Genomic DNA, 280460 nt, shown 5'->3' with positions numbered 1-280460 from the left:
GGGGTCAGCGGTGTCTTACACGGCAGCTCCAAAGGTGCGTGTCCCAGCTAACAAGACGAGATCATGTGGCCTTTCTGACCTATCAGAACACGTCTGCTGTGTTCCACTGACGACAACCATCCCCGAGCCTGCCCACTTTCAGGCACAGACCGCATCTCTCCAGGAGAGGAGAGTGAAATAATTTGAGGACATGTTGAGAAACTGCTCCACGTGGAAGGCATCAATGCCTGACCATCCCCAGGGCCATGAAAAGCTGGGACAGAGAGTGTGGAACCCACATGGGATGGTACAGAGGCTTGGGTTAGCACAGTTCTCCAGCACCCCATCACTTGGCAAAACTGAATCTTGGGTGTTCCTGCCCTCCTCCTGGAGGGCGTACTCTTGGTGGCCAGCAGGGGGCGCCCAATACCCCCTTGCGTCCACAGGTGAGGAACCGGTAGGGGAGGGCAACCCTGGTGGCTTCTCGGGACATGAACATTCTTTTCTGAGTTCTTCAGAGGGTTAGCTGCAGGGTTTATATATATACACAGTCTCCAGGCCTTGATGCAGAACTGAAAAATTCAGAAGTACAAGTCTCAGGCTGGTTAAAGTAAAATTAAATCTATTCCTCGTGCTTCTGCCATGAGGTCTGGACCAGTTTTGTCAGCTTGACCACACGGACTGTGTTGTTGGCCAGCCCGGCTACCCTGACTTCATCTCATTTTCTTCACTCACCCCTCGTGCTCGGTCCGTGGAGGGGGATCTCGGTGGTGCAGGGGCAGGGACGGAGCAGGCATTCCGCACGTGCCCGTGGTCAAGTTCTTCCCCTCTGTGCCTGTCGGTAAGGTGAGGTGTGCCCGGCCCTGGCACCCAGACCCTCCTTCCGCCTTCCCCGTGTAACAAGATCAGCGGAGCCACCTCACCAGGGACTCGGAGCAGCCATCCCAGAACCGCCTTGCCCGTCCTGCTCCTCAAACCTTTGGGACGGCAGAACCGGGCACAGGAGCCGTTGGACCGGGCCTGCAGCAGCACTGTAAGCAAGCAGTTGTTTGTTATGAGCATAGGACTGAAAATTAAAGACACTCTTTATTTTTTTATTTTTATTTTTTATCCTCACCCGAGGATATTTTTCCATTTTTTGTACAGATAGAGTGGGAGGGAGAGAGAGGAAGGGAAAGAGAGAGAGAAACATCGATGTGAAAGGGACACATCGAGTGGCTGCCACCCGCACGACCAACCAGGGCCGGGGACAAACTGCAACCGAAGTACGTGCCCTTAGCGGGAACCGAACCCGGGTCTCTCTGTACCGCAGGCCGACGCTTTAACCGCTGAGCGAAACTGGCCAGGGCTTAAAGACACTCTTTAGAATTAGAATCATCCCTATGTTAGCTTATCTGCACCCATAGAAATTTTTTCCTCCCACTGATGTAATTGTTCTCCTTCCCTTTCTCATAAATAACCCTGCCTTCACCTCAGCAGGACACTGGGTTTCCGCCTGAACCAGTGTTTCCCCGAGTAGCTATTATTTTGGATCTCAAGTAAATGTTTAGTTGCCACTCATTTTGGCCTTTTATTTTTAGCGCCCTCAATTCAGGACAATTGGTGAACTCCAAGGGAAAAGTTTAATCTCTTCTATGCACTTCTCATGGATGGACTTGGCCCGGTAGAGGTTTTAGTGGGTCTGTTTGTTTGTTTATTTATTTGTTATCCTCACCCAAGGACATTTTTCCATTTTGTGTTCAGATAGAGTGGGAGGGAGAGAAAGAGAGAGAGAGAGAGAGAGAGAGAGAGAGAGAGAGAGAGGCATCGACGTGAAAGAGACACATCGAGTGGTTGCCACCTGCATGACCCAACCAGGGCCAGGGACAAACTGCAACCGAGGTACGTGCCCTTAGCTGGAACCGAACCTGGGTCTCTCTGGACTGAAGGCCGACGCTCTAACCGCTGAGCCAAACTGGCCAGGGCTGTTTATTTTTTAAACATTTTTTTTCTTTATTTGAGAGAGAGGAAGGAGGAGGAAGAGAGAGATAGAAACATCAGTGAGAGAGAACATCGACTGGCCATCTCCGGCATGCCCCCACTGGGGATTGGGCCCACAACCTGGGCATGTGTCCTGACTGGGAATCGAACCGGTGACCTCTTGGTGCATGGGTCGATGCGCAACCACTGAGCCACACCGGCCAGGCTAGTGGGTCTGTTTAAATGACAGATGAAAATCACTTGCCATTAGCCTGGCCATCATTAATGTAAATGGGGCTTCCATGCTTTATCAAGTTTCTTAAATTTATTTATTTGCTCACTAAATGTTAATTAAGCCCCTACTCTGTGCCGAGCACCGGGTTAGGCACTGAGGATGCTGGCAAAGCCGGCAGGCGGGCTCCTGCCTTTCTGAGATATTACACAGCTGAGGGCACACACAGATAACAAACATACAGATATAGTACATAATTAATTACAAATTGCATAAATGCTTTGGAGGAAACAAACAAACAAACTTGCTTATTAAAGCTTAAGTAGCCCTGGCCAGTGTGGCTGTTAGTTGGGTGCCGTCCAATGTGCCTGAAGGTTGCTGGTTCCCGATCAGGGCACATGCCTGGTTGTAGGCTCCATCCCCAGTAGGGGGCGTGCAGGAGGCAGCCGATTGATTATTGTGCTCACATCAATGTTTTTCTCTCCTCCCTTCCTCTCTCTCTAAAAGATCATTAAAAAAAATCATATTTGAAAAAGCTTAAATGATACAAAGGTAAGATTCAGCCTAGCCCATGGAATCTGACGGTTTTTCTAGAACACTGTAATAAACATGACAATACATTGAAGTTCTTTTTGTTTTTTTTTGTATGTGCCCCTAGCTGGAACCGGACCCAGGACTCTCTGGTCCACAGGCCAACGCTCCAACCACTGAGCCAAACCGGCCAGGGCTACAATACATTGAAGTTTTTAGGGATGGTGTACGTCAACTCACTTTCAGATGGTTCAAAAATTAGAGAGAGAGATAAATAAATATGGGAAATGTTAAAAAAAATAAACATGACAATAACCACCCCGCGGTCTCCTTGGACATCACTATGGCCTGCCCCAGCTGCATGTGTAAATTAATGCTGTACATAAGCAAGCTCATTCACTCCTTACACCAGTTCTGAGCTCTCAGACTTGAGTGTCACCATCCCTGCTTTACAGATGCTCCCTCCGGAGGTCAAGGGATCCAGTGACTTGACCGAGGTCACATGACTTGCGGATGAAACTGGATTCAAACTCCAGCTGGCTCGATCTGTCCCTCTGCAACGACAGGCCTTGTCCGAGCAGTGCCGCGGGCTGGGCTCGGGCTGCACATTGGTCTTGTTTTTGTTGTGAAGCCCTGGCAGGGAGCTCTTAACGCTTCCTGGCTGGGGCTGGGAGAAAGCAATGGAGTGCGAGTGCTAGCAGAGAGTCCTGCGCGTTGCTAGGGGTGTGCAGGTGGCAGAGTGGACGAGGCCGGTGAAGGTCGGTGAGCGGGCACTCTGTGGGGCACTGGCTGAGTGACCAGATAAGTGGCCGTGGTGAGCGTAGCCTCTGTTGGCAAGCAGGTGCCTTCCAAACGCCCGGTGGAATGTGCCTGCAGCACCCCCCCCAGGTGGAGCGCTGCTCAGACCAGCAGCCCCTGCACGGGGACCACCACGAGCTCCCCTAACCTCTTGGAGTGACCGACAGTTGGGGAAGATGAAATGAAGCTGGATTTATTGATTTTTTTTCTGGACTCCTGGCTCCCTCTCAACGCGTCTTCAGCCCCTCCCCTGCCACCGGGCCTTGAGGGTGGGGTGGGGAGAGAAGGGGCGAGAGAAGACCCTCGGAGAGCAGGAGAGGACGTTCCAGAGGCCTTTATACCGTTCGTTCAGGAAGATGAAGACCAAGGCTCACTCCGGCCGCTCCTGCGTTCCCGCCCTGGGAGTGGACGGCCAGGCCAGCCCTTCTGGGTGGGCGAGGTGAAAAGGCAGTGGCCCTTTGGGGTGGGGCTCCGGGAAGGAGGGTGCAGTCTCCCAACAGTGGCAGCCTCTCCCCTGGCCGGGCTTAAGGGACCGTGCTGGAATGAAGGTGGGAGGCCACAGTGGAAGCATCTCTCCTTTCAAGCCTCCTCCTGGAACCGGGAAGTGTACCTCCCCTCTGGGGCCAGGCCCTCTTAGAGGAGGAACTCACCCCACTGTTCCTTCTGCAGGGGGAGGAGCCGCTCCTCCACCTGCCTTCCTCCTTGCTCACCCTTCATGCTCCAATAACAGTGACAAGGAAGCCGGAGCGATGACGATGACGGAGGGCTCCTGCCCCCGACGCTGACCGAGGTGCTTTCCGTGCAGGGTCTCGGGTCCTTCTTCGTCCGCTTCCCACCTGGCAGGTGGAGCCCGGACGCACAGAGCAGCCTCCCAGGACGAGCCGGGGGTGCGGGTGCGTGTAGACTCTCCTGTGGTGGGGACTGTCGTCCTGGGAGGGCTTGCCGAGCCCTGTGTCCCCGGGCCTGCGTGCTCACTTGGTAACTTGCGGAGCCTGAGGCTTTGGTTTCCATTAGCCCTCAATTCAAAATATCCTCCTGCTACAGACTCTCCGTGTGGACGTGGGCAAGTCGCTCCTCGCTCAGAAGCCTCAGTCTCCCTTCTGCAAAACGGGGGAAGCCTTGTGGTGAAGCTTATAGGAGTTACGCATACAGAAGTTTTTATTTTAAAAAAATAGGTTTTATTAAAATATAATGTTTTATTGATTTTTTAGAGAGAGAGGAAGGGAGAGAGAGATAGAAACATTGATGTGAGCCCAGCCGGTGTGGTTCAGTGGTTGAATTTGACTCACGCACCAAGAGGTCGCCAGTTCAATTCCCGGGGACATGCCCAGGCTGTGGGCCAAATCCCCAGTGGGGGGGTGTGCAGGAGGTAGCCAGTCGATGTTCACTCTCTCTCATCGATGTTTCTATCTATTTCTCCCTCTCTCTTCCTCTCTCTCTAAAAACCAATAAAGAAAAAAAAAAAGAAAGAAAGAAACATCTATGTGAGAGAAACATCAATCAACTGCCTCCTGCACGCCCCCTACTGGGTATCGAGCCTGCAAACTGGGCGTGTGCCCTGACCAGGAATTGAACTGGGACCTCTCAGTCCATGGGACGGTGCTCAATCAACTGTGCCACACTGGCTGGGCATGGAGAAGTTTTAGTGGATAAGACATGTAAGATAAAACAGAGCAAGATTATCACCATCACTATCATCATCATCATCTTATCACCAGGATCAGCAAACTTGCTCTGTAAGGCCAGACAGCAAATAACTTTATGGACCCTACAGGTCTCTGTCACTACTCTGCTCTGTCCTTGGTTCTCCAAAACAAATGGATGTGGCTGTGTTTCAATAAAACTTTATTTACAAAAACAGGCGATGGGCTGGATTTGGCCCGTAGCATCGAAGACCTCGGCATCGAAGACCTTGGCTTGCAGGCTGGTTTCTTGTAGCAGAAAGTGAGCAGGCCCTGGGGTCCTTCCTGGGCCAGCGGGCAGCTGTCAGCACTCCGCCCTTCTGCTTGCACCCCCCTTTGGAAGTCCCCATCTTTATTCACGCTCGTTTTTCATCTTGATAACTTCCTAGTGCTAGTCCAGCCCAGCCAAGCCTGACTCAGTATGTAATGCTGAGATTGTTTTTTTCCTCCTCGCCCAGCAGGTCTAGCAGGTGACTCACACACCTGGGCTCTCTGTACCCCCAGCACCGCAGATGGGGAGTCAGAGTATCTGGCTCCTGGGCTCTGGCAGCTGCTTCGACAGCTGGAACTCTTCCCTGCCAGTGGGGCCTGCCCCCGTCACCTGTACTTCTGTCCCCAAGGCTGGAAGAGGACCACACAGATTCCAGGTCAGGTTTTTGCTTTTTAACATCTGTCTCTTGCTGAGTTGGAGGAGGATCCTTTGGAGCTCGTTGGGCGTATGGGTGGGTCTCTCCATTGTTGACACCCTTGGATTCAGGCCCAGGGATACCCTGCCCCTTCCCAGGTGGCGATGGGGCTTGGGGACACCTTGTTGGAGTTTGGGGGAACTCTGCTGGGAGCCCCCATAGATGTGACCCTGACCCTCGTGGCCAGATTGTGGGGCAGGTCAAGGTAAGTGGGGGTGAGGCATGCAGAGGGAACCTCTCAGGGGTGCGCGTGTTAAGACCTTCCTCCCACTCTCTTCCTGGGGTCATGGAGTTTGATGATTACATTTAATATGGCCCCAAAGAACAACGAGTTCAACAGCATTATTGTGCAGCTCAGAGGATGGGAAGTAATGGGAAGTAACTCAGGGTCACACCGTGAGTGGGTGACAGAGCAGGGGCTGGAAGCCAGGGCGGGCTGCGGGCTCCCCTCCCCGTGCAGCCCCTCTGTTCCTGCCCCCGCACCCCGGTAGCCCTCCCACCTCATCCTATCCGGCCACGTTAGGAAGGAGGAACGCAACCTGTACGGTTCCACCGGCGTGATTTTATGGGCTCCCCGCTGGAAGCAAGTAAAGGTCACCCAGGCCGTCCTGGCCCGGTGACTCCCCGACAGGTGGCCATCCAGCCCAGCCCGAGTATCGGCAGCGACGGCGAGCTCACGGCCTGTGGCAGCCCTGTCTCAGCCCTGTGGCAGCCCTGTCTCAGCCCTGTGGCAGCCCTGTGGCAGCCCTGTCTCAGCCCTGTGGCAGCCCTGTCTCAGCCCTGTGGCAGCCCTGTCTCAGCCCTGTGGCAGCCCTGTCGCAGCCCTGTCTCAGCCCTGTGGCAGCCCTGTGGCAGCCCTGTCTCAGCCCTGTCTCAGCCCTGTGGCAGCCCTGTCTCAGCCCTGTTCTCAGCCCCTTTCTCAGCCCCGTGGCAGCCCTGTCTCAGCCCTGTCTCAGCCCTGTGGCAGCCCTGTCTCAGCCCTGTCTCAGCCCTGGTCTCAGCCCTGTCTCAGCCCTGTCCTCAGCCCTGTGGCAGCCCTGTCTCAGCCCTGTGGCAGCCCTGTCTCAGCCCTGTCTCAGCCCTGTGGCAGCCCTGTCTCAGCCCTGTCTCAGCCCCGTGGCAGCCCTGTCTCAGCCCTGTGGCAGCCCTGTCTCAGCCCTGTCTCAGCCCTGTGGCAGCCCTGTCTCAGCCCTGTCTCAGCCCGTGGCAGCCCTGTCTCAGCCCCGTGGCAGCCCTGTCTCAGCCCTGTCTCAGCCCTGTGGCAGCCCTGTCTCAGCCCTGTCTCAGCCCTGTGGCAGCCCTGTCTCAGCCCTGTCGCAGCCCTGTCTCAGCCCTGTCTCAGCCCTGTCTCAGCCCTGTCTCAGCCCTGTGGCAGCCCTGTCTCAGCCCTGTCTCAGCCCTGTCTCAGCCCTGTCTCAGCCCTGTCTCAGCCCTGTGGCAGCCCTGTCTCAGCCCTGTCTCAGCCCTGTGGCAGCCCTGTCTCAGCCCTGTCTCAGCCCTGTCGCAGCCCTGTGGCAGCCCTGTCTCAGCCCTGTCTCAGCCCTGTCGCAGCCCTGTCGCAGCCCTGTCTCAGCCCTGTCTCACTCACGCGGCCCGTCTGGCGCAGATCGCGCTTGCTGGATGGTCACTGTGTGCCAGGCTCTTCGCCAGGGGAGCACGTTGCATGTGTTAACTCATCTCCCTCTCCCGGCATCCCTGTGAGGTGCATTGTTGTTGTTGTTGTTTATAGCGGGGGAAGTGGGCTCAGAGAGGTTGAGCTTGAACAGGGAGCGGAGATTTGATGCCAGACAAGCCTGGTTAGAAAGTCTGCCCGCATCCTTAGCCCCTCCCCTGACTGCTGCCCTGAGATGAGGAGGCTCAGAGGGTGGGGTCCGGCCGGGCATCGCAAGGCTGAGCCTGTAAGGGGGACATTTCGCTGATTGTCCGTCCCTCTGGCTGGCCTCCCAGGGTCCTGGGGACACCCATGTCACCTTTTCTCCTCTCACCTGCTCCAGCTCCGTGGCAGATCAGTCTCTGCCTCATGTGGCCCCACAGTGGCAGGTCCAGGGGAAATGGTTGATGACCTCCAGGGTTGTCTGTGGTGAGTGACAGAGGCGGGTCAAAAGCAAGTGGCCCAGAATTCCAACCCCAAACACCAGCGTCGGGGGTTTTCCATGCACTCGAACCAGGCAAAGGAGGCAGCGGTGTGGGCGGGCATAGCAGGGCAGCAGGAGCGGCCTGGCCTGGGCTCTTGACTTCTTCCTCTGCCCTGTTCCACCTCGCCTTGCTGGGCTGTGCAGGTCCCTTGGTGACTGACGAGGGCAGAGCCTCAGCCTAAGGGGCTTGGCTGGTTACAGAGCGTGTCTTTGTCCCGGTGGTTCTCACGCAGCCCGGGGAACTGGCAGGGCAGGGGCTGTGATTCCCACAGTGATGATGCTTGTAATTAAGGACAGAGGCTCAGAGAGGTGACGTGACCTGCTTGAAGTTCACAGCTGAGGGATGGTGGAGAGTCAGCCTCCCGCCTGGGTCCTGACGGAGTGTGCTCACCACGCCGGCCCTCTGTGTGGTGGTTTTTCCTCCAGGGGTCCTGGTGCATCTGGGACAGAGTGGCTGCGGGAAGGCTGCCTTCCCAGCTTGTGGCCCTGAATCAGCAGGGTCTGCTGAGGCACCGCTGGGGGCCACCGCCTAGCTTCTGTCCCCAAGGGCTCTGGTGCCCTGGCAGTATGCCAGCAGTCTTCTGGCTGGGCCTCCTCAGTTAGTGAGGCTGTGGGGGCTTCCTAGGGGTGACTGGTCTGACCCCACTCCCATCCCTGCCACCTAGAAGGTGAGAGGAGTCCCTGGGGTCTCCTTCCGGGGCCTGACTGTGTCCTGTCCTCCCCTCTCCTGATGATAACGCTGCAGCAGTGTCCCCCAGTAGCACAGCCGCCATCACTACGTTTCCACTTACTGGGCGCTCACGGCATGAAGCCCGCACGCCCTGGCTCGCTTAGTCCTCCTCACAATCCCATTGCACAGCTGAGGCTCAGAGAGGCGAACCCCCTTGTCCAGGGTCACACCGCTGATCAGCGGCACCGGCATCATCGGAATGTTGAACGCTCGCATCGCCCGAAGTCACCCTCCTAAGCCACAAGCGGGGTTCGCGGTGCAGCCAAGGCCAGGACCCAGCGTGGCTGACCCTGGATTTTAGGCTCTTCCCTTTCGGTAACTCTGGGCTGGGCTGGGCCGCCTGGGGCCTGAGAACCAGGAGTCTGACTGTTCTAAGAGGTTGTGGGCAAACCACTCAGTCTCGTAGGGCCTGAGTCACCCTTTCTGGGTACAGGCTGTTTTCACCAAGGGCTGGGAATGATCGTCATGGCTGGGAATGCCTTTAAACCCTGAATTAGTATGAAGAGAGTGAATTCCCCAGGCAGTGTCTCTGTCCCTTCTGTGACTGGGATGGCTTGACATGTAACCCCTACAACCACCTTGGGAGGGAGGGGTACCAGCCGGCTCCACAGCCGGAAGCGGAGACTCAGAGAGGCAGGGTCACAGCGGTAGTAGGTGGGGAAAGCAGGGATTTGAACCCCGTGTGTGTGTCCCCAGAAGTAAGTATCCCCCACCATGACGAGACAGCTCCCTGGGATGGGGGTCTCCCAGGGTCGCCAGCTCAGAGCAGTGAGGTTTGGAGACACCCACTCTTTGGATTCAAGGTGGTCAGACTCATGGGAGCAAGTTCCCAGGGGCATAGCAGGTAGGTGCAAGGCAGGTGGGGTGCTGCCACGAAGGGAGTCCCCAGCTCCCCCACGCAGGCCTCTTCCCACTTTGCCTTTTGGTAGAATGAGTGAGACCCCTCCCCCATCCTCCCTTGTCTCAGGGACAGAGGCAGCCCTGGTTCCAACGGGGAAGCTGTCCTGGCCCCGTGGGGACCTGCTCTGCAGGTGACCCTGGTCCCTTCTGGTCCAGGTAAGCCCGCTCAGCACAGGCAGGGAGGTGGCGGGCGTAGGTAGCATCTGTGCGCCTCCTCCCTCTCTGTCTTACCCTTCTTTCTGGTTCTCCTGCCGAGCCAAGCCAAGCCACAGTGAAATCTGATAACTGTTCCTGCCATCTGATAGGAAGGCCTCCAATGTCACAGCTTGTTTGAGACAGCTGGGAGGGGACTCCGGAGGCTGCCTCTGCTCTCATGGCGATGCTCACCCTGTGTGACCTTGAGCAAACCTTTGCCCTCTCCAGGTCTGTTCCCTCCTCTGTGAGGAGCGGGTGGCTTGGATCATTGCTAAGGGCCCTTCTAGCCCTGACAGTCTCTGAATTGCTTGAATGGATGGCTCCGAGGTGCCCTCTGGCCCCCGGCCATCTCTCCCTCCTTCCCACAAAGTTGAGGAGCCCAGGAATGTGGGGGAGGTGGCCTTTTCTTCTGATACATGGGAACTGGCAAAGCCTGGACTGGGCTCCATAAAAACCGCTCCAGTTCTGTCTGTCAATTTCGGAATGAACCCAGGATGCCACCGTTTGCCCACCTGCGGGAAGAGCCCTCCTGAGGCCCTTTTCACCTTGCTGTTAGTGGGAAAGCATGGACTTTGGGGTCAGACTGGGGTTCAGACCCCAGCTCTGCCCCTTCTGATGGTGTGAATTTGGGCAAGTCACTTGGTCTTGGTTTGTGTAACTGAAAAGGGAGATATTAATACCAAACTCACTGAGGTGTGATGGAGGTATGTGTTGTCCCAGGCAGAGCCCCTGGCCTGGTGCATAGTAAATGCTCAGAAAAAGGAAGGGCCGGTGTGGCTCAGTGGTTGAGCCTCGACCCATGCACCAGGGGGTCGCCAGTTCAATTCCTGGTCAGGGCACATGCCCAGGTTGTGGGCCCGATCCCCAGGGTAGAGCATGCAGGAGGCAACCAATCAATGTTTCTAACTCTCTCTCCCTCTTTCTTCCTCTATCTTTAAAAATTAATAAAGGAAAAAAAAAGGGAAGGGCACGTCCTATCTATGGGCCTTAGTGTCACCTAACCCTCACTTCTGGCAGGTGGATGAGGCCCCAGGATGACAGGGCACCTCACCCTGCTGTCCAATAAAACATTTTTATTTTTATGTATTTATTTTCTCCTCACTGGAGGACATCTCTCCATTTTTGTTCAGATAGAGTGGGAGGGAGAGAGAGGAAGAGAGAGAGAGAGAGAGAAACATCGACATGAAAAGGACACATCGAGTGGCTGCCTCCTGATACGACCCCAACCAGGGTTGGGGACAAATCGCAACCGAGGTACGTGCCCTTGGCCGGGAATTGAATTTGCAACACTTTGGTCCAAGGGCTGATGCTCTAACTGCTGAGCCAAACCGGCCAGGGACCTTACTGCCCTGTCCACACAGATGTGCAGATGCCTCCGGGTGACAGGAATAAATCACACTGGGCTTTATGGTCTTTCCTCTTCCTCTTCCTTAACACTGCACAACGGACCTCGCTCTGTGACGCCCGCTCTCCGGGGGCCGCTGGGGTTCTTCATCCCCGAGTCACACTGGAGGCCCGGGGCTCTGCAGGGATGCGTGGGGAGGAGGGCAGCCTACTTCACACCCATCAGACCTCCACTCTGGCTGGCGGGCTCAAGCCGATGACCAGGATTTATGAGGCATGAGAATGTGAGGGTCAGCGTGAGATCTTTTATTTTTTTATTAAAAATTTTTATTGACTGATTGATTGATTTGAGAGAGAGAGAGGAAGAGAGAGAAACACTGATTTGTTGTTCCACTTATTGATGTATTCATTGGTTGATTCTCATATGTGTCCTGACTGAGGATCGAACCCGCAACCTTGGCATATTGAGACGATGCTCTAACCTCAGCTACCCGGCCAGGGCCTAGCATGAGCTCTTTTAGTAAGAGGTGAAAGGTTTATGTGATCTGAAGAGAAACCAGGGTATCTAGCGTGAGATCTTTTAAATTAACTAGAGAACAAACTCCCCAAGCTCAAGGCCCTGGCTGGTGCTCAGAATTCTGAGATGGCTCCCCGGGGACGGGCTGAGCTGACTCCCAGGGTTTGGCACAGCTCTGCTCGTAGGCCCAGTCCTGGAGCCACAGGGCAGGTGTTGACTGTCCTGGGCACATTCTGCGGCTGCCCCCAAATCAGAGATGTGGTTCGGGATGGAGCCGGTGAAATTCCCTGCAGCGGTGGTTTCTGGGAGGGGGACGTGCTCGATCAGACTCCGTGCTGCTGCTTACTTTCCGCCGTCTCAAAGCATCACCCCCAGGGCACCGCTTCCCCTTTCCCCTAGTGATCAGCATGCTTCTCTCTCTTTCCCCGGAGTCTGGGCCAGGGGGTTTCCCGGTGAGCAGACACTGCTCCCCGCCTCCTCCTGCTTCACTGAGGGTGGGAGGGCTCTGTTGTTTCCTAGTCCTTCCCCCTGGTGTTTCACTTGTATTTATCCAGCTGTCATTTATCTGTCCATCCATCATTCATGCATCTGTCTAGGTGTCCATCCATCTATCTGTCCATCCATTCAACCATCCGTTTATTTCTCTGTCCATCCACATATCCATCCATCCATCTAAAGACTGTTAATTGAGTGTCCACTCTATGCCAGGCACTGTGTTCAAGAGACACAAGTCTGTGCAAAGCAGACATGATCCTGTCCTCAGAGGTACTGCAGAGGTACTACAATCCAACCAGTCGGACGGCACTTGTGCTGTGGCCTTCTTATCTCTGCTTTCAGTTTCCTTTTCTCTTACACGGGGTGATAGCAGTATCTACCTCACGGGATGATCGTGAAGATCTGTTGAGATAATACAGGTGAAGGATTGGCCCCGTGCCTGGCGTTTATTACGTGCTCACTAAACGTTAGCTGTGATGACAATGATCATGATGAGGGTGATGACAAGCAAGATCACCTAAAACAGTGCTTGGCACTAATGAAGCAACCGTATGTTTCCATGTGTTGTCCTGGGCAGGCTGGCTTTGCTTGAAGGTGACAGGGGAGTGGTGAGGAAGGGCAGACCCCAAGCCAGCTTCTTGGTGGGCAGCCCAGGAGCACACCTTTGGACGAAGGGCGCACGGGTGCTAGCCACGCCATCTGGTGGGGGAGTCCGAGGCACGCGTGGCTGAGGGCTTTCTGGGGGAGCCTGAGACCACGCAGTCACCTCTTTGGTTCACCCAGTTCAGAATCAGTTGTGAAGGGTCTTGGGGCAAAATAAGCCATGTGACCAGGAGCTGTAGGGTGCCCTTACCGGGGCTGGTGCAGAAGCTGAGGGGAGCAGGGTGGTCAAGGGAGGCAGAGGTGGGGAAGAGCCCCTGTGGGGGTTCAGGGAGATGGCTGCAGGTGGAGCTCTAGGGGGAGCAGCTAGAGGTGGTCAAGGTGGGGTCCTTGGTACCCTCCCATGGGGCTGGTGGGGCTGGGCATGTAAGTCTTGTTTACCCCTCTATCTCCAGCTCTTGGAATGGTGCCAGGCACACCTTAGGCGCTTATTTGGGGAGTATTTGGGATGTTTGTTGAATGTACTTCAAGACTATTGGCATCCCAGTTTGGTCTCACTATTGTGCTGGCTTCCTTGGGAAAAGCAGTAGTTCTGAAACCAGACAGATGTACCAGCTCTGCGGGGCCCTGGGAAGACACTGCCCCTTTCTCAGCCTCAGTGTCCTCCTCTGCAAACCCGGAGTTGCCGTATCGACATTCAGCGCTGTTACGTAAATGGGAGACGGTGAAGGGGTCTAGAAGCGACCCAATGCAGAGTGGCAGCTCTTGTCATGACCCATGCACCCAGGCGACACCCAGAGTTGTGAACCAGGACAGTGGGGCTGGGCCTGTGGGAATGGGGCGTCTGCTGAACCCCACATTGTAAAGTTTTGGGGAGACGTGGTGGGGTACTCTCAGATAGACCTGGAATCTGTTGCTGTGTGACCCTAGGTAGGCTACTCCCTTCTCGGGCCTCAGTTCCTCACGTGAAAAAGGGAGACTTTCTGTAGAGTTCTTGCAAGAGTTCACGGGCTCACGCATGGAGCACGGGCCCGGGGTACTGTGAATGCTGCACAGGGGCTGCCGTCATCAGTGGTGGCCTTCAGAGGAGGACTGGGGTGCACCAGCTTCGGGAGTGTGCATGCGAGGTATGGTGACGGGCTGTGACTTCACCCGAGGGAAGGTGCTGGGTTCTTTATGGTCCGTGCCCGATGCGCTCTCTTCCGAGGTGGCCCGCCCCGCCCCGCTCTGCTGACGTCTTGGGTAGGTCGGCAGGACCATCTGGCGAAGGTGTTGAGGTCTCAGAAGATACTTAGTTCCTGGAGAAAACCCAACAAAACCATTGGGCTTAACCTTCTGGATGCCACGGGGCAGGACTTGAGGGATCATAACCAAGGCCACGTGGTATGGGAGAAGGGGCAGGGGCTCTGGATTTCAACCCCAGCTCCTCCATTCTCCTGCTGTGTGATCCCAGGCAAGCTACCTATGCTCTCTGGGTCAGCTTCTTTATTCACAAACCGGGACAAAGGCCCCTGCCCTACAGGGGTGCCCGTAGGCTGAGCACACTGTGGGCCTCTGTAATCGGGAGTGATTTTGCAGGCTCCATGGAGGCCGAGGGAGTGGATGCTAATGAACGCTGGGGCTGGTCCAGAAATCCAGTCTATAAAACTCCTGCCTGCAGCTTCTGGTGCGTTGCTAATGGGAGTTTATGTGAAGGACACAGCGGGATAAGGGCCCATTGTTCCGAGTGGGAACGGTTTTATGACTCTTAGAAAGCGTCTTTCATCCTGGAGACCAGGGAGCTGATGGAACCTTCCAGCCCTGGGCGTTGAAACTGGGGGACGCTGAAAGTTTCTGGGGCTGGTGCCAGGCTGCAGGGGCGGGGGCTGAGGGCCCCCTGGAGCATCACCGCAGCCCCGGGGCTGGTAGCTATAGCGCCCTCCCATCCCAGGCCCAGTCCTTCTCTCCTGGAGGCCTCTGTCCCACCCAGACCCCAGCCTGGTCTATGGCAGCTTCTAGAACAGGCCTTGGGCCCTGTCTGCTGTCAGCTAACCAGCAACCCTCATGCCTGGGAGCCTCCCTGGCACCCGGAGCCTGGATACGGGCAGTAACCTGATACCAGGAAGCGAAGACCTTTTCTTCTTGTCCTTTCTGGCTCCTTGGCCAGGCCCCAAGCAGAGAAATCCAGCCTCTCTTGGCTCACAGACAGCGGCAGGCCCTCTGCCTGCTTATCCCTAGTGGAGGCTGGCCACCCCAGGGGGAGGCTGGCTTCCTCGTGTGGGTTGGTCTGGGCTGCCATACGGGGCCTGTGGGGTCTGTGTGTGCAGCTGCCTTTGGTGCCCCCAGCTATGGGACTTCTCCTTTACAAACCCCTTCAATTTTCCATGTGGGGAATGCAGGGAAGCTAGAGCAGGGTGTTTGGGGGATGCCTTAATTGGTCCCCAGAATCCCCCCTCATTCTGCACAGAGCAATAGCCACAGTCCGGCCAGCGTGGCTCAGTGGTTGAGCATCGACCCATGCACCAAGAGGTCACCTGTTCAATTCCCGGTCAGGGCACATGCCCAGGCTGTGGGCCCGATCCCCAGTGGGGGGCATGCAGGAGGCAGCCAGTCGATGTTCTCTCTCATCAATGTTTCTATCTTTCTCCTCTTCTCACTTCCTCCTTCTCTAAAAATCAATAAAGGGGGGGGAAAAAAGTAGCCACGGGCAGTGGGCACTACCTGAATATAGATGAACCCCTCCTGTCATCACAGGAATAAAAACCCACTCAGGTGGGTACGGGTAGAGGGTGGGGCTGTCTGTAAGGGCACAACAGGACACACGGGTGGACATTCACGGCTAGGACAGAGGGTCTTCGTGCCGCAGTTTCCTCCTCTGTAAAACATGACCGATGCACGCTAGGGTTGCTGTGAGGATTAACTGAGCTAATATGCGCATTGTGATTAAACAGCGGGTATAGAGAGAGCACAGTACAGGGGGAGCACGGTACAGAGGGAGCACGGTGTGAAGAGAGCACGGTACAGAGGGAGCGCGGAACAGAGGGAACACGGTACGGAGGGAGCGCGGTATAGAGGGAGCGCGGTACAGAGGGAACACGGTACGGAGGGAGCGCGGTATAGAGGGAGCGCGGAACAGAGGGAACACGGTACGGAGGGAGCACGGTACAGAGGGAGCACGGTGTGGAGAGAGCATGGTACAGAGGGAGCGCGGAACAGAGGGAGCACGGTGTGAAGAGAGCACGGTACGGAGGGAGCGCGGAACAGAGGGAACACGGTACGGAGGGAGCACGGTACAGAGGGAGCACGGTGTGGAGAGAGCATGGTACAGAGAGAGCACGGTACAGAGGGAGCACGGTATAGAGGGAACACGGTACGGAGGGAGCACGGTGTGGAGAGAGCACGGTACAGAGGGAACACGGTACAGAGGGAGCACGGTATAGAGGGAGCACGGTGTGGAGAGAGCACGGTACAGAGAGAGCACACCGGGGGAGTCTGCCATCATTACGACTATGAACGCCTTCCAGGGCTATGTGGTCTCTGCCTCACTGTCTTTTCCTCCCACTTTATTCTGCACTCCTGCTTTTCATTTGTTTCTTTCCTCTGGCGTTTCTGATCCCCCAGAACCTCAGCTTGAACTTGGCTGTGGTTTGTTGCAGCACGAACCCTGGTCTTTCAGGCTCGGTGTCCACAGTCATTTGATCAGCCCAGCCTCTGAGCTCTCCAATTCCACGTTCCTGGAAGACGCGCGCTGACTGGCTCCACTTCGGTCACATGTTCACCCCGTTGTCCAATCAGCAGTGCTGGGGAAGGGTGGCCTGCCATGGCACAGGGTTGGACACATCCTGGATGGTCACCCAGCCTCCTCAGAGGCTCTATCGGCCGGCAGGGGAACCCCGAACTGTGGTCTTTTTCTGTCAACCCGCAGGGACGTTCCATGTTTCTGTGTTCAGGACAAGCTTCCCGGTGCTGGCACTTGGAGGCTGTTTGGCTCACACGTGACTAGCCCGCTCACAATGCGAAATAGTTGTCAGTATGAAAAATCAGGGGACTTGATACAGAAATCTGGATTTCTGGTTTCTCTTGGGGGAAAAAGAAAACTCTGGAGACACTGGGCATAGTGATGCCTCTGCTCTGCCCCCTTTGCCAGGCTGCCAGGGGTGCCCCGTCCCTGTGGTGTCCCCAGTCCGGAAACCTAGTGACACTTGTCACACACGTGCATCCTTCTTCTCCCATTTTCGTTCCCCACCTGGTCCCTTTGGCACTGCAGTGTGCCACCTTCTTCTATACCCTGGCACTTTCCCTGGAACTGCATGCAGAAAAAAAAAAAAGTATATAGCACTTCAAAATTGTGGAATATGTGTATGAGCCCAGTTCTGTGCCAAATATTACCAATTATTATCTCATTTAATTCTCTAAACAACCCGAATGAAGTAGGTATTATTACTTCCACCCACTGTGATATAGAGGATAGAACTGAGGTTCAGAGAATTAAGCAATTTTTTAAAAAACTATTTTTTATTGATTTTTTGGAGAGAGAGAGAGAAACATCTATGTGAGAGAGAAACATCGATCGGCTGCCTCCTGCAGGCCCCTCACCGGGCAGCGAGCCCACAACCCGGGCATGTGCCCTGCCTGGGAATCGAACGGGGACCCCTCAGTCCATGCGGCGATGCTCAGTCCACTGAGCCACACCTGCCGGGCTGGCAACTCGTTCTAGATTAGCACAAGCACCTGGCTTTAGAAATAACCTCAAACTTACAGAAAAGTTGCAAGTAGAGCTTTTTTCCTCTGAGACATTTGAGAGGAAACCGCTGATGGTGTTTCCTAACTGTACACTGGAGTGTGTGTTTCCTACAAACAAGGACATGCTCCTACACCGTCACGGTGCCACCATCACCATCAGGAAGTCATTGTCTCAATAACGCCCCTGATAGGCAAAGGATGGACTTCAGAACCACACATGGCATTTACTCGTTGAGTCTCTTTGCTTTCGTTCAATCTGGAGAAGTTCCTCCGTCTTTCCTTGACTTTTGTGACCTTGGCATTTCAGGAGACATTTAGAGGAATGTCCCTCAGTGTGGGTTTGTCCGATGTTTGCCCGTGACTGTGTGAGCTGTGCGTCTTTGGCAGGAGTATCACGAAGTGTGTTTCTCAGCACATGGCCATCCATCCCACAACTGGTCAGGTCGGGTTTGACCACTTGGGTGAGGAGGTGTCTGCTCAGTTTCTCTATGTAGAGTTGCTCTTTTCCTCTTGTGGTTAGTAAATATTTTGTGGGGAAGTACTTTGAGACTATGTAAACAGCCATTCCTCACTTTTCATGTATTTATTTATTTGTTTACATCAGTATGGACTCTTGGTTTTCTATTCTACTCAATGGAATCTAAATCCTTACAACTATTATTGATTTTGATGCTCCAGTGGCCCTCAGGTTGGCTTTTGGGAGCCTCTTTGAGCTGGTTTCTGTGTCCTTTTGCTATGTCCCCATCACTCCTCACACCATTTATTAATTTCTGGCATAATATGTTTTAGGCTCAGCTTGTTTTCCCCCCGAGATCAACCCTTTCTCCAAGGGGCTCTGGTTCCTTTTAGTGGAGAATGGTATTTAGGAACCATGATCTAGCTGCTAAGTGTGCTCATTGCTATTGTGATGTTCCTGCTCCCGGATCTTCTTGGTGAAGCTGTGATGAGCTCATACCAGTGCTTCCAACACCACAGGGCTCATTCTGCTGTCCTCCCTTTCCTTATTTAGAATTCCCTTCTCTAACAGTGAGAATCCCAAAAGGCTGAGCTCTTGACCACTACTGTATTAGGTTGCCTTTCCATAAATAATAGTTGCGACGGTTTATAATTATCGTATCAAATAGTATATCTATTTAATTTTGTCTGTGAGAAGCTGAAAAATCTCTGTTATACAATACCAGACTGATCCTTCAAAATTTGTGAGATCGAAGAGGGAAAAAAGATTATTGCTCCCATTTTACAGGCAGTGGGACCAAGAGAAAGAGGTTGGGAGCTGTGTTCAGTCTCATGGAGAGCTTAAGGTAGAATCAGGCCAGAGCCCTGTACGGTGTCCATGCCCAGCCCACTGGACATGAGATGTCCACCGCCCCATGGTTGTCTTGGGAGAACTTCGAGACTATATCCTCAAGAGGATGAACTGCTCAGACTGGCCTCTTCCTAACACCAAGGCCCATAAAGTGGTAGCTCAGAGAAGTCAAGTTTCTCTGCTCGCCTGAGCCCCTGGAGCCACCTCCAGCCTTGACTTCGGCTTGCTTCCCGCAAATGCAGGTCTTGGATGGTGAGGAATCTGAGAGGCTTGGAGGGTTGCTCAGTGCATCCCAGCCCCCTTCAAAATGCCCATCTTACTGAACAGGGGCAGGAGTATATGGGAAGAGGGTTTCATCTTGGTTAGACAGACTCTATGGAATCAAAATGTGATCCAGCCTCTCTTAGACAAGAGCCCGTTGGTTCATGATTGGTTTAGTGATACCGTAAATATTGAGGTCTGACAGTTTCCTGCGTGCTCTCCATTTGTACTGCTTATGTGAGGGTGGTAGCTGGGCTTGGAAAGTCCGCCTTCCCATATACCCACTTCCTTTTTGACCCACATTATGGGCCTGGGCTGGTGGAAGGGGGGTTGGGCTGGGAGGCAGAGGCAGGAGCCCAGGGTTTCCATCTTGACTTTACCACCAGCTTGCAAGGCAACCTTGGGTAAGTCACTTAGCCTCTCTGGGCAATGGAAAGGACCCACCCCTGCACTTCCTTCCTTTTCCCCAGGACAAGGGAGAGCAGAGTCCTAGTCCCATTCAGCTGTGTCATTAATGGTTGTGTTTACACAGTAAATCCTGTCCTCACCAGAATATTCAGGGAGTGGGAAATTCTGGTTAATTGGATGTTCTGGGACATGGAAATGTTCCCAGAAATTCTCTTTGTTCCTTTTGTGGCTATTGAAACTCATTCATTCATCTAGTTTGCAAATGTTTGTCTCCTGCCTGTGCTCTGCCGGGCTCTGTCCAGGTGTTGGGGATCCCAGTGTGAATGACACTGCAGAGTCCCAGCTCCCAAGGACTCAGTCTGGGGGAAGACACAGGATACAACACACAACACGGTAGGATGGGCACACTGATGTGGGGAGCACAGGCCCTTGTGGGAGCCCCGGGGTTGAGTCTGGGGCACTAGAGAAGAGATCCTTGAGAAGGTATTATTTATGTTGAGAGCCTCAAAAAGCAGTTAGCCACAGTGTCTGGGGGCGGAGGCAGAGGGAGCAGCAGGGGCAAAGGCCCCCCGGAACACCTGGCCTGTTCATTTGTGCTGTGAGCATAGAATGTGAAGTGGGGGAGGCGAGAGAGAAGCAGGTACGTGTGTGTCGGGAGAGGGAGATGAAGGAGAGAGCAAGAGTATAGGAGAGTGTGGCCTGGCCTGGGGCCTGGGCTAGCCTGGAAGGTGAGGGCTGCAGGCTCATTTATCCTGAAGCAGGTGTTGCTTTCTCATAAAAGTTCAATGTAGAGGAGAAACGAAAATGAAAACACAATTCACAGAGGAGAGGCCTCCGAGTCAATGGGGACATAGGGCTGGGAGGGATGGAGGCAAATAGAGGGCGGAGCTCTGATCAGGAGCCATGGATCCGTGGGGCCTGCAGAGGGTGGCCATGCTGGACAGGGCCTGGCATCTCCAGAGCTTCAGATTTTTTAAAGGCTTTTCCCTCCCTTTACTGATTTTAGAGAGAGGAGAAGTAAGAGGGAGAGAGATAGAAACATCGATGAGAGAGAACATAGATTGGCTGCCTCCTGCATGCACCCCCCACTGGGGATCGGGCCCACAACCCGGGCATGTGTCCTGACCAGGAATCAAACTGGCGACCTCTTGGTGCATGGGTCAACGCTCAACCACTGAGCCACACCGGCTGGACCAGATCTTCAGATTTGTTAAGAGAAACCAGCAATCTGGCTTTCTATGGGAAATCTCCCAACTGTTAAATGTTGGTAACTAATTAACAACAACAACAACAAAACCACTACAGGTGAAGCCGCATGCTTCTGCGGGCTCCATTTGTTCTATGAGCTGGCGAATTGTAACCCTGGATCCAGAGGGTTCTACTGCTAAGGGTTTGAGGGTGTCCACTGAAACCTATTATGATCCTCTAATGACCCCAATCTGGGCTGGGCTCTGGGGCATGATGGGGGCCTGGGTATGGCCCCTGCCCTCGGACCTGGATCATAGCTGCCCTCCAACTGGAGATCGTTCAAATCAGCATATGCCCAGAGCCAACTTAACAAAGCAAAAGCAACTAACCAAAGCTCAGAGTGCTGTAGAACTCAGAGGAGAGGTGGTCAGGGAACAGAAGCCGGGGGGAGGCTTCCTGGGCATTGTAGGGCTTCTGCTGTTTCTGAGAAGGGTGGGTGAGCTTAGGGCAACCAGAGAGGGGCAGGCATTCAGCCTGGAGGGCTCAGGAGGGCTCAGACCAAGGAGGAAAACAAAATAGGAAAACAAGGATGGGGGGTCGGAGTAGCTCTGCAAGGCTGTGAATGCAGGTTCAGAATATCTACATTCTGGCCCCAGGCTTAATGCTATGAGCCCCCGAGTCCCTCGATGGACATCTAGAGATATTCTTGCTGCTTTGCTAGCATTCTGGAAACTTTTCTCTCTGCTGCCACGACCACCGGTTATTCACCACTGGAATATGATTGGTGCAAGGACCATGCCTGTTTTGTTCACCAAGTCTCCTACGGGCCTAGAATGATGTCTGGAATGTAGTAAGTGCTCAACAAATATTTACTGGCTAATTACTATGAGCCTAGTGTTGCTATAGGCCTGGGGTATGGACAACTCCTATGAACAAGTCTTACAACAGTCTCTGTGGAGCTTATGTTCTTGTGTGGAACTGGACAATAAACAAGCAAACAGCCAATGGATGAGATGAGCATGAGGGCATGGCACGAGTGTGGCTCGTCTCAGTACACGAGCGGCCTGTTTAGTTGTGTGTCCCCCTGGCCTCTGAGAACCGAGGGGGCAGGGCTGGGGTCTGTCTGACTCCATGTTTCATTCCTAGCCCCTAGGGCCGGTGCCTGACAAACAGGGAGTAGTTGAAAAATTTTTGAAAATAATGTTTTTACTGGCTGCACTGAGTGAAGAACACAGATTGACAGATTCCAGCCCACATACACCTGTGACCTTTGGGATCTACACAACTCCTTATTATCAACCCAGGGGTAATTGCTGATAAGCCTGAGTGTGAATTTCAATGTAAATTGAGAGGTAGCAGGGTAGTGTTTAACAACTCCAGGGATAATCTTAATTAATGACCTGATAACCCTAATTAATTGCATCATATCCGGAGGCCCTCTTTGGAATTCTGGGAGGGGTAACTCGTGTTTGTCGGCTGTAGAGGCTGGAAGGAAGGAGGCGCTGGCATCTCCTCTCCACTGGCCCCTTGCTGGCTGAGCTGTGGCGAGACACTCAAGCTCTGAGCCTCAGTTCCCGCATCAGGAGCATGGGGTTACCTGCAGGGCTCCTTGCCAGTTCAGTGAGATGTTCTCTCTCACCTTAGCAAACCCTTAATGACTGCAGCTGCCCGGGTTACTGCAGCTGCCCGGGTCGTGGTTACTGAGGTTGTCGTTGGAGGCCAGGGGCAAGGCCACCGAGGGACTGGAGGGCCCTCTGCCCGCTGAGGCTGGGTGGGGGCCACCACTGGTCTGGGTTTTCCCCTGAAGCGAACCCAGGCATCTCTCACCCATCTGGGAAGCACCTGGGCGCACTCCCCGAGTGAGGAAGGAGAAGCAAGCAGCCAGCCTTTGTGGGACATCTGGGGAACAGGATGTGTGGGAGCTTCTGGTGGGAGAACGAGGACGTGGGAGGGGACCCTGGAGTGAAAAAGTGAGACGGTCCCCGCGTGGCCTGGGACAGGTCCCAGCTGCGTTGCGAGAGGCTGGGGCAGGTTGATGGGAGCAGGGCCAGCGCGAAGCCCTCCTGCCAGCAGGGTTGGGCGCCCTCTTCCCGGTCGCGTCCTCCGGGGGCGCCCGCGGGGACAGGGGCGCGGCGGCAGCCGGCCACCAGGGGTTAAGCGGTGACTTCAGCGGCAGCGGCCGGCGAGCGGGGCGGCGCATCGCCGTGCTCGCGGCGGGACCAGGCCGCTCGGACGCGGCGCAACCCGGCGGGGCCGCGACCTGGCGGGCGGCGCGCTGCGCGGTCATTGGCTCGGCGGCGGCGGCGGCGGCGGGGCGCGGGGCGCGGGCGCGGGGCTGGGCCGGCCCGGCCATGGGCGCCCGCGGCGGCCGGGCGGCGGAGGCGCGGAGCCGGCCGCCGGCGCCTTTGTGAGCTGCGCGGACAACAAAGGCGCGGCCGGGGCCGGAGCGGGTGAGTGCGGCCCGCGGCGGGCCGGGCGGGACCGCGGGGCCCGGGCGGGACTCCGCGAGGGTGTGTGGTCTCGGGTGACGCCAGGCCCGGGGCGTCTCTGGGCCAGGGTGCCCGGGGCGTCCCGGCCCCTCTGCGTGTCTGCTTCTGCGGGACCTTTGTGTGTCCCTGATCCTCCCAGTGTGAGGCTGGTGTCTTCCCTGGTGTCGCTGGGTGTACCTGCCGGTGAGGGTGTGTATCTCTGTGCCCGGGCGGGAGTCCACGCCTGGATCTTCCCTGTGTCCCTGGTGTGAGTGTGTGTCCCCGGGAGCCTGTGTGTGTGCATGGGTGTCTGGGTGTGGGTCCCCAGAGCCTGGGTCTGCTCTGTGTGTGTGGGTTTCTACTTGGGTCGTTGGAGTGTGAGTGTGTGTGTATCCCACTCTGTGTCCCTTGGGTGTACCATCCCTCTGCATGACTTCTGTCCGGTTTCTGTGCATCTGGGTGTGTGTGTGTGTGTGTGTGTGAGAGAGAGAGAGAGAGAGAGAGAGAGATCCTGTGCCTCACTTTCCCATCAGTTGACAGAACCTTCAGGTTCCGCTGTCACTGTGGTTCCCCTCCCCCTGCACTGATCTTGGGGGTCCTGGGACCGAGTGAAGTCAGGGAATGCTCCTGCACCTCTGTGCTGGGCTGGCCTCTCTCAGCCTGGACGCTTGCCCAGGATGGAGCAGGGATGGCTTCATGGGGGAGGGGAGAGGAGAGGTGCCCTGGTCAGCAGGGAGACCGAGCGAAGAATCGAGTGAGGCCGGGACACTCCTTGAGGCAGGGAAGTGTAGGGGTGGGCCGTGCTAAGGATGAAGGCCAGCCCCCTGGCCTCCAGGGGTGGTCTCTGAGAGGGGGCCCAGGCTCCATGCAGGAGAACGTGGGGAGAGTTCCTCATCCCTCTCTCAGGGTGGGGCCCTAGGGCAGAGGTCAGGAATCTTCTTGTAGCCTGAACAGCCTGAGGACCCCTGGCTCAGGCCACAGCAGGAAGGTGGTAGTGGGTGGCGGCACCTCCCCCCACTTTGGAGCTGAGACCTTGCCTCAAGGTCCTTGGCCTTCCTGAGGGATTCAGCCAGGGGAAGCCCTGCCCTGCCTGCCTGGGGCACCATCTGCTCCTCCTGGGGGCTGGGGCGAGGGGACAGGTTGTGCACTCATTACCACGCTCAGCCCTTCCCTGCAGTCCTGCTTGCGTGGCCATCAGCTGCAGCATCCATCTGTCTATCCATCCATCTGTTCATCCCTCCAGCACAGTACCCCACAGCGTCCAGTCCTCCAACACATAGACTAGAAAGGAGGGCCCAGTCTAGAAATCTGCAAGCTCCCCGTGGCTGTGGTGGGGGCTCTCCTGCCCCTTCCTCAGGCTCCAGGGCGACGCTCGGAACCCTGCTCCTGCCTTGCGAGGCCTCTGCTCCCCCGTGCCGTCTTCCTGAGGTCCCTGCCCCTGCTCGTCCACCCAAGACCTTTCCCCCTGCTGTTCCTCCATAGACAGCTGGGCCCATCCTTCACCTTTCCACTTCTTACCGGTTCTCGTCCTCTCTGCCAGCCAGGCGGGCTCGCGAGTTCTTGTTCTGGATGCTGTTCCGGCCTTCACGGCCGTGAGGGAGGCTTGTCCACCCCCCAGGGGACTGTGACCATGTCTGTCCTGATCACCGGCCTGGTGTTCCTAAATCCCGCTGTCTCAAGTTTTCACTCGGGAGGAGTCCGGGGAGGGGGTGAGCTGGTGGGCTCCTTGGGGCCCAGGTACCAGGTTAGTGTCCGAGGAAAGCCTACTGTTAATTAGATAAGTAGTCAATGCATTAACAGATATTTATAGTATCTGCTAAGTGCCAGATGCTGGGCTGGCTGCTTCACATATGTGATCTCTTAAAGGGGACAAGGAGCAGAGTGGAAAGTGTATAATCTTCTTAGTCAGATAAGTTTAGAAAAGATAAAGTGGGTGATGTATTTCTATGACAATAGTAACTTAGATTCTTTCGGGTCACGATCTCTTTGTTTCTACGACAGCCCTGATGATTAGGCAGGGGTGAGGGGTTCATACCCATTCTACAGATGAGGAAAATGAACCACAGCTTTAAGTGACTGCCTAAGGTTATAGTTAGTCAGTGAAGGAGAATCAGACTCATAAACAGCAGAGTGGGCCAGACGTCTCTGTGCACCCCGCCCCGTACCACCTGGGCCCAGCTCTGCTCCTTCCTGGCCATGTGTCCCTGGAGGGCTCCTTGGTCTCTCTTTGTTTTGCTGGAGGGAGTGGCCGTCCTTACGGAGGCTATGCCAGACCCTGGGCAATGTGTGCTGGGGTCAGGTTGTACCAAAGCGTGAGAGCTGATCACTACATTTTAGGAATTTTGTAAGCTGGCTGTTAAATGCATCCTTTATTTTTTAAAAAAAATTATATATGTATACACTCACAATTAAATAAGTTACACTAGAAGCAAGGGTAATAAATTTAAAAAAATACAGTACTTCCTAATTCACTGTTACCTATGTATTTGTGGTCATTTGTATCTTTTGTGTGTGTGTGTGTGTGTGTGTGTATACTGTATGTACACAGTCACGCACCACATAACAAGGTTTCTGACAATGACAGTCCACCTGTGCTGGACAAGGACACAGGCCCACAGGAGCCAACTCAGCAAGTGCCAGTTGCCTCTGCCGCTTCGTCAACATTTCTCTGGCCGTGTGGGGCAGCCCGTCCTGGTCGTTGGAAGCACTGTCAGGTTGTGATGGTGCAGAGCACAGCTAAGTTCATGTCTTCCACCAGCTCCCTTCCAGAGAGAGCCTTTTATGCCAGAAAGGCTCATGGAACCAAAAACACGTTTCCAAAGTCCAAGTACTGAGCCCTCGGTTCCACCCTCATGTGAACACCCTCTTTTTTCTGAACATCTCCCCACAGTTCCCTGATCTGACCACTGCTCCCGCGGGCGCTAGCCAAACCACACGGCCTTGGCAGTCCCTGAGTCCCTTATCCTTCCGCCTTGATTTCATCCCTGCTGACCCGGGCACCGTCCGCTCCCTCCTGACAGCCACTGTGACGGTGGTCTCCGTCTCACCCAGCAGTTTCTCCTCCACGTTCCACCAGTCCAGCCCACGTCCCCGGTCACGGGGCAGCGTCGACGGCTCTGTGTTCTCTCTCTGACCCTTTGGAAGGAGGCGGGGGCTCGTGGGACAGTGTTACAGGGTCTGCAGGGTGTCCAGTGCTCCCCAGGGCTTCACACCCGCTCACCACACTCAGCAACGTCCAGTCCTGCAGCCCAGTCACGGTCAGCGCCCTGCACGGTGCACCGTGCTTCTCTCTTATGCTCTGTTTTTACTGTGCCTTTTCTCTGTTTAGAAATGTTTGGGTGCACAAATACCATTGTTACAGTGCCTAGAGTATTCAGTACAGTCACATGTACAGGCTTGTGGCCTAGGAGCAGTAGGCTGTGCCGTAGAGCCGGCTGTGTAGTGGGCTGTGCCCTCTGGGTTGGTGTAAGTGTCTCTGATGTTCGCACAGGATGGAGTAGCCTAACCATGCATTTCTCAGGATGTATCCCTGTCGTTAATGACACATGCCTGTATAATATACATACTGGTGGCTACAGCTCACCTTTTCCCAACTATGTGTTTGGTGGTGTCACCTTGGTAGCTTGAAATTGGCCATAGTGAGAGTATTTACACCCTAGAAATTGGCAAATGCTGCACCCCCCGCCCCCGTCAGTTGTTAGACATTGATCAGCTCATCACGGGATCCAGCAGTGAGCAACTCGGGCACAGCCCCTCCCTGGAGCATGTGTTCTGGTCGATACCTCTCCAGGGCTGATTTAGGGTCCTCACAGGTGCAGAGCGAGAGGGGCAGCTGCTGGGCTGGGCCTGCTGTGGTGGTTGAGGTTGTACATTGCCCTCAAATAACCTCTTCCTTTGAAAACTGAGTAATTATATTACCATGCACGAAGAAAAGGGGAAATGGGTTGAGAATAAGATTCCGTTAATTGAGAGCCTGCTTTGCCATTGATTGAATAACCACACTCAGGGGACCCAGGTCTCTGGGAGGCAGAGAGATGGTGTGTCCCAGGACAGACTGGGGACATGTCCAATCACTCAGGGCTGGTGAAGGTGTGCTGTCCAGGATCCTGGTGGCTGGAGCTGCCTGGGGGAAGCTTAGGCAACAGTGGGCATGACCTGTCCATATGGATTCAGGGACAGCATAAGAGAGCAGAGCCCGACCGTTGAGTGGACATCTCTTTACAATAGCCATAGCTCTTGTCTAGCGTGTGAGCTGTGGTCAGGAGATGGACACATGTGCGGTTACACACAGTGTAGGTATGAGAGCAGGAGGATGTTGTGGGGAGAGGGAAAGGGTCTGGGTCGAAGGAACAGCATGTGCGAAGGCTCAGAAGCATGAGCTATTGACAGTTCAGTCTGGCTCAGGTGTCAGGGCAAGCGCTCAACCTTCCTCAAGTCACATGGGTACCAGCAGAGGAATCCTGCCACACCGCACCTGCTGGGGGCATTGTCGTGTGGGTCCCTCCTTCCTCTGCACATCTTTGAGGTCTCTTGGTAATTTCTAGTTATTCCCCAAGCTTTTTGCTGTTCCAGCCCTGGACTCTGTGACTGGTGGATTCTCAAATAATATTTCCTTTTTTTTTTTATCCTCATCCCAGGACATTTTTGTATTTATCTTCAGATAGAGTAGGAGGGAGAGAGGGAAGAAAGAGAGAGAGAGCGAGAGAGAGATCAATGTGAGAGAAACACATTGACTGGCCACCACCCACACCACCTCAACTGGGGCTGGGGACAAACTGCAACCGAGGTACGTGCCCTTAGCTGGAACCGAACCCGGAACTCTCCGGTCTGCGGGCTGATGCTCTAACCACTGAGCCAAACCGTCCAGGGCAAGATTTCCATTTTAATATCGGACCAAACAAAACAGAAATGGGAAGCTGGGTCTGCTGCCCTGCCCCTACACCCAATAACAGTAGGAAAGCCAAAGGGAAACGTTACCAGAACCGAGGTCATTCAGTTTTTGGTTACGTCTGCTCTTCATTTAATAATTGAGAGCAGCCCTGGCCGGTTTGGCTCAGCGGTTGGAGCGTCGGCCTGCAGTACAGAGAGACCCGGGTTCAGTTCCCGCTAAGGGCATGTACCTCAGTTGCAGTTTGTCCCCAGCCCTGGTTGGTCGTGCGGGTGGCAGCCACTCGATGTGTCCCTTCACATCAATGTCTCTCTCTCTCTCTCTTCCTCTCTCTCCCTCCCGTTCTATCTGAACAAAAAATGGAAAAATGTCCTCGGGTGAGGATAAAAAAAAAAAAAAAAAAATTAATTGAGAGCGTATTTCTTTAAGGAAAACTCATGTTCGCTTTATGCCTGCCCACGCCAGACACTTTTCACGCAACGTTTCATTTAATTCCCATGCTGATCCTGCTTGTAGGTACTATTATCCCATCTTGTAGATGAGGAAACTGAGTCTCAGGCTGAGTGACTTGCCCAAGGGCACAGTGTTTGTAAGTGGCAGGATTCAAGCTAGGCAGTGGGATCTTTCTGTAATCCCAGTTCCCTCCTGGATTCGATTTCCCTTTTCCTTTTGAGGAGGGGGAGGGGAGAGAAGATTCACCACCTGTCTGCGATCTCAACACACGTTGCCATTCTTTTTTTAATCCTCACCTGAGGGTATTTTCCCATTGATTTTTAGGGAGAGAGGAAGGGAGGGAGGGAGAGAGGAAGGGAGGGAGGGAGAGGGCCAGGGACCAAACTTGCAACCCAGGTATGTGCCCATGACCAGCATGGACACTGTGGACTGTGGGCTGACGCTCTAACCACTGAGCAAACCTGTCAGGGCCACTTTGCCATTCTTTGTTTGAAACTGATGTGTGTTTTTCCACCTACTTAGCTGGTTCATTGCCCTGTGGTTTCAGGTCAAGGCCTGGAATAGAACCCCAGTGCCCAAATGGGCCCCCAGGCCTACTGTCAGGAAAGCGCTAATAATAATGGCTCATATTTATGGAGCGAGCTGTACTAATAGCTCTTAATTGGGCATGGCAGGCATGTTGGCAGGCACGGGGCTCCAGGGATGTTCAGTCATCAGCCATCTTGAGAGGTGGGTTTTGTCACATCTTTGTTTTGCCCCCGATGAGGTGGAGGCCCAGGTCAGTCATCTCGCTTGTCCAGGTCACGCACCTGTGAGGGTGGAGGCAGCACGGGTTACCCTCGTTCTGTTTGTCCTAGAGCCCTGTGTCCTAGGGCAGTGCCAGCCTTCCCAGGACCTGGCCTGGCTGTGCCTTTGATGTTCCCTGGCAGCAGTGGCCACATGTGGTGGGAAATACGGGAGGACACTGACCACTCGGCCAGAAGCACAGGCTGTGCCTTCTCCTTGGTCAGAGCTTGGTGCTGCGCCCCCAGCCCAGACGAACCCAGACAGGCAGGGCTTCGTGTTCCCACCTGCCCGTCTGTCAAGAGGGTGGTCTTGGCCCAGGACCCCCCCCTTCTTTGCAGGGACTCTCAGTCCAGGTGGTTTGGGGTGGCCCCTGCCCACATTGGCACACAGGGCCCTAGGGAGGTGGCCTTTCTGGGTTCGGCCCCCTCCTCCTCCTCTTTTTTTTCTTTTTATCCTCACCCGAGGACATTTTCCCATTTTTTGCTCAGATAGAGTAGGAAGGACAGAGAGAGAGAGAGAGAAACATCGATGTGAAAGGGACACATCGAGTGGCTGCCACCCGCATGACCAACCAGGGCCGGGGACAAACTGCAACCGAGGTACATGCCCTTAGCGGGAACCGAACCCGGGCCTCTCTGGACTGCAGGCCGGTGCTCTAACCGCTGAGCCAAACCGGCCAGGGCCCCTCCTCCTCTTTGAGAGCTTGGCCTCTTGGCCTCCATAGAAATCCCCCTTCCAGCCGCCTGATCGGTGTCCACCCCTGTCTCCCGGCCATTAGCACTGAGGCGGACTGGCTCTCCTTACTTCCCTCCCTCCCTGCTTTGAAGTGGGCAGACTTGGAGAGAGCTTTAAAAATGTGGGCTTGTTACTCAATTTCCCTAGAAAAACAATGGTTTAAATTAAGTAGAGGAATAACAGTCTCTGACAATTGAAGAAAAGTATTCCTAGACCAAGACGTTAGCCAGGATCTTTGAATTTCTTTTTAAAAATATCAAGCTTTATTGTACTTTAAATTATGTGTGTATTACACGACCATTGAAGAAAACTTGGCAAATGCAGACAGAATGAAAATTGCCCTTCATTCCACCACCCAGAGACCACCTCTCTCGATTTTGTGGTGCGTATTGTTCATTGATTCTTGGTGATTGATTTGCTCATTTGGTAGGTGTCTGTTTAGGGTCCACAAAGGGCCAGCCTGTGTTGGACCTGGGGCCCCTCTGTATTTCAGTTTCCTCATCTGTAAAAGGGGGTAATACTAGTCCCTGTGTCATGTATTGTGTGGAATTGACGAGAAAGTACAAATGGGCGGCCCTGCACAGTGCCTGGCCCTGGACGAGCGCAGCATCGTGGGCGGTGTGGTAGCGGCGAGCTGGCTGACCATCCCCAAACCAAGCAGATCACTCAAATTATAAAGCAATTGCGTGTCGTCGCTGAAAGAATGGCCACCCTATAGAAAAGTTGTGTAAGAGTTTATCTGAGCCAACATTTTGAGGACCCAAGATCACAGTGGATTGAGAAAATGCTGGGTGGAGAGGCAGCTGGATAGTTCTTTCTGTGCATTGGCGACCAAAGGGGGGACTCCAGGGAAGGTCACGTGAAACCCATGGTGGTGGGTTCGGGAGGTGGGAACATCTGTAGGACTAGACGCAAAGCCAGATGGAGAAGCACGCTAGTTTCACCTCGGTGGGTGCAGGAATGTGACCACGTAGCCTCTGCGACGCACGGAGAGACTTGCAGGGTACCGAGGAGAAGCCTGGTGGTCTGCGCTCTGGCTAGCCTCCCAGCGGCCCGGGAAAGAAAGTTACTTGGACAATTGAAATGTATGTTACCCTAGATGTGTAAGAACAATGGACCTTGTTCCCTTTAGGTAAAGGTTGACCTTTGCGAAGGAAGTTATAGGCCTGGGACACGACTTCCCGCTATGACCCGCCCAGTTAGCAGTTTATGATCAGCCCATCCTGTGTGGTTACTTTTGGTCACAGAGCCTGCCAGGCCTGCAAGCGGCCCCCTGAGCTTGCCGGGCCTACTGTGTCGTCGCGTTTTATTCATAGCATCATGTAGTAAGTCCTGGGAGCAAACAGCCTGATGCGATGTGATGGGAATAACCGGGCCTCTGGGCTGAGATCCAGCCTTGGGTGTAGTTAGCTTACAGATGGGCAGGTGCGACCACCCAGAGGTCAGGTGATGGAGGAGGAGCTAGAGAGGAGTGGGGCTGGTCGGGGGAGGAGAGTGGGGACCCTGGGAAGCCCACACGGGGTTCTGCTTCAGAAGAGTTAGCGGTCAGCAGGGCTGCAGGCCCGCGAGAGTCCAGGTAACGTTAGAAGAGGGGCCGCTGGTTTGGGCACCATGCGGGCAGTGTGGGCCTTTGCGGAAGGGCGGTTCTGTGGGAGTGCTGAGGCTGCGATGCAGAGAGAGGACGAGCGGAGGGAGGGAGGGAGGGAGGAGGCAGCGTGGTGGACAGTTGCTGAGATGCTGCATAGGGAGGAGGTTGGGAAAAATATTCCACTGGAGGGTCAGCGGGGGGGGGGGGGGGGCAGGAGAATGCTTTGTGCTGGTGGCTAAGACACATGGGGCAGCTGTAGGAGCCAAATCTTTAGGTGAATGAGGAGGAGGTACCCAGGGTGTTGGGGGGGTGGCCTTATGGAGTAGGGGTGCTTCTTAGGAAATGGGAGAAGTTGGGGTAGATTTGGAGTATACACGAGGGGAGGTTGGGGACAGTCCCATTTGAAAGCCTCATGGTTCTCAGTGACACCTTGACCAAGGGAGGGTGGGGTACAGTCCAACCAAGACTACCCACCCTGGGAGAGGTCATTTGCAGCCTCTAGAAGAACGAGCAGAGATTACTGGGTCCCCAAAATGACAGAAGCAGGTGCTTCTCAGCCCTCCTTTCTGTGGAGCAGGGAACGGGATCAGAGAGGTGGGGGTTGAGTCTGCGATGGCACTGGGGGGCCCACATGTCCGGGGCACTGCGCTGCTGGGGTGTGGGGCCTGTGCTGGCGGACGCGATGCACATGGATGCAACGCAAGCTTGGTGTCCGGAGAACTCGGTCCCTGCAGCAGAAGCCCCTTGAGCTGGGCCGGGTCTGCCGGCTTGGCCCTGTCACCCCGTCTTCCCACGTCACCTCCTCAGACGTGAAGTTCTGGGAACTCACCTTCACTCACCAGGCCCTGCGCTGAGCACTCTGGGAGACTAGCTCGTTGCAGCTGTACAAAGGTCCTCACCTGGCAGGGGGAGAGGCCACCCGGCCGGCACGGCCAGCTACTGTAGGGGGGTGACGGCCCCACCCAGGTGGTCAGCACCTTTCCCCACAGCATCCGGCAGAGGAGGAGACCAAAGCTCGGGAGTAGTTCGTTTGCTCTTGTCTGCCCTTGTGTTCCTCTCTTCCCAACATATTTGTCGAGCACAGATCGCTCTGTGGAGCTGGCCCCAGGCTAGGAGCTAGGGATGAGTGACATGTGCTTCCCTCTTTCTGCTGGGGGGGCAGACAGGCGCCGACGCGAGATGGAGAGCACCTAACCCAGGCGCAGAGACGCAGAGATGGGGAACACCTAACCCAGGCACAGAGGAGAGACGCAGAGATGGGGAACACCTAACCCAGGCGCAGAGGAGAGACGCAGAGATGGGGAACACCTAACCCAGGTGCAGAGAAGAGACGCAGAGATGGGGAACACCTAACCCAGGCACAGAGAAGAGACACAGAGATGGGGAACACCTAACCCAGGCACAGAGGAGAGACGCAGAGATGGGGAACACCTAACCCAGGCGCAGAGGAGAGACGCAGAGATGGGGAACACATAGCCCAGGCGCAGAGTAGAGACACAGAGATGGGGAACACCTAACCCAGGTGCAGAGAAGAGACACAGAGATGGGGAACACCTAACCCAGGCGCAGAGGAGAGACGCAGAGATGGGGAACACCTAACCCAGGCGCAGAGGAGAGACGCAGAGATGGGGAACACCTAACCCAGGCGCAGAGGAGAGACGCAGAGATGGGGAACACCTAACCCAGGCGCAGAGGAGAGACGCAGAGATGGGGAACACCTAACCCAGGCGCAGAGGAGAGACGCAGAGATGGGGAACACCTAACCCAGGCGCAGAGGAGAGACGCAGAGATGGGGAACACCTAACCCAGGCGCAGAGGAGAGACGCAGAGATGGGGAACACATAGCCCAGGCGTAGAGAAGAGATGCTTTCTAGGGGAACATCTGGGCAAAGCAGCCAAGAGGCAGTCAGTTCAGGAGAGGGAAGCACTGTGGGTGGGTGCCGAGGCTGGGGACGGAGCTGTGGGGAGGGAATCACTGTACGTGGGTGCCGAGGCTGGGGACGGAGCTGTGGGGAGGGGAGCACTGTGCGTGGGTGCCGAGGCTGGGGACGGAGCTGTGGGGGATGCAGCCGAAGGGCTCTGAACATCTCATTAGGAGCTCTCGCTCTATCTTGAGGACCACAGGAAGCGGGTCGTGTTTCCAGATAGGGAGGGACAAGATCAGAACCTTTCGTCCTCAGTGGAGACAGGGTTGGAAGGGTCAGGAGACATTGGGGAGACTTTTAAAGCTCTGGCTCCCAGACCATTCTGCAAACCCTGCTGCTTCCTTGGTGCTTCCTAGACTCTGCTTGTTTCTCTTTTCTGAAAGGGCTCCTGAGACTCAGAGAGGTTAAGCAACGTGTCTGAGGTCACACAGCATAACAGGGCCTCTAGGCTGGGACTGGTTCCTCGAGTGAAGCAACCAGTTTCAAGGGTGGAAGCAGATGGTGAGTAACCCCAGGGAGGGGCTCACTGGAGGCCCTCGGTGAACATGACCCCCCACCCTCCTCGGGTCCTCTTGTGGCTTTAACTGCCCTTTTGCAGTCGCAGAGAATGGGCAGTGCCTCTGGGCAGGCGGAGCTGGGCCGCTGCTGGGAAGTGGGGGTTGGCCCTCCCCGGAACCAGGGCCCCATGGGTTGTGGAAGCATTTTCCTGGGCCTTGGCTTCCTCCCCAGTAAGTGATTGGAAAACTTCCTGGGCCTGGGCCAGGATTTGGTCCTGGACACGGGTCATGTGAGGCCAGTGATGGAGCAGCCGCTCCTGGGGACAGCAGCTCTATTTCACGGGTGCCAGGCAGAGGCCTTGCTTCTGGGGGCCAGGAGAGATGGGAGCGGTTCCCAGGGACTCGCTCCTTAGGGGCCCCTTCACTTTGGGGAGCTGCCTTGCCTCGCTCCAATCTCGGTCATCTCATCTGTGAAGTCGGGACAATGTGAAACGTGATCCAAAAGGACTGAAAAAAATAACCCATGTTTGCTGAGGGCCCAGAGTGTGCCGGACCTGGGAGAGGCTGTGGCCGCCGGGGAGAGAAATAGAAGCTGAGGCTAGGATGAGAGTCCGAGACTCATTTAGAGCTGGACGGGCCTTCTGGGACCATCTAGGCCGAAGTCCTAATTTTGTGTGTGGGGACATTTTTGTCTGGAGACAGCTGGGGACTGGCCCTCAGTCACACAGCCAGTGGCAGCAGAATCAGGACAGAAGAAGGTCTTGGAAGCTGCATCCTCAGCCCCACCTCTTGGCCACTTCCGTGGGCCCGACCTCCTGCCCAGGCCCTGCGGCTGCTGCTCTCTCTTTCTCCCGTCGGAACAACACCACCATAAAAATAAATGAAACGGGCGGTGTGGCTCAGTGGTTGAGCATCGACCCACGCACCAGCAGGTTGTCAGTTCGATTCCCAGTCAGGGCACATGCCTAGGTTGTGGGCCTGATTCCCAGAGGAGGCGGCCAGTCAGTGTTCTCTCTCATCGATGTTTCTATCTCTCTCTCCTCTTCCTTCCTCTCCCTCTGAAATCAATAAAGGAATCATCTCACCAAATACTAAGCACAATGGTCTCTAGTGCAGACTCAAGGCACACTGTCGTGTTCAAGCCCCACCTTCTTGGTCGATGACTTGGGGTACATGACCCCTCTTAATCTTCAACTTTCCTCGTCTGTGTCAGGATTTAGGCAGATGCTGAAATTGCAGGACTTTTAAGTGCCTTGAACCTGCCCAGTATTTGTTCATCTCTAGGAGGGAGATCTCTGCTCTGATTCTTCCATAGTCTTTGACCACTGAACATCTTTTTTTTCCAGTGAGCACCACTTAGCATATTTCAGACACAAGTGTTCCCCCAAACAGGCAGGTTGAGAAACGCTGATGTCAGGGGTTTCTCAGGACTATTAAAACCTTTACATTTAGACACTGTGGACTGATTATGGAATTTTGGGGAGGCATTCTCTACTGAGCATTGACAATCCAACGCCCCCCCCCCCATATCCTTGGGGTTGGCAGAACCATAACCACCCAGACTGGTTTTGCTCATTCCATTCTTTGGTGCCCCCTCTTCCCTGGAGTGGGAGTGGCTTTATCGCTGCCCATGGTGGAGACAGCCAGAACCTTCCGTGATCAGCGCCACCCTGCCTTCCTGGGCAGCGACTGGCTGAGACTTCCTCCGGGGCTGACAGGTGCTGCCCTGTGGAGGCTCCACCCAGGGCCCTGACTCATCTGGGAGTCTCCCACACAGGCCAGGGCAGCCCGGACCGCGGGGTGGGCCCGGGGCACGGCCGCCTGGCTTCGAGCTCGGCTCTGGGACCCACTGCTTTATGACGTCAGGCAGGACGCAGACCTCTCTGGGCCTCAGCTTCCTCATCTGTAAGATGAGAGGCCAGCTGCATGACTCGGTGGTGGCCCCCAAGGCTCGGGCTCTGCTGCCTTTGGCCTCTCATCTAGTTTGCTGGGGTTTGTGGAGTCATCCACTATGTCCCATCAGGAACTTTTCTCTCTGAAGGCGAGGTGTGCATGGAGGTGCCGGTCACATCAGGTGGTCTCGGCACCCAGGGAACCCACACGCCAGTCATTCTCGTGTATTCGTGTGCACCTGGTTGGCCCAGACAGACTGCTAAGGATGAGATTCTTTGGGCCTTCCCCCAAAAGACTCTGAGTTTGTAGGTTGGGGTGGGACCTTTTTAACAATCTACATTACAAAAATTTTTTTTTCTTTATTGATTTGAGAGAGAGAGGAAAGGAGAGGGAGAGAGAAATAGAAACATTGATGAGAGAGAACATCGATTGGCTGCCTCCTGCATGCCCCCCATTGGGTATTTGGCCCACAACCTGCGCATGTTTTGTGACCAGGAATAGAACCGGTGACCTCTTGGTGCCTGAGTCGAGGCTCAACCACTGAGCAACACCCGCTGGGCTAAAATCTACATTTTAAACATCTCTCTCAGGTGGTTCTGAAGTCAACCATTTAAGAACCACACTACGGTTCAACCCTCTTTTAACCTAAGAATGCTTAGGAGAGTGGAATCTGTGGGCGTCGGTGACGGGGCTGGGCGTTGGCCCTGTTCTGAGATGCCTCATCCAGTCACAGCCTTCGGTGGCTGGGGACTCCTCTTCCCCACAAGCTCGTGTTGCCCAAAGCTGGCCAATGACTGGAATTGCCAGAAAGCTTTTGGACAAACTACCACTCTTGAGTTTCACCCTTAGAGATTCTGAGCCAGCAGATCTCGGCCAGGACCTCGAAATCTCTGTGTTCAAAGCACTCCTTCGGTCTTTGGTTCATTTGTCATTGATTCAGCAAGTATTGACTGACACCTGCGATGGCCTGAGCCCGGGGAAGGCGTTGAGGACATAACTGTGAGTCCAGATGCAGTCTTGGATAGTGTGTCACCTGCGCTGCAGCCGGTGAAGGAGACAGACAGCGATCGCATAGGGATGCTTGGCCAAGTAGGAAACCACGTCGAGAAGATGGTTGGGTCAGACTGAATACCTGGGGGCAGCTAGGACTCCTAGGTGGCCGAGCTCCAGTAAATTCCAGATTGAAGTAGAGTCCCGAGCCTACTGGCCTCTGGTCATTACTTATGGGGTCCTATTATTTGTTTATTCATTTATTTATCCACCCACTCATCCATCCATCCGCCCACCCACTCATCCATCTATCCATCCATCCATCCATCCATCCACCCACCCACCCACCCACCCACCCACTCATCCATCCATCCATCCATCCATCCATCCATCCATCCATCCATCCACCCATCCACCCATCCACCCACCCACTCATCCATCCATCCATCCATCCATCCATCCATCCATCCATCCATCCATCCACTGATTATCCATTCACCTACCCAGCCACCCATCATCTCTTGAATCTCGACCATGTCCCGAGGACTGCTTGAGTATTGTAGGGACAGAAATGAAAGGCATTGTCCCTGTCCTCAGGGAACTCACAGTCTAATGGCGGAGTCAGAGAACAAAGCAGAAGATTCCAGTCCAGAATGTTAGGTGCTCAGGGGGGCGCGTGGCCAGCCCTCCCAGCGGGCATCATGGAAGACTTCCTCCAGGTCTTCTTGTGTCAAGGATCGAAATGTAGGTGAGAATGTCCCAGACAGGCGGGTGGGACACAGTTTCCAGGCCAAGGACGGAACTTGCCCTTGGGAAGGCGGGTCATGTGGCTGAGGCAGGTGGGGATCCTCTTCTGCTCCCAGAGCTCAGGTCCTGCCTGTTGTTTTCCATGTCTGTTTCCCCGGGAGGCCTGGTCCGCAGTAGGTGCTCAGCGAACGCTCGTCATTGGTGAAGGGGGAGGCAGGGATGCTCCGCCAGAAAGAATGGCCTTGTGGGCCACACTGAGGAGCCTCTGGACAGGTACAGGCAGGGAATGACACCATCACCTTGGCTCCCTCTGCTGGGTGGGGCGGATGGGGAGGGGGACGAGGGGGCCTCCCAGCTCTCACCTTCCTCAGCCTCCTGGGCCTTCAGCCCTTTCCTTGTGTGGATAAGAGCCATTGTGTTCAGGAAACCTTGGTGAGCCTGCAACTCCTTCCCAGCGGTGGGTTTCACGCAACTCAAGGGCTCTGCCTGCTTTGACCGGGGTAGGGGGTCGGGACAGAGTCATGTGAGGGTGGAGCACATGCAGTGTTGGGCTCTGGAGTCAGACGCCCTGGGTTGATCTTCCTCTGCCTCTTGTCAGCTGTGTGTCCTGGGGCAAGTGTCTCAACCTCCCTGAGTTTCAGCTCAGTTTATCAGCTTGTCCGTTAATAACAGCCTCCCCCTCGTCCGGTCCTTGGACCGATGAAGACAGTTGTCGCACGTCAAGCACATAGAGCCATGCCTGGTACCCAGTAAACATCCGATAAACAGTCGTTGAGAAGTGGAGCTTTGGAGACAGGATGTTGATGAATCAGGACAGCTGGTTGGAGTCCCCCCTGTATCTCTGACTAATTAGAGACCTTGGCAGGCTGACTCAGGCTCTAAGCTGAGGCTTCTCATCTGTGAAATGGGGACTGACCCCCCAAACAGTTGCTGGGAGGGGCGCTGAGTCTGGTGGTCCCTTCTCTGCATTGGGCTTATTAGGGAAACGGGTCTAAACAGCTAGGGTGGAATCTCCACTGGATGAGGGTGGCGTGGCCACTGCCTGCACTGCCCACGGACGCTGGGGCTTAGTCTTACGCCTGTGGGGCCCCAGCTGTCACCCATGTTTTCACGAGTTCCCGGGGTCCTATGGAAATGGGTCATCAGATGACTGGGACTCCCGGTCTTTAGAGCAAATACTATGGGTGGAGAGTGACAGCAGTCTGCAGGGATGGTGTGGGGAGGGGGGCTGACCTCCTGGCCAGCCTGGGACCAGGGTTTCTGACACCTGCCCCAGATTCAGCCCCCACCCTTCCCATTGCATGTCCCTGCTTGATTTGAATTCTCAGGGCTTAGTGACTCAGGCAGGCCTGTACCCCAGAGGCCTGGGTCATAGGCAGGTAAATATTAACTCCACAGATCTGGCTCTGAGCGCAAACCTGTTAGGGCTGGCTGCCCGGGGGTACTGGCCTTCTGGGCCCTTCGCCCAGCTGTTGGCCAGGATGAGCCCTCCGGGGAAAAGGGTCCCTGCCTCATGCCAGGTGATGGTCAAGGGCTGTGGTATCTGTTTTTCAGCAGAGGGGGGCCTGAGGTGTAGAGAGGGCAGGAGGCCTGCCCGAGTTTCCGCAGCTAACGGGGTGGCCGTGGGTTCGGGACCGAGAGGGCCTCCCTGCCGGGCCTGTGCTTCCTCCTGGGACCCAGCCTTCTCCTTGCTGCTGTAGGGCCACACGGGGTGCTCCGTGTCACGGCTGCTGAGCTTTGCTCTCTGGCCCCTCTGAGCCTTGGTCTCAGATTCCCTTTCTGCACAATGGGTACAGGCTGGGTTGGGGTCCCTGGCAGGCAGGACCGGGCACGGGACACTTGAGTGCAGTGAGGCAGGGACACGAGGAGCTGGCCCTGCTTGCGATGGGAGAGGCCCTCCTGGGGCCTGGGCCGGGGCTTGGGAGCAACCAGCTGGCCAACCAAACAAGCCTTTGCGCGAAGACCGTGTGCGAGGCACCGCGGGGACGCCCGGCCTGGCCACGGTCTCTGTCCCATGGGAGTTGACTCGTGAGCAGAAGTGGGAACACAGGTTTGGGGACTTGAGCACCTGGGTTTGAACCCTGGGTCTTAGCTGTGTGATCCTGGGCAAGCGCCTTCGTCGGGCTCAGCCTGGCTTTCTCTGAGAGGTCAAACCCTGCTTCCCAGGGTCAGGGTGGGGCCGAATGACCGGGGCTTGGAAAGTTCCTGAATGTGGCAGGTGCACAGCGAGCGACTTCCCTTCGCAGGCCGCAGAGGACAGGCTTCTGGCTGGACGGACCAGCGGGTCTGAACGGTGGGCGGAGGCTGCCTCCCGCCGCGGCCCGCAGCCCAGGAGTGGCACGGGGTGACTTTGTGGGCAGCTGGAGATGGGGCGCTAGGGCGTGTCAGCTCCACACCTGGGGGGGATGGGGTGTGGACTGAGTTTGGCTGGGGAGGGAAGGAGCTGTTGGCATTTACTTGGTCTTGCCCTGCCCACCCCTCCCTCTCTGCGGCCCCCCTAAACCCTGCAGGTAATGGCAGCCTCGACAAGGCCCGCGGCCATTTTCATGGGCAGGGCACATCGGGACCTTGGGAGAGGAAGGGCCTTGCCCCGCGCTGGCAGGGTGGTGGCAGAGCCAGGCTGACCCCAGCCCAAGGCCCCGAGGCTGCACCTGCCGCTGCCTGGGCGAGGCCCGGGGGCTGTCGGGTTTCCTGGCTTCTGCGCCTGCCTGGAGCCAGCTGGGAACCCGACATTCTGGGGCACATGACTCACAGGCTGGTCTGTTGTTTTTCTTTCTTTTACTTTTCCCCTAAAAGGTCCCGTGGTGCTTCCCTCTCCTTTCCTGGGCCCTGGAGGGACAGTGCCTTGTGCCGCAGAAGCCGTCCTGGGAGAGCTCCCGGTAGCTGACTGCAGGTCGGCAGAGAGGCCGAGCGGAGGCGCTGGGGTCGCACAGACCTGGGCCCCAGCTGGGCTGGCCCCTCTAGCTGTGTGACCTTGGGCAAGTCGCTTTACTTCTCTGAGCCTCAGTTTTTTCTTTTTTTTAAAACATTTTTTTTTCTTTATTGATACTAGAGAGAGAGAGGAAGGGAGAGGGAGAGGGAGAGATGGAAACATCGATGAGAGAGACCATCGATTGGCCGCCTTCTGCATGCCCTCCACTGGGGATCAAGCCCACAACCTGGGCATGTGTCCTGACTGGGAATCGAACCGGTAACCTCTTGGTGCATGGGTCGATGCCCAACCACTGAGCCACACCGGCCGGGCTGAGCCTTAGTTTTCTTACTCAAGTCAATGCAACCAGCATTCATTCAAGACCTGTTAGATGCCAGGCAGGGTGCTAGACATTTGGGTGAACTCAGCCACTGTCCTCGGGGAGTCTTGAGATTGAGGGGACACGCGTGAGGACCTGGATCTCCACCTCGAAGTGTCGAGGAGCTTGTGAAATAACACGTGAGGCTCCTGGTTTAACAGAAACTCAGACATGATAGCGAGCATGGGTTTTGTTCCCGGCCAGTGCGAGCAGTCGCCGGGATTTCACGAGATACTGTTACTGGGATGTCACTCGTTAGCTGGAAAGTGCAGGGGCCGCTTCTGGAGGGACGGTGGCGATTTTCCATGGGCATCGGCCATGTGCTCTGCCCTTTGTAAAGAGGACATGCAACCGAGGTGATGCCCTAGGGTAGTCCACCCTGGGCACATAAAGGGCACTGAGAAGTGTTGGTTGAGTTCATAAGAGGGACCGTGGCAGCTTAAAACGGGTCCTATTGGGGGTGCCATTGTCATGGAGAAGGGACAGACAGCTGATGGGTGTCTTGGGCAGGAGGCAGGAGCCTTGTTCTGAGAAACCCCAGAAGATGAAGCAAGGGAAGCTTTAGACCCGTCTTATGAGCCTTTTGCCAAAGGAGGGATTCACATACAAGAGTATGATGTGGGACAGTGACCCAGGGTCAGGGTGACGTGGGCATTTATGGAATAGTCGCTCTGTGCCAGGCACGGGGGAGGCTCAGTAAGTCTGTCGGGGCCGGGAACCTTTTCCCATTGTTCACTGATGTATCCCAAACATCTGGAACGGGGCTTGGCTCATGGGGGTGCTGAGTCAGTATGGGCTGGGTACATGAAGGAGTGTACTGCCTAACTGGGTTTCAGGAGTGTCGTTGCGCCGTCCAGTGGAGGCTTAGGGAGGTCAGGTCGCACATTTGCTCGGTCGTGGGGCTGGAATTTGGAGTCAGGGCGGCCCGATTTCAGAGCTCCGGCTCTGACCCGCCCACCTGCCAGGCTTCAGAAGGAATTCCTGCTCTTGTGGACAGGTTGGAGTTCAGCTTCTCTAAGGTCCCTCCCTTCCGGGAGTGACCGGTTGTGGGAAAACACAGAATGTGGAACTCAGAAACCACCGCGGGGTCAGTGCTGTGAATCACAGGTGAGACCCCAGCCGTTATCTCCTGCTTGGATCGCGGGCACCCTTTTAAAGGGCCAGGTTAGGGGGGATTTGGTGCTGCCAGCAATAAAGGGGGCCCTTTTGGGCTTGGTCTGACCTCATGGTCATCCTCAGTCACAGCAGGGCGAGGGCGCTGGCTCAGGCCGAGGCGGGCACACAGCCCTGCCCTCCCAGGTTGGCGCAATGGAGCCTGAGCTTCAGGCTGGCCCTGCCCAGGTGCCTTCTCTGGGACGGTGGCTGGATGGGTCTGGGTGAATCCCGGTTCACGGAACCATGTTCCGGCCAGACCAGAATGCCCAGTGAGACTTAACATGTTTATATTTGGCTGCTGCTGGAGCCCAGGGCTGGGACCTGGACAGGGCGCTGCTTCTAGAGGCTTTGTTGGGAACAGTGCAACGAGAACTCTCCCAGGGGACCACGGGCGCAGTGAGTGCTTTGCTAGCTCCCCACGTTCTCTTCCTGGTGTGCCTCCCCACTGGGGCCCTGACCCAGCAGCTCCCCATGAGTGGGCCCTTGGGGTCCCATCTGCTCTCCAGAGGGTCTCCCGGACAGCACAGGAGCCCAGCTGACTGGTGGAGGGCTGATGGCTGGAGACAGAAAACCCAAATCCTCTTGGGGGGTAGCCCTGCAGCCAGATGGCCTGGGTTCAACCCCAGCTCTCCCTCTATTGACTCCATGACCAAGAGCAATTTCCTTAACCTGTTTCCTAATCTGTAAAATGGGGATGACAATAGTTCCTCACCCACAGGGTTGCTGCTAAGATTAAAGTAGCTATAGGATTAAATGGTTTAAAATAGCTCTGGGCGCTTAGAAGCAATTAGTAAACTTTAGCTGTTGTAATGCTGATGTTGGCACTCACTCCAGGGCTCCGGGTTCCACCCACTCACTACTGTCTGTCCTGACCAAGGAGCACCTGGGCCAGGTGTGGGGGGGCAGCACGTGGGCCCTGACTGCTCCAGAAGCCTCTTTCTACTTCTGGTCTGTCCTGCTCATGTCCCCACCGCTACTGTGTCCCCACCGTTACTGGGTCCCACTGCTGCCGTGTCCCACCGCTACCGTGTCCCACCGCTGCCGTGTCCCACCGCTGCCGTGTCCCACCGCTGCCGTGTCCCACTGCTGCCGTGCCCCCACCGCTGCCGTGTCCCACTGCTACTGTGTCCCACCGCTACCGTGTCCCACCGCTGCCGTGTCCCACCGCTGCCGTGTCCCAGGTCTTGCAGAGATGAACTCTTCATGCGGTTTCATTGTTTCCAGGATTGTTAACTGACAGATAGGTTCCCTCATCCCATCTGGGTCCCCCTCACCCCATCTAGTTTCTCCCACCCCATCTGGGTCCCCCCACCCCATCTGGGTCCCCCACCCCATCTACGTTCCCACCCCATCTGGGTTCCCTCACCTCATCTGGGTCCCCTCATCTCATCTGGGTCCCCCCACCCCATCTAGGTTCCCCACTCCATCTGGGTTCCTCCCACCCCATCTGGGTTCGGGCCCCCCAGGAGTGCCTAGAGCGCTGTTCTGTTCATCCTCCTTCCCCTGCTGATAGGGACCATGAGTGAGTGTGGTGCGTTGAGCCACATGCAAGGCTAGGCCTGGGGACGCAGCAGGGACCTGGCCTCAGAGGCTCACAGTCTGGTTGTTCAGTCGGGAACCAAACCCAGCTGCTCGCTCAGTGTCACAGCGCCAGTGACACTGGGGACAGGAGAGGCGTAGCATGAGGTCCCAGCCTGAAGGGCCACCGTTTGCCCCTCTCTCCTCCCTCCCTCCTCTCCACCTTCTGCTTTCCAGACACTGGGCCAGCTGGTGCCGAGGCACAGAGGCCGGCGGTGGTCTCTGCCCGCACTGTCGTGGGGAGACCCGCCAACCACCAACCCCGGTAATGGTGGCACGGCGCAGTCCCTTCAGAGACCTGTGGCCTGGTGCTTACTTGCTATGCAAACCTGCGGCCGGGACTTTGGTCTTTGTGTCCCTGTGACTAACAACAGTAACACGACCCCGCATTACCCGGCCAGCGTCAGCTCTAGACCTCGGAGGACTTGACCAGATGCCCTCGAGTGAGGGTTCTCGCCCGCGGCACTGGGCACTCGAGCCGCATCCTCCTGGTGTGGGGACGTCCTGAGCACTGCGGGCGTTTGGCCGCATCCTTGCCTCTACCCCCCAGGTGCCACTAGGATTCCCCGCCCTTCCTGCTGCGACCAAAACGTCTCCAGACGTGTCTCAAATGCCCCCAGTTGAGAGCCACTGCCTTGGATGGATCAGTAAGACTATCTGCCTAAATCAAGGGGGGATGGTGATTCTGAAATCTGGCCGCCCGCCAAAAAAAAACAAAAACCCAAAAAACAAAAGAGGGAAAAAGAGCCCGGACCATATTCAGTGGGTGCAAACGTGACCTTGTTTGGTATAAAATGCAAATGTCCACTGGGAGTGGGAGGGCCCTTGGGGGTTGAGCCGCGTGTGCCTTGGCCCAGGCCACACAGAGCAGGGCCCTGGCAGCATTGACAGGCTGGTTGCTCCGTGTGGTTACGAGGCAGGGCAGGTGACAGGTGGCCCTGTGGAGCACACAGGACCAGCATCGGCCCTGGGAGAGCTCAGTCATGTTCGGCTGTCCGCCTGCATGTCAGCCGAGCCCTGGTATTCTCCCTCGCCTCACAGTGCGTCTCTGGTCTGTAGCGATCTGCGGATTTGGGTACCTGTCCAGCATCTGCCTCCCTGTGGGACTGTGGAATCCGGGAGGGCGGAGACCAAGACTGTCTTGCTTATCAGCAAATCCCCAGACCTTGCCTGGTGCCTGGCACACTGAAGTGCTCAATAAACATCTGTGGACTGATTACGGGTTGTGGTCGGATGGCAGAACGATCTGCAGAGATGAAGATTGGCTTGTCTGCCCTCCCCTGGAATGCTGTTGGGCTTAAAAGTCCCCAGCATGAGGAAGTGGGGCCTGGAGACTTCGGCTGTAACACAGAGGTGTGGGGAAGGTGGGAGCTCCGTCACTCGCTTCTTGGTTTGCACCCTAATGTGCAAAGAGATGGTGCCCCATCTTCTGTCCAAGACCACGGCCACAGGACGGACCTTGCAGGAAGCCAGCGAAGGCTCCGCCCGGGCAGGACGCACAGGTGTGCGTGTGCGCGTTCGGCCTTCCGTCCTGCCCTGAGCGCCTGTTCGGTGGGCCGGCTGTAAGCAGGGAAGAGAGTCCTGAGTCCACCGGCCCAGGCCTGCTCCCTCTGCAGGCCCCTCAGGGTGCTTCTCATGATGCTGAGTGACAGCCTGGGCGTGTGGGGGACGGGGTCGCTGCAACTTTGCTGCCTGGAGGCGGTTTGTCCCTGAATTTAGCTAATTATATTGGAGCTTGAGCAAGAAAGTGGGAGCATCCTGGTTTTTGCAACTCTCCCAGGCTGATTGTCCAGCCAGTGTGCCTTTACAAAAGGGGTACATCTGCAGCCAACTCCAGGGTCCCCCTGTGCTTGGCCACACGAATTCAGGGGCTTGGAACGTCCGCCTGATACCATGTACTGAGCTCTGGTCGTGGCTGGGTTTTACACTGATGAAAGGAACTCACTTTCTCTTTTTGGGGTCCTCTGCTTTCCTGACTGTGATCCCCTTCTCTGGAATCTTGACTTTGAAAGGAGTGGGAGGCAGTTGGAGGCTGTGGGGAGCTTGCACAGCTGAGTGTTAGACTCCGGGCCAGGTCACACCGGCGGCTGTCCCGGAGCACATGGGTGGGCACCCCCTGCCCTCAGAGCGGGGTGCTACATGGTCAGATGCTGATGAGGGGCTTGCTCCTACTTGGAGGGCCGTGCTGGGGAGGGCTGTAGGATCACTCAGCTTACCTGGGACGGCGCCCTTCTCGTGGGCCAGGGCAGTTCGAAGGAGCTGGTGGTTCATTCACTCGATAAACATTTATTGAGCACCTACTGTGTTCTAGGCTCTCAGCGAGGCACTTTTGGTGGATTATCTCCTTTAATCCCTGTAATGACCCTGCGTGTGTGCACGTGTGTGCACGTCTGTGCGTGTGTGCACGTGTGCGCGCATTCTTACAGTTCTCATACAGCGGGCACCAGGGATCAGAACAGTGAAATGACATCTTGGTGTCGCAGTGGGTAAGTGGAGAGCCAGGACCCAGCCCAGTTTGATCGCAGAGCCCACTTTCCTAAAAACCATCCCCAGGGCGTGATGGTGGCAGAAAGGAGCACCCAAGGGCTCCCTGCCGGACTGCTGCAGAGTAGGAGTCACCCCGAGTGCAGTGGGCCCCCCATTTTCCACTGAACAAGTGGCCGCAGCGGGACGTAGACGGGGTCCGCTCACAGCTCACGACCCCCAGCACGGTGTCAGTGCCAAGGACAGAAGGAACACCAGGGGGTTCAGGGTTCCTTCTAGGCCCAGCGTGTGGGCGGCAGCTGAGCTGTCCAGCGCCTCATGTGGCCCACTGCAGGGCTGGTGAGCGCCGGTCACGTTCTGGGTACAGGTGATTATGAAGGAGGACCAGCGTTTAGGACTGGTTCCCTGTGGGGGCCCTGGTCCTGGGTTTGACTCCACCCCAGGACAGCAGGATTCAGGACAAATTCATTTCAGGGGTGAAACCACTCTGCTCTCTCTGCCCTCGACACCTCGAGCCCGGGCTCCTCACCCTGACCCGCAGCCCCGGGCAGCGTCTCCTCTGAGGTGTGAGGTTACCGGCCAGGGAGGGAGTGGGGGGGATTCCCTAAGGAGGGAGAGGCACCCCTAGGGGAAAGATGGGGCAGACCTCCATCTAATCGGCGGTCTGCCTCTGATGAACTTGACTTTGGATAATCCCTCCACCTCTGAGCCTCAGTTTCCTCCTCTGTCACAGGGCTGGTCCTGCCTGCTGGTGGGGTGGTCCGCCTGCTGGTGGGGTGGTCCGCCTGCTGGTGGGGTGGTCCGCCTGCTGGTGGGGCTGGCAGGAAGACGTGCATTTCTGCACCGCCCCACGGGCTTGGAGGGCAGAGAGCAGCCGGGCGGCTCTCCCGTCCTTGGAGAGGGGTTTGGATGTAAGCGCGGGCCGCTTTGAGAGTTCAGCCAGCGCTGTCCTGGGCCTTGTGGCCGAGGCCTCTGATCCCCCGGGGCTCCATGCCGGGCTGGCCTTGCAGGAGACCTCAGATGCTGCCTGGCCAGCTCACAGGCTGTGGTCGGGTGGGTCGAGTTATTTTTAGCTCTGAGTTTTGCAAAGGTTGTTTCTTCCTGCCCAGAGCTGTCCTGTGAGACAGAGTGGACAGTCCCCTCCTTGAGAGAGGCAGAGGGTGGGTCTCAGGTAAGAGATCCAGCCCATATCGGACCCTGTGGGCTTTGAAAGGGAGCCCACTCCTCTCCCTGGCCACCAGGGGCCCCAGCGCCCAGCCTTGACCCTGTTCCTGAGCTTCTCCCCTGGACAGCTGGACACATGGCAGATCCCTCCCGTCTGCCTGGGGAAGACCCGTGTGTGGGCCCTGCCAGGGCGGCTGAGGGGCGGCCCTCGGAGCTCTGGGGTCCTGCCTCCTCCCCAGCCACTGCTTCTGACTCAGCAGAGCAAGAATGTGGTCTTTTTTGAGAGCAAGTTCTTAAAAATGATCCAAGTCCTTCCTCCCGCCCTGCCCTCCCTCTCCCCTCCTCTTTCTGGTCACGCCCTGGCTTTTGCCCCAGACTTCTCCCCATACTGGTTTTGGGGAACCGCCCCTTGCACGGCTTGGCAGCGAATCTGTTTGTGAAGCTCTCCTGGGAGAAGCTGTCCTGGCCACAGGCTGATGGGAGGAGGCGCAGTCCCTCCCCTGCTGGTGGCGGCGGGACTGACCCAGACCAAGGGGCTCCTTCCTTCACTGAGGGTGTGTGCAGGCCCAGTGTTTGCCAGGCCCTGTCCAGGGCTGCGGAGAGAGCGAGGAGCAGAAACAGTAACGCCGGGCCTCTGTCGAGTCCCCGTTCTCACGGGGGGAGGCTGTTATAAACAACTAAAATGTGCAGATGCCCGGAGGTGTGAAACGCGGTGAAGACGGACGCTGGGTCAGGGGAAGGAGCATATGAGGAGGGGTGTGTGCTGTTTTAAAGAGGGGGTGGGGAAGCCTCTTGGATACGGTGACCTTCGATCAGGAGGAGGCGAGGGAGCATCCATGTGCATGTCCAGGCAGAAGGAGCAGCAAGTTCAAAGGCCCTTGAGGCTGGAGCCCGGGTGGGCGTTTGAGGAAGTGCTCGGTGGTGGATGTGATGGGGGAGAGTGAGCTTGGTGGGGGGAGAGGTAGGGTCTGAAGTCAGGAAGGTCATGGGGGTGCGGGCGTCATGTAGGACCTCGTAGGCCAACGCGAGGACTCTGGCTCCCACTCTGAAGGAGGAAGGAAGGCATTTGAGACTTTGAGCAGAGGAGCGACTTGGCTGCTGCGTAGAACACAGTGGACGCAGGAGACAATTCAGGGGTTATTTAACGGTCTCAGTAAGGGACGAGGGCAGTTTGGACCAGGTGGTGGCGGGGTGGTGGGGTGAGAAGGGACATATTTGGGAGGCAGAGCCGACAGGGGATGCTGATGGGTGTGATGTAGGTGTGAGGGAAGAGGAGGCTCAGAAAGGCGAGGGGGTAGCGTAAAGTCCACGCTGTGCCCTTCCGGCCTCCCAGGGTGGGTGCTGTGGGGCCCTAGCACATGGGCCACCCGGGACTGGGCCGAGGATCTGGGACCCTCCGGGGAAAGGGCAGGAGGTGAGGTCAGGGTAGTTCAGCCCCTATGAAGAGCCTTGTTACCTGACCCTTCTTCCTGGCGCCTCTGGTCGGGGCTGGGTAGTCGGGGACAGAGGGGTGCGTGTGCCGGGGGCTGTGAGGAGGAGGAGCTGGGGACCAGTCTGGCTGGCAGCCCGCCTCACACACACAGGGTCTTGCAGCTTGTGGCTGTCTCTCGTTTCCCAGGGAACGGATGCCCTCTGAGGGGTGTGGGATGGGGTGTGGGTGGGCTCTTCTGTCCAGGGGCCTCCTTCTGGGGCTGATCCCACCTCTGCTGCTTGGGGATCACTGGCCAGGGGCACGCCTAGCCAAGGAAGTCAATGGAGGAAGGAGGGTGGGTTTGGGGACGTTTACTGTGGTGGGGACAGAGTCTCCATTGTCTGAGGCTTCAGCCATTGACCAAGCAGGCCTCACCCCTTCCCACAGCCAGGAGGGCACTCCTCTCGGGGACTCCCTCCCCCTTCCCACCACGGCAAGCCCATTGAGTGGCCTGGCGCCCAGTGGGCCAGGGCACATGTTCCAGTCCACAGCCGGCCTGGACTCAGCGAGCAGTCTGCAGAACGGGACATGCCGGGCGTCCTCAGGAGCGGCAGGCGCTCGGAGAAGGGAACTAACGTTTATTAAGAACCGACCGGCATGGTCAGACATCATTTCCTTTACATTTGCCTCTGACCAATGGGGACAGGAGGCAGACGGGGGGATAACTTCCTGAGGTCTCCACTGGAGAGCAGCAGGTTCAGCTGTGTGTCCCTGTTCCCACTGTCCAGCGGGCGCCTCTTCCTCTCGTCCCTGGTCTCTCTGGACTAAGCCGAGGACACCGAGGGGGCGGAAGTTTTCTCTTAGACCTGTGCTCCCCTTTCCACTGGGCAGGAAGTCCCACACCTGCAGCCGCCCAGGCCCAGGGACGCCCGCTCACGGACTCCCCGGTGAGTAGCTCCCACGCGGGGCCGGGTTTTCAGGCCTCTGGACTCGGCTCAGTGCAGCTCAGCACGTGGGCCTGGGTCCCACACACAGAGATGAAAAGAAGCCGTTGCAGTCTAGTGAGGGGACCATGATAACAGGGCTGTGTGCGTCCCAGAACCAATTTCCTGCCCTCTTTGAGGGTAGACTTTCCCTGGCTGTTCCCCTGAACCACTGAATCTTGGGCCTGGAACACATGTTTTTTGTTTTTGTTTTTTAAAGATCCACAACCATTTTTGGGAAACACTGCATGAGATGGCTCTGGGGAGACCTCTCAGTGGAGAAACTGGGCCTGGGTTTTGAAGGTTGAGCAGGAGTTTGCTTGCTGGCTGTGCAAGAGAATTCTACCTGGAGGGAGCAAATAGCCTGAGCAGAAGCCCTAGAGAGGTAAAGCAGGTTGGCATGGCGACGGGCCCGCTGGCTCTTCTGGAGGCTGGCGCAGAGTTCCCTGTCGGGCTGGGGGTGGGAGCTGCTGAGGCCAGAGAGGTCACCAGGGTGGGGGTGGGGGGCACGTCATCTAGGGCCTTGCTCAGGGCCCGGACTTCATTCTGAAGGCGATGAGGAAGAGTCAGAGGGTGTGTGTTGTGGAACAGTCACTGGGGGCGGGGGTGTGGGTGGAATAGGTTGGCCAACAGCACATCCGACAAGGGCTAAGAGCCAGAGAGGCCTCTTGGAGGGTACAGGCGTGTGGAGGAGCTCTGGCCCTGACCAGCCCAAGCGCCGGGTCCCCTGTCCCACACCTTTTCCCGGCTCCCAGGAGAGAGACTCGGGTGCCTCTGAGACCCGAGCTGAGATGGGCGCCCGGGCCTCAGCCTGTTCCTTGTTCCCTCTGGCAAGGCTGCCAGCTCAGATGTGCCCGCCTCCGCTGCTGTCCCGGCATCTGGGACCGACTGCGGTCTGCCTGGACCCCTCCCGCCCCTCCGCCCGCACTGGGCCCTCTGTCCCTGTCCTCAAACTCCTGGTGGGACTTGTGCAGCCTCCCTGACCTTCAGGAACTCTGCAGGTGTATTTCTCCAGGTCTCATTCAGGAGGAATAGGGATGGCGCCACTCAACTGAGGAGGGGGACAGCCCAGCATGGGGCGAGCTCACAGGCTAGCAAGGCGTGGCAGGTGCAGGCCGGAGGAGCTATTTCCTAATGGGCTTTGGGCTAGGTGGACTTTGACCACAAGCACTGTGGTTCCACTAGCGCCAGGAAGACACCTGCTGTGGTGAGCAGGGCTGCTGGGATGGAGGGAGGTGCTAATGCTGCTCGTCCCGGTGGTCTGGCTACCGAGCCTGTGCTGCTGAGGTGCTCCCTGCAGCCTGGAGCTGGGGGCTTCCTCCCTGGCTGTTCTGCACCTCACCCCGTGGGAATGCGGCCATTCTGCAGAGTGTAGCGGGAATGGGCACTGTTTAGGGGGTCTGGCTGCTGGGCCAGTACTGGAAATCCTTTCATAAGAGATGGCCCCCCGAGAGAAGACACTCTCCCCTACCACCCAAGCATGACACTGCTACCACCACAATGATAATAGTGGCCAGTATGTACGGAGAGCTTACTCTGTGCGAAATACCTCACACCCCTCACTCAGTCCTCAGCCCATCACCATGGGAACTCTGCATGGCAGGGACTTATAAGAAAAGCGTTTACTGCCTGTCCGGTGTGGTTCAGTGGTTGAGCATTGACCCATGCGCCAAGAGGTTGCCAGTTCGATTCCCGGTCAGGGCACATGCCCAGGTTGTGGGTTTGATCCCTAGTGGGGGGCCTGCAGGAGGCAGCCAATCGGTATTCTCTCTCATCGATGTTTCTATCTCTCTTTCTTTCTCTGTTCCTCTCTCTCTAAAAATCAATAAAGGAAAAAAATTAAAAAAAGAAATGTGTTTACTATACTGCTGGCAAGTGCAGACTGGGATTTGAACTCAGGTCTACAACAAATCACATCTTTTTATTTATTTATTTTTTTGTATAGAACAAATATTTTATTAATTTATTTTTGTCCAATCGCATCTTTTTAGCCACTGCGGTCACATCCCCGCCTCTCTAGCGCAGCCAGTCCGCGGGCAAGCCCCGCCCCTCTTCGGACTCAGTTTCCGTATCTGTAAAACGTGAGCAACAGCACCTTGCGGCTGCTTTTTGGTTCTGACCTGATACGATGTTTTTGTGCCAACCCTTTTTGAAAAATGAGAACGGTTATTTGTATTTTCTCTTATAATGCTCATTGTAGAATATCTGGGGAAGTTAGAAAAATAGAAAGTAAACAGAAAATCTCCTGGAACCCAACCCCTGAGCGTAACTGGTGCATATCTTAGTGAATTTCCTTCCAGTTCTTTTTCCTCTGTGCACTTTTTTTTTTTTCCACACTGTAAGAGAAAGTTTATTTAGAAAGTTATAGAGGCACAAGAAGGGCTCTTGGAGCTTAGGGGAGAGAAAGGTAAAGGTAACTCGTCTGGGGGGAAGCAGAGGGAAGGACCGAGGCGAGGGCATGTTCCTGGGAGGGAGAGCCCGCCTTGGGACTTTGGTCTTGAGGGCTTTAAAGGCTGGGAGTTTACGAGTCTGTCTGTATTTTGCGTGTTAGTTCATTTTGTTCATTGGATCCCACATGTGAGTGAAATAATATGGTACTCGTCTTTCTCTGAGTGGCTTATTTCACTTAGCGTAACGTTCTCCAGGTCCACCCATGCTGAGAGCGGGCTGAGAGCTGTGTGTGGGGGGACTGGGTGGGGTGGGGGCAGGGGATTGAGCGACAAAGAGAACTCATGGATGCGGACAGTGGTGTGGTGCCTGCCCCAGGGGAGTGGGGACGAGAGAGAGGAGAGGTGGAGGTGGGCATAGAGGGGATAAATGGGATGGACGGAGACTTGACTTGGGGTGGCGTGTACAGATGATGTGTTGTAGACTTGTCCATCTGAAGACTGGATCGTTTTGTTAACTAGTGTCACCCCAATACATTTAATAAAAAGGAAAAAAAAAATCCAAAGAAATAGTCCTAACTTCAAGAAGTTTATAATCTAATAAAGGTAATAATGTAAAAAATAAAAATTCTGGGAGTTTAGGGGAGGTCGTAGGGGAAGATCTCGATAGAATATTCATCAGCTTTATGCTGATGAACCAAAATGAGATTTATTCCCTTCACTTCATCCATCCTTGGGTATGGTCCTTTGTGCACTTTTAAAATAGAGTCAGAAAAAAATAGTTCACGCTGGAGCCCAGAGAGGGAAGCATTTCTGTTGGATCTGGCCACATGGTGGGACTCTGAGGAAAACCTACCACCAGGTAGATGCTGTCTGTCACTATGGGTAAAGGAGACCCCCAGCAAGCTGAGGGGCAAGATATCCTAGTATGCCTTCTTTGTGTAAACCTGCTAGGAAGAGCACAAGAACAAACACCCAGACTCTTCTTTCAATTTTTCTGAATTCTCTAAGAAATGTTCAGAGAGATGGAAGACGATGTCTGCAAAGGAAGAGTCAAATTTTGAAGATATGGCAAAGAGTGACAAAGCTCACTCTAAAGGGAGATGAAAAATTATGTTCCTCCCAAAGATGATAAGAAAGGAAAGAAAAAAGATCTCAGTGCTCCTAAAGTGTCTCCATTGCCTTCTTCCTGTTTTGCATTGAACATGGCCTGAAGATTAAAATTGAACACTCTGGTTTATCCATGTAATCGGAACCAAGGTCTGGCTGCCTGCCCCTACAAAAACCAAACCCATGAGACAGATGCTGGTGAGAAAGGAAAGAGGTTTATTCAAGTGCTGGTAACCTGAGAAGATGCCCCGGGCTTTGTGGTTGGCCTCAGGTATGCTGCTGGGAGTCCTGTGGGGCAGGTAGTAGAACTCCCATTTACAGCTAAGCACACTGGGGCTCAGCTCGCCTGCCAGTGGATCTGAGACTCCAACCTGTGTCCCTGACTCCCAAGGTGGAGCTGAGGTCATCACAGCCTGTGCCCCGAATGTTAATGACAGCCATAGACCAGTGTGTTCCAGAGACCTTCCAAGAGCTTTATGCATTTTTACTTTTAATTTCCTTAGTGACCTTTTGAGGTGGGTACTTTGGAATCTCTGTTTTGCGGGTGAGTAAATGGAAGCTCAGCGATGAGGGTTAAATAACTCATCCAAGGTGTCATAGCCACTGAGTAGCCTGAACTTTCTCCTAACTATTGCACCGTGAAGGTCTCTAGTGGTGACAATGGGTTGCTCTGAGCCATCCCTACTCCCTTGTCCACATCTTGTGAGACTAAGGGTATGTGGCCACAGGCCCATGAGCATGCATGGGGCTTGCAGCTCTGTGTCCTTGCCCAGGGACATCACTGCCCCATATTAGCTTATAACAGACATCCCCCAGATTCCAACCCCAAAGACCAGGGAGGCAGTCTGATTAAAGGAGTGAGACTAGGGTTCAGGGTTTGATTCCTGGTATTGTCACCTGGTTCCCTTGCCTCCATGACCTGGTGCAGCACCTTACTCTTCCTAGCCTTGGTTTCCTCATCTGTAAATGGAATAATGCAAATAAAGCTTGGGCTTTATAAATGTTGGTGTCTCTCTTCCTTTCAAGGGAAAGTCTCGGACTTGGAGTGGAGGGTGGGAATCAGCCCAGAAGAGTGAGGAGAACGGGGAGGACATTAGACTCTTTGGCCTGGAGGGAAGGTCTTTGGTTTCTGCATCATCAGAAAATTGCATTTAAGGATCGTTTGCACATGCGCCTTCTTCCTCCTGTAAAAGTCCTATATGTCTCCCTGCTCCTTCCTAAGTGGTTCTGAATGAGCCCACAGGGAGGAGGCACCTCCAGGGGAGACTGCTGTGCAGCTGCTGTTTGATCTTGCAGTGTGCAAGGGCGTATGCAGGTATTTTGCTTGGCTTTCCCAGAGCCTTTGCTGGAGATACAGTTGTGGTCCTGAAAGTTTTCAGTGCAAGACTAAAAGGCACAGTCACACACTTAGTGGAGAGCAATTTGCATTCAACCAAAACTGACCCAGCAGATCCATTCTAGGAATGTGCCCTGGGTTCGAGCATCCCTTCGCTCAAGGCACTGTGTGTGGAAGATGTTAGTTGCTGCGTTGTTTGTAACACCAAAAGCCTGGAAACAGCCTCTGTGTCCATTGGGAGGGATTATGGTACATCAGTCAATTGTAGCATATTAAAAAAACTATGCAGCCTTAAAAAAAAAGTGAGACTCATTTCTATGTACTGTTCTGAAGTGATCACCAAGATTCTTAAGCAAAAGAAAAAAAAAGTGGTTGCAGCCCAGAGGGTGCAGCGTGGCTCCTCCTGTAGAAAGCAAGGCATCTGGCCAGGTGTGCAAGCTGGTACACACTTGTACACACTTGGGATAGTTCTGGAGGCTTCAAAGGAAATCCGTAACAGTGGTCACTTCTGGGGGATTAGGGTGACTGGGGTGGGGGGTAGACTTACTTTTCATTCTGTACCCTTTGTCTTGTTCCGATTTTAAGAGGCACTAGAGCATAGTGGTTACTTTAGGAGCACAGACTCTGGGGACATGCCCTGGGTTCAAACCTGGCTCTGCCACTTACTAGCTGTGTGATTTTGGGCAAAGTACTTAACGACTCTGGGCCTCATGCTCTCATTTATGATATGGAGTCCTATATGTTAGCATTATTGGTAAAGGGCTTAATGTCTGAGAGGAGTTTCTGCACTACATGAATGTTTGCTGTTGTTAATTGCCATTTACATGCATTCTGCTGTTTTTTTAAAAATATATTTTATTGATTTTTTTTAGAGAGAGAGATAGAAACATTGATATGAGAGAGAAACACTGATCGGCTGCCTCCTGCATGCCCCCACTGAGGATCGAGCCCGCGACCCGGGCATGTGTCCTGACCGGGAATCGACCGGGACCTTCAGTGCATGGGACGACGCTCAATCCTCTAGCCTCACCAGCCAGGCTGCACTCTGTTCTCATTTAGGAAGCCAGTTAATAGAAGCACAGGCTTTAGGAGTGGAAAGGAAAGCAGACACGCAGCCTGTTGATGGAGGGCTGGTGAGACGGAAGGGCTGAGTGCTGTCTCTCCAGGATGCTTCTTTCCCTGCTCCCCAGAGATGCCTGGGACAGTCCCTAGTTCCGAATCAGGGTGCCAGTAGGGAGCGGGGAGAGCTCATTCCCCTCACTGCTCGGCAGGGGCATCAGGCAAGGTTGGCTCCAGGGCCCAGGAAGCCCACCAGGGGTGCTGGCTTCTTGGTTGTGTGATTCCGCACTGGAGGCCAGCAGAAACTCTTCCCGCTCCGAGCACTTGGGATTCTACCCCTGTCTTGTGCCACCTGCCTCTCTACAGCCCTTGACTTTTCTTATACCCATGTGCCATGGCCGGGTGGCCCCTTGCCAGCTGGCCAAGCTCATGGGGCGGGACAGGGAGAGACAGTGGGGCTGTAGGCGGGGCTGGTGAGTGCGGTGGGGCTCAGGGAGCCCGTGGCTATTGGGCAGCCAGGAGGAGGAAGTATCCGGCCACGTCCATAACAGTTCAGGTGTGAGATAACTTCAGGAACATAGGGGCTGAGCACGACCCTGGTCTCTGGGGCTGGGGCTTCACCCGTAAGTCAGAAGGGACAGTGGGTGGTCTGGCTGGACCCACTAGGCTGCCGAGGGTCCTTGGCATTGGTTGAAAGGAAGGTGGTGGCAGGGGCTTTCTGGGAAGACCGGTCACAGTTGTGCAGCTGCTGGTTTATCTGGGTTAATGATTTGTGAGGGGTGGGGGCTGGGCCCTTTCTGGGCTGTGTGTCCCTGGAGCGGCCGGAGAAGGAGTGTGAGAGCTGGTGGGTGCAGTGCACAGGTCATGAGCCGGCTACCCCTCTGTTGCTGAAGCTTCGGCCTTGAGCATCATCTAATTAGATGTCCGGCTTCTTTTCACAGGCGAGCAGCTGGGACGGCGCTGGTCTGAGCTGGACGTTGTCTGATGGCTTCCTCCAAACCTGCTCCCCAGGCTGCCACAGGTACCGTGCCCGGGTTCCTGCTCGGCCCTCCTCTGAGCGGGCTGGAGCTAGCGGAGGGCCCCTAGCTTGGGAGCAGGCTGACTGGGGGTGTGGGTGGTTAGCTGTGTGCCCCTGGCAAGTGACTTCACCCTTCTGCCTCGGTTTCCTTGCCTACCACAGGGAAGTAGTAGTTTCCTCCCCACAGTGGGCTCCGAACGAGGGCTGATTCTTTACCTGTGTCCCTAAGCTCTCCTGGGGAGATGGGCAGAGCCCCTCCGGGGCTGGAAGTGGGCTGGAGGATGCAGCGTGTGGATTGCGGGTGGAAGGGAAGGGGCGGGCCGTCTGTGTCCATCTGCAGAGGGGCTAAGGGCAGGCCATCTAGCAGAGGCTGTAGCAGAGGCAGGGCCTGCAGGGGTGGTGAAAAACAAAACCCCAACCAGAAAACATTTGTGTTACTAAAATGATGTGTTGTTCATCTGAAATGGAATTCGACATCCTGAACTTTATGTGGTAACCGGGGCAGTGGGGCCTCAGACACTGCATGTCGAGTCCAGGCCCCACCCCGGAGGAGCTGGACACAGGCCGTCTCACCCACTGGGCCTGGCTTCCTGCCCTCCTGCCCCCACGGGGGAGGCAGACAGCACACTGGAAAGGAGGAGGGCTTTTTCATCAGCTGGCCACGGCCACTGGGATGACTGCGTGTCTCCGTGGTTCCGTTTCATCACCTATTAGCATGGGAATAATAATGACACCCTCCCTTGTCTTGTTTCAAGACTTAAATATAGGTAATCTGGCATGTGGTAATCGATCACTCGGTGACTGGAAGCTGTTGTCATTGGGGTGCTGGCAGGATGCTGTGCGTCCCGTGTGCGCCCTGCACTGAGCCGTCCCTTCTCCAGAGGGTGGGGGTCAGTGCAGTGGACATGCCTTCTGCACAACAGGGCGGCGGCCTGGGTCCCGGCTGCCTGGACTCACGGGGTTGGCTCTCCCAAGGATGGGGCGTGCCCAGGAACATCAAAGACGTGTGTGGCCAGCTCCAGCTGTGCCACCTGTCCAGGTGGGTGGGGAGGGTGAGCCCTTCAGCTGTCAATTATCCAGGGATGGGCCTCCTGATTTTGCCTTCTGATGGGAGTGATGTCTCATTGCCCGGGTCTCAGGAGCCCGGAACGGCACTGGGGTAAGGGCATCTCCTGATTCATGACGGTGACTGGGTCCCAGGATGCCCCTCCCGCTGGGCCCTGCTGCCATGGTCACCTTGCATCCTTTCTCCTACCTACCAAGGGGGCCAGACATGGGAAGTGAGAACAGAATCACTTCACAATTAAATCTGTTCAGTCCTATTCAAGAAACATGTGCTGGACAGTTATTGTTCCGGCTCTGTCTGACGTTGCTGGCTAGTGTCATCTGGCTGAGCCAGCTCTTGGCTGTTTTCTGGCTCATTGAGAGCTTCCTGTCATCTTACCAGATACAATTCAGGTCCCCCGAAACACCTCTTCAGTCTTATAGCCCCTTCATTCTTCATACGTTCAGCTCCACCGGGCCCCTCGGGGTTTGTCTGCGCCCGCTGCGACCTCAGCCTGGAGCACCTCTCCCCCGACTGATGGTGTCAGACCCCTGCCCATCCTCCAACGCCTGCGCGGGCAGCCTTGTGCCGGGCCCGGCCGGCATGAGCACCCCTCTCTTTCAGCACTGGCTCCGTCTCTGGGGTTTCATGTTTTCTCTTGTCGTATCTGCCCGCTTCACCCCACAGTGAGCTCCTTGACATTGCGAAGTCCCACCTTGTCCGTGAGCCTCCTGGTCCCGGGGTAGCAAGGGACGGGCCATGGGATGCGGGCATGACTGTGGCCATTTGTACTCTTCAAAGGAGAAGGTGCAGAAATGACCTGAGTCCCTGGACATGGCCTGGGCCTGGCCTGTGAGTGGGGCAGGCCTGTCCATCCCACCCAGAGTCGAGGACTGGGCTGTGACTCAGCGCAATAGTAATAATAATAATAATGATAGTAATGAGGATGATGATGCAATGACCGATAATGAATAGAATCATCATCATAAGAACAGCTGACATGCAGTGAGCACATACCTGGCACCAGGTGCTTTATGTTTGTTCATTCCATCCTCCCAACAACAGTGTAGGTAGTTACTATTATTACCGCCATTTTACAGGTCAGGAAACTCAGCTTGGAAACTAAGTTGGTGTTCGCACAGCCAGTGTATGGGAGGGCTGGAGTCAGACCCCAGCGGTCTGATGGTGAAACTATAGCTACAACGCATCGCCTGCCCAGCGGATGCCAGTGGGCGGGGCCAGGGCACGGAAGCCCTGTGCAGGATAAGCCTGTATCTGGTAGCCCAGAAGTGGTGGGCAGGGACTTTGTGGTCATTTGTTTCTACATATGTGTGTGTGTGTGTGTGTGTGTGTGTGTGTATTTTTTGCATTCATCTTCAGTTAGTGTTGGAGGGAGAGAGGGAGGAAGTGAGAGAGAGAAACATCGATGTGAGAGAGACACATTGACTGGTTGCCACCCACACGACCCCAACCGGGGCTGGAGACAAAGTGCAACCGAGGTACATGCCCTTAGCGGGAACCGAACCCGGGACTCTTTGGTCTGTGGGCCAACGCTCTAACCACTGAGCCAAACTGGCCAAGGCTATTTCAATATTTCTTAAACTTATAAAACCACAACCCATAGACGTGACGACTGGAGTGTGTGTGTGTGTGTGTGTGTGTGTGCGCGCTCGCGCCGGCCACTGCACCAGGTGCTGGGGGTACAGCAGTGAGTGGAGCAGGCAAGATGCCTGCCCTCCAGAAGCTCTCTCCTCACAGAGGAGACAGCAGTCACGTCAACGGAACTCCGAGCGTGTCACATACTCAGGGCCACAGAGACAAGGCAGGCAGGCGAATAGGAGCCCTGGCGTCTCCGTGGGCAGTTGGTCAGGGCAGCCTCGCCGGGAGAGGGGAGAAAGCCCTGAAGGAGATGAGAGCAGAAGGCCCCTAGGGGAGGAGCATCCTGGACCCTGGCTCTGAAAGGGCAAAGGTCCCGAGGCAGCAGCGCGCGGGGCACATTCACGGTGCAGCAAGGAGACCGTGCGGCGGGAGTGGAGTGAGCGAGGGCGCGCAGTAGGAGATTCTGCACACACATGCACGTGCGCACACACACACACGTCAGCACACTAACACACAGTGCATGTGCACCCGTCAACACACCCACGCACACATGCACACACATGCACGTGTGCACACACACACACGTCAGCACACTAACACACAGTGCATGTGCACCCGTCAACACACCCACGCACACATGCCAGCACACACGTCAACACCCCCCCCACGTGCACACACTCGTGCGCGCACACAAACATGTATGCACACATACATAGGGATGCATACACACATTACATGAAACGGAAACAGTTTTATTTATCCTATTAACTGAAACAAAAATGTAAAAAACAATATCAAAAGTAATACTACATGTGATTTTATGAATATTATAATATTTAAAAAGGTCTCAAGCAATTCATAAACAAGACAAACCGCTGTCTGGGAATCTCCTCATTGATGATATGACCCACCCGTGGGTGGAGAAATGTCACTCGAAAGCCACGGACCCGGCTACCCCTCAGCCCGTGTTTTCTGCTTAACACGCCGTCACGCAGCCAGGTGTCCGAGGGCTCACGCCACTTCCAGGGGGCGGGGGCTTAGAGGAGGGTCTGGGATGTGAGTGAAGCCAGATCTAGGCTCACATGTGACTCCCACTTATTAGCTGGGTGACTGTCGGCACAGCACTGTAGCTCTGGAAATCTCTGGGGCCTCGTTGCGTGAAACGGGGTGGTCGTGCAGCTTAAACAGGGAGCTCTAGGGACGCATCTCGGGCTCTCAGCTGAGTTTGTTTCTTTCTCCACGCTTGAGGGAGGAGCTCGTGCCCAGACGAGTCTTCCTGCTGATGTTGGCATGTGGGGTCCCCAAAGCTCCCGGGAGGGACTGTGTCCCCACCTCAGTGGCCTCCACCTGGTCATCCTGCCGCAGAGGAAGCTGGGGAGGGAGGGGGCGCTCTGGGTTTCGGCCGCAGCAAAGCAGCTGAGGAAGGGGCTTCTTGAATTTGATACATTCACACCTAAAATATTCTGCTCTGGAGGCCGCCTGGGCACTGTGGGGGAGGGACTGGGCTTTTCTGGTCAGAGAGGCTGCTGGAATCGGGTCTGTTTATCTGTCCGTCTGTTGGTCCATCCGCCCATCTCTGTTCGATCCACCTCCCTGCCTACTCGCTCACTCATCATCCACTTGGACTAGACAGTCCTGTATCAAGGATCTCAGGTTGGGAGGGGCAGTTGTTGCAACACCAGGTGCTATTATGTAACACAAATACCAGCCACTGTGCCAAGCCCTCTGCCCACAGTTTTCAAGTAGGGGCAGTTTTGCCCCCCAGGGGACAATATCTGGAGACGTGTTTGGTTGTCCAGGCTGGAGGGACTACTGCTCTAATGGGTAGAGGTCAGGAGTGCTCCCACACAACCCACGGTGCCCCCACTGCAGACCACGCAGCCTCCACGTCAACAGGCGAGGCTGGGAAACCCTGAGCCACATCCCAGTTCATGTGCGCATGGGCCTCCCGCGGTCGGGGCTGTTCCTGTTCTCCAGTTCACAGAGGAGGAAACCAAGGTTCAGGGAGGGGGAGTGACTTGCTCAGGGCCACACCGCAGCAAGACGGGAGGGGCTGAGCCCGAAGCTCACGCTGTCAGTGGCACGGTCTGAGCTGCGGCAGGACCGCTCAGGGCAGCCCAGGGACAGGCGGTCAGCCTCGTGGCCTCTACCAACCAGACCACCCTGCCCTGTGTTCGGGAGCAGGTTTGCATGAGGCAGGGAGTGGGCGTAGAGAACGCTGGAGCTTCTGTCCGCCCCAGATTCTGGGGAGGAAGGCTGGGGACCTCAGCGGGTGAGACGGGGGAGGCAAGGGCTCGCTCTGCTTCAGGGCAGGGAATCGATTCCTTCACTTGTTTTTTTTTCATCCTCACCCGAGGACATTTCTCGATATTTTGCTCAGATAGAGTGGGAAGGAGAGAGAGAGAGAGAAACATTGATGTGAAAGGGACACATCGAGTGGCTGCCACCCACACGACCCAACCAGGGCTAGGGACAAACTGCAACCGAGGTATGTACCCTTAGCGGGAACCGAACCCGGGTCTCTCTGGACCACAGGCCAACACTCTAACCGCTGAACCATACTGGCCAGGGCTGATTTCTTCACTTGTTTATGAAAGTCGCTGGGCTCCAACCTGGGGTCAGGCAAAGACCTGTCCCCTTAGGGACCAGATATTTGGTAGAGAATACAGGCACAGAACACATCCTCACACATTCTATGGGAATGAGGAAGAAAACGAGGGGCGAAGACAGAGCAGGGAGACAGGGCAGTGGCTGGGGGTGGGGTGGGGGACATCTCTGCTTGAGTTGAGCTTTGAGGGACAATAGGAGCCTATGGCTATGAAAGGGGTCTCCCCAGAGGGAGGAGCAGGGTGTGAGGCCGCACAGGGCAGACCTCCATGCTGGGAGCATGGCCCCCTAGCCCTGCCCCAGCCAGTCTGTACCCTGGCCCCGGGAGCTGGTCCCTTCGGGTTCCAGACACTGCCAGGAGCTGAGTTTTATGCTGCAGTGCACGCCAAATAAAGTGCGTGTGCAGAATGAGCCTGCACCTGCTCATTCTCACGTGCAAAATACACAGCCATATCGCACACATGGACATACACATACGTGTACTTCCACACACATGTGCGGATGCATTAAAAAAGGCCCCTTGCTGCTTTCTGGCTCCCTGGCCATCTTGGCCGCTACTCTTGGTTGGGGGCCATTTGCACCTAAGGCAGGAAGACGGCGGCCGCAGAGACCAAAAAGTCGCTGGAGTCGATGAACTCTAGGCTGCAACGTGTTTTGCAAAATGGAAAGTACGTGCTGGGGTAAGAGCAGAGTCTGAAGATGATCAGACAAGGCAAAGCGAAACTGGTCATCCTCGCCAACAACTGTCTAGCTTTGGGGACATCTGAACTAGAGGACGAGGCCGCGTCGGCCAAGACGGGTCCGCCACTCCAGGGGCAATGACATTGAACTGGCACAGCGGGTGGAGACCTGCAGAGAATGCTCCCTGGCTGGCATTGCTCCAGGTGGTTCAGATATCACTCGGAGCACGCCAGAACAGACTGGTGGAAAATACATTGTGCAAAATTTTTCTTAAAAATGCTTTTTTCTTTATCGTTTAGAGAGAGAGGAAGGAAGACAGAGAGACGGAAACATCAATGAGAGAACATTGATTAGCTGCCTCCTGCGTGTCCCCCACTAGGGATCAGGCCCACAACCTGGGCATGTGCCCTGACCTCTTGGTGCATGGGTCGAGACTTAACCACTGAGCAACACTGGCCTGTCTGTGCACAATTTTTCTTTAATAAAACTTGCCAGAGCTTGGTTTAAAAAAGTAAAAAAAAAATAAAATAAAAAAGCTCTCTTGCTTACCCACCAGGGAAATAGAAAACAAGGATGAGAAAGACGTGCATTCAAGCACAGGTGTGCACACGCGTGCCGTGGAGGCTTGCGCGCTCTGCCTCTCCGTCCACTCCACCTGCTTAGAGCTCCAGCCCAACCACGGGACCCCTCGGGGGCACGGGAGGCCCTGCCCCTGTCCCCTCACTCAGACCTGCGGCGCTGCTCACCCACCCCCAGCCATCTCTCCCGTGGCCAAGCCCGGGGACCCTGCAGCCCAGCTAATAACTCCTCCTCCCTCCTAGGAGATCAGCTGGGTCCTGGAGGAGGCCCAGGCCCCTCCCCAGAGGCGGAGGACGACCCCGGAGAGGCCTTTGAGTTTGACGACAGTGATGATGACGAGGACACCAGTGCTGGCCTGGGTGTCTCAGGCGTTGCTCCAGAGGACACAGACGCCCCACTGATCGATTTGGACTCTGCCCCTGTCACTGGTAAGGTGCTCTGGGAGCCTTGGGTCCTCCCGTGGCCAGGCCTCTGGAGGGGGATGGGCGCTCCAGGCTCCCAGTGATGCCTCTGGTCCTTCCGCTGTCCCCAGAAAGCAGGAAGGGAGAAGCCATTGGGAAGAAGCTGCGTTCCGTGGCCTCCCCTGGGAGCTAGGATTCCTAGCATTCCTGCAGCATCTGGTGCGCTTTGGCACAGAGTAAATGGAAGAGGTTGTCCCAGCTCTCCTCTCTGAAGCCACCTCCCTCCCGCCTGCTTTTCCCGGGGATCACACCAGCCAGAGGGGCAGCCTACCAGAGGTTCTCCCCTTTAGCCCGGCATTGGAGGCATTGGAGAGCGGGTGGCCCTGGGGGCGGGAAGGCCCTGATAAGGCTGGTGTTAAATGGCAGCTTCTGGGCTCTTGATTTGGTCATCTGAGAGACTGGGACCGGACTAGCAGGAACTTCCTGCAGGCTTGGGGACAAGGGAGTCCTTGAGGAGCTGGGGGTGGGGGACAGGCCCAGAGCAGGCAGGGCGCTGGTCCTGGTTGGAGTTGGGATGTGGGCCACGGGGGTGGGTGGGGGCGGTGCAGGCAGGACAGGTAGGGGAGCTTGATGACAGTGAAGAGCCTGGGAGAGGGAGGCGGGCACTGCAGGCGCCCAGGCGGCCAGGCCCTGTCTCCTGCGCCCCAGGGAGTCCACCAGGCCAGCCCCGGCCTGACGGGCCGTCCTGCTCTTCTCCGCAGACCCGGACCCCGCGGCCGCGCTGCCCCAGACGCAGTAAGTGAGCTTCCTTCTTTTATTCTGGTGGCTGGGAAAAGGAGAGATGGGCAGGTGGTGTGGGAAAGGGCGGAGCGGCAGCTGAGCTGGCACAGGACAGCTCTGTGGCTAAGGAGGACGGCAGTGTGAGACCCCTGGGCCGCGGGAAGAGGTCAGTCCCTACACCTCATGTAGTGACATGTGGCCCACAAGCCTGTGAAATAGCAGAAGGCGGCCCCGGCTCCAAACCCTGGCTCTGCCCCTTGCTAGCTGTGTGGCTTGAAGGAGTCATAGGAAGTCTCCAAATATAAGTCTGTGCACGTGCAAAATGGAAACAGCAAAGTCCTCCCCCACCCTGGGTGGTGCTGAGACGTATCCGGCTGTCTGGTGTTCAGTGTGGTCAGTGCCTGGCCGTTTGTTTTTCCAATACTGTCCTCATTCCTGTGACTGTTGTCAGGGACTCTGTCCTTCTCTGCCTGGGAGCCTGTCTGGGTAGGGCAGCTTAATGGTGAAAAGCCTGGATTTGGGGGTGACTGCCTGGGTCTGACTCTGGCCCCAGCACCGACTGTGGGTCCTGGTGTAAGTCACAGTCCTCTGGCCTCTGGTGTTCTCCTCTGTGAAATGGGCCACTGCTCCCCCCGTAGAAGAATGCATTGTTCCGTAGGAGGCCCAGCATCGCAGCAGGTACCCAGTCAAGGCAGTTAGTTACTTTTGCTACCCTTCCCTCTGGTCTTGGGCAAGCCAGCTTTGGGGTGCACGGCGCATTTAGGGGTTGGGGCTGCGAGAGCTGTGGCCTCCCGGAGCTGTGCTCATGCCTTCTCACTGCTCGCGCAGCTTTGGGGACACCCGTGCTTCCTCGGAAGGTGTCTTCTCGGGGACGTGTTAGTGAAGGATCTGGGCCTGGGCTTCATGGCCAAGGGCAGCCACCCTGGTGGGGGAGCGATGTCTGAGCCTCCCTGCCAGGTGTGGGTGGGGGAATGACTCATTCCCAGGCAGGTGCTGCCCAGCGGGAGCCTCAGAGATGCAGATGTGGCCCTGGGCCCCTGGGGCAGAAGGCAGTCTTGGGTTCAAATCTCTGTCCACACGAGTCCTTGTATGTGCTTATTTGTCCAGGGAGTGGGCGACCCCGTGTAATTAAGGCCCCACGTGGGAACCGGACTGTCCTCCCTGATTAGGGACCTGAATGAATCAGCAGTCCTGTACCCCGATGGGGACGTTCTGAGGTGGCTGTGCCCCTCCAGGATGACGGCCCCCCAGGTGGGCTGGGAGGCAGACACTTCTCAGTGGGACAGAGAAGGGTGCCCAGGGAAGGGGGACACCAGCCCGCGGGCTGCCAGGAGGGGGTCTTGGATGAGCAGGTGAGCCTGTTCACAGATTTTCCACTTGGAGCCCTCCGGGGAAGGGGGGTGGACACATGGGGGAGCTGCTGAGCAGGGGCAGTGAGAGGCAAGCCCTCTTGGTTCTTCCTGGCCCCACCTAGAGACCCCCATTCCGGGCCTTGGGGTCGGGGGCCTAGCCGCCTGGCCCACCCTGCCCGCCTTCTCTCCAGGTGCCCTGGGGACTGGCTGACTCTGCAGCCAGAGGTGTGCCTGGCTGGTGCTGGGTGCCACCCTGAGGCTGTGACCCAGTGGTCCCCAGAGCTCTGCTAGGAGGCTGTTTTCGTCAGCCCACTGGTCAGGACAGCTCAGGGTGGGCCCGGCCGGCCTGCATCCTCTGCCTGCCACCCGCAGCACCGTCCCTTGTCCTGCAGCCGTACCTGGAGCCACCCCAGCTCCCTGAACACCATCTCCAGGAGGCAAATCCCCGCTCCGCTCCTCACTAGCCGGGAGTCTGCGGGCTGCCTGGGAACCTCTCTGAGCCTCAGTTTCCCCAGGAATAGGATGGAAATAATAATACGCACCTCGTGTTCGAACAGACCGCGTTTGCTCCTGCTCTCACCTCCTGTCCACTTTGGATGCTTCCTGTGCGAGGGGGCTGGCGGGGCAGAGACGGTGTGCCCAGTGCCTTGACCTCCTTGAATAATGACCACGCTTAGGTTCCTTTCTGGGGACTGACGTTCATGGGGCACGAGACCCTGCCTAGCACTGATCACAGCAGGAGTTCTAAGAAGCCTCCATTCCAGCCCCTTAATTTTACAAATGGGGAGGGTGAGGAGCAGGACTTGCCCAAGGTCGCACACTGAGATGCCGGCGGCCTCCTGACTTCTTGTCCAGTGCTCCCCACCCTTCTCCCAGCTGTACCCCGCCTTCCAGGTCTTCATGCTCTTCAGTTCCAGCTCCTTCTCTGGGTGGTGATTTTCCACTTGGAGTCCTCAGGGAGGTGAATCCATCCAGATCAAGTTCCTCCTCCTTGTTACCTAAGAGAAAGGAAAAAAATCTTGATTTTTCTATTTCGACTTCCCTGAAGGTAGTCACTAAGCAAACACTGCTTTGAAAAACACAGTCTTCCAGCGGAGGACATTTCCGCTCGTTACTGCTTTTCCTCCGAGGCCCCTGGCCCAGGCTAGGAACCGGCCCTGGGCTGGGCCTGGCTGCCCACCGGCTTCCGAGCAGCTCCTGCCAGTGCAGTTACAGTAGCTGCCCAGTCCAGGCAGAGCTGCAGCTGCCAGGTGACACGCTCCTACCAGGGCCCTCGGAGGGACGGAGGCAGGGTCAGTGCTCACGCCCACCTCCCCGCTGGTGGCAGGAGCGTGGTGGGTCAAGTTCGGGCGCGGGGCGGTCTTCGGGGCCGGGGCACTCGGGCTTCAAGTCTCACTCTGCTATCACTAACTGTGTGTCTGGGCGAGCGGCTTCCTGTCCTGAGCCTCACTTTCTCAATTAGGAAAAGGGGGAGAATAATTTCCTTGCTGGCAGGGCTCTGGCGGACCTGTGGAAACATTTATCCCGTGCTTGGCCTGGCTGGCACGTCCTGGCTGCTCCAAATGTATTTGCTGTTGGTATTCTGGGTCCTGGTATAGGTTTGGTTTTAGGGGGAGCTAGCTGGGCTCTGTCCTCTGGGAATCAGACAGACCTGGGTGTGATCCGGCTCTTCCCGGCCGGCTACCCCAACTCCAGGAGTCTGTGCAGGGAAGACAGTCACACCCGCCAGGCGGGCGACCACGAGGACGACGGAGGCTGACGGGCATTCAGGTCCGGGGTGTTGGGTCTGTCTCGGCTTTGAGGCCTGGGGACGTCCTGGGCCCTTGGCCTGCTTGGCTGGGTTGTCCAGAGGGGGAGCCAGGCTGCTACGGGGTAGACGGAACTGCTGGCATTGTTGGTGTGGGTTATGCCCAGGCCTGTGGGGTGAGTTTAGGGTTGGGCTACCCTGCTCAGCAATCCCAAGACGTAAGGATGGCTGGGATTCCGTCTGTCCTGCTGCTGGGTAAAAGCAAACTTCAAAGTACTCAGCTAATGTCTCACATTTTCTTTTCCCAATAGGACATGCCCATTATCAGGTAATAATAATAATAATAACATAATAATAATGAATAGCCACAAAGGATAATAGTGACAATAATGGTCCTGTTCACTGTGTCCCAGGCACTGAGCTACACACCCAGGGCCATGTGCTCTCCCCGTCTCTAGGAAGCGGGCCCTGTCATTCCCCGTGTCACGGGTGGAGAAGTTGAGGCTCAGGGAAGTTAGGTGGCCAAGGAAGGTTACATGCAGATAGTACGTGTTCACTCGGAGCAGGGACTAACACCGGGGCCTCTCCACCTGGAGGCCAGGTGTTGCCCGCCACGCCACCCTCCAGGGATGCGAGGGGAACTCCAGGTCCGAGCCCTGGACTTTGGCTCAATGTGGGGGTGCGGCTGGCTCCGTATGAATGATCCGATTGCGTGTTTATTGGAGTAAGAGCTTGGCCTGTGAACAGACGCTGTCTAGCTGTGGGGAGAGTAGTTTCTGCGTAGTCGGGGTGTTCCCTGGACCCCAGCGGAGGATCCAGGCAGAGTGGCCTTGGTACTGTCCGTGTGTGGTTCTGGGGGAGGTCCCTTCTCTTGAAATGGGAGCAGAGTAAAAGCAGCCCCCGGCCCCTCTCGCCCGCACTGAGGTCCTGGGATGGCAGAGGGGGGAGGAAATGTCCCCCTACCTGCAGACCAGCCCCAGGGGACAGCTTGCTGCTGCATGCTCGTCCTCCTGTCTTGGCATGGTGCCAGGCTCAGGGTGAGAGCCGGGACATCCCTGCTGAATGAACGATGGGCACCTGTGGCTAGAAGGAGGGGTGAGTGGGGTCTGCAAGGTGACAGCACCTCCACGAAAATGAACAGAACACCACCAGCCGTGGACACGGAGTCTCAGAGCCTGGTTCTCACTCTGGCAGCCAACAGGGCCACGGCAGAGGCCAGCAGGGAGGGAGGCTTAAGGGGTCGAGTGGTCTGAGGCCACGCACCAGAGTCCCCCATCCTGCGGATGGCGTCGGCTGCCATTTACGGAGTGCTTCCTGCCCGTCACCTCCTGGGCACTGCAGCCCCGGAGACAGGGACTGCCGATGCCGTCCACTTCGCAGAGGAGGAACCGAGGCCGAGAGTTGAAGTAGTTTAGCCAAGGCCTCGCAGGGCTGGTGAAGGGCAGGGCGGAAGCTCGGCCTGTCTGTCCCCACAGCCATCCCCTGGAGCCGGCGGGGACTTTGCGGCCAGTGTGCTCGCAGCAGCCTGAGCGCTCGCCGGGGGGCGCCCCGTGGTCGCCGGCTTCCTGTGTTTTCCTGGACGCAGGCTGCACCTCTCACCCCTCACTCAGTGCCCTGGCGGTGGACTCCGGCCTCCTGTGGGTTGTTTGCGTTTACTGCCATCCCAGAGGGGCCCCTGCCGTCTCAGCATTTCCTGTTGGGTCAGGCCTGTGGCTCCTGGCCAGGCTGTGGGGACTCAGAGTGGCTCCCTGGAGGTACCAGTCCTGCTCCTTCCTGGGCTTATCCGGACAAGATGGACCGTGCTGCCCACTGGCCAGCATCTCTCACCTGGCCCTGGGCCCCGAGGGAAGCAGCCACATTCCTGGCCAGGGACCATCCTCCCTGGATGTCAGGTGCTGACAGGGTCAGGTCAGCAGGAGGCCGGGCTCAGGGAAGCAGCGTTTGAACAGAATGGACACAGGCTGGAGGGCCTGCCTACAGCCGGGCGGTGCGTGGCCTGTGGCTGCTGAGGCCTGTGTGTAGGGAGCAGGGGGAGCGGGTGGACGAGGCTAGAGTAGCCCCAGCCCCCAGAGGAGGTTCTGCCCGGGGAGGTCCGTCATGGAGCTACCACTCAAAGTTTTCCGAGTGCTGCAGACCCAGTCTGGAGTTGTTTGGAACCCCAGGCCTGGCCTTAAACTCACCATGTCCCCAAACCCCAAGATTCATAGCCTCTTGCGTCCCGTCCCGCAGCGTCTCTGAGGGCAGTGGAGTCCCTCACGGGAGGGTTGTGGGGCCCCCTTTGCCATTGAAGACGCTCCCTGGCCCCTGGCCAGTCCCCAGATTGGAAGAGCTGTATTTCTGTGTTTTCCTCCCTGTTTAAATGGATTTGCACATCAGAGCTACAGCCTTTGGATCCCAGACCCTTTGAGAACCCAGTATAAAAGCTGCACTGTCTCTTCCCTGAAAAAGCTGCACGCTCCGCATTTGTGACATTGAGGACCCTTTCAGGACTCTCATGAGGTCCGTCCCGGGATCCCCGTCGCCGTAAGACTCTGCCTTCTTCAGCCTGTAGCCCCAGTGCCTGGCACGAAGAAGCCGAGCACTAGGGGCTCGCACGGACTTGAGGTCACGCACCTTCCCACACGCATCTCGTCTTGATGGTCCAGAGCAGGGCAGGCAGACTAATGCCCCCCTCAAACAAGGTCCATGTTCTAATATTCGGAGCCTGGAAATGCTACCTTATATGGCAAAGGGACTTTCCAGGTGTGATCACGTTAAGGGTCTCGCGATGGGGAGGTTTTCCTGGATTATCCTGGTCAACCCAATGGAATCGCAAGGGTCCTGGTAAGAGGGAGGCCAGAGGGTCAGAGTCCGAGATGGAAGATGCCTCGCTCTTGGCCTTGAAGATGGAGGAGGGGGCCGCAAGCCAAGGACTCGAAGCTGCCTCCAGGGCCTGGACATGGACAAGGGAACGGATCCCGCCCTGCAGCCCCCAGAGAGAGCACAGCACCGCCAGTGCCTTGATTTTCGGCTGTTGAAATCGGTTTTGGACTTCGGAGCTCCACCATTGTAAGATACTACCTGTGTGGTGTTTGTCACTGGACTTGTGGTCATTTGTCCCAGCAGCGATAGGAGACTAATGCAACGGTTCTGAAAAGAGGGAACGATGACGGGGCCCATTGTGCAGACCCAGGGAGGGGCAGTCGCTGACTGGTCCAGGGATTGGGCTGGCAGCAGGGCAGCACTTGGACTTGAAGCCCAAGGTCAGGGTCTCTGCTTGCTCTTCGTCTGCAGACCCCCTGCCTACCTAGGACAGTGCTAGGGCTGTCCTTGGCCGGCATTCTGCTGGCTGGCTGGTGTCCTCCCTGCTCTTGACCTCCGTCCTGCATCCTCCTTCCGTACACATCTTTCCTGAGCACCTGCGATGTGGCAGGCACGCGGCCCCCAGACAGAGTCCCCGCCCTCGGGGGCGGGGGAGGTTGCGACACTCTGTGCAGGGCTGAGAGATTTCCATGTGCCTGGGAGTGAGTGTGGGCTCTCGAGCCAGATAATAGTGGCCTGCACGTAATCAGCACTTATTATTCGCCATGCCCTGTTCTAAGGGCTTATTGGCCTTATCTCACTGACCCTCTCACAGGCTTTCAAGGCGAGCCCTAGGACAACCCCCACTTTGCATATGTGGAAACATGTGCAGAGAACACCTGTCATCAGCCCGAGGTGGCAGAGCTGAGAGGAGGCAGAACCCAGTCAGCTTCCAGATCAGTGTTCCCACCCTCTGCCCCGCAGTCTCCCACGGAGCTCTGGTTCGGGCCCCGCCCACCCTCCTCCGTGACCCGTGACCCGGGGCCTTTCCTGGCCTTATCCTTCCGGATCCTCTGTGAAGGGGAACAGTAGACGCACCTGATGAAGCCTTTGGGAGGGAGAAATAGATGTCAGGACAGATGCTCCATCAGCGAGCTGCTCTTATCCGACCCTAAAGGGCGTGGGTCTGTCTGCGGCAGGCCGGGGCACAAGGGGCCCATGTCGGCCGATGCGCTGCTCACCGTGACCTCCGATGGGTTCTCTTCCTCTCTCTCGTTCTTGCTGGTGGTTGTACACGTCTCGTGTAGACAGCTGGGGGCACAGAATCTGATGGACTGAAGCACGCTCTGGTCTACACTGTGTTTCTGTCCGGCTCTGCGGTATGCAAGTGTACGTGCGTGTACTTACAGAGCTGTGTTTTATTTTTTTCAAATCTTTATTGTTGGATGTAAAATGTATTACAGATGTTCCACATTTTTCCCCCACTGACCCCCTCCTCCCCACTCCCGCCCCCCTCCCACCTTTTCCCACACTATTGTCTGTGTCCATTGGTTATGCATATAAGTTCTTTGGTTTATTTCTTCCCACCCCCCCAACCCCTTTCCCTTTGAGGTTTGTCAGTCTAGCAATGAATTTGTGCTTCTTAATCCCTTCACCTTTTTCACCCATTCCCCCAACCCCCTTCCCAACTGGCAACCAACAAAATGTTCTCTGTATCTACGAGAATGTTTCTGTTCTTCCTGTTCATTTTGTTTGTAGATTCCATTGTTGATAGATATGTATTCATTGCCATTTTGTTTGTTCATACATTTTATCTTTTTCTTCAAAAAGACCCTTCATCATTTCATCTAATAACGGTTTGGTAGTGATGAACTCCTTTAACTTTTTCTTGTCTGGAAAAGTTTTTATATGTCCATTGATTCTAAATGACAGCTTTGCAGGATAGAGTAATTTTGGTTGTAGGTTCTTGGTTTTCATCACTCTGAATATTTCTTGCCACTCCCTTCAGGCCTGCAAAGTTTCTTTTGAGAAATCAGCTGACAGCCTAATGGGAACTCCCTTGTAGGTAACTAGCTGCCTTTCTCTTGCTGCTTTTAAGATTCTCTCTTTGTCTTGAACCTTTTGCATTTTGATGATGATGTGTCTTGGTGTGGGCCTCTTGGGGTTCATCTTGTTTGGGACTCTCTGTGCTTCCTGGACTTGTATGTCTGTTTCCTTCACCAAGTTAGGAAAGTTTTCTGCCATTATTGTTTCAAACAGGTTTTCGATTTCTTGTTCTCTCTCTTCTCCTTCTGGCACCCCCAAGATGCGAATGTTGGCACGCTTGAAGTTGTCCCAGAGGCTCCTTACACTATCCTCATTTTTTTGGATTCTTTTTTCTTTTTGCTGTTCTGATTGGGGATTTTTTGCTTCCTTATATTCCAAATCGATGGTTTTCTCCTTGGATTTACATACTCTATTATTGAAGCTGTGTAAATTATTCTTTATTTCAGTTAATGCCTCCTTTAATTCTAACTGTGTATCCATGATTTCTAACTGGTCCTTTTTTATGCTCTTGAGGCCCTCCCTAAGTTCACTGAGCATCCTTATAAGCAGTATTTTGAACTCAGTATCTGTTAGGTTGCTTATCTCCCTTTCGCTTAGTTCTTTTATTGGGGTTTTGTTCTATTCTTTCATTTGGGACCTGTTTCTTTGTATCCTCATTTTGGCTGCGTCCCTGTGTTTGTTTCTGTGTATTACTTAATGAGAGGTATGGGGCTCGCTGAGACCCGATGCTGCTCGTTTGAAAGAATTTAGGAAAAACCTGAAGCAGGATCCCAGACCAGCCAATCCTATGGTTAAGCAAGTGGCAACAGCTTGGGTGGGCTTGAAAGTTGGGTGGGGCGGGGCGGGGCCTCAGGGAGTCACCAGGGCGGGGCTACCAGTGTGAGCCAGGTTGCTGGAGTCCCAGATATGGCGACTGTCTGCCGCCCCCGGGAAGGGCTCACCAAAGGAACAAAGGCCTCTGACAGCACGTTTGTCCCCGAGGAAGCCCCCTCTCCAGCCCTGGCTCCAGTGCCAAACAGCTCAGTTCTTCCCTGTATGTCTCTGGCGCCCCTCGAGCTGCCTCCCCTCCGAGCTTAGAGGGAGAGAGTCCGATAGGTCCGTGCGCCGGTCCTTTAGGGAGCTGCCTGGGGCTCCAGCCGCCTCAGCTTCCCTGAGCCTCAGTTTCCGCTGGTTTTTCCAGCCAGAAGTGATGGGGACTTCTCTTCCTGGCACTGGAACCCTGAGCCGGGCACCTGGTGTGGGACGGGGACCCCTCAGTCCTCAGGAAGGACCTTCCCAGCCGCGGGAGCCTCCTGATTTTTATCCGCCACACGTGGGTGTGGGACCAGCCCGTCTCGCCGCCGCCCCTCCTACCAGTCTGGAGGTAGCTGCTTTTTTTTTTTTAATTCCGTAGTTGTACGACTTCCATTCAGCTTGATTTCAGGCGGTCTTGAATGATGGTTGTTCTGTAGTTTAGTTGTAACTTTGATGTGGTTGTGGGAGGACGCGATACCGCGTTTACCTGCCCGCCATCCTGACCGGAAGTCCCCAGAGCTGTGGTTTTATTGCACACACTGTTTCATGCCTCACTTTGTGACCTAATTACCCAGTGTGAGCATTTTCCCATGGGAACCCGTGTTCTTCGGAACCCCACATGGTTCTTGATGTTATTGCTGGGGGTGCAGGGCCAGGCCACCGTCTGACTGCCGAGCCCCCCGAGATGTCAGGGAGGAAGGCGTGTGCGCAGAGCAGAGGCCAGAGGTGGGGTCTGGATCGGCCTCTGGGGCGGTGGGGCCAGGCGCCTGTTTGCGATGGTTCCCCGGGGGCCTCGCTGCTCACACCCCACGGGGGCTGTGCTAAGGATCCTGCGGGAGGGACCCCTTTTCAGATTTCCCTGGGGGCTCCTCACTGCGCCTGCTGATTCAGTAAGTGGGTGTGGGGCTGTGTGCGGTGGCACAGGACAAGCAGACCGGGTCTGCGTGTGCGGATGGCAGGGCCGCGGCGTGAGGAGGGGAACGCGCACGCACCCTGTGACGGGAGGAGGGGTGCACGCAGGGTGGGGATAGGAGGTGGTGCACCAGGAGGGTTAGCATGTGCCAGACCCCGTGCTAAGTATTGTACGTGTCTTCTTTACTTACTCCTTAGCAGAACCCTAAGGGGGAGGTATTGTTGCCCGTTTCACAGATACGGAAACTGAGGCCTAGAGAGGTGCTAGGTGCTTTTCCTGCATTATCTCATCGAACCCTCACAGTAGGCAGTACAGTTGGTTCATTGCTCTGGGGCACAGCAGCTCCCGGACGTTCGGGGACTGTGCCTGTGCGTGGAGCCCAGTGACAGAGCTGTGGTTTCATCCAGGTCTGTTTTCTCTCTACATCTCAAGCCCATGAGCCCCGGTTCTCAACCCTGGCTGCAATTTGGACCCAGCAGGAGCTTGAAAGACACCAATGCCTGGGCCCACCTGGACCAACAGGTCAGAATCGCTGGGGTAGGGCCCTGCGTAACTGTGATGGGCAGCTGCTTTGAACCATCTGAGCAGATTATCTTTTTTTTTTTTTTCAGTCCTCACATGAGGATATTTTTCTGTTGATCTTCAGGTAGAGTGGCAGGGAGAGAGGGAGAGAGAGAGAAACATCGACGTGAAAGAGATACATCGACTGGTTGTCTCCTGCATGGCCCCGACCAGGGCCGGGGACGAACCGCAACCGAGGTACGTGCCCTTGATCGGAATCGAACCCGCAACTCTTTGGTCCACGGGTCGTCGCTCTAAACGCTGAGCCAGACCGGCCAGGGTGGAGCGGTTGGTCTTTAAGATCCCGGTGACCTAACATGTTATAGCTACTAGAAAGTGGCCGGGGCTTCAAAGGTCCAGGCAGCTTAATCTGGGCTTAACGCTTCTGCCTTTCTTTGGTGTCCTTGGATTTAGGGAGAGTGGACATGGCGACCGGGGGACTCTCTTGGTGTGGGGGGAGAAGCTCTGCGTAGCGCCATCCTGGGCAGGTCCTGCTGTTGCAGCCTCGGGTGCTGCAGGCTGGGTTCTTCTGCTCAGGGCTTCTAAGGCAAGGTTATTCTGGTCCCTTCTATCCCCTGTCATATTAGTCCTGCCTTGTCCTGGAGAAGGCCCCAGGGATGCCCTGTGTGGGGGCCCAGCTAGGAATCCTCAGACCATTTGGGGGTCTTCTTGACCCCCTGTACTCGGTAGGCTCTAGGAAGGGACCCTGTGGAGTTTGTTGTCACTGAGGTTCTCTGAGGACCTGGGGCCTGTACCTGCAGCTGCAGGGGCCGGGGGTATTGCCATTCTCTAGGCTGGGGAGGACATCGGTCATCACTGAGCGTCCATGGTGGGCCCGGGCGGATGGAATGGGGTGACCAGGACAGAGCAGGTTCTTGCTGTCACGGGGCACGTCACTCCCCTCTTGCCCCTGGCTTGCTCCTGGAGAGCGAGGAGGTGGCCCGGAAAGCGCTCTGAGCGTTGGGACGGCCTTCTGGTGTCCTCGCCCCTCGTCTGGGCATGAACACTGTCGACGGGAGCCTGGGAGTTGTCCTTGTCTGCCTCCCGCCTCCTGTGCTCCGCCGAGCTTCTCCTCAGTTCCTCTCCTCGGACTCGGCTCCTCTCCTGGATGTCCCGTGGCAGGGGCCTCGCCTGTGACACTGCTGTCCTCGTAGTCGCCGGCCCTTCTCTGTGTGCAAGCTGAGAGGCTTAGGAGAGCAGGAAGTTCAGATAAGGGTGAGCTAATTGGCCTCTTATTGCTCTTTATGGCTCTTTTATTATCTAGGAGTCCCAGAAGGGGTGTTTGCTTACAGGGAGAGTTAGACTTCCACCAGACAGCGGCTGGGAGGGGCTGCCCCCTGCGTGGGTGCAGGGGCACCCGTGGCTGGGCAGGAAGGGGCAAGGAGGGAGGAGGCACCCAGCCTTATTTCTGGCCACACTCTCTTCCTCCCTTGCCCGGGAGGCCCTGTCCTCCGAAGCTGCCCGTGAACTCGAGGCTGGGGCTTGTGTCAGCAAGGTCTGTGGGCGCGCAGCTCTGTCCCTTGCTGGGCTAGGGACTTGCTTATTCTGAACCTCACTTTCCTCATCTGTGAAATGGTCGTACGAAAACATGCACTTGTCCTGAAGCATGTAACATACTGAGGGCACAGAGTACATCCCAGCCAAGCGCAGGCCGGGTGGGGGTCGGTCTCCAGCAAGCCCGGGAGACCTGTCCACTCCCAGGCCCCAGCCTCTTCCTCCCTTGGGGCGCCCTGTCTCTCTGCTCGCCTCGGCCGTGGAAGCATGGGGGTGGGCACGCAGGGGACTTCACAGGGCTGGGTGACCCCCACTCCTCTGCCCTGGAGCCAGGACCAGCACCTGGGCTGGCTGCTCAGTGGAAACGAGCCCAGACTAGCTTCTCCAGTAGAGCAGTGGCTTAGACCTGTGTTGTCTGATAGGGCGGCCACAGGCCACACGTGGCTATCTCAAATTAAATTAGTTAAGACGGAAAGTTAAGTTCACTATGTTTTGGTGCAAACAAGAGGCTTATATTTTTGTATGTCATAAAGTATTTCCAGAGCCCTTCTAAAACTGCCTGATCTCACCCCAAAATACCCACCCACCCCCGCCCCCCTTGATGCCACCTTCAGGGTTCACTCAGATGTTCCCTGGTTGAACCCCACTGCAGCCTAGGAGCTGGGTGCTGCGCGTCATGCCCAGGGTTTTTGTCGTAGCAGCTTTGCCACAGACATTGTTGCCGCCTAACGAATTGGCCGTAAGGCAACTGTGTCATAAAAGAGATAAAATCATGACAAATAAAAGAGGGGCATTAAACGTGAATAACAGAATTCAAAAGGTTACCGTGAAATACAAAACATTTGAATACATTTAAAATGTGTTTAGATTTATGGCAATCCTGTGCAAATAACCGCTTTTATTTTGTGGATTGTAACGAAACATTTGTCTTCGTTCTATGGGAAATGTGGGTTCATCTTTGCACCCTGAAAGAGAGCCCGTGGCCTCTCTTCCTCCTCCCAGTGTAGTATGTTTCAAAATAAACAGCCAAGTCCAGCCGGTGTGGCTCAGTGGTTGAGCGTTGACCCCTGCACCAAGAGGTCGCTGGTTCGATTCCCAGTCACAGCACATGCCCAGGTTGTGGGCCAGATCCCCAGTGGGGGGCATGCAGGAGGCGGCAGTCGATGTTCTCTCTCATCAATGTTTCTATCTCTCTCTCCCTCTCCCTTCCTCTCTCTCTAAAAAAACAAAACAAAACACAAAAACAAAACAAAATAAGCAGCCAAGTTGGGGGCAGATTGCTGTCATCTGGAAGAAATGCTGACTGTTTTGAGATCACCCTGTTTAACTGTTTTCTCCACCAGCTGGTCAGCGGAGCAATGAAGCCAGACCGATGACCAGACAGACAACACAAAAACAACAAACCAAACTGATTTTATCTTTTTTTTTTTTTACAGTAAGGTTGCCTTCTGGCCAATTTGTTAGGCAGTGAAAATGTTCATGGTAAAGTATCTACCACCAAAGTACCTAGAACCATGACGATTTCTTTTGGACGAAGACTTGAACTTGTGTTTCTGACTCTATGTGAGTGTGCTCTCCTTCCTTTAATAAAAACGACAGCTAGCAAGGGTTAGTGACTTTGCCTCACAGCAAGTCTGTGATGTCAGTGATATTTATTTTTTCTTAAAAATTTTTTTTTTTTTTTTTTTTTAATTTAAGAGAGAGAGGAAGGGAGAGGGAGAGAGAGATAGAAACATCGGTGAGAGAGAACATCGATTGGCTGCCTCCTGCATGCCCCCCACTGGGGATCAGGCCCACAACCTGGGGCGTGTGCCCTGACTGGGAATTGAACCAGCGACCTCTTGGTGCCTGGGTTGGGTTGAAAGAGCACACACTTTGCAGGCAGACAGACTGGGCTTTTGATCCCAGCTCCCTCTGCTGTACCCAGTGACACTGGGTAAGTCACAAAGTCTCTGTGAGCCTCAGTTTCCCATCTGTAGCACAAGGATGATGAGCACCGACGTCCTATGCCCGCTTGTGAAATGAAATGTGCAGACAGGAGCGGGCACACGTAGGCTTACATGTGTGAGTCCGTGAAACAGAGTGTACTCTGGGGTTGTTTATTTGCATCACAGCTATAACCCACTTTTGCCTGCCCCGTATAGCAAAGCAGAACCAACAGCACCTCACAGGTGCGTCGCAATGGTCGCCGATGGTCACCGTTCATGTATCAAACAAACTTGCAACCAGACTCGGCCAGACTCTCAGGCTGACCCCGGCTGGATCGGTCTGGTTCTGTCTGAGCGTTTCGGAGCGACCGGGCCCCGCACCTTCACAATGTCTCGTTTTAGCAGGTGGGGGCTCAGGGAAGCAGCTGGTGGGGATTGGGGCTCAGGTGCCTCCCTTCGTCCCAGCACCCTCCACGGTGCAGACCGGCCCCGGCCCCTCTTGGCATTTACTTCCGGTTGGTGGCAAGCTTTACCCCAGGACGCTGTCGCTCACCCCGGGGTGAGGCGGCTGACCTCTGGCAGTGAGATTGGAGCTGAGACCAGCTTCTCCAGAGGTGACTTGGACCCGCGTCTCCTGTAGGGTGGCCGCTAGCCACATGCAGCTGTTGAAAATAAAACTCAGTTCCTTCGGCACGTTGGTTCCACCAGCCACATCCCAAGTGCTCAGTGGCCGCGTGAGGCCCACGGGACAGCACAGCCAGACCGTTTCCATGACCACAGCTGTCCGCGCTCTGTCACCTGAGATGCAGTTGTGAGAGCCCGGCTTTGGGGCCAGGCAAGCGGGCTCCGCTGTCTGGCTCTGCCCGTCCTGGGCAGCGTGATGTCAGGCCTGTTCCTCTGCCCACCGCCTGCAGAGCTGGGAGGGGGAGGCGAAGGGCTCGCTCACGCGAGGTGCTGCTCCTTCTCCTAATCCTCCTCCCCGCACTGCCCCGGTCTTCATCTCCCCTCCTGTCCTCCGCTAAGGGCTAAGGGCTAAGAGCTTGGGTACCAGCAAGTTCAAGTCCATTCTTGGCAACGTGGCTGTTGGACATTTGGAGGCCTCTCCCTTCTGGATGGGCAGATGTAGCCTTTGTTTTTTTGAGCATGGGCTTTCAAAAAAAAATAAACAAGAAACTTTACCGAAATAGCCCCCATGTTACAGAAAAGCTGTAACGGCAGCAGTTGCACACCCCCCCTCACCCGTTCTCTCGTTCTTAACATCTCACGTGACCGCGGGGCCTTTGTCGGCGCTACGGAACCATACACTAAACTCAGAACTCTGGGATTATCCGAATTCTGCCCCTTTTTCTACTCACGTCCCCTTTCTGGCCCAGGGTCCCGGGGGCGTGTTGCTGTCACTTGGCCTACTCTGATCTGTGACAGTTTCTCAGTCCTCTCTCGATTTGTGTGATCTTGACAGCATCGGGGAATAGCGGGCAGATATTTTGTAGAATGTCCCCCAATCTGGGTTTGTCTGGCGTTTTTCTCATGATTGGACCGGGGTCACAGGTTTGAGGAAGGAGACTGCAGAGGTAGGCGCCCTTGTCTCGTCACAACAGGCCAGAGGGACGTGATGTCCGAGCGACGTCCCTGGAGATGGCCAGGTGACCACGTGGTTCGGGCGGGGTTTCCTGTCGCGTGTCTCCTCCCGGAAGGCCATGTGGAGTCCAGCCCGTCCTGGGCTGCGTGGGGATTCCGCTCTGTCTCTCACGCTTGGTTTTGTGAACCTTTACAAGCCCTCGTTTCTCCAAGGCCGGTCCCCAGCCCTGGCCTCCACTCCGCGGGAGAACATCGGGGAGGGGAGGTTCCCGCCAGCCGGCCCTGAGGGAGGATGGGCGTCTCTGCCCGGGGCACCTGGTGCTTACTGCTGGGCACCGTGATCTCTACGCACTCAAAGCGGCCAGGCGGCCCATGGTACCTTCTAAAGAGGAGGAAGGGGCTCGTCCTCAGCCCCCGACGGATGGCCTTGGGGCCGGAGGCTCCTGTCCTCAGCCTGCCCCGCCCGTCACCTGCCCTGCTGTTCCGGTGAGGGGCCGCCGGAGGCTTTCTCTGCCTCCCCTGCCATCTGGACCAGCCCCTGCCCGGGCTCACGGCGCCGTGTCTCGCCCGCAGGGTGCCGGCCGTGGTGAGCAATGGAGAGGCCGCGGGCACAGCTTTGTCCGGGGCCCGGCGCTCCAGCTGGAAGCGGAAGAGCTCCCGTCGAAGTAAGTCGCGCTCCCCCAGCTCCGAGCCAGGGGCTTGTGGCAGGAAACGCACCCTGGCGAGAGCTGGCGTGGCCCCGTGAGCGGAGGGGTTGCCTTCACTGGCTGGGCTGCCATGGGCTGGGTGGCGTTCTGAGGTGGACCGGCCATGCCCACACTTGACAGTCGCCCGTTTGCCCCACGCCACGGTCCAGAGTGGACACACGTTCAGCCGTTCCTCGGTTCCTCAAACACTCCCAAAGCCGTTGGTGGGTGTGTCCCGGGACCTCGAGGCTCCTCTGGGAGCAGAGCCAGACTCCGGCAGGCGGCGAGGGGACACAGCCTGCGTCCTGAAGGCGGGGAGCAGGGACAGGGTCAGGGGACGAGTGTCCGGCAGCTCGTGCCGGAGCCCGAGGGCGAGGGGGCACCTGGCACTGTGAGCACTAAGCCTTGGTGTGCCAGAATGTCGCATCGAAGGGGCGGCTGGGGTGAGGTGAGGCTGCCACCTCCCCAGCTCCTCCTGGGCCTCGGGGACCATCCTGTTTCGAGGTGTCGGAGTCGGGAGAGGCTGGCGATGCAGCCGCACAGCCATGTCGGCCGGCGCTGCGGGGTTGGGCTGTGACACGGGCCATGGGTGGGTGGGCTGGAGCGCAGCGAGGGGCTGGCGGAGGGGAGGCTGAGGCTGAGGCTGGGAACCCCGAGGAGGGGGGCAGGTCTGAAGCCGTTGCGAGGCCGAGGCCGAGGGCGGAGGGAGAGGGGACGGAGGAGGCTGACAGGGCTCTGGGCCCTGGGCCCCAGTCCATCGGGTCCCTTGTCTTCCTGGAGGACTGTGGGGCGAGGACAGGCTCCCATCACGGCCGGGGACAGGCTCTCGAAACCCTCGATGTGCAGGGGCCCTGTGCCCCTGACGAGGGCAGCGAGTGGGCACACAGCCTTTGGGAAGGCTGCTCCCGTGGGCAGGGTGCCCGCCCTGCCCTGCTCGTAGACCCCCCGGAACATGTTCGGGGAGGGGTGTGCTCACGTGCTGAATTTTTTACCAATCAGGATTCTGCCGGCTAGGTTTTGGGGGGCCTCTTCTTAACCCCACTCTTCAGATTCATTCCCTCCCCCTACTTCCGCCCCTGCCTCTGGGTGGGAGGTGCTCCTTCTGGGGTGGTGCTGGGGGCCTGGGCCACCGAGCCTGGGCCCGGGGCTGGGTCTGTGCTCCCCGCGGTCTCCCTCAGCAGCTGCCCGTCAGCCGGACGGGCAGGCCTGTGGGTGGCAGGGAGGCAGGTGGGATCTGCCCCGTCACTGGGAGGGCGCCTGGCAGAGGTTGGGGGTGAGAGAGGGAGCAGAACCAGCGTCCTCTGAGAGTGGCAGGGCAGGGGCTCCCCAGGGCCAGCTGCCTGACGCGGGCGGAGGGAGCTGCCCGCTGGTGCAGCCTGAGGTCAGTCTGGCCGCCGCCTCCGCCTGGCCGCCGCGGCCTCATTCCTGCTCTGCTTCTCTCCCGTCTTCCTTCCCAGTTGACCGGTTCACTTTCCCCGCCCTGGACGAAGATGTGATTTACGACGACGTCCCGTGTGAGAGCTTGGAGGCCCGTCCACCCGGTAGGGCCTGTCTGGGGGTGCGATGGGAGGGGCTGGGGCGGGGAGGGTATTCCCCGTCCACTTCCTTCCCTCCTCACCCAGCCCATTGCTGTCCTTCCTGCTTTTGAAACTGCTGCAGTCATCCAGGGAGTCTGGAGATGGCCGAGGGCGGGGCCGGGCCGGGGACGCTCTGGCTGAGGGCCGGCCGGCATTCCACCTTTCCAGGCCTGATCCCTCCCTCGGGAGGATGGGTGGTGGTCTGGGCCTCCCCGGCCTGCAGAGGAGGTGACAGCTCGTTAAGGCTGAGCGAGGAGGCCGAGAACGCGGAGGCCTGTGCCCGGCTCTGGGGGGGCTCAGGGGGCGATGTGGCCTCCGAGGGGAGACAGGGTGGGGGTGAGTCCTGCTGGAGCTGGGCAAACTTCCTCACCCGGGGAGGGCGTTCATTGTCACCATCTCTGCTTGAGCTCCTGAGGCCAGCGACTCGCATGTTTGTCTCCTGTTGCTTTGAAACTTTGATCTGGGGGATATTATGTCCTCATCCCACAAAGGAATTGCAGAGGCAGGGCTGGGATTTGAACCTGGGTCATTCTGACTCCAAGTCTAGTGCTCTGTGCCCTACCCCAGGGGGCTTGGGCAGCATCTAGCACGATTGCTCCCACTGTTCATCACCCTCATGAGGTTGGCAGGGCCGGGCCCGTGGCTCCAGTTGACAGTTTCATCAGAGAGGTTAAGCCACAAGCCCCAGATCACACAGCCAGGATTTTATGAACATCTGCCTGGCTCTGCTTTTTTCTACTACACTATTCTGCCTGCTTTCAGGGGCTCCCCAGGTCGGGGAGTCACACCCCCTGCTTTTGAGGAGCACCTGGTCTGACAGGGACAGCCTTCACCGTTCTTGGGCTGTGCGCAGTCCAGCGGGAGAGACACACAGACGTGACAAGACCCAAGGGCCCCCAGAGCCACACTCCTGACTCCTGTCCCAGCAACAGGGACAAATGGGCTAACGACAGGTGCATCCCTTTGCAAGCCCAGGAGGTGCAGAACTTCCCTGTGTGTAGCTCACCTGAATCCAGGAGAGTGGGGGAAGGGCGCCTTGTGTAGGGAGCATCAAAGGGCCCACCTGGGAGATCTGAGTGACCTTAGGCCGTTGTTAAACCTCTTTGGGCTGTTTTCCCACCTGAATCAAATCAAGCAACTAATTACTTGGTCCCTAGTCTGCCCTGAGCACTATTGTGTCCCTGGGGTATGGGGAAGTGGCATGTTCCTGCCCTGATACCCTGAGGTAGTTTACCCCGAGGGGGTTAAGAGTAGGTGTCAGGACCTGCCTTTGTGCTCCAGCTCTGAGCCTGCAGACTGAAGACCACCCACCCCAGGACCCCCTGCAGGGCTGTGGGAGGATTGAGGGAGGCGAGGCTGTGGCCCACCCCCAGTAGGTCTGCTACAGGGACGCTGCTGCTGGTGGTATTGATCATACCTGTGTGCACGGACCCGTGTGGACTGATGTCTGCTACAGGGACGCTGCTGCTGGTGGTATTGACCATACCTGTGTGCACGGACCTGTGTGGATTGATGTCTGCTACAGGGACGCTGCTGCTGGTGGTATTGATCATACCTGTGTGCATGGACCTGTGTGGACTGATGTCTGCTACAGGGACGCTGCTGCTGGTGGTATTGATCATACCTGTGTGCATGGACCTGTGTGGACTGAGGTGGGCTCCGTGGGCACTGGGAGAGGAGGTTGGCAGCCGAGGTGCAGGCCACGCATGCCAGCGGATACTCACAGCCCTGGGTTCCAGTCTCGGCTCTGCCATGGATTAGGGCCCATGGATCTGTGCCTTTGGGCCTTGGTTTCTTCACATCAAATCAGAATGTCATCCTGACCTCACAGGACTTTGGGGAGGGTCTCAGAGAGAATTCCTAATCTCTCTGGGCCTCAGTCGATGCATCTGTAAAATGGGGCAGTAAAGCTGCACCCCTGGGTTGTTGTGAGAATGCTGGTGGACAACTGAGCACGGAGCCCTGAGCACGGAGCCCCGGGTGGGTGCGGGAAGTGCTTTGGAACAGGGCCGTGATCTGGAGCACCCGTAACGCCTGGGGCTCCAGATCCGGGACCGGCATGGCTGTGAGGCCTCCAAAGGCTGAGGGTTTGACACAGGCTCAAGGATCTGGTAACACTGTGTCCACGGGAGAGAGTGTTTCTAAACGAGCTCAGGGCGGTGGAAAGCCGTGCGGTGAACAGAGGGAGCTCGGCCTAGGTGTCTGCAGCCCCCTCCCCATTCACTGCCTGACCTTGGGCAAGTCACGTTCCTTCTGCGGGCCCCGGTTTTCTCATCTCCCAGGAAGGGTGATCATTTGCACCAGCTGACCCCGCAGGCTTCCGGGAGAACCCACCGCGAGACAGACGTGGCATGTCGGTTGACATGGGCGGGTTGGGGGCTGGTGGCCCTTGGAAGCCGCCATGGCTCTTCCTCAGGGCAGCCCCAAGAATTGTGGGGCCTCCCTTGCGGTAGAAGGACAATCCACCCAGCCTGGTAAAGGTCACAGCCTCGTCACCAGCTGCTCCACTCCCTGGAGACATTACTCACTATTATCTTTTGCTTAAAAATAACCTCATGCTCCTTCCTTATCCCGGAGCCCGAGTTCCAGCCAAGCCTCAGTGCGTCCATTCTGTTCTCTGGCTGACAATCTTCCAGACCCCCCGCTCCCAGATTTCCTGTGGGCTCAGGCCGGGGCTCGAGGTCAGTGTGATGAGACCGAGCTCACCCAGAGCCCCCGTGAGTAAGGAACATATTTAATTTACCCCACCTTTTGGCTTGTTGTCATTGTCCCGTTTTGCAGAGAGGTCTCCGAAAACCAAAGCTCCCCATCCCCGGCACACGTGGTTTCCGAGCAGATTTGAAAACCCTTCCCGATGCCATATTTTTTCTGTGTTGACAACAGCATTTTCATCTGTGTGCATTTTGGGGATCCTGGCCTCCCATTTGTGAGGTTTTCAGTTCAGTTCTGACAGACCCGGAAGTAAAGCCCCAAAGGTAGAAGGTGAACCCCAAGATCTCTCAGGGGTGTGGGGCTGGGGCTGGGCTGGGGCCCCATGTCCCAAGTCCCGGGACAGTGGCTTCCCACCTCAGCTTGGAAGCAGCTTCTCACGCCCGACTTGACAGACCCCACGAGTGCTCAGGTCCTGGTCACACCTGTCTCTCCGGCTAGTGGACTCTCAGGGCTTTGTCCCCAAGTTTTCTGTTCAAGACATTTCTTGTGGGGCCTTGGGAGGAAAGGGACAGCTCTTGGACATTGGACCAGCTGCGCCCCCTACTGGACCATGTAGGAAACTCAGGTTTGGGGTGAATGAGCCTGACTCATTTAATGCTGGACCATGTCCCTTTCACCCCCTGGGTGCTGAGGCCAGAGCTGAGGGCCTGAGTCAGGACTTGGTCCCAGATCTTGTCTTTTCTACTAAAAAAACGCCGAGGAGGCCAGGATGAGTGCCCAGACCCCGGGAGAGTCTGCTGACCACGGCGGGGAAATGATCGAGCCTGTCGTGTGCCCGACACATTTCTTGTGCTTTGTTACACTTTCTCGAGTCTTCCTCGCTCCGTCCTGTGGTCGTCGTGTTATCACCACCTCTGTTTTCTGGACAAGGGAGCGGAGGTGGAGCTCCAGCGTCAAACCACACGCACCCCCCAACCTGTGCGCCTGGGCTCCCGGTGGGCCTGGTGGGCTCGGCCTCGGCTCACCAGCCCTGTCCTTGGCCTGCAGGGGCGGAGCGGAGCCTGCTGTCCGAGGATGCGCGCCGGGACGGGGCGCCCGGGGAGGCGGAGGAGCTAGGCTGGAGCTCCAGCGAGTTTGAGAGCTACAGCGAAGACTCGGGGGAGGAGGCCAAGCCGGAAGCCGAGCCCGCCAAGCACCGCGTGTCCTTCCAGCCCAAGGTGAGGCGGTGGCCCCGAGACCCTCAGGACGGGGCTGACGCGGGTGGTGAGGGCCAGGCCTGAAGCCGGTGGCTAAGCAGTGATTCCCAGGGATGTATGAGAGAGCAAGTGGCCCGGTGCCCTGGACAGGAGATGGCCTACCAGCCTTGCTCTTCGGTTGTGGAGAGCCCTGACCTGGGAGGGCGTGTCCACACCTGGCCCGGGTGCACCCCACCCACCTCTGTGGCAGAGCCTGGCGCTGGTCATGGTGCTCGTGGGCTCGGAACCCTCCTCAACGCAGTGCCCCAGGCAGCCCAACCTGACCAGAGTTGGCACTTGGACCAAATCCATCTGATCTTCCTGCCCCGTGTCGGGCTGTGTGCTCAGACCAGTCCGAGACCCACGCAGTCCTCTGCCTGGGGATGTGGCCACGTGGGGGCTGTGTGGCGGAGACAGGGCTGCCGGAGGGCTTCTTCCCACGGCCTGTCGACGTGCCATCGAGGAGTGGTTTCTTCTGCCGTTTCCTCTGGAACAGGGTTCACACGCTGATTTCGGGGAGGGCGCCCGAGGCCGCGAGGATGGGCTGTCAGGCCCCCCTTCCTGTGACAGCCTCGCTTCTCATCGGTTCTGTAGAAGCCTCCAGGAGGCAGACTCTGTCCACGCTGAGATTTGAGATTTAAGGGGAGCAGCTTCATACAGGTTGGCCCCGACTGACCAGGGGAGCCTGGGTCCCTCTCAGGCTCCTTTCGAGAAGATGCAGACAGGCAGGCGAGCTCAGCCTGGTCGCCAGGGCGGGGGTCCCAGGCCTGGCTGGGATGACGGGGGCTCCCGGATCTCTCCTAGTCTAAGTGTGGGGACCCCTCCCGGGAAGGAGGGCCACAGTCTTCAGACAGACTTTCCTCAGCTCAGGAGGGCTCCCCAGGCCTTCGGGAAGCGTGGGTGCTGAGCAGGTGTCTCCTGAACCCTGGTATTCTCATGGCTGGGCGTCCACGGCCACGAGGATGACCTTGGTTTCTCTAGCAGAGAGGTCAGGCATCTGTACACCTCCTGTGTGCTCAGTCCACGTCTCGGTGTGGGCTGGGGCACACGGGAACAGGAGACCCGCACACGCTCGGGAGCCTCTGGTCTAGGGGAGATACTGATAGAAACAATTGGTCAAAAATGAAGACAGAATACCTTTCTGTAAACATGAACCCTTGTCCCTACGGCCTCCTGGCCGACACGGGTGGGATGTGATGGGGTTGGTCAGAGGAGGCTTCCGGGAAAGGAGCTGGAGCTGGGTGCAGAAGCCACAGGAGATGGAAGGTGCCTCGGGCCGAAGCAGTGGCGCAGGGATCAGAGGTTCCTGCATCTGTCCTCTGAAGGGGCAGCGTGCACTCCTGTAGGAGGGGGGCTCTAGTCACGAAGCCCGGCACCTCCTTGTCAGCCTCTCTGACAAGGGCGGGGTAGTCTATCTCAGCCCTGCTCTGGGTCGTGGACAGGTGGACTGGATGCCTGGGCCAGCCCTTGTGCTCAGCCTCTGGCTGTCCCTCCTCGTCCCCCACAGCCACCCCCAGCCCCTGCCTTCTTGCTGGGGACTGGGAGGGAAACGTAGGCACCTCTCGGAGGGCAGGAGGCTTGGGGATGCTGAACTGGGGCATCAGGGTCACGTGGTAGCTGGTTGACATGCGAGGGCCTTGCCCCACTCAGGGAGTCTGGTTTAGCATTTGGGTGTGGCAGAGCAATCTGTCTTTTAACCAGTGCTCTGCCCCCGGGGAGGGGCCAGGGACCCAAGGAGCTCCAGAGGATGTGAGGATGCTGGGCTGGCCCTCTCCAGGGCCTGGCCCCCCGGGGGGCGGGTCTCTGGCTGCTGCCCTGAGCTCCAGTCCCTCAACCCCGAGGCTGGAGCTTTGGACTTTTCCTCAGCAGACAAACAATGTGGCTGAGTTCTTGGAATTTCTAACCACGAGGACTTTCTCTCTGGCCGTGGGCCAAGGCCCTCCTGCTCCCTGAACAGCAGGATCCCAGGAGGACAGGGGTTTGTGGAGAGACCCTTTCTCTGCACCCACTTATACCCGGGAACCACCCCGAGCCCTGCCTGCGGTGCTCCGCCCTCCTGAGCTGCTTGGCACGCACCTGCCCCTGTGCCTGGCACTGCAGGGGCTGCATGTTTCGGGGCCACCGCTGCCTGGCCGAGCGCTGTGTGGCTGTGGGGCGCCGGGCAGCAGAGATCTGGGGAAGTGTCCTGTCCTGCCCTCGGAGACTGAGCGCGGGCCTGGCACCCTGCCCAGCAGCCAGAGAGCGAGTGGAGTTCCTCCCTCAGATGCCTCGAGGGGCCAGCTCTCGGGGGGTGGATTTTTGCCAAAGAAAGTGACGGAGGGGTCTGCGGAGGGACTTCCTTGGAAGCAGCCGGCCCAGAAGTAAGCAGGAGCCTGATCCTCTTATGCTAAGAAGTACCTGCTGGTTGCCACCCGTGGTCAGTGGCGGTTATTGTGATTATTTTTTCCAGTTGTGGAAGGGGCCGCATTGAACTTTTCCACTTTCTGATGGTGACCTTCATAATCAAGGTCAGTGTGATCCAGCTGGTCACGGGATGGGGCGTGCTGACCTCAGCCTTGTCACGCCCCCGCTCTGATCTGGGCACTTTTGATCCTGGGTCTCCTGACCCTTAGAGAGGCAGAGGGCATCAGATGGCCCATGTGGGCTCTGTGGTTTTGATGTGTTCATTTTATTAACTGATGGAACAGGACTCAGTTCATAGTCCAAACTCCCCAGGCTCTGGGGAATCTGAGTAACTCTCAGAAGGATCCCTGTTCTGTTACTTCTTTGTATGACTGTGATGACCCTCTGCCTGGTGTGATACAGATCACAAAGCCGTCTCGTTTATTTTCACCAATACCCTAGAGTGGTTGGTATTAACTGGCATTAAGAATCTCATTTTGTTCATGACAGAACCTAAGTGACCAAAGCTCAGAGAAGTCAGATGAGGGGGTCAGGGTCACACAGCCAGTAAGTGGTAGAGCCACAACCCATCACATAAAGTGTAAAAGAAAATACCTCATCCATTCATCTGTCTGTCCGTCTGTCCGTCCATCCATCCCACCAACTATCCATCCAGCTGTTGTTCAGCAGATATCGAGCACTTATTTGAATAAGATAGTATGATGGTAGCTTCAGTTTTGAGTCCTCACTAAGCTCTGGGTTTTACATGTGTGGTCCATTTAATCTGCTCAACCACTCTATGCAGTGGTTGTTAACTGGCCGGTTGACCAGCGGGGAAGCTGGAACTCAGGTGAAGATCCCTTCCAGCCAGTAAGTGGGACGTGGTGATTTGAACCTGCCTCCGGAGCCCAGACTCTTGATCGCTTTCCTTGTCTACTTCTCTGGGAGACGTACTCATCTTGGTCTTCCGTATACTTTACCAAATACCACTATTGCTTATGCACTTCATGCATTTGAATGTCTGTCTGTTCATCTGTCCGTCCGTCCGTCTTCCCAGATAGTATGTATGCCAGTCACCCGTCCATCCTTACATCCGGTTGTTCCCCCTTCCCTCCTCCCTCCCCCTTCCTCCCTGCTCCCCTCCTTCCCTCCCTCTCCTCACCCTCCTTCCTTCCTTCCTTCCTCCCTTCCCCCTTCCCTCCCTCTCCTCACCCCCCCTTCCTTCCTTCCTCCCTCCCTTCCCCCTTCCCTCCCTCTCCTCACCCCCCTTCCTTCCTCCCTCCCTTCCCCCTTCCCTCCCTCTCCTCACCCCCCTTCCTCTAGGGGTGTGCTAGAGCCCGCTTGTCCCAGCTCACAGGAACCCAAGACCACTATGCGCATCTCTTTCCAGCTGCACATCCAGGGGTGTCAGCCTGAGGGTGTTAGGTGGGAGCCAGTGCTGCGGAGCAGAGCGCTCCTTCCTGGAGAAGCGGCCGTTCAATAAGTATCTGCACAGGGCTGTCCGTATCCACCCACCAGTCCATTTACCCTTTTACTTTTTATCCACTTACTCTCTGTTCACTCCTCCGTGCATTTGCCCTGCTGTACAGCCACCTAACTAAGTGTATCCATTTTTCTCTCGATCCATCCATCCATCCATCCACCCAGCCATCTGCCCATCCACCTGTTTTCCACCCATTTGTCCACCACCCTCCATCCATTCACCCACCTTCCTGTGCATTTCCTGCTCACCCGTCTATCCCCTTGCCCATTCAGTCTGCACATCCATCCACCTGCCTTCCTTCCATCTCACAAAGTTGCCAAGAGCCTCTTATGTCCCAAGCCCCCGGGACAGGGAGGTGACAGAGACACAGTCCTCATCCTGCCAGCATTATCCCCCTTCCCTGAGAGGGGCCCGGGCGGTTCCCCTCCCGCCTCTCCTCCCCAGCAGTGGGGTCCCAGCTCCCTGACGTGCTGGGGTAGGGCGATGCCGGGGCCCATTCTGGCAGGAGCCTGGCTGCACTGCTGCTGGGGCCTGGTCATCCCTGGGTCCCAGATCCCGCTGCCCCGAGGTGTCCGTCTGCCACCTTACCTGAGTCTCCTTTCTCCTCTGTTGTCCCTGTTTTGTCCCCTCCCTGTCCTGCCTGCTCCTCTCCTTCTGCCTGGCCGCTTGGGGGCTGCAGCTTTCTCCAGACCTGACTAGGCTAAAGGAGAGATACGCCAGGACTAAGAGAGACATCTTGGCTTTAAGAGTTGGGGGGAGAGACATGCAGGAGCTGAAGCACAAGTACGATTGGAAGGTATTGTCTGTTCTGTCCCTCCCAAGTCCCGGGGCCGCAGAGGGTGGGCCGCGTCCTGGGCTGCCCCCGGACCCACAGCTGGCCGCGTCTCGCATCTGTGCTGGAGCCGGCCGATGTCCCAGTGGGCTTGTTTCTGTCCCTGTTCTCGCCTCTTTTTCTCCCCACCCTCGAGCGAAACTCTAACCGCTACAGGAATTCCTGGGTGGGTTTTCAAACTCGGGGCCCTCGGAATCACCTGGGGTAAACCTGCGATTCCTGAGCTCCACCCCCAGAGATGTGGGTTCCGCAAGGCCCCGGAGCCTGCCTATTTAGTAACTATGGTAGATGGGTTTGGGTGACACTGAAAGATGTGTGGGTGTACTGCCCTCCCCCGGCTGTTCAGAGAGATTCGGGTACCTTCTCAATGGGATGCAGACTTCTGGGTAACAAGGATGCTGACAGCAGTAGCCGTCATTAACTGAGCACCTACCATGTGCTATGGGCTTTGCAGGCCCACAGGCCTGGGTTGGAATCCCGGCCCCTCCACTTCCTCTCTGTGTGACCCTGGGCAGGTCTCTTGATCTCTCTGACCTCGGTTTCCTTGCCTGAGAAATGGGGGCGCTCTCCGTACCAGCCCCGAGGGCGGATGTGAGGGTTAGATGAGCTCACGTCCGTGCGGTGCTCCTGCTGCGCTTGGCTGCCACGTGTGTGCCTGCCGGGCTGTCTCCAGGGCACCCGCGGGCAGCAGCAGAGCTGGGCCAAGCCCGGGTTCGCGCGGGTCAGGGCCTGCCCCTTCCCCACCTGCGGCAGCGCAGGCCTCCCCGGGAAGAGGAGCAGAGGGGCGCCCTGCAGTCTGCGGGGCCCTGAGAGCCGGGGCCCGGGGCCGGGCAGGGTTAGCTGCGCAGGAAGCCGAGGCCCAGACGGGGGCAGGGACACAGGAGTCCCAGCCCGGGGTGCTTTTCCTGTGAAGATGGGCGGGGTGGCAGGTTAAGTCAGGGACACCTTCGGGGTGTCCACCTGTTCTCTTTTTTTTGCCCAGGGAAATGCCAGCAGGAGAGCTTCCGTCGGTTCCCCCACTGGGCTCTAGGACAGAGATTTCCCATCTGGGGGTGTGTGACCCCTCAGAAGAGAATGAGCATCTTGGTGCAGTTTGGGGGTTGACATCTGTCCTTCTTGTTAGTTCCCAAAAGTATTTATGACCCTCCCCACCCCAAAGGCCAGGAATTGCTCTTCTAGAATCGTCCACACAGATGCCGCAGGGGCCGGGACTTCCCTTCCCCACTGTCCATGGTTTCTAGAAAGTTGGCCTTGTTCCTGAAAAGCCACTGCCCTGCCCCCGGCCTAGCACCTGGCGGGTTTTCAGCAAGCCTCCTCCCCCGGCCCCCACGAAGTGCCCCGACCCTTATGCTGGGGACCCAGGGGCGTTTGGAGGAAGGAGATAGTGCGAGCCGAGGCCAGGGACCCCCAGACGAGTGTTCCCACCTTCAGCAGAGAGCTTCGGGGTGCAGAGGGTTGTCCCAGAACCGCACTGTCCACTACGGTAGCCAGGTGGCCATTTCCACTGGATTAGATGGAATATCATCTAATGGATGATTAGATGGAATATCATCAGGAGTCTGGGTCCTCGGTCGCAGCAGCCACTTTTCAAATGTCCGACAGTTGCATTCGGCCTGTGGCTGGCGGCGTGGGCGGCCCAGAGAGGCCGCATTTCCACCCTCGTGGGCCCTCCTCTCCCGCGGCACTGGCTGTGGTCGGGGAAGGTGCCAGGGCTGGGCTGGGGGCTGAGAGGACCGAAGCATGAGTCAGGGGACAGCAGCTCTGTTGGCAGGCCCGGGGCTCCCCCAGCACCCAGGGTGCCCACTTCCCCTCCTGGGCATGCCTCCTCCCATGCCCTGCACCCTGCTTAGCTTGCTGTGTCTGCTTGGCAGGGAGGGGAAGCTGCGCCCTGCTTGGTGGCAACTTCAGCCTCCTCCCCTTTCCCGGACAGTGGCTCAGTAAGAAACCTGGCTGTTTGGGGGGCACGGGACGGGGTTCCTCACTGAGGTCCAGTGGTGGGATGGCACTCACCTCCTCTTCGTGGCCCCTCGAGTCACCCCCGACATGGTGCAGCTTTTGTTCGGTGTACTTTCCCAGACCTGTCCCTGGTCCTCAGCCCTGGTGCGGCTCAGCAGGAGACTGAGGTGCCCCGAGGCCCCCGAGGTCACAGCCTGTCCGCAGCCAGGCCGCAGGACAGTGGCGGAGACTGGGATTTGAACCAGGCTAGGACTCCAGGCCTCGAGCCTTCCTCCCATGTTCTCCTTAATTTGGTGGGAGTAGGTACTTATAATCTGTCCCAAAGGGAAAAATTCAAGCTAGGACCTCCCCTTCGCCCATAAAGAGGATTCCCCAAGGAAGATCCCCTGGGGCATGATGCCCTTTCTCACCCCGTCCCTGAGGTCCCAGGGTGGCACTGCCCCACGGCCCCTCGTGGCCTCTGCTGCCCCCTCCCGGGGCGGGAATGGGCCCCGGGGTCCTGAGGTTTGTGGTCCTGGCCTGGAGCGCGGGGGGAGCTGGTGGCCCTTCGTGGCGGGTGCCTCTCTGACGAGCCCGTCTGCCTTTGCCCAGATGACCCAGTTCATGAAGGCCGCCAAGAGCGGGACCAAGGACGGGCTGGAGAAGACGAGGATCGCCGTGCTGCGCAAAGTGTCCTTCCTGCACCGGAAAGACGTCCTCGGTGAGGCTGTGGGCCGCGGGGTCGGTGCTCAGCCCTGTGACGGCAGGGCCGGGGCCAGGCCTCTGGTGTCTGGGCTCCCCTGGCTGAGCCCCAAGGGTCAGGCTGCTGCCAGCCCATTTCCTCCTTCTCTTGGAGGCGTGGCCTTCTCTCCAGGATGGCCGGGCCTGTCCCCGTGCGTCCCTGCCCTTGGTCACGGCCCTGCCCTTGCCCTGGGCCTGCAGCCTCCCCTCTGGAGCCGGCCGGCTCACCTGGCCTGGTCTTTGAGTTCTGTGGTTCATTCCTTCCTTTATCGTCCACTCACCACCCCACCAGCCAGTCGTTACGGCGCCCCGCCCCGTGCTGGGCGCGGGAGCACCCAGGCGCATGGAAAGCATTCCCTCCAGGAGCTCTTGGCGCCCTGGGGGAGGCAGGCAGGGGGACAGGAAATGACAGTACGGATGACAGGCGGCGTGCGGGGTCCCGTGGTGGGAGGTGAGGAAATGGGTACAGAATGCGGGATGAAAGGTCCGGGCAGGGCCCAGAGGAGAGGAGACCCAGGTCGGCCGTGGGGGCCGGGATCCGGGCAGGAGTGCGCTTGTGCCGGGCCGGGGGGCGGGGCGGGGGGCTGTCTGAGAAGTGATTTTCGTGGTAGTTCACATTTATTGAGTGTTTGTTGTGTGCCGGGCACTCCTGAGCGCGTGACAGCTCCTCACTTAATCCTTATGAACACCAAGGAGCCACAGGACTGTCCCGTCCCGTTCAGAGATGAGGGGCAGGGACAGAGTGGTTCAGTGACTTGCCTGGAGACACGCAGGCTGAGGCTTCTTCCTCTGGCCCGAGCGAGGGTGGCGGCGAGAGACGGGGCAGGTCAGGTGTGTAAGCCAGGGAGAACCGAGGCTCTGCAGCCTCTTGTCTTTTACCCTCCCTGTGCCTCAGTTTGCCCATCCGGACAGTGGGCTCATATGGCCTCTGTCTCGGGGCTGCGGTGAGGAGGACCAGGTGGTGCGTGGGGAGAGCCCGGCCCAGCCCCCGGCTCCTGTGTGGCAGGCGTTACTCTGGGGGTGGGGGTAGGACACAAAGGGGACCGAATCCACTGTCCCGGCTTCAGATCCAGCCGCACCGCCTCGTGGCTGCGGGACCTGCACAGTTAGTCCCACGCTGCCACCCTGGATGCAGTGATAAACCTGCCCCCGGTGAGGAAGGGGACAGGCCCAGAAGCCATCCCAAACTTAGCAGAGTGGCCTGGAGAAAGAGCAGGGTGGACGGGCAGGCTGGCTGGAAGCGGTTCCCGCTCACTCTCTCCACCCCCAGGCGCCGGGCAGCCAGCAGGCTGTCCGGAGCCCTCCCCGCCCGACCCGCTAGCCCCGAGCCTTCCCAAAGTGACCCTCCCACCAGAGGCGTTATTAATAGCTGTGGCAGGGCTCGAATCACCAGCCAAGAATGTTACCCAGTGGCGCATGGGGGAAGAGGAAGCCGCAGGGCCAGAGGCTGGGTGGGTGCAGAGTGATCACCCTGAGTACCATGTGGGCCCGGAAGGAGGGCCTTCACCACCCCCACCCCCATGCGGTTGTTCGTTGTCCCTCCTCTTCCTCCTCTTCTGTCTCCTGCTCAGGTAAGGGCCCCCTGGGTGTCCCTGCTCCCTCGGCTTCCTGGAGTCACCGCCACTTCTTTCTCCCCAGCGTCCCCACGGCACCCACTTCCTGCCGCCACGGCCTCCGCCACTGGGTTCCAGAGCCGTGAGCGGCCGGGTCCTGCCTCCCTGTGCCTGAGCCTCTCTCGGAGGCTGGACCTCCGGGGCCTGACCCCTGCCCTCTGCCGAGCCTGTCCGCTGTCCCCACCCGAGACCCATGCCCACTCATGCCCGCGCTGCCCTGCGGACACCAGCTGAACTTTCCCCCTTTTACATCTTGGCATGTTTTTTGAAAAATGGGAACACAGAGCCAAACGGCTCATTCTTTTTGGGGCGTTCTTCTCCCTTTTAGGCACCCAGAAGAAAACTATTTTTAGTGTCTGGTGACGGGGACACAAGCGGCCCCGGGGCCCTGCCAGGCCAGCAGCGGGCGGGTCTGAGCAGGGACAGGGCTTCTGGCGGGGCCGCCGCACCGCACGCTGCTCCGCGTCCTGGCCTTGCTGCCGTCCGTGCAGGGACGGACTGTCGCGGAGCGTGGCTGCCGGTGCAGTGCTGGGCTGGGACCCCGTGTGACCCCGGGCTGGGCGGTTCCCAGCTCCTGGAGTCTGGGCAGGGTGTGTTCTTGCCTTGCACGTATGACCAGCCTGTTTGACTTTCCAGGTGACTCAGAGGACGAGGACATGGGGTTCTTAGAGGTCAGCGTCACGGACATCAAGCCCCCAGCCCCGGAGCTGGGCCCCATGCCAGATGGCCTGAGCCCTCAGCAGGTCTGTGGGAGGAGCAGGGGGTGTGGGGTCTTCAGGGGAAGGAATGGTTGGGGTCCCAGCCTGTTACCTGGGGCCACAAGGTCTGCATCTTGAAGCAGGGAGTGATGGTCGGGGGCTCTTGGCAGAACCCCCCTGGGGCCTCTTGAGTGTTCTTCTCAACGAGCTGCACAGACTTTCCAAACTGGGCCCCACAACTTCCATGCTGTGGTCCTGGGCGGTGGGGCCCCAGCATCTGGAGGCATCACGCCCACAGCAACCACTTAACTGTTTCACGAAGTGGTGTTTGATGCCAGGGACCACTGAAAAAGGGCAGAGACGCACTGAACTAATCCAGCTCAGAGAGGACTGAGCGGGGCCCAGTCCCACCCCCCCGTCCACCTGTCATCAGCCAGGGGTCTCAGAGTCCCCAGGAGCTTCCCTGGTAGCTGGGGCTCCCCTGGCAATGTCTTTCTTCTTCAGTGTCAGCGGCTTTGCTCTGTGGCCTTGAGTGTCCTGCTGAATTTCCTCCCAATCTGGGTTTTCCCAGCACGAAGCCAGGGAGAGATGCCTGCTTTCCTCTGGTTGTGAGGACACCAAGTAAGATGTGGTAGGGACACCAGGCTCAAGGAAAGGGTTTGTCACTTTTTTTGTGTGGCCAAAAATCCTGATGTTTGGCCTCCTCAAAATCAAGGAGATATGGCCACACCTCTCACCCTGGGAGTCCCTCCGCCTGCTTCCTTCATTTCTGTTAGCTGCCTCGCTCCTGGACGGCATTGAGGTGGTGACCTTGCTCTGCTGCCCCAATGCAGCGAGTCACCATCAGAACAGCCAGAGCTGGGCGAGACCTGCTCATAACCCAGGGCCCCTCTTCCTGGTGCTGGCTGGTCTCAGCTCAGGGCCTTTGCATCTCCTGGACCAGGCAGGACCCGTGACTCTAGGCCAGGGGCTTTTGACCCAGGCGAGTTTGCCCCAGGGGACTTTTGACAGTATCTGGTGCTGACTCTCCAACCTGCTGGGGGTCCTCACAATGCAATGAACTCCAAGCAGACACCGCGTGGAGTGAGGGGGAGCACCGCAACGGAGCAAATGCTCCAGATCTCTGGATGCAGCCCTACTTATTTGCAAAGTGGTTCCCTAGGTTACATGGTGTTTTAGGTAATTATTTCCTTGAGATGGCGTCTCTGCTGACCTTACAGCCAAGCCCAGCATATTTCCTGTCTCTTGCTGTGTTCACAGAGATACACAGGAGAAACATAACAAATATATTCACACTTGGGCATATTGCCCATTGTCGCTCTCAGGGTGGCTTTCCGAACCCAAACCACGCATCCCTTATCTGTTCACGCATATACTTCACAGTCAGGGTGGCGTTCCAACCCACATACATGCACACCTTATCTGTTCACATGCATACTTTGATCCTCGGCTGGCCAGGCGGTGAGAATGCACACCTCAAGGTTACATTTTGTTCATCCACCAAATCCCCAACCCTATAGACTGGGGACGTCTCTGGTTGTCACACTGGGAGATTCTACTGGGATCCAGGGGGTAAGGGCCAGGATGCTCTAAACGTCTTACAGTGCGCAGGACGGCCCAGGATCTAAAAGTTGTGACAGAGAGTCACCTGGTCTCAGACATCTCTGTGCTGAGGTTGGGAACTCTGTCCTGGGAGCGGCATAGACACCTGTCCAACCGTGGGACAGCGTGAAGGACAGTGGCCTGGCCTGTCAACAGTCCTGGGGCTGTGTGGGCCATGGTGGGGCCTGGGCTGAGGCACGGCAGTAGGAAGGGGTGAGGAGGGGTGTGAGAGGCAGGAGGGAGGTGGTGGTGGGTATCTGGAAGGATGCTCTCAGACGGCTGTGGGGACACAGAGCGGGTCTGTCACCATTCCGGCTCTGGACCAAGTGGACAGTCTCCCCCCTTGGACACCTCTCACCTGTCAGCTCTGACCTGGCTTTGCCGCTTAATAGAATCACTTGGAAAGCTTTGAAAACCCCCAACGCCCAGGTCGTACCCCACACCAGCTCCCTCGGAATGTCTGGAGTGGGAGCTAGGTGACAGTATTTTTAAAAGATGCCCGTGTGATCTCGATGTGCAGCATAATTCGTGCCCCCCCACCCCATGCCCAGAAAGGGGTGCAGGTCACATGTGCTCGGCCTGGTGCTGCTCGGGCGACCCCTGCGGGGAGAGGAGAGATGGGACCGCAAGAGGGGAAGGAAGGGGAAGGGACTGGATGTTTAGCCTGAAGCGGGGTCCGCTTGACAGGGTCGGAGAGCACCCCAAGGACGGGCAGGGGGGAGAGGGTTGGTAAAGGGTTGGATCTAAAAGTTGTGTGAGCTGAGACTTCCCTTCTGCCTAAAGAAGATTTTTCTACTAAAGTTGTCTAAAGATGCGGGGGTCACCGTCCCCCTGGAGGGAAGGTGATGCTTCCCCCATTCCTGGAAGTATGCGAGCAGAGGCCACGGCTCAAGTCCCAGTGCCCTGCACCCCATTCTGCAGTCTGGGGAGCGAGGGTGCTTCCCTGGGGTGAGCAGGGGCCCTGGAAGGACATGCTGGCCCTGCAGGCCCAGTGGCCCCAGGAGCGGGCTCTGGGGGGCAGGTCCCTCTGTCCTCCAGTTGTCTGCTCCCCTGGGCAGCGGCACGGCTGTCTGTCGGCTGGGGTCTGCGCACCGCGGTGCTGGCTGTGTGCCTTGGTTGGCCCGGCGCTGACCGCGCTCTCTGGCCCGCGCAGGTGGTCCGGAGGCACATCCTGGGCTCCATCGTGCAGAGTGAAGGCAGCTATGTGGAGTCTTTGAAGCGGGTCCTCCAGGTATGACTTGGGGCCTCCGGGCAGAGGGCAGAGGGCCCCCCGAGGGCAAGGAGTGTTTGGGGACTGTGGGCAGTTTAAAAATAATATTTTTTCTTTATTGATTTTAGAGAGAGGGAAGAAGGGAGAAGGAGAGATAGAAACATCGATGAGAGAGAACATCGACTGGCTGCCTCCTGCACGCCCCCCACTGGGGATCAGGCCCACAACCTGGGCATGTGCCCTGACTGGGGATCGAACCGGCGACCTCTTGGTGCTGGCCAGACCTGTGGGCAGTTTTAAGGGAAGGGGGCCAAAGGCCAGAGCTTTTATCGGGATAGTGGACCCTCCAAATGGGAGACATTAAGAATTCCCGATGCCTCGGCGTTCACGGGAGGGCTATTTTCTGAAACAAAGCTGGAGTTCTGTGAAATGAGGGCCGTTCTGGAGAGTCCAGGGCGTGGGGTCCTTTTCGTGCCTGAAAGGGCCAGTGTCTCCCCACCCCTCTGGGAGCCCCTGGGCCAGGGCTGTGCCTCCCCACTGTCCTGGAGCTCCCGAGGCGGGAGCAGGGCGCACCCTCTATTTCCATCAGACTCCCCGGGACGGCGAGGCGGTCACGTGACTTGATTGAGTTGTAGCCACCTGGTCTGTGGTTCGCACGCCCAGGACGGGGAATCTGCTGGGGTGTGTGGGCTCTTGGAGTGAGGCCAACAGGGAAGAGGTTTGTCGGGTGGGAGCCACAGAGGGGAGCCCCGACCTCAGGCAGGTGGAGGTGAAAATCTGAGTTTCTGACAAAGCTGGGTGGAGGGTGTGGCTCTGGGTCGGGCCTCGCTGCTCCATCAGACAGCTCGCTCGGGTGCAGGCAGAGCCGAGCGGGCCGGCCTGGCCTGGGGCTGACTCCAGGCGGCCGCTTCCCCACAACCCCGCTCACCACAGAAGTCATGGGGGTGGGTCGCGGTGGGCACGGAGGGGCCGGCGGATTGCACCCATGGCGGCCCTTCCGGAGGACAGGGGATGAGGAGTGGGGGACACACATGTCCCCAACAGGAGGCTGCTTCCCCACAACCCCGCTCACCACAGAAGTCATGGGGGTGGGTCGTGGTGGGCACAGAGGCGCTGGTGGGTTGCACCCATGGCGGTCCTTCCGGAGGACAGGGGATGAGGAGTGGGGGACACAAGTGTCCCCAACAGGAGGTCCACGCACAGCCCGCCCGGTTCTCACTGGCCTGGTCCAGGGTGGGTGGGGGGCGGTGGCCCGGCCCCGGGGCGCTCACCCCGCCCGCTCCGGCAGGACTACCGCAACCCCCTGATGGAGATGGAGCCCAAGGTGCTGAGCGCCCGGAAGTGCCAGGTGGTGTTCTTCCGCGTGAGGGAGATCCTGCACTGCCACTCCATGTTCCAGATCGCCCTGTCCTCCCGCGTGGCCGAGTGGGACTCCACCGAGAAGATCGGGGACCTCTTCGTGGCTTCGGTAGGCACCCCCCTTTCCCTGGCCCCCCACGGGAAACACCGCAGCCCGTCTGACCTTGTGGTCCTTTGGGCCAGCCTCCTTCCTGCCTCCGCCTGCTCCCCTTGTCCAACTCAGGGGTGTCGGAGGGTGGCAGGGCCCGAGTCTGCCCTGTGTTCCAAGCTGGGGGGGCATGACACCGTCCAGTGCCCAGCGTGTCCTCGGAGATGCTGGTGGGCGTGGTGCTGGTGATCCCCAGGAGGCCCCGTGGGCAGCCGCCTGGTGGTCTGAGGCTCCGCTCTGAGCGCTCCTGGGCGACCACTGTTTGTGAGGTTTGAACAGACCACGCGGTGGCCCCCGGAGGATGCCTCGGGTGTCGGGGCCTCGGCAGCGCGCTGGCTCATCTCCAGGATCCCTGGCCTGGCCCCAGCTCAGCTTTGCCACCTCCAGCAGCTCCAGGGCCCTCTCACCCCTGTGGAACGCGGGGTGCCTCGGATTCGTGGCTTTTCAAGCTGAAATCCACGGGCCCCAGAGAGATTCATGGAGCTAAGGAGGGGAAGTTGGTGGAACTCCACTTTGATCTGCTGAGATCATTGGGTTCTGCTAAAAGAAAAAGTACTGTTTTGAAAACCCGTGAGCTCCGTAGATCCCACACCCTGGTCATCGTGTGCAAGGAGTTCGGGGTCAGGAGCACCGTCCTTGATGGTGGAGGGCCAGGGGCATTTCATTTCCTGGGGATGTTGAGGAAGTGCATGCAGAAAAGGGGTGTCACACCTGCACCCCTTTCACCTGTGGGCCCGGGCTGCCGTGCTAGGGCAGGAGGAGCGTCCGGGCTGCCTTGTCTCCGCCTCTTCCTCCCGGCGACCTTGGTGTCCCCTGGCCTCTCCGAGCCTGGTGTCCTCCCTCACTGGGTGACAGGTTTCCTGACGCTCAGGCTAGCTGAGACCCTCAGGCGGTGACCTGTGGCCAGGTGGTGTGGTGGCAGCGAGGGTGGGCGGGGCGTGACCCTCCCTGGGTGTGACCACCCGGCCGCGCCCTTGTCTGTTGCAGTTCTCGAAGTCCATGGTGCTGGACGTGTACAGCGACTACGTGAACAACTTCACCAACGCCATGTCCATCATCAAGAAGGCCTGTCTCACCAAGCCCGCCTTCCTGGAGTTCCTCAAGGTGGGCCCGGGAGCCTGCGGCCCCGCCAGGGCGCTGCAGCGGTGGGGCAGGGCGGCTTCTCAGGACGGAGGGGTTAGCCCAGCGTCAGGGATCACGCCCCTTTGGCCTGGACACCTCTTTCCTTCAGGCTCCCCCAGTCCCATGGAGAGATCGTGGGTTCCTCCTGCCCCCAAAGAGAAGGGTGATGAAGAGTCACAGTGTCTGTTAGCTTCTTGGGATGCTGGGCAGGTGGACGGGGAGGCCTGTGGCATCTTGAGGCTGGGGAGATGACGGTGGGTCTGCCATGGGGAGACCCAGCAGTGCTGGGGCCTGTACCTCTGGGCTGGACGTGCGTGGGTCTCTGGGTACAGCTCAGGGTGGCGCTGGGCTGCCCCTTTCCCTCATGTGCAGAAGGGCGAGGAGAATGTCTCAGAGGGGTGTGTTGGAGTCGTGTGGAGGTTAGAGGCGAAGGGACCAAGGCCTGGAGTAGCTGTGCCAGGTGTCCCAGATGTCCAGCTGTGCGAGGCGCGGGCTCACCCTCTGCGGGAGCACGCTGCCCAGTGGAGGGCGCGGGCGGGCCAGGAGCCGGGCCTCAGCGGAGGATCCCACTGCCCCATCCAAGAGGGCTTCTGATATGGGGCCTGGGGGGATGGCGCGGTTGTAACAGGTGGAGCTTGAGGAGGGGCGTAACAGGTGCAGGGTGGTGGGGCAAAGGGCCGAGGCAGGAGGATGGGATCGGGTGGGCGAGTCCGGTTGGATCCTGGGAGCATCGGTGCCTGTTGGGGAGTCCCAGGAGAGAAGGCCCAGAGGCAGCTGAGTTCGGTGTGGGTGGTCCTGGACCCGCAGGGCATCGTGTTTCAGGCAGTGGGGAGCTGCTACTGTTTTGGGCGGAGGGGGGGGCAGATGGACATGGAACCCCGTGGAGAGGCCGGGGCAGCAGCCTGGGTTGCCAGGGATGAGGGCCAGGATCTGAGTGACAGGTGTGTCGTGGGAGTGGCGGAAACAGAGACAGGACAGGGCCCTGTGCCCACCCCTCATCCCGGCCTGGGCCCGGCTGCTGTGGTTCACGTGGAGGGGATGGTTGTCCCGCCGCTTCTAGAGGTCCGCCCTCTGCAGTAACCTGCTGAATTTCCCAGCCACGCCTTCAGTTCAGAGACCTTCGCGTGATCGCGCTGGTTTCCCCGGGCTGAGGTCTGTGTGGGACCCTGCGGTCGCAGGGAGCCCTGGCGCGGGACCAGAGACCCCCCGGCTCTTCTCTCAGGCCCGAGGCTGACAGTCCTGGGTCTGGGGAGAGGAGCCCATCCCGGGCAGCATCTGCACCCCGGGGCGCCGGGGCCTCGCTGCAGAGAGGGTCAGCGGGTGATTCCACCTCGTCCCCAACAGCGGCGGCAGGTGTGTAGCCCCGACCGCGTCACGCTCTACGGGCTGATGGTGAAGCCCATTCAGAGGTTCCCGCAGTTCATCCTCCTGCTTCAGGTAGGACCCGGGGTTCTGGCAGCCACCTCCCTGCATGGTGCGAGCCTCGTGGGGTGGGGGCTTGTCATCCGTCATCCGCGGTGGTCTGTGGGCCGGGCCTTGCCCCTCCTCCCGCCCCAGCCCCGTTTCTTCACTCCTGGAGTGCAGCCCCTCAGGCTGGACAGCGTCTTTCCCGCCTCCCAGGCTGGGATGCTGAGTGGCCGGTGGTGGGTGAGCCCAGGACTCTGGAGGGGAATGAAGGCAGGTGGAACCCAGGACCTGTGGGCTCTGGGCAGGGAGATGCTCAGGGAATGGGCTGGTCTGGGCCACTTCAGGCTTCCAGGGAGCGTGAGGCCTCCTCACCCCACAGAGTCCCGAGACCTCGGGACACCACTGTCAGGGATGAGCTCTGCGGCCAAGGGCCCCAGCAGCGTCTGCCTTTTGGTCCTCAGAGCTGCCGGCTGCGGGAGTGGGCTGTCCGCATTCCCTTGATCAGTGAACCCGGGATTGGCCCCCACATCCATTCTATTGTTTGCATTCATCCACGGTTCCTTGAGGCCATCCTCTGCGTCCAGCGCCACCTGTCCTGGCGGCAGCGGACCCTTTCAGACCCCCTCTCCGTAGGGGTGTGCAGGGTGAGGCTTGGCCCCAGCCAGGGAGGGTCTTTCGGGTCGGGACTCTCAGCCCTGGCTCTCTCTGGGTCCTGGCAGGACATGCTGAAGAATACCCCCAGGGGCCACCCCGACAGGCTCTCGCTGCAGCTGGCCCTCACGGAGCTGGAGACCCTGGCTGAGAAGCTCAATGAGCAGAAGCGGCTCGCTGACCAGGTGGCTGAGATCCAGCAGCTGACCAAGAGCGTCAGTGACCGCAGCAGCCTCAACAAGGTGAGCGCCGGGGCCTCCCCACCTGGGTGCCCTCACCTGTTCCGCAGTCCTGATCACCTCTCGGCTTCCTGCCCGTGGCCACCACTAGGTGGCAGTGTCCTCTGAGGAGGGGCTTCCTTGCTTCTCTCGGAGCCCACAGACTTACCTAGAGGATGAGTCTCAGCGGGACCCCCACATGTGTTACTGTTCATGTTACTAGGATAAAAGCTCATTTTGTTCATCCTGTAATTCCCAGTAAAGACACCAGAAGTGATAGCCTCGTATTGTGTTTAAAAAGTGGGCTCTGGAGCCAGAGTTCGGGTTTGAGTACAGATTTTGCCACTGGTGTTCGCTGTGTGGCCTCGGGGCCTCCCGCAACCTCTCTGAGCTCCCTTGCTCACACTGAAAGGAGAATTCAAGGGTGCCTGACCCCAGGGGCAAATGAGGGAGCTGGCAAAGCAGCAGGCCCAGAGCCCCACACAGCGGCCGCCGCCATTGCCAGGCTCACTTTGCAGAGAAGAGAGATGGAAACCCAGGCAGCCGGTTCAGGGCGAGGCGGCCCCACCCCAGGGCACGCTGGTGAGAACCGGGTTTTTTTGGGGGAAGTGACATCGTGTGGGGTCATGGGGAGGTGTTCAGATCCACTGGGGTGAAAGCGAGGGGCCTTCTGGCCTGTGGGCCCAGAAGCAGAACTGAGGCGAGTGAGAGAGATTTCAGTCATGGGGGGGGGGGGGGTTCCGAGAGTACAGGAGGGGCTGGCAGGGAGATTTCAGTCGTGGGGGGGTTCTGAGAGTACAGGAGGGCTGGCAGGGGGATTTCAGTCGTGGGGGGGTTCTGAGAGTACAGGAGGGCTGGCAGGGAGATTTCAGTCGTGGGGGGGGGTTCTGAGAGTACAGGAGGGGCTGGCAGGGATTTCAGTCGTGGGGAGGGGTTCTGAGAGTACAGGAGGGCTGGCAGGGAGATTTCAGTCATGGGGGGGGGTTCCGAGAGTACAGGAGGGCTGGCAGGGAGATTTCAGTCATGGGGGGGGGTTCCGAGAGTACAGGAGGGGCTGGCAGGGATTTCAGTCGTGGGGGGGGGGGTTCTGAGAGTACAGGAGGGCTGGCAGAGTGATTTCAGTCATGGGGGGGGTTCCGAGAGTACAGGAGGGGCTGGCAGGGGGATTTCAGTCGTGGGGGGGGTTCCGAGAGTACAGGAGGGGCTGGCAGGGATTTCAGTCGTGGGGGGGGTTCTGAGAGTACAGGAGGGGCTGGCAGGGAGATTTCAGTCATGGGGGTGGGGTTCTGAGAGTACAGGAGGGCTGGCAGGGAGATTTCAGTCATGGGGGGGGGGTTCCGAGAGTACAGGAGGGGCTGGCAGGGATTTCAGTCGTGGGGGGTTCCGAGAGTACAGGAGGGGCTGGCAGGGGGATTTCAGTCTTGGGGGGGGGTTCTGAGAGTACAGGAGGGCTGGCAGGGAGATTTCAGTCATGGGGGGGGGGGTTCCGAGAGTACAGGAGGGGCTGGCAGGGATTTCAGTCGTGGGGGGGGGGTTCTGAGAGTACAGGAGGGCTGGCAGGGGGATTTCAGTCGTGGGGGGTTCCGAGAGTACAGGAGGGGCTGGCAGGGGGATTTCAGTCGTGGGGGGGGTTCTGAGAGTACAGGAGGGGCTGGCAGGGGGATTTCAGTCGTGGGGGGTTCCGAGAGTACAGGAGGGGCTGGCAGGGGGATTTCAGTCGTGGGGGGTTCCGAGAGTACAGGAGGGGCTGGCAGGGGGATTTCAGTCATGTGGGGTTCCGAGAGTACAGGAGGGGCTGGCAGGGGGATTTCAGTCGTGGGGGGGTGGTTCTGAGAGTACAGGAGGGCTGGCAGGGAGATTTCAGTCGTGGGGGGGTTCCGAGAGTACAGGAGGGGCTGGCAGGGGGATTTCAGTCGTGGGGGGGTTCCGAGAGTACAGGAGGGGCTGTCAGGGGGATTTCAGTCGTGGGGGGGGTTCCGAGAGTACAGGAGGGGCTGGCAGGGGGATTTCAGTCGTGGGGGGGTTCCGAGAGTACAGGAGGGGCTGGCAGGGAGATTTCAGTTGTGGGGGGGTTCCGAGAGTACAGGAGGGGCTGGCAGGGGGATTTCAGTCGTGGGGGGGGGGTTCTGAGAGTACAGGAGGGGCTGGCAGGGGGATTTCAGTCATGGGGGGTTCTGAGAGTACAGGAGGGGCTGGCAGGGGGATTTCAGTCGTGGGGGGTTCTGAGAGTACAGGAGGGGCTGGCAGGGAGATTTCAGTCGTGGGGGGGGGGGGTTCTGAGAGTACAGGAGGGGCTGGCAGGGGGATTTCAGTCGTGGGGGGTTCTGAGAGTACAGGAGGGCTGGCAGGGAGATTTCAGTCGTGGGGGGTTCTGAGAGTACAGATGGGCTGGCAGGGGGATTTCAGTCATGGGGGGGTTCTGAGAGTACAGGAGGGGCTGGCAGGGGGATTTCAGTCGTGGGGGGTTCTGAGAGTACAGGAGGGGCTGGCAGGGAGACACAGCCCTTCCTGGTAGACCGCATTGACAGTGTCTGCTGCCCGCTGACCACACTGCCCTTGGTCTTTGTCAGCCTGTGCGGCCCCTCGCAGTTCTAGGCCTCAGGGGTCCGACCTCTTGGACTCGCCCACCTCGGGCCACATTCAGGCTGCATATGTGTTCTGGGGCCTACACAGTGGAGTTTTGTGTTTTTTTTTTAAATTTTTTCCTTTATTGATTTTAGAGAGAGAGAAAGTGAGAGGGAGAGAGAGAGAGAAACATTGATGAGAGAGAACATCGACTGGCCCCCTCCTGCATGCCCCCCACTGGGGATCAGGCTCACACCTGGGCATGTGCCCTGACTGGGAATCGTACCGGCGACCTCTTGATGCATGGGTTGATGCTCAACCACGGAGCCACACCGGCCGGACTGTTTTTTGTTTTTGTTTTTTTAATGGAGTTAATTGCCAACATTTGAAAAGGGAGAGCTGTCCCATACAATTCAGACTTGTGGATCTTCTTGAGGGTTGGAAGAGCTGGGACGCCGGCCCACCTTCCTACAGGGTACCGGCCACCTGCGCGGTGGCCCCCGCCCCTCGGCCCCCGCCCACGACTGCCCAGGGCTGGCCCCACAGACCCTGGGTTTGCGCTGCCTATTCCAGGAGGAGAGAGATGGAAAAAGATGGGGTAGACGACAGAGCCTCCTCCTTGGGCTGTGTCCCCATCCATGATTGATCAAGGTGGGCATGAAGACTAGGGGTCACCCCACCCCCTCCCTACCTCTAGGCAGGATACCCTCAGCTAGTAGCACACAAGCTTTCTGTGTTGGAATGTCAAAAGCCTTCGGCCAGCCCTAGCCCCCGGTGCGGGTACTGACGGGCTTGTGTTTGGAGTTTCTTCTTTCGTCCTCTCCTCCTTTGGCTCCTCCTCTGTAGCCAGGAGGGTCTTTCTGGCCTCTGCTCACACATCTGTGCGGCTGCAGTGGGAAGGAAGCCCTTTCCCGTGGCAGTTACTCTGGGACGAGACAGCTCCTCTGTTCTGCCCCTTCCCCCGTGGGGACCTGGGCAGTAGGGAGCGGTGGTCGCTGGCTGGCGGTCCGGGACACCTGTTGGTGTCGGGCGAGGACCTGAAGGCTGGGAGCCTGTGTCTCCACCTGTCAAGTGGGGGTGTGTTTGGTATGTGTGGATGTTGTAAAGAGTGTGGATGCCACCGTGCCTGCCCCCTGCCAGGGCCCCTGGGGCAGCCTCGGCCCTGACACCAGGCCAGTGACATTCCTCGTGTCCAGCACCCAGGGGCGAGAGGAAGTGAAACTGGGTGGGCCTCAAACGGAACCGTGCGGCTATTTCAAAATGTGCCTGCTCAGGACTGTCCAGGGGATGTTTGTGCAACATCTGGGTTTTCTTTCTTTCTTTCTTTTTTTTTTTTAATCTGCCCAAGGGCAGGGGTGCTTGCCAGAAACCCAGGGGACTTTCCTCCTCTGAGTTTTGGGTCACGGCACACTTGGCACGGGGCCTGCTGTCTTCAGGGTCCCGGTCATGTTTTCGGGTGCTGGTGGTCAGTGTACTAGTGGAAATAGTGGGATGGAGGAGCTCGGTCTTTGCAGTTATGGGGGGACTCGTGTCAGGAGCAGCAGGGTCTCCCTGAGTCCTGTGGCTCAGCCGGGAGCTGGAGGGACTGCGCACTTGGCCTGGCTCCATCCGAGCTGGGTCTCCGAGGTCACTTCGTCTCTGGGACCTCGGTTTCTCATCTGGGGACGGGGACTGAGAGACAATGAATGAGAATCGGAATCTTAGGGCCCAAACAGCACCCGGCTCACAGTGGGGTTTTGTGCCCTTAGGACTTCTGTGTTGACACGAGACACATGGTTCTTTGGAGAATGACAGGCATTCTTTTCAGGAGAGGTTTTGCGGTGCTCTGCCCTTTTTCTAGTGAGGATGAGGAGGATGAGGAGAATAACTGCTGTGCTCAGAGTCATGGGTTTGGGGAATGAATTTTGCTAACCCTCCTCTCCAAATAGTCTTGTTAGTACAAAGATGTTTTCCCAGTGGGGCCCTGGGTGGGAGGGTGTCCCCGGTGCTGGGACCGGGTCCTGGGTGTCCAGCCTGAGATGGGCAAAGCCCGCTGAGATGCCGGAGGCTCGCGGGTCCTCGGCCACCTCGGAGGGTTGCTCACTGACCTGCAGATCTGTGGGAGCCCTGCCGAGGGGCGTGCCCCGCCAAGGCTGTTCAGCAGGTCGGGGTGCAGAGTCAGGACTGGCTTCCAGGCAGGCGTCTCACTGTGGGGCCACACCTCCCCACGGCGAGCTCCGTGACAGACGACCAGTGGGGGCAGCTGCCGGGTGCACAGTGTCCACATGTGCCATGTGCCGGTCAGCTTCTGGGGTGTGCGGCCTGTACTGCCCCACGGGGCCGGCGCTCAGAGGGCCCCACTCTGGGTTTGATGCTCTGCTCTCCCTGTCTTGAAATTATTTATTTAAAAAAAATTTTTCTTTATTGATTTGAGAGAGAGAGAAAGGGAGAGGGAGAGAGAGATAGAAACATTGATGAGAGCGAACATTGATTGGCTGCCTCCTGCATGCCCCCACTGGGGATCCGGCCCACAACCTGGGCATGTGCCCTGACCAGGAATTGAACCAGCGACCTCTTCGTGCATGGGTCGCTGCTCAACCACTGAGCCCCACCGGTGGGGCTTTCTGTTGATTTTTAGATAGAGTGAAAGGGAGGGAGGGAGAGAGAGAGGAACATCAATGTGAGAGGGAGACATCGATTGGTTGCCTCCCACACGTACCCTGTCTGGGGCTGGAGTTCGAACCTGCAACCCAGGTGTGTGCCCTTGACTGGGAATTGAACCCGTGACCCTTCCGTGCATAAGCAGATGCTCTACCCGCTGAGCCAAACCAGCCAGGGCAAGTTCTGAACGCCTTTTGAATGAGGGCTGCATTTTCATCTTGCTCTGGGCGTGGCGGTTCTGTAGCCAGGTCTGCTCATGCGTTGCCGTGGTGTCCTGAGCGGTCCTTGTCATCCCCCCACTTGACAGACGAGGTGTGGAGAGGTGACGTGATCCACCAGATGGCTTCCCAGCTTGGGCCGGGGAGCCAGGGTTGGGGCACCTGTCTGTGACTCTGAAGCTTTGTCCCTGGTCCCGTGGGACGGCCATAGGCACGGGCTGCCGGTGGCTGTCTCACCCGGGAAGGACTTCGGCTGCTGGGCAGGGTGGGTGGTCAGAGAACCCAGTGTGGGTCCTCCCCAGTGCCTCTTGTCACCCCGGAGGTGGAGGGGTTGGCCCTGCCTTATCCTCCGCCTCCCCCAGCCGTGGTCTCCTGGCTGCTGGGGGATTCTGGGTCTTTGGCACGGGGATGTCTGCGTAACAGCCTGCGTGCTTGTCGCTGTTGACCTTGCTCTGTCCCCCTCCCCCAGCTGTTGACCTCGGGCCAGAGGCAGCTGCTCCTCTGTGAGACGCTGACAGAGACTGTATACGGCGACCGTGGGCAGCTGATCAAGTCCAAGGAGCGCAGGGTCTTCCTGCTCAATGACATGCTGGTCTGCGCCAACATCAACTTCAAGTAAGTGGGCGGTGGCCGTCGCCCCTCCTTGAGGACCCATTCCTGCCCGTCCCAGTCCCTCAGCTGGCCTCCCGGTGACAGGGTCTCATTGAGCTCAGCTTAGAAATCTGACGGACCGGCTTGCTGTCCCCTCCCCCTCTGCCCGCTCTGTCCCTGGTCCCAGAGCCAGGAAGCACCTGGAGAGGTCGCTGGGGGCCACCCCTGGCCTGGGGTCCACAGCTGTCCGTTGTACGGCGCGGTCTGTTCCGGAACTCTGCCCTCCGTAACTGAACAGCCTTCTGAGTTCTGACCACTTGGAAATTCAAGAGATTCTTCCTTGTGTCGGGCCCAGAGCCCAGCTGCTTCTGTCCACACGGCTTCTCCTCCAGCGAGACCTCCGAGGTTCTCAGCGGGAGACTGAGCCTTCTTCTCCGCTGCCCAGAGCGGCGTCTTCCGCAGGCGCCCGGTGTCCGGGTCTGGGTCAGAGGTTGTAGGAATGCCCAGAGCCGGGCTGCCAGGCTGTGCTCAAAAGGGTTAGGGTTGGACGAGGGTGATTCTTTAGACCGGAGTCTGCAGCCTCGTGGCCGTGGAATCTTTTGTTTGGTTCACAGTAGAAGGTCACACGAAGACGGAGACGTTTGACTTCTCTTGAAAATGTGACAATCCCATGGTTGGGCTCACATTGCTCTGGGCCACATGGGCCTGGAGCTGGGCCCTGTGCTCTGCTTGTCATTGTCCCCACTGGCTGGTTTACTCTCCTGTGTCCCTTGCTTGGCCCTCTGGGTGGTGGGGATTCTGACCCTTTGCTAAAGGACCTGCCGCTGGGCCCTTCCCAGCCGGGCTCGTATCCCCTGTGGAGGGAGAGCTGTGCTCTCAGCCTGTGACGGCCTTTAAGAGACATCACGGGGGCAACAGCATGGCCGCAATAACCAAGACCCAAGGGGGACGCGGTCACCCTCAGTTGGATGTTCATCCCAGCCTGCCTCTCCCTCCCTTGCCTGGAACACCCGTGGGGTCAGGACGCCCAGAGCCTGACTCAGACTGCACGCCTGGGGGTGGCCGGGCATCCCTGCCCGTGGCGGCGGCCTCGGCGCGGAGTGGGGGCTTGTCCTTGGGGTGGATCCCGTGTCCTAGACAGGGAGCAAGCAGGGTTGTGTGCGGGCTTGGGCACTGTGGATTCGTCAGATGTTTATTGAGCTCTTACTTTGTGCCAATTCACAGGTCTGGGCAACACCCAGTCCTGGGAGGGGACTTGGGCAAGGACGCTTGTCTCAGTCAGTGTGGCTGTCAGCTACGGCTGACTCATCTGCTCACTCACTCACACACGCACGCACTGTAATAAAAAAAAAACACTATTATTTAAAAAAAAATGTTTTTAGCCCTGTCCAGTTTGGCTCAGCAGTTCGAGCATCGACCCGTGAACCAGAGAGTTTGGTTCCCATTAAGGGCATGTACCTCGGTTGCAGTTTGTCCCCGGCCCCGGTTGGGGTCGTGTGGGTAGCAACCACTTGATGTGTCTCTCTCACATCCATGTTTCTCTCTCTCTCTCTTCCTCCCTCTCTCCCTCCTGCTCTATCTGAAGATAAATGCAAAAAATGTCCTTGGGAGAGGATTAAAAAAATAAAAAATAAACAGAGATGTTTTTATAGATGATTTAGACACAGAGGAAGAGTGAGAAAGATAGAAGCATCGATGTGAGAGAGAAACATCCATCGGCTGCCTCCTGCACGCCCCCTACTGGGGACCGAGCCCGCAACCCAGGCCTGTGCCCTGGACGGGAATCGAACTGGGACCTCTCAGTCCACGGGATGCCGCTCAATCCACTGAGCCACACCGGCCGGGCCACACTGTAATTTTAAGTCTCGCCGATGTCCTAGGCACCGTATCTAACCAACACCCTCTCTGCCCCCCTGGCCTGGTGTGAAAGTGAGGTGCGGATGCTAGAGGCCCACTTTGGGAACATCCGTTTGGGTGACTTGGGATGAACCATGTGACTTGTCTGAGCATCAGTGTCCTCGTCCAGAGTAATGCAAGCTTCCTAGCAGTGCTGTTGTGGGAACGGGGCAGGAGGCCGGTGTCCGGCCCAGGAAGCAGGCCCTCTGTGTGGGCTCTCTGCCCTCTCCTGGCCCATCAGCCCGGCCTCCAGCAGCCTCCTTTCCTGTACAAGTCTCTCAGTAACAGTAACAACCTTTCCCTCCTTCTTGTCTTTTTCCTCAGGCCTGCCAACCACAGGTAGGGGCTTGGGGCCTTCGGGGGGCACGTGATTCTGGATCTGGGGCTGGGGACTGGGTGCCTTGTGCTTCTGCCTCATGACGGCTCCCTGCCCTGCCCCGCTTGGTTTCGGCCTCAGGTGTGGTGCTTGGCTGTGGCTGAGCTGATGAGCTGGGAAGCGGCGCCCTGGGCTGGCCCTGGGCTGGGTGCTGCGGCCCTCCAGGCCCGTTCTCTCTGTCCTGCAGGGGCCAGCTGGAGATCAGCAGCCTGGTGCCCCTGGGGCCCAAGTACGTGGTGAAGTGGAACACGGCCCTGCCCCAGGTGCAGGTGGTGGAGGTGGGCCAGGAGGGCGGCTCCTACGACAAGGACCACGTGCTCATCCAGCACGCCGGCTCCAAGAAGGCGTCTGCCGCGGGCCAGGCTCAGAGTGAGTACCCGCCCGCACCTGCCCGGTCTGGGGACCCTCTGGGGACCCCTAGGCCAGTGGGCTGTCTGTCCCAGAGACTCTGGCTGATTTGCAGCCCACGCTGCGGACAAACAAGCCCCCCAGCCACCCTCGGGGACACAACCTGCAGTCGCACTGGGCAGCTGCCTGCCCCCCACTCCAGCCCCGTGTGCCTCGAGGCGATGACTTTTGAGTCAGAGTGTGACTTCCAGTCCCTGCCTGGCCCTGCCTGCCTCCTTGTGTGACGTGGGCAGGTGCCGCCTCCTCTCTGTGCCTCAGTTTGCCCCTCTGGACAGTGAGAGTCCTGGGTGATACTCAGCCTGCCCCCAAACCTCAGGGACCAGGCTCCAGGTGCTGGGCCCTGCCTGGGTCCTCCTTCCCCTGGGCTGACCACCCGCTCAGATCTCTGGGCCACGAGGCGAGCGACAGCTTGGGTGGCGCTCGGTGGCCTCTCCCTTTGTCGCCCCTTCTTCCCGTCTCCATGGGGCTGAGATCACTGCACTCGGTGCCGCCGCCGTGGCTTTCTGGCTGCTGTCCTGCCCCCCACCCCGTTCCTTTCCTGTCCACCCTGTACCCATCCCCAGAGGCTATTCTTCAAAATGCACATCAGATCTGCGCCTGTCACCTGCTCTCCGGAAATCTGCCGGTGGCTCCCCGGGTCTCAGGATGGAGTCCCCCCGACTAACTCTGGCCATGGGCCCTCCTGGAGGTGCCCACACACTGCCCTTCCTCAGTGCGCTCTGCCCCTGGGTCCCTGGGCTTGGCCACTCTGGTTCTGGCAAGGGGGTGCGCCTGCTCCTGCCCCAGGGCCTTCTCCCGCCCCTCCCCCCCTTCCCCAGAGCGAGCTCCTCCGTCCTGTTTGTCCAGTTGCTTCGACTCCTCCCAGCTCAGGGGGCTTCCTCAGGAAGCCTCTTCTAATTCCTCTGGCCTGGCCCTGGCCGGTTTGGCTCAGCGGTTAGAGCGTCAGCCTGTGGTCCAGAGAGACCCGGGTTTGGTTCCCGCTAAGGGCGTGTACCTTGGTTGCAGTTTGTCCCCGGCCCTGGTTGGGTCGTGTGGCTGGCAACCACTCGATGTGTCGCTTTCACGTCGATGTTTCTCTCTCTCTCTCTCTCTCTCTCCCTCCCACTCTATCTGAACAAAATATCGAAAAATATCCTCGGGTGAGGATAAAATAAATAAATAAATAATTCCTCTGGCCGGGACCAGGCCTGCCCTCCCCTCCCCACAGCTCTCCAGGCCAGTGTGTTGATTGCTGGTGTGCCCCTTGGTGGGACGGTAGCCCTGCCTGGGGCGGGTTCGAGGTGGTGTTAACAAACCTTGTTGAGTGAGCGAAGGGCATTGACCGGCCACAGGACCAGCAGAAGGGAGCACTCAGCCGGAAGCACCTTCCGCTGGCTGGGGAGAGGCTGAGCTATGCCCCCCGCCCCGGGCAGTCTTGGGCTCGGCTCTGGGCTCTGTCCATCCCCTGACCCAGGAGATTGCCTCCCGGGGTGTATGCAATTCTGGAAACTGAGGGTGACTGCATCCCGCACTCTCGCCTTTGGAGGGGGGCCGGCCCGCTGCGCCCACGTCTGGATGCTGCATTTCTTTCCCCTGGTCTGGGAGGCGGGAAGGGCTGTCTGTGCACAGGGGCCCGGGAAGGGCTCTGGGGCCCCCTGCAGCCCAGGCTGTGCTCCAGCCTCCACGGCCTCTCTGGGACCCTCCCTCAGCGGCGGCTCTGTCTGTGGCTGCCTATCTGAAATGAGAGCAAGAAGCTGCCAGACTCCTTTTAAGGGGGAAAAAGAAATTTTTGTTGAACCCCAGTTGGCCGTGAATGATTTTTTATTATATTGTTATTCAAATGTGTGCAAATACAAGACTAGGTATAATAGACGCCTTCTGCTCATGCCCCTCAAACAACCATAAAAGCAAAACAAAAATCACAAATGGGATAAAAACGAAGCTACAAAACAATAAAACCCAAATGAACAGCATTAATTCCATGTGATGGGTGGTGCTGCGTGCTGGCACTGAGTTGCTCACAGACGGACACGGCCTCCCACGGGGCAGGTTCTTCCGCGGTCTCCGCACCCCAGCACAGGGTGCCTCACGGTGACCTGCCTTCCCACCAGCTTACCTGTGGGGTCCCTGCAGCGCCCGCCTTGCCCTCCCGTCCTCCCCTGTCCACCCTGCTCCCTGCTCCTTGCTGGTGGCCATTGGGGTCGCTCTGCTCAGTCCCGAAGTCCATGGAAGCCCTGACTCCGTGCAGCAGCAGGTGCTTTTGAGTTGTCACATCCTGGTGACCCGGAATGTGCATCTGACTGTCAGACAACCATCTCGATGACAACCCCAAGTAACTCTCCTCCCCGGGGTTCCATCAGATCGCAGCTGGAGAAACGTGGTCTAGGGAATACGGCCCAATTCCCTAGCGTGGCACTGAAGGACTTGCCCCTCCGGTCCTGCCGCCCACCTCCTGGCCTCCGTGCCCCGGCTGTCTCATCAGCAGAGATCTGGGCATCCTTACCCTATCCCTCCCTGTCTCATCGCTCCGATGTCAGTCTCCCGAGTCCCTCCCACCGTCTGTGGTTGTAACTGACTGTTCCCCACCCTTCTTCCCCTTCCCCCAGGTCATTAGCTCCCTAAGATTGGGGACCCTGTCTGTGTTGCTCACAGCTGTCTCTCTAACACCTGGATTAGAACCTCACACATAGTAGGTCCTCAGCCTGTGTTTGAACCACTTGCTGTTCATGGGCTTCCTCCAGCCACAGTGCTTTTGCACAGGCCGTTCTGCTCTTCGGCAGCGCCCCCCACTCTCGGGGCCCCATGAGGGCTCCTCTTGCAGGCACAGCTGGTTCTCCGCCTCCTGGTCTCTATGGCCCTTTGCAGACTGAGTGTGCCCGGATCGCGGCACACCGTGGTTGGATCTGTGCCCCCTGGTAGAAAGAGCCTGCTAGTGTTTCTTTCTGCATCTCTGGTGCCACATCCCCAGGGCGACAGCTCTTTTTTTTTTTTTTTTTTTTTTGCAGTGAGTGGCTGCTTGGGTTCTCATTAGCCTCCTCCCACTCCTGTGTTGGGTCTCTCTCTGCCCAGATAAGGTGTACTTCGGTCCCCCGCGACTCTTCCAGGAGCTGCAGGACCTGCAGAAGGACCTGGCGGTGGTAGAACAGATCACCCTCCTCATCAGCACGCTGCACGGCACCTACCAGGTACGCAGCGCTGGCCTGGCTTCATGGGGTCTGGGCTCCTCCCGGTGGGCAGTGCCCAGGCTCAGCAGGCAGAGCGGGGGCTATTCTCCTGGCCCAGTGCCCTGACGTGGCTTTGACTCTGGGTTCCCACAAATGGCAGGAGTGGCTATGTCCCCTGTCGATGCCTAGAAGTCTGGGGTGTGGCTGTGGCTCAGGTTGAGGGGCCTGGCTGCCCAGCATGAGCACGGTGGCCGGTCAGCCTTGTAGCCCCTGCCTGGCTCCGCCCCAGGCTGGAGAGGAAGCCAGCTGGGGGGGGGGGTGTCCCTCACAAAGCAGGAGTGTCAGGGGGGGCCCGAGCCGAGGGCTGGCAGCCTGCCCGCAGCCCAGAGCACGGGGGGGTCAGCCTCTGCACGTGGCTGGACGCGCACCCGGCTACCCTTTGCGACGTCTCCCCAGCTGCTCACCCTGGGGCTCCCAGGTGCCGCAGGAGCGGTTGGCTGTCGGGGAGCTAGGGGCTGTGTGGTGACCGCTGGCCTTCCCAACCCTAGAACCTGAACATGACCGTGGCTCAGGACTGGTGCTTGGCCCTGCAGAGGCTGATGCGGGTGAAGGAGGAAGAGATCCACTCGGCCAACAAGTGCCGCCTCCGGCTCCTGCTGCCCGGGAAGCCCGACAAGTGAGGGGGGCCGGCGAGGAGGGGCGTGTTGGGGGGGCCCGGGAACCTTTAGTCTGCCAGCACTGCTGTGGTGGGGTGGGGCGTGCGCCCCGCCTGCACGCCTGACCCTGGGGGCCCCGACCCTCCGAGGCGAGGTGAGTGTGGTGTCAGTGGTGCCCATGCTGCCCGTGGCCTGGGCACAGCCCCGTTGTTGACTCTGCGTCATGTATGTGTCCGTTCGGGGCACACTGACCAGGCAGCTGCCCTGGCCAGGTGCTGGGAACAGACCCAGTGAGACCTGGGCCTCCTTGCGAGGCCCCGCTCAGCCTCGTGCAGGTGCCCGAGGCCCGCGCCATAGCCTGCAGACGGCTGGACACCGCTGGCTCTGCTGGGCGCCCGAGCCGGGGCACCTGGGCTGGCTGTGTAGTGTGGCCTGGCGCTCGGGAGGAGGCGCCTTCCTCCTGGGGCCATGGCGGGCGGAGGGGCCCCTCCCCCAGCGCGGAGGCTTCGCTGGGCAGGCCCCCCGCCTCTCTGGCCGCACCTGGATGCTCTGAGCAGACCTCGCCCCTTCTCCCAGGCATGTGGGTGGAGGGAAGAGCTAGGTGTGCACCCAGGGGGAGCCGGCCCCGGTTCTGCGTACTCACCGCCCCTCCTTCTCGCCACAGGTCCGGCCGCCCCATCAGCTTCATGGTGGTCTTCATCACCCCCAACCCCCTGAGCAAGATCTCCTGGGTCAACAGGTTGCACTTGGCCAAGATTGGACTTCGTGAGTAAAGCCCCAAAGAGAGCCCCTCAGGTGGCAGGGGTGGGAGAGGGGAGGTTTGGGGTGTGTATGTGTGTGTGTGTGTGGGGGGGCATCCAGGCTCATGGGGGAAGGAAGCTCCTGACTGGGGGCAGGTGATGCAGTGGAGAACCAGCTGGAACAAGGGTCCTGAGTCCTGAGACTCTGCCTAGTGACCTTGGACCAGTCACTCCCCGTCTCCAAGCCTCGGTTCTCCCATCTGTGAAACAGTGGGAATTGACAGGTGGTAAATCCGTGGTCGCCAGGGGCCGGGGGGTGGGGGATTGGAGAGGGACCGCTAAGGGTTTTTTATTTTGGTGGGAGTGATAAAAATGCTCTTAAGTGTGGGGTGATGGTTGCCCAGCTCTTAATATACTAGAAACCAGTGAAGTGTACATTTTAAAAGGGTAGGTTTTATGGTAGCTGAATTATATCTCAAAAAGCAATGCAGCTGCTACCAAAAAGCAATGCAGATTAGACGGAACGGATTTTCAACCAAGGACCTCTTTATGATTTTCTTCTCCCGTGCACGCCCCAATAAAGTACAGGCAGGAAGGGCACCTGGATTTACAGAGCGCCTGCTAGGTGTGGGCACCTTCCCGAGCCTTCTGCACACTTCCTGCATTTCAGTTACAGTGACCCTAAGCGGTCGGTCGGTTGTGAACCCCCTTTGATGGCGAAGGTTCTGAGGCCCAGAGAGGTGCAGTGACTTTCCTGAGCTCACGAGGCAGGAAGGGGCAGACGCCGCGCAGCCGCTCCCAGAGCCCCCCGGCAACCCCTGTCCATCCTGCCTCCGCAGGTTGGCGAGTTTCTGTCTGCCAGACCACATGCATATGTTCTAATTACTTTGCTTGTGCTTTTTTGTAAATTGACAAAAGGCCCAGGTCCTTGCCCATCAGAGCTGTTATTTCCTGTGATGTACTGGAATTTTCATCTTCTGATTCCAGCCAATAGCGGTGATATATACGTACACACACACACACACACACACACACACACACAATTTTTTTGTTTGTTTGTTTCTGCTGTAATCTTTTTATAGATAAGTATACATTTCCAATAGGTTTTGCAACATTTCCAGAAAGAAGTCAGGACTTTCGTCAATGGCTTTCATCAATTAAAAAACAGTAATTGAGTTTCTACAGTAATTTTAGGCATAGGGGAAAAAGCAAAGACAAAATCAGAAAGGTCCCTGCTCTCAAGGAACTCACAATTTATGAGGGGCAGGCAGACTCTACGCGAGGAGCAAATCAACAGGGAGGGGCGGCTGTGAGGGTCTAGGGCTGGCTGACAGGACAGGCACCAAGCCTAGGGGTCGGGAGTGCTGTCACAGGGCATCTGAGGGGGCGACATCTGAAGCCACGCAGAGCTTTGGGAAAAATGATCCAGTCTTGAAAACAGCAAGTGCAAAGGTCCTGAGGGGGCCAGAGCCTTGGTGAGTTGGGCAGCTGAAGCAGGGGGAGGTTTTCCAGAAAGCCAGGGTGAGGTGCTTGGAACTCGTTTGGGTCATGGCAGGCAAGCTACTCCTTGTAGCACTGAGAGCCAGAGAGCAGCATGACCTGGTTTCTATTGACGTGACTCACTCTGGCGCTGTGCACAGAGGGCACGTGGAGGTCGGGAGGGAATGGGGAGAAGGTTGTGGCTTTGGAGGAGCCAGGATCGGAGGCTTCTGCTCAGCCAGTCCCTCTCGGATCTGGTGCTGATGTTGCACAGGCCTCCGCTGGCTGTTTCTTGGTGACCCAGGAGGGTGGAGGAAGGATTTTAAACAGAGGCTGTTCCCGGCCCTGGCAGAGGACTGTGGGAAATCTGGCCCAAGGAAAGGCTCTGTTGGCTCCCACATGGCGGGCCTCAGGCCACACCCCGCTCTAGCAGCTGTGTCCTGGGCAGCACCCTCGCCCTGCTCAGGCACCTGCTCCAAAGGCTGGTAGATCTGCGTCAACCCCGGACGCTTGGCGGAGTGGGGCGTGGCGTTGGAGGGCGGAGTGGGGCGTGGCATTGGAGGGCGAGGAGCTGGCGGGTGGAGCCTCTGTTCCCGCCGCCCGTGAAGAAGCTCAGCCCCGTCTCCACAGTTTCACTGCAGCGAAAAGTTTTAATGGAATCAGAGTCATTTCAAATCTTATTTGAATGCCTGGGTCCCCCTGGGGCTTGAATAATTTGTTCCTTTTATTTTGCCAGTTTGTTTTTTTTATCTGTGGTGCCTGGGAGGGAGGGGAAAATAACATGAGCCCATTAGAATATGTTAAAAAAAATTTATTCACGAAGGATGTTATCTCTTTAATTTTTTTTCTGTATCTTCCTCTCACCCTGACTATAGTGCTGAGATTATAATTCACTGAAGACTGGGGAAGGAGAGGGCTGGAGTGGGGGCCCCTGGGTCCGGGAGGGGCCTCGGTTCTGCCCCTTGGAAGGGCGAGGGGACCCAGTTCACACCCCATCACGGCATCCCCGTGCCACGGTGTCCATTCCCCGTTAGGTTCTGGGACCTCAGCACCGTGTGAGGCGGAACCAGACCCCTGGGTTCGGTTCCCTGCTCTGCCGCTTACCAGCTCTGCGATGCCGGGCAAACGATTTAACTTCTAGATGCCTTGGATTTGCCATCAGAAAATGGGGACCCTGCCAGTGCCCCGTCGCAGGTCTAGCCAGCACACGGCAGGGGGTGCGTGGAGCGGGCCTGGGACGGCAGCGCCTGGCGTGTGGGAGGAGCTCCTGGGGCAGGAGTCTCGGGGTCTCTGTGCACGGAGCCGGGCACGGTGCCCTCCCACCTCTCTCTGCCAGTCAGTCTCCCATTTGTTTGGGCTCCAGAAAAGGGATGCGGGGAAGGCTCTAGGGAAGGAAGACGCGATGATGGGGCTTCTGGTGCCCCCTTTCTGTGTCTCCCTGAACCACAGCTCCAAGGCGCTGCACCGCTGGCCCCTGGGCCCTGGGCCCTTTCCCCAGAGACAGGCCGCGTGGGGCGGGTCCCTTGCTCACTGGGCATCTTCTCTCAGGCTTGGCCTGGGCGCCCTCCTCGCTGCCTCTGACCTGACTGGCTTTCCAGCTCAGTCGTCACGGTGACACCACTCATTGCTCCTCCTTGCGATGGGTCCAGTTCCAGAGGCCTGACCGCGGCCTGGTGCAAGCTGAACCTCATCTCTTGGAACCCTCGACCATCCCTGGGGCCGGGGCCTGGCCGAGCCCTTTGTGCCAATGTGGTGGGTCTGCCGTCCAGGACGGGGCCCAGGTGGCCTGGGAGCGCGACGTGGGTTTTACCCCGGCTGGGTGACCGCGGCCACTCCCCTGGCTCCCGGACACCAGTGTGAGTTTGCAGGGAGGGGTGTCTGGAGAAGGCGCGTGCTGCCGTCCTGCCAGCCCCGACGTCTGTGCTGGGGGGTGGGAGGGGCTGGAGGAGGGTGGCCGGCTGTTCGCGGGCCGAGTGACAGAGGCGTGGCGCTGGGACCAAGCAGGAGGCATCTGGGAGGCAGGCTGGAGCTGGAGAAGCAGGGCGGTCAGCAGTGCTGGTGGGGCGCCCGGTGAGCAGCGCCCGCAAGCACAGGGATAGACGATGCTCTCGACCTCAAGGACAGTGATCAGACTGGTAGTGCCTGGGGTGTGCCGGGCGTTATATCCGGTCTCCTTTTTAATCCTCACCTGAGGATATTTTCCACTTATCTTCAGATAGAGTGTGAGGGAAGGAGAGAGGGAGAGAGAAATATCCATGTGAGAGAGACACTTCGATTGGTTGCCTCCTGTACGACCCTGATCCTGAACTGTACCCCAGTACGTGCCCTTGACCGGAATCGAACCCGAGACTCTTTGGTCCGTGGGCCGACGCTCTAACTGCTGAGCCAAGCTGGCCAGGGCATCATATCCTTTCTTTCCAGTGCTCACAACAGCTCCAAATGGTTGGAATTATTTCCCCATTTTCCAGATGAGGCCACAGGCTCAGAGGGGTTAAGTGTCCAGCTCACTGAGCTGGAGGCCGAGTGGAGATCTGCCAGGGCCCCTCCGGCACAGCCAGCCTCCCGCGGCCGGCGGGCCCCTCTGCGGGCCTGGAGGGGGAGCGGAAGGGGCCGCGGCCCCAGCCCGAGCTGTTCCCCTGCCCCACGGGCGCTCTCGTGTTCCGTGGGCGCTGCAGACCGGGCGCTAAATAAGCCCCCACTTACTGTCACTTGGAAATCACAGCTTTGCCGTCGGTGCCAGTCCTTGATGTCACTTGTCCCAAGTGGGCCTTCAATTTTCAGCAGCAGCAGCCTTCTAATTGGGTCTCAGCCGCTCCGGTTTGTGACGGGGACAATGGCAGTGGCAGATGGGAAGCAACAACTCCATTTTCTTTAACGTTCCCAGGCGCAGGCAGGGAAGGCACCATCTGGAAGGAGAAGGTCAGATCATTAAAAAATATATACTAATAAATTGCCAGGACTTGATGGGCCGTGGGGGCGGGGTGGGGCGGGGGAGCAGTGGCGCTCGGCGGGGCGCTGTGATTGGGGCCAGTTATGTTCATGGACTGAGCTCCGGGAGGCTTCCCGGCAAGGGGGGCTCTGCGTGCTCTGCTGGGCTCCTGTCCCGTAGAGGTGAGCGTCTGCGTGGCTGTAGGCTCCTTGACAGCAGGGCACACGTAAGCCCTGCCCAGTGTAATTCCTGCCAAGCAGAGGGTGCTGCCCCACAGGCGGTGGGCTGTCCCGCGATCCCCCTGCTAGCAGGTGTGAAGGGCCCTGTGGCTCTGGGCTCCGCCTCCACTCCCTCGGTGCTGTTTGCCCAGGAGCGCGGGGATGGAAACACCTCCCCCGGTGGCCATGGGGATGAAAGGAGACAGCCTGTGGGTCCGCTTTGCCAGATGACGTGCGGTGCCAGTAGTCCTGCTGGTGTGCTGATGCCCGCCCGGTGCCTAGTGTCCTTTCCTGGTGGCCTCGCCTCCTCCGTGGAAGGAGCCAGGTTTGTCTGCAGGGCCCAGCGGGGCAGAGGGCCCGTTCAGGGGGTGAGCTCGCCGGTGTGGGCAGGCGCGGAGCCTCTGCTGACCGTGCCTGCCGCCGGCTAATGCCTCCAGCTTCTCCAAGGACACGCACCAGCCACCTCGTTCCAGCTCCTCTTGCTGTGACTGACACTCCATGCCACCTTTCTCTGGTGGCAGTGGCACTTTCTAAAGAGCCACTTGGTTTCAGCATGCCTGACATGCAAAGCTGTGCACGTCCAAGGCACACGACCTGCTGAGCGCGGAGGTTAGCGTGTGCCTGAGAGCCCTCCTCCTGCCCTCTGGGTTGTTACTCTTTGTGACAAGAACAATTAACGTAAGCTCTACCCTCCGAGCAGACTTTGAAGTACATCGCATGGAATGGCTCGCTGTAGGCCCCACGCTGCACCGACGACCTGGGACTTAGCTTGTGTAACCAAACTTGGGGCCCGTTATGGATGTCCCGTGTCCCTCCCTGACAGCGGCACTTCTCCGGTGCTTGCTCCGTGTAGGGTGGGAAGGCCCCTCCCACGAGGGCTCAGCCAATGACCTTCCTCCCACTGCCAAAGCTCCTGGCTCCCCTCAGCTCCACGTCACTGTTCCGTGGCCCCTCACTCGGGTGTCCCAGTGCCTCTGGCTATTTGGGGCAGAGCCGCCGCCTCGTTGTCCAGCGTCACCACATCCAGGGCCAGTTGTGCCCAAGCTGTCAGCAGGGGGCTGGATGGTTTAGTGCAGAGAACCCAGGCTTTGCGTCAGACCTCGGTCCCCATCTGGGCTCAGCCGTTGAAGCATGTGACCTGGCCAGCTTCACCCCGAAGGCCAGTCTCATCGTCCACGAACAAAGTCATCATCTGACTGTGTTGGTTCTTGTGCAGACGGAGTCAGGGGACGGTGCACGGCAACTGGCGTGTGCCCGATGCCAGCGCACGCAGTCGGCGTGTCGCAGCAGCACCGCGCCCCTGCTGTCCAGGGCCTGGAAGGCGGTTGTCATACAGGCTGTCGCCATGTGGAGCGTAGGGATGGGCTCCTTAGCAGGGAGAGCTCTTTGAGAGAGATGGAGGTTCGCTCACCTCTCCCTCCCTCCCTCATTCATCCACCTTCACCCCGTGTTTGCTGAGCACCGACTGTGCAGGCAGCGTGCTGGGTGCCAGGGGATGGTGACAAATGAGATGGCCCTGATCCTGCGGCCTGGAACTTGCATTCCTGAGCCATTTGGGGATGGATTACAAACAAGGAAGTCGACACAGTGATTTTAGATTGTGGTGGAGGTTATGTGAGAAATCAGACAGAGGCTTTTGAGTCAGGGCCTTTCCCCCTGAGGGAAGGGGGCCACTGCAGCCAGGGTGGTCAGGGAGGACTTCTTGGAGGTGGCAGCATGTGAGGGAGCCACTGCAGAGAAGGTGGTTTGGTGGATGATCTCGAGTGCAGAGGTTTCCAAATGTGAGCCCAGGGTCTGAGCTTGAGCTTGGGTGTCATGTAATAGGTCCCCAGGGGCTTCTATGCCCAGCTGGACTGGGGGACCTAGAGTTCAGGGTAGCGTCAAAGGAAGCCGGAGAAAGTCTTCCTCTTCACAGCCATCATCACAATCAGGTATAAGAGCCGCTGAACTTACATCATTATCACAGTCCAAAGTCACCTTGTCTACTTGCTGGTCTGTGACTGTCCCCCCTCTCTAGAAGGTCAGGAAGGGAAGGTCGCCGGGCCTGGACTGCTCCCTGAAATCCTTTCCATCTGTTATTTCCCTGGCTGCTCACCACAGCTGCGGCACGAAGGCATTTTTATCGTCCCCATTGCATAGATGAAGAAATCGGGGCTCACGGAGTTGGGGTGATTTGCACAAGGTTACTAAGCAAAAGGCCGGTCAAACTGGGACTCAAACCTTAGGTGTCCGGGCTCCTTGCTGGGGACGCAGGGCCATGACCACAGAGCGGGGCGGGATCTCATCTCCGATGCGCAGAAGTGGGGCCGGGGGCCGCGTGGCTGTGTGTGTCCAGGCCGCCTGGGGCCTCGGTGGCTCCCTGGGCTCCCAGGGTTGCTCACTGCCCGCTTGGCCCTCAGACTGACCAGCTTCACCCACCTCCTTCCCTTGGCTGCAGGAGAGGAGAACCAGCCGGGCTGGCGATGTCCGGACGAGGACAAGAAGAGTAAAGCCCCGTTCTGGTGCCCAACCCTGGCCTGCTGCATCCCCGCCTTCTCCTCGCGGGGCCTCAACCTGCAGGTGAGTGAGCAGACCTGGCCGAGCTCACCTGCTCCTGGGAGACCCAGTGTTTCCAGGCTGCAGGCCCAGCGCCGCAGCTCCTCACTGATGGGGCTGGTCAGGCCTTTTTATTGCCCTGGGAGTCAGCTTTCTCACCAAAAGTGTGGGGGCAGATGCCCTCTGTGGGCCAAGTGAACGGAAAATTCCATTATTTTGAGCGAACAAATAGCAATGATCTCATCTGGTGATGGCGTGACTCCAGCCCAGAAGATGGGCCGGAATATGCTCGAGGGGCCGTGCCAGACTTTGTGGGTTGGACCTTTCATGGGTTGGAGCCAGGCAGAAGCTGAGTTTAATGTGGGTGGGGTGTGGGGGGACACCTTTCATGGCCCCCCTTTGTCTAGCACCTACTGGGCCCCCCTGCTGGTCTGCCATCATCCTCTCATTTTAATATGCGTAAGAACCCTGTAAGTAGGAGCTTCTAGATGTATTTCACAGGGAAGGACCACCTAAGGCTCAGACAGATGACATGGTTTTCTAAGAATGACACAGCCAGTGAGGATGTGTCCAGGAATTAGAACCTTGCTCTGTTTGATTCCGACACCTGTGGTCTTCACCTCCACTGGTCCCCGATGTCCTGGCCAACCTCACTTCTGTTTCTGGAGCAGCTGCTGCCCCTTGTCCTCCCAGGATGAGGTCATCTACGCCCTGGGGACAGCTTGGGGCCTAGGCCCAGATAAATACGTTCCAAGAGATGAGTTGATTGGATTGGACTGTAGACTGGAGCTCCAAGTGGTTGGAAGGACATGGCCTTGAGATGCCAGTTTATCCACTTGTCCATTGTTCGCCCCTTCATCGGTCCATTCCGCATGTGCCTGTTGAGCACCTGCTGTGTGCCAGGCCCTGTGCTGGCCCCTGGGCGTACAGTGGTGACCACAGTGCAGCCCTCATGTCGCTTTCAGCCTCAGAGACGGAGGCACCCCGGCAAACAGAGGGAATAGAAAAGAGTGATGTATGTTATTAGCCAGATATAATAGATACAGAGACGTGCCAACATAGTTAGCGGGCCAGAGGGGCCTCTAGGAGGAGGTGGCATTTAAGCTGAGACCCGGGCGGCAGGAAGGGTGAATCCCCATGAGGGCCCAGGGGAAGAACATTCCAAACAGGCAAAGCAGCAGAGCCCCGGCCCAGGTGCCGCCGGGAAGCCAGCGTGGCTGCCGCTCGGCGAGCGGGGAGGAGGCCAGGCGATGGGTCCGAGCGTGGGTGAGCTGGGCCACGCCGGCCCCGCGGGCCGCGTCAGGTTTGGACTTTATTCTCAGAGCAACGGAAGGCAGGGAGGGCTCCAAGCGGAGGACTGGCACGGTGCGGTCTGTGTTCTGGAAGGACCATCTGATCCTTCTGGCTGTCCTGTGAGTGTGAACTGAGACTGAGCGACAACACGGCGCTTAGCGCGGGGCCCCGCAGAGACGGCGGGGCTGGTGCCGGTGCCGGTGCCGGTGCCGGTGCCGGTGCCAGTGGAGGCCAGGGCAGGACTAGGTGAGGAGTGGGGAACTCACCGCGGTGCCAACAGCCTCCGTCATCCAGATAAGTAATATTTTAATGCAATATTAAAGAGAAAACTCAGCTCGGCCCATTGTGGCCTTGGTCTGGCTGCTCTTTTTGTAAATAAAGGGCCGGGATTAGGGTGAGGCAGGGTCCGGTCCTGTCTTTATTTAAACTCTTTTTTTTGGGGGGGGTACGTGCCCTTAGCAGGAACTGAACCCGGGATTCTCTGGTCCACAGGCTGACGCTCCAAATGCTGAGCCAAACCAGCCAGGGCTTTTTTTTTTTTTTTTTTTTGTAAACTCTTGGTAATTCGTTCATCGCGGGCTTTTGGCATTCGTTTTGATGTTTTTAAATTGCATTAAAATATTTTCTGATGTCTGAACGTTTTGATGTTCTGAGGATTGGCAACCCGAGGTGAGTGCCCCGCCCCCCTGTTCTCACGCGGGCCCCAGGCAGGTGGAGGCAGTGGGCGGGGCACATGGGGACACATTTGGGAGCACGGTGGGTAGGACTGGCCCGTGGTGAGAGATTAGATGGGGGCTGAGGGTGAGGGAAGGAAAGGCTGTGCCCAGGTCTTTGGCTCATGCTCCTGGAAGGTGGCATGGGGGTGCGGCGTTCCCAGTGCCACAGTCTGATTTCGGGGTTCAGTGAGACAGACTGGCCAGGTTCCCAGCACCGAGCCTGAGACCTGTCAACAGTGGCCATAACAGCAATGCCACTTGACATTCTTAATCCCGACAACACGAGGGCAAGCCCTTCCACGGGCGTCTGCGCGCCAGGCTCTGCTCTGGGTGCCTCTTCACAGGGATTAACTGTCTGGTTCTCCCAGCTGACCTTGGGGTGGGGCTGAGACCTTGGGCAGGAGAAGGGATTGGAGCAGTAACTCGCCCAGACACCCTGGAAGGAGAGTGTTCTAGACTTCCGCTGGATCCCGCTCGGTTCTGCCTCACTGGGGTGCAGCTGGCGTGGGCCCTGGTGCGGGTCCCCCACTAACCATTTCCAGGGTGGCGGGGATGCTGTTCATTTCCATAGGGCTTCAGTCCTTACTGGTTAGCTGAAGGCCTGCCGAGCCTTCGAGCTCCTTACAGCTTGGGGGGGCGGGGTTACCCCTGTGCCGTGGGGGGGGGGGGCAGGTCCTTGGAGCAGGATTGTTCAGGGCCCCGCCCTGCCTGTGGCTTATCGCCCGAGATATCCTGTGAAGAAGGCTGACCGGGTGGGCTGGGGATGGTCTCCATCCTGGGACTATAGGACTTCGGTGGTACCCTGACAGGCCACACCTGGGTGGGCGTCACCCACAGGCCACGCCTCCAGGGCAGAAGGAACAAGTGTGGAGCCACCTGCCACTTCACACTTGGGGGACAAGGGCCCCAGAGCTCTTCATTTGGAACCCTCGGGGCTGCGATGTGGGGGCTGGAAGCACCCCAGCCCACTCCTAGCCCTCTGCTCGCCATCTCCCGGGGAGCCCCTGAGGGCACACTGGAGCCTGCGTGTCCCCATTTGCTGGGCCCCAGACACCAGCACACTGCCCGTGCAGCCTCCCAGCTCAGACCAGACAGATGTGCCCCTCAGCTCGGTGCCTCAGGGCCTGGGGTGCTGGCACCTTGGCCAGTTACTGAGGAACAGAAGGAGCGAGTGGCCGCTGCCCGGCCTCCCTCCCAGGGGCCCCGGACTCCGGCCATGCGGCGGGCCTCATGGGCGCCCGGCCCAGCTTATCCTCCGGGAAGCTCGCTGGCCCCGGCCCCACCTACACGTGGACCGCGAGCGGGGGTAGGGGGGGGGGTAGTCCCTTGAGGGAACAAGGACGCTGGGGGCCGAGGGAAGAAGTGTTTCTCTTCTCCGTGCTGACGGGTGCTGGTGCCCACGCTGGGCCCCACGCGGGCCTTCTGACTCCCGGGAAGCGGTTGGGAGGGAGCGAGCATCGCCCCCTGGGTTGAGCCCCTGCTCTGCCCTCAGCTGCCACATGAGGGGTGCTGCACCGAGGTGGCCACGGAGCCCTCCTGACCGGGCTGCGGGGACGGCTGGGTGACACGTTCACGGCGCACGTGCCCAGTGTGTGGCCTGCACTCAGTTCAGGAAACGGAGCAGACGTCCGAGTGTGTTTTGGTCCCCGGGAAGGAAAAGCCACTGGTGTTTGTTTTGGGGGTTTTCTGATGGCCTGACTATTGAGGTGTTGAGAGATTCCTGTTGGACCCCCAGCTCCATCCAAGCTGGGGGTTTGTCCCTGGAGGGCGAGGGGGGTCCCATCACAGACCCATCTCCCTGGTGAGCCGAGGTCCAGCCAGAAGGCCTGCTTGGGGACCGGGGCTTGGGGGAGGGGTGGGGCACTGCCAGCTGTGGGGGCTGTCAAATGCAGCACCTTGGGGAGTGGGAGGGTGAGCACGGGGGTGCGCTAGGGGTGCTATAACTGAGACCCACAGGGGACTGTAGCCGGGAGTGCCTAGGAGCCGCATGCTGGCCGAAGGGCCTCCCTCTGACTGTCACCCTGTGAGCTGGTCCCTCCTGACGGTCACCGCTGCTCATCTGTAGCAGCCCCTCCCCTCAGCGCTGTAGTGTAATTAAGTGAGTTACTGCAGGTGACGCGCTAGAGTATTCCTCCGTCCTTGTGGCTGCCGCGGTGCCCAGCCCCGTGCCCCGGGCTTCACATCCACCGTCCCCAGTCCCCACGGCCCTGAGAACTGTTTTGGGGGCCACCTGGCCAGGAGCAGCTGAGCTGAGCCTCCGAAGCCTGCCCCTCTCACCAGCTGCACGCTGCTCCCCTCTGCCCTGCGTGGGCACCTGGGTTTGGGGGAGTCAGCTTCCTGGCATGGAGGGGCTTCTGGGTCCAGGAGCCGTTTGAGTTTTAGCCATTGTCTTGGACTGGGCTCTGTTGACATCCGGGCCCACTGGAGTTGCCATGGGAACCCACCCTCCCCACCTGAGAGGACAGGGGTAGCCTGGCAGGAAGGGCTGGGTGCCCAGCTAGATGTGGTCAAGAAGCAGAATCATGGGGAGCAGGGGCCTGGGGTGCCCGGGAGGCCGGGCAGCCAGCTGGGCACAGGTGGGACACTGGAGTGCCGAGGCCTCCAGCATGACCTCTGGGCAGAATGCAACCAGAGGGGCGCTGGGCCGGGAGTCGACACTGAATCCCAGCCCTGCCTCTTCCACTGACTTGCTGTGTGACCTGGAGACACTCATGGCCCCGCCCCCTTCCCTGAACTTCAGGGTTACTGACTCCAAAGTGAGGGGCTGGAGGAGGTGACCTCTTTGAGCCCCCTCACCCATGGCCATTAGATATTCTGTTAGACTGTTCCACAGGGCGCGTGCTGACCTGGGCCTTCAGCACCAGCAGAGGGCAGCACCTGCTTGGCAAAGGGTTCAGTGGTGGCCACATTCCTCAGAGGGGCGCCTTTGAGCTGTCCCGCTCTGCCTCCTTCCTCCGCCGTCTGCCAGGGTTTCTAGGGGAGCCCTGGAAAGGGCCAGGCATTGTCTTTGCATTGCTGTCCTGGCCAGAGAGACAGACTGGCAGGATCGGGCTCAGGAAACAGGCCCCAGAGAGCCACCTGGCATGGATTTTGGCGAAGCAGTTGCAGGAGGAACTAGCGGCCGGTGGCTCCCAGTGACAGCCTGTGATAGAGGGAGCCCCCGCCCCGTGGGCAGCCTGCACAGGCCACCCAGCCCTCTGCACTGGGGGCGTGTCTGCAGAGAGGTTCTGATGATCTGGGGATCCCTCCATTGCGCTGCTCTCGAGGCCGGGGGGGAGGGGGCGGGGGGCACAGGCCGGCCTGCCACTGGCCTTCCCGGTGTCCCAGGGCAATCGTGTGTTCTCTGGGGACCACGTTTCCCCATCTGTAAGGTGCAGGGGATGAGGTGGATGTTAGTGCTTTTCAAGAAATCTTAATTGGAAGCTGGTCAGTTTGAAAAATCCTTGGGGGTCCCAGAGTAGCGTTCAGGCCCCTTCTAGCCGGAGGGTTCCGGGAGAGTGAGGGTCGAATGTGAGCACATGGGAACCTCCAGAGATCCCGAGACCTCACTGCCCTGCCCACTCTCGGGGGCTCTCACGGGGGCCTGAATGGGGCCCAGGCATCTGCAGGTTTAATGGCCCGACCCCGGCAGGTGGTTCAGAGAAAGGTTCTGCAGCCAGATGCTGGCCTCTCGGGCACCTGGACCCGTGGCCCTGAGAACACCCTCTGTCTCCGCAGCTTGGGGCTCTGGTCCACAGTCCTGTCAGCTGTCCCCTGCTGGGCTTCTCGGCGGTCAGCACCTCCCTTCCACAGGGCTACCTCTGGGTGAGTAACCCCTGCCCCCCAGCTCTGGCCTCGGGACAGCCACAGGGAGAGGAGCGCCGGGAGGGGATGCGGGAGAAAGCCACCTGCCTCCTGGCCCCGCTGTGTGCACTTGACCCACAAGGTCTTCCCGGAACCCGTCCCAGGCTCATGCTTGGGGTTGGCAGGGGCAACCTCCCAGGGACAACAGAAACCCGGGGGTAGATGGTGAGCATGACCCTTGCAAAAGGCCATAGTGCCGTGAAGGAAGCAAACGGGAGCTGCGCAGGGTGCCTGGGTGGTAGGGTCTGCACCCCGGGGTCAGGGCTGCTATTGCCCATTTCTCAGAGATCCTGGCCCACCCCGCTTCCCTCGGGGTTCCTGGCCGTGCAGAGAGGTGACCCCGTCATGCTAATGATGCAGATAGTGCCCTCCCATAGACACCTGCGGTTCCAGCCTCGCCAGCCCCGACCACGCTCTACACCCTGCTTATTTCTGTCTCCAGGTACTCGGCAGGGAAACTGCCTTGCCCTTCAGAGTCCAACCCAGGTGTCCCTTCTGAGGGAGATTTGTGCTTCACTGTCTCCAATGTCTAGCACACGGTGTCTCCATCCGTCCACCATCCATCCATCCACATATCCTTCCTTCCTTCTCTCCTTCTTTCTTTCCTTCCTTCCATTATCCATCCATCCATCCATCCACCCATCTGTCCATCATCCACCATCCATCCATCCATCCATCCATATTTCTTCCTCCCTCCCTCCCTCCCTCCCTCCCTCCTTTCTTTCCTTCCTTCCATTATCCATCCATCCACCATCCATCCCTCCATCCATTCAGCATATGAGTGCCTCCCATGTGCTCGACACCGAAGGAAGAGTGAACAGGCAGAGAAGGACATTTTAAAGGGCAGAGTCTATGTTCACTATCTGTCGATTGAAATTGTCCTAAAGACAAGGAGACGGAAGCTGACTGGTGTCTCGCCCCAGTGGCTGGTTTCCTTCGGGCCCTGAATCTAACCTGCTGCCAGGGAGGCTGGGACAAGTGGCCTTCAGGGACAGCGGGATGCGTGTGGGCAGGAGGGGGCGCTCTCAGTGGTCAGTGTCAAGGCCACTGGGAGGCGCTCACGGTTCCTCCTGACAGTGTCTTTGGGTCTCTGCCCCAGGTCGGGGGCGGGCAGGAGGGAGCAGGAGGCCAGGTGGAGATCTTTTCCCTGAACCGGCCCTCGCCCCGCACGGTCAAGTCCTTCTCGCTGGCCGCCCCTGTGTTCTGCATGGAGTACATTCCTGAGCCGGAGGAGGGGGGCAGTGGAGACGGAGACAGAGACGGAGACGACAGCCGCGCGGCCCCTGACCCCTCGGCCGCAGTGCACCCGACCATCTGCCTGGGGCTCCAGGACGGCAGGTGAGGGCCTGGGAGGAGGTCTGAGAACAGCCCAGGGGCAGGGCTGGCGCGTGCGGTTGGGCTGTTCGGTCAGCTGTTTGCCCAGAAGAATTCTCCACCCCTGCTGAGAGCAGGAATGTGGGGACCAGGGTTGCTCAACGAGGGAGACAGTGTCAGGAACTCTGGCCCTTCAACCGAGACCCTCAGGGCTGCTTCCCACACGCCGGCTCCCTCCCGGGCAGCGCGGCACCACGGGTGAGCGCGTCAGGGTCAGCGGAGCTGGGTTTGCACCCACTTCCTCGCTGCCTTCCCGGGCTCACCGTTTAGCCACCCCGAGCCTCAGTTTCTCGTCTGTGAAGTGGGGATTAGCACCCCCACGGTGCCTGGGTGAGAGAGTCCAGGATGTGGGCAGGTAGGCCCTCAGCTCCCTTAGCTGCTATTGAGGGCGTCCACCGTGGCCTCGGTCCCCCTGCAGCCAGGGTGAGGTCCCGGGCATGCATCTGGGCAGAGGGGCTCCCCTGTATGATGTGCCTGAGCTGTAGGGGGAGCCCCGGCCAGAGCGCTAGCCTGCTGGGATGCACAGCCGGGTCCTGGGGTGTGAGTGGAGAAGGAGCAGGTGAAGATGGAGACTCAGGGAGACCCTGAGATGGGCCATGCCCGCACCCTCCCTGCAGCTCTGTGCCTGCTGCTGACCTCGAGTGGGGAGCGGGGGGAGGAGGCTCTCTCCTGAGCACCTACTGCGTGCTGCTGCCTGGGCCAGGGGGTGAGTCTCAGTAGCCCCGCTGTGGAGTTTCCTGTTTCCCACACAACCACCTCAGAAGAAGCAGACAGCTAACATATGGAGAACGGACCCGGGGACTCGAGGCTCCATGAAGTCGGGGTCTCGGAGGGCAGCCCGGTGCCTAGGAGAGGCCCAGGGAAAACCTGTTTTGTTTTTTAATGAGATAAAATTCATGTAACATAAAAGTACCATTTTGAAGTGTGCAACTCAGTGGCTTTCAGTACAGTCACGGTGAGCAACCATTGCCACCCTGTAGTTCTAGAACATTCTCATCATCCCCCAAGAAACCCTCTACCTGCCAAGCAGTCATCCCCAGTTCCCAGGGCTCTCATCCCCGGGGACCCTCCATCTGCTTCCTGTCCCCGTGGACTGTCTTCGGCACGGCTCACAAACATGCAGTCACGCAGTGTGTGGCGGTGGTGCCTGGCTTCGCGCTCAGCGCGACGTGTCCCAGTGCGGCGGCCGTGGCACTGCCTGTGTTCGCCCCTCCCAGGCTGTGAGGGGGGCACCATCGCCCCCGTGTGCGGAGAGGACTGCTCAGCAGCCGGGTCGATCAGGTGGAAGGGGGCATGGCTGGATTCGCACTCGGGTCCGTGTGACCCTGAACACTCGGGTCAGCACCTTTGTGCTGCTGTTTCTGGAGCCGCCCCTCGCCTCCTCATCCCCGAGTCTTCTTTGTCCGCAAGACAGAGGCCGGGGAGTCTGAGCTCCCCGAAGGGGGAACGAAGGCCGGGCCCCACAGCAGGCGCCTGGCGACCAGGAGGGAGCCCCCAGCTCTTCTGCCCTGGAGGGCGTGAGGGTGGCTAAGTGAGTCACTTGGGCCTCTCCCCACAGCATCCTGATTTACAGCAGCGTGGACACGGGCACCCAGTGCCTGGCGACCTGCAGGAGCCCAGGCCTGCAGCCCGTGCTCTGCCTGCGGCACAGCCCCTACCACTTGTTTGCCGGCCTGCAGGATGGGACCCTCGCCGCCTACCCTCGGACCAGCGGTGAGGATGCGGGGCTGGGGCATCGGGGGCAGCCCTGGGCACTGACCAGGAACTGAGTGGTTGTGGGAGGCAGGCCGAGGAAGCAGCTCCGAAACGAATCGGGCTCAGAGTGGGGGGTTGGAGATCCCCGATCCCCACTGGGATCCCCACAGGAACGGGTGCTCACACAGCACAGTAGCTCGGCCCCTGGGCGGGAGGCGCTGGTGGATAAGAGCAGGGATTCTGGGCCCAGACCCACCAGGTTAGCCCAGGCTCCGCCCTGACAGCGGCGTCCACTGGCGAGCGGCTCCTCTTCGGCCTGGTCTCCTCATCCCTAAGGTGGGAGCAATGGTAAAACCCACCGCCACGGGCACCGGCAGGTTAAACCACCCAGTTCAGCAAAGCCCAGGGCCTGGCCCACTGATGCCCAGTGGGCTCATGCATTTCAGTCTGTTGTTTCATCGAGCCGTCGATGGCACAGATGACGCGCTCGGAGAGCAGGGCTCACAGGATGTGTTCAGAAACCCCATGAAGGGCTCAGTGCTCGCTCGCACATTGTCTTAATTGTCACCCCAGCCCTTGAGGATTGCCTCCTCCTCCCAGACCCAGTGCAGAGACCGGGGCGGGGGGGAAGGGGTGTGTGGCTGGCCCAGCCCCACGAGTGAGCGCGGTGCCCAGTCCCTGTGGTCTGCGCGGCCCCCAGCTCCATGAGGACAAGGGCCGGAGGGGCCGTGGGTCTGCCGCCCGTGGCCACCCCCCTCCCCCTTCTCCTCCACGGGCCCCCCTTTCCTGCGTCATCACAGCCTGTGCAGGGTTATAAACGGATATTTGTACGGAGCGATTTTTTTTTTTTGCCACTTGGCACTGTGTTGGTATTTTTAATTAGCTTTTGATAAGGCATTTATAGTTTTTAATTAAAGGGGGAAGAGGGAGGGACAAAAAATTCCTCTCACCGGCAGAGTGTGCTTGTGAATGCAAATACAGGCTCAGACCTTCGGAGCAGACAAGGGGCTCGGGGGATCCCCCTATGGCCCCCGTGGTGTACGGTGAGTCACGCCTGGCCCGGCCTCCTGGTCCCAGCTTGGGCTGCCTTCGGCCCTTCCCCTCCGGGTTCTGACTCATCCGTTTGGGCGGCCAGGCTAGGAGGGAGGGAGGGGGGTGTGAGTTTGCTGGGGCGTTCCTAACAAAGTACCACTAACTGAGGGTACCACTAACTGACGTAAATGCATTGTCTCCCGTTCTGGAAGCTAGAATCCAAGTTCAGGGTGTTGTGAGGGCCACGCTGCCCAGGAGAGATCTGTCCAGGCCTGTCCCCTAGCTTCGCTCCTTACCTTGTAGCGGATGGTCCGCTCTTCACGCGATGTTCTGAGCGCGTGTCTGTGTCCAAATTCCCCTTTCACAGTGACACCTGTCACCTTGGATGAGGGGCCCAGCCTACTCTCGAATGACTTCGTCTTCACTAATTATATCTGCGGCGCCATCTCCAAATAAGGTCCCGTGCAGAGGTGCTGGGGCTGGAACTTCAACACATACAGTTTTAAGGGACACAATCCAACCCATATGGGGCTTTGGATCTCACCACTGGCTTTCCGCCTGGGGTTGGGCCTGGTAGTTTGTCAGAACCAGAAGGGCCACTGGGCACCATTGAACTGCACACCCTCATTTTCCAGGTGGGAAGGGACCTCCCAGAGTCTCCGGTGAGCTGAGCCCGGAACCCAAATGGCCCCTGCCAGGGCCTAGAGCCCTCTCCAGATGTAAGGGGCCTCGGCTTCTTGGAGCAGAGCCGGCGGCCGCCTGGCCTGGAGGAGGAGGCTGAGCTCTTTCCCACACGGCAAACATCTGTCCACCGAACATTCACTGAGCACCTACTATGCACCATGGCTACGGTGGCCAGCAAAACAGATGCGAACTGTCCTCGTAGAGTTTGCAGAGGGAGGCAAAAGCGAGCAGGCAGGGAGCTCACACCGATGTGCTGTGCTGGGGGTCCTAAAGGAGGGGACAGAGCCTGGCCCTCTGGGCTTGAGCTGGGTTGGTCGAAGGTCTCCCCAGGGAGCAGGATCTCGAAGCTGAGCCAGGCAAGTGGAGTGGAGGGAATGGTGTTCTCGGCAGAGGGACCAGCATGTGCAAAGGCCCGGAGGCAGGAGAGGGGTTGGTCTGGTGAGGGACCCCAAGAGGAGGCTGTCCTGCTGGACAGTGATCAGAGGGGAAGTGGCATGAGGCAGGGTGTGGGAGCCTTGGGTTGGTATCAGTCTGCGGGAAGCAGAGGGAGGTGTTGGGAGTGGGGAGCACTGTGCGCCCTCTGCTGGTGGAGAGGAGTGGGGGCAGGGAGACTGGCTGGGAGGCAGCTGCAGCCACAGCCCCCGGGCAGGTGAGTAGGGGTCACTGTCTCCTCGGAGTCCACCCTCTGTGCCTTTGGTTTGGTTTTGGCCAGAAGGTTCTCCAGGAGAGGCCTTGCCCGGAGCTCCCCTCCTGTGGTGTCCTCCTGAGGCGGCCGCACAGGGCGGGGATTGTTCTCCATCACCTTCCGCCTGGGCTGCCTGGGGCTGGGCCTGGGATCATCAGTCTCAGCCATGATTGAGCTGTGGGGCCTGCTCCAGATTCACTAAGGCCTTGGACGCCCTCAGCTGCCCCTGCGCCGTCCCAGCCCCAGGGCCGGAGCGCAGAGCTGAGCCTGGAGCTGTGGGGCCTGCTCCAGATTCACTAAGGCCGTGGACGCCCTCAGCTGCCCCTGCGCCGTCCCAGCCGCAGAGCCGGAGCGCAGAGCTGAGCCTGTGCCTGCAGCACCCACTGGTGCCCCCTGCTGGCCGGGAGGGTCTGGGGGTGGGCAGTGATCCAGACCCTTATTCTGGGCTTGGAGCTGGTATAGGAGGAGAGGTCACCATCCTGCCTGGGTTTGGCTGAGGCCAAGACTGGGTAAAACTGGTGTCCCGGGCCCGAGCTTTGGCTCATTGCAAGAGGGAAGGACCAGAAATATTAATCTGGGATTTGCCTGAGTCCTGGAGGACCTTTGGAGCTGAGGAGAGACTGGGAGGAGAGACTGGGAGGAGGCCAAGGCCACCAGGTCCTCGGAGCCCTGGACTGTCAGAGCTGGAGGGGCCTCCGAGTTCACCCTCCTGCTGACAGGTGGGGAAACCGAGGTCAGGAGCAGTGTGGCTGTGGTAGTCATTCATGCACTTGTCCATTTATTCGCTCACTCACAAAGCATGTACCCAGTGCCCAGAGTGCCGGGCACTGAGCAGAACCAGGACCCAGGGAGGAGCTGGGCGGCCACTGTCTGCCCAGTGCTGTGTCTGAGCAGAGCTACCTGGGCCCTCTGTGTCCCTGGTCTCTGAGCAGGCACAAGAGCGTGGACAGGCCCGGGTGCAGGTGTGGGAATGTTCCTGGTTAGATGCTGGGGCCGCGGGCCAGGGATGCCCTCCACCGGGGCAGATGGAATGGGTGAGGGGACAGGTGGGGGGTCGGCTGCCGGGGTTGAGACCCCGCTGTGAGATGGGCCTGTTACTCCACCTCTTGGAGCTTAGTGTCCTCACCTGTTAAATGGAGATGGAGACAGCACCGGCTGGCTGAGGGCCAGGGTAACAGTGGCAGTGCCCCGATGGGGCCTGGGGTGCAGACCTGTGTTCGTCACCTTCCATCTAAAGGGTGTCACTGTCCTTAATACTGACCGGCCATGTGCTGCCCTTTGGGCCCCTCTCGGTCTCAGTGACTTTTACTCCGTGTCCTGCCTGCCGGGTCCAGATGGATCTGGACCCCCGAGGGGGACTGGCTGGGCTTTCTCCCCCGGGGAGGAGGGGCCCCAGCCCTCGAAGGTGCCTTTTCTGAGACAGGGCCTTCATCTCCCTCTGGCAGCGTGAGGGCTGGTGACGGGCCCAGGCGCATGGGCTGTCACGCATGGGGTGGGCATGTGCATGTGAGTGTGTGTGTGAGCATGCGTGTTCTGGAACATGTGCCTCCAGCCTGGAGGGCGAGGGGGATGGAGGGCGGACCCCCGCCAGGCTGCAGGGGGCTTGCCCTGCGCGGACCTCACAACAGTTGCGTTTAAAATCTTAGAACCGTGGCCTGTGAGGCCTGGGAAGAACCTTAGAGGTCAGAGTTCTGTCTTGGGGTGCAGATGGGAAGACAGTTCCAGCCAGGGGCAGCCTCTTGTTCAGGGTCCCACTGTGGGCCCTCTGATCAGGGGCTCCCGTCCCGTCCACTGTCCTTTTTGATGTAACCATCCAGGCATCACATTTACCACCATTTATCATTCTGTCCTGGAGTCAGGACATCGCGGAGGTTTCTGGAGAAGCCCAGCAAGTAGAGGTGTGGTCAGTACACGTGTGACCCTCGGGTCCCAGACCCTAGCTCCCACCCCAGGCACCATAGCCGTGCTGTTCAGGAAAGTGCGGGGTGGAGGTTGCTGTGCCCACGGGCAGAGCCCCCCATTTCCTGGTTTTCAGGGTGTGCTCCCAGCATCTCCAGCTGCCTCCTGGGAGGGAGGAGGTCCCCGTCCCCACCTTGGCCTTAGCGGTGGGAGCCCCAGCTTCTGGCTACAAGAACTATTTGTCTGTGGCCACTGGGGGGCGCTCAAAGCCTTGCCTTCCGTGGTTCTGGTGTTGTGGTGGGGGTCAGTGTGCCTCGTGGAGGCCCTGCTGCCTTGTGGTCACTCGCCCCTCCTTGACCCCGGTGCGACCCCAGAGCCTCGCTGAAGCTCTTGGAACCCGAGAGGACAGCAGGGGTTGCGGAGGATGGCCAGGGCCAGACTCAGTTGTTTAAGTCCTGCTCGGCCTGGCACCCCTGGGGTGGCTTCGGGCAGGTTCTCAGCTCTCGGTCTCCACTGTCATGTTAGTCGAATGGAGTCGACGCGTGTTCCCGCAGACGGTTATGTGTGTGAAGGGCACCGAACAGTACGAGCTAACGAGCCCGCTGCCGGCCTGGCTGTGCGTCCCGGCCTGGCTGTGCGTCCCGGCCTGGCTGTGCGTCCCCGGGTTGCACTGCGTCCCCACTTCCCGGCGCACACAGGGATAGGAAGGGAACGCGCAGGCTGGGCGTCCAGGAAACAGTTCACGAACACGGCCCCTTCCCGTGCGCCAGCCCTGTGCCGAATCACCCGTTTCCTCGGATCCCTGCAGCCTCTGGCGAGGGGTGGGCACTGTCGTCGGGCCGTTTTACAGGCGGAGAAACGAGGCTCAGGGAGGGCGAGCCACCTGTCCTAGTTCACGTGGGCGTTGGGAGGCCGCAGCCAGGATTCCGGCCCAGCTGCTTCCCGGGTGCACGGGCTGCAAAGACCTGGTTCTGTGTTTCTTTTGGGGGGGTTCCCTCTTCCCCAGTTATCAGGGGAGCTGGGAGTCTGCAGATTTTAAGTAGGACAGAAGGGCGAGAGGCACACCTGTTTCTTGGGGGGAGGGGAGGGAAAGCCCGGGGGTGTGGCATTGATGGGGAAACCGGTCTGTTCCCGGTGGAGGGACAGTGGGGTGGCCGGGCGTTGGCAAGCCAGCAGCAGGCTCCGTCCTGCCTCCCCGGCCCGGCCACGGCTGCCGTCTTTCCAAGGTGTGCCTCCACTTCCTCCTCCCTCTCCCCATCGCACCCTGGGACACAGGGCAGCCACTGGGGTTCTGTGCGACTTAAGAGAAGAGCAGTCGGTGAGCACCGCTCACGTGCCGGGGAAAACGCTTGGCCTGTTCGTGGGCGAGCCGAGCGCCCCTGGGGCGGGCAGGGCAGAGCCTCACTCAGGGCCAGGCCAGGTTTCCTGGCTTGTTCCATCTCCAGGATGGTGGGCTGGGACTCAGTCTCCTGGGAGTTGCTCCTTCCACGCCTGGGGGCAGGGGGGGTCCCTGGAGGAGAAAGGTCGTCAGAGATGTTGGTAAAGGTGACTGACTGATGGTGGGCGCGCACACAGCGACAAGGCAGTGTGGGGTGAATGGACAGGGGAGAGGGAGGGGGAAGGGGAGCGCAGCCCCCAGGGGATGGGACATGAATGCAGGCAGATGGGGACAGCCGCCGTCCCCCGTCCCCCGGGAGAAGGGACAGGGGCCACAGAAACGGGTCGGAGGGTCCGTGGAACCGGGCTGGGCCCAGCGCCACAGGCCGTGGTTCACAGGGTTGAGGAGCCCTGGCCCTGACCTGCGTCCTTTTCTCCCCCCAGGAGATGTGCCCTGGGACCTGGAGAGCCCCCCTGTGTGCCTGACAGTGGGGCCAGGGCCCATCCGCACCCTGCTGAGCCTGGAGGACACCGTGTGGGCCAGCTGTGGGCCTCGGGTCACTGTCCTGGATGCCACCAGCTTGCAGACCCAGGTACTGGCTTTTCCTCGTGGCTCATGGTCCCTGCCCATGGCCATCAGCTGGGCACACCCTTGCCGACCCTCCTTCCTTCCTACCTGGCACTGCTGTCAGCTCCTGTCTGTCTCAGGGATCCGTCAGCGTTGTCAGGAAGCAGGGACCCATGACTCCTGTTGGGCCCTGCCCTCTGCCCCCACAGGCATGCCCAGGGCTGCCGTGAGGGGAAGGGTCCCACTGCGCTGGGCTGAACTCTGCGTCCTGAGTGTGCCTGTTGCTGCAGTGGCAGTGCCGGTCCTCCCTCCGGTGCCCAGGACCCAGCAGTGCCGCGGGGACAGCCCGCGTGCACACAGCCATCCGGCGGCGGGCGCCTTTGGACAGTGTGGCGGTGAGGCCGCGGCGTCTGCCTCCCCCGTGGCCCTGAGGTAAGGGCCTGGTCCAGGGCTCAGCCTGGGCCCACGCCCGTCACTGACTGGCCAGTGCCGTTGCCCGCCCTGCCCCACCGCACCGAGGGTCTGTCCTGGGAGGCTGGCCTGGGACTTGGGCGTGGCTCCCTGAGTGGCACTTTGGTGACGCTGGCTGTCATTTGATTTGTTTGCATTATCAATTTGCAATGAGGGCAGAGTGGAGGCTCAGCACTGCCACCAGGGAAAATTAGGCACAAGAGGGAGGAGGCAGCCGAGGGAACTGGGAGGCAGGATGGGAACTGAGCGGTGTTTCTGGAAGGATCTTCCCAGGGAGGGTCCGTTGGACCTGGAAACCACAGGCTGAGGAAGCAGAGAAGTTGGCCGTGGATTGTTTACGAGGGGGTGTGGGCAGCAGGGCCTGTGGATCTGGGGAAAGCTGGGCTCCTCGTGGCCCCTCCCCGGGCCACGAGACTTTCTGGAGGGGGCAGAAGTGGGAGACCACCTCCGAGGCACTGCCCCGTCCTGGTCCTGGCCGCGCCCACCTGGGTCTGCTGGGCGTCCCTCCCTCGAGGTGTGTGGTTTGCCAGGAGCTACTTCAGAGGGGCCCCGGCTCTGCCCCTGCCAAGCCGTCAGCCCTCAGACAAGGCTCTGAGACTTCCTGGGCCTCAGTCAGCTCATCTGTAAAATGGGATGATAGTGTCGAATTGCCTGATGGAGAGATTGAGAATGTTTATGTAAAAGGACTGTCACATAGTGCCTGACAAAGTGGGTGTTTGCCTGACTTACATCCTCATTGCTGTATCATGGGGTTTATTTGGGAAATCAAGCTGCTTCCTTGGGGTCCGTGTTGCATCTGCCGCCCCCTCCCTTCACCGGCAGGAACGCCTCCTCCTGCCGACAGCTGTCCTGGGAGCAGGAGACAGGTGGACAGGAGGAAGCACAGGAGCCTGGGCCGGGCCCGCCCACCTCTCATCCGATTCTGCCTCTCACCAGCCACGGTGCTGTCCTGCGCGGTCCCGCATCTCAGCTCTGGCCCTGCCGTCCCTGGGGCAGAGTGGCCACCGGGCTCCAGCTCGAGGCTTCGATGATTTAAGACTCGTCTGGACTGGCTGCCCTTACGAAGGGGACCAGTGTGGCCTCGCACCTGCTTTGCACACCACAGGGGGTGTGGGGAGTGCAGGGGAGGGAGGCAGACGAGGACAGTGGTGAGGGTGCAGTGGGGCCCAGGGAGTCTGCTCCTGGTCTGAAGGCAGGGAAATGGAAAAGTTTGTGTGGGCAGCTCGCCTTCAGTACCCGCGATCCTTGGGCACAGTAAGGAGGTGACTGCCATGCATACTTAATGAGCCCGGCTCCGCCTCCCGCCCAGGGCCTGGGCTCTGGAAACAGCTTGGCCTGGCTGCAGATAATGACCCGATCTGCACGGCCGTCCCGCGTTGGTCTCCTCATGGGTCCTGTGCTTCGAGGAGGGGCTGGAGACGGGGCTCTGGGGGCTGCTGTGGCCTCCCCCGCGGGCCTCGGGCTGAGCACCTGCAGGAAAGGGCCGGTGTGTGGTCTGGGCAGCGGAGCGCCCCGTTTCAGAGGAGGGCATCGCCTGCTAGCCGGTCCTCCCCCAGGCTCCAGAAACCCCTCTGGGGATTCGAGATCCTCCGTGCTGCTCAGGGCCCCCAGCCTGGAGGAGGTTGTGGTTGATGACCGGGGTGGCTGGTGTGGCTCTGGCCCAGATTTGAAGGCACACCAGGTTCATCGAGGGAGCGTGTTAACTCTGAGGACCTCTGCTTGGTTTCTCTCACCCCCAGGAAGTAATAATAACCAACACGTATTGAGTACTTCATGTGGACCAGATATGCGTTTCAGTACTTTGCATGAAATAACTCATTTAATTCTCAAACCACTCTCCGAGATGAATACTCTTATTAGTCTCACTTTACAGATGAGGACACAGAGGCACAGAGAGGTTAAGTGACTTGCCCAAGGCCACACAGCTAGTGGGAGGCTGAGCTGGGATCTGAGCACAGGCACCTCGCACCGGAGTCTGTGCTTAACCTTTGTGCTGGTGGCCCTGGTCGGCCCGGGGGGTCCGTCTCCTGTGGGCTGCATCGTCCCCTGGAGTTCTGTCCCCTCATAGGTGACCTCGGGAACTCTCACTTGTTCACGCACCTGCTTTTTCTTGTTCATCCTCACCCGAGGACTTTTTTTTTTGCATTCATCTTCAGACAGAGCAGGAGGGAGAGAGGGAGGGAGAGAGAGAGAGAAACATCAATGTGAGAGAGACACATTGACTGGCTGCCACCCACACAGCCCTAACGGGCTGGGGACAAACCGCAACCGAGGTACGTGCCCTGAGCAGGAACCATCCCGGGTCTCTCTGGTCCGCGGGCCGACGCTCTAACCGCTGAGCCAAACGGCCGGGGCCCCACCTGCTTCTCCTCCCAGCGCGGCTTCCGGGCCTAGGACTGCACCCTGCTGACAGCTTTCCCCAGTGTCCGTCTGCTCACACGGCAGGGGCACTGGCAAAGGGTCCTGGAGGGCAGACGGAGGTGGGCTGCTTCCCAGGCCCTCCGTGGGGCGCTGCAGGGAGGCCTGGGTGGGCCTGCAGCATCGTCGTCGACATCTCAGCGGCTCAGGAGCGCAGAGTCTGGTGTGGGGTGGTCAGTGTCAGCCCGTGTGAGGAGGCCCGCTGGGAGCCTGGCAGGTGCAAGGGGTGCCAGACCCAGCGGAGGAGGGGTGGGCGCAGGGGAGGCTCTTGGAAGGTGGGATCCCTGAGGGGGCAGGGAGGGTGCTCTGGGCAGAGACAGCCCGGTGAGCCAAGCCCAAGCCAGAGACAACCCGCTGCATGTGGGACTCCAGGTGGTGTGGAATGCTCCCCCGGGGAGAGCCTCCAAAACACACCTGCCCGCGCCGGCTCCATTAGGCCCCCTCGGCCCCCGCTGGCTGCCCTGCCCTTGCGGAGCCCGTGTCCGTGGAGCAGCGCCTGCAGTCTGTCTGTCTCGGGTCTGACGCTTGCCCACCGACCGCTGTTCGGCTCCTTGATCCCAGAGGAGGCCGTGGCGCGGCTGTTAAATAGTAATGTCGCTTGCCGGGGCCTGTGTCAACACCGCATCCTCTGTGTTCATTATCTCCATCGGCGGCCACCTTCAAAGTCTAATCCAGTCGTCTGGAGTTCATTGTCACCGGCTGCTGCAGGGAGAGCCGGCTGTGGGATGATTGTTGCATCTTAATTTAAAAATAACTTATTGGGGACAGGCCGAGAGTGGGCCTGTGGCCTGTGGGGTGCGTCCTCCTAGCGGGGGCCGCCTGGGCGCTGGGCAGGGCGTGGGCTGGGGTCTCTGTCACCCCTCCTCACAGGAGGATGGCGGTAGCGACAGGGGTGGGGGGCAGGGCTGGGCTGTGAGTGGGCTTTCGGTGACCGGGCCTCGCGTCCCTGCAGAGGTCAGCTGGGCCCATTTGTAGGTGGAGAAGTAGACCAGAAGGCAGGCCTTCCGACGTGTGGCCGGTGGCCTCTGCCCCCAGCCTGCTGACGCCTCCTCTGTGGATCTCTGGACACGTCAAGCTCCTCCCTGCCTCCAGGCTTTGCCTCTGTGCCCCCCGGCCTGGGACACCTTTCCCACAACTTCCCTCACGCAGCCCCCACGCAGGCCCGCACGCAGGCCCTCACGCAGGCCCCCACGCAGGCCCGCACGCAGCCCCTCACGCAGGCCCCCACGCAGCCCCTCACGCAGGCCCCCACGCAGGCTCTCACGCAGCCCCTCACGCAGGCCCCCACGCAGGCCCCCACGCAGGCCCTCACGCAGGCCCTCACGCAGGCCCCCACGCAGGCCCTCACGCAGGCCCCCACGCAGCCCCCACGCAGCCCCCACGCAGGCCCTCACGCAGCCCCCACGCAGGCCCTCACGCAGGCCCCCACGCAGGCCCCCACGCAGGCCCTCACGCAGCCCCCACGCAGGCCCTCACGCAGCCCCCCACGCAGGCCCGCACGCAGCCCCTCACGCAGGCCCCACGCAGGCCCTCACGCAGGCCCTCACGCAGGCCCCCACGCAGGCCCCCACGCAGCCCCCACGCAGGCCCTCACGCAGGCCCCCACGCAGGCCCTCACGCAGCCCCCACGCAGGCTCTCACGCAGGCCCTCACGCAGGCCCCCACGCAGGCCCTCACGCAGCCCCCACGCAGGCCCTCACGCAGGCCCTCACGCAGGCTCTCACGCAGACCCTCACGCAGACCCTCACGCAGGCTCTCACGCAGCCCCTCACGCAGGCCCTCACGCAGGCCCTCACGCAGGCCCCCACGCAGGCCTCCACGCAGCCCCCACGCAGCCCCCCACGCAGGCCCCCACGCAGGCCCGCACGCAGCCCCCCACGCAGGCCCCCACGCAGGCCCCCACGCAGGCCCTCACACAGCCCCTCACGCAGGCCCCCACGCAGGCCCGCACACAGCCCCTCACGCAGGCCCAGCGCGTCTCAGCTGCCGCCTGCTCAGTGGGACCTGCCTCGGCGGCTCCGTGAGTCTCCTCTGCCCCGTCTCCATCATGACACATTTCCTGCCTTTATTATCATCGGAGCATCGACCGTGGTCTGAAATCACCCTGGACCGTGACCGTGGTCCGTCGGCACCCGCCGGGCTGTGTGCAGAAGAGAACAGGGCCTGGTGTGTCCCAGGGCCGGGCCAGCACTGCTCTCGGCCCGTGTTGGCGGGAGCCCGGGGACGCAGGGCTTGGAGGGCCGGCCCCAGGTGGGGCTGGGGGAGTGTGCGCTGACCCCGCACCTGTTCTTCCCGCGTGGAGGGCGGAACCTCTGGGTGGAAGGGGGCTCAGGCACCGAGGTCATTTGGAGAAGTGTCCTGGGAGCAGGCCGGGCAGACAGGTCACACTGGAGAAGGTGGAAGGAACTTGGTGAAGGGCTGGTCTCCAGAGGGCCGTGTGCCCAGGAGGGGCAGCCACTCCCACAGGGCAGAGTGGTCGGACAGCCGGGTCACTCAGAGGTCCCTCCTCTGACCTCCAGCCTTGAGCTGTTTCCACGGCAGCCCCTTCCCCAGGGCCTCCTCGAGCCCCTGGCCCTGCCTGGAAAATGCCAGGGCACAGGCGAGTTGTGCCCGTGTTTGTACCAGGCCTGGCTCCCCCACCCCGGCAGGGCTGGTGTGAGGGTCAGCTGGGGCAACCCTCTCCCTCAAGACCTTGGCTCCCGCACCCTCGGAGAAGCCTGTCGGGACCACCCCCTCCGCCCGGTGCCCTGGGTCACAGGCACCTTGCATGACTCACGGGCTGGCTGTGAAGCACGGAGCACTCGCACCTCAGGGAGACGGGCTCTGTGTGTGGCGGGTCCCCTGAGAGAGGGGCTTGATTTTAACCCGTTTTCCCGTCGCGCCTCCGCAGTGCTGGTCTCTGATGCCAGCGCCGACTCCTGTTGTCACTGAGCACGTCAGATACGCAACTTCTCTGGATCCCTGGACACCCAGGGCCAGACTTCCCCCTGCCCCCCCGCCTAACGCCGTCCCCACCCCTAATTTTCACGTTTAGTGCCCAAACTTAGTTTGCAAGTATTAGCTGTTGTAAATCTATCATAACAGTGAGATGCGGCATGAATAATGCATCTCTGGGCTGTATTAGTTTTCTGTCTCCTATCTTATTTATGACACCAAACGGGTGGGAATTTGCAAAAGCGAAATCCAGGCGCAGGGCTTCTTGGGTAATGTATGCAAATTGACGCGAGGGCGGGGAGCTCCAAGTCCTAGCGGTGCCTTCTGCTGCCCGAGCCTGCAGTCCGGCACGCCACTCCACGGAGTCACCCAGTTCAGCCTTACAGTCTGTGTGTGTGCTGTGTATCTCATTGTTATTGCTGTCATCCTGTTCATTTTTTCTTCTTTCAAATTACAAGTTGGCAGGTGAAACTTGAGAAATCGATTTTTCCAAAGGTTGCGGAGACTTCCCTGGAGGCTCTGACTGTAACAAGTTCCAAGAGGATGAACGTTTCTAGCAGCATGAGGAGTTGAGGTTAGATGTTCAGAAGAACTTCCTCCCCAGACGCGTGTGAAGGACAGGGTGTGGGGGAGCGTCGGGGGCTCAGGACGGTGGTTCCGCTCTGCTCCGCAGTCTGGGTTGTGAGGGGGTGTCTGTCCCAGGGCACGTCCTGTGGGGCCATGTCCTGTGGGGCCGGGGATGGTACACACAGGGTACGTCCTGTGGGGCCGGGGATGGTCTCCAGGCCCCTTCTCTCCTACTCTGCACCAGCTCAGATCTTTCTTGCACCCAACATTAGATCCCCCCACTCCCCACGCCCAGAAGATTTACCTTGATGAAAAGATTTCGTAGCTGGAAAAAAGTGTGTGTGGGGCTGTTGGAGCTGTTGGCTCAGGAACATGTTCTCGGAAGCCGTGGAGGAGGAAAGGGAGACGCAGGGGGAAGGCAGATGGGAGGGGACACGAGAGAAAGGACAGGGGCTGGAGTGAGTGGGGGGCAGGTGATGGCAGCAGGCGGGAGTCCTCCTTCTGGCCCCCCCCAGCGTCTCTGGCTATCAGGGTCTGTCTGCCCTTCCTTCCACGTAGCTCCTCCACGTCCCCCCACCCCTCCCTGATCACTATCCCTCTGAGTGCTGCTGTAGGGATCCAAGAGGACAGACATCAAAGGAGCAGCTGCCCCTGGAGCTTGGCAGGGACACACAGGGCCACGGACAGACCACTGGATGCCAGGCCCTGGGCTGGGCCTTGATACAGTGGAGGCCGAGACTGCGCAGCCGGCCTGAGGGTGTGGTCGTGGGTTGAATGAGGCCACACAGGCGGAGGTGTAGGCCCATCTGGTGCTCCGTGCTCACGCTAGCCCTTAGGTGCTGTCATCTGAAGCCTCCAGCTGGGCTGGGGGCGGGTGTGCCTGGTGGGGACCCCCTGGAGAGGCACTCCCGGCTTCCCCTGCTGCTTGCTGAGCTGGCTTGGATGGTGGTCACTGTGGGCTCGGGAGCTGCGCTGGCTAGCGTTAGCCCCTGGCCCCAGTGATTGCCTCAGTTTCCCCACCTGTAAAACGAGATCGTTACGGAACCCACCCCAGGACTAAGCTCCGTGTGCGTAGAGCAGAGTGAGTGTCAGCCGCCGTTTCGTGGCGATTCCAGGACTTGGTGAAGGTCACAGGGAACACCCAGCAGGTGGTGGAGCCAGGATCTCAGGGTGTGTCTGACTCCTGCTGGCCGAGGCCTGCCGTCCACTGTCTGGTAGACGTGTGTGCACCTGCGTCGTCCCACGGGCCTGCAGGTCGTCTGTGAGAGGGACAGCGTCTCGTTCCCCCGTGTCTTCCTGTGGCGCCCCTGCCTCTGCTGAGCTCATTTCTCTTTGGCTTCCCTTCTCTTTCGTGGCCCCTGTACCAGCTCTTCCCTTCTGCCTGAGCTCTGAGCCACCCAGGGCTCCTGGCCACCCCGGGCCCCTCACCCCTTGGCCTTCGCACAGCCACTGTGCTCTGATGACCAGAGGCGAAGGGCCCAGGCTGGCTCTGCAGGTGCACCTGGGTCAACAGAATGCAGAACAGCCACAGGTGTACATCCAGCATCTGTTCTGAGGCCTGGCTGCTAGGCTCTGGGAGCCGCAAAGCTCCCATCACACCTGACCCTGCTTCAGAACTGTCCAGGCTGCCTCTCCCCCAGTGCCCCCGGCTCCCCCCGCTCCCCCTGCTCCCCCAGCTCCCCCAGTGCCCCTGGCTCCCCCGGCTCCCCCGGATCCCCCTGCTCCCCCCGCTCCCCCGGCTCCCCCGGCTCCCCCCGCTCCCCCGGCTCCCCCGGCTCCCCGGCCCAGGGGTGGGCCGTGAGCAGCACTCTGGTCCCCGTCCTCATGGGCCTGCCCTCTGGGGTGGGTGTGGTGGCGGGGGGTCATGGGGTTGGCAGAGGCCACCCCCAGCCCCAGTGAGTGAACCCTTACTGAAACTCACTTGTCTGCGAGGCTGCTCCAAGCTCTTGGTGAGTAGCAACTCGTGTAACCTTTACAACAGCCCTCTGCGGTAGGTGTGCTATTACCTACAGTTATATAGTTCATTGATTTTTAGAGAGCGAGGAAGGGAGAGGGAGAGGGAGAGAGAAACACTGATGTGAGAGTGAAACATTGACTGGCTGCCTCCTGCACACCCCCTACCAGGCAGGGATCGGGCCCACAAATGGGGCATGTGTCCTGGCCGGGAATCGAACCAGCAAACTTCTGGTGCAAGGGAGGACACCCAACCAACTGAGCCACCCTGGCCAGGGCTTATCACCTCCACTATTTTTATTTTATTGATTTTTAGAGAGAGAGGAAGGGCGAGGGAGAGAGAGAAACATCGATGAGAGAGAACATCGGTTGGCCGCCTCCTGCACTCCCCCCACTGGGGATCGGGCCCACAACCTGGGCCTGGGCCCTGACCGGGAATCGAACCGGCGACCTCCTGGTGCAGGGCCGACGCTCCGCCACTGAGCCACACTGGCCGGGCTGTTACCGCCACTCTAAAATTGAGGAAACTGAGGCGGCAAGTAGTGGAGCTGGGACTTGCACACCGACGGGCTGGCTCTGAGCCGATGGCCCACTGCCTCTCCAAACAGGAAGCACATGACGGGATGGTCTCGGCCGCAGTGCGTGTCATGCAGAAGGTGAGCCAGGACACTGAGCTCGGACTCTGTCCAGAACAGGTCACTCGGCTCCGTCTCCCTTCCTTGCCTATCTGAGGCTCAGGGGTCCCACCTCCTCGTGGGGTTGCTGGACCCCCGGAGGTGAGCTGAGCTGCATGACTGCGACCCGGGCATGCACAGCTGCCGGAGATGCATGTCCCTGTCTCTGCTGCCCGGCCTTCATGGGGTCCCCACGGTGGTGGGCCAGGGGCGGGCACCAGGCAGACCCTCGGCTCAGCCCAGGCACCTGCTTGCCCAGGGCCAGGCTGGAGCGACTGCCAGGGGAGGATCATGCCAAGGTGCTTGGTGGCCCTGGGGGCTGCCAGCCGACCTCCCTCCTCGGGTGCCCACAGAGAGGGACCACGACGCTGGCTTGCGTAATTGAAGAAAACAAGAGATTACATAGGACTGATGAGGAGACTCAACAGTTCAGGTCCTGCGGTGCTTTCGTTTTCTGCTTCCTCCAGAACAGCCAGACGCACCGGAGGATTTCAGTTTGTTGTGTCTTTAAAGGCAGCGTGTTGTGGCCGCAGCGGGACAGCCTCCCTGCTGGGGTGCTTCCTGCGCCGTGGCCTGGGCTGTGGCTGGGGTGGCAGGGTCACCCCCAACCTCTGCGCCCACCTTCTTGTGCGCTTTGTGACCAGTAGGCCTTAGCGCGGGAAAATTTAACTTGTGGGTGCCGTTGGCCATCTTTCCAGAAAAATGCATCAGAGACACCAAACTTTGCACAATCAGTTCTCAAATGAGTTGTTAAAAGCTTGAGACTGACTCTCTGTCTTGAAGCTGATGGGGATGTCTGTCCCTTTGTCCCTTCTAGGTTTCCATGGTGGCCCTGAGCTCAGAGAGCCCAGTGTCCCATCACGTCCCTTGTCGGTCAGGAATGACCTCACCCCCCTGTACAGTGGGGCCCACACGAAGGTGTTTGTGCATGGCTTGCAGATGGGTGTGGGCTTTGCAGTCCCAGTAGGGTGACCAGCGTCCCGGTTTGCCCAGGATGAGGAGCTGGACATCCAGTGCAAGACCTGGGCACCCCCTGGGCCAACGGGGATGAGTCAGTCACCCGAAGTCGGAATCCTGGCTGTCCCTCGTTTCCTAGGCACTGTGACTTTGTGAACGTCATTTTAGCCTCTCAGTTTTCCCTCAGCTGTGAGATGTTGATAAGAAGACAGATAGAGAAAGGGAAGGTTGTGCTAATTGCCTTTAAAAGACGGACTGTGCCTGCCCCGTGCAGCAGCTGGAGCGTGACCTCTGGCTCTCAGTCCCCCGCCGGTCCTCGGGCTGCCTCAGTGACTGCGCACCGCTGATCTCTGGACGCTCCGATGTCCTGCCCGTTAGGTGCAGACAGAATGGCGGTGCTGGGCGTTAGGTGCAGGCAGGGTTGTTGGAGTGCTGGCACGTGCTCCGTGGCTGATTCTGGGCCCATGTCGGTGGTCCCAGGCCAGCTGGTCGTGGTGCCAGCAGGTAGGGGTGGCAAAGCCCCTTCACACCACACGCCCGCCGGGGCTCCCAGCCTGAGGGTGCTGGGGGGGAGCCTGAGCTTGGGGTCGCAGAGGAGGACCACGCCGGGCTCCGGCCCTGCCCAGCTCGTCCTGTCCCGTTTCTGGGCGCGTCCCTCTCCTTCCGTCGGGTCTCAGGACGGAGCACTGTGGGAGCGGCTGGCGCACAGTAGGTGCCCAGCAAGCAGGAGCTGCCACCCTCCGCCTCGGCAGCCCCGCCCCCCCGGCCCCGCAAGCCCCCGCGTCCTTTCCCGGCTCCTCGGTGTCACCTCAGCTCTAATGACTTTGAATTCTGAGCTGCTCACCTGGGGATTTATAGAAAGCAAGCACAGTGGTGTCCCCGGGAGGCACATAAATATCGTGCGACTGGAGGATGGGCTGTCCGCACTGTTCGGGCCCTGGCGCTTACTCCGGGTCCTCCGTGCAGACGTCTGCGGAGCGGCTGGTGTGAGGCTGCGGGGACAGGGCGACGGGACGGCGCCGCAAGCGGGTGCAGGACACCTGGCTTCTTCCCACCTGCCCGACCGCGTGCATGGAGCGCCCCCGGGTGCCGCCCTGTTTCCGAGCCTCCCAGCACCGTGGACAGATGAGAGGAGACCCAGCTACCTGGCCAGAGAGGAGCCCCTCCGGCGGCCAGCTTTCTCGTTTTAAAATATCACTTTGTCCCCCCCACCAGACTTTTTATTTTAAGAAAAGGTAAACCTATGGGAAAGTGGAAAGAATAATACAATGAACACATATTCTTCACACAGTAAACTAACTGATAACATTGTGCTGTAATTCCTGGCCCCCCACGTTGCATACACTCACACCCTTTTTTGGGGTAAACCATTTAAAAGCCTCTCGTCAACGTCAGCCTTCACATCCGAGTACTTCACGTGGCTGTCCTGCATCGCTCCCGGAGCATCTGTCGCACCCCCAGATTCCACATCAGTGTACTGGCCGTAGGAACGTTTCCCAGCTGCCCCAAAGTACCCTTCACAGCTTCTCCCCCAGCCCCATCCAGGATCCAGCAGGACCGCGTGTTTGCGTTTGGTTGTCATGTCCCTCTGATCGAGAATGATCCCTGTGCTCACGAGTGCATGCGTGTGCGTGTGCGTGTCCACGATATGGGCTTTTTGGAGACGTCCAGCCCAGTGTCTTCTAAAAAGTCCCACAGCCTGGGACTGCCGGTTTCCCCCTGATGAGGGTGGAGCATTTGGCCAGACGTGACTTCCTGTTGCATCGCCCGAGGAGGCAGGACCTGTAGGCTGGCCCCATGCTCCATCACGGGGTGAAGGCAGGTCGTAAAGGTACCAGGTTTCCTTCGTAATTACTAGGTCACCTGCAGGTGATTCTTGGAGAATTCGTGAATATCCTGTTCCTCAGCAAACTTACCCCCCTTACCCTTAACTATCACCACAAATTCATAGGGCTTTTAAAAGTCCAGTGTGCTGTAGTCTGAGACGCTCACTGTTATTTTTTGATGCTCAGATTGTCTCAGATTTGGCCAATAGGAACCCCTTGGTGAGGTTCCTGGTCCTTTGGATGCTCCCTGTCATTCTCTGGGCACTGCCTTGCGTTTCTGCATCCGGAGGGGTTCCGGGCTCAGTGCGTACCCGCCCCCGCCCCCATCAGCCATCTCTCGGGAGTGCCCTGGCTGGTTCCCTTCTGCGGGGATGGTATGCACACAGCAAGAGCTGGGGCGCTCACTGCTGCTGGGGTGCTCACTGCTTCCGGACGCTTTCAGCGGACAGAGCGGGAAGGCTCTGCAGTCGATACTGCGATCGCAGACCTGCACCTGACCTCCGTCACTCCACGTGACGCCGTCCTCGCTGTGCAGACCCAGGTGCCCAGTACTCACACCAGGCACTCCAGTCGTCCCACGGTGTTTACGATGCTGTGCCTGTCCCCCGCTTCCCAGGCCGACTGAGCGAGTTCAGGACTTCTTTGCAGACCCTGGGCGCAGGTCAGAGGGGCGCTGAGTCAGGCCTCCTGACGGAACTCTTGTCCATGTGGGTGTGACCATGTTCCAGTGAAGCAGGCAGGCGGGTGTTGCCGAGGGCATTGTCTGCAGCCCTCTGGTCCGGAACCCCAGCAGTTCCCAGGGTGAGCAGCCGGTAAATAGCCGTGACCAAAGGGGCCGAATGGGCAGGACGCGCCGGCCCTCGGGAGCCCAGGGGAGGGCATGCTTGGGCTGGTACCCTGCTTCTCAGGGACAAGTGAGGTAGAGGCCTTAGAGGGTGAGGTGGCCCCCCACTCCTGGGCCCCCAAGACGGGCCAGGGATTAGAGGGGGCATCTGGAGGTGAAAAATGGGTTGGGGGCCAGGTGGGCAGCATTCACCTGGTCCTGTTGGGAGGAAAGGAGAGCTAGTTGAGGTGACAGCCCCCCTGGTGATTTCTGAGCTCCTTTCTGGGCAAGGGATACCCCGTCTGGAAAACAAGAAGCTGCATGGCTCGTCAGCGCGGAGCCCAGTGGGCAGCGAGGGCCGGGCCTCACTGCCGCCTGCCCCCCTGGGCTGTGTCAGCTTCCTCGGTCCCCGTCAGGCACCCACGATGCCAGCTCCTGCTCCGTGTGCCCGGGAGGCCCAGCCAGGACTCCCAGACCCAGTTCCTGTGAGCAGGCTCCGGCGTGGAGAGAGGTCCTGGGAGCCCAGAGAGAACAGAGGAATGGGGGCTGGGCTGCTACTCAGATGTACCTTTGCCCTCCCCCACCTGCCTTGCCACTGGGCTTGGTGGGCTCGCGTGGGCCTCGTGCAACGCCCTTTGGGCCTGGAGACAGACTTGTTTTGCCCCGGGAGAAATGAGCCTGGATTTCCACTGCTGAGTTCTCTTTTAATTAGATCCTGACAGCAGCACGCAGGCTGGCCGGCTGTAAATTCAGGTGCGGCTTCTGCGGTCCCAGGCCTCTGTCTCCGTGCGCTCTGGCTGTCAGAGGCAGGAAGGCTCCGTTCCTGCAGGGCCAGCCAGGAGCTCCGCTGCACACGTGTGAGCACACATCCACCTTCCCGAGGGCGCGTGTGCACATTCGTGTGCAAGTGTGCGCGAGCCGGGACGGTCTGGGCGGAGCGTGTTGGGCTCCCCCTTCCATCCCGCTCTGCGTCTGCTCATCCGTCCGTCCGCTCATCCGTCCATCCGCTGAGTGCGGGCGCTATGCGAAGTCAGGTTGGAACTCGGTGTGTCCTCTGCAGTTGGGGTTCGTGGATCCTCACTGGGCCTTTCCCTCGGCGGGTGTCCTGTCGGAAGCAGGTGTTCTGCGTGTGTGTGGGCCTTCAGGGAGGTGGTCTCCGGTGCAGGCCGGTTCAGGAAGATAACATCCCCCACCCCTTCCAGGGTTTCCCCGAAGGACGAGCCTCTCAAGAAAAGTAAACTATGTGGAACTGCGTGAAAAAGGTGGGGGATTAAGCAAAAACCTAGACACAGACAACGGTGTGGTGATTACCAAAGTGGAAGGGGTGGGAGGAGGTAAGAGAGGGTAAAGGGGGGAGAAACGGTGATGGAAGGGACTTGACCTGGGGTGTGAACACACAGTACAATATGCAGAGGAGGCATGATGGAACAGAACACCTGAAACTGCGCCATACTGCACGGACGGGCCAGCTTGTGGAGGGTGTGAGGGGTCAGCCTCCCCCATATTCCAGAGGCTCCCTGGGCCTTTAACGGGGTGGGGGTGGGGTATGAGGAAAGAGGGACAGAGACCCCCCCCAGTCCTCTAGTCTGAGCCCCCAATCTGAGGGAGGAAATAGCTCCCTGCCCTCCGAGTGTGCCAAGCCTGATGTGAGACCCCTCTTTGCCCCCAGGGAGCCCCCACTCTGATGGAGACATGTGCCCTGCCCCTGGTGAACTTCCTGTCTGAGAGGGAGCTTACAGCTGCAGGTCTGAGGGTCCCCCTGCCCCCTGAGAGCAGGGCGTCTCCCTCCCCTCCTCCGGGGATCCTTGGCTTTCCTGTCCCCCCAGCCCTGGGGCACCCCCACCCCCCACTGGGCCTCAGAGCAAAGCTATCAGGGACTAGCTTAGAAAAAGCAATTTCTTGGCCATCTGGAAGTCTTGCCCTTCTGGGTCCCACATTCAGATCAGGAGTGAGCTTCGAGTTGATTGGCTGGGGTCCCTGTGGAGGGCCCCCTACCCCCACCAGCTTCTTTATCACCATGGGAAACTCTGGGTAATTTGAGACGGGATGGGGTTGGGGTTGAGGCCCTGGCTACAGTGACTGCCACAAAACAAACCCAGGCGCGTTCCTGCCACTTCCTGTTCACGAAGCTCACACGAGGCCCAGGATTCCAGCCACAGACAGCGGTAAACCTGATCATGTCACTTACCAGCTCAGCGCCCTCCGGCACTTACATACGGCCAGACTCCTCGCTGTGGGTGTTGAGGCGGCCTGGCGTGACCTTGCCTCTGCCTACCTCTCCCACCTCTGAATTGCCACCATGTTCCCCATACTGACCACCTTTCTGTTTCCCAAACGTGGCACACTCATTCCTGCCCCAGGGCCTTTGCACCTGCTGTGCCCTCTGCCTGGAATGCTCTCCTCCTCTCCCACCCTATTATCCCAGAGATAATGCTACCTCCTAGAGAGACCTTCCCTGGCTACCCAGTCTTTATGGCTCCCAACATTTTTTCTGTGCAGTGGTTGTTATTTGGAGTAGTCATTCTCTGTTTATTTCCTCCAGTGGTCTCTGCGCAGGGAGCACACACAATCCATGAGAGTGGGCCCCTTGCTTAGCTCATTCATACTACCTCCCCAGCACCTGACCCATGGCAGGCGCAGCAGGAGCTCACGAACATGTGTTGAGTGAATGAGACCCTATCAGGTCCTAGGCCTGTGCCGAGCTGCCCCCACCCAGGTCCCCATAACCCTCCTGACAGCTTCCACTGACCAATGGGAAACCCCAGCCCAGGCCTGTGACGTCGAGGAAATGAGATTGAAGAGCATGTCTGTCCCCCATCTCCCTGCCTTCGGGGTTCTGTGCTCTCCAAGGATGAGAGGGATGGGAGGGAGCTCACCGGGTGCCCCAGGCTGGTCCTCAGTGTTCAGGCGGCTCCTCCCCTGCATTCCCCGCCCCACCCACCCCCCTGCACTGGCTGTGATGCCGTCTATTTCCCCATGTTCTTCGCTCAGTCTCTGTCTGTAAGCGGTTTTGAGTGGATGCGCCCGAGCTCCCCGACTGCGGGGGGCTGGGCATTTAGGTGGCTTCCAGCCGGCTGGCTGAGTAACAACTAACGGCGTGCTTGGAACCCGCGGCCGGACTGTGCTGTGTGCTGATGCCTGTGCTGCGCGGGGCTCCTGGGCGCCCGAGGGCCTGTTGTTGGAGAGTGTGGTCCCGGGTGGGAGGCGCCGAGCAGAGCCACCGACACCAGCGGTGTGGTTGTCACCGGGCGGCCATGGAGGGCGGGGTACAGGAGGAAGTCCCATGCAAGGGCGGCTGGGGTGCCTCCTGGAAGGGGGTCATCAGTCCAAAGGGGAGTCTTCAGATGCTGTGAAGCAGTTCCCGGGGGGCAGCCGGTGGTGCACATGGCACAGGGCGCCGTGAGGGCGGAGGCGCGGCCGGGTGCTTCGTCTGGGCACAGGCGTGGCTGGCCCGGGGTGCAGGGAGCCACCGGGAAAGAGCAGAGGCAGAGGGGCCGAAGCCGAGTTAAAGACTTGGACTTCGTCCTGCAGTGGATGGGACTCTGGCTGTCGTCTCTCTTTGAAAAGAGTTGTTATGGCCCTGGCCGGATTGGCTCAGCGGTTGGAGCGTCGGCCTGTGGACCAGAGTCCCGGGTTCAGTTCCCGCTAGGGGCACGTACCAAAAAAAAAAGAGTTGTTATTTTTTAAGATAAAAATTATACATACACCTATTTCAAAAATCAAATAGCACAGAATGGTTCGCCCCCAGTCCCTCTTCCTGAGAGAAAATGCTTCTCACCTGATCTGTTTGTAATCCACCTCGCACTTTCTTCGTGACTGTAATGTTTCTGCTCTGCTGAAACTTATCAGTTCTGGACATTCGGTGTTGCCCCGCAGCCCCCCGATAAAAGAGGAGCACTGGGCTCACAGCACCACCTCCCTCCCCAACAGTTGTGTCGGTTGCCTTCACGTAAGCGGCTGCTTCCTCCCGTTGGCGTTTGGCTCTGTCTGTGTCACGGCCCCGTGCTGAAGCCGGGGCCTGCTAACTCCCAGGAGCCACGTGCGTGAATTTCTCCCTGCTCCTGTGTAGTGATGTCCTGTGGGTGGTTTGAGATGGTCCCCGTGAGAAGTGTTTACACCACGGGAATCGGCAGGCACGATGCACCAGGATGCCCCGCCTGTTGAACCATCATCGACGCGCCACTGCTGGGCTTCTGAGGTTCAGGCGGAGGCTGGATTAGCTTGGCCCCCCAGGTGTTCGCCTGGCAGGCCTGGCCCAGCACCAACCCCCCTTCTGTGTCACAGCAAAGCTTCGAGGCTCACCAGGACGAGGCCGTGAGTGTGACGCACATGGTGAAGGCGGGCAGCGGCGTCTGGATGGCCTTCTCCTCCGGCTCCTCCATCCGCCTCTTCCACACGGAGACGCTGGAACACCTGCAGGAGATCAACATCGCCACCAGGACCACCTTCCTCCTGCCAGGTGAGGCTGCGCGGAGGGTCCTGGCACCCGGGCCTGTGGCGGGAGGGAGCTTGCATTCCTGGGGCACTGTCCGGGTGAGGCTGCGCGGAGGGGTCCCGGCGGGAGGGAGCCCGCATTCCTGGGGCATCCTGCCCGGCCCATCTCGTTAACCCTTTGGTCGCCTCGGGTCAGCCTTGCACACTGGGCTTCCGAGGGGGAAAGTGGGCGGTTAGAGTTCGAACCCAGGTCTGTGGTCTCCTGCCATTCTGACGGAAACCCAATCCCGACTCGAATCACCTTCTGGGTGAGGTGGAAGGAGCGAGGAGGCTGCGCAGGGGCACTTTCCTGGGAGGTTTTCTAAGAAAGGCAGCTGTCCCTTTGAGTTCACTGGCCGGGTGTGGAGAGGTCCAAGGGCTTGGACAGCACCCCCTGGGCCTGTGCTTCCTCCTGCATCGCCCTTTGTGAGAGGCGGTGGAGAGGCTCATGTCGGCGCCCGCCTAACCCTGCCCGTATCTGTCTGAGGCCTCGTCGGCATCGGCTCCAGGGTCTCCCTAACGGCCTGCTGGCCTGATGCTGCCCGGAGCCCTGCAGGCTGTGCTGGGCGAGCCGGGGCGCACCCGCTCGGGTGTTCCCACCCGCAGTGGCCTTGGGGGGTCCACGGAGCCAGCCGCATCCGCTTGTCTTGCCTCCCTGCTTGGCCCGGCTTCCACCAGACAGACCGACAGATCCGTGGTTGGTCCGGGAGGGCGTAGAAACTCCGTCTTGTGCACGCTCTGCGGGCTGGTCTAGCCGCTGGAGAACTGAAGGGCCCCGGGGCCAGGACACTCCGCTGCATGGCGGGCTGAGGGCCGGAGCTAGCTGTTCCCAGGACTCGCGGATGGGCTGTGCCGGGCGCTGCCCGCGGTCGTGTGCTGAGCGGGGGGGACTGCCCGCCCTGTTGCGTGAGGCCGGGCCAAGAGCAGGCTCGCTAGCCAGCACTTCGGGGACTCTGTCTGACCCCAGAGGCCTGGTCCCTAACTCCAGATGAGGCGCCTGGAAATCACCCTGGCCCCTGCTTCCTCCCGGCTAGCTGTGACTGTCCTTGCGTCTAAACTTGTGGCTACAGGGTCTGGTGGTTACTAACAACACGGTGGACAACAAATAGCAATAGTACGTATTAGTAATAACTACCATCCCCCCCGAGCACTGCCGTGAGCCAGGTCCCGGGTTCTTTACCTCCAGGGTCTCGCTCCATCTTAACCCCCGAGGTAGGGGCTGTCCCCACTGTACAGATGCAGAAGCCGAGGTCTGTTCAGCAGGCAGGAGGCTGGTCTCTGGTCATCAGCCAGCCAGAGGCAGGACTGGAGGTCACGAAAGGTCAGACTCACTTCAGAGCCCCGCTGTGTGCACTGGGGGAAGGGATGACTTCCGCGGGGACCGGAGCCCTGGCTTGACCACTGCTGTGTCTCACGTAGGTCTCTTTGCCCCGGGAGCCTCTGGTCCCTCTGTGGGACGAGAGGTGGAGCCTGGCTCTGGATTAATGCCGTCAGGTGTGGAAAGACACCTTGCGAAGGTCTGGGGTGTGGTCAGTACACCAGGAGAAGAAATACCCCCTCACATGTTCCTTAGGGTGTGGTGGGGGCTTGTGGGACCTGCATTATGGGTCTTTTTCTTTTGCAGCTTTAGTTTTATTGTATTTCATAGGATTTAGCCATTATACAAAGTAAATCCATTTAACGTATGATAAATGTGTCTCTGTATCACAAAAATATTTCCACATCCATGCTGATAGCTAAATCATTTCGAGTTAGTGGAACAAGGAGAAAAATGCATGATCTATGGGCCTTTCTGAGCTTCTCAATCTCGTCTGTGGGAGTGGAGGAGAGAGAGGGAGAATCAGGGTGACCAAGCGGCCAGAGGCCGGGGCTGTGGACAGAGGGGCTGCAGGTGGAAAGGGAGCAGCCCCTCCGGCGCACCCCCGCCTCCCTGTGCGTGTTTCAGCGTTTTCACGCCACTGACCGACTTGTTCTTTGCCGTTGCCCTTTAACGAAGGAAGAGCGTCCATCATGGTGATCATTTCAGAGCCAGGTAAACCGAGGCCCCGCAGGTTAAAGACTGGGCCAAGGTCATATTGCTGATGAGCCCGGAGCCAGGACGTGAATCGCAGCTCTCGCACAGACTTACTGTGCATGGTTCCCCTTCCTGGGCCTCAGTTTCCCCATCGATACAGTGAGGGCTGAGCTTGGAGTCAGAGCTTGGCGCTGCCGGAGAGGGCGGACCGGAGCCGCGTCGGGCAGGTCCTGCGGGGATCCTGGCTCTGCAGCCTTCCAGCCTGGGACTGGAGTGAGGGGGGATCCCTGGTCCCTGCCTCTCCGGGAGCAGTGTCCTGAGATGGTGCAGTCCCTGGCTTGAGTAAGTCTCAGTCCCCGGTGGCACTGCTCACTGGCATGTCTCCATCATGTCTTCTTGGCCATGCCCACCCTTGTCACCCTGGCCCCGTCTGAGTTTGCACCTCCCGAGGGCTCCTTGCTCACCCCCACCCTCCGAGGCCATGCCCTTCCCACCTTATCAGCTACGTCAGAGCAGACAGAAGCCACCCCTACACTTGCCGGACCTCTTTGGGGCCAGGCCCTGCGTGGAGGCCGAGGTTCCCGGGCTCAGGGCTTCCTGAGGTCCCCAGGGGTCACTGCTGGGCCTTCTTCCCAGGCCTCACCGTTTTTACCAGCAGCACCAGGGAGCTGAGGGCCTGCCAGGCGGGGGCCCCCAACCCCAGGGAGCTGGGCTGGAGCTAGCCTCGGAGCTAGCCTCGGGGACGGCGGCTCCGCATCCCCCCCTGCAGAGGAACAACCGAGCGGGACTCTTCCATTCTTTATTGGAAATATTTTTAAATGGCTTTGAAGTATTTTTTCTTCCCTCACACTAGCAAATGAAATAATTGCATAATTAGTAATAAATTTGTTCCTCCTTTAAGCGTGGATTTCTTTAAGGGGATGTTAAAAATTTATCACGCTTCCCCCACCCCCACCCCACCCCTGTCTTCTGCTCCTGTGCCCGACCGGTATTAATGCATTTCGGAGCCTAAACTCCCTCCTCCTCTTAACTAGACAGGTCATTAATAAAATGTTCTCCGAGAGCCCGAGCTTTTTAAAGTTGTATATCTCCAGATAGATGGCTGGGTGAGTTGAATAGTGCTGCATTAAGTCTCTGTGATAAAATATTTATCCACCATTAGAATTTTTTTTTCTCTCGGACTGTTTGTGAAATGCCTTTTTCCTCGAGGCCGGGGCAGGGAGGGGGGTGGAGGGCCCCGGAATGAGGTCTGATGATGAAGTCATTTCTCAATTCCAGCATCTCTTTCGGTTTCTTGCTGCCTTCCCTTCGCTGGCCGGGTTTCGGCTGCGGGGACTGGGGTGGGGGTGGGGGGCGCTGCGAGGACGCAGGGGCATCAGGAAACGGTCCCCTTCTGGTCTGCAGGCCGCTGGGGCCCTGGGAAAGGAGGCGAGTCACTCGACACGAAACATTTGCCCCTGTTCCCTCTCTTGGCTTTGTTTTTGCGGGTTTCTGGTTCTGGTGGAGCTGGTCTTAAGACAGGAGAGCCTAGGTCTTTTTAATAATCACAGCTGTTAGTTTAATAGCCTTCGTTTATTGATTGTATGCTAGGGCCAAGAGCTGTGCCCAACTGTGTTATATATGATATCTCTCTACATACTCTATGTATACATGTATATTTCTAATAATCATGAAATTGAGCAGGGTAGATTTGTAATAGTCATCGATCAAGGAAAGTGACTTGTTAATTCTTACAGTTAGTAAGTGACATCAGCACCCACATCACTTTACACTTTTCTACATCCATCCATCCATCATCCATCCATCCATCATCCATCCATCCATCCATCATCCATCCATCATCCATCCATCATCCATCCATCCATCCATCCATCCATCCATCATCCATCCATCCATCCATCCATCCATCCATCATCCATCCATCGTCCATCCATCCATCCATCCATTCATCATCCATCCATCCATTATCCATCCATTCATCCATCCATCCATTCATCCATCCATCCATCCATCCATCATCCATCCATCCATCATCCATCCATCCATCCATCCATCCATTCATCCATCCATCCATTCATCCATCATCTATCATCCATCCATCCATCCATCCATCCATCATCCATCCATCCATCCATCATCCATCCATCTATCCATCCATCCATCATCCATCCATCCATCATCCATCATCCATCCATCCATCCATCCATCGTCCATCCATCGTCCATCCGTCCATCCATCCATCCATCCATCCATCCATCCATTTACCCATTTACACAGATACTTTTTGAGTGTCTGCCATGACCAGGGTACTGGGGAACTGACTTTGAGCTCATAGATAAGCCCCCGCCCTCATGAAGCTTACATTTGGGACCGTGAACAGGGGAGGAAAGGGTGGTCTAGACCTGGGCCAGGGCCAGGGCCAGGGGGAAGGCAGCTGGTGACGAGAGGGAGCGCTCAGCCCGAGCCTCTTGCCCTGAACTCTGGAGGCTGGGAGCGCCTCCGTGGGACCCGAGGCATCCTTTCAGATGCCCACACTTTCTGTATTGACACCACTGAGGGGCAGAGTCCCAGCTCCACGGACCCGCAGATACTGTTTGTGAAATAGTCGCCGCTGTCAGGTGACCAACTGGCATTTTTTCCCCCAGTGTGGTTTGCATTTCCACACTGAATCAATACTATGAATGTGACTTTCTGAGTTTGCATCATATCGCCAGACTCATATATCTCCCTGCCTGCTGACAGCTGCATTTGGCGTGCATCTCACACAACACATCCGGGAGAGGACTTGGACTCCCCCCGGGCCTGCCCCCCCCTTCAATGGCACTGCCATGCACCAGCTGCCAGAGAGGGAAACCTGGGAGCGCTCCTTGACTCCCCCCTCGCCTCCCCTCCCCCTGCAGTCTGTCCACAGGTCTGCGGTTCTGCTTCGAAACCCACCTCCACCCTGCTGGCTTCTCTTCTCCCTCCAGCCACCACTGCGCCTTGGCCACCACCATCTTGCCCACCCCCCACCCCTCTCTGTCACACTCCCAAAACACTCCTCTACAATCAGGTCTGTCACTCAGCTGCTCAGACCTTCTGCTAGCTTCTCATCATGCCCAGAATGGACAGTCACAGCCCTGACCCCGACCCATCCACTCTGACCCCGAGCTGCACGGGCTTCGGTCTGTTCCACCGACCTGCTAAGCTCACTCTTGTCACGGGGCCTTTGCACGTGCTGCCGGATGTGGCTGCCTCCTCCTCCTCGTCATCCGGGTCTTGCACCCTCACACCTGCTTCCCCATCCTTCCTGGAAGCAGATCGAGGCAGGAAAACCCGGGAACGCTCCCTGTCTCTCGGCCCGTCAGCCGGTTGGAATCCTCCGCCCAGTATTTACGTCCTTGTCTGTGGTTTCCCTCCCTCTCCCCCCTCCACGCTGCCCGGGCACGGCAGCCACTGTCAACATGGAAGGGAATGAAAATGTAGTCCCCTGTCCCACTGGCCACATTTCAAGTGCTCCGGAGTCCCGTGGTTGGTGGCTACGTGATCGGACAGCGTGGTGGAGAACATTGGCATCGTGCCAGGAAGTGTGTGGTTCTTGCTGTGCCTTCAGCACCCAGGGCAGAATTCCGCCCCCCGTAGGCGCGGGGGCCCCCGGCTCTGAGTGGATGGATCGGTGACCATATGGCACGATGCGTTAGCTCAGGCTGCGTGAGCCCCAAGATGGAAACCCTGCTTCCGGGTGCCTGTGGAGCCCCACCGTCCTCCTTGAGACTTTGCTCAGCAGAGAGGCAGTAGGAGCACCGGCTGGGGTCAGCAGGGCCTGGCTCGGCCCCGCCCTGCGCTCCTGGGCGCGGGAGGCCTCTGCACGCCTCTCCGAGCTCATGAGGCTGCGTCACACGAGAGCAAGCCCGTGGTGCCGCCCTCGCTCCGGAAAGTTTCTCAAAGAGCGGTCCCTGGACCGGCCGCCTCGGTGCCACTGGGAACTTGCTAGAAATGCAGTTTGGGGCCTCACCTGCGGGGGGTGGGCCCGGGCGGTGAGCCCTCCCATGGCGCCGACGCGTGCCCAGGTTGAGGACCACGGCTCTCGGAGTCGTTTCACATGTCACGTGGCACTGTTATTGCTGAGATACGTGGCATATCCTTCGAGGGGAGAATAAGCCCCTCTCAGCGGGGCAGAGGGTTGAGGCCAGAAGCGAGACAGCCCCCTGGAAAGGCCGGCGCCTCTCCCGCAGTCCGTCCTCGTCGAGCGGAGCTGGTGGTAGTGGACAGCAGCGGCGACGCGGACAGCTCCTGCCCGAGCGCACCGCGGGCCGGCTCTGGCTGAAGTGATTCACGTCCACGGGCTCCTCTCTTCTTCAGGACAAGCCTGTGAATGTCGTCGTCTGCTCTTGCCAGTGAGGAAACCCTGGCACAGAGGGTTGTGGACCGGCCCTGGACCATGGCACCAGGAGGTGGCGGAGCTGGGGTTTGAACCCAGCGGCTGGCCCCGGAGCCCTGCTCTCGGCCACTGTGCTGAGGTCACACTGTCCTTTCTCCCTGCGAAGAGCAGTGGCCGGACCCTCCTTGCCATCGCTTGTTGCTAAAATGAAGAGACAGCACCCAGGGGTCAGCCAAGGAGAACGAATCAGGGCTGGCATCAGAAACGTGCCAGTCCTGGCGCTGCCCACTTCATGTTGGGCCAGGGCTGCCCAGGGGCTGCGGGGTGCTCTGCGCCCTCCTGTAGGAAGGGCCCTGTGGGAATTGAGGGGCTGACAGTTTGCCCTGCTTGTCGCCCCCGCCCTGGCCTCTCCCCATGCATCCCGTCTGCACCCACATCCTCAACCTGCACCTTCCCCGGCTCCCCCCCAGGGAGCTGGCTGTGACCCCGGTGTGGGGTGCCCTGGGCCCGCCCTTTGTGCCGCAGACACTGTGCAGGGAGCTCCCTGGGCCAGCACCGTGCTCTGTGGCCCTGCCTCATGGAAGCCTTGCAGCAGCCCCAGACTACACGGGAGGAAACTGAGGCTGGCGAGGAGAACGCTCAGCTCCGGGACCCAGGGTCAGACCCCAGCCGGGTCAGCCTCTTAGCCTCAGCTCTTAACCACACCTCATGCGGCTTCTCGCTTGTCTCAGTGGAGGAGCCTGGGGCGAGTCACCTCAACTCGGGGTGACTCCCAGAACCTGCGGCTGCCCCCCAAGGAGGGTGTGCAGCTCATGCTGGCTCTCTCTCTGCAGGCCAGAAGCACCTGTGTGTCACCAGCCTCCTGATCTGCCAGGGCCTGCTCTGGGTGGGCACCGACCAGGGTGTCATCGTCCTGCTGCCTGTGCCGCGGCTGGAAGGCATTCCCAAGATCACAGGTGAGGTGCCGGGAGGCAGCCTGGTCGGCCCAGGAGCCAGCTGCAGACGGCGGGGTGTGGGGATGCTGACTCATGCCCAGATGTGGGGGTCTGTTCTCCACGCGGGCAGCACTGTGGCAGTGCAATGCCATGGTCTCAGCCCCAGTCTCCCACCTTTGTGAGCCTCAGTTTCCCAGTTGGGCAAATGGGCACAGTGATGCGTATTGGCCAGACGGCTTGAGGACTGGACGGGACGCCTGACTGATGGCAGAGGCTCCGCTGGGCCCCTTCTGCTCCCTCCCCACAGCAGGAGAGAAATACTGAGGCTCCTGGGGATGGGGACAGGGACCCGAGCAAGGTCTGCCTGACGTGTGGCACCGGGACCCAGGAGAATAAGGGTGCGTCAGGGAGGACCCCAGAGCCCTGGGCCTCTCTCTGCCTCCTCCCAGAGGTGATGACAAAGTGACATGAGCAGCAGTGAGCGGGAGGGAGGAGCCCGAGGGTAGGCCCCCCCTGGCCAGATCTTGAGCTGTCTGCTAGACACTCTCCCTAAGCGCTGAGACTTCCTGTCTCATCACAGAGGCCATGCGGCTCGTCGCGGCCTGGGTCCCGGGGTTGCACGGAGCTACCGGGCAGAGGCCCTGCCCCCGAGGACTGACACTATGGTGGGGCAGCTGTGGTCCAGGGTGGCGGGTGCTGAGATGGTGGGTGGCCCGGGCCTGTGGGCACAGGGACAGGAGTGATCGGCTCTCCGGGGGGGAGTCCCGGAAGGGGTGCTGTGGAGGAGCTGGGCTCGCTGGGCGGAGGCAACGGCTTGGGCAAAGGTGCTGAGCCCTGAGAACGGCTCGGGCAGGGCAGGCATTTCACACGGAGGGTCCTGCTTCACGAGCCCGTCAAAGAAAGTAGCCCTGCAGCGTGGGAGAGCCCCGCCCCAGGCCCAACACAGATTGCAGTTGCAACCCCACCCCCACCCCCAAACTGCACACCAGAGCGTTCTCCCAGAGCCACGTGCGGGTGCCTCGTTTAAAGCTTGAACCTTAGTGCTCCCCTCTCCGCCCCATTTCTGCAGGGAAAGGCATGGTTTCTCTCAACGGTCACTGCGGGCCTGTGACCTTCCTGGCCGTGGCTACCAGCATCTTGGCCCTTGACATCCTGCGGAGTGACCAGGAGGAGGCCGAGGGCCCAAGGGCCGAGGAGGACAAGCCAGACGGGCAGGCTCCTGAGCCAGCACCCACGCCCTCCAGCCACGTGGGCCGAGAGCTGACCCGCAAGAAGGGCATCCTTCTGCAGTACCGCCTGCGCTCCACGGCCCACCTCCCGGGCCCGCTGCTGTCGGTGCGGGAGCCCGCGCCCGCGGACGGCTCGGCCCTGGAGCACACCGAGGAGGACGGCTCCATCTACGAGATGGCCGACGACCCCGACGTCTGGGTGCGGAGCCGGCCCTGCGCCCGCGACGCCCATCGCAAGGAGATCTGCTCCGTGGCCATCATCTCGGGCGGGCGGGGCTACCGGAACTTCGGCAGTGCCTCGGGTGTCGGCGGGAGGCCGGCCCCATGTGGGGAGACGGACAGCACCCTCCTCATTTGGCAGATGCCATTGTTGACACTATAGCCCCCCTAGTCCAGGGTGCAGAGCTGCAGCCACGCCCCGTGGTCCCGGGCCCTCGGGGGAGGGGAGTGCGCGTCCAGGGTCCCCCAGGGAGTGCGAGTGGACTCGTCTTCCAGGGACCCGCACGGGGCCACGCGGACGGGCCTGATCTCTAGTGACAGCTCTCTCGGCAGAGCAGAGGAAAACCTCTTCCTTTTTTAGAAACAAATTCAGAGTGTTTGAGGAAGGGGTTTGGTTTGTGGAGAGGGAAGATGCCCCTGGAGGAAACGGCCTTTTAAACACAAAACGAAAAACCTCACAACTGCCTGGCAAGCCCAGCGCCTCCTGCCCGGGCCGCGAGGGGCTCGGAGGCGGGCACCGTCCCCCCGGCAGGGCGTGTGCGTGAATGCGCGCGTGTGGGCTGGCGTGTGAATATATAAATACATATATATGGTGTATATGATCTGTATAAATAAAGTCTGTACATATTGGAGCTCTGGGAGATGCTGGAATAAAAGGCGAGAGTAATGTCGGTGCTTGGATTGAGGGGTTTTTCTTTTTGAGACGTGACGGGAAGAGACAGAGCAGCCGCCGCCTGACAGGGACTGTTCTGGAGGGACACTGCCCTCAGCCGGAGGGCCGAGGCCCCAGGCAGGCCCAGGAACAGTCCCCAGAACCGCGCTGTTCAGTGCGGTCACCATTGGTCACAAATGGCTATATGATTTTTTAACTTAATTCATTAAAACAAAATTCATGACAAATTCAGTTTCTCAGTCCCATCAGCCACACTTCCAGCGTGACTTGAAGAGCCCCAAGGTGAGTGCCACCTGTCGGACAACACGGAGGTGCCGTCTCCATCGTCCCGGGACCTCCCCTCTGCTCGAGCAGGGGCTCTGGGGGGCATCTTTCTGAATATTTCTTGAATAAAGAGGCTGGGCCCCCAGCTCTGGAGGGGTATGCAGGCAGGAGGTCTGGGCTCTGCCAGCCTGGGAGGGCAGGACACTGAGGGCGTCACCACCTGGAAGTGGGGGTCTGGGCTGTTGCCATGGGCAGCAGAGCAAGGCAGGGATGGGGCTGAGGTCCTTGAGTCTGGGAGGATGGGGTGAGTTCCGGGTGGAGGGAGCAGGGCCCAGGCCGGGAGGGGGGTTGGCAGGGGTGCTGCCTGGGGCCCTGGCTCCCCTCTCCTGGCTCCATCTTTGTCCTTATGTTTCTGCCTACACGGGAAACAGAACAAAACCCAAACCCGCTACCCAAAAGGGAAGTGTTTCCTCCACCTTCCCACCCATCCACCTTTCTGTCATCTGTCTGCCTGTCTGTCCACCCACGTGTCCGTCTGTTCTCCTTCCACACTCGCCCACAGTGGCAGCCCCAGGATGCTGGGGGAGGAGAGCAGGGCTCAGCTGGGCCCAGCTGTGAGCTCAGTGACGCCCTGGGAACCCAGCGAGGACACCGTGGAGGTGTCTCAGCCAGGCCCTAACCACCTGCTGGGTCACACCCACTGGAGGACTCACCCACCCACCCACGCACTCACTCACGCACTCACCCACGCACCCATGCACTCACGTCCTTTGGAAACCCCTTGAAAGTCTGTGAGTAGAGACCACTTGGGACACTGAGCAAGCCTGAAGTCGGGTCCGGCAGGCCTGCGTTCAAGTTCAGCCCCGCTGAACACCTGCTGTGGTTCCCAGACTCGGTTCCCTCATCTCTAAAACGGGACCACGACACCTTGCACAGTTGCTGTGGACGAGTGGTAGCAAGTCCACGGACAGCGCCTGGAACGGTCCTCCAGCAGCAGCTCTGTGATTCTTCCTGTGTCGCCTGGGCCTGCCGCTCCATCCCAGGCAGACTGGCTTGGTTGAGACCCCGCCCCCTTGCTCGCGAGTTGGCGTCTGGCAGCTCTACAGGTCTGTTAGATCCCAGATCTGTAGGTTGCTCGGCTGAAAGGGACCCGGGAGATCTAATGGGCCCATGACATCCATCACGGGGAAGATGACGACTTTGCTGCCATAGTGAAATTATCATATCAGTCAACACTCATTTCCGAGGCTCAGACAAAGCGAGGGAGGACTGGGGGCGTCGGAGCCGGCGCCGATTCGTGTGGCGGATGCTCCTGGGATCTGAGGAGGCCTTCGCTTTAGATATTGATCAGAGTAACAGTAACCACGGCACTTCGGGTGTGTCAGCTCATTTCACCCACTTACCCGCGCTCCTCGCCTCATCGTGCAGGTGAGGGATCTGAGGCTCCGGGAAGTCAAGTACATTCCCAGGGAAGTGTCAGGGCCGAGACTGACGTCCCTCTGCCACCAGCGCCAGACAGCCGCCAGGTGACTCCACCCCCAAGAGCACACACGTGCCAGAGTCCCGACTACGCTGTCTCCACTTACTGGCTGTGACGTCAGGCAAGTGTCTTTGCCTCTCTGTGTCTCAGAGGAGAGCTGGTAAATAGTCTCTGCCATGGGAACAGAGTGCCACTCACTCAGTATTTATCGAAAGCCTACTATGTGCCAGGACCTGGATCCAGGATGAAGGTGCTGGGGAGACCGGTGAACAGACAAATATTGGACACACCCACCACCCCAATCTGCCCGTGGGGGCAGCGGGAACGGATACTAAGTAAAATGTGTCAGGTGTGTGGTGCTCTGGAGAGAATGGAGCAGTGGGGGGAGGTGGTAGGAAGTGCTGGGGAGGGGCTTGTGATATTAACCGGGGGGTCTAGGGAGGCCTCCCGAGAAGTGACCTTTGAGCGAAGACCTGAAGGAAGAGCAGACAGCGGGCCTGGGGCATTCCAGGCAGAGGGAGTGGGGCACCCAGTGGGAGACAGTCGTCAGTCACCAGGTGGGATCCTGGAGGGACTTTTCCTTTTCCTCAGCCACATGGGAAGTCAGTGGAGGGTTTTCAGCTCTGCAGGTCTGACAGCTCTGCAGGTCTTTAGATCAGTGACATGGGAAGTCACTGGAGGGTTTTCAGCAGAAGGGTGACACCGTCTGCCTTTGGTTTTCAAACCATCACTTTGGCTCTGAAACTGAGGCTAATCCCTGGGGAGCAGGGGTCGAAAGTGTGGAGCCAGAGATGACGTAGAAGCTGCTGAAATAACCCAGGCTCGAGATGCTGGTGGCTGGGACCAGGTGCGCGTGGCGGGGGAGGTGATGGGACGTGGGCAGATCTGGGGTGGATGCTGATGCTGGAGGCCGCAGGGTTTGCTGATGGACATGCTGGGAGAGAGGGGGGTCCAGGGTGATTCCAAGGTGCACAATTGCAAGGACGCAGCTGACATTTGCTAGGGGCAGGAAGGGCAGGTTTTCTAGGGGGAAGACTGGGAACTGGGTTTGGGGCATGTCACATCTGACTTGTCACTGAACGTCTGAGTGACTGTGAGTTTGGATCTCAGGGGCGTGGAGGAGATGGAGGAGGTGTGAACTGAGGTCCCGGGAGGCCGGAGGTGGGGGTCTGGGAGATGAACAGGAAGTGCCAGGGAGCCTGAGAAAGCTTGAGCCGGGGTGAGGTGGACCGAGAGGGCGTGGCCTCCCAGAAGCCACATGGACACTGAGGAGGAGGGAGCCATCTGCCGTGTTCCATGCTCTGGAGACGGGAGACGAGGCCTGAGAACGGGCCTTGGACTTGGTCACATGGAGGCTGCGTGACCGTGACAAGAGTGATGTGGCCTGAGGGAGTGGGTTCACGACCCCAGGAGGCGAGGAACCGCTTGGTCGGGGAAGAGCCGCGTGGTCTCGAGGCCCCTGGGGTTGGGGTGGGGGGTGACAGGTGTGAATGCGTTTGTCCCTCGCCCTCGCCTGAGAGGGAAAACCAAGCTCTCTCCAGCTCTGATGGGAAGGCCCAGACTTTGGATAAGCCCCTTGTCCGGGGGCAGCCACCAACCAGCCCGTCTCCCAGCTGGGATTCTGCACAGCTGTTGGTCGGGAACTCAGTCTGATGCCTGCTTGCTCGCCCCCACCCATGGGTGACCCAGCCTGCTGTCCCCTTCCTGCTGCCCTTCTCCGCCCCAACCCTAGGACGCTCACCACCTGGGGCACTCACCGCTGCAGGCCCCACCCCTCCTCTGCCCTGCTGTCCCCCGGCTGTCCTGTTGGGCACGTGGGGAACGCAGACCCTTGCCCATGGCCTTCAGTCTCCTTTTGATCTTTCCGACCTCCTCCTGGACTTGTGCGGCCCAGGGGTGGGGTGGGGGCGCCATGTCCTCCCAGGAGCCCTGGTGGTATCTCAGGCGTCCAGTCTGTCCAGTTTCCAGTTTCTGCTTCAAATGGGATTTCCCACTGGGAAGCCCGCTCTGCAGCCGTGGGCCTCTGAGCGCACACAGCGAGCTTCGCTGTTGCTTCGTAAGAGGAAGTGACTTAGTTCCGTTCCCCTCGTGAGGAAGGTGAGGCCAGGGGACACCGACAGGCCACCTGAGACAGGGAAGGGAGGCAGGTCAAGACAGTGTGTCACGGAGCAGGGGGCCTGCGCGGGGAGCTCCGGGACACGGGGCGGAGCGTGCCTCAGAGCCACCCCTGCTGCAGGAGAGGACTCGGGGCACCGGCCCCGCCTGGCATCAGCAGAGCCCCGCCCAGGCTGCTCCCACGGGCTGCTCCTGGCACTTCGCCTGTCTCACTGGTCCTGGTGGAGAGAGGACCTCGGGCAGACGCCCCGTCCTGCGGGCCCGGCCAGGGGAGCCCGGAGAACTGGCTGTGGCTTTATCATTGTACATGTGTTCTTCTCAACAAAGCCAGAGGACAGTCTCGCAGACACAGGAAAGCTACGTTGGAACTCAAAGCAGTTGTTCTAACCTGACAGAAACAGGTTATACCCTGTCTCAGCACGGGCGGCTATAACACGAAACACAGACGGGGGTTTAAGCAACAAACGTTTGATTCTCGCAGTTCTGGATGCTGGTGCCAAAGAGATTCAACCGAGGCAGGCTTCCTGGAGGCGGTGAGGCGAGGTGCAGCAAATGAGGGCTTTGGAATGAGGCAGGTTTGGGTTTGAATCCTGGCTCTATCATGTCTTCACTGTGTGCCTTAGATGGATCATCACCTTCTGTGCTGTCAAGTCCTCAGCTGAACGAATGGGCCAATGACACCTTCCTTGTGGGGAGGCCGTGAGCGCGCAGAGGTGTTAGCACTGGCTGTTACTATTACCGCTGTGACTCCTCATCCCGCCGTGGCTCCTGCACGCATCATCCAGTGGGTCCTCGACAGGAACCAGAACTCGGAGGTGGGAGGAGGCACACAGCCTGGGAGGGGCGAGGACGGGGGCTGCAGTTCTGGGGAGCTGTGGTTCTGGAAGGGACTGGGGCTGAGGTGGGGGTTGGGATTGTGTTCTGGGCCCGAGCGGGCCTGGCCTGTTTTTAAACCCTGGGCCCAGGGGGGACCCCAGTTGTCCCTCCCAGGCCCCTGGGCTCAGGCCTCTTGTCTGTTAGAGGGGAACCAGCCCTCCTGCCACCATGTTTTGTGTGACTCTGTGAAAGTCCAGGACACACACGTTGAAGCCCAGGAACTGCCCTTTTGTTCTGTGGGGGTAACAAAGCCTGCTCTGTCATGGGCCCGCCACCTGCTCTGTCGTGGGAGACAGCCAAGTACATGCCTGTGTGTCCATGTGGGGTGCTCACATGGGGACAGAGTCTGAGCCTCAGAAATGTTAACAGCACTGACCCGACCAGTCTGATGGGGGCGAGAGCCACCGCCCAGGGACATTCCCAGTCTGATGGGGAGGAGAGCCACCACCCGGGGACATTCCCAGTCTGATGGGGGAGAGAGCCACCACCCGGGGACATTCCCAGTCTGATGGGGGAGAGAGCCACCACCCGGGGACATTCCCAGTCTGATGGGGGACTCAAGCCCCTCTCACCTAGTTTGCCGGGGAAGCTGCTAATCACCTGGAGAGACATGGGTCTGTCCTCAGGACCCCCAGTCTGATGGGGAAGATAGTTTCTCCCGGGAGGAGGCCCTAGTCCGATGGTGGAGACCACCGGGCTGAAATGAAGAGAGAAAACCTTTGCCCCTGGGGTGCTTCCAGCCTGACAGGGGAGACGGGACCCTCCACCGTGAAGAGACCTAATAATGAGACACACACAGAAACTTCCTACCAGGGCAGACCTAGTCCCCAGGCCGCTCATCTCCGCTCCGCTCCTCATTTACACTTTCCCGGAACCGGCAAACAGCAAGAATGTGTAAATCGAGGAAAATTAATATAATTACCTGAGCTATTTCTTGTCATCTTTTCATGTCAACGGAAACTACAAACCTTTCCTGGTGAGAAGTGGGTCATTACGAGCGCTCTCCCTGAGGCAGGCAGCTGGCTCCTTCCCCGCAGGGAACGGATTCCTGCAGGTGCCCGTGCGTGAGCGTGGGCGCGAGCTGGGCGGGGCCGGCTGCGTGGTGGCGAGGGCGAGCCCTGAGTCGGGAGACGGGAGTTTGACACCAGGGTGAAGGTCCTGCCTCTCTGTGGGCCCAAGTCCTGTCCAACTCCGGTCCACACGTGCCAAAGTCTCCTTGGGTCCAGGGACCGTGTTTAAAGCATTTTACCCCTGACCGCAGTGAAGTGTTGCAACCACCCCTAGAGGAGGTTTTATGATTATCCCCACTTTACAGATGAGGAAACTGAGGTTCATGGAGGTGGAGTCACATGCGCAGTGTCATACAGCACAGAAGACCCCTGGACTGTGGGTCTTAACACTGCCGACCCTCCCCTAGCCCATTCCCCAGCCCAGAGGACGGTGCCCAAACGCCAGTGCAAACCAGTGTTTGCAAACCTTGAACATCCATCTCCTCTTCTAGAGCGTGGGGAGAGTCACGGCATTGACTGCCTGGGCTGTCTTGAGGATGAAATGAGTTCATTTATGTTAAATACTCAGAGCAGCTCCTGGCCCATAGTGAGCCCTCATTAACTTGATGATCATCTCACGCAGGAGCCCTGCCTGGCGGCTGCACCCGAGATGCTCCTTGGTGGAGTGTGAAATGCCCAGGCGTGTCCCGAGGCCCGTAGCCCCTTCTTTAGGGAGGTGTAGCTCTGCTTCAGCCAGCTGGAGAGCCCAGCAGTCTGTCGGAAACCTCTCAGTTCTGCAGGCTTAGGACTCACAAACACAGCTCACTCGCCATGCATGTTGGGAAATCAGGGCAAAGGGCAGCAAACACCATAGTGATGTACAGATATCCCATTGTGGGCTTTTTGGGGGATCCAGAAATAGGTGGTGTACATTTTCAGAGAACATACTGATGTTTGAGCAAGTGATATCCCAGAGTAAGTTTTAGTCATTCATTGTTCATTCATTGACTCCTCAGTTATTCATTCATTAAGTATTCATTCACATTGTTCATTGGTTCGCTCACCCACTCATTCATACATTCACTCATTCATTCATGCATGCATGCAATAACCCTTCCTCCCTCCCTTCCTCCCTCCCTCCCTCCCTCCCTCCGTCCCTCCCTCCCTCCCTCCCTTCCTTCCTTTCCCTTTTTTCCTCCTTCCCCCTTCCTTCCCCTTCCTTCCTTCCTTCCTCCTTCCTTCCTTCCTTCCTTCCTTCCTTCCTTCCTTCCTTCCTCCCTTCCTCCCTTCCTCCCTTCCTCCCTTCCTCCCTTCCTCCCTTCCTCCCTTCCTCCCTTCCTCCCTTCCGCCTGCGTTTGTCTAGTCAGCAGGTGTCTATCTCCGGTTGCTGTGTGCCAGGTTCAGGGCATCAGATGAGCAGACACAGCCTCTGCCTCCCTGGAGCAGAGCCCCAGCCTCACGGGAACACGGGTTGGAAAGGGGAAGGTTCATGAAGGCCCAGTGAGAACACTCTCTCCTCACTTTCTCCCGCTGTAGGAGGGTGATGGCAGTTTCTCACCCCGGGCTGCAGCCAGGGGAAGAGGAGCCCATTGTACAGAGTGCTCAGCACAGGGCTTGCTTACTTGGGGTTAGTGTTTTTTAATAGTGATGATGTTAGTGATGGGCCTGTCTGGCAGTGAGCACGTGGCTAAATGGGGGGTGCTGGGGAGCATCCTCTCCCAGGGCCCGTCTGGACGGAAGGAGAGCCACTGTGTCGCTGGACTCTGTGTCAGACTCCGGGCTGGGGGCTCCTGCTCCTGGGGGCCGGGGGCTGTGGCCCAGGGCGGCCGGCTCCACTCCAGAAGGTCGGAGTTCTTGTCAGCCTGAACCTAACTGATGGGCAGACACCATCTTTCCCCCATTATTTCTGCTGAATTAGGTGACCAGGCCTTTTCCTTTGGCAAATCCATGGACGTGCATTTTCATGCTGTTTTGCATAAATCAGGAACTCATTTGCATTCATTTGCATGTTTCACTGGATGTGAGGTTTGAGAGGCCCAAATTTTAGGGTGTGCAAAATGTAACACGAGTTCACACCCTCTCAGCTGGCCCGAACCCCACAGGCAGGGATGAAGAGGGGCCAGCGATCTCCATGGGATGGTTAGACCAGGGAAGGACTCCGTGGCCAGCTTACCCGGTGCTGCTCAGGACAGAGGGGGAAGGAGAGCTTTGGGCAACTGGATACAAAGAAGCTAAAGAAACAGGTGAAACCACAGGGCAGGGTGTCCTTGACGGCCTATCAGACTTTGGAATAGATATGGACGGGGTGGGGGGAGGCCCTTCCAATGGTCCCCATCATTCAGCATCTACTGTTCCAGGCACTGTACTAGACTTTCTACACATTTTCTCCTTCTGAGGTGGGTTGTTGACTCCATTTTAGAGATGAGAAAACTGAGGCACAGAGAGCTGAACTGGCCCGTCCAAGGCCACATGCTCTTTGGAGGTCCTGGACTCAGGCACATGCCAAGTTGGTTCCAGACCTTTCTGTCCTGATTAGGGAGAGGAAAAAGCCAAACTTTGGCAGCCTTTGGAGACCCCCCCTCCCCAGCACCTCTCTCTCTCAGGGGAAGGCCCTCTCTTCTGTGTTTTCCTCATGAAGGAGCCACATGAGCACCTGAATGGCCGCCTCCATAACAACAAATACACAGCCCAGTGGCAAGCCAACCCCAGGGAGGGGTGGGGGCGTGGCTTCCTGAGGGATACAGGACCTCGGTGAGTGCTTCTTGAGTTCACTCATCGATGAAGGGACAGCAGGTGGCACAGCCTTCCCTGGGGGGTGATTCTTGGTCACCTACAGCTATTGAGAAGTGGTGTTCATGTCCATCCTTCCGAATCAGAGCTGGTCTTGAATTACTTTGACGGAGGAACACCGTGCCAGGCTGGGCCTGGTGGCTTCTGCTTGTATGCTGTGTGAGCTCTGAGTTGCCACGGAGAAGCCCAGCTACCCTGGTGGAAGGGTGACAGGGACAGAGGCATGGAGACAGAGAGGACCTAGAGCGAGTCCCAGCCATAGTGCACATGCACCCGTTGTCCTGGACATCGCTGCCTGGTCAAGTCCCCAGAGGACTACAGATCCAGATGACGTCACAGGCAGCTGAAGAACCACCTAGCTGAGCCCAGTCATCCCACAGAACCACGAGATGGTAACAAGGGGTATGTATGTTCAAGATGCTAGTTCAGGGCGGTTTGTGTCTTATGACCCCAAGCCTCCTCCTCTTCCAGTAGCAAAAGCACCCTCTGGGATGCCCCCTCACCTGCTTACCAGTGGGGGTGCCCATCACAATAATACCTTGTTCCTTCAGGCACAGGAGTGGGTGTGGGACCCAGGCCTGGCCTGGATAACATCTCACCTCCTGGCAATAGTGATTAGCCCAGAGATGGGCATGTGACCCAACACGAACCAATCAGAGCCCTTCCCTGGGCTCTATATATTGACTGGTGAGAGAAGCTCCGTTTCTTCCGGGGTTGCTGAGCTGGGACGCTGTGAACCTGGAAGCTGCCTGGGGTCACATTCCCCAGCCTGTCCGCACACCAGCTCAGTCCGGAGCAGTCCCAGCCGCAGGGACAGAGAAGGAGGCTAAGGCAGGGACATCTTTGGGTTCTTGGACTCTCTGGGCCAGCTCTCCCTCTGGACTTCACCGTTTCATGAGCCAAGAAGTGTGTGTGTGTGTTTTTTCCTCTCTCTCTCTTTAAGCTGGTTGAGTTGCCTCCTGTCACTTGAACTGATGGAACACACCTCACGCCGACTCCACTTCTTTGTCTTCTCAAACTTGGGAAGAGCAGGGGCTGCACTGTCTGTTGCGGAGGCTCAGAGGCTCAGTGCTCCTGGGAAAGCCCTTCCTCCGTCTGAGGGCCTGCTGGGGGCCCCACTCTTACCGAACCCCACAACTGCCGCCAGAGGAGGTGGCTCCTGGCCGTGTGCAGGGCGGGGGCAGGGCGGAGGCTGGGCAGCAGAGTCCCCATCTCCTCTCCGTGGGGCAGCTCTGCTCTGGGACCCAGAGGGGCCGAGACCGGGCGGGGGAGGAGCGGGGAGGCGAGGGAATCCCATTAATTTTTCCAGTCCTAAATCAATTTAATGGGAGCCTCCGATGACTCTGATCTGATTTTTCATTTTCAGTATTACAATTATCAGCTGATATTACTGGCAGCTCAAGCTTGAAATGGGATAGCGCAGCGGAGGCTGTCAAAAAGGGAATAGTACCAGATTACAGCAATTATCTAATATTTGGCTAATGAGACACCCAGTGCATCTCTCTTGTTTACAGCGAGGGACAAAAAGCTTGGCACGATCAGAGTTATTCTCTCGGCTGTCACGCGCCCAGCTCGGGGATCGCACACCCCAACTTCCGTTTTTGGGATTTTTTATCCCCTGGATACTGCGGGAACCCCGACATCTGTCCTAAGTCCTTCTGAGCACAGGCGGCTTCAGTGCACTCAGCCCCTGTGGGGTGACCCTGTGCGGGGTTGCAGGATGCATGGCGAGAAAGTCCAGTCACCCCAAACCAAAGAGCAGGTGGAGTGAATCGGGCTGAAAGGTGTCAGAGGCAGGAACTGTATTTGGCCTCACAGATGGGGAAAGAGGCTCAGAGAGACGCGTGCCTGGGCGCGGGTGCCACAGACGTGGTGACAGGGCTGTGCCTGAACCCAGCTCTCCTGGTTCCCGACTCGACAGTCTCTCACCCCGCGCCCAGGGCCCGCGTGAGCTCGCTGCTTAGTCTCCCGCGCCACCGACCGAGCGGAAGCGAATCGGGAGCAGAGGAAGCAGAGCCCTGGAAGGTGTTCAGGCCCAGGGCAGCCCCCTTTCGTGGGCTCGCGTGGGCACAGCGGCCCTTCCTCAGCACGGGATGTGGTGGGGAGGACTTTGCTCTTGGGTCGGAAGAACTGGGTTCAAATCCTACGTCTACCACTTACCAGCTGTGTGACCGTGACCACATTCTTCTTATTTATTTTTTATCTTCACCCAAGGACATTTTTTTTTTTTTTATCTTCATATAGAGCAGGAGGGAGAGAGGAAGGAAGAGAGAGAGAGAGAAACATTCATGTGAGAGAGACACATCAAGTGGTCGCCACCCACATGACCCCAACCGGGGCCGGGGACAAACTGCAACTGAGGTACGTGCCCTTCGCGGGAACTGAACTCGGGACTCTCTGGTCCGCGGGCGATGTGCTGACCACTGAGCCAAACTGGCCAGGGCATGACCACATTCTTAACCCTTTGAGCCTCAAAGGGAACAGAAGGCCCAGCAGGGAGGCCTTATGAAAACCAGGAGTTAGTGGTTTATTCCAAAGAACCATTTTCCTAAAGGACACACAAGGTCAGTGAGGGGGGGGGCTCCATTATTTTATTTTAGTAATAAAAATAGCACAACCCTGGTCAGTTTGGCTCAGCAGTTAGAGCGACGGCCCTCGGACCAATGAGTCCCGGGTTTGATTCCAGTCAAGGGCACGCACCTCAGTTGCGGTTCGTCCCTGGTCCTGTTCGGGGTCGTGCAGGAGGCAACCAGTCAATGTGTCCCTCTCACGTGATGTTTCTCTCTCGCTCCCCCCCTCCCCACTCTATCTGAAGATAAACAGGAAAATATCCTCAGGTGAGGATTAAAAAAAAAGTAAAAAAAAAATAGCTGCTACTATTTACTGAGGACCGACTATATACTCCAGGTGTGTGTCAAATAATTTACCTGTTTCAGCTCATTTAATCAGTGCTATGAGGCAGGACGGCCACACCCATTTCACAGCTGAGAAACCTGAGGCCCCAGAGACCCGATGGCCTGACTCCCATGGCACGTGGCCACGCCAGGATGAAAACCAGCTCATTTCCAGAGACCTTTGGAACAAGATGGGTCCCCTGAGTCCTTTGGCCTCCAGAGGAGGAAATGAATGGAGGACAGTGGGGGGACAGGACGCCTGAGAGGCACTGTCCACAGGCCTTGTCACCCTGGCCAGATCCTAATTTGTAGAGCTCAGGCCTTAGGGCAGCTGCTCTCAGAAACATGGTCAGCTTTGCTCTGCTGAACTTCATTAGCTTTATCAAATTAATTTACGCAAGCCAGTGCGGCCACCTAATTAAGATGTTTCCCAGGGCCCTGTGCTGGCTGCTTAATGAGGCAGGAATGGCTGGACTCAGGGTCAGTGTCCTGGGGTGAGGGGGGGCGGTGTCAGAGCTGACTGCTGCGTTCCACTCCCCACGCTCCAGGGCTGGGAGTGGCCAGCACCCTCTGCTGCCGCGGTGCCCCTTCGGCCCCCAGGACTTCTCGGGAAGGAGGTGTGCTGTGGCCCGCAGTGCCCGGGTTCCTGTAGTTAATTTTGTAAGTGACACAGATAAGACTTTCTGTTGTGCCTGATAATGGCTCAGCCCTGCGGCAGAATGCCCGCAATTTGGTTAATGAACTTTTTTTCTTTCTGTAAATGAGATTTTTGAGATGGCAGGGGAGGATAGGCAAGGAGCCAGTCGGGGGGGCCGTGGCAGCGATCCAGGTGAGCAGGGGCTGTGCGGGGAGGGGAGGCGGGGCTGAGGCCTGATGGGCGGGGCCCAGGGATGGCGTCCTTGCTTCTGGTTCGGTCACCTGGACAGATAGTGGTCAGTGCTGACAATTCAACTCACCCATTCATTCACTCATTCACTCACCCACTCACTCACTCATTCATTTAATACGCACACAATCACACACATACACATGCCAGGACCTAGGTGCAAGTCACCGGGGGTAAAACCATGAACAAAACTGACCAATTCCCTGTCCTCACTGAGCCAACACTCTAGTAAGATTCAGTCTTACACTCCTAAATATTTAGGATCTTAAAGTCTTGAGCCTTGGCGTTACTGAATCTTAACATCAGAGACCATTCCCTAGAATTCTGTTTGCTCCCATTATGTGACTGAGCTCCACGCACCGTCTCGCTCCCATTACGTGAGTGAGCTCCACGCACCGTCTCGCTCAGTCCTTGCAATGACCCTGAGAGGCGGCTCTGGGGCTAGCCCCATTCTACAGATGATGCTGTTGAGATTTAGGGAGCGCCAGGGTCACGTGGCCCCCAGGTGGCTGAAGCCAGGATCTGACCCAGGCCAACCAGACACCTCTGCCCTCCTCTGCTCCTCCCTCTCTTACGAATTGAGGTAACTTCTAACAGGCGGGTTCAAGCTCCCGGGTGCCACTCACAGTCCCTCTGTGGCATGTCTTGAATGGAGTGGTACAGCCCCTGCTTGGCTCCATGCCCATTCTTGTCCCCAACCGTGAGTCCTCAAGGCCCCTCCCTCACCCCCAGCTTCTGTCTCCGGTGGAGATGCTGCTTCTCTTTCTGTCTCAGCTGGATTCCTGCAGCGGGCATCCTGCAACACCCCCCCCTTTGCTTCACCCCTACTCCTAACCTGTAGGGTCTGCTTAGTTGACTGCAGGGCCATCTTGGTCATCATAAGGAGGGAGCAGCAATAATCAGTGGCCCCAGTGGTGGGCTCATTGTGTGCCCTGCTCGCCCCGCCCCGCCCCGCCCCAGCCTCCCAGGACGCCAGCAGGCAGGTAGTGTCTTTATTTCCAGTCTACAGTTCAGGAAGCGAGGCCCAGGGACAGCACCGGACAGTCTTTGCTGCAGGTGTGGACTGGTTCACGGTTCAATGAGACAATGCTGTGTGGTCCTCGTGACCCCTGATAACAACGGCTCCCACCTGTGAGTGCTCATTATGTACCTGGAGCCCTGCTGTGTGGGTGCCCGTGTCCTGACACCTCGGAACAGTCCTCCACCGCAGATGCTGTTGTTCGCCTCAGCTTACAGGTGAGCACATGGAGGCCCAGAGAGGTTATGTCACTTCCCAAAGGCACACAGCTAGTGAGGCAGAGCCGAGGCTTCGCCCCCACAGCCCCCACTCTTCTTTTTAAACAGTTCTGGGCTTCGGGGAAGCTCATCTGAGGAGCTCTTAACCCAGCCTGGGTGCCGGGTCAGGGAAGTCTTCCTGGAGGAGGAGGTTCTTGGTAGCAACTTCCAGGCCCGTCGTTTGCCATGTTGGTTGGTCAGTCATTCAACAATTATCCCCGGAGCTCTGAGAACAGGCCGTCTGCCTGAGCCCCCTCCCCACGGATCCTCTTGGCCATTTGCTCTTCCCAAGCGCAGGGCAGGCTGCCCTGGGTTCTGTGTTCATCACTTCACGCTGGAGCCCGTCACAGGCTCGTTCGTCCCTCGCCACCACGGATGCCAACCCTGCACCTGTGCAAAGAACGTGGGCCCTGGGGTCAGATCTGAGGTGGGCTCCACCAGTGCCAGCGTGGCCCGGGGGCCTTCGCCCTCCCCACCGTATGGAGCCCTCAGGGTCCTCATCTGTCCAGAGTGGAGAAGGGGAGGCTCTCCTGGAGGGCGTGGGGTTCTCAGACACAGCTGTTCTCATGACTGAGTCACTGTTGCAGGACGAGGGGTTTGGGACACGTGGCTCACCCATCCCCCGTCTGCAGAACACAGCGGGGTCCTAGCTCCTGCCCGCTGGGAGCTTGCTACCAGGTTCCAGGAGGAAACATGCACTGTGAAATCAACACGAAGTGGTGGTTCAGATGGTCGCCAGAGACCAGGCAGCATGAGCTCCTCCTCCCGGGGAGCTCACGCTGCAGCCCGGGAGAGAGCACACCGAAACGGTGACAACAATACGGTTGATGATAGATAAGAATGATCATTTGTTGAGCCTTCATTACGGGCCAGGAACTGGAAAGTGCTTTACACGGGTTTTGTCTTAATTCTCACAAAAACCTGAGAAAGCAGATATTCTCCTCCTCAGAGAGGTCAAGCTGCCGGGTCTCAGGGTCCGCGGCAGAGCTCAGAGGAGATGGCGCTGTGATTTAAAGCAGCGGTTCTGTTCTCTGCATCAGCGCCCCAGGCTGCGGGCTCCTTCGCGCCCTCTCTGTGCCAAGCCTGGCACTGTTCCTGAAGTAATACCCATCTTCAGTACAGCAATTAGGGTTGCAAATAACAGAAAACCCAACTCAAACAAGTTTAAGTAATACAGGGGATTCCGGTTTATGTAACTAAAAAAGAGAGGTTGATGCTGCTTCAGGTAAGGATTGATCCAGCCTCTATGCCCTGATCGGTATGAACAAATGCATTTTCCCTTTCTCCATCTCTTGGCTCTTCTCCCTCAGGTGGTATCGTTCACAGCAGGCCCACCCCTCCTGCCTTCAGGTTGCCACCAGCAGCTTCTCCCTCACAGCTATGAGTCAATGAGAGTCCACTTCACCCAACAGCTCAAGCTAGGTCTCAGAATTTGGCCTGTGGTTGGCCACAATGGGGTCATGTGCCCATTTCTGAACCAATCATGTGGCCAGGAAAATGGAAGACTCTGATTGGCCTAAGCCAGACAAGGCTTCCCATGGTCCAATCACATGGCCAGGAAATTTAGGGCAATGGGAGAGAGAGCAAAGAAAGAAGCGGACACCAAGGAAGCAAACTACAAATAAATATCCACTAGACTCTTCCTTCCAGGTAGATGTTCTTCTCTCCATTTAATGGATGAGGTGACTGGGGATCTGCACAGCTGCAGGATGGGATGGTGCTCTCTGATGGGGAAGGGGGTGTTCCGAAGAGGAGAGCCAGCTGTCCACGTGGGTGTCTCACATCAGAAGTCCTGGGCGCACACACACGCTTCCCAAACACGGTTCTTGGAATCCTAACTCTTCGACTTTCCCGAAGCACACAGAGCACCTCGCTCTGCTAACCAACGGAGGCGGATGGAACCTGAGCAGCAGGATGCTCCTCGATGCTGGCGCCATGCTGTGAGGTTATGCGTCCTCGGCCGGCGGAGCAGAGCTTCCTGGAAGAGAGGGCACGTGGAGAGTGTGTGAAGAGCTCGGAGCGATCAGGAGCCTTGGCCCTCCAGCAGTTTTACTCCCGGGAATCCCTTGTACTTGACGGGAGCGAGGGACCGTTCGATGGTGATGCATAAAGTTGTCCGTGACCTCATTTTTATACCCGCGTCTGTCTTTGGTACACCTCTCGGTCTCCCGGCTGCAACGCTGTGTAGCTGGGGCGTCCTTGGTCTCGTGTGGTTGTCCGTTCTCGATCCATTTAGTGCTGCTGTGATCCCACGGGCTCTCTCAGCCCCGGGCGCTCCGTGTGTGGGGAGCAGTCTGCCCGGGACGTGGAGACCTGGCCAACAGCAGGCACGGCCCTCTGCCTGGACCCTGCAGACGGGCATTTCCCCGCTCTCATCCCGTGTCGAGGCAGGGAACTTGGGGTCTCCTCGCCTCTCTGTCTTAGATCCCCACTCTTTTATGAAGGTTCCGCCACACGCTGAGCACCTTCTTGCCCTCTCTGATATCCCAGTGCTTAGCTCAGGGCATTCCTTACCTGGTCGGCGGTGGGGATCCTTGCTTTTCCTCCTCCTGTTTCTTCTACATCTTCCGCCCTCCGTCAGAAGCCAAGACAGCACCGTTGCCTGGACTGGTTGTGGGGGGGATGGGGTGGGGTCCTGCATGTGAAGGAGGACCCTGAGGGGAGCCTTGCTTAGCACCCCAAACAAGAACTGCTGATGTTTATTGAGCACATACCTTGTGCCAGACCCTATTCTAATGGATCTACATGTATTAGATCGTTTATTTGACTCAACAACTACTTTGATAGTTGAGGAAACAGGCTCAGACAGGGAGAATAATTTACCAAGGTCACACAGAGGGAAAAGGTTAAGACAGGGCTTTGAACCCAGGCAGTCCAATTCCAGAATTTCCGCTCCCAGCCATTCCTGCCGTAGTCAGTGGGGGCTGGAAGGGGTGTTGGTGGTGAAAGGGGGCTGAGGTAGATTGAGCCCCCAAAGCTAATCAAGGGGAGAAAGGAGTTCAGGACAGGCCTCCTCCCCACTCCCTGCTGCCATGAACCACCCATCACCTGGGAAGGGCTGAGTCCCCCGCTGGGATGTGCACGGGCCAGTGTCTTCCTGTGGTCACTCAATATTGCACCTCCTGGTCTTGACCTCGGCTCTGCCTGTTGAATCAGCATACAAGCCACCTCTTAAGGCTCCCAGGAGTGGGTGAATTTTGCATGGGAGCCTTGGAGGCTAGACCCTTCCATGGTGGTCCTGGAAAACGCAGTCTCCTGCCACCCTCACATCCACCCCTTCTGTCTGAGCTGGGGTACAGTTCTAAGAACCACTGTGCGCTCTCCATCCACTGTCTCACGGGACTTCACACGGCCCTGTGTTGTGATCCACCTTACACAATCGAGGAAGCTGAGGCTCAGATAGGTGAAGTCGCTTACCCCAGGTAACCCAGCCCGTAGGGGGCCGCTGGGCTTATGGTCACCCCACTCCATCAGGGGTGCAAAGAGGAGGCGTGGTCCCCACCTTTACATTCTAGACCTGACTGGGCCCTCAGTGGAGTGGGGCTGGTTCGGGCCTTGGCATTGGAGACGGGAAGGGGGCAGAGCTCAGCCCCCAGCCGAGGAGCCACTGTTGTCCGTGCATCGGGGGGGACTTCCTGTGGGTTCTCTTAAAGGAAGCACGCGAGAGAGAAGGGGTGCGGACCTGGAGGAGTCTGCTTGGTGTTCAGGTGATGGGGTCTGGGATCGCTGGGCTCTGCCTGCTACCACGTATGTGGTTTGGGATTAGTCCTATATTCTCCCTGTCTCTTGGGCTTTATATTTAGAAAATGGGCAAAATAATGCCTTTCCTCATCCCCTAGAGCTAGCCGTGTACAAAGTCCGCACATAACCTTAGCCAAATTCACTGAGCTCTAACTCTGTACTGGGCACCGTCCTAACCCTCCACGCCCTTCACTTCTTAGATTCTCACTGCAGCCCAATGGGGCGGATGCCCCAAGTCCCACGGCCTGGAGGTGGCCGAGCCGGGACTCGCTGGCCTGACACAAGCACCCAGGCCCCCCCTGCCCTTCTCCTTCTCTCCCCTGTTGCACCTGGCGGGGACCCTGTGCAGTGCCTCGGGGAAGCCTGACGCAGAGTCTGCAGGGATTCACCGTCAGCTACTAGTTTTTCCTGGTGAGCGTGGGCAGTTGAGGGCGGTGGTGAGGACATGGGTCCTTGGATTCTCCCGGAGACATAAACAACACTGGCCTCAAACCTTTGTTCCTTCCAGCCTCCACCCGCCTAGAGAGTCTCCCTCCAGAGACACGATGCTCTCCTGGGGCTTGGTGGGAGGCCAGGCTTGGGGAGACATTCCACTCCAGCTCAGCTCCCCACCCCGTGGTAGCTGATGGCTGGTGTCGGGCCCTGGGGCAACCTCAGGAGACCCCCCAAAGCCTGTCCAAGAGGCAGTACCTCCAGGCTCGTCACTGCAGGGACCCACCTCCTGAGGTCATGCACCCCCACCCCAGTCCTGAAAGCAGATGCTGAGATGGGGCTGGGTGAGCTTATCTGGGATCTGATCCCAAGGACCAGGGGCATAGAAGCGAATGGACGTGTTATCAAGTTAGCCCTCAGCACAGGGGACTGGTGTTCCATCTGGCCGGAATGCATCTCTGAGCCGTCCCCCTGGGGGACAGGGAGAAGCATTTACTTGTTCCCTACTGTGCAGATTGCTCGGGGGGGGGGGGGGGGGTCTCGGCTCGCCTGTACTGGCTCTGCACGTGAGTGCCACTGCAGCTTTAGAGAAGGGCCAGGAGCGAGAGGTCCGTCCTAAGTGCGGGGAAGTGGCCCCTGGGTGAAGCTGTTATAAGTCTGCAGCCCGAGCTGGAGATGTGGGGGAGGGGCAGGAGGACTTGCAGAGGAACCCAAGAGGTGCCAGATACCAGCATCTCTGCCTCACCTGGTCAGTCCCTCTCCCCTTTCCAGACCCAGGGGCGCCCAGCTCTGCCAAGGGTCTAGAGTCAAAGACCACAGCTGGCTTCCTTTATTTTGTATCTTTCTTAATGTGCACCTGTTCTCTTCCAGGCCCTGTGCTAAGCACTTGAAGATCTTATTTGGTTCTCACAATTCTATGGGGGGACATTGCTACCCTCCCCATTTTACAGGGGAGGAAACGGAGGCTCAGAGGTGAAGGCACAGGACCTGGGCCACCGGCTGGGCAGAGTGGGGTTGGGGTCGACAGCAAGACTTCTCCCTGTTGCACTTCCGGCCTCTGCGGCTCGGCCTTCGGGCCAGCGTGCCTCCCCCGCCCCATCCTCCCTGTACTGGGGCCCGAGAACCCTGTGGGAGGCAGGAATGGATTTTACAGGACGGAAGCCATGGCGGAGGCACTGAGCTGGAGGAGGTGCAGAAATGGGTGGGGTGGGAAACTGCCGGAAGGGGGTTGCATAGCTCTAGTCCTTGCACCTCCTCCCCCATCACGCAGCCTTCAATCTCGTCTCCCAGCCCTCTGATCCTGGCTCCCTTAGACTCCAGAATGGTCCCAGTGACTCATCTGTTCCAGGCTTTCAACAGATCCCTTGAAAATTGTAAAAAACCCTTTGTTGAAGTGACATCTTATGTGGACTCCCAGCACATAAAGATAAAAGTGGGTCTGGTCTGGGGGCAGCTGGGGGTCAGGGCCAGAGCTCCACTTTCTTTTCCTCCCTTTCAAAATGCCCCGGAGGCCATTCCAGTGCCCCTAACCCTGTCCACTCCTTTCCTGGAGCAGAGGGTGAGAAGGAAGCCGGAGAGGCTGGCCGACTTGCTCAAGCTCACTCGGGGAGTCGGACAGAGTCGAGGCCTGGACTGCCTGACGTCCGTGCTGGGTGTCCCTGTGTCCTCCACGGAGCCTCCCAGAGCCGCACTTTGTAAAATCCCCGTTGCAAGTGCCACACGCGCCCGGGTGCTGTTTGCTCTCCGTGCTTCCGACTCCTTATCACGGAAGCGGGCGTCGTCACTCCCGGCCTCCCGCACCCTGCTCTCCCCGCGGAGATAAGGGACATTATCTGTCTGGAGTCCGGAGCTCCAGGAGCCGGAGACGTAATAAATGAGGTTTGCTGACGAGCACTGTGTTCGGCTGAATCTCCTTGAAGAAAAGACACGGAAATAGCTCAGTGGGCCCTCAGGACCCCGAGGTCTGAGTTCCCCAGAAGTGAGGACCAGGCAGTGTGAAGCCCTGGCAGACACCAAGCCCGACTGGGGCCCTTGGCAGTGGGGGCCCGTCGGGAGGCCTCCGGCTCCAGTTGCCTCCAGCTGGTTGCGTGAGCTTAAGTCTCCGCTCTTCCCTGGGCCTCAGTTTTCTCATCGGTACCATCAGCCACTGGCCTGGATAGCCTCGAGCGCTTTAGGAGCCTCTGTCAGCTAAACCCCAAGCTGCCTTAGGCCCCCTGATGCAGGCAGATCTTGCGGGCTACCCCTGGGCTGCGTGCCTGGAGACCAGCTGCATGCTGCAGCCTCCCGTCCCCTCCCCTCCGAGGCCCCCACCGGCCCGGCCCGGAGGACTGACTCTAAAGGGAGCCTGTCCTTTGTCAGCGGAGCAGCTTTGCTCAGCAAAGGGGCTTTCATCTGGTGAGCAGGACTTCCCACCGCGTTAGCGCATTAGCAGACTCCTGGCTGGGGAAGAGACCGCTCCTCGCTGCAGAGGGAGCCTTCAGGGACCGGCCTCCGCCCTCTGGAACGGCAAGGCGGGAGCAGCTGTCAGGGAGGGCGCGCTGGTGTGACCCAGTGGTTAAGGACACAGACTTGGGAGTCCAACGGACCTGGCCTGGAATTCTGCCTCTGCCTTTGACTTTCTGTGTGACCCGGGGCTAGCTGCTTAATTCTCATGCCACTCAGTTTCCTGAAATGGATTACGAGGGCTAATAATAGTACCTAATTGAATTATAGAGATGGTTCGAGAACTAAATGATAACAAGTCTAAGATGTCCAGCACACTGCCTGGCCCACGGGAAAGACTCTGGTATGATGAATGGATCGTCTCAGCAACCCTGGTCTTCAGCCGTTCTGGTGCCTGTGTCCATTGCAATGAGACCTTGCCGCTGTTCCCACCCCGACGGGCAGAGTCTGTTTCCCCATCCCTTGTGCCTGGTCTGGCCTTGTGAGTTGCTCTGGCCAAGCGGGAGTGTGTTGGGAGCCATCGGCACCAGCTCCAAGTCTAGGCCGTGTGCATTTGCCCCTCGCTTTGCCACGAGAGCGTGCCCGGGCTCGCTGCGGGAGGACAGGGGGCATCCCGAGAGGAGCTGAGCTGCCCCAGTCGATCCGCTAACAGCCGGCCGACCCCCGGACACGGGAGCCCAGCTCAAACCAGAGCCACTTAACGGATCCAGGACGTATGACTTACGTCAATGCTGATTGTTTTAAGCCACTGCGTCTGGGATGGTTTGTCACGTAGCATTAGCACTAGATAACGGCACTAGATAACGGAGACAGATATTTGTGCTGTTAAACTCAGAGCATCGGAGGTGGCCCCGCGTACTAACTTGCTGTGTGTGGCTTTGGGGAGTCAGATCCTTCTGAGCTATGCATTCCAATTTGCTCAATGGCTGTCATGACACCCAGGGATGTTTGTGGTAAGAGCTGTGGCTTAGATGCTGGAGTTAGTCTGGGGCTTGAACCCTAGCTCCACCACTTTCTTTTTTTAAATTTTTTTCTGTATTGATTTTTAGAGAGAGAGGAAGGGAGAGATAGAAACATCGATGAGAGGGAACATCAACTGGCTGCCTCCTGCATGTCCCCACTGGGGATCGGGCCCACAACCCGGGCATGTGCCCCAACTGGAAATTGAACCGGCGACCTCTTGGTGCAGGGGTCGACACCCAACCACTGAGCCACCCCGGCCGGCCTCCGCCGCTTTCTTAATGCCTAACTTTGAAATATCATTGGGCCTGTCTGAGCCTCATGTTGTTCACTGGGTAATAACACCACCTCTAAAGGACGGATGTGAAGATGAGAAATTCGCATTTCACAGGCCAAGTCCAGCTTGGTGCATATTAGGGACACGTTTCAGTCGTCTGTTGCTGCATAACGCAAACTCCGATTTGGAGGTTTGGAACAATTGTTTATGATTTCCCTTGATCCCATGAGTGGGTGGGTTGGTTTTTCTGCTGCCTCTGTTCTCAGTAGGGTGACTAGGGTGGGGGGCCCGTTCCTGGGAAGTGGGGCTTTTCAGTGCCCAAGCTGGGAGAGTCCCAGGCAAACTGAGGTAGGCTGGTTACTCTTGTCCGGGTCTCTCTGCAGCTGCGCTGGCTGTGAGCTGGGACGCCCGCCCCCCCCCCCCCCCCCGGTTGGCTGCACACGGTTCACAGCGGGCTGGCTGCGTGTGGGGAGCTCAGCTAGGGTTCTCTGCTGTGGCTTCAAGGTTTTTCTCCGTAGCCTGGCCTTTCTCACAGCTGGGGGTCTCAAGGCAGCGTTCATTCCAAGAGGGGGTGGCCAGGAGAAAAAGCCCCAAGGGGCAGGCATCTATGGAGTTTCCGCTTGCTCATGCTTGCTCGCGTCCCCTTGGCCAAAGCGAACTGCATGGCTTAGCCAAGTCAGTGAGGGAGGGGCCACTACAAGGGCAGAAGTACCGGGGTGTGGTCACGGGGGCCACCATGCGCTGGTCTTCCATGGGCTTCCTAGGTGGTTTTGATCGTTGCTGTGATTCTTATCGATATAATGAAAGACCTGGATTGATGATCTCTGAGGTCCCTTCCTCCCAGCTCCTCTCTTCTGTGATCCAGGAGGATGAATGACTCGCCCAGGGCCCCACAGGGACGTGGGTGGGTGGGTGGGGGGGCAGAAGCAGATAAATCATGAAACTCCCATAAACAGCACTATTGATAAAATAATCAGTAACTGAGAAACAATGAAAACATAAAACATTATACATATGAGCACCTGTTAAGAGTTTTAAATGTGGAAGGATCATGGTGGTGGCCAGCCATTCAGTGCCGGCATTATTGCAGACAGTGGAGGTTTGGGAAGAGAGTCGGAGGGTCCTGGAGCAATGGGGTGACTGTCACCCCTAGACCCCTTCCCATGACTGTGCAGAGGCCCTGATGGAAGAGCTGTGTTTTCAAATCAAAGGTGAGGGTATGTTTTCAAATTGAGCCTCAGAGAGGTCAAGACACTTACCCAAGGTCACACAGCTAGAACATGGCAGAGCAAAGATTAGAACCAGCCTGTCCAGTTGCAAAGTCCAGGGTGCATTTTTGGAGCCAAGCTGCCTCCACTCTTCATATAGCGGCAGCCCTTCTCTAGGAGGTTGGGTCAGGGCAGACAGCTGGTGCTCAGAGGGGCCCCGGCTTCCTGCCTCCCCTCTCTGGAGGAATGGAAGGGCCAGGATGAAGTAAAAGGGGGTCACGAGGGACTGCACACAGTGGCTCTACAGGTCAGGAAGTCACGGTGCCTTGCATGTGACCCCGAAGCCCTTCTGGCAGGTAACCTGGTGGGTGGTTAATGTCAGACTTTGGATCAGGATGAGTTGGAGTTTCAGGTGCAACTAAGTGCCTTACCAGCTGTGGGACTTTAGACTAGGACCCTAAGGTCTTGGGCCTCAGTTTCCCCACATAGCTGTATGGATGAAACGAGAGGATGCTCACTGGGCCTGGAGCCCGGTGCCTGATCCCAGTGCACCCGCTGCAGTGCTCACTGGTGTCCTCACTGAACCTCCGTGACCCTACCTGGCAGTGGTGGAAGGGGCAGGGTGACAGATGACGTCTCTAGGCCTCTTTGAGACAGAATTCTCCCTCGAGGCCCAGTACCGTGGGTGCAGACAGGTCTCCCCCACCTCTCTAGTGGACGAGCGGGAGGAAACATGAGCAAAACATTATCATTTGGCCAGTGACGCTGCAGACTTATTTCTGCGAAGGGCCCCGCGTCTCCTGGAAGGGTGACCTCTATTAATGTTGGCGTGTTCAAAAGCTGCGTATTGGGATGCAGAGTGCCTCTCCTGTCTCTTTAAAGAACATGCTGTTAAGTTTCAAAGACCCGGGCCGGGCGTGAGGCGTGTCTGGAAGCGCAATTCCTGGAGGAGGAATATTCCATCAAACACCTGTGATGAACGGGGCCCGCGCCGCTGTGGCACGCACAGCGGATGAGCGCCCAGCGCGGGGACTTCACTCGCCGGGATGAAAGGAGATTCATTCCAAACAGAATGCCTGAGCGAACACCCGGACCTGTGTGCGTTTCTGCCTCCCTGTCCTCTGCTGCAGCCTGGTTCTCCCCAGCCCTGGCCAGAGCCAGTCTGGGCTCCAGGAGGCCCAGCCTCTTGCCAGGAACAGAAACAATCGCAGGGGTTACAGGGCCTCTGTGTGCCCAGGACAGCTTGGCAGAGCTGTCTCATTGCGTGCCCACCATGGATGGCCAGCTGGGAGTTATTACCCCTATTTTGCAGAAGAATGTGAATGGAGCCCAGAGGTGTTGATATACTTCCCTGCAGTCACACAGCCCAGGAAGCCAGAAACCAGGAATTTGACTCTGAAATGGTTCTCTTTGCCCTGCCCAGAATGCTGGCACCGGATGAACTCTTAAAGGCAAGCAGTACCAACCGTGACATTTTATAGTAGGGAGACGGAGGCTCGGAGGTGAGATGCGGCTTCCCAAGGTCACACAGCCAACGCGGCAGAGAAATTTTCTAGCCGTCAATAGAGAAAGGCAGTTCCGCTCCTGGCCCACAGCTGGCATTGACTAGATTCACGTTCATTTCCTCCTTCATTGCAGCCACAGCCAAGGGGAGGCGGGGAATTACAGCGATGGGGACTGAGGACTCAGCCAGGCAGAGTGAGTCCCAGGTCCCAGCCAAGCTGAGTGGGAGCCGGGTTGTGCTAGCTCCCTTTCGCACCCCCAATTCCCTTCAAGTCTGACCTCAGGCCTGCAGACATAGGCTCAGGAGCGGGGGGCAGTCCTGGGGTCAAGGATGGCATCTGCACTCGGCTCCCAGCAGAGCTCAGGCAGCGTCCAGAGGGCCAGGCCCCGGAGCCTGCGGTGCCCAGGAAGACACTCCTCCACCTCCTGCGTCTCCCACCCATGCCCCACCCCAGAGAGAAGGGCCGGGGGCTCTAAATGCTTCAGTGCTCCCCTGTGCTCCCAGGCTAACATGGCCCCCCCGCCCCCGTGCCCTCTGCACAAACACCGGCTTTCCTGCCTCTGGCCCTTTCTCACGCTGTGCCCTCTGACTGGACACCGCTCCCTTGCTTTCTGCCTGAGGCCTACCTCTAGGGCTCAGCCTAGGGTGCCTCCTCCCTGGCCTTAAGCCGGGGCGTGTGCCCCTCTCCGGCTCCTGCAGCGGCTGTGCTGGCTTCTCTGGAGTAGTTACGCCTGAGCAGCGAGTCCCTGTTGCAAGTCTGTTTCCCAGACTGGACTGTGTCCGTTCAGCTCAGTAGCTCCGGGGCCGGGCACATAGTAGGTGCTCTGCAAACACTGGTGTAACTGAATGGAGTTTGTGACCTGCCTTCCCCCAACCTACACCTGTCCATGGATGTGGGCATGGCTGTGTGTGCGCGCGCGTGTGTGTGCGTGTGTGTGTGTGTGTGTGTGTGTGTGTGTGTGTTCGAGCACGTTGGCCCAGGAGTTGTGGCTCAGGTCCGAGGATCCTGTGGGTCCCTCCCCTGAGCCCCACTGTAGGGAGCTGCCCACGGGGCCTGGCCAGGGTCAGGGCCTGGTCCCCATGGCCTCTGTTCATCACACCTCGGAGCTCCCCAGACATCCTTAATGTGCCCGGGATTGATATTCGTCCTTGGCCTGGCCAGGGCTGGATCGATTCCTGTCTTCAAGGCACCCGCCTCCCTTCGGAGCCATCAAAGGGCGTTTTGTGGAGGCAGTAACTTAAGAACACGGCACCTTTCATTCTGTTCTGGACTCAGAAGCAGTGGACTCTCCTTCATTGACCGTGGGCGGGGCAGGCGCCGTGCTCCGCGCTCCGCATGGATTATCTCATTTAATCTCTCAGTGACCATTTGAGATGAGTTCTTGTGATCCCCCTTCAGATGAAGGCACAGAGGTTCAGACTGAGGTGGCAACTTGCCCGGGAGCCCGGGCTGGGACTGGTACCTCGGTTACTGGATGCTGGGTGTATATGCATAATAGGGACCTACTCCCGCGCAAGTGAGACCCTGCCTGGCAGCCCCCTCATGTCCGTTAAGTGTCCGGGGTTATCCTGCTGCTGGCTGCATCCACGGCCTCAACCCCAGCCCAGTCCTGGGAGTAGGTCCCCTCCACTCCTCACGCAGCCTCCTGCCCGCTTGATTGCAATTAAGGATGAGAACCACTGATGGCTCCATTGGTGAATTAATAAACTTACCTCGCCCCCCAGCTCTGGGGCAGCTTTACAGCTTGGGGGGTGGGGGGCTACTTTATCAGGCAGCTCTGAGATTTCCTTCTTGGACAAGAGGACAGTGAGCTCATGTCTGTGGCTGTTTGCTGTCCCTGCCCCCGGCTGTGGTGGCCAGCACCCAACGGCTGCCAGGGATGTGCCCAAAGCCTGGGGCTTCCCTTCCCAAATGTCCCCCAGTTGCTGGTCTGAAATCTCAGGGCTGGGTTGACTCCAGCGGCCGCTGGGTGTTTCCTCTGTCACCCTGCTGGGAGTGACCAAGTCCCCTGGAAGAGATGCCAGTCCATCTAGCTTGCTGGGTGTGGTGCGCCTTGGCAAGGGCCAGTGCCAGGCAGTGAGCTCCACCTGCACCGACAGGGACCCGCTCGGCCCGGCACAGCACGCCACGGGCGGGGGCAGAATGGAACCGCCCAGGGCCCTCTTTGGTGGCCATGAAGGTCTGCCTCAGAGTGTGGGGACCTGGGAACCAGACTTCGGCCCTGGTGCTGGGGGGAGAGAAAGACGGAAATGCTGTAACATGGGCTCAGACCACGTTGGCGGGAGCACGGAGAGTGTGGAGTCCGGCGTCACACGGACTTCTGGAGCCCCGGCTCTGCCACTTGAAGCCGGTGGCTTTGATGTGGGACTTGCGACGTTGAGCTCATTCCCCGCTGGGCACCGGGAAGGACAGAGGTAGTCCGCACATCATGAGCTGACGGAGAGGAAATAAACTAGTCCGTCAGAGCGGGGGGACCTGACCAGGATCACACAGCTGGGAAGCGAGAGCTGGGATTTAAGCCTCCAAACCCCACCACCCCATACGGTGCTGTCTCTCTCTAGAGGAGGGACCCATGGCTCTGGCTCTCCGCATTGTCCCTGACTTATCACATGGCCCTGGGCAAGTCACGGTGCCTCTTTGGGCTCAGCGGCTCCATCTTTAAGAGGGTCCTACTACTTTGCTGAATGAAGGCAGACAGCTGGGTTAGGGGGAACAGATGGCCCAGGAAGGGCCTCGGGAACAGTCTGGTCTCATTCTGTCCTTTTACAGATGTGGTTACCGAGGCCCAGCCCAGAGCAGAGACTTCCCAGAATCACACAGCATCTGGGATGGGGCCAGGGCCAGAGGTGACCTTGGTGGCCCTCCCTCCTGCTGGGACCTCTGGATCCTCCCCTGCTGGCAGGGGTGACACCCATATCCTGGCTGCAGGCTCCCTGCTTCTTGCCCCTCCCGCTTCTGCCTCTATTGTTGGGCCTTCGGTTGAGGGCCGGGTTCCAGCGTCTGTCTTCAGCGTCCCTGTCCCCACCCACTGACTGTGGGGCTTGCAATGTCACCAGCCAATCTTCCACTCCTCCTCCCCCTTAGGAGCCTGCCAACACCTTGGGGCAAAGGAGGAAGCATTTTTTGAGTGTACAGGACCCCCATTGCCCCCTTTCCCAAGTCTCAGGGGCCCGAGGACAGACCTGTCGAACAGGCCCCATTTGGCACATGGAGTAGGACGGGCAGGGGTCCCCCAGGAAGTGGAGAGAAACATCCTGGAAATGAACGACACCCTGCCAGAAGTATCGAAAGAGTCCTGGGGTCCTGTCTCAGGAGAGTAATGCTCCAGTCCTGCTGGTCTCCTGATGGTGATGTTGGATTATTGATACCCCAGACAGGCAGTGCCCCAGGAATGTGAGATTTGAGGGTTCTTGGGAACTCGCTTTCCGGAAGATGTGAGCAGAGGAGTATTCATCAACTTATTTAAGAAGAACTGAGACTCCCGTGCCAGGAAATCAATTCTCCCGGAGTATCGATTCCACCGTGCTGTGGATACCCCGGGAACATTCCTCCGCAGCCTGGCTTTCCCGGGAGCTCAGTCCAGGCCTGCTGGGGCCCCGGGGAGTGACTCCTCCCTGGGGGCACTTTGGATAAATGCTTCTAGAACACAGCTCTCGTACCTGAGCTGCGTCACAATCACCTGGAGAGCGTCTGAAGACAGATGCTGGGCCACCCCCACCTCACTCCCAGGTGCCATAGTCAGCAGGTTGCGGGGGGGGCGGGGGCTGAGAAATTTCATTTCTAACATGTTTCCAGCAAAACTGATGTTGCTAATACAGAGCCCACACTGCTGATCTAGACGCTCGGGTCTGAGCTCTGGCTGCACCACAGACTCGCCTGTGAAGACTTTAAACCATCCCCAGAGCTCAGGGGCCACTCTGAGAAGTCAATTTAATTAGTCTAGGGTGGCCCTGGCAAGTTTGGCTCAGCAGTTAGAATGTCAGCCCACGGACCAGAGAGACCCAGGTTTGGTTCCCGCTAAAGGCACGTACCTCGGTTGCAGTTGGTCCCCTGCCCCGGTTGGGGTCGTGTGGGTGGCAGCCACTCGATGTGTCTTTTTCACATCGATGTTTCTCTCTCTCTCTCCCTCTCGCTATATCTGAAAATAAATGCAAAAATGTCCTTGGGTGAGGATAAAAAAAATCGGTCTCGGGTGGGACAGGTACTTTCAAAAGTTCTCTAGGTGAGTCTAGGGTAATTTCGGGAGCCAGGGACTGCTGGCTTCAGTCAAGTTTGGGTTGAGGTGAGTAGGCAGCAGCTGTATCCTGCCAGAGGTTCAGAGATGGGGAGGCAAAGAATCCCCCGGGGCTTCTGGGGAGATCCTCGGGCTTAGCTCCCAGCAGGGGCCTCCCCAGGTTTGGAGGCCTGTCCCAGGTAGCCCAGGACTCTCCTTTTAGAGCTTCTGAGATGGCTTCTCTGGGCACAGGTGCCGCCACAAGTTCTGTTCATTCATCCACCTACATTCAGTAGCCGTGCATTTGGCGCCTATTACGAGAACTGCCTGGACCCTGGGCGTGCAGCTGTGGACACGAGACAGACGTCCCTGCCTTCACAAAGTGCCCGTGCGAGTCCACAGCACCGTGCGGCAAAGTGAGGTCCGAGGGTGCCCTGCACCTGAGCATCTCTGTTCATACTCGTGTCTGTTGAAGGGATGTGACCTGGGGATTGGGGCGGGCTGCGGGGCCAGGGCTGGGTGCGGCAGCCGTGTGGAGGTTCCCAGCACCCCTCTGGGTAGAGTCTCCAAAACCTGGCCGAGGGGGAAGTTAAAGTATTTCCTAGATCCCATCCGCTGGCACACCTTGGTTCAGCTTCTCGATGGCAGGCACCTGGGGACCACGCAGTCCACCCCCTGCCTCCAGCAGAGATGACAGCAGGTGTCCCCCGGGCCTGCCCCAGGGTGGTGGGCATGAGAATCTCTTCTGTCTCATGTCTCTGCTGTGTTCTCTTCCTTCTTCGGTTGTGTGTGTCTCTCTTTTTCAATGTCTCAGTCCCCTGCTTTTCTCTCTCCATTTCTCCACTGTTGGCCTGTCTCCATCCCTCGGGCAGAGTCGGACCCTGCCCACCTCGGGACGCTGGGAAGCATCTCTCCTAATGGACCTCTCGTCTCTGGTCAAGTCCCTTTCTCAGGAACGTGTTCTAAGCCCGAAGCTCCATAACCCCTTGGGCACCTTGACTGGCTCCCCTCCGTCTGCCAGCAGATGCCAACCTCCTTCCTTGGGCAGGGCCACGCAGAGCAGACGGTAGCATCCTCAGGACTGGTTGGGGCCGCAGTCTGAGACGTTCTTTCCGTGAGCGTTTACTGGCTGTCTCTGCCATTCAGGCACCGAGGTCGAGAGAGAAATTAACCACATTCCACGCCCTTAGGAGTCCAGTGAGTAACAGTCAAAGTGCCACCCACCTACCCCTCGGTCCTCTCGTCGTTCAGACATGCCTTCATCTATCCATTCGCTCATTCAGTGAATAGCGAGCACCGACCAGCTCACAGGCACATGGGCATGTAGGAATAAAGACGGTCTCCGCCTCCAAGTCACCCCCTAGTGCAGAACACAGACAAGCAGGTGGACAGTTTACAGGCTCTGAGCTCTGAGGTCTCGCCAGAGTCTGGGTCTGGGCACCTAGACTCTTCTTGAGCTGGTCTGGGTGGGCTGGGCGGGCTGTGCTGAGACAGTCACTGCAGCCCTCAGCCCCGCCTGGGTCAGGGAGGGGCGGAGCTGCCAGGATCCAGCTGGCGGGGTCTGTGGTCTTGACGAGCTGGGAAGAGCTGGGGCTGCAGCCCAGAGCCCCGAACGGTGTGCTTTTGACGATGCTGTGCATACGAATGCAAGCCGTTTGCCACGGGGAAGGGGAAGAAATCCGTTTCCCAGCTAGGAAATTATTGAATATTTAGGATCCAGAGCAGATCGTTTAGAAGGGAAATGAATTCCTCTGGCTTCCTCTGGGCAAGATAAATCAGCCCAGATGCTCTTGTATTTTCATTTACCCTTGCGGAAGGGTCTGGGTGGGTGTGTGTACAGCGTGGACATAATCGTTCTGCCAGACGTGGTAACAGTTTCCCCTGCAGCCATCTGCTGCCTCTTAATGCTGGTGTGGTGGACCCCACTGGCCAGCCCCTGCCCTGCTCATCCCTGGGCCCTGGAGCCCAGGAAGGGACGGGTGGGGGCAGCTGTCCTGATGGCTATTGTTTTGCTGGCTCGATGGGGTGTTGAGCAAGATTCAAGTCAATAACAAGGGAGACCCAACAAAGAGCTCGGGGTTGGGTCGAGGGTAAGAGCTGTGAGGTCAGAGGATTAGGGGTGCTAGATTTAAGTCAGACTTAAGGAAGGACTTCCCCTGTTAGAGGGTGTTTGTAGTGTTGCGCTTCCTAGGTGATTGGTCTTCTGTGGGGAATAGGGGCAGGGGACGGACTGAATCCTGAATGACCTAGGATTCTGCGATGCCCAGATGACCAACCTGTTAACGTAGTAGAGACTCATCTCTCAGCCCTGGGCACGGATTTATTTTCCCTCCGCAAAGTTATGTTTTTCCAGACCAGGTCAAATGTTTTCTGTAAGGGGCCAAACAGTAAATATTTTTATTTTTGCAGGTCATGCAATTTATGTCACTGAACTCTAAGGTTATGGTTAAAGGGGCTTTAGACAATAGGTAAGTGATGAATGTGTCGATGTTCAATAAAGCTTTATTTATAAAACCACGTGTTGGGCCAGATTTGGCTCCGGCCACAGTTTACTGACTCCTATTCTAGATCTTCAGTTATCCAACCGAGACTGAGCTAAGGCTTTCTGGCTTTAGCCTGTTTTAGAAATAACTCTGTTTTATTGTCCTTATTAGAAAAGTAATCTTTGCTTATAGTGAAAAATTAAAATAACGTAGAAGTTGAAAGCGTTGGTAACTCTCTCCCTTCTCCAAGAACCACTGTGCGCAGTTTGTCTGTATATATTTCTGCCCTAACACTGGACCTTTTGAAAGGTCCTCTCGTATAGCCCATACGTACTGAGGCTGTTATATCCGGAGTCCCCAGGCGACTCGGGCTGAGAAGAAAGCGGGAGGTGGCGGTGGGATGTTGAGCCCAGGGTGAGAGGAGATGGAAAAGTGAACTTCCCCTTCCTGGGAATGTTCCCTGCCGGGAGCTGCTGGGTGCCTTGGCAGTGATGCCTGCGGTGCCCAGCGAAGGGGGAAGAGTGGTGGGTGGAGGGGAGAGGGAAGAGGGCCCTGGACACAGGGGGAGGGTGCTCCTTACCCTCCCCACTCTTCACCTTGGGCGACAATACATTAGACCAGTGGGGAAAAAGGCTACAAAGTCAGTCTTGATAAAGGGCCCCCATGCGCCCCCATGGTCCCATGCTCCCTGGGGGTAGGGAGTGGGGAGCCTGACTCCCCATGGGTCCCGACACCATCTTTACCCTGAAACAGGAGCTCGAGTCCCCAAACAGCTGCTTTTCTTCAGCCTCAGTTCTGCAGAGGAGAAAATATCCTTTCTCAACAATGGCAGGATGGAGAGGAACATGGCAGGATGGAGGGGAACATGGCAGGATGGAGGGGAACATGGCAGGATGGAGGGGAACATCATGCCCCCTGGGTGAGCTGTGTGTCTCCATCCCTGCCAGGGCCAGGCTGGTGCCCACCAACACCTCGGTCCTCGCTCGCGCTGGCACTCTGGGGTCACACTCAGGTCTGACCCCGGGCACAGGGAGAGTGTTCAGCGCGCCACGGTTTTCTGTGACAGGTGGGACAGCCTGGTAGTTGTAAGAACAGGTTTAGAGATCATTCAGGTCTGCGCTCAAGTCCCAACTTTGTCACTTCCCCTAATGGACAAGTTTTCCCCCATTGAACCTCAGTTTTCTCCTGTAAAATGGGCACAATATTAGCACCCTGAAGATCACATGAGGTGACCCAGGGAAGGCCCTGCCCTGTGGCAGCGGTGGGGGTGACCTTTGATTCCTTTGCTAAAAGGCGGTTAGGGATGTTGGCAGAGTTCGCACGAAATCTCAGGTGGATGGGGGTCCGAGGAAACCGTGAGTGGTCCCACCTTTTATTGTATCACCCTAGCATCTTACAGTTCTCAGTGACTGAGGTAGACAGCCAGCTCCTGGGGCAGGAACCTTGACCATATGCTTACATTACAGCTACAGTTTTGATGCCTGGCCAGGGCCTGGTGCCCAGTGGGTGACAAAGGAGGGTTTCTCCCACGGAGAGTGCGAAAGGCAGAAAGCGGGGCGGTGACCCCCCAAGCCCCTGCCTCCCCTCTGGCCTCTTCCCCCACCAGCCCGAGGGCTCACGGCCCAGTTTTCCCCAACACCGTATTACACCACAAATTAATTTCAAGTTGGCTGGATTTAATTTGGTTCCCAAGTTAAAAAAAGGAGGAGGTGTAATTAAAAAACAATAACAACAATGGAACAGACGTTCGGCTATCACGGCTGATTTTTCACAGAAGCTGGTGATGGGGAAGCTGGTGCGGTCCTGCGCGGGGTGGGAAGCGGTGGGGGAGGGAGCAGGCTGGGCTGGCCACCTCCCAGGCTGCATGCGGTTCTGAGCATCTCCCCCACCCCCTGCATCCCCACCCCTAGGGCAGGCCTCGCATCGCTCACAGCCAGGCTGCCCTCCGTCCCTGTCTCTCTCCCTCTGCAACGCGGGCTCTCAGTCAGCCTTCTGCAGCCTGCCCTGTGCTCCTCTCTCCGGGACCCACTCGCTTCCGTACCCCCATTTCTTCTCACCTTGCTCCCGCCTGCCTAGGGCAGTGCAGAGCCAGCAGAGTGCGGCTCAGAGGTCTTGGAGAGCATGGGCTCCCACCCCTCGTGACCTTTCCTGAACACAGCTGGCCATTGCTGCGCACCTACTATGTGCTGACATCTCCTTCTCCTCTTGACACTGTGAACTAGGTACCGTGAGGTGCCCATTTTTACAGATGGAGAAACTGAGGCTTGGAGAGGTGAGGTGCCTTGTTCCAGGATAATAGCCAGGAAGGGGTTAAGCTGGGCAGGACTTTGCTAAACACTGTGCTCTTAACAGTGGGAACACAAAACAGGTAAGGGAAAGGCCGATCTCAGGGAGCTCACAATCAGGACAGACCTTGAACCAGGCTGGCTGGCTGGGTAGGTGGGTGGACAGACAAATAAATGAGTAGATGGATAAATGGATGAACAAATTATAGGTGGGTGGGTGGATGGATGGATAGATGGAGAGGTGGATAGGTGGATGAATGGATGGATGAGTGGATGGATGAATGGACAGAGAGATGGACAAATGGACGAAGACACAGAGAAAAACAAGTAATGAAGAGAGGTAGAGAGTAGACCCCAAAGACAGTGGACCCCTTTGTCCTTGACTGGATGGGCGACCAGGGAGCAGGTCCCACTGGCCCTGGCCTCGCTTGCGGTGTGACCTCAGTGATGCCATTTGGGAGACGAGGGCTTGAAGGCTCCCTCTCTGAATTCCCACTGGACGCCGATGTGTCCAGGTCCACAAACCCCACAGCTGTGGACCCACAGTCACCCCGGAAAGTAGAGGTGGTTGAGTGGGCGGTGGTGCCAAACACATTTCATCTGACCTGTGGCAAAGTTCCCAGAGCAGCAACCATACACTGGCAACTGACTTAGACACAGGTATCTTTAAAAAAAAAAAAATTTTTTTTTCTTTATTGATTATAGAGAGAGAGGAAGGGAGAGGGAGAGAGAGATAGAAACATCGATGAGAGAGAACATCGATTGGCCGCCTCCTGCAAGCCCCCCACTGGGGATCTGGCCCACAACCTGGGCATGTGCCTGACCAGGAATTGAACCAGCGACCTCTTGGTGCAGGGGTCGACGCTCAACCACTGAGCCACACCGGCCGGGCGATGCAGGTATCTTTTGTTTATGTCCATATTATTTTTCTTAATTAGCAGCTCGCATTCCTTAAAAACCAGACTATTTTTCTTTTTTTTTTATCCTCACCCGAGGACATTTTTCCATTTTTTGTTCAGATAGGGCGGGAGGGAGAGAGAGGGAGAGAGAGAGAGAAACATCGATGTGAAAGGGACACATCGAGTGGCTGCCACCCGCACAACCGACCAGGGCCGGGGACAAACTGCAACCGAGGTACATGCCCTTAGCGGGAACCGAACCCGGGTCTCTCTGGACCGCAGGCCGACGCTCTAACCGCTGAGCCAAACCGGCCAGGGCCAGGCTATTTTTCAATTTCCCTGGGAAAACTGAAAGGTTGGGCAACTCCTTGCATAGCAGTGAGGAGCCCAGCATTGCACCTGGCTCGGCGGGTTCAACCCCAGCGCTGACGTTTTCCAGCTGTGAGTCTTTGGGGGAAGTCACTTCAACTCTTTGCGCCTCAGTTTTCTTATCTGTGAAATGGGGATGACGACCGCGCTGACCTCAGAGGGTCATGGTGAGGATTAAATAAAGTAATGCTTGTTGAGATCTAGGATAGTTCCCGGAACACAGTGAGGGCTGTGTGGGTGTTGGCTTTCGTGACTTATCCCCTGCCCTGCCCCGTGTATACTGGTCTGCTCAGGGCCGTTATAACAAAACACCACAGACTGGGGGCGTAAACAACAGACGTTTATTTTCTCACGGTTCCGGAGCTGGGGGTTCAAGGCCAAGGTGCCAGCAGGGTTGGTTTCTCCCAAGGCCTCACTGTTTGCCTTGAGGCACCTGCCTTCCTTTGTGTCATCACGTGGCCTTTTCTCTTTGTATGTGCACCCCGGTCCCCTCTCTCCTCACAGGGACATCAGTCCTATTAGATTAGGGCTCCGCCCTATGACCTCATTTAATCCTAATGACCTTCTTTAAGTTCTCGCTCCAAATACAGGCACGTAGGGGCTTAGGTTTCTGATGTGTGAGCAGGGAACACAGCTTGGTCCATAGCACCACGAGCGCCATCGGCCCGAGCTGAGCAGGACAGGCTGCATTTTTCTGTTTATGACAATCCAGCGAGGAAGCCCACCCTGCAGGTTTGCCTAGGACAGAGGGTGTTTCTGGGATGTCAGATTTCCAGTTCAAAAAGGAGGCAAACCAGGCTGCGTCGGTCACCCTAGTCCCAGCCACAGCCTGCTTTCATCCTTTATTTTACCTGCCCACCCCTGGGTTTGACCTCATTTGGAGGGACCCCGGACCAGGAAGGCTGGCGTGCACTCCAAGGAACGGGCTGAGCGTCCTGGCTGAGGGAGGGGGAGCACGCAGCTCCGGGGGCTCTGGGAGAGACCCAGCTTCCCAGGGTTAAACCCACCTCGACAAAAACACCCAGCAAACACCAAGGGAGGGAACGAGCAAAGCATTATCATGATTAATGTTATTTCAAAGACGTAATCGCCCCTTCCCCTCCCCCCGCCTCTTTCAGAAACGTTTGTGTGCCGCTGCGCGGAGTGCTGTCTTGTCATTCTGAGTGTCCTTCCCCTGGAGTAGCTTGGAAGGAGGTCACTGTTCACCAGGAGGGCTTCTTTGCCTTTGATCAAGCCACAAACAGCCCTGTGAAGCTGAGGGGCACGAGCAGCAGGAGGCAGCGTGATGGAGAGGCGAGGGGACCAGGCCTGCTGGTGGTGGTGATGGGACCAGGCCCGATGGTGGTGGTGATGGGACCAGGCCCGATGGTGGTGGTGATGGGACCAGGCCCGATGGTGGTGGTGATGGGACCAGGCCCGCTGGTGGTGGTGATGGGACCAGGCCCGCTGGTGGTGGTGATGGGACCAGGCCCGCTGGTGGTGGTGATGGGACCAGGCCCGATGGTGGTGGTGATGGGACCAGGCCCGATGGTGGTGGTGATGGGACCAGGCCCGATGGAGGAGGCCAGGGGACCAGGCCTGATGGAGGAGGCCAGGGGACCAGGCCCGATGGAGGAGGCCAGGGGACCAGGCCCGATGGAGGAGGCCAGGGGACCAGGCCCGATGGTGGTGGTGATGGGACCAGGCCCGATGGAGGAGGCCAGGGGACCAGGCCCGATGGTGGTGGTGATGGGACCAGGCCCGATGGAGGTGGTGATGGGACCAGGCCCGACGGTGGTGGTGATGGGACCAGGCCCGATGGAGGAGGCCAGGGGACCAGGCCTGATGGAGGAGGCCAGGGGACCAGGCCCGATGGAGGAGGCCAGGGGACCAGGCCTGCTGGTGGTGGTGATGGGACCAGGCCCGATGGTGGTGGTGATGGGACCAGGCCTGATGGAGGAGGCCAGGGGACCAGGCCCGATGGTGGTGGTGATGGGACCAGGCCCGATGGAGGTGGTGATGGGACCAGGCCCGATGGTGGTGGTGATGGGACCAGGCCCGATGGTGGTGGTGATGGGACCAGGCCCGATGGTGGTGGTGATGGGACCAGGCCCGATGGAGGAGGCCAGGGGACCAGGCCTGATGGAGGAGGCCAGGGGACCAGGCCCGATGGAGGAGGCCAGGGGACCAGGCCTGCTGGTGGTGGTGATGGGACCAGGCCCGATGGTGGTGGTGATGGGACCAGGCCTGATGGAGGAGGCCAGGGGACCAGGCCCGATGGTGGTGGTGATGGGACCAGGCCTGATGGAGGTGGTGATGGGACCAGGCCCGATGGAGGAGGCCAGGGGACCAGGCCCAATGCTTTCAGGACTGGGCCCTCACTGGCTGCAACCTCCTCTTGTCCAGAGGCAGAGAGAAGCTCCAGCCCAAGAGGTAGGAGTGAGAGGGGTCTGGGGTGAGGATCAAGACCTTATTCTCAGCCAGCAAGGGGTCTTGTTGGCTGAGAAACATCTCCAAGTGTCAGTTTCCTCACCTGCAAAGTAGGGACGTGAATGTTGCTTCCTGTCTGGATGGCTGTGTAACCTTTTGATTCTGAGAAGTGTGCGCACGTCCCAGACTCTGCTGTGCGTGCTAGTCCCCTGGGCGAGGAGACAGGCTCTGCTTTCATGACAGGTGCTCAGGTGATGCCCATGCTGCTGGTCTATGGACCACGTTTGGGATGGCAAAGCTTGTGAAGACGAAGTGTAAGTTCTTAGCACCACAGCAAGTGCTCAAAGTGCATATTACTTGTCATCTTCACCATCATCATCATCATCACCACTACCATCATCATCGTCATCATCACCACCACCATCATCATCATCATCTTATAGAGAAGATGTACAGTTAAAGGTATAGATGTTGGGAGTTGGACAGTCCTGCATTGAAATCTCTACTCCATCACTTGCTGGTTGTGTGACCCCGGGAAAGTCATTTCATTTCTCTGAGTCTCAGTTTAGTCATCTGTAAAACGGGGTGTGATAGCCAGTTTCCCAAGATGGCCCCCTGGTATTTACACCCTTCATCGGTCTCCTCCCACATTGTACTGGGCTTGGTCTATGTGATCAATAGAATATGGCAGAGGGATGGTATTCACCTCCGAGCCTATAAAAGACGCTGTGACTTCTGTCTCGGCCTCGTTCTCTCTCTCTCTCTCTCTCTCTCTCTCTCTCTCTCTCTCTCTCTCTGTCTCTCATCACTCTAAGGGAAGCCAGCTGCCATGTCCTGAGGCCACTCAGGCAGCCTATGGAGAGTCTCACGTGTCAAGGAACTGAGGTCTTTGAACAGCCACGTGGGTGAACTTGGATGTGGATTCTCCAGCTTCAGTCAGGCCTTGAGATGAGACCACAGCCCTCACCAACCTCCTGTGCAACCTCGTGGGAGGCCCAGAGCCATCCTGCTAAGCCAGCCTCCAGAGCTGAATGAGATAATGTCATTTTAAGCTGCTGAGCTTGCGGGTGATTTGGTACACAGTCGGGGGTAAAGAACATATGGGGCTAATACTACCTACCTTGCAGATTCGTTATGGGGATGGAATTCACGAAAGCACTTTGCACAGTACATGACGCACGTTGAAGGCTGCACGAAATGTAACTGAGCAGGGACAGCATCACTAACAATATCATCGACAATCCCCGGGGTCATACAGTCAGGATGTGACAGGGTGATGATCCTGTGCTCCCCAGCTGCCCAGTTTTAACCCTTTGTGCCTCCTCAGCCTTCCTGACCTTGGTGGGCACCGGCGGCTTCACCAGAAGGGAAGTGGCAGGGTCAGAGTGTGGAGGCCAGAAAATGTGGTGCTGGTGGTGACAGTCACTGGGCCTCTGGGACGGAGCGGCCACGGTGTGGGCTGGGGAGCGGAGGGCTGATGACAGGATTGGTGTGTATATGAGTGCACGTGTGTGTCTGTGTGTCTGTATTTGTGTGCATGAGTATATGTGTGCATCTGTGTGTGTACATGCGTGTGTTCACTTGTGTGCTCGTGTATGTGGACACGTGTGCATGTAGGTCACCTCTGAAGACCCTTCAGCCCAAGATCGGCTGATTATCTGATTCACTGCTTGTTTCTGGGCCTGCACCCTGTGAAAGACTCAGAAAAACCATAGCAACAAAGAAAATTAATGAGCAGGGACTGAGGAGGCCAGAAACCTGGGTATATCTGAGGCCATAGAAAGAGACACTCAAGAGAGGGCCTCCTGGGGCTTGTCTCCCTGGCTACGGAGGGCTTCATTGGTTGGAGAGATATTAGAGAGGGGAAGCGTGGGAGATTAACCCCTGGGCCTCTGGCCCCAGGATTCCAGGGCTACCAGACAGCTTCTTTGGGGTCCTCCGCTCCAAGGACCCGGGCTGCTGAAATTAGATGCCTTGCTCTTGGGAGGCTGTCTGTGGCCTCTACCAGGTTCTCAGATGGGTCTGTGATACAAACCATGGAGACATGCTAGATATTACTCATTGTAGAGACAAGAGACATGAAGGCACAGAGAGGTTAAGGGAGCTGCCTCAGGTCACACAGCAGGCTATGGCAGAGTCAGCGCTGGAATCCAGGCCTCTACTCTGTCTCAGAGTGGGGCCTGTCGTGGGTGTCCTGGACGTTGTGGTCCCGAGGGCTCCTGTGCTCGTGGCCCTCCGGCTGGTAGCTCCCTTGCCAGGACAGCTGGCCCACCCCTGGCCCCCCCTGCACCAGACGGGCAGCACTCTGAACCCTGGCTTCTCCACCCCTGACTTTTCACAGGGAAGAACTGGGGCAGAAAATCCTGGGGAAGTACACAGCCTGCCAAGTGTGGGCCTGGCACTAGCCCAGGCACCTTGGAAATAGAATTGGTGAAGGGGTCGCTGGGGGCTGAACTGCTGGTAGCAACTTGGCACTGCCTCTCCTGGATCCGGCCAGGCCTTGGTGTCAGGGATGTCTCCTTCCTGCCAGATCCTTCCTGCCACGTGCCAGGGACATCTGGAAGAGGTTCTTCTGGCTGGTTCTGGTTTCTGGGGCACAGAAACGGGTTACAGGGGGCCTCAGTCATATACACAATCACAAATACCTACCAAGGAAAGTCAAATACACAGTCACAAATACCTGGTGTGTGTGGAGCACCCACCAATGCAAGGCACAGAGTGAGGCCCCCACGCACCTTCTGCTTCACTTCTCACCACCCCTGTGACACAGGCGTCCCCATTTCACAGAGGCGGAAATCAAGGCTTGGGAACGCTAGCTGATGCACCCAAGGTCACCCACGTTCTAAGTGGCAGAGCTGAGACTTGAATCTGGGTCTGTCTGATTCCAAAGCCTGCCTTTTCCCATATCTGAGTACTCTCTGAGAGCTAGATACTGAAGATATAGAGGTTAATGAGCTTTGGAGCTTGCCTTCAACGCACCCATTGTTCAGTGCGTGTATTAGCTATTGCTCTTATGTTAATGCTGAGTAACAAATAACCCTCAGTGGCTCATAACTATAAGCAATTTTTTCTCTTGCTCACGGTGGGTCAGCTTGGGGGCGGGGGCTGTGCAGTAGGCTGCAGGTTGGGTCCAGGTAGGCTTCCCTCGTCTCTTGTTCCCTTGCATCAGTGGCTCCTCAGCCCTGTTTCCATAGCTGGGGAGAAGCATACATCTCCTGAGGCTTCATCTCGGAGCAGGTGCACTGTCCTGCTGTTTGCATTCCACGGCCAAGCCCAACAGTGGCGGGGCAAGGACATTTTCTTCGCCCGCTCTAGTGGGAGGCATTGCAAAGTCACACAGAAAAGGCATGGATGCCTAACTCTCTAACAGGGAGACAGGAAGAACAGGGAACAATAATCCAATTATCTGCAGCAGGGAAGACGGGCTTGTGCTGATAACATTGTAGTGCATTTTATCAAATCTCACAAACCATCAATTGTAAGACACACCATTAATCTATGCACCGCTAAGAAAGAAAGGCGGCTGCCAGCTAAAGTGTGCCACGGTGCTGTCTCAGCTCATCGTGTTTTTATTATTATTGAAAGAGCTATTTGATACTCGCTTAGATGTGAAAGTGACAACCATCTGAACAGTTCCGACCAGGTTTGCTCATGTATAGGCAGTGACAACCGTGTCACAACTGCCACTGTCCAAGGAGACTGTGAGATGCCATCGATCAGAAGACACATTGTGATACCAGAGATGTTGAATGTGTGTGTGCGCCTTAGTATTGATGACGCCCACTGTTTCCTTATGGTGAACACTCGCTCTGAGGTGGACACTGTGCTGAACGTTCTAGGTGGGTAATGAGCTCACTTCTCCCTCATGACAACCCAAGGGGAAAATAGTGTCCCCATTTTGCAAATGAGTAGAGCAAGGCTTGGCGTGATCAGTGGTCTTGTCCAGACCCACAGTTGGTGAGTGGAAGCACTGTGATTTGAATCTTGGACTCCGGAGACAAAGTGGTTGAGAGGGTGGGCACTGTGACAAACTGTACCTCAGTTGCTTCATCTGTGAAATGGGCACGACAGAAGTAACTACTGCACAGGTTGCTATGAATATCGGAGTTTTGAAAACAGTGTCAGGCACAGAGCACTCAAGATATGCTGGTCACTCTGGTAGTATCAGATACTTCTCGCCTCTCTGAAGCTAACATCAGTGTAATAAAAGTAGTGACTGAACTAAGAACAGAGGGTTATGAGAGCCCAGAAGAAGCAGGCCAATAGATTTTTAAGAACTGTCGTAAGTTAGATGTGAGGAAACAAACAAAAAAAAAGAGTGTGATTCATGTATGCATTTATTTACTAAAAAATAATTATTTACGCCCTGGCCAATTTGGCTCAGTGGTTAGAGTATTGGCCCGTGGACAAGAGAGACCTGGGTTCGGTTCCCGCTAAGGGAATGTATCTCGGTTGCAGTTTGTCCCTGGCCCCGAATGGGGTTGTGTGGGTGGCAACCAGTTGATGTGTCTCTCTCACATCAATGTTTCTCTTTTTTCCTCCCTCTCTCCCTCCCGCTCTATCTGAAGATAAATGCAAAAATGTCCTCTGGTGAGGATAAAACAAAATTATTTACCACCCTGGCTGGTATGGCTCAGTTTGCAAGGTGTTGTCCTGTGCATCAAAAGGTTGCTGCTTGATTCCTGGTCAGGGCACACACTGGGTTGTAGGCTTGATCCCCGGTAGGGGGCTTGCAGGGGGCAGCCGATCAATGTTTCTCTCTCACATTGATATTTCTTTGTCTCTCTCCCTCTCCTTTCCACTTTCTCCAAAAACCAACAAAAAATATTTATTGACTTACTGTGCAGGCAGTACACTGTGACTGGATTTAAAACCAAAACTTACACGTCTACATTTAAAAATTGATATATAATTCATCTACAAGGAAATGCACAGATCTTAAATGTTCAGTTTGAAGGATTTTTACAAATGCAGACATCTGTGTTACCACCAGCCCAAGCACAATAGAGAATATTTCCATTACCCCAGCTCCGATGTCACCCTTCTTGCCTGCTGGGTGAAAATGGGTCTGGGCCCTTTAATTTTTCCCCAGGCCAGCTGGCAAGCTAAGCTTCGACAGCAGAGGGCGCTGAGGAGTCCCCGCCGCAGGAGAGGTCCTACTTCCTGCAGCCCCTGCAGCTCCTGCAGCCTCTGCAGCCTCTGCAACCTCCCTGGTGCTGTTTCTGCAGGCCACAGCGGTCCGCAGCACCCCAGCTTTCTCAGCACCCCTTTTTGGGCAGTTTTGTAGTTGGGTGCATCGGGTGAGACACCGTCTGTGAGCAGCTTGTGTGGCCTCCTCCAGGGCAGATTTCTGGTAAGTTCCACAGGTTGGGTTTCTAGCACATTCCGCTGCTGTGGCACCAGACCGACCTCTGGCCATGCAGTGAGCCACAGACCTTCAGCAAGGTCTGGAGTCAGCCGGGAGGGTGTGTGTGTGTGGGGGGCTCTCCCTCAGCCCAGGGGCTTTTCCTGGGGACTTTATTCCAGCCTCCGAGGGGGACTCCCCCTTGCAGGGGTCTGTGTCAGCCTGGTTGGAGGTCTTTCTTTGGGGCTCTAGGCTCTGCATTAGCCCTAGGGGGTTTTCCCTGACCTCTTGGGAAGCTCTCCCTTGGGGGGAGTCTATCTGTTCTTAGTGGGAGGTCTCTTTTTGGGGGGGCTCTATGCTTCATATAAGCCCAGAGTGGGGGAGGGGCTTTTCCTAGCGGGTTATACTTCCACCTGGTTGGGGACCCCTTCTTGGGGACTCTATCTCAGCTTGAGGAGATTCTTTCTTGGGGACCTGACCTCAGCCTGATGTAGGGGTATCTTCCTGGGAGGCTCTTCTTGGGGGATCCATTTCAGCCCTGGAATGGGGGGGGGTCCTTCCCTGGGCCTCTATCTCAGCCCTGGAATGGGGGGTCCTTCACTGGGCCTCTACCTCAGCCCTGGAATGGGGGGTCCTTCACTGGGCCTCTATTTCAGCCCTGGAATGGGGGGTCCTTCACTGGGCCTCTATCTCAGCCCTGGAATGGGGGGTCCTTCACTGGGCCTCTACCTCAGCCCTGGAATGGGGGGTCCTTCCCTGGGCCTCTATCTCAGCCCTGGAATGGGGGGTCCTTCACTGGGCCTCTACCTCAGCCCTGGAATGGGGGGTCCTTCACTGGGCCTCTATCTCAGCCCTGGAATGGGGTGCTGTTCCTTGAGAGCTCTGCCTCCTCCCTGGGGGGCTCTTTCTTGGGGTCTTTACTTCACCTCTAGGGGAACTCCTCCTTGGGGGGTCCTACCAAACCCCTCAGGAAGTCTTCCCTGGGGACTCTATCTGAGCCCTGGGGGAGGGGGATTCGTTGTAGGGGCTCCATTCTGGCTTTGTGGGCATGGCTGCTCCTCACGTCTCTTCCCACATTAATTATAGCTCTGTTTTCGTTATTTCCTTCATTCTGTCCTCTATTATAAACTCACACTTCCTCGTCGGAAACTTTCTCTGTTAAAATAATTACTGTGTGCTTGCTTTCTCTTTTTCCAAACTTATTTATTGATTTTAGAGAGAGAGGAAGAAAAACACCGACTTGTTGCTCCATTCATTTATGCATTTTTTGGGGGTGCTTCTTTACGTGCCCTGATCAGGGATCAAAACCACAACCTTGGCGTAGTGGGACGACGCTCTGACCTACTGTGCTGCCTGGCCAGGGCCTGGCTTCTTTCTGTCGATGGGACCCAAACCAACTCAGACTTGGTGCCAGGAGCGATACCAGGAGATGGGCCTGCAGAGACAGGGTTCATGGGCTGGCTTTCTCATGCCTTTGGCCTTGAGCGTGGCGCTCAGCTCCTTGGGAAACGAGATGCTGGTAACCTGTAGTGGCCTTACAATTAATCGAACTGTCACCCGTGGTTGATTGAGATGAAGTGCGACCCAGGCACATCCCGTGGAAGCCGGGGTGCGGCTGTACTTGACCGTGAGGGCAGCATTGATGGCAAGTAAGGACTGTGGGTTGGGATGAATTCTTTCAAGGGCTCTTGGCATTTGCTGAGAGAAAGCCACCAGCACAGTCCCATTCACTCTTGCCTCGAGTCATGGCCCAGGAACCAGCAGCTTCCACGACAGCCCTTCGAGATGGTATTTCTTTTCTTTTCTTTTTTTTAAATTGATTTTTTTTAAGAGAAAGAGGAAGGGAAGGAGAGATAGAAACATCCATCAGCTGCCTCCTGCACGCCCCCTACTGGCGATTGAGCCCGCAACCCAGGCATGATCCCTGACTGGGAATCTAACCGGTGACCTCTCCGTGCATGGGATGACGCTCAACCACTGAGTCACACCGACCAGGGCAAGGTGGCATTTCTTATAGCTGCAGGGCTAATATTGCTGCAAAGCAAACACAAACTTTAATTTTGTTTTCATTGTGCTTGTTGTTGAATTACAACCACAACCGAATTCACATCTTGACACATTTCTCCTGTGTAAATGAGAGCATTCACTGGGAACAAACGGGGTCCTGCGACGTGGAATGGGGACATCTGTTGGACCCAGATGAAATGATCTTAAACTCCAAGTGGCTCTGAGCCTCCCTTGTTGCTGGTGAAAGTTGCCATCAATGTCTGAGGAGACTATTCTTTCTGTGTTAAAACCCCCCATGTTAACCTCAGCGGGAGCAGGCGCCCTGGGAGGGGAGGCCCGTTCTCCTCAAGACTCACTGCGACCACCCCTGTCATCACGAGACTAACTAGGATCGAATCTCAGCATGTCCCCTGGTGACAGAGACTCACCAGAATATGGCAAAGGATCACCAAAAATATCGCCAGACCTTGCTAAAGTGTCTCAACCTGGGGAACACATGTGAGGATGGATGAAGGGTTGAAGACCACAGAGGGCTGGAAATAACCCTAGATCGGGCTGAATTCAGGGCTACAGATGCATTTAGCAGACATTCTGGGTTTGGGCAGAGTGTGTGCCGCTGGGCGTGTCTCTGCCAGCTTGCTTGGTTGATTGTCTAACATGTGGATGCCACCGTGGCCTGCGGTTCACGCGGCTGTGATGGCATGCTATGGCGGAGGGACTCTGGAAGCTTCAGGGGACAGGGCTGTTGGACTGGATGGTTCACTCCGCTGCTCCCCTCAGCCATATTCCACAGGCAGGAGCATTCATGAGTGGGGGGGAACGTCATCCTTGAAATGCTCCATGGCTGCTTTCTTATAGGTGGAATGTCACAGCAGAGGCCACCTCCACTGAGACGGGCTCCCTGATTGCAGCGGGGATGAGAACATCCCGGAATAGCAGAGACCAAGGGGCAGCACTTCACTGCCAAGGACAAAGTAGGCGTATCTAGTGTGAGGCGGCAGGTGTGCATAGCAATCAGCATGCCTGGCCCACAGGGAGGTAGGGGATGGCTCGTGGATCACAGTGTCCCCAGGAGTGACATAACCAGGCATAACCAGGCATCCCACTGGAGCGTTGCTTGATTAATATAATATAATATAATATAATATAATATAATATAAAACACAATACAATACAATATATAAAATAACGTCTGGGTCTGGTAGCCAAAACCTGACGTGCATCACCACCTTAGAAAGTCTTGTTTTCTCCAGTTTCCAGACCTAAGTCAATTCACAGACCCAGGAGCCCTTGAAGGCCAGGTCCCCTTGAGAAAGGAGCCTGCATCGGTGCTGCAATAATTATTAAATACTTCGTCCATGTTCCCCCAAAGGGACCTCTGGCCACTGAGCAGAGTGATTGTGCCCTGGGGAAGAGGAAATAGACCCAGATGGTTCTGGGATTACGGGCATCAGCTCCGAAGAGCATAGATTCCTAGGGACCCGCAGTGCCACTCCGGCCCATATGTCAAAGTGAGGACGTGTGACAGTCGGGATAGAGTCCTAGCTCCAGTCTGACTCACAGCGGTCCAGCTGGTCCATGGACCCACCCTGACGTCCTTTCCCCAGTTCTGGAATGAATAATCAGAATATACGTACTGAGCAACGTACCCTTTTCTTCTCTCTTTCCATTTTTATTTTGTAGGCAAGTGTTTGGAAGTTAACTTTACAATTTAGCATTCAGGTGACCGAATAGTCTGTGGAACTGTGATTGAATCTGAGGAGTGATAAGTACAGTCACTGATGACTTGTGAGACTGTTCATTTCACGAATGGAAGGGGTGAGGACCTCTTCTGTACGAACGACAGCTATGTCCTCTGAGGTAGAAATACAGAGCTTTTCGCCCTGGCCGGTTTGGCTCAGCGGTTAGAGCGTCGGCCTGCGGTCTGGAGAGACCCGGGTTCGGTTCCCGCTAAGGGCATGTACCTCGGTTGCAGTTTGTCCCCGGCCCTGGTCGGTTGTGTGGGTGGCAGCCACTCGATGTGTCCCTTTCGCGTCGATGTTTCTCTCTCTCTCTCTGTTCCTCTCTCTCCCTCTCACTCTACCTGGACGAAAGAATGGAAGAATGTTCTCGGGTGAGGATAAAAAAAAAAAAAAAAGAAGAAATATAGAGCTTTGCTGTTGTGCAGGAGTTCGATTACGTGATAAGGGCTCATGGGGAAGCTGAGTCGTCAAAGGGAAGGAGTTGCTGACTATTGATGATTGCCTCTCAGCTCCAAATTCACCCTTCTTGCCTGCTGAGTGAAAATGGATCTGGGCCCTTTAATTTTTCCCCAGACCAGCTGGCAAGCTGAGCTTCGACAGCAGAGGGCGCTGTGGAGTCCCCATGGCAGGAGAGGTCCTACTTCCTGGCTGCCATGTGCTCACAGGCAGCCCCTGCAGCCCCTGCAGCCCCTGCAGCCCCTGCAGCCCCTGCAGCCTCTGCAGCCTCCCTGGTGCCGCTTCTGCAGGCCACAGTGGTCCGCAGCACCCCAGCTTTCTCAGCACCCCTTTTCAGGCAGTTTTGTAGTTGGGTGCATCGGGTGAGACGCCGTCTGTGAGCAGCTTTTGTGGCCTCCTCCGGGGCAGATTTCTGGTAAGTTCCACAGGTTGGGTTTCTAGCACATTCCGCTGGTGTGGCACCAACCAACCTCTGGCCACGCAGTGAGCCACAGACCTTCAGTAAGGAGTCAGCCTGGAGGGTGTGCACGTGTGTGGGTACTTCTTTAGGGGTGCTACCTTGGCCTTGGGAGGGGGGCTCTTCCTTGGGCATCCTTGGGGGGCTTTTTTGGGGGCTCTATTCGGCACCTCTTCTTCAGGGGCTGACATACAGCCGTAGGGGCACTCTTCCTCCACACTTTTCTTTTTTTTTTTTTAACCCTCACTTGAAGATATTTTTCCATTTATCTTCAGATAGAGTGGGAGGGAGAGAGAGAGAGAGGGAAACATCGATGTGAAAGAGACACATCAGTTGGCTGCCTCCCTCACGACCCAGACCAGGGCCAGGGACCGAACCACAACCGAGATACGTGCCCTCGACCAGAATCGAACCTGCGACTCTTTGGTCTGCGGGCCGACGCTCTAACCACTGAGCAGACCGGCCAGGGCTTGATACCTTTCTTCACAGCAGTGACTTTCAACGGGTGAGCTGCAAGGATTTTTAAAACGTGCACTACCTGACTGTTTGGTCAGGGGCTCTGACCTCTTTTCCCTTAGAATGTCTAAGAAAATGACAACAGCCAACACAACAGCCATGCGGTGTGAATGAATCAAAATTATACCTATTTCTTTTGTCAGATCGGCAAAAAATATACTTTTTGGTGTGCCACAGAATTTTAGTAGTTAATTTGTTTGTGCCCGGAGATGAAAAAGGTTAAAAATCGCTGTGCTCGACTTCTCTACTTCTTTCTAGCCGGTCCCTTGTTAATTCAGTCTCCGATTATACACAATAATTCTTTTTTTTTTTTTATCCTCACCAGAGGATATTTTTCCATTTTTTGTACAGATAGAGTGGGAGGGAGAGAGAGGAAGGGAGAGAGAGAGAGAAACATCGATGTGAAGGGACACATTGAGTGGCTGCCACCCGCACGACCAACCAGGGCTGGGGACAAACTGCAACCGAAGTACGTGCCCTTAGCGGGAACCGAACCCGGGTCTCTCCTGACCGCAGGCCAACGCTCCAACCGCTGAGCCAAACTGGCCAGGGCTACACAATAATTCTTTACGTGAAACTTTTCCTTTCAAATTACGGTGCGGTTGCGTCCCCTGGACTGGTTGCAAAGTGATTCGCATCGTGCACATAGTTTGTTTATCCCTTTTCGTGTCGCTCTCCCTAGTTTGGGGCTGTTATGAAGAATCTGCTCTATTTCAAATGAATAAGCTTTCATCTCGGGTGGACAGACACTTCGATGGGTTCCTTTGTGACCGCCTGGCCGAGGGGTTTCTCTGTACCCCTGTCTAGAGGGTGCTGAGGAGTTCCTGGGAGTTTTGCGGACTGTTTTATAGGAGGGGTGGGACTGGTTGTGGGTTCGGAAGGATCGCTTAGCCTTGTCGGGAGGGCGGGGCACCAGCTTGCATTTCCCCAGGCGAGGGGGCAGCTTGGCCTGGGTACTCAGGGTGTGTGACTTTGCTCCATTGTCTGGTTCTGAACCCGTGAAATGGGAGGGCGCATGTGCTTCCATCGGCTTGGTGACAGGACCAGACGGGGACTGCGCGAGGGGCACGTGGCACGGGCTGGCATTGAGCTGGTACACAGGGGGTAGCACCCAACACACCGTTATTATTAGGTGTTTAAGCACCGGCCATTCGGTGTCTGGAGGGGTGGGAGAGGGTCTCAGCGCCCTGTCCGGAGGGCAGCGACCTGGAGAAGGAGGGGCACCGCTGCCCACTGTCGCCTGGCACCTGGCACTTCCGACAGATTGTGACTTCTCTCTGAGGGGTGGACCCCCAAGGTGGCCTTGGGATCTGGGCTCCATGCTTGGCCCCCTGACAGCCACCTCCGCTGGCCCTGAGCCGCAGCACCCAGCACGTCTCACGGCTGTGATTAGTCAACTAGAATGTCCACCTGTTGAGGAATTTATGCGTTGTTGCTGGCTTTAAAACCGATCAGAGGAGGGTGGATCCGGGGATAAATGCCTGTAACTGTGAGTAGTGAGTGTACGTAAGGGTGCCGATGGCCTCGTTGGAGGGAGCCAGGTCCCCAGCATTGCCTGGGCCGGAGGTGGCTGGGCTGGTGGGGGCAGGTCCTTCACGGCAGAGGGAACACTGTACTCAAACCTTGGGGTCACTGTGGCGTTTAGAAAGACCCTGGATCCAAGGGCCTAGCGCCCGGCACAGGTGCTTAATGAGCACACGGTTCAGCTTTCTCTTTCCCTCCCTCCCTCCCTCCGGCACTGAGCCGGGCTCGGGGACAGAGCCTCGGGGCCAGGTTCTTGCTGTCGCAGATGCTGTGTGACCAGTCCGCGTACACTTGCCGGGCCTCTGTGGCATTGTCTTTAAAATGGGACAGTTGGTTACCACGTGCTCATCCCCAAGGGACACTGAGGATTTGGGGGCATGTGGGCCCAACTGTATTCTGCTGTTAATATATGGCTTTGCTCTGGTGCCTGACTCAGTATCTGGGGATGGAGGGGACACGTGGGATCCCCCTCATCTGGGATGGGCAGGTTTGAGGGGCTGAGGGGCTCATCTCAGGTCACCTGGATTCAGGTGCTCTTTGGAGGGACCTGGCTTTAGAAATGCAGCCCCTCACCTCTATCCCCCCTCAGATGCTGAGAGCAAGACTGCACGCTGGGGAACTCGGGCCCAGGGAGGTGGGTGGTCTTGCTGCAAGGACACTAACAAAGCTGGTCCCCAGAACTGAGCGTGGGGGTGAATTACCCCCCCAGAAAGAGCAGCCCGCAGAGTCCAAACCCTCAAATCAGGCCAGACTGCTGGGCCAGGGGTCTTTCCACACACTCCTGTCCCCACCTGGCTGCTCTGCCCACCTCCCCGTCCAGCACAAACTAGCCCCCCATCTTCGGCCCTTTGAAACCACGGGCCATGCCCAGGCGCCTCGCACACCTGTGGCCAGGAGCCATTGGAATCCAGCCCCCCAGGCCCCGCTCCCTCCTGGCGGGTAACTCTGGCCCTGGCTCCCCCTTTCTCTGCCAGGTGGGTTGAGTGTGACCATTTGGCACTGGCTTGCACTGTGTTTGGAGTCCCCTGGTGCCAGCCTCTGGGGCCAAGGGTGCTGGGCCCAGGCGGGGCGGGGCGGGGGCTGGCGGGGTGGGGGCTGGCTGGCAGCAGGGTCACATGAGCAGCCGAGGCCTCTGAACTGGTTGTGCCGGTGGAGGAGGCGTTCTCTCTGAGCACCCCAGACTGTGGGTCCCCCTGATGACGGGGTCCTTGGGGTTGATGGTGGCTCTGGAGGAGATACTTGGATCACATGGGGCTACCAACTCTGCTGCTGGCCAGTGACCTGGGCAGGTCCCCTGACCTGGCGGGGACTCAGTTTCCCTCCCTGTGAGTGGGAATGACAAGGCTGCCTCGCAGGGTCTGGGCGAGAGTGACATGACCGTGTGTGGGGCCTCTGGCCAGGAGCGGGTCTCCGGGTCCTTGTTAGATTTCAGGTCGGGCTGGGTGAAGGGGCGGACGGCGTGTCTTCTTCTGGGCTGAGACCTCTGGGGGGGAAGGCTTCGGAGGCTAGTGAGCCAGGACCCTGGAGTTCTCCCGGGCACCCAGCCCCTGTTAGGGGGCCAAAGGCTCTGGAACGACGGGCTTTGTCTTTGGATGAGCCCGTGCCGTGCGATGGTTTCCTTCCTGCCTGGGTTTCGTGCTGAGCAGCGGGGGTGCGTGGGGTGTGTCAGGGCTGGTCCTGGGCTGGGGTCCCAGCCCAGCCTCCTCCCTCCTCTGTCCCCTTCAACCTCCCGCACCCTCCCACCTCTTGTGACTTCAAGGTGGAAGCGAGCTGTCATCACTGCTGTTTACAGCGGAGGAGACAGGCCGGAGGGAGGGCCCGCTGGTTCCAGGCCTCGGAGCGTGGACTCCCTGGCACCGTAAGACACCCATCGCCGATTTACTGAGCGTGCCCTCTGGTGCCAGACGCCGTGCCAGGGCAGGCGCTGCAAAGACAGCCAGCAGCCCGCCCGCGTGGCGCCTCTGGTCTGGCGGGGAGGCAGCTGGCGGACAAGCGTACCGACGCCGCGAAGATGGCAGGTGCTCAGTGCTGTGACTACTACTGGACAGAGGTGATAGATGGGGAGGGTCTGCGGATAGAGACGACGTCCCTGGTCCCTCATCGTCACATTTGCCTGCCTCCCACCCCCACGGTTCTCCCATCTCGGGTTCTGGGAGCATTGGACCCTGTGTACCTGGCCTCCCGTGCCCGGTGTGGGAAGCCCCAGGCCAGGAGCCCGCCACTCTGAGCCCCCCTGGTGCCCCATGCTGCCCCCTTCCCCATGGTTGAGCCACAGATGACCCTGGCCCCCTCCCTGCTGCTCCCCGGGCTCCTTGCCCCCGGCCCCCGAGCAGAGTCTGGTGATCCTCCTCCCGTGAGGATGGCTTGCAGGGGAACATGAGTCCCTGCTCTGCTCAGAGAGGCTCTATAGGGGCTGCTTAGGTTTCTCTCTTCCCCACTCCTCATTGGCCAGCGGCCTTCTCCACGTTCCCAGGTCTTCTGGGTTTGTGCCCAAGCCTTGGGCGTGGGAAAGTGTGGGCAAATATTCCTTGGTCTCCCCCACCCCCGAAAAGGTCGGGAGTTTGGGAGCCTTGGCGCGGACGCGGTGGCGTGTGTGGCCAGCAGCTTTGCGATGGAGCCTCCGCCTCACCGGGCGGTGCCCTGGCCCGTCTCAGCCTCAGCTTTCTGTTTGCCGCGTGGGATGCGACCTCACAGGGCTGTCACCAGGGTGCATGAGACACCGGCTTCTCTGATGCCTTCTGTCATGTCGTCGTGACTTGTGCTGATGTATCCCAGATCCAGAGAGCAGAGGATGCAAACAAGCCCCGGGGGTGGAGCTGAGCGGAGCCCGGGAAGCCAGTGGCAGAGCTCGGGGCGTCCCAGCCCTTGAGGGACCTCCGGCCGGCGCCCCCCGGGTGGGCAGCTGTGGGCTGGCGTTGTGTGTGACCCTGTGGTCCTCTGCCTTTCCCTGAGCGCCTGGTCCCCTGGCCCCATGGGCTTTGCAGTTGAATAGCGTCCCTTCAACTCTGGGTTCCCTTCTTGACCTGAGGAGAGAGTGGGTCCCCTTCCGGCAGGGGGCCGAGGACACCCATTCTACTACAAGTCCCCCGAGGGTGAAGGCTGGCTTGGGCGAGCAGGTGATCACGCGTGGGCCTGCCTACAAGGCGTGTAGGTGACTGCTATAAGGGAGTTAGACGGGAGCACAGAGAGTGTGCTACTTACCGGGGGTGGGGCGCAGCAGGGAAGGCTTCCTGGTGGAGGGTACATCTGAGTGGAGTCCTTAAACACAAACACATCAAAGCCAGGCAGAAAAGGGGTAGAAAAGGGGACAGGACAAGAGATAAGAGTGCCCTGAGGCAGGGCTGAGCTGCGCTTTGTGGTTGCTGAGGGTCAAGAATGAGGTGGGAGGGGCGAGCCTTGAGGTGGAGGGGCCAAGCCATGTGGCCTTGCATGTCAGGCCGCGGGACTTGGGCTCCATGCCAAGGTGCCAGGAGGGTTTGAGGCGGGGGCAGCAGGTCCCGGAGGGTTTGAGGTGGGGGGAGCAGGTCCAGGAGGGTTTGAGGCGGGGGGCAGCAGGTCCAGGAGGGTTTGAGGTGGGGGCAGCAGGTCCCGGAGGGTTTGAGGCGGGGGCAGCAGGTCCAGGAGGGTTTGAGGCGGGGGCAGCAGGTCCCGGAGGGTTTGAGGCGGGGGGAGCAGGTCCAGGAGGGTTTGAGGCGGGGGCAGCAGGTCCAGGAGGGTTTGAGGCGGGGGGAGCAGGTCCAGGAGGGTTTGAGGCGGGGGGAGCAGGTCCAGGAGTGTTTGAGGCGGGGGGGAGCAGGTCCAGGAGGGTTTGAGGCGGGGGGGCAGCAGGTCCAGGAGGGTTTGAGGCGGGGGGAGCAGGTCCAGGAGGGTTTGAGGCGGGGGCAGCAGGTCCAGGAGGGTTTGAGGCGGGGGGAGCAGGTCCAGGAGGGTTTGAGGCGGGGGCAGCAGGTCCAGGAGTGTTTGAGGCGGGGGCAGCAGGTCCAGGAGTGTTTGAGGCGGGGGGGAGCAGGTCCAGGAGGGTTTGAGGCGGGGGGCAGCAGGTCCAGGAGGGTTGAGGCAGGGGCAGCAGGTCCAGGAGGGTTTGAGGCGGGGGGCAGCAGGTCCAGGAGAGTTTGAGGCGGGGGGCAGCAGGTTCAGGCTTGCTCTTTCGTTGCTTTCGTCTCTCTAACCCTATAGTTTTTAGCCGGGCAGTTTTGTCCCCCAGGGGATCTTGGTTGTCACAGCTAGGGGGTGGGTGGGCTTCTGCTGGCGTGCAGGGGGTGGAGGCCAGGAAGCTGCAGTGCCCGGGATGGCCCCACAACGAAGCCCGATCCGGCTCCCGATGTCAAGAGTGCCGACCTGGAGACTCCCTCCAGCGCTGAGCCTGTCACCGGGTTGGCCCCCAGGACAGGTGGGATGAGAGAGATTCGGGCAGAGCCAGGGCGTCTGGTTCGAAGTCAGCCTGAAAACCGGGAGTTACCTTCCTCTTAGCAGGCAGCTCTTTATTTTTTCTCTTTTCCTTATTGCTTTTAGAGAGAGAGGAAGGGAGGGGGAAAGAGAGAGAAACATCAATGAGAGGGAACATCAATTGGCCGCCTCCTGCATGTCCCCCCACTGGGGATCGGGCCCACAACCTGGGCATGTGCCCTGACCGGGAATCGAACCGGTGACCTCTTGGTGCCTGGGTCTACACTCAACCACTGAGCCACACCAGCTGGGCTTAGCAGGTAGTTTCTTTCCAAAGCTCTCATAGGTCTGAACAGAAATGTGAGGAGACTGTTCGGCAGGCTCCAGCCTGGGACCCCAGGGGGTGGGGGTGGGGCAGGCATTGCTGTGACCACAGCGGCCCAGCCTCCTGGGGCCCCTAGGCAGAGCTCCCCATCCTCCAGCCTCCCCCTCTTTGCCTCAGCCCCCTCACCCCCTGCGGCTGACCCTCCAGCAGTCACTTGGTAGGCAGGCCCCGTGTGGTCCCAGAGCCTGGGTTTTAATAGCTAAAGATTTCTTCTAAAAATGTAGAGGCCCTTATTCCTCCAGCCCTGCCGCCTGGCTCCCTGGGGGAGTTCCTGCAGAAATGGCTGTTAATGGGCGGGCGGCTTCCCCTCCTGGCTCTCCACGTGGCCTCCTGTGGAGGGGCCGTGGCCCTGCACCCCTGCCTGCAGCCTGTGCCCGGGGTCCAGGTGCCGGGGCCTGGGCGGACACCCACTGTCAGAATCCACCTGGGAAAAGCCCCCGTGTGGAGACTTCCTCCGTGGGGTTGGTGGCCTGCGCTGTGCGCACCAGGGCCCCCGAGTTCTGGTCTGTTCACGGGTGTGGTCATTTACCTACGAGAGATGTGGAGGGAGGCCTTGTGGCTGCTCTGAGGACAAGCCCAGCCCCTGCACCCCCCCTTTCAAGTCCCCGTGACCTGCCTATTTCCTGCCCTGTTCCTACCCACCTCTCTGGTTGTGAAATCCCTGGGCACCTTGCAGCCGCCTCATAATAACGGGCGTGCTGTCATGTGCCCCTTTTTACAGAGGAGGGAGCAGAGGCTTGGAGGGGTCACTTGCCCACGGTAGCATCTTTGGTGAATGGTGATGCTGGGGCTTGGACTGGGGTCACCGCCCACAGAGCCTGCCGCATGGGGTCGTCTTCCCAGTCCTAGCAGGTTTCCTGTGACTTCTCTTAGGTCCCATGACACAGGAGCAGCCCTGTTCGGTGGGGTCACAGGGCAGGGTGGGTTCCACAGTGAAACGTTTCTAGCAGTCAGCCAGCCTGCCTCATAGTGATGGCTTTTCTGGTGGGGTGGTAAGCCTCCCATCACTGGGAGTAGTCAAGCAGGGGCCGTTGCTCAGGTGTGACGGGCTGGACTGGAAGGTCTCTGAGGGGCCTCACCTCTCAGGATCAAGGTCCTGTGAGCGGCCTGGAAGTCTGTAGACCCGGAAGGACGGAGGCAGTGCCCCGTGCTCAGGACCAGGCCCTGAGGTGCAGCAGCAGGCGTTTCTGGGCCCCGGGCCCTCCTTTACCTTTTGTTTACCCCAGGTGGCCAGGGACAGAGCAGGTCACCCCTGCTGTCTTGCTTGCTGGCAGCACAGTGGTGGGGGTGGGGAGCAACTTTGACCTGGTTCTGGTTCTCCATCCATTCCGCTGGGCACCTACTGTGTGCCAGGCCCTGGGGACACAGGGATGCGGGGGTAACCTCTGCCCTCAGTGAGCTCCTGCTGGAGTGGGCTGGGCAGGCGGTTCCCACATCGGAGAGGGGTGCTGGCCATCCTCAGAGGCAGGGCCAGGGAGCTTGTCACAAGCTCCCCAGGGGATCGCGGTTGAGACTCTGACTCAGGAACTGGGACACACAGCTCTCAGTGGGCCACTGTGCCCGAGGAGGGCTCAGCCGGAGGTGGCGGGGGGCCGCTGGGATCGGAGTTGGTGAGAGACAGTCCAGCAGGAGGTGCTGGGCGCTTCCTCCAAGAGAAACAGGGTGGTCTTCCTCCGCCCCGGTCCTTGGGGGCTGGGACTTTTATCCACCTTGGTCCACTGTCTCTCAGTGACTGGGACCTCCTGGCATGCGGCAGGGGGCGGGGGTGGGGGGCGGGGGGCTCTCCCACTGTTAGAGTTACTGTACGGCCGCGTGGGCCCTCCTGCGTCTGCCAGGGCGCTGCGGACCCTGTGCGAGGGCTCTGTGTGTATTCACTCCTTAGACCCTCACGACACAGCAGGTCCTTGAATAATGTCATTTTGTCATATCGTCGATGAGATGTCGTAGGACCTTAGCTCTTGTTGATCGATTTCACATGGTAAAATTGTTTTTTTCCTATGTCGTTTTGCTTCAAGCGCAGAACCTATTGATGTTAAGTGCGGACTTACTGTAATCGCATGAAGTAGGCATGAGGATTATACCCATTTGGCAGCTAAAGAAACTGAGGCCCAGGGAAGTGAGGTAACATGCCAAGCCCCTCGCCACAGCTGGCTGCCCACCATCCTGTAGGTCCCACCTTAAGTTTCTCCCCCTCGAGGGGTCTTCTGTGAGCCCTGGGCCAGTTACTCGGCCGTCACCCTTCATAAATGTCTTGTTCATCCACGTGCTCCTGATCCGTCTGCTCCCTGGGGTATAAGGCCTCCCAGTGGGCACCGGGAGGGCAGAGCCAACTGATCCGGCTTTTGACACCGTGTCTCCAACCACTAGGCTTTCCTGCCTCTTGGCTTGATACGAGTTGTGAGTTCATTAGATGACATTAGTGTCATTTCCCGAGGACCCTGATGCAAGGTGGAGGGTTCTTCCTGATCACCCCCCAGGCCCCCGCGCCCAGGGAGTTAATCTCACCCCAGGCTTTAGATCAGCTGAAGTTCGTGCAGTCAGCCCTCCCACGGATAATTACTGTAATTTCCCCCGCAAAATGCTCAGCTGTGGGATGATGTTGTGACCGAAATGCAAGAAGCCTGCCCTTGTAATTGAGGCTTCAAAAGCGAGCTGGTGCTCAGAGCGTGTGTTGGAAGCGTCACCTTTGAACTCTGGCCTTTTGACTTTGTGGTGGCTGTAAAAATACAATAATGACTAGTGAGCGCGACGTGTTGATTTACTGTCCCCCCAAGGTTGTGTTCACGTCCCCGGTCCAATCTGTAGCCTTGTGGCAGCCCCCTGAGCGGGGGGCTGGTAGTGGTGGTGCTGGGCCCTGACTTAATCGGGCAGAGATGTGTTCCCCCAAATTGTACAGCGTGTAAACGGCAGGGCCGGGCTTGAATGCGGTCTCCTGCCCCCACGCCACGTGCTCTCCGGGTCTCTCATCTCTTCTGCTCGTATGTCCCATGAGACGGGACCTCCTATGACTCTTACCACCCAGCTGAAGTTTGTTGCAGAAGAGCAACCACAGAAGTAAAAGTCATAGCCTGGGACCCCGACGGCTCACCAGGCACCGTGCTCATCACCTTGCATGTGACCAGGCATTAAATCCTCCCAGCAGCCATCGTGGTGGGGCTGTCATTATCCCAGTGTACAGAGGGTGGAACTGAGACCCAGAGAAGGTGTACTGACCTGAGGGCAGGGACCAGGACATGACAGAGCCAGGACTGGAATCCAGACTGTCTCCAGGGCCAAGCCTCTGACTATCTTGCCACTTGGATTGTTCAGAGTCAGCATTCCTGGATGTGCTGTAGTTTCTCTTTGGAGTGTTTATTCGTTCGTTCATTCATTCATTCATCTGTTCAACCAAACTTGTTTCTGGGTACCTGTGATGTGCCGTGTCGTTCCAGGTATTAGGGATTCCGTCCTTAACAGAACAGACCAAGTTCCCGCCCTCACGGATCTTCCGTTCCAGTTGGGGGAGACAAACCACAGCAGATAAACAGTGCAGTCTCAGTTTGGGAGAGCTATGGAGAAACATGAATGGAAAGGAGACACAGAGTGATGGGAGAGGGGAGACTTTAGATGGAGTGCTCAGTGATGGGTTAAACAGAGACCTGAGGGAAGCAGAGGCAAGCCATGAGGAGAGGGAGCAGCATGTGCAAAGGCCCTGAGGTAGCAATGTGCAAGGTGTGCTCAAGGACCTGCAAGGAGGGTAGTAGGAGGTGAAGTCAGAAGACAGGAGTGGAGAGATGCTGGGTAGCGGTGGGGGTTTGAGCAGAGGAATGACATGAGCTGACTTCCTGTAGGGGGTGAGGCAGAGGCAAGAGGACCCATTTGAGGGCTGTTGCAGTGGTACAGGGGACAGATGATGCTGGCTGCTTAGATCAGGGTGGTTCTAAGGCTTCTCTTCTTAGAATCTCTCCTGCTGCCTTTCTTTGCCCAGCTGACTTCTGTGAACCCTCCCCTCGTGGCTAAGACCTTCCCAGCACTCCGGTTTGTGGTGAGTTGGGCTTCTTATATGCCCATGGCTCCGGGGGCTGCTCTTTTGTACCCGCTGGGCTGGGTTGTCCATTAGTCTCTTGGCATGAGGTAAACCTTTGCTCTTCGGATATTGAATGGAGGTCCATGCGCGCCGTGTTTATCCTACTTAGGTACTCAATGTTTATTTTTGGCATCTGCAGAAACACCTGCTTTATACATGGAATCTGTTCAGTTACATCTTGCTGTTACATACATACATACATTTTCTTTTTTTTTAAATGACATTTAAAAATTTTTTGTTTTTTCTTTATTGATTTTTAGAGAGAGAGGAAGAGAGAGGGAGTGAGAGATGGAAACATCAATGAAAGAACATCGATTAGCCGCCTCCTGCATGCCCCCCACTGGGGATCTGGCCCACAACCTGGGCATGTGCCCTGACCGGGAATCGAACCGGCGACCTCTTGGTGCATGGGTCGACGCTCAACCACTGAGCCACACCAGCTGGACTACTTATTTATTTTCAAACAAGAGGCACCGCCCGCTTGGCTTCTCGGCTCACTTTGGGTTCCATTAGCCGCCATGGGAAGAATTAAGCTTTGTTACTTAAGCAGTTGGCAACTTGGCTTTTTCCCAATAGCATGAGGGTCTTGGACTCGCTGGCTACACAGAGTGGTGCCTACGCATCCCTCAATAGGACTGGGCATCTGTAGGTTTGGTTCTGGGACGGGGGTATGAGTCTGTATGTGATTATGTGATGTGGGGTCTAGAGAATCAGTCAGGGCTCCCTCCCTCCCTCCCTCCTTCCCTCCCTCCCTCCCTCCCTTCTTTCCTTCCTTCCCTTTGCAAACAACAGGCTGTGGCCAATTTCCACGGAAAAGGAATGGATGAGAAGGAGGCTTGTGGAATCTGAGGTCCAACCGAATGACTGACCTTGAAAAGCCCAGGAACCCAGAGCCTTCCTGGAGCCCAGCAGGATGGGCGACCCAGCCGGCTTTCAAGGACCTCGCAGGATGGGCTGCCATGTCCTGCGAGCAGGGGACCTGATTGCCGGGCTTTGGCCGTGTGACCAGTCCTGGTTTGGCGGAGTTTAGAGCCTCATGATTAATAGTCTTGCCAAGACCGAGCTTGGGAGGGGGGATCGGTCCTGGAAAGGAATTTGGGGGTGCTGGTATCACAGGAAGAAGGGATAGGTACTGAGCTGCTACGGCACCTAATGCCCCCTGAAAGGATGCTCACGGCGTGTGGCTGAGCCCTGGACCTGCAGGGTGCTGGGGCAGACGACGTTAGCAACAGATGCTAGCGAACAGGCCGAGGTCCTCCGAGCAGGCGAAGGAGCTGGGTTCAGAGTGGGCGGAGGTTTCTGGGCCCGGGGAGGGTGTGGAAACCGGTGGGCCTGGAGGACCTGAGCTCTTTTTTTATCCTCACCCGAGGACATTTTGTTGTTGTTGTTGTTGTTTAGATAGAGTGGGAGGGAGAGAGGAAGAGTGAGAGAGAGACAGACAGAAACATTGATGTGAAAGGGACACATCAAGTGGTTGCCACCCGCACGACCCAACCAGGGCCGGGGACAAACTGCAACTGAGGTACGAGCCCTTAGCGGGAACCGAACCCCGGTCTCCCTGGACTGCAGGACAACGCTCTAACCGCTGATCCACACTGGCCAGGGCGGACCCAGTGCTCTTGAATAGGAGTTGGGGGTGGTGGTGCTCGGAGAGAGACTCACCGCTTGGGCAAAGTCACGGGGGCTGGGGCGTGCCTGCTGGGTTCAGTGGAGGTGGGGGCCCGCTGACACGTCACTGGTAGGGAGCGGGGGTGCACCAGAGCTGCAGGCTGGAATGTAGGTGAACACTAGGGGGAGGAGGGTGACTGTCTGGCCAGGGCGGGGCAGTGCCAGGGTGGAAGCCGAGTTCCAGGAGTAATCAAATACCCCACTTTGGTGGAGCACCTACTATGTGCCTGATACTCGGTTGAGCTCATCATTGTGACCTTATTTAACCTACACAGCAATCATACCCCACAGTGCTGCTATTATCCCTACTGCACAGAGGAAGAGAGGGGCTCAGAGAGGTCAAGTGACTTGGCCAAGGTCACACAGTGAGCAGATAGCAGAGAGGGGATTTGAACCCAGGTCAGGCTGGCATTGTCCACTCCTCTGTGTTGCAGAATCCTCAGCTGTGAAGCCAGGGGCAGCCCGCCAGCCTGTCCTGAGCTATTAATGACTCTGATCCTTTCTCCTCCAGCCTTTTCTTCCTCTGTGTTCGGAGACGGCACTGAGCGTGGCCGTGGGTGGGCAGGGGTGGCGGACTGCAGGGGTTTGGAGAGGCTCCGAGGAGACGTTCTCCTTGTCCCTGCAGAGCTCCCCCCCCCTTCTCCCTGCAAAGAGCTGGAACAAAGCTGGCAAAATCGGTGTCAGCAGAAAAATCTAATTTTCACCTTAGACACGTCTGCAGCTGACAGATATTAACCGAGCCTCTAGACTTTCCTTTCAGACGGGTCTGAGCTGAGTCCTGCCGTGGACGTCGGGAGATCAGCTCTGTCATGTTCACTGTCGCATGTTAGGCAGGACGTTTCTCCTCTGTTTCCACCAGGGAGACGAGGGCCGTGTGCCTGGGGTTGGGCGTCGCACGGTCAGAGGCCTCCAGGGCCCCTGCAGGAAAGACAGAGTGTGAAACGGGCCAGACCTTCGGACTGTGTTCAAGGAAAGCCAGACATCTTAATTGTGCTATAAAATAATTCCGATGTTTAATGTTAGCCACTCACTTGGAAAATTTTGGAAAGATTGTGTAGGCCAATAAAATAGCTTCACGGGCCGAAGCTGGCCCACGGGTCAGCAGGGTGCAATGCTGGGGATAGGTTATTTGAGAATTTCTTCCAGCCGGAGGAGACACAGCTACATTTTATATGCAAATAAATGAAAACCAAGTATTTGCCTTCTAGATTATTGATGTGTAGGTATCGATGAGCTCTGTGGTATATAATGTGCATCCAAGCTCAGAGTCAGTAATGGGACGGAAACCTCTTTCAGAAACTTGAATCACAGATTAGGTATTGTGTACCTGTACCTCTCCCTCTGGATTCCTCTTGCCTCTAACATCTATCTTTAATCCTTCCTGCTGCAGACAGAGCCTGGCCGGTTTCTATGGCAACCGAGCATGCCGCCTTCTCCCCTCATTGTTGGATGTTCAGAGAGAGGAAAACTGGGTGGGTGGCCTTGGAATTTCCACAACCTGGCCAGCAGTCTCAGGGGCTTCGCCTCTTTACCTCTGCAAGACTGTGGCTGGGACAGGTTTATTGGGAGCCAGCGGGCAGCCCAAGAGCAAAATTTATTGGCTCTCATATATATTTTTAGAGACCTCTGACTAGAGCTACGGACTTGATCACATCTGCGGCTGTTCCCAGTCTGGAGGGTGCTGTGGATCGATTTCTGTAGTATCCAGAGAGCTGTGGGTTTATAGGCCCTTTTAAGGGTGGGCCACTAGGTTTAGAAGAGGATCTAGGGGTCATAGTGGCCAGTGAGCTGACAAGGTACTCTGGTTATTCCCATCAGGTACAGTGAAGCCAGGAGAGCCCATAGGCAGGGGAGGGAGACGGCGCCCCTGGGGCTGTGGCGTAGTAACTGTTGGCCCTGGGCTCTGCCGGGAAGGACAGGGAGAGGGCGAGACACAGGCGCTGGAGTCAGAGTGCCTGTGTCCCACTCCTGGCTTCGCCACTGTGAGGCTGAGGGGCTTGGGCAATGCGCTTAACAACCCTGAGCTTCTGCTTCCTCGTCTGTAAAGTGAAGATCACAGTGGGAACCTCCTCATAGGTTATTGAGAGGGTTGAGATGATTGTGTAAAGCACACAGGAGTCACCCTTTTTCTTTTAGGGACCAGAGAGTCAGCATGTTAGGCTCTGTGCGCTGTAGAGGCTGCCAAACCCCTCAACTCCTATGTCGTAACTTGAAAGCAGCCAGAGACAATACGTAAATGATGGACATGGCTGTGTTCCAATAAAACTTTATTTGTAGACACAGGAATTTGAACTTTCATGTGTCACCAAAGAGTCTCCTTTTTCTGATTTTATCCCCCCGCCCCACCCCACGCCATGTAAAAATGCATAAATCATCGTTGGCTCAAAGACCACATAGAAACAGGCAGTGAGTTGGATTCGGCCCATGGGCCATAGTTCGGTGACTCCCGGTGTAGAATAACACCTGTTATGTGTTCATTAAATGTTTAATATTACCTTTCTCTTCATCATCGTTCTTTTCATTCTAGGAGGGTGGGTTGGGCCGGGGGAGGGAGGGTGCATGACAACTGCTCTGAGAAGGAAAGATGGGCTTTGTCCTGTTACCCCGAATAGGGCCGACCTCTGGGGCTGGTGGGAGGACTTGACAGGGAGGTGGACTTTGGCCGGAGCAGCTGAAGCTGGGACAGGCCTCCGTGGGCGCAGTGAGCCCCTGTCACTAGAAGTGCTCAAGCAGAGACGGGGACCCTACACCTGCTGAGAGAGAGGCTGGCTCTCTGGGTGAGTGGACGCTCACGTGCCGGGTCCTGCAGCTCGGGCCAGCGGCGGGGGCGGGATTCCTATTCTTCCAGGTCCCTTTTCTTAATTCTCAAAGCGCTTTCCTCTTCTTTGCTTCTGGACTAGTCCAGTGGTGTGTATGGGGCCAGCACTGCCTCTGTGTACCAGGCGGGTGAGCTGGGGACAGAGATCGAGTTGGACACCTGGCCAGGCCTGGGGGCTAGGCGGGGAGGTGTGGCTCGGTGGATCTGTGGTCCTGGATCTGGTTCAGATCCCAGCTCTGCTGCCCCCTACCTTTTGATGCTGGTAAGAAGGTCATGTAACCTCTCTGAGCCTCAGTTTCCCCATCTGTAGAGTGGAGGTGTCTGACCTCCCTGACCCAGCAGTTGTGAGGATGAAATCAGTGACTGTGTGTAAATGCCGAGCGTGGTACCTGACGGACAGTTCCAGCTCGTTCCTGCCCTTCTGCTCTGAGCCCCTGGACCCAGGGATGCTGGGGATCCGGGGAGGCTCAGGGAGGAGCGGCCCTGTGGGGTGTGACCTGCCCACCAGCAGTTAGCCGTCAGGGTCCTCTCCTGGCTCCGGTGCCGGCATCTTCAGGGAACGGTGTTAGGAGGCGGTAACTCTGATCTGGTCTGAACAGTTCTGGGCCTGGAGGGGGGTGAGGCCGAGTCCAGGTGCCCACAGGCCGTCAGTGGGGGCTGGGTGGGGACCTTCTCCACTGAGACACAGAGAAGAATGCTGGGCGGGGGAGGGGGGTCCCGAGGATGGCCTCCAGACATCCCAGTAAACAAGAAGTGGGTTCTCTTTCTCATATGTGGGGTATACCCCTGGGGACTTGGGGGGAGAGACTGTTGGGAAGGAAGTTGGAGAGTCAGGTTTGAACCTGGGTCTGGTGGCGAAAGTCTGCACTCTCCAACCCAACATCCCTACCTGCTGGTGCCTTTTGGTTGGCATCACCATCCACGGGCTAAAGGGTCAGCCCTGATCGTGGGAGTAGCCAACACTTTGGGGTGGTTCTAATGAACCCCAGGCACTGTTCTAATGAACAGAGGAAAAGACTCAACGTTTTCCTACCTTTATTCACTCAATCCTCACAACTCCTCTGAGCTGTTCCCATTTGCCAGACGAGAAAACCGAGGCACAGAGGGGTTACAAACTTTTCTTGAGGTCACAAAGCTAAGCTGTAGAGCTGGGAGTCAAACCCAGGCATTTAGCTCTGAAGTCTGCACTCACGCAGCCCTCCCAGCTTCACCGGACACGGGGTGGGTGAGCGACATACAGAGAATCCAGGACCAAGGGGCCAGCACGCGCTTCTCAGGGGACTGGCGCGTCTGGACGTCACGGTCCTTCTGTGCGATGGGGCGTGGCCCCCCCACTGCCCTGGCCCTGCAGGTGGTCTGTGTGTCCGACAGCCCCCTCCGCCGTGACCCACAGCCCTGAGCCTCAGAGTCGCTGTCAATGCAGAACCGCGTGAGGAAAACCGCAGTTTATGGGAAAATGGGGTTGGGGCGTAGCAGTCAAGCCCTTTGTCGGTGACACATAAAAAAAGACAGGAGCCCTGGCCGGTTTGGCTCAGCGGTTAGAGCGTCGGCCTGCGGTCCGGAGAGACCCGGGTTCGGTTCCCGCTAAGGGCATGTACCTCGGTTGCAGTTTGTCCCCGGCCCTGGTTGGTCGTGCGGGTGGCAGCCACTCGATGTGTCCCTTTCACATCGATGTTTCCCTCTCTCTCTCTTCCTCTCTCTCCCTCCCACTCTGTCTGTACAAAAAATGGAAAAATGTCCTCGGATGAGGATTAAAAAAAAAAAAAAAAAAAAAAAAAAAAAAAAAAAAAAAAAAAAGACAGGAATTGAATAACATGGTAGCCGAGTTTTATTCATGGTTAATGGGTCCGAAATACATCAAGTACCATGTTTGTTGTAGTATTTATCTGGGAATAAACCTGAAGTTTGCTTGTGGGAGCGTGTGCCACTCCTCCTGCTAGCTGCCCGGCCAGTTCCCGCACCGCCACCCCCGTGCAGAGGGGAGAACAGAGGAAAGAGAAAGAGAGAAAGACAAGAGAGTGGAGAGAAAGAATACAAAAGAGGCTGAGGACGGGCATGAGTCTGCCCTTTGACGTGACAGAAGGAAGGCTGTGAAGAGCAGACGGACAAATGGACAGATGGGACCTCAGGGGTGGGGGGGGAGGGGCACTCACTGTCCCCGTGAGCTGTGTCTTAGGTATTCCTAAGTAGCTCAGGTGTGGTGTTCTGTGTACCAGGTATTTCTCCCGATTGAATTCTTCCGTAACACGAAATTCACATACTGCTCAGATGGTCCTCTGATATGTGGGTGACATTGGAACGGACTTGCATTTTCCGAGCAAGTGCTGATAGCAGAATTGAAAAGTCACGCGTTATAAGAGGTGGGAGGGTCTTTTATGTAGGGGCGGCCTTGTAAGTTTCGTCTCAGCCCAGAAGATGGATGTGCACCCCGAAATTCAGGGCCTATGATGGCCCCTGGAACTTGGGTGAGGTTGACCCTCCCCTGAAGTCTGTCCCCTTGCCGACCCCAGCAGCTGGTCTTTTGCGATCTCGAGGGACCACACCAGGTCCTCTAATAAATCTCGACCCCACCCTTCTTTGGGGGAGAGCCGACGAGGAGGGGGTCAGGGCTCTGAGTCCACAGACTCAGCAAAGAGGCCGTTCGCATGGAACAGTGCTTGACCAGGGACAGGGGCCACATGACGTGGGAGGAGGGGGTCCCTCAGGAGCGAGTGGTGGCCATGCATCCCCAGCTCCCTGGAGTCTTTGCTGTTTGGCCCAGAAGTCGCCCATGCTGGGTGCAGAGCTGAGGGCCGAGGGGCCTTTCTCTGGTCACACCCGGGAGATCTCAGAATCTGCCTTTCTTGGCAGCAGAACCCACCGCGGGGCCCACATGTGGGCAACGAGTTCTTGTGAGTGGCTCCGCCTTGGAGCCAAGAGGGGGGAATAAAAAGAAAAAAAGGATTGCCTGGAATTTATTAGCCTAATTACATTTCCCTAATGCGGTTGACTCCCACTCACAGCAGCGCGCTTATCAAAGCCGCGATCACCCCAGTGTTATTGGAGTTTTAATAAGAGTCAATTGGTTATTGTCCTTGCTGTGTTGGGCACCGTGGACGTAATTCTTGGAGCCCCTTGGGGAGGCAGGGGGCTTGCTTTCTGTGCCCGAATATTATTTACATTAATAACCAGGATAGGGACGTGTTTGGCGTGTGTAGGGGAAGCGGAAACATTCTTTGTTCGGGCAGCTCCTGGCCCCCAGCCGAGTGCCCGCCAGCGCCCTCTGGAGTCAGGGCTCCCTGCCCCCGCACCTTGCTGTGTGAGCTCTGCTGGCTGACGCCCGTCTCTGTCCCTCCCTGCGGAATGAGAGGTCGTGAGCAATGACGATGAAATGAGAAGGCTCGGGGCCCTTTCTTAGCACGTAGGAGTGTCCATCAACGCTGGCTGTTTGGGAAAAGGCCAAACAAAGGGGCAGTGACCTCGGTCATGTGGTGAAGAGACGGGACCTCACGGGCTCCAATTTCCGCTTTCCCTTCGGCTGTGTGACTTCGGCACCATCCTTGACCTCTCTGTGCCCAGCTTCCTGTCTGTAAAAGAGGGGTGATGAGGGGAGCTCTCTCCTAGGGTTCGTGAGAGAGGGTCCGTGCAGAGTGTGTGGGGCTATGCTCGGCCCAGGCTGGACAGATGCTGGTTATTGTGAGGATTTCTAACTTCTGTTTTCTACTCTGTACAACAGAGGAGATGGCGCCGCCATTGCAGGGTCACTGTGAGGAGGGGTGGGATTGTGCTTCCGTGATGCCTGGCACACGGGGAGCAGTCAGAGGGATGGTGGGCATCCTTGTCACGGTCTGTCAGCTCTCACAGTGGCCCCAGAGGTGTCTCCACGCTCGACAAGGACAATCAGAAGTGCATGCTGCACACAGCCAATCAGGAACTGAAGCCTCGGGTTCTCTGAGGCCAAAATCTGCTAATTTTGCTAATTGGGAAAACTCTGAGCAGCTCCGGTGCCCTTGCTTTCGGCCGTGCTGGGCATCTTGGTTTGTCGCTGGCTCAAATGTCAGAGCTGGGGGCGAGGGTTGCGGGAGGCTGTCTGATCCACTGCCGTGTCCTCAGGGCCAGACACAATGCCTGGCACAGAGTCGGTGGTCAGTAAATATCAGACACAGACCCCTGCCCTCATGGAGCTTACAGTATGTCAGATGGTGGTAAGTGTGATGCAGAGAAATAAAGCAGGGGGTGGGGATACTGGAGCGTATTTAGGGAGGCTTGCAATTTTAACTCCCCAGGGGCCAAGGAAGGCCCCATGAAAAGCTGCCATCTGAGTAGACACTTCAAGGTGGTAAAGGAACAAGCTGTGCAGCTGTCTGGGGGAAGGGTGTGCCCTCAGACAAAAACAGTAAGTGCAAAGGCCCTGAGGTAGGCACATGCCTGGAGTGTTTGAAGAACAGAAGGGAACTAGGGATCCTGAGTGCAATGAACCAGGGGGACTGAGGATGAGGGCTCTCCCTGCTGTGACAGCAGCTGAGAGTGCCAGCATGGGAATGGGAAGGCAGTCCTAGAGCAAGGACAGCAAATTCCCAGAACAGTGTGGGCAAGTGCCACACTGGAGTCAGGGAGGGCTTCCTGGAGGAGGCACCACTCAATGAGAAGCCTCTGGAAGAGGAGCAGTTACTGGGAGTCTAAGGTAGGGTGGAGGGAAGGTCTTTGCAGGCAGAAGGGCAGAGACATGAGTGCGTTTGTGCTAGAGAGATTCTGGAAAGTTCCATATTGCTGCTATTTACCTCGGAGGTCATGTGGGATGGGAGGCTGAGAAGAAAAGTCACAGAAGGTCTTCTACTGGCTGATAACAACGAGAGCGACCCATCAACTATCTGTGGGAAGCTCCTCATGTTATCTCTTGTCCTCAACTCTGGGAGTAGTTGTCCTGATCTGCACTATGGAGATGCTGAGGCACAGGGAGGTGGGGTCACTGGCAGGGACAGAACTTGCACCCCTCAGCCGCTTCGTCTCCATTAAGAATTGTGACCTGTCCCTGAGGGCCACCGGGAGCCACAGAAGGCCTCGGAGCTGTGGCGAGGGCAGCACAAAGGTCCCATCTGGCAGCCTTCATCGTGCCCTTCCGCTGGCTCTGGCCAGAGCTGTGCTCTGAGTGGCACTGCTGGGACCCAGAAGATCATGGATTCGAACCCTCCTGCGGCAGCCCCTCTGGGGCCGACAGTGCCGGGAGCAGGCAGTGAAGATCCTGTGTTGGCACCGAACTCGCCTTGCTCCTGGGCTCCTCCTGTTCCTGCAGGTGCACGGGCAGCTCTGGGAGCCTCCCGGGAGCCTGGACAGCTGCTCCCTCGCAGTCTCGTCTTTCCGGCCCAGACTCAGCTTCCCTTCCGTGCTGGTCTCCCCTCTCCCTGCCACGTGTCCCCAGGGGCCTCACGTCCCTTGAAGGCGGAGTGCGTGCCATCTGCACGCTGGCAGCCTTGCGGATGTTCTTTCGCCCAGCTCAGCCGGACGGGTTCTAAATAAGCCTGGCTTTAGCGCCAATCCCTAGGAAAACTCACTTTTTACATCGTTCCTTCCAGAGGCGACTGTTTGTCCCTATTTTTTGTTTCCCGTTTTTAAGCCTGCCAGTCGCCTAACCCCAGCAGAACAAGCCCCTCTCCCGGACAATGCAGGTAGTGTTCGTGTTGCGCTGGGTCAGAACTTTCCGGAAGTCTAAGATCCCGTGTCCTGGTTCCCGAGGAACTGCTTAGCCTCCCCAGCATGCTCACGGGTTGTTGACATCACAGAAACGCCACCTGCCCCTACCCGTGACTTCCGTGTGCCCAGCATCTCTTGATGGGCAGAGTGCCGCTCGAAATTCTTCATCCCAGGGCCCCAGGTGTGCACCGTTCTCCTTCTAAGTGTGTCCTGATTCTTTCACGGATGCCACTCGATCAGCGCGTGCCCAGACGTGGAAGGCAGCCCCCGTATCTGAGGTCCTGGGCGGGAGACAGCAGGCGTGGGAAGTGGCGTTCATTGGTGCGCCAGCTCTGATGGGTGGCGAGCGCTGGGCGGAGAGTCCAAGCTGTGCTTCAGCTCAGCAGGAAGGGAGCGAGGATTGATCAGCCATGTCTGCGTGGCCGTGCGGGAGCGGAGCGGGGTGCGTGTCTGGAGCATGCCATTTGGCTGGCGCCCCGTCTTTGCCTCCCTCCCATGTGCTCTGGAAGCTGGCAGGGTGGGTAGTGGTCGGCTGCTCTGAGGGCTGAACGGGAGGCGGGTTAGTCCCAGCTGGTTTGGGGGGCAGCTGGGAACGATCCTGTCCTGAGACGGTGTTTATCCAAGGCTGGTGCTTTTCAACGACAAGCCTTGTGGTGCCCCCTAAGACGAGATGCACTGGGGCACCTCTGGGAGGTTGGGGTGAGCAGGGAGGGTGGATCCAGGCACCCGGCGTCGAGTTCTTCCAGCCTCAGTGCCAAGGGCTTGCTCTGCCCTCAGTGGAGTCTCGCGGGGCAGAGGGGCTGTGAGGCAGGCCTGTCCCAGCCGTCCCCCAGAATGGGTGGGGTGGGGAGGAGCCTAGGTTTAGCTGTTCCCCGGAGGCCCGGGGGCTTCCTTCCCTTCCTCCCTGCATACAAACTTGAACTGATCCCAGTCGGCTGAAGGGTGTTGTTAGGCATGGCCAGTTTCTGGTGAGACAGAGCCCCAGGAGCTGGGTCCTAAGAGGTGGAGCGGCGAGAGGAGGAACAGCCCTGGGGCCCGGTCTGCACTCTAGTCCCAGAGCCGCGCCGTGGATTTGCCGTGTGGCTCAGGCAGGTTGCTTTCCCACCCTGTGCCCATCTTTCTTCACTTGCAGGGAAGGGGGTGACGACGGATCGAGGAGCCTTTTCTGCTCTAACTGTGGAATGGGCCACCCTGGGCACAGCCGTGTGTCCGGGCTTCGAGGCCTCGCGGCGGTACATCCTTCTACAGACCTTGCAAAGCCTCCCCTGGGGAGAGCTGAGGTCCGGAGAGGGCTGGACTCTCGTCGGAGGGGCCAGGAGTTGATTCCAGGTCTCCCGTTGCCTGGCATCGTGTTCTCCTCTCCTGTTCTGGCCCTGGAGCATGGAGCCTGGGTCTAACCCTGCCGGGTGATGCAGGCGGGGGCGGCATCGCTGGGGCTCTGGTGAAATTATTTTAAGACCTTAGAAAGCAAATTAGAATTTCAAACCATCCAGCCCTTTTGAAAGCAGACTGGGGGTGTGTTAGAAGTAATTTAATTTTTACTTTGTTTTATTAATAGGATGTGGGAGGGTGTGAATTGTGGCTGAGGGTGCTGGCTTCCGAGCGGGGGTTGATGGAACCGGGACAGAATCGGGAACTTTGGAGAAGAGCGGGGGTAGGGGGTGTCCTGAGGCTGACCAGACAGCTGCGGGGAGTGTCTGGCCTGCAGATGCTGACTTGGGAAGCATTGGCTCATACCGAAGACGGTCTGTCCTGGGCCTGCAGTCCCTCTGGGACAGGGGTCTGCATCAGTATCCCTGGGCTGCCCGAAGAGTTCACACACGTGCTGGCTTACAACACAAAGTTGCTCCTTCACAGTCTGGAGTCCCGAGGTCTGCAGTGAGCGTCGCTACACTGAGATCAAAGGGTCGGCAGGCCCAGCTCCCTCCAAAGGCTCCGGGAGGACCCTTCTCGCCTCCTTCAGCTCTTGGCAGCTCCCGGTGTTCCTTGGCTTGTGGCTGCGCCGCTGCAGCGTCTGGCTCTGTCCTCACATGGCCTCCTCCCCGTGTGTCCCCGTGTCTCCTCTTCTGAGGACACCAGGAACTCACGTCAGTGGATTTAAAGCCCGGCTGAAATCCAGGATGCTTTCGTCTCGTGACCCGGAACTAATTACACCCACAAAGACCCTCTTTCCAAATGAGGTCACCTGGGATTCTGGGTAGACATGAATGTTAGGGGGTGGGCTCCAGGAGGGTGCAAAGCACCCAAATCCATGCAAACATGCAGTGTGGACAGCTCCTCCAGGAAGACACGTGGCTTCCTTCGACCTGCTGGAGATCCCGTGATGAGCGACCATCTTCCAGGGCATGTCTCTGGCAGGTGGGACCAGGACAGGGGACAGGCCACAGGAAATGGAAATGGGGGATCTGAAAAACGGACCCCCGACGAAGGAGCAAAGAGGAGACAGGCGGACGTGTGTTCTGGAGGGCCTGCGGCAGCGGGTTATACCGCTCAGGTTTTAAGAATATAAAATTTTCAGATTCTTCCCCAGAAAACTGTGCCGTTCCTGGACCCAGAGACCCTGCCGAGGACCCCGCCAGACGGCGTGGACGGCTCCAGGCAGATTGGGCAAATTGGAGGCCAGGGTGGAGGCTGTTTCCAGTTTTGAGGATGGCAGGAGGTGACATGGGTGAACATGCTCCTTGATTTTCCAAGCAAGATGACTTATTCCTTCTTTTTTGTTTGTGATTTTTTGTTAAGCTGTACAAAGTGATGTCTGTTCACAGCAGGACAAAATGAGGCAATGCAGGTAAGCAGAGGGAGGAAATCCCTTTGATGATGTTACCCGCAGATGACCACGGTGACCTCGTGCGTGACCTCTGACCTTCAGACCCTTTTCTCTGTATAATATTTGACACTAGGGATGATATGCTATCTCACAGTGAAGCTCGCATTTTTGCCTGAAACAGGGAATAACTTTTCATGTGAAGAAAGGCTCATGAAGCTTCGTGTTACCTTCTGTTTGGGGACAAACTGCCCCGTTTTCTTCCTTTATAAACAATTCTGTGGTGAACATCCTTGCAGTGTCTTTTGTCTGTCTGCTCCTGCAGGGGGCGGTGTGTTGTAAACCCTAAGCTGTGAAGCTGGAAGGCACCCATTTCCATCTGCTGTCTGACCCTGGATGTGTGTGGGGCCTGGGGGAGGCCGGGGTCGGGCAGAGCCTGGGGGAGGCCGGGGTCGGGCAGAGCAGTGGCGATGTGGCTGGGCCCCTGGGTCAGGTGGTGCCTGAGGTCTCTCCGTGAAGGTGGAGTTTGTTATTGAAAACATTCGTTCTTTAACTAATGCTCGTGTCCTGGACGGAGCTGGGGTGCAGTAGAGGAAGAGGCGGCCCGTTCTCGCTGCCCTTTGGCTCTGGATTTTGCAACTCTGTTCCCCGGTGTGTCCCAGAAATGAGTCCTTGGTCTCTTGTGAGGTGTAAGAGGTGCAGGCGGCAGGGCTGTGCCGCTCAGATGTCGTCTCCAGGCCTCCTCTGCAGACAGACCTTCACTCCCAGGAACGGCGCTCCGGTTTCTGGGGGATGCTTCGCTCGGGCCCTGCCGGCCCGGGATTCTGGAGGAGTACTAGCTCTCGGCCTGGGCTGGCACAAAGGGGCCGGTCCTGGCCGGTTGTCTGGAAGCCTTTGAACTGTTCATAACCTAGAGCTTGGGGCTCAGGTGGCCCCTGCCAGCCTCTGGGTCTGACCGGAGCCCGTCCTCCTTCCTGCCTCTCTGTGCAGACGGCGAGCGGCCCGCCGTTTCAGGCCTCAGCCGCGGGTCTCCGCGTGGGCAGGCGGCCCCTCCCTGGCAAGCTCGGCAGTGTTAGAAAGCTCGTTCCTTCGCCCCGTGGGCCGTGTGCTTGGGAGAATGATTTATAGCAGCCCGTTTCCCCAGCAGTTGTTACTGCTCAGAGGTGGAACTCACTCTTTTGTGCCCACGTTTCCTTGCAAGCCGTGTAGACCGCGAGGAAGGAAACTCAGCGCCGGCTCCCTCCAAGTGCTGTACTTGCACGAAGCCATTTTCTCCTCCCGTGCGTGTCCCCATTTTGCAGACGGGTGAGACCGAGGCCCCGCGGCGCAGCAGGGTGGGTGAAGAGTGTGGCTGTGGAGCTAGGTGGGTTACGGCACGATCGTGGTGCCCGGCAGCGCCGTCTGAATGCTCGTTGTGCCACATGCTGGCTGAGTGACCTCCGAGCCTCTGTTCTCCCGTCTGTAAAGGGAAGTGACACCTGTGCCGGGGACGGGGGTGGGGTGGGGTGGTCCTGCGTGCTTAGCGTGTGCTGGCAAACACGTGGCAAGTCGCTGCCCCCGGAGAGGGTTCATTCTCCAGTGTGCTGCCGATTTCTGAAAGGGGACTTGGAGGCTCCCTTTGTGTTCCAGGGGACAGCAGGCTCTTACAGTGACAGTTGAGAGTTCCCATGTTCACCGCTCCCTTCCTCTCCTCGTCCCCTTCCTGGTCCCTCAGGGCCTTGGATATCCATTTCCTGCTGTAACAGGTGCTTTGCAGGGTCCTTTGCCCTAACTCACCATGGCCCCAGGTTCTTTTCTGCTCTTGGCCGGGGCTGCCCTCGCGCCCTGCAGGCCACCCCAGCCTCTCCCATGTGGCCCCTCCATGCGGAGGTCCACTTGCTGCTCAAGGCTAGCAGGAGAGCTTCTCCCTCTTTCGCCTGTGAAGACAGAGTCTTATATAAGGAAACAGGACCACAGAAGAGACACTCATCCCCTTCACAGCACCCTATTGGTTAGAAGATGGCTACAGGTCCCGCCCACACGCAAGGGGACGGGATGACACATTCATGTGGATCATTGGGGTCCCCATCCGGCCCGGCTGCCTCTGTGAGCTTCATAAGCTTATTAAAATTGTGCAAAATAAGAATAATTAGCTCAGAACCCTTCGCCCAGCGGAATGAACGTAGACTCCTTTTGGCTCTCAGATCTCTAGCTTGCTTTGTAGTTCGAGGCTGTGTTCTGGGGCGTGAAGGGTGCCAGATGAATAAGGGATTTAGCTGCTTCTTCAGGATCTACTTGTTCTTCTTGTCTGAACTGTTTGAAGTGAGAGGAGGAGTGAGGGAAAGAACGGATAAACATGAGCCGGAGGCCAAGAGGGATGGAGGAGGGAGGGGACTTTACATAGGTAAATGCCTTTTTATAGACAATTTTATCTAAATGCACAAACGCTATGTTATATACTTTGTGTAATGTTCTTTTGTTTTACCTGTCCCCTGACCCTCCTTCCGGGCCATCATCCCCCTTACGCCCACCCTGAAACCACGGTAATGATTGAGTATAGATAATCTCATGTTCTGCCATGAGCTTATAATCATACACAAACATATATTAATGTTTTTACTTCCGGATCATCACCATTCAGCAATGCCCAGTGGAAATCCTTTTACCCTGATAGCTATAGTCCCAGTGCATTCTTTTTAATGACTGTATAATATTCCAGAGTGCGGATGTCCTATAGTTTTACTGACCATTCTCCTGTTGCTTGCCTTTCACGTCCTGTTTGTTTTCCTCCATGTACACACACATCCTCAGGTTCAGCCATAGAATTTATCTCTCTGGGGTATAATTCCAGGAGTTGAATGGCTGGGTCAAAAGGTTTGTGTACTTTTCATTTTAATGGCCGTTGCCAGCCTGATTTCCCCGGAGGCTGGAGCAGCTCCTAGTACCCCAGTGATCTGAGAGTCACCTTCCCCCTGTATCCTGCCAGCAAGTGTTGTTATTGGTCTTGTTCGTCCTGACCAGGTGGAGAGGTATAAAGTGGTATCTCACGGTTCCTTTCAATCTGCAGGTCCCTGACTTGCCGTCATCTGAGCAGCTTTTCATCTGTGTGGCCATTTGGACCCGCTCGCCTATGAATTGCCTCTGCGAATCCTCCGCTCATTTCTCCACGGGGCCATTGGTCCCCTTCCCGTCACCTTGTCAGCTCTGTGTAGTACCGATTGTACCCCTCTTCTGGCCTCTGCATAGCCGTGATTTTGCCAGAGATACTGAGTTGTCTGTTACCTTTGTTTGTGGGTTTTTCTTTGCACACAGACCTTCTGAAGTGTTATCTAGGGGGATACCTGTCCTTCCTCCCGTGCTTTCTGGGTCCCCAGTGTTGGTTTGGAAGGGCTCCTCACCCACACCTGTTCGCTTTCTGTTCACATCAACAGTTGGGTGTAATAAACTCTGCTAAGCATTTGATTTGTGCCAGACCCTGAGCCACATGCCACCGGCGTGGGACAGATAAGAGGTGGTCCTATCCTCAAGGGGCTCAGGGTCACCCGCGTCACTACAACCTGCGTGACGCAGTGCAGGTAGCCAGGGGCGGGGGGCTGCTCCCTCAGCGCAGAGACACCCAGTCAGGGTATAGAGATGCCAAGGCCTAACACCCCCAGCACAGACAAGGAGCCTGGGGTGGCTCAAGCCCCCAGGAAGGTCACCACCGGCCATGGGTGGCCTCACCCATCCCCCCACACAGGTACCATTTCTCTGTCTCATGTCGTGGGGCTGCCTTAGCTGATGCTTTAGGGATGGTGGCTGAGGTAGCCAGGTGAGGAAGGAGGGTGGGGCGGGGCTGCCCAGGGGAAGGAACAGCAGGAGGGGTGGCAGAAGGGCCTGTCCTGCCCGAGGAGCCCTGACCAGGCCATAGGAAGAGGTAGGGGGGTGGGGAGGTGCGTAGCCATCCTGCAGGTCGGTGCAAAACAAAACAGGTCCCAGAGCTGCCTATTGCCAGGGGATGTGCGGAGGAGAGAGCTGGGCGGGGGGACATGGGAACTTGAACCCTCTCTGGCTCATCTGTGTTGGAGGGCCGCGTCTGCCCCTGCCCTCCCGGAATGCTTGGGCCATCTCGGGGCTGTGGCTGCTCTTGGTCTGTGGTCACCGGCGTGGGCTGTGTGGATCCCAGGAGAGGGTGAAAAGAACCTGGAGTGCAGGAGGCGGAATTAGAACTTCATTTCTATTTCTGTCCTCATCTCCTCCAAAGGTGTATTTTTATGTCTGTTTAATGATGTACATAAAATTAGGAAGGCAGTGCATGTTGATCACCCTAAACAAATGCATGCTGGGACGTGTGTGCAATCCCGAGTGCGGGGACCCTTGAGCTGAGTGGGCTGAGCTCTTTCAGCCCCCAGCCACCCCTGAGGGTGAGGGGACCTATGTCATAGAAGCGAGGGACATTTGCACGGGTGGGGAGACCTGGGAGAATGATTACCGGGAAGGAACAATCTTCTCCCACACTCCTAGAAGGGCTGGCTCTGTCTCATAGCTCACCTCCTGGGAACAGCCCCCTTGCAATCCCTCTTGCGTTTTATTTCAGCCTCCTTTTTTCCCTTTAGAAAATATCTTGTAATTTGTAGTTACTTTGTCTATTTAACGTTTTGCCTATGTCTCCCCTAGACTGTAAGCTCCCTGAGAGTAAGGACTGAAGGTCTCAGTCTTTGGGGCACCCCCAGAGCCCCGTCCAGTGCCTGGTGCGTAGTTGGTTCTCATGTCTGTGCACAGCACAGTGAATGGATACGTGAGCCCGTACCAGGTGTCTTCCGTGCCTGTGAAGGTAGACATCACCAGGTTCATTTCGTCGGTGAGAAAGTTGGTCTCAGAGAGGCGGAGTCATTTGCTCGATGTCTCACAGCAACTTGGATATGGGAATGGGAAGAAGGGAGCTAGCATTTCCCGAGCTCCTGCTAGATGTCCGCCCTCACCGGGCCTTGATACTATCTCACGGGCTATGAAGAAGCCTGTTTATAGACGAGTAAACAGAGGCTCAGAGAGGGGACATGACTTGCCCCAGGCCGCTCAGCTAGGCAGCAGAGAGCCAGGATCTGAACCCAGGTCTGTTTGGGTCTCAAGCGCATTCTCTTTCCACCATCTGGACAGTGATTCCTTTATTCCGAGTTAGCTCGGGGGCCTCATGGTGACTCTGAGTTCCAAAGGGGGCACATACGAAGCGGCAGGCCCCTTGGTGGGCACCATGTGGGCGGCGGTGAGGAGGCGGCCGGAGGGGCTGCCCCGAGGGTGGGCGCTGGTCCACACTGGCCCCAAAGCCGGGCTGATTTTCCTGCCTGGCGAGGCGGGTGATGTTTTATGCATGGCGCCTGATTTGCCCCGGCAGTCTCTGGCTATATTTAACACCATTAATCATTATTGTTGGCTCCCAGGGGGATGGATCCCTGATTAGTGTCAGAAACACATCACACAAGGACTAGAGAGGGAATAAAATGAGAGCTCACTCCCAACCCTGCACCTCTGAACCGGAGGCGAGACACGTGCTCCCAGTACCCTTCCCGCTGCCATCTGTGAGGCTCGTGACTCAGGCTTCCTTGGGTTGGATGCCCGCCCCTCTGTCCCCGGGCTGCAGCCAGGGCCTGCCACCCCAAGGGGCCCCTCTTGGCGCCTCGGCACCCCCTCTTCTCTGCATCAGAGCAGTGTGCAGAGAAAGGGCGGGGCTCGAGACAGGGCGGAGTCAGCACCTCGGAGCTCCTGCTGTCCACAGATGGCCCACCGGGGCGCTGCCTACCTCATCCCCATCCCCCTTTTTCCTAGAGGATGTTTTTAACCCTTCTTGATGAGTGGGGAGACTGAGGCTCAGAGTTAGGTTTCACGGGCCTGTGGCTGGCTTGATCAAACATGCAGAAACACTCCCCCACTTACACAGAACTTCGTGAACGTTGTGTGAGCCTGTGGCTTTGCCCTCGGATGTCCAGGAGGGGTTTCTGGTGGCCTCAGGCACAGAGAGGAGCCTAGTCCGTCTCATGATCAAGTGTAGACCTGTGCAGCGGCCAGGGGTGCGTGGACAGCGGTTAGTGTCTGCGTCCTTTGGGCTTCGGTGGGTGCTGGAAGTCCCTTCTCCTCCATCTCCATCCCCGTCTTCCTCCTGCATCTTTGTTCTGTCCCCAGGGCCCTGTGCCACCACCTCTATGTTGATATCAGGGACAACAGCTCCATGTCTCGCCCCGGAGTTCCTGGGGGCCCTTTCCCGAGCAGTGTCTACCCCCCGCTCATAGCGATGCCTCCTTTTTTCCCTTTATTGATTTTAGAGAGAGAGGAGGGAGGGGGAAAGAGATGGAAACATCCATGAGAGAGAACATCGACTGGCTGCCTCCTGCATGCCCCCCACTGGGAATCGGGCCCACAACCTGGGCATGTCCCCTGACCAGGAATCGAACCGGCGACCTCTTGGTGCATGGGTCGACGCTCAGCCACTGAGCCACACCAGCCGGACACAATGGCCTCTCTTGACTTAACTTTGGGCCTTTGCTAAGACACTCCCCCAGCAGCGATGAAGACGGGAGAGAAAAGAAAAGAGAAGACGAGGATGGAGGAGCTTGTGCTGCCGTCACTAATCACCCAGGGAGGTGGCTGACCAAAGGTCAAGGAGAAGCAGACAGGTCCGCAGAGCGGGAGGAGATGGACTAAGGGACAGGTCCCACGGCAGGACTCAGTGTCCTCTGGTGTAGGAATGTTCCAATCCCGCAGCTCCTTGGAGAGGAGCTGACCCTCTGGGGTCCCCGACTGGGGTGGGGTTGGAGGACTGACAGGGGACCTCTCATCCTTGCAAACTTGGAGCGGGTGCATGGGACCACCCGCTGGACATGCCCAGACCCCGTGCCAAGGGCTCTGTCTACCAGTTGACCGAGGAGTGTTAACGCTTCATGGGTGAAAAGGGAAATGGTTTTGATTTTCCCACTTGTGGCCCTTAACAGAGTTCTTTCAAGTTCTCCTTTCGTGGGCTTGACTGTCCTCAGGCAGATCTCACTGTTTTCTGGCCCTTTCCAGTGATTGAAACGCCATCCAGTCTGTTTTAGACCCTCGGCTCGTGTGTCTCCTCTAACACTCTCTGTTCCACCCCAGCCCCGAGCTTTCTCAGGCTCCAGGAGCGGGAGAACGGAGCGTGCGTCCTTGTCCGCTTTCTCCAGAGTTGGAGGGCACTTGCCGTCCATGTCTCTCACTCCGGCTCTGGCTTTAATTCCAGGGCTCCCGGAAAAGTCCCCCCCACATCCTGTTCCAGGTACATTCCTCTGGCTGATGTCCCACAACCATGCCTGTTTGGCGTATGGGATTTTCCCCATTGACTGGTGAGGAAACAGAAGCTCAGAGAGACACAGTCGCTTGCCCAAGGCTGCTCAGCAGTGGACAGTGGGTGAGATGTGAACCAGGTCTGGCTAACCTACCCCTTGGTTGAGTCTGGATACTTCCTCAACTGGAATCTCAACTCTGTCATTTCCAAGCTGTGTGAACTTGGGCACAGTTAGTACCTTCCTTCGCCTTGGTTTCCTCCTCTGTAAAATGTGAGTGACAGTGAGCAGCAATATCCAGCCGTTGGGAGGATTAAATATATTATACTGTGACTTGTGGTTGCATTTGCCATCAGGACTATCGCTGGCATTGCCCGTCAACTGCCCTGTCCCCTCTGAGCCCCACAGAAGAAATGGCTTTTAGGCCTAAAAACCTGGAAAATAGATATCGAGCAACCAATAGTCGGCGCGAGTTGATTGTGTTTCTTTCTTTGCTTTGGCTGCTAGGAAGCTCAGTCAAATTACTGCAACTATATGGGCCTTCCTGGTCTCATGTTATTTTTCATACTTTTCTCTTTGCTGTATCTTTTTTTCACTTCATTGCGTCTTATTTCCTACTATGTGAAGTTGTATAACATTTTCTGAATTTCTGTGTGAAGCTCTGGTTGTCACAAACGGATGTTGCCATCAGAGGGGAATCTGAGGGCCATGCAGAGATCCTCGAGAGTTGCTGTTCCAGACAGTGTCTAGTCCTTTCCCCTGCAGAGCAAAGCATCTTTGAAAACTGGTCTGCTCCCATGGGAGTGAACGGGTTAATACTAGACATTCCCTCTAACCCTTTGAAAGCTGAGGTTGTAGGGTCACTGGCTGATACAGTCCGCAAAATGAGGATTGCCTGGTAGGTCCCTGTATCGGTGTAGGATTAATGTAGGACAAATGCAACATCGGATTACTGCAGAAAAACCCCATAGAAGAGACTCAAACAATAGAGAAGTTGATTTCGCTCTCACATTCTAATAGTGTAGAGGTGCGTCCGTCTGGCGTGGCATGGGGCCCGGCGGTGTCGGGGCCCAGTCTTCCTTCCTCTGTGTGTATTGTGCAGTAGCTTCTGTTTCCAAGTGCTCGTGTCTCAAGACGGTCACTGGAGCTCACCCTCGTTCGGCACTTCAGGCAGCAGAAGGAAGGAGGACCTCAGAAGGGCACGTTCTCCCAGTGAGAACTTCCCAGAAGCTGCGGATAGACACCCCCCCGACCGCCCGCTGACCAGTTTCAGGACCCAGCTTAGCTTCAAGGTGCCAACTTGGCCTCCTGGCTCCCCCACCATAAACACTCACTTCCTTGCAGGTTCCTGTGAGGATTAACTGAGAGTGTCCCACGGATGTAAATTCCCTTCGAGTTTTAGTTTTCCCTTCCCGCCATTACCTGGGACTGAGAGGGAAGCTTCAGCCACATCAGGAAAGATTTAGGAGCAATAAGGAGAGGACCCTCCTTGCAAGGTTATGTGGGAGGTTCACGCCAGGGTGCTCGGAGAGCAGACCCCCCCCTTGGCTCCCATCAGTGAGGCCATAAAATAGAAACTGAAAAGCCCTAGAGGTTAGGTATAGAAATGGGGTGTGGCCCCGATGACCTTGGGATGACCTCACCTGCCCTTCGATCCCCACGCACGGCGGTGATTGTCCTGCTTGCATAGGAGGGGCTGGCTTTGCATGTTGGCTGTTTTCCACTTAAGATGAGCTTGGGCAATTCCAAGCCTGCACACCAAAAACACTGGGAAGGGGTGCAGCATGGTGCAGCTTCTCATTCCCCTGACACCCCCTTCCTGTCAGAGCTGAACCCCCAGGAATCCCTCTGGGGCCTTTAAAAGCTGAGCTAGTGAGAGTGGGAGCCCGGCAGGCAGCTGGCTCTTCTCCGTGGAAGCTGCTGGGACGATGCTCTCCCCTGGGTTCTCAACAGGGTGTGGGATGGCGAAGTCAGCAGGTCCCAGGGACCCCCAGCTGCCCTGGCTGCTGAGCATGCCCAGATGGACTCCTCTGGGTATGCTGTGTTTCCCTGGAGGACAGAGGAGGAGAGGAGGAACAGGAGGTTTGGGTGGGCTTTAGCTTGATGGAGGGGGGAAGAATGGCTGTGTGTGTGTGTGTGCGCGCGCGCGTGTGTGTGTACTGGCACAGGGGATGCTGGAACGTTCCAACCCCCAGGCTCACACAGCTATGAGGCTGGTCTAGGAGCCAAACCCCAGGTCCCTTTCGCTTCAAACACTGACAGGGTGCTTCTTGACCCTGTCTTCTAACCTCTTCCAGGTGGACCCCTCTCCAGCAGGTGACAGTACGCCCTACATCCAGCCTGCACGGAGCAGGGCGGCTTAGGTGGCAGCTGGTTGGAGTATTAACATGCCGTCCTAGCATTAGCTCATTAACACCCGAGCTGGGACGTTGCAGAGTAATAGAGTTGGCGCATCTCTGGTACTCCAGCGGGAACCGACCAGCCCTGAGGGCCGAGGCAGATGGCAGAGTCCACTCTGACCACTGACTGGGTGTCCCTCTGCCCTGGCTGCCCCAGGGACATGCTGCTCAGCAAGGCCTTCCCTGGCAGAACCCATCCGCGCTGGCCCCGAGTTCTCTCCACCGCAGGCTGAGCCCCGTTCTGGAGCACCTGCTCTAAGGAACACTTGGTTCCGCAGAAAGGGCGCAGACTCTCAGCAGACCCGGCTGGAGACCGGAATCTCCCTTGCCTCACTGGTGGTCCAGGGCCAGGTCCCCAGGTCCTCAGAGCCACAGTTCACTGGGTGGCCAGCGAATGAGCCATTCCCAGCAGAAGGGGGATGTGGGGCCAGGGGGTGGGGCGAGGAGTCTGACTTGGCTGCAGGAGAGAAGCTGGGACCTGGAACAATGGAGACTGGATGGAAAGCTGTCTGAGCGGAACGGGCGGAGAACGGAGGTGAGGAGGAAGCCCCCTCTCTCCAGAAAGGCTTTTTGGGCAGCCCAGCCCTCGGGCCAGCTCACTGGCCCAGCCATCCTCCACCACGGCTGCTGCTAGGAGCGTCCGGGCTCTCGCCAAGAACTAGCTCATTCGGCCGGCTCTGCCCAGAAGGCAGAGGTGTAGCGGTTTGTAATTCTGTGAAATGTGCATGTAACTAAGGAGCCTTAATCAGCCCAGCTCTGCCTTCTGTCTGTCCTCAATTACGCAGTGGAGGTGCCGCAGGGCCTGGCACGTGCCCACATGTCGCTCCTCAAACATTGGCTGCCCTGGAGGTGCCCGGAACCAGAGCAGCGGGGGTCAGGCCCGGTGCCCCAAGGAGGTCGCCCTGCAGTGGGGGAGCTGGGCAGAGCAGGTGCAGTTAGAATAGGCAGCCGAGGGCGGGGGCCCTGTGATCCCGGGAGGCAGGACGGCAGCATGCTGAGGGGTGCCGGCTCTCAGGGGAAGACTAACGGCTTACCTGGAAGGGGCTAAGCACAGGGAAGGACGTTTTAGCTGCAGGGAGGGGGGAGAGATGAAGATCGAGAGACTGAGACATGGAGATTGATTTCAAAGGCCCATAGAGTTTTCTCGGGCGCTCTGGTTTGGAGATCCCTCAGTCTGAGTCGTGCCCTAATTTCCACCCAGAAGATTGAGACTCGTGTGATTGCCCTGAATTCATTTCACATGCCCTTCAAATGGCCAGACTAACTTTTTTTTATTTTTTGAATTCTTCCGTTTTTGTCCCCCAGGCGAAGCGAGTTCTTGTCATTCCACTATCTGTCCAGTTCAGGCCCCTGTCCGGTCTCACCCTTCACACCCTTTCATTCCCAGGTTCTGCTCCTGTACCCTCCCCACGGGAACACACGTGCGTGTCTGTCCTCGGGTACACGTGCATCCAGATCAAATATGTAGGGTTTTTAAAAAAGTGTTTGTAGGCTTTTGTGTTAGCTCAGATCACGGCTTGCTGTGGAAAAGCTCGTGCTATTTCCTGTTTCTGCTCAACACTGTTTGAAAGATGTGACCGTGTTGCTGGCACAGCCGCAGACAAGCAGACGTTCCACGGATGCGTCAGGGCTCAGTCTCCCTGAGTGGTACCCACTTTGGGTACATCTCCACCAACCGTGCTGCAGGGAGCCCCGGCACAGGCTTGGAGGGGGCCGCTTCTCTGGGGTGTGGACCCAGGAGTGGCAGTGCCACATGTCCAGGACTCCACGTGGAATTCACCACGTTCCACCAGACGACCTTCCAGAAGGTTCCGCTGGGCTCACTCCCACCAGCAGGGCCACTTGGTGGTGGTTTTCCAGTTTCCCTAATCTGATGAAACACCTCCTGGCCTTCCCACTGTGGTTGAATACCTCAGCATGCTTCCTGGCTGTGTAGGAGTTTTTCTCTATGCCAAGGCCAAAAAGATTCTCCCATGATTCTTCCCTTAGCTTTTTAATTTTTTTTCTTAGAGAGAGAGGAAGGGAGAGGGAGAGATAGGGAAACATTGATGTGAGAGCGAAACATCCATCAGCTGCCTCTTGCACGCCCCCTACTGGGGATCAAGCCTGCAACCTGGGCATGTGCCCTGACCCGGACTCGAACTCGTAACCTTTTGGTGCATGGGACAATGCTCAATCCACTGAGCCACACCAGCCAGGGCTTCCCTTAGCTTTCTAGTGGTACTTTGAAGATTTAGGACTTGAGTCCGTCTGGACGCAGTACTGTGTTCTCTGTATGGTAAGCACACAGTTTTCTTTTTCTCCATACTGCAAATCCATTCAGCCCCTGCCCCCTCCCACCCACCGTCCCCCCTTTCTCCTCTGGCTGCAGGGACCACCTGTATTACACCTTCCACTTTCCATGCACAGAGGGTCTGTGTCCAGGCTCTCTCTTCTCTTCCATTTGTTTTTCTGATTTTATCTGAGCATCACAGCTGTTTTTATTACTGTAGCTCCGGGACATCTGTTAATCCCCCGGAGGCCAGAGGCTTAGCTCTTCTTTTTCAAGATTGGTGGACTTTTTCTTCTTCCAGATAATTTTAGAACTAGTGGGTCAAATTCTTACAAAACCCCACTATAGTTGTTATTGAAATTCATTAACATTTCTTTGGGGAGTTAACATATTAATGTTAACATGACATTTTTGGTTTCTGTTTTATACAAATCATTGAATAATTGAATGCTTTTTTGCCATACACGTCTTCGGCATTTAGATCAACTCTGAAGTAGTTATCTCATTTTCTGTTGTATTTCTAGTTGGGTATGGCCGGTGTCGAAGGATGCTCGGGCTTTACGTGGATGGCTCTGAGCATGTTCGGATTCTGTTGGATTTTTTCCTGTAAATGCTGACACGCTCTTACACGTGACCGATGACAGCGTGCTCTCTCTTCTCCCAATCGTTGTGTGTTCTATTTCTGCTAGTTCTGCCGCCTGTGCCAGGCCCTCCAGTGCGACGTTGCCACGTTGCCTCGTCGCCGCGTGACCGGCGTCCTTGCTTTATTCCCTGGCTTAAAAGGAATACATTTAAGCTTCTCAGCGAAGGCTGACATTTGCTGTAGGTTTTACCATGTATCCAGTTAAGGAAGTTCTCTGCGGTTTCTTGTTTGAGTTTTAGAAAAACACATCGACGTTAACTTTTATCAAATGCTTTTGTCAACCTGTTGAAATGATTGCTGTACCTCTGCTAACCCCACGCGGAGAGTACTCAAGTTCTGTCGACATGCCAGACTGTTGTATAGGAGCTTTCTACACATCAACTTGCTCAATCCTCACGGCAATTCTGTGAGCTCGGCACTATTTAATATCCCTTTCGTAGACGAGACGGCGTAGGCACAGAGAGGCTAAGTAACTTGCCCAAAGTCACGCAGCTCATCAGGTCCAATGCTGGCATTTGCAGGGCCAGGGGAAGAGTATAAATGGATACTGACTACATCAATAATCAAAGTTATAAAATGAGCTAATTTTTTTTAAAAAATATTTTTTCTTTATTGATTTTAGAGAGAGAGGAAAGGAAAGAGAGAGAGAGATAGAAATATTGATGAGAGAGAACATTGATTGACTGCCTCCTGCATGCCTACCACTGGGGATCGGACCCACAACCTGGACATGTGCCCTGACCGGGAATCGAACCAGTGACCTCTTGGTGCATGGGTCAGCACTTAACCACTGAGCCACACCAGCCGGGCCGGCTAACTGTTAAATAAAACATGTTCTTTCCTCTTATCTGAGAAATATACCTTCATAAAGTTCAAATCTACAAGATACCAAGATGACGGCATTTAATTATTATTGCACATTTGTTAGAATGTTGATAAGTCTGATGTGTAATCAGGTTAAAAATAATTCATAAATCGCCCTGGCCAGTTTGGCTCAGCAGTTAGAGCATTGGCCTGTGGTCCAGAGAGACCCGGGTTTGGTTGCTGCTAAGGGCATGTACCTTGGTTGCAGTTTGTCCCCGGCCCTGGTCGGTCATGTGGGTGGCAGCCACTCGATGTGTCCCTTTCATGTCGATGTTTCTCTCTCTCTCTCTCTTCCTCTCTCTCCCTCCCACTCTATCTGAACAAAAAATGGAAAAGTGTCCTCGGGTGAAGATTAAAAAAATAATAATAATAATTCATAAATTATATATTTATCCCATATAACTTACTTTCCTTGTCTCCTGTTCACTAAAATAACTAAATGTGGTTCTATTAATGGTGATACAAAAGATGAACAAATAAGCATAATTATGTTCAAAGTATACAAAATTAAACTTTCATCAACCACAGGTTAATGTCAAAAATAATTTCTTAAGTTATCGAAATTTTTCATTTAAAATTCACAATTGTCTGCCAGCCAAATAGGACTCAGTACGATTTTTAAATTCAAAATTCTTTAACGCTTACATGTATTCACCCTTTGAAAATATAACCCGAGCACTCGCTGCCCACGTAGCTACCAGGGGAAGGAGCCGGGATCGCGGTCTCACCCTCGTTACGTCTGGACCTTGGCACACAGTCGTGGGAGGGTCGTGCGGATCGATTGGTCAGTGTTTCGGAAGGTCCCAGAGCTCTGGGGCGGCTGCTGTGGACACTGCTCCAAGCCCGCTGATTGTGGGCCCCTCCGCCGCCCGGACCGGAGCAGGACGGGACGTCGGGGTCCCGCGCGCCCAGGACATCTGCTTCAGGGAATCGAACGCACGAGAGCGGTGAGGAGGATTTGACAAGTTGGTTAGTTTGTTCTCTGACCACAGTGCTGCTGCTCACTTCCTCGCTGGGACTCACAGCTGTGTCCTTCTGGACCCAGAGTGCCTCCTGCGTCCGGGATTCGAGCAAGACTGCGAAGCATCTCTCAGGGGGCTGAACGTGTCAGTCACGACAGGAGTGGATGTGGAGTTAGGGCCTGGGCCGTGTGGACGCTGATGGGCAGGGGTGTGCGTGCGTGTGTGTGCGTGCGTGCACGTGTGTGTGTACATAGTTACCGTAGGTGGCCCAGGGCCGGGTCCCCTCTTACCTGGGTATAAGGGCGTCACTACAGTGAGGAAAGAAAGGAAGAACTGGGACTTGAGCCCAGGCTGACTCAAGTCCATGCTCTTCACCGTCACACCGCCCTGTTTTACATCAACTCGACTCGTACCTCGGTTAGCTGATCCTCTAGTTTGGATTTTTGCACAGTACGTTCATTATAATTTTTTTTTTTTTTTTTATCCTCACCTGAGGACATTTTTCCATTCTTTGTTCAGGTAGAGTGGGAAGGTGAGAGAGGAACAGAGAGAGAGAGAGAAACATCGATGTGAAAGGGACACATCGAGTGGCTGCCACCCGCACAACCGACCAGGGCCGGGGACAAACTGCAACCGAGGTACGTGCCCTTAGCGGGAACCGAACCGGGTCTCTCAGGACCGCAGGCCGACGCTCTAACCGCTGAGCCAAACCGGCCAGGGCAACACAGTACGTTCATTAGTAAAACAGGCCTACGACCTCCTTGGCTTACGCTATGCGTATCCGACTGTGCAATCCAGGTCACAGCAACGCCACAGACCGAGTTTGGTGCCTCTCCTGTCGTCTGGAGCGAGGGACAGTCAGAGGCAGAACTCTCCCATGCACCCAGCTGCGGTCTGGCCCTTTGGGTGGGGTGACCTCTGATTATAATTTTAATGTATTTATGGGTTTGGTCTGCTCAGCTTTTCTGTTTCTTCTTTGACCAATGTGGACGTTTTATATTCTTCTGTAAACTTTTGTTGGGTTTCGAATGTGCCTGTCCTGTTCCGGTCCGGGCGGCGGAGCGGCCCGACAATCAGCGGGTCTGGAACAGTGTCCACAGCAGCCTCACGAGAGCTCTGGGACCTTCCGAAGCTCTGCATGGGGTCGCGTGGGGGTGAAGGAAAGACGCAGTGGTGTCCTCTGGCTGTCCCCTGTGGGTGGTGCCTGGCCATCTTCTCCTGCGGCGGCTGCTTCCCCACGGGTGGCCCAGCCACCGTCCGGGCCGAGTCCTAGTGGCTCCTCCTGGTTTTCAGTGTCCACGTCCTTCTTCCTCTTATGGCGGCAGCAGGAGGGGCCTGGGAGCCGTAGTCAGCCCCCGGTTCTCAACCGTGTCAGGCCTGCGCTTCGTTATTATCTCACGTGAAAACTGCAATGACCGAAGTGTGAAGAGACGTCTCAGTGAGTCGGGGCCCTGCAGGAAACGGTCCTTCAAATGGTTAGTGATGTCTCTCAGCGATGATGTCTGCAAAGTGGGGGGCAGTGTGTACTGCACGTGTTGTTCCCAGATTAAGTCGTCAGCTCAGCTGAAAGTCCCTATAATTTGAGATGAGACGAGAGAGAAGGTGGGCGGAGAATATGAGAGTATAAGCTTAAAGCTTTACCAAATTCTAGCAATACGCCATCGGGCAGTTTATTTTTCTGAGCCTCAGTTTTCTTATCTGTAAACTGGAAAGTTGGATGTAGCACTTCAAAGGGTAGTCGTAAGGCCTGGGTGAAATAATACCCATAGCCTAAGAATTCTGTGTCAGTTAGGAATCTAACCTGCCTAAACCGACTTAAACAAAATAAGGAAATGGATCAACTTGAAGAACTGAACACCCCGGAGGTAGGTGTGGCTTCAGGAGCAGTTTGATCCAGAAGTTCATGATGTCACACCCTGACCCTGTTTCTCTGGGACGTTGTTGGCTCTGCCCTTCTCCATGGCCTGCTTCCTCCTCTGGCTGCAGCCATGTCACAGTAAGGGCTGTGGTCACTTCAGACCTTACATCCACGTGCTGAGCAAGAGAACAAGGTCCTCTGAGGGCCTCCGGTGAGGAGGAGGAGGAGAACACGTTCTTTACCAGAAGCCCTGAGTTAATGTGTCCTCATCTCAGTTGGCTTAAATGGGGTCACATGTTCCTCCCAGACTTAGTTACTGTGGTCAGAGTTGGGATAAGCCCATCGGATTAAGCCCATGGGGAGTAACCCCTGAGCTGAGAGTTGGGTAAACCCCAGCCAAGCCATGGGTGGGCATAGGAAGAGCAAGTCTAACGTGGAATCTGGGTACTGTTGACTGGGGAGGGTGACAGGATACAGGGGAGGCAGCAAAGCGCCATCTTTGATGATAATAGCTGCCTCCTAACTAGTCTTCCTGCTTCCGCCTTTGCCCCGTCATCTGTCTTCACCGGGGAAAGACAGGCCCCTCTCAGAAACATTCAGTGGCTCCTTCTCTCTAGGGTGCAAGGCCTGAGACGCTCTGCACCCTGTGCTCCCCTCTGCTGTCCTACCCCCCAAAAAACATACCTCTGAGTCACCCTCTTCCAGCCACTGGGTACACTCACACCCCAGGGCTGTTGCACATGCTGAGGCCTCTGCCTGGAACCCCCTGACATCTGCATGTTGTGTCCTACCCTCTTGTCGGTCTTGATAAAATTCCAGAGAGGCCTTTTCTGCTCAGCCCGACTGAAATAGGAAGTCTTTCTGCCCACGTAATTGTTTTAATCCCTGTCCCGTGATTTATTTTTCTGTGTAGCCCGTGTTTTATAGAACAAATACGTTTTCTGCCCCCTCCCTGAGCAATGACAGCTCCATAGTCGTCCTGTTCACAGCTGCATCGGCAGAGCCCAGCACACTGCCTGGCACATAGTACGTGCTCAACAAATATCTGTTGTCGATTATAGCTCAAACCCCGCCACCTCCTCCTGACAGCCCAGCGAGGGCTCCCCTTTTCTCACTTGCCTGCTCTCCCTGCTCCCAGGGCAGGAGGTCCCCGGGACCAGATGTCCTACCCTGATGATCTGTGATGTGTGGCCTGGACATTGCTGCGCTCACTCCGGTCCTTGGGGGCAGCCGGTGAAAGGTGTTGCTGTCCTCTTCCTCCTCACTCTCGGCTGCCAGGATCTTATTAGCCCTATTTACACGGCCGGGATGTCGAGCGATTAATTTTTAATGGCTTGGTTTATTGCATGTTTGAACGGTTTATTGAGTAATTCCCGCATTTAAGTGATTAATTCCCCAGAGTTCAGAATGACTGGTTAGTTTTACATTAATCAGGGTTTCTGAATGCCAAGAGACAATCAATCAATCCTGCCTGCCAGAGAGAGTAATGTTAAAATACCTCAAGGTCCAGCGAGGTTAAGAAAAGGAGTAATTAAAACCCCGTCTTCCCCTCATGCAGATTTGATGTCTCTCTCTCTCTCTCTCGCCTCCTCCCAACCTCTTCCATAATAAAGGCACTCTCTGAACCCAGATGTTCCTTGGAGTGATCAACTCCACCTCTGTCCTTGGACGTCCCTGTAAGGAGGTTCAGTCCATCTGGGAGGTGGGAGCTCAGGGAGGGGACTTGGGGGCCCACGAGGCCTGTTGCAGAGTCTGTGGCTTCTGTCCTTCCCAGCTGGGTTCCTGATTTACAGGGAAGCTGGGCTATGTCTGGCTTTGGGATAAATGTCCAGTGTCACCTGGTAGACAAAGCTCAATCTCCTCCACAGGGGAGGGGGGGTGTTTGGGATGGGGGCTTTGCCTTTGGACCCTACCACTGAGCCCTGTGGCCGGGTCAGCTCCGGGCAGGAAGGACATGTGAGCTGAGCTTGCTCCTGTGTGAGTCTCCTGGTGCTGCTATGACACAGGGCCCTAAACCTCGTGCCTTAAGACAGCACAGAGTCACCATCTTGTAGTGCTGGGCCCAGAAGCACAAAGTGAGGCTCACTGGGCTAAAATCGAGGTGCTGCCAGGGCTCTGCTCCCTTTGGAGGCTCTAGGGAGAGACCATTTCTTTGCCCTTTCCAGCTTCTAGAGAGCAGTCGCATCCCTTGGCCGGAGGCCTCTTCCTCCATCTTCAAGGTCATCGGTGTTGCATTGTTAGTCTTTGTGTGGCTAGCCAGGGGCCGGTGCCCGGTGCCTGCCCATGCCAAGCTGAGTTTAGACTTTATGTTGTCGGCAGCGGGAGCTGGCGAAGGGTTTGGAGCAGGAACCTAACCAGCAGCCCACAGAAGAAACACATATTTTCGGGACACGGGCGTGGAGTCCATATGGAACCATCACATTGCCAGCAAACCAACGTGTTTTAAAAAATTTATTCATTCAACACAAATCGATTTAACAGAACGGTGCCAGTAGCGCGATGGGAACACGGAAGCGAAAGACAAACACTGGTCCACCTTGGAACCCACACTCCAGCGGCACTTGGAGGGAGACAAGAAGCCAGAAAAACGCGAGCCAGGATTACGTATTGGGATCGGTGCTATGCAAATAATGCAAGTGGTTCCCGTGGTCCTGGCTGGGAGTCCAGGGGGGTCAGGAAGGCTTCTCTGTTGGGTGACACTCGTGCTGAGACGGGTGATGACAAGCAGCTGGCTTCTAGAAGAGCCGGGGTAGGTAGCGCAATGCCAGGCCCTGGGAAGGAAGGAGAGACTGTGGCCCAGGGACAGAAAGGTCAGTGGGCTGGAGGCCGCTGATCTTGGGGAGAGGGTCGAAGATGACTCTGGAGAAGCAAAGAAAGGTACTACTGTAGAATCTAGGTTTACCTGTTGTCTTTTTCTGATTTTACTCAACTCTTTTCTTGATTATTCCCATCAGCACAAAACCTTAACATATTGTTTCTCATCTTTAAAAAAACCCCAACCCTCCTGGGCTCCCATCTCTCCCCACATCTCCAGTTGTATTTCTTTGCTTCCTTTCATAGGCGATCTCGTCGACATTTTTTATACTCGCCGTCTCCGATTTCTCTGCTCCCACCTTTTCTTTGAGAAACCTTTTAATTTTAAGAATTTTTCATTCTTAGACAAGGTGCAAAAGCAGTTCAACATACTCTCCTATATGCTGCGGTTATTATCTTCTGACCACATTTGCTTTGAGACTTCTTTCTGTACATACATGCTGGTATTTTTCTGATCTTGAAAGTAAATTGCACGACATTTTTTACCTATAAATAGTTATTCAAGGATATCTTCTTTCAAACTCACAGTATGGTGATTAAATGCAGGAAACGTAACGTTGAAAATATAACCCATATTCACATTTCACCAATAGCTCCCCAAATGTTCTTTCTCAAAATTTGCTAAAAATTTTGTATGCAGTGTGATGCACTCTTTTTGATGTGCAGTTCCAAGTTTCGACAGATGCCAACAGTCATGTAATCATTATTATAATCAAGATGTAACACAGGCCCATCACCAGCCCCCTCCACATCCTCAGCCCTTCCCACCACCCCCAGCCTTGGCAACCACTGATCTGTTTTCTGTCCTCAGAGTTCTGCCTTTACCAGAATGTCATATAAATGGAAACACACATGTGCGGGTCAGGCTTCTTTCACTTAGTGTACTGATTTTGGAAGTCATTCATGCTTTTTCATGTTCCAGTAGTTTCTTCCTTTTCACTGCTGAGTACTATACTGTTGTATGGATATACCACAGTTTGTCCATTCATCAGTTGAACTTAGGTTGTTGCCAGTTTTGGGTAATTTACATTGGTATAAAGTGATTTTTACATTGGTGTGAAGGCTTTTGTGTAAATATAGGCTTTCTATTGCTCTTAAGAATAGCAATATTCTCTTTCTCTTTCTTTTTTGTTGTTGAAAATTTAGCCTTTCTAATAGGTATGTGGTAGTATCTTATCATGGTTTTACTCTGTATTCCCTAATGACTGATGATATTTAGCGTCTTGTTGTATGCTCATCTACCATCTGTATAGCTTCTTTGTCAAAATGTCCAACTCTTTTGCTAATTTTTAACATGTTTGTTTTGTTGATTTTTTTTATTTAAAAAATTTTTTTAGCATTTCTTTTTAAAAAAATCTTTATTGTCGAATGTATTACAGATGTTCCTCATTTTCCCCTCATTGACCCCCTCCTCCCCACTCCCGCCCCCCTCCTGCCTTTTCCTACACTGTTGTCTGTGTCCATTGGTTATGCATATAAGTTCTTTGGTTTATTTCTTCCCACCCCCCACCCCCTTTCCCTTTGAGGTTTGTCAGTCTAGCAACCAATTTGTACTTCTTAATCCCTTCACCTTTTTCACCCTTTCCCCCAACCCCCTTCCCATCTGGCAACCAACAAAATGTTCTCTGTATCTATGAGAATGTTTCTGTTCTGCCTGTTCATTTTGTTTGTAGATTCAATTGTCGATAGATATGTATTCATTGCCATTTTGTTTGTTCATTTATTTTATCTTTTTCTTCAAAAAGACCCTTCAACTTTTCATATAATAACGGTTTGGTGGTGACGAACTCCTTTAACTTTTTCTTGTCTGGGAAACTCTTTATATGGCTGTTGTTGATTTTTTAAAAATATGTTTTTATTGATTTTTTAGAGAGAGAGGCAGGAGAGAGAGAGATAGAAACGTCAATGTGAGAGAGAAACATCAGTCGGCTGCCTCCTGCACGCCCTCTACTGGGCATTGAGCCTTTATCCTGGGTACGTGCCCTGACAAGGAATTGAACTGAGACCTCTCAGTCCATGGGACGATGCTCAATCCACTGAGCCACGCGGGCTGGGCTTCTTATTGATTTTTGATAATTCTTTATATATTCTGAATACAAGCCTATATCAGAAATATAATGTGAAAATATTTTCTACCTACCAGTTTGTGGCTTTTTTCATTCCCATAATAGTGTATTTCAAAGAGTAGAAATTTTAAATTTTGATGAATCCAGTATATACATTTTTCCTTTTACGGGTTGGACTTCTGGTGTTGTATCTAAGAACGCCAGATATTCTTAGATAAGGCCACAAAGATTTTGTCTTATATTTTCTTCTATAAGTCATACAAATTTTTGTCTTAAGATTACAGTTTACAGGATCCATTTTGAGTTATTTTTTGTGTAAGAGGTGAGAACTGGGTTGAGGTTCATTTGTTTCTTTCCACAGAGTTTCAATTTTTTCCCAGCACCATTTATTGAAAAGACTATCTTTCATCATGAAAATGTCCTTGCCCTTCTGTCAAAATCAATTGGCTTTATTTGTCTGAATCTGTTCCTGGGTCCTCTGTTTTTTTCCACTATTCTATGTGGCCATTCTTTTACCCTAATACCATACTGTCTTGTTTACTGGAAGTTTATAGTGGATCTTAAACCAGCTTGTGTGAGTCTTCCAACTTCGTTCTTGATGTATATTCCTTTGCCTTTCTGTATAAATTTTAGAATCTTCTTATTGATATCTAAAAACAACAACAACAACAACAAGAAAAAACCACATCTCCTGCTGAGATTTTGATTGAAATTAAATCTGTAAATCAATTTAGGAAGAATTAACATCTCAATGATATTGAATCCATGAACACAGCATATCTATTTATTCTTTGATTTCTTTCATCAGTAGCTATAGATTTTAGTATATTTTATAACATATTTTGTTATATTTGTACCGAAGTATTTTATGGTTTTTTGATGCTATTATGAATGGTACTGTTTTTAAAATTTTGATTTCCAGCTGTTTATTGCTAGTATATAAAATAGAATTGAGTTTTCCTGGTCAGAGTGGCTCAGTTGGTTGAGCATCATTCTGTACACTGAAAGGTCGCCAGTTCGATTCCTGGTCAGAGCACATAGCTGGGTTGGGGGTTCGATCACCAGTTGGGGCATGTTTGGAAGGCAACCGATAGATAGGATAGATGTTTCTCTCTCACATTAATGTTTCTCTCTCTCCCTCTTTGTCTAAGCATGTCCGCAGGTGAGGATAAATAAGTAAATAGATAAAAATTTTAAACAGAATTGATTTTGAAAATAGTCAACTTGTGTCATGTGAGTTGGCCAAACTCATTTATTAGTTCCAGGGCCTTTTTGTAGGGTCTTTAGAATTCTCTATATGGACAGTGGTCCCTTCTGCAAGTAGGAATGATTTTGTGTCTTCCTTGACAATTTCTATGCCTTTTATTTCTTTTTCTTGCCTTATTGAATTGGCTAGGACTTCCAGTTAATTGTCGATAGGAGTAGAGAGGTGACTTCCTTACCTTGTTCCTAATCTTAGGGGGAGAGCTTTCAGTCCTTCACCATAAGGATGATCTTATCTGTGGGTTTTTGTAGATGCTCTTTATCAGGTTAAGAAAATTCCCTTTTATTCCTAGTTATTGAGAATTTTTATTGTAAATACACATTGAATTATGTCCAGTGCTTTCTTTGCATCTGTTGAGATGGTTATGCGGTTTTGAATTACATTGATTTAAAAATGTTGAGCCAGACTTACATTTCTTGGATAAGTCCCACTTAGTTGATGTGTTTTATCCTTAAAAAAAAAAAAAATCCTCAGCTGAGGACATGCTTATTGATTTTAGAGAGAAAGAGAGAGAGAGAAACATTGATGTGAGAGAGAAACATCAATCAGTTGCCTCCTGTACATGGCCTGACCGGGGATCAAATCTGCAAGCTGGGTATGTTCCCTGACCAGGAATTGAACCCTCAACCTTTTGGTGTACAGGATGATGCTCCAACCAACTGAGCCACACTGGCCAGGGCTGTCCTTTTTATATATTGCTGAGTTTGCTATTATTTTATTGAGGATTTTTTATATCTATGTTCATGAGAGATTTTGGTTCATAGTTTTCTTTCTCGGTAATGCCTTTGACTTTGGTATCAAGGTCGTGCTGCTCTCACAGAATGAGTTGGGATGTGTCCCCTCCTCTTCTGATTTTTGGAAGAGACTGTGTACTGTCAGTATCATTTCTTCTTTAGATATTTGGTAGACTTTACCAATGAAGCTATTTGGGCCTGAAGTTTTCTTTGTTGGAAGGTTTTTGTTTTTTTTTAATTATTTTTTTCTTGCCCGGCTAGTGTGGCTCAGTGGCTGAGCATCGACCCATGCACCAGGAGGTCGCGGGTTTGATTCCCAGTCAGGGCACATGTCCAGGTTGTGGGCCAAATCCCCAGTGGGGGGCATGCAGGAGGCGGCCAATCTATATTCTTTCTCATTGATGTTTCCATATCTCTCTACCGCTTCCTTCCTCTCTCTCTAAAAATCAATAAGGAAAAAAATAATTAAAAAAATTTTTTTTATTGATTTCTAGAGAGAGATAGAAATATCGATGAGAGAGAACATTGATTGGCCACCTCCTGCATGCCCCCCCACTGGGGGCCGGGCCCACAACCTGGGCATGTGCCCTGACTGGGAATTGAACCGGTGACCTCGTGGTGCATGGGTGGATGCTCAGTCACTGAGCCACACCTGCTGGGCATGTTGGAACGTTTTTCACTAAAAATTCAATCTCTTTTCATAGTTATAGAGCTATTCAGGTTATACATTTCTTCTTGAGTGACATTGTCTTTGAAGGAATTTGTCCATTTTACCTAAGTTGTCAAATTGATAGGCAAAAAGTTGTTCATAATATTTTGTTGTTATTCTTTTTATGTCTGTAGAGTGAAAGGAATGTTAACTCATTTCTGAAATCAATCCTTTGTGCCTTGTCTCTTTTTTTCTTAGTATGCCTAGAGGTTTATCAACTTATTGATCTTTTCAAAGACCCAGCTTTTGGTTTTATTGACTTTTCTCTGTTGCTTTCCTGTTTCCAGCTTCATTTATTTTGTTCTTTATAATTTTCAGCTTCTGCTTGATTTGGGTTTAACATGTTCTTTTCCTACTTTCTTAAGGCGGAAGTTTAGATTATTGACTTGAAACCTTTCTTCTTTTTCTAATGCAAACATTTAATGCTATAAATTCCCTCAGAGCACTGCTTTAGCTGCACCTCACAAATTTTGACAGGTTGTATTTTTATTTTTGTTCAGTTCAAATTATTTCCCTTTCTTTTTTTATTTGACCCATGTGCTATTTAGACTTGCGTTAATCTCCAAATATTTTGGGATGTCCCAGATATCATTCTGCTTTTGATTTTGTAGTTTTTCTTTATGTTCAGAGAACATGCTTTATATGATTTCAGTTCTAAATTTGTCTGGATTTGTTTTGTGGCTTATAATGTGGCCTATCTTTCTAAGCGTTTTTGGAACGAGTATGGATTCTGATGTTGTTTGATGAAGTGTTCATAAATATCAGTTAGAAAATTGGTAACGATATGAAATTTCTGAACAACCAACAGGACTTGTTTACTACTTCTGTCGATTTCTGAAAAAGGAATTGAAGACTATGAGTAGATTGGTGGAGATATCTATTTCTCTTTGCAGAAAGGGTTTTGAATATCTGTTGTTAGATGCATACGTATTTAGACTGTTCTGTCCTTTTGGTAATTCACCCTGTTGTCATTATACAGTATCTGTCTTGCCTGTGGTCACAGTCCTTGTTCTGGGGTCTACTTTGTCTCATACCAGGATTGCTACTCAAGCTTTCATTTGATTCATTTTTGCATTGTTTATCTTCCCCCTCCTTTTACTCTGAACCAATCTTTCTCCTTTAATTTAAAGCGGGTTTCTTGGAGACAGCCCATGGTTAGGTCTTTCTGTTGTTATTTCAGTCTGACAATCTCTGTCTCTCAGTGGGTGTGTCTTGGGACATTTTATCTTAATGTGACTGTGGATATGGTTGGCTATTTTCCCATTTCTTCTTATGTTTCTCTGCTCCATCTTTCCTACCATGTTTCAGATTATTTGAAGATTTTTTTTAGTATTCCGCTTTAATTAACCTATTGGATAAATATTATTCTTTCTGATAAATTTTTTTTTTTCCTGACCCAGGATCAGAAAACATACATTGTGTTGGGGGCCGGGTCCTTTACTTTTGAGCTCTTCCTTACGTTGTTTGTTCTGTAACTACAGTGCTTTTGAGGAGGAGGGGCCAGGTTTGGAGAGGCTACTGGGGACTTCTGTGCTGCCAAATCCAACGCATGGTCCTTTGTCTCCCATCGTAAATTCGCAGCATGTTTGATTTCTTTCTTTCTTCTTCTTCTTTTTTAAAACATTTTTGAACGTTTTAAAAAATCCTTGCCTATTGATTTTTAGAGAGTGGAAGGGAGAGAGAGAGAGAGAGACATCGATGCAAGAGAGAACATCAATTAGTTGCCTTCTGTACACATCCTGACCGAGTAGGAATCGAACCCATGACCTTTTGGTATATGGGATGATGCTGTAACCAACTGAGCTACACTGGCCAGGGCCCCTTTCTCTCTTCTTGAAATACCTTATCTGTTTGGCCTCTAGACACGACTCTCTCCGGTTTCCCGCCTACCTCCCTGGCCGGTCCTTCTCCTCCTTACTGATTCCTTCTCGGGCCAGCCTCCAGACCGAATGCCCGCAGGCGGCAGTCTGCGTCCACACTGAGTCCCTTCCGGATTGCACCCATCCCCGTCACTTGCAATTCCATCCATTTAGCGGCTCTCAATTATATTTCCAGGTCAGACATCTATAAACGCTGCCTTCAGACATCTTCGTGTGCGTCTAATATGCACCTAAACTGTTATCATGTCCAAAATAAAGTTCCCGATTTCCTCCCTACCCCAAATCTGCTCCTTCTGTCGTCTTCTCCATCTCAGTACGCGTCCTCCATTCTTCTCGCTTTTCAGGCCCAACATCTGGGCGTCTTCCTTCCTTCCTTCTCCTGGTCTCACCCTTCAGAGTACGTCTTTGCTAAATAGATGCAGACCCGACCACGTCTCACCTTCTCATGCCACCGCCTTACTGAAGGCCACCACCAGCTTGTATGGCTTTTCCATCGCCTGCTTCTCCTCTTGCCCTCGACTGTTTATTTTTCATATTGGCCTAGCTGATCCTTGTTAACAAGTCAAGTGAGACGATGCCGTTCTGTTCAAACCCCGAGCGGCTTCCCACATCACTAAGCAGGATACAAAGGTCTGCGAGGCTCATCTGACTCTTCAGTCCCCTCCCCCACCCCTACACCTCCTGCCATCCTGGCCTCCTGCCCGTTCCTGGAACACTGCTAGCCATTTCTTCCTCAGGGCCTTTGCACTTGCTATTCCTTTGGCACGGGAAGCTTTTTCAGGTAATCATATGCCTTATGCTCTCACTTCATTTTGTTCTCTGCTCATGTTACCTTCTAGAGAGGCCTTTTCTGACTGCCCCGTGCATCTCTGCCTCTTATGCTCCTTGTCCCTTGAACCAGACTTTATTTTTCTTCATTGCACTAATGCCCCCTGGCATGATACATGTGACCTGGTCCTTACTGATGGTCTTTCTCAGTAGACTGTAAGCCCTGGAGGGCAGGAACCATATCCGTCTAAATAGAGCACAGTGGGTGTGCGGCAGGGATTTGTGAAATGGATGGCCAGGAACGATGCTTCGCGTATGTAGATTTCATCTCTGTCCTGGGACCTGGCTCCTTGGGGCCATTCTGACTTCCTTGCTGCAATCCTGGTCCCGGGGAGGGGTGGCCCCAGCCTCCCGCCCTCATGCTCCCAGGCTGGGTCAGTTGGTCCACCACCCTGGAGTCCCCGTCTGTGAACATCCTGATCGACGTCCATAGTGGGCGTCACCCTGCCGGCATCTCCCGCAGTTCCAGATGCCAGAGCCGAGGAGGCATTGATCAGTCACCCTGCTCTTGTGGTACAGAGAAGTCGATGCAGAGCCCGCTTCCTGGAATGTCATCCAGCACCCGGCTCCCCCTCACTCTGGGTGACGCGGTGCAAGGAACGTGTCGCTCAGCCTGCCAGAGGGCGAGGGGGAGATGGGCGTCTCGGCTCCGTCTCCCGCCTCCCGCTTGCTCTCCTCCGTCGGATGTCAGAGCTGATGCAAGGCAGTGATGGCCTGACCACTGCCCCAAGGCGGGTGACAGAGGGGAGCCACTGGCCAGGGCCAGGCAGTGGCTGTCATGCCCCACAGTGACGGGCAGAGGCAACTGCTGTCCAGAAACTGAGGCAGAGCAGGTAGCTGGCAAAATGACAGCCTGGGAATGTGGCCTTCCCGCCGAATGGCCTCCCTGGAGGTCTCTCTCTTTTTATTTTTGTTAATCCTCTCCTGAGGATAACTTTCCACTGATTTTTAGATAGAGTGGAAGGGAGGAGGGAGGAAGAAAGAGAGAGAGAGAGAGACATTGATTGGTTGCCTCCTGCATGACCCCAGTGGGGGCCAGGGATCAAACTTGCAACCCGGGTACGTGCCCTTGACTGGAAATCGAACCTGCGACCCTTCGGTCTGCAGGCCGACGCCCTAACTGCTGAGCCAAACCACCCAGGACTGGATGTCTCTCTAACCGGGGACACCCACCTGCGTCCGTAGCACTGAGTCCGCTGTCCATGTGGCAGTTTGAATTCCACGGGGAGATTTCATAAACCTTCCATTTGCCCCTACACCTCCTGGGTTTTCCCTTTAAAATTCCTCTACTTGGCGTAAAAGCCGCTCCTGTTCATGTGTGGTTGTGAGAGTTTTGACAAGCAGGATATAGCAGAGTTCTGACAGCACCCCCACATTCTGCCTTGACCCCAGGGTCAGCCCCCTCCCCGCCTGCTGCTGCTGCGACCACCGATCTGTTTTCTGTCCTTAGAGTTGTGCCTTTTCCAGAACGGCCCATGCACGGATCATGCAGTCTGCGGCCTTTGAGACCGGCTGCTTCTGCTCAGTTTGATGCATGGAGATTTACTCACATTATTGGTCCTTCGGTCGTTTCTTATTGCCGAAGTGTAATTTCACTGAGTGGAGATTTGTTCATCCGTTCCCCAGTCGAAGCATTTTTAGGTTCTTTCTAGTTTTGGGTGATTATGAATAAAGCTACTATGAACGTGCACATAAAGGCTTTTGTGTGGACATAAGTTTTCATTTTTCTTGGGTAAATACCTTAGCGTGGAGAAGCTGGGTTGTGTGGCAGGGGTGTGTTTAACTTTCCGAGAAGCTGCCAAACTGTTTCCAAAGTGTCTGTGCCCCTGCATGTCCCCATTGTGTGCAGTCCAGTCCCCCCCCACACCCCCCATCCGCACGTGGTACGGTCGGTCTTGAGCTCCGGCCTTTCTCATGGGTGTTGGTTGTGTTCTCGTTGCAGTTTTTTTTTTTTTTTTTAAATCTTATTTTCTTCTTTCTTTATTTATTTAATTTTATTTTTTTTTTCAAATCTTTATTGTTGGATGTAAAATGTATTACAGATGTTCCACATTTTTCCCCCATTGACCCCCTCCTCCCCACTCCCGCCCCCCTCCCACCTTTTCCCACACTATTTGTCTGTGTCCATTGGTTATACATATAACTTCTTTGGTTCATTTCTTCCCACCCCCCCCAACCCCTTTCCCTTTGAGGTTTGTCAGTCTAGCAATGAATTTGTGCCAATCCTATGGTTAAGCAAGTGGCAACAGCTTGGGTGGGCTTGAAAGTTGGGTGGGCTTGAAAGTTGGGTGGGGCGGGGCGGGGCCTCAGGGAGTCAGCAGGGCGGGGCCACCAGTGTGAGCCAGGTTGCTGGAGTTCAGGATATGGCGGGTGTCTGCCGCCCCAGGGAAGGGCTCACCAAAGGAACAAAGGCCTCTGACAGCACGTTTGTCCCCGAGAAAGCCCCCTCTCCAGCCCTCGCTCCAGTGCCAAACAGCTCAGTTCTTCCCTGTATGTCTCTGGCGCCCTTCGAGCTGCCTCCCCTCCAAGCTTAGAGGGAGAGAGTCCGATAAGTCCGTGCGCGGGCCCTTTAAGGAGCTGCCTGGGGCTCCAGCCGCCTCAGCCTCCCTGAGCCTCAGTTTCCGCTGGTTTTTCCAGTCAGAAGTGATGGGGATTCTCTTCCTCGCACTGGAACCCTGAACGGGGCACCTGGTGTGGGATGGGGACCCCTCAATCCTCAGGAAGGACCTTCCCAGCTGCGGGAGCCTCCTGATTTTTATCCGCCACACGTGGGTGTGGGACCAGCCCATCCGCCTCTGCCCCTCGTGCCGCCGCCCCTCCTACCAGTCTGGATGTGGCTGCTGATTTAATTCCGTAGTTGTAGGACTGCCATTCAGCTTGATTCAGGCGGTTTTGAATGATGGTTGTTCTGTAGTTTAGTTGTAACTTTGATGTGGTTGTGGGAGGACGCGATACCGCGTTTACCTGCCCGCCATCGTGACCGGAAGTCTCTCGTTGCAGTTTTAACGTTCATGTTCCTAAGTGCCGATGATGTCAAGCACCTCCTCGTGTGTTGCCCTCCCATGTCTTCTTTTCTGGTGTTTAAATCCTTTGCCCATTTAAAACACGGAATTGTTTTTCTTACGATTGGGTTCTGTGAGTTCTTTAGGTTTTTTGGATACAAGTTCTTTATCAGATATGTGATTTGTACATATTTTCTCCTCATCTGTGGTTCATTTCCTTCTCCTAACAGTGTCTTTTGAAGAGCAGAAAGGTCTCCAGTGGAATGAACTCCAATCCACCAGTTCTCTTATGTATCAGGCTACTGATGTTACATCTGAGAAAACTTTACCTTACCTAAGGTTATAATGATTTTTCTCCTGTACTTTTTTTTTTTAAAAGGTTTATAGTTTTAGGTTTTACAAATGGCTCATTTCGACTTAATTATTTATAGGGTGTGAGGTATTCCATACCTTAAAGTTCTGTGTTTTGGGGTGGGGGGTGCATATGGATATCCCGTTGTTCCTACCAGTGGCTGCAAAGACCGTTCTTCCTCCGTCTCTTTGTTTTTGCACTTGGCACAGACCATCCGACGTCTCCGTGGGGCTATGTCACCGATGCCGTTGTTTCCAGTAAGCCCGGAAGTCAGGGAATGTCCACACCTGCTCTTTCAGCAGGAGTTTGTTACTCTGCTCACGTTACGGACGAGGAAACTGACCACAGTGTATCCGATGCCTCGCTCACAGCCTCCCCCGCACAAGTGAGCTGCTCAGCGCACACTCACGCCCCGTGTCGCACACTCACGCCCTGCGTCTTCTCATGCCGCGCCCCGTGCGCAGCGTGGCCTCCGGAGTCTGGTTTGGGGCCAACTCTCAGCTCTGGGGAAGTAACTCGAGCCACTCGGATTCCCCAGCTGTAAAGCGAGGGCAATGATGGTACCTGCTTTAGAGGTTGCGGGGAGGATTAACTGAGCATCAGCTCAGAACATCCGGAATTGCTGGTACTTGACCACGCTTGGGGTGATGTAAATGGCGTTTCCCATAGTTCACCCTAATGTAGATGTTCCTCCTCATACTAGCGACCGGGGTGGGCTTCAGAAATGGTTGCTGTAGCTTCGTTGTCATCGGCGTGGTCGTGATTCCTGCGGCCCCAGCTGCTGTTGCTTCAACGCTGTTACTGTTGAGGGCGGTGGCCCCTGAGGGTGATGCTCAGTGTTCTTGGTGTCCTCGAATCGGGCAGCTTGCCACCACCAAGTACTCCCTGGGTGACAGACATCTTGCCGAATCTGCAAAACGTATCAGGGCCCAATCTCTGCTCTTCTGGAGCGGAAGTGCCCACCTGGTGTCATAGACAAGTGTTCTCCGACAGGCCGTTGTGTGGGCCTCGTAGGAGGACGGGGAGTCTGGGATGGGAAGAACAGCCCAGGCTCAGGTGACGGCTTGTGCAAGGGCTTGGAAGGGGGAGTAGACAGGCTTCGGGGAGCCTGAGGTTTGATTCTGGGTGCAGAGTGGGAAGCAGCCCACAGTGGCCGGGATGGGTTTACAGAGAACCCATCTTTTCCCTCCGCAGGTGACCCTCGTTTGCCCGACGCCCTCGAGGAGCCCAGTTCAGAAGAGCCCTCCCATCTGCCCCTGTGCCTCCGCCATGACCGAGAGGACCATCGTCATCGACCACGGCTCTGGCTACGTGAAGACTGGCTTCTCGGGCTGGAACGAGCCCCAGCTGGTCTTCCGGAGCATCGTGAACTACCTGCCCTGCAGGGAGAACCCCGGCCCCAGCTCCGCCCAGCGGCGCCTGGGCCTCGGCATCGACATTTTCCATCCTGACACCTTCAGCTACCCCGTCCAGCGTGGCCGTGTCCTCAACTGGGAGGGTGTGGAGCTCATCTGGTCCTTCGTCCTGGAGAGATTCAGACAGAAGCACAAGGACACCCCCGTGCTGATCACAGAGTCCCCCCTGAGGGAGCCTGCGGACCGAAAGAAGACCCTGGAGGTAAGGCCTTCTTGGGGCTACCCTCTCCAGAAGCGGGGACAGCCGGCACTCTGTGTTCGGACGGGATTGGCCATCAGGATGTCGGTCTTCTTTCTTAGTCATTTGCTCCAAGAATGTTCCCCGAGTGCCTCACGTGTGCCCGGCGTTGGCACAAGGGCCTGACAGAGGCTCCTCCCACAGGTAGAGACACAGCAGGGGAGATGCCCTGCAAAGGGCTTGACTGGGACACGCAGGCCATTCGGTCATGTTCACAGATGAGATTCTGGCCCTCAAAGAGCTTACCTTATCCGGGGGGGCTTGACCATGAATACTTAACACAAAAGAATCCCAGGCAGTGATCAGTTCTGGAAACACAGTGAAGTGGGATGATAGTTGACCAGCGAGGATCAAGGATCGAGGATCGGGTGATCAGGGAGGGCTTCTCGGAGGAGGAGAGTTCAGCTAGTGAGGCTGGAGCCCAGCACAGGGGAGAGTGGTAAGAGGAGAAAAAAAGGTGAGGTCGGCAGGGGCCAGAGCTGGGCCAAATCTGGCTCAGCATCTTTTTAAAAAATTTTTTTATTGTTGTTAATTTTCACCAGAGGATATTTTTCTATTGATTTTCTTTTTTTCTTTTTTCTTTTTTTTAGGCAGAGTGGAAGGGAGAGAGGGAGAGACAGAGAGAAACATCGATGTGAGAGAGACACATCAATTAGCTGCCCAGTGGGGCCTGGGGATCGAACCTACAATCCTTCAGTCTTAGGATCAACACTCTAACTGCTGAAACAAACCAGCCAGGGCCCAGCATGTGTTTTGATAAATAAAGTTTTATTGGAACATGGCCACGCCCAGTCATTCACATATCATTGATGGCTACTTTGACTACAACGGCAGTGAAGTTGAGTAGCTGCATCAGAGACTGTGGAGCACATAAAATATTTACCATTGTAGGTTTGCTGGATAAAAATGCATGATGTGCCCTGGCCAGTTTGGTTCAGCGGTTAGAGCATCAGCCTGTGGTCTAGAGAGACCCAGGTTTGGTACCCCCTAAGGGCGCGTACCTCGGTTGCAGTTTGTCCCTGGTCCCGGTTGGTCGTGCGGGTGGCAGCCACTCGATGTGTCCCTTTCATGTCGATGTTTCTCTCTCTCTCTCTCCCTTTCTCTCCCTCCCACTCTACCTGAACAAAAATGGAAAAATGTCCTCAGGTGAGGATAAAAAAACAATTCATGATGCTGAGTTAGAGTGGAACTCCAGATACACAGTGACGAATGTTTTAGTGTAACCCGGTATGCCCCAGTATTGCACGGGGCTTTATTAGTGTCTGTTGAAATTCAAGTTTGATGGGGCATCCTGTGTTTTTACCTGCTGCACCCAGAGGCCCTGACTGCTAGCCCTTTACAGAGAACACTGCCCAGCCCCTGCTTTAGATGAATTGGAGGGACCGAAGAATTTTAGGTGAGGGGCTCACGTGTGATTTTCTACTTGGAAGAGAGGAACTTGGCTTCTATTTGGAAAGTGGGTGGTGGGGTGGGGGCAATATTCTGATCATGGCAATGGAGAGAAGATGGGGCTGTGGGGCCGGAGAGGTGGGGAAGTGGCCTGTTAGAGCCTTTCTGCATCATCGCATCAGAAACGTGGGGGTGTCCCAGAGCTGGGGTGCTGGGGAGATGTGCAGGTGCTCTGCAGAGATCGAGGGGATGATGGACAGGGGGAGAAAATCAGCCTCAGGACTTTGCCAAACCCTAACGTCTTGGCTTGATGTTTGGAAAGTTTTTATTAAAAAGACAACAGTGATGTCTTCACCTGCCAGGAGGCGAGGGGGTTTCTTTACCCCCTCACTTCCTGGGAGGCGTGTCGGGCCATGCTGTGCTTGCTTCTCTTCTAACCTCCTCTCCTCTCCTCTGAAGAAACAGTTTAGGCTGTTTCATCTCTCAGGCCAACAGAGCCAACAGGGTCCCGTGGCTGCGGCCCCCCCGATGGCCCCCAGTGCTCACACTACCGGTATCTCGGCCCCATTTCTTGCAGCCCAGTGGCTTGTCCCACCCCTCCACCCAAAGGTCTGCCGAAAGGCCATTATCAAACAAGCTCTGAGGGCGAATGTGCCTCTGTCTGCTCCTCCAGAGCCCCTGCCTCCGTGTCACAGCAGGAGCTTCGGATTTGAGGTCTGGGCCTGGCATGGTGCTGCCTAAACAGAAGTGGATCAGGGCCCTTAGTTCGAGCAAACTACCTCGTGTGTCTGTGTTCTCCCCTCTTGCAGATTATGTTTGAGTTACTGGATGTCCCGTCTCTACTCCTGGCTGACCAGCTGGAGATGTCCCTGTATGCTTCTGGCCTCCTGACGGGCGTGGTGGTCGATTCTGGCTCCGGCCTGACCCGAGTGCAGCCCTTCGTGCTGGGCCGCCCCTTGCAGCCCAGCGGGAAGACGCTGGAGTTTGCGGGCCAGGATCTCTCGGCCTATCTCACCAAGAGCCTCTTCAAGGAAGACGGCCACCCGAACAAGCTGTACCAGCTGGAAACGGTTGACACCATTCAGATGAGCAAATGCTACGTGCCGCAGAATCTGGGGGAGGCACTGGACTTCCACCGGAGCCTGCCGAGCGGCTCCGACGAGAGGAACACCTACCTGCTCCCCGACGGCACCTGTGTGGAGCTCACCCCCATGCAGCGGCTGGCCCCCGAGATGTTCTTCAGCCCCGGGGTGTTCAACCAGCAGGGGCCCAGCATCGCCCAGGCTGTGGTGGGTTCCATCAACACCTGCGAAGCCGCCCTGCAGCCCCAGCTCATCGCACACGTGATAGCCAGCGGGGGGAACACCCTCTACCCGGGCTTCACCAAACGCCTGCACACAGAGTTGGTCACCGACCAATCCGCCTGCCCCAACGCCACCGTGTGGGTAGGTTCCAGGAGAAACTTTAGTGTCTGGCTGGGAGCATCTGTTGTGGCTCATCTGTCTACTTACAAGTCTGAGTGGATGACCAAGGCGGAATATAACGAGAGATAGGGGCTGTGACCGGGCTCTTACCAGATGGGCACGGGTGGATTAATTTCAGTGGAAGGGTCTGGGCGGGGGGCGGTGAGTAGCTGGCATTGGGCTTCTTAGCTCATGGGGATTTTTTAAGTTCTGGGGTTTTATCTTGTTTCAAGAGTGGGCTCCAACCTGTGGGAGGACAGGGTGTCATCTCAAGAAACCCTCCAGGGGCCAGTTTTTCCAGGCTGGTCTGTTATTAGCATGGGAGCGGCCGGCTGCATTCCTATGCCTAATAGCCACTTAATGTTCATTGACATCTCCCTCGGGAGGTCCATTCTTTTGGTTGAGTAGGTTTTAGCTGGGGCAAGAGAGAATTAATTTGGAGTAGGGGAGAAGGAGAGGGAGGCAGGGGGGAGCTGAAGTTTTTGGTCATTTCCACTCTGGCCAGGGAGGAGTCCCTTCTCCCACGGCAGGGTCTTGTTTTACATATATGCAAATAAACCGCTTGTTTGGAATCAGCCTGACTTCTGTGCTGAATGGGGCAGTGTGGGCAGTCCCTGGGGAGACCTAGGGAGTGTGAGCATGTGAGAGCCAGGGTGGGGCCAGGTCCTGTGGAGGGACTCGGGCCTGTGGACATGGTATGACTGAGCAGAACGGGGGAGGGTCTGGAGTCTCTGGTCTTGGTCTTTCTCTGCCACGGTCTTTCTCTCCACTCATCCTACTCGTGGAATGTCTGGTAAGCAGTGGGGAGCCTGCTGTGTGCTGTGCTGGGCACTGGGGACTTGGAGCTGAGAGTTGCACGAGGTCTCTGGTTTCAAGGAGATGACCGTCTGCTGTGGGGACCTGGGCATAAATAAGGAACTGTGTTTGCGATGACGAAGAATAAAAGAAATAAGATGGAGCGAGGTCCTGTGACCTGGGGGTTGGAAGGATGCCCGCTCTCGATGGGGTGGACCGCGATGGAGACCACTGCGGGCTGTCGGGGAGTGTGCCCCCCGCCCTTCCTCGGCACACTGTGCGGTTACACTTCCCGGTTCCCTGGCAGCTGGGTAGGGCCGCGTGACCGCGCCATCCGTGCTGGCCAGTTCGTGTGTGCCTGACCCTGACAACAGTCCTATTGGCCTGCGGGGTTCAGAGGATCCCATGGCGGAGGGAACGTAGAGCTGCAGAAGGAAGGAGCCTGTGTGACTGGTGAGACAGAGCCCCTTCCCAACCTACACTGCACCGGGACACGAGGAAGAGTCTACTCTGTTCAGCCACTGGGCTGTGGGGGTTGCTTGTTACAGCAGCTGCGTTGCTAACGCTGACTAAGACAGAGAAAGGAGCTCTGGCTATTTATTTAACAAATCTTTTTTCTGGTAAGTGGTGAAAGTGGGGTTCAAGTCCAGTCTGGGCCTCAACCACGGTGTTACACGGTTGCTTCTAAAAGGGGCTCTTGGCTCAGTGTTAGGAACTGGAATAGAGTAACGGTGGGCAGAGGAGTGAGGCCCAGAGAACCCCGATGTTGCAGGGACAGGAGGAGGGATTTGGAGGCCAGAGTCCAGCTCACTTGATCTTTCCAAGATCAGATGAGATGGGGCGTGTTCAGGGTGGTATGGCCGTTCACTTTATCTTTGACGTGTGAACTATATTTTCTGGGCCACAAATCTGTCCCCAAACGTGAGCCATCAGTGGCCCACAGGGAAAGAATTGGGGGCCTAGAACGATGCCTCTTTAGTGAAATAGCTCGGAACCAGACTGGCACAGGCCCCAGGGCCTTGGGATCACACTTGAGGTAGAGGCTGGCCCTGTCATTTGCTAAGTTGGGCAAGGAGCTTAATCTCTGAGTCTATTAGGTAAAAATTAAGGAGTAAATCTTCTTTTCCTCAGAGACTTGGGGTTGAGGATGAGCTAAGATGAGGGATGAGAAGTCATTTTGAAAACTAGAAAGTGCTCGCTCTGGCTGGTGTGGCCCGGTTGGTTGGGTGATGTCCTGTGCACCGAAAGGTAGGCGGGTTGATTCTTGATCAGGGCACAAGCCTGGGTTGTGGGCTTGATCCCAGATAGGGGTGAGCAGGGGGCAGCCAGTCAACACTTTGCTCTCACATCAATGCTTCTCTCTCTCTCTCCTTCTCCCTTCCTCTTTCTCTAAAGATCAATAAACTATTCTTTAAGAAAAAAAAAAAAAAAGAAAACTAGCAAGTGCTATTGAAATATGAGATGTCACTTTAAATTTTATAATTTTGCATTTCTCGCCCATTAATTAAGGTTATTAATAACAACAGCAGCCACTGTGCCTTGCCAGGCATTGTGGTAAGTGCTTTACAAATGGACTCGCATTTGCTCCTTACTGTGACACGAATGATATTTGTCTCAGGTTCACATTGAAGCCCAAGCTAATAAGGTATTGTCCAAGTTAAAAATGGACTCAGCATCCCTAGAGAACGAGACTAAAAGCGGCTGACACATACTGGAATTTATTTGTCTCCGGGAACAAGTACACAGCCCAGTGGAACAGTGGTATATCTATATCATCAAGGACTCTTTCTGTCCTTCCATTTTTTCATTTTTAGTGTGTTGCCTCATGATCAAAAAATGGCTGCAGCATCTCCAGGCATCGTGCCTATATTTCCTGCAGGAAAAGGAAGGGTGAAAGGAGTGTGCTATTTGAGTCTATCTCTATAGTAGGAAAGCTTCACCTGCAGACTTCTCTGTTTCTGTCTCATTATTTAAAGGCTAAACACTAAAAGAAATAGGAACTCTGGCTGGTGTGGCTTTGTTGGTTGGAGTATTATCCCATATACTGAAAGGTTGAAGGTTCAATTCCTAGGTTGCGGGCTCGATCCTCATTCAGGGCACCCACGGAAGGCAACCAGTCAACGTTCTCTCTCACATCAACGTTTCTCTCTCTGGCTCTCTCTCCCTTGCCCCCTCTCTAAAATTAATAAGCGTATCTTTGGGTGAAGATTAAGATAAAAAGAGAAATGAGGCACATGGACATTGGGTGAGCTGACCCACATCTGTGCCTTGGAAGAGGAGAGACTTGAACCTAGGTCCGTCCAGATGGAAGCCCAGGTTGTGACCTACAGTGCCAGATCACCACCCAGTTTTCTGGGCCCTGTTGGCTCTGTTGGCCTGAGAGATGAAACACGAGGTCTTTCTACACTTGAATGGAAGCTGCTTTGGGGTGGCAGTCGGGTGTTGGTATACGGAGCGGTCATCTCTGTGCTCCAGGCCGGTTTGCTTGTGTATCCTGAGCCTTGAACGGGGAAGGGGGAAATGCAGAGATGAGTACGAGGGAGCTGGGCAAGGGGTATTTTCCCCCTTCTTTAGCTCTGGGCAATTGTCATCAGAACTCTTTTCCTCATTTTATTCTGAATGTAACATTTAACCTTTCTGTTCAAGCATCAAATCTGGCTTCCTGGTGTATAATTACAAACTCTTCTTCATTTTCTCTCCCCCCGTCCCCACCCTGAAAGCTTTTAAAACTCTCTCACTGGGTATCATCTCTCTCCTCCGACTCGCCAATTAAATTAAAAATAGCAGCTCCATGGGGCTGTGCAGGGCCATCAACCTAACGCGGAACTTCTGGCACGCCAGGGCCGGCAGCTGCTGAGAGCTGGGGGAAGCCGGTCCTCCGCGAGGGGTCGGGCTGCCTGCCAGGGGCAGCCAGGTGCAGGGCGGTGGGAGGCAGGGTCTTGGCAGCGAGGGAGGGCGGGCTGGGTGGGGCTGGCAGGGGACACAGAGGGAAGGGCCTTTAGCCGGGCCATTCCCAGCTGGGAGGGTGCAGTCCTGCCAGTTTCTGTTGCCAAGGCTGGGGCTTGGCATCCTTGGATTTGGGTTTGGGTGGCCTTTGGATGCCCAACTTCCCCGAGATAACCCTGGTAGAAGCTTTAGGTTCTGCTGATGCAGAGAACGAAGCTGCTGTTAAGACGAGAGCCCTCCCGGTTCAAGAAGAGACTTCCGTTGCCTCTCTCACCTTTAGGCCCCTTTTCCTTAGAGAGGCAGATGGTGACATGGACAGGGGCTGGGACTGAGGCCTGACCATCTGGAAAAGCATGCTTGCTGTGCTGCTTTCTGGCTCTGTTGCCTTGGGGGAAATTAACCTCCTGTGCCTCTGTTTTCCCATCTGTCAAATGGGCCTAATGAAGATGCCCACCTCATGGTGTACTTGATGATTACCGTATGGCTTTGATGAGTTAACATATATAAAACACTTAGCAAGTGCCAGATATGTAAGGATGAGCTATTATTATTTCTGTGCACACCAGCCTCTATTGAACAAGTTCTATCACGGGGATGGAGAGCTGGCTACAGGGAGAGGCAGTCAGCCTGAGGTCTTCTGTAGGAAGTGATGTCTGATATGACTCTTGCCAGAGGACCAGGGCTTAGCACATGCTGTTCCTTTTGTTTGAAATGCTTGTCCCTGCCACCAGCCCCATAGCTGCCTTTGGCAACCTGGTATGGGGGGAGGTTAAATAGTCAGGGCACTTAGAATGGCTGGAGAATGAGGCCAGTAGGGAGTGGGGACAGATGAAGGTGGAGGCAAGTAGGGCCAACTCTTGAAGGACATTGAGCGTCATGCCAAGAAGTGAGGACTTCATCCTGAGGGTGATCGGAGGCCTCTCAGAACTGTAAGGAGAGTCATGACATCACTTGAAGGATTGGAGCTCTGGGTATATCTTGGAGAATGGCCCAGAGAGGGACCAGGCCAGAGCAATCACATAAATCATGAACACATGCATTCCATTAGACTCCAGGTTAAATGTTCTGCATTGCCCGGGACCTTGCTCCTCTCTGATGCTTTGGCCTGGAAATTTGGTATTGGTGATACTCGGAGTTATGGTGGGTCTGAGGGACAAACAGATCTTCCTTCCTATCACCTAGCAGCTGCCTGGTAGTTGTCAGTGTTAGTGCACATCAGCCTGGTTGGTGGCAGGAGAGGCCTGGAAATACGGGACTTGGGGAGAGAGGTCGCCAAGGTGAGAGGGTGAAATGACTTCATGGCGAGGGCAAGTTGTGCCCTGCCCCAGCTGGGAGTCCGTGTCCTTCCGTTCAGCACTGCAAACCCGGACAGTTCCAGAGCTTCTCTCGTCCCATTCGTGATCACCTGTTCCAAGACGAGTCCCTGCGAGACCGGAGGAACCATGGCTGACAGGAAAGGGTTCCGGTGTCGTAATCAGACACTAGGGCTTGGACTCTGTCGCCCACTTTGCATGCTGTGTTGCATGGGTGCAAATAACTGTCCCTTTCTGGTTCTACTGCCTCATCTACAAAGAAGGGTTGATGGTACCTACCTCCCAGGGTACTATGATATGGGCCTTAAAGTCATTTACCTATGCAATCCATATTATTAGGCACCTACCCTATGTTGAGTTCTTTTCTAGGGTCTGTTAAATTGAAGAATGGTTATCAAATTGCTTAGCACAGTGTCTGGCACATAGTAGGTGCTCAATAAGGGTTGATTTTTTTTCCCCGACTCATTCTTTTGCAACAAGCCAGGATTACAATTAAACATGGGTTACAGCCAACCCCCTCCCCCAGGTGAATGTCCCCAGCGGGAACAGTACACAGGGCTCCCTGGAACTCTCCAGGAGCCTGGTTCTCCGGCCTGGAGAGCCGGACGAGGACGGTGACCCCCACAGTGTGCTCTAGGAGCGCAAAGGCACACACAGGCTCCCCAAAGCACAGCCCCAGAGTTCACACACGCCACCTGCAAAGCTTCCTTTTCCTGCTGTTCTTTGGATGAACTTCTCCACTAAGGTCTTCAGCTCTGGATATACAACCGCTCTCAGGGATCTTTGGTGTTTCAAAAAGGCCCTCAAATCAGCATGTGAGGGGGGGGGTCTGCCTCTTGTCTTTCATCAAGAGAGAGTTCACTGGACTCGCCCCGATTCACGCCACTTCTCCCGATGTTCTGGAAAGAGGCCATGCTGGACCCAGGCAGGATGACATCAGTGAAGACGCAGATTCCTCTGACAAGTGTTCCTGAATCCTGTTGGGGGTGCGGTGCTCCCCAGGACTCAGAGGATAGGATTGCTTCCCACTGCCCAGAACGATGAGGAATGGACTTGCCTGCAGGGAGGTGGAGGGTGGCCCGGGCCACCTCCGCTGTGACCCTGCATGGTGGGGGTCACCGTCTTTGTCCGGCTCTCCAGGCCAGACAGCCGGGCTCCTGGAGCGTTCCAGGGAGGCCTGAGTGCTGCTCCCCTGGAGACATCCATCCAGGGGAGGCTTTTGGTTGTAATCCGTGTTTAATTTCTCCAGGGCCTCCATTATAAATTCTATAACCCTACTAGTCAAAACATGACTAATTCCTGGGACTGCGGGCCCCACCTGAGAGCAGAAAGCCCTGTGCATGTTCGCTGTCTTTTATCACCACTAATAAAGGCTTGGCAGCCAGAATTTAGCTGCTGTGGGTGGTTTTCCTAGGCATGTGGAGCTCCCCCTCTTCGCCCCATAGGGTTACTATAGAATAAATGCTTGCTTGCTGGGCTGGTTTTCTACCAGATTTGTAATATTCCCAGCCCCAAAAGCTGTGGGTTTGGGGGAAGTTTGCAGAGAAGGGGCCACGGTATTCAGGGTTAATTGGGCCTTTGACGATTCTGACAAGGGCAGGATGCTGGGTGAATTATGAAGAAAAGAATGGTTCGTTGAAAGTAAATAGAGCAAAATTGCAGGTGTGGTGTTTAGCCTGCTGAAGGGAATGTGATTCAGGGCACGTCCCCTCACCCGGCCAGCTTGGCAGTCGTGAGGACAGTGGGCTGTGCTGGCAATGAGTCTGTGCATGAATCGCTGCTTCTTCCCTATAGCTGTGCAACCCTAGATGATTTACTGAGCTTTTCTGAGCCTCAGTTTCCTTACCTGCAAAATGGTGCCGAGAAGCCTTCAGCCCTGTCTGTACCGTAGGGTTTTAGGAGAGTGTGACTTAGCAAAGCGCCAGGCCATCCAAGGTTGGGGGGCAAATCCCCTCTGGTCTCATCATTTTATCTAATATCTTAGTCATTACATATTCATTAAACATGTTCCCCGAGGGGCGTGTGAAGGTATTCGTTTGTTGTCTTTGCAATAAACAACCCGTTTGGCTTTTATCTCTCTACAAATAGTATCTGTTTCCAACCCTGGCCCTCTACCTGGCGTTCAGGTGGGCTTACTCCAGGTAAGAAATGGTGCCCCCTGTGGTGCCTTTGCAGCAGGGAGTCCATGGGGGGCATGCATGGAGGGCCAGTGTGATTGGATGCTGGAGGTGGGGCTGCAGGATGAGCCTGGGAGGGGCAATCCAGGGAGTGAGACCCAGTCAGCAAGGACTTGTGAAGGGCTGAAGAACAGTTTCAGAGAGCTGAGTTTCTGTCTCTTTCTAGCTGTGTGACCTTAGGCCGATTACTTAGTGTCTCTGAGCTTCCAACTCCTCATCTGCAAAATGGGAATATTACTAGTACCCGTCTTATGGTGTAGAGAGGATTCCAGGGGCTACTGTAAGCAACGTGCTTAACACAGTTCTCAGCACTGAATCACACTGGCGGCTGTGATTGTTGTGATTGTGGTTGTGGTCGTTACTATTCATCTTCTTCCGGCTCTTCTGTTGGGGGGAGCGGCGGCATTAACGGCCACAGTTGTTCTGGGGCTTTGGGCCAAGCTGGAGGCTGTGAGTTTGCTACAGTGTACACGTGCCTTGCCACATGTCGATGGACCCCTCGGGGAGGCCTGACACCCCCAAAAGTTGTACAGCACCGCTTAGACCAGACTTGGCAGGGCTGGCCGCCCTTCAGCTCACACCTGCCCTGAGGGGGTTCACCGTCTGAATGTGGAAAGCCTCCCCTCCTAGCTTCCGGTAGATTCGAGTCGAAGGAGAGCGTGTCAGCCAAGGAAGCCTCACAACAAAACTGTTGACCTGGCGGCCAAGACCTTGAAAGTCAGATTCCCCTTGGATAAGCCAGAGTGGCAATAAATAACCCTCCTGTTGTCTCTACTCCAAAGTGCATCCAGCAACAGCCACTTCTCTCTGACCTGCCGCTCCCCCTGCAGGCCCCCATCTCTCGCCAGGGTCCCTGCAGGACCCCCCCTGCTCACGTGCTTCCGGCTTTGCCCACATGCAATTTATTCTCCGTGTGCACACTGGCCAAGGCGAGCCCTCTCGAGGTGATTTTGCATCACTCTGCTTAGAGAGGCCCCTCTGCTTCAAGGTGCTCCTGTCACAGAGTGGAAGCTGAAGCCCCCAGTCTGTCCCCCAAGGCCCTGCTTGGGGGCCCCTGCTACACTCTGACCCCTCCTCTCCCTCCCTCTCGGCCCTCCACCTTACCTGGGTTCATGCCCAGGCCTTTGCCCTTGTGTTCCCTCTGCCCGGAGCACCTTCCCAGACGTCCGCTGGCTCAGCCTTGATCCTTTGACTCTGTTGAATACCACGCGACTAGAGAGGACTTCCCTGACCCCACACCTGTCTTCCCTGCCCGGCTTTATTTCCGAAATGATCAGTTTGTCTCTCCACTGGAACGGAGGCTCCATGAAGGCAAGACTGTGCGCTGTTCACGGCTGTGTCCCCAGTGCCTAGAACGGCGCCCACACGGAGCACCTGTTCAGTAGATGTTTGCTGAACGAACGGATGGTGGCGTCGTCCTCCCCCGAGAGCGCTGTGCTTCGGCAGAGTGGCCGGACAACTCTTCTCTCCCGAGCGCCGAGCAGAAGCGCGTGGCTCCAGCATGCAGCTGGATGCAGCTGGATGCCTCTGGACGAGCCGCCCGCAGAGTTCTCGGGCGCGGCGTGAGCGCATTGGCGTGGCCTTGTGAGCGCCGGGTGGAACTGGCTCTCTGGGACTTGGAAGCCCTCACCTGCAGGAGCATGCACGAGGTAGCTGCCTGGTAGGACTTCCTGCCATGAGCAGATGGGTCTGATCGAAGACATAATGAAGACGCCCAGAATGGTGACAATACACACAAGGTTTCCCACGTATCAATAGCAGAACATGGTCTAAATCAGGTCACCTTATGTGACAAACCTCGCTGCCGTTTATTGAGCATCTACTGTGTCTCAGGCCGTGGAGATCTACTCCACAGTGAGGGCTTCACTTCTAGACCTTGATCTTACCACCTGAGCTTCTCATCTCAAATCCCATGATTTCAGGTTGTCACTCTTCCTCCAAAATACTGGCATGTTCCAAACACACCCTCAATGCCTCCACCTCCTCCCCCCACCTCACATGCCTTCTGCTGGTCCACCTCTCTCCCTTCCTCTTCGGTCTGGTCAAAACACCATCACCTGCCCAGCTCAGTCTTGTTAGGTGGGAAACGCAGGGCGCAAATCGGTTCATTGTGAGCCTCCGTGTCCTCACTTATCGGTGGGGATGAGAAAACTCACCTGCCGTTGTTGGGAAGATGGACGAACAGTGCCCCTCACAGAGCCTGGCCCGTGGCAAATGGTCTGTGCAAAGGTTGCAGAGAGATGGTTCCAGGCGTGTTCTCTGGAGTCAGAAAGCCTGGGTTCAAGTCCTGACTGTTGCGCTCCGGCACCGTGACCTTGGGAAGGTCACTGATCCTCCTCTGCCTCCTCTGCCACTGGAGCTCAGTCCACCTGACGGGCTGTGGGAAGCATTCGGTGGGCCTACGGGAGGCGCTCAGCACAGGCACCTTCTTGGAATAAACCTGTTGTCTCCTTTTTATTGCTAGAAAAGAGGTTGGAATGCTCTAGAAGGAAATAGGAGCGGCAGGGTCTCTTCCAGCTCCCCAGTTTACAGAGGGGGAAACCGAGGCCCAGAGAGGTGTGTCCTGACTCCCAGGCCTGCCCCCTCTCCTCAGTTGCACGGTCACCGTGTCTCTTCGGGGTCGAGTGGTGCTGTGGGGGCTCTGGGACAGCCTCCTGCCTGCCTCGGGGGACGCGTCTGAGTGGGCGTCCGTGGGGGACCTGGCGCTGACACGCCACTATGATCTCCACTCAGGAGAGGCAGACTCTGGCTCCGTGAATTCCCTCCCTGAAGTGAGGAAAAACGTCGTGGATACGCCTTGTGCCGCAGCCGCCCCGAATCGGCAAACCCCGCGATGCTCCGAAAGGGAGGAGGGGAGAGGCCTACGCGGTCTG

At 56.8% G+C, this 280460-nt stretch overlaps 2 protein-coding genes and 1 pseudogene across 4 annotated transcripts; all 3 read left to right on the top strand.

Annotated features, from left to right (window-relative positions):
• The first annotated feature begins 49550 nt into the window (after positions 1–49550).
• ARHGEF10L (Rho guanine nucleotide exchange factor 10 like) lies at positions 49551–165329 on the top strand. 3 transcript variants are annotated; one of them, XM_036255865.1, is made up of 30 exons: positions 49551–49667; positions 49924–50088; positions 56537–56616; positions 63367–63552; positions 64287–64320; positions 80293–80384; positions 81863–81946; positions 85682–85851; positions 90414–90530; positions 93114–93222; positions 95492–95598; positions 98309–98386; positions 99654–99833; positions 100860–100976; positions 102339–102431; positions 103121–103294; positions 109163–109308; positions 111505–111519; positions 111744–111925; positions 115013–115128; positions 115656–115783; positions 116428–116528; positions 123567–123688; positions 129391–129477; positions 130616–130854; positions 132449–132603; positions 138707–138855; positions 155738–155912; positions 163134–163256; positions 164305–165329. In XM_036255865.1, the coding sequence occupies exons 3-30, from the start codon at positions 56580–56582 to the stop codon at positions 164844–164846; spliced, it is 3858 nt and encodes a 1285-aa protein (XP_036111758.1). In that variant the 5' UTR covers positions 49551–49667; positions 49924–50088; positions 56537–56579; the 3' UTR covers positions 164847–165329. The 3 variants fall into 3 exon arrangements, with proteins under 3 accessions (XP_036111758.1, XP_036111759.1, XP_036111761.1); XM_036255866.1 differs by lacking the exons at positions 49551–49667; positions 49924–50088; positions 56537–56616; ... (5 more) ...; positions 90414–90530; positions 93114–93222 and adding an exon at positions 94603–94813; XM_036255868.1 differs by lacking the exons at positions 49551–49667; positions 49924–50088; positions 56537–56616; ... (6 more) ...; positions 93114–93222; positions 111505–111519 and adding an exon at positions 94642–94813.
• Positions 58431–62819, top strand: LOC118626148 (annotated as a pseudogene).
• A 101791-nt stretch (positions 165330–267120) lies between the features above and the next one.
• On the top strand, positions 267121–270446 carry ACTL8 (actin like 8). Its single transcript, XM_036256834.1, has 2 exons — positions 267121–267468; positions 269703–270446. The coding sequence occupies exons 1-2, from the start codon at positions 267121–267123 to the stop codon at positions 270444–270446; spliced, it is 1092 nt and encodes a 363-aa protein (XP_036112727.1).
• Positions 270447–280460: the final 10014 nt, after the last annotated feature.

This window comes from Molossus molossus, unplaced genomic scaffold (assembly GCF_014108415.1).
Source record: "Molossus molossus isolate mMolMol1 unplaced genomic scaffold, mMolMol1.p scaffold_m16_p_12, whole genome shotgun sequence".
NCBI lineage: Eukaryota > Metazoa > Chordata > Mammalia > Chiroptera > Molossidae > Molossus > Molossus molossus.
This window is presented reverse-complemented; position numbering and strand designations above follow the sequence as displayed.

Coding starts and splice junctions, on each gene's coding strand:
- ARHGEF10L (XM_036255865.1), top strand. CDS start 56,580: ATGGCTTCCTCCAAACCTGCTCCCCAGGCTGCCACAG. Junction 80,385..81,862: donor GCGGAAGAGCTCCCGTCGAA/GTAAGTCGCGCT, acceptor CTTCCTTCCCAG/TTGACCGGTTCACTTTCCCC. Junction 100,977..102,338: donor CCTTCCTGGAGTTCCTCAAG/GTGGGCCCGGGA, acceptor CGTCCCCAACAG/CGGCGGCAGGTGTGTAGCCC.
- ACTL8 (XM_036256834.1), top strand. CDS start 267,121: ATGACCGAGAGGACCATCGTCATCGACCACGGCTCTGGCTACGTGAAG. Junction 267,469..269,702: donor ACCGAAAGAAGACCCTGGAG/GTAAGGCCTTCT, acceptor CCCCTCTTGCAG/ATTATGTTTGAGTTACTGGA.